Source organism: Danio aesculapii, chromosome 12 (genome assembly GCF_903798145.1).
Source record: "Danio aesculapii chromosome 12, fDanAes4.1, whole genome shotgun sequence".
NCBI classification, from domain to species: Eukaryota; Metazoa; Chordata; class Actinopteri; order Cypriniformes; family Danionidae; genus Danio; species Danio aesculapii.
In genome coordinates, this window is record NC_079446.1 from 11,369,934 (window position 1) to 11,658,291 (window position 288,358).

Here is a 288,358-nt window from a genome sequence, read left to right on the forward strand (position 1 = left end):
TTTAACAAATATCTGTATACTTGAATTAGGGTTGCGCGATATTGGAAAAACCTGACATTACCATATTTTGTATTTCTGTCTTTATATATTGCGATGTGAATACAATTTCACCAGATGATTTAACAGGTTTATTTGGATTGATTGAGGGGATTTTGTAGAGGAGTGAATCTCGGATAATATAGAACAAATAAATTACAAGCATAGATAAATAAAATCTATTAAAGATAAAAGTGAATTATAGTTTTCAGGCATTCACTATTCAGGTACAGATATTGCATATCTTCATAGTATATTATTTCATCTTTATTAAAGTTACAAAAAAATTCTTGTGGCTGGATGTTTTAAAATTTGAAAAATTGAAATGTTCACACGGTCACAGGCCTTAAAGGGACAGTTCACTTAAAGATTAAAATGCACTCACTATTTACTCACGCTTCACTTGTTTCAGTATAAGAGTTATTAAATTATATTTTGTGTTCATTTAAAAAAAAAAAGTAACTCATGAATGTTTGAACTATCTCTTTAAAAATACATGCAGATGATAAACTTTTACTCCTTTATGATTAAACTCTATATTAAACTATAATCCCAACATTGCATATCCTGCGAAGTGACTATTGCTATATCAATGCTGAAACTATATATTGTGCATATTGGTGCTGTTTAAGCATTATCAAAATCAATTTTACATAGATATAAAAACAAATTTAAGCAAAATAGATTGTTGCGTGTTCTATGATATGCGGTAATGAATTTGAACGTCATTGTTTTTATTATTTATCATGTAAATGTAGACATTACATGAAACATTACGTCATGAAAATGTACTTGAAAGTTCTGGAAAAGTCATGGAATTTTAGTAGTAAAAATGTGTATGAACCCTGACATCATAGACAACTGGTTCTGAGGGTGGTGACCACAGACCACTTCTCAGTTCCTTTGTTTTCAGGCTGATGTTTTGGTCACTTTTGAATGCTGGCAGTGCTCTAGTGGTGGCATGAGACAGAGTCTACAACCTGCACAAGTGGCTCAGGTACTGCAGCTCATTCAGGATGACACATCAGTGCGGGCTGTGGCAAGAAGATTTGCTGTGTCTGCCACGGAAGCACTACCAGGAGACAGGCCAGTACATCAGGAGATGTGGCAGAGGGCAACAACCCAGCAGCAGGACCGCTACTTCAGCCTTTGTGCAAGGAGGAACAGAAGGAGCATTGCCAGGGCCCTGCAAAATGACCTCCAGCAGGCCACAAACATGAATGTGTCTGCTCAAACAGTCAGAAAGACATCATGAGGGTGGTATGAGGGCTCGACATTGGCATATTCTCCACTGGCGCCCTGTGCTCTTCACAGATGAAAGCAGGTTCACACTGAGCACATGTGACTGACTCTGGAGACACAATGTAGAACATTGTCCAGCACTCCAGGTTTGGGAGTGCAGTATTGGTATAGGGTGGCATTTCTTTTGGGGGCTGCACAGGCCTCCACATGCTTGCTAGAGGTAGCCTGGCTGGCATTAGGTACCCAGATGAGGTCTTCACACCCCTTGTGAGACCAAATACCGGTGTGGTTAGCACTGGGTTCTTCCTGATGCAAGACAATGCTAGACGTCATGTGGATGGAGTGTGTCAGCAGTTCCTTTTGTAGCAGTTTAATGCTATTTTGCATTTCTGTAGCAAATAAATAAGGATGATTATTAATTCTATTGGCTCAATGTATTCGATACTCTAAAAAATTATGGTTTTTGCGACCATCATCAGATGTCAACTTGACTGTCGGAACCTCCGTCAGATAAATATTGTGAAAATCTTTTTAATATATATCATCTGACAAAATAAAATCATCTTAATTATTATTGTATGATGTTTACATTAAGTGATTGCAGGTATTAAAACACGTTTTTTAAAGATAACATTGAGATGTTGCATCAAAGCATTCCTTAGAGATACAAAATAGTTCTCACTACTTTTGTCTCACTTATCAAAAATCAGTGACAAACGTCTTACATGAATGCAAGTTTCGAAACATTTCATAATGTAGCTAATTTGACATTATTTTTGTTTACCTTTTTAAATATACTTTGAAATGAGCAGCAGAAAAAATATAGCACTAAATTAATTGAATTATTTAAATTAATCGAGCAGCTCAATAGCATTTTGCTCAATGTGACAAGTCACATACAAATTCTTCCTGCCTTACAAAGGCTGAAGGTATAGTCAGACTGACATATGCCTCTTTAGCTTTATAACTCGATAACAACACTAATAAAGATATGGATAAAATGCTTTTTTGATTTCCTATGGAAAAATCGAACTCATTATTTTAATTATGAATTCGTATGAGAATGGTGGCCTTAATTTCCTAGACTTCACCACTATGAACCAGACCTTTAAGGTTACTTAGATTAAACACCATTTGAAAAAACACAATTCTATCTGGAATTTTATCCCTCATTATGTTTTTTCATTATATTGAATATATATATATATATATATATATATATATATATATATATATATATATATATATATATATATATATATATATATATATATTGATGTGCAATTATAATATAGACAAAATCCCAGTTAAATTATCAGCCTTCCACAGACAAGTGCTCCTATCATGGTCATTAATATATAAGTATCATTTTTCCCCACATCGCGGTTTCATCTGGAATAATAGACACATTTTATACAAGCGCAAATATCTTTTTTTTGTTAGTTTGAAAACAAAATTAATCTAGTTAGTTATATAATAAAGAAGGTATACTCTTTTCTTACAATGAATTTCTCTCTTATTACAAACTCTCAATTATCCAACAAGAATTTTCAACTGTTATTAGTTCAGTTCCTTCAGGTGTCCATATGATATTTAGAGGTATTAATCAAGACCATGCTTCTGATGCATCGTCTTTTGATATTACCTAATCATATGTTGGCAAAACCTGTTTTACTATAAGTACCAAGAGTAGGAAATTAAGGCCACCATTCTCATACAAATTCATAATTACAGACTTTTAAAAATAATGAGTTATATTTTTTCATAGGAAATCAAAAAAGCAATTTATCTACATCTTTATTAGTGTGGTTGTTGAGATATTAAGCTAAAGAGGCATATGTCAGTCTGACTATACCTTCAGCCTTTGTAAGGCAGGAAGAATTTGTATGTGACTTGTCACATTGAGCAAAATGCTATTGAGCTGCTCCATTAATTTAAGTAATTCAATTATTTTAGTGCTATATTTTTTTCTGCTGCTCGTTTAAAAGTATATTTAAAAAGGTAAACAAAAATAAGGCTATTCAAAGAGAAATCATTACTGTACCACATATTCAATCTTATTGAATGTGTTTCTTAAAGGATCAACTGATTTGCTGGAAAAACCTGCTTTACACTTATTTTACCATTGCACATACTCAGTCAACTTATGGAGGGGCAAAAATTTATCAATAACAATTTTCAGTGTTCTAAACCCCTGTTATTGTTGTGGGAAAATGTACTTTTTGGCTTTACTTTGTACTCTAGTCAAGAGAAATTTTATTTTTATTTAATTAATTTACTAACTATTTTGCTAACAAAATTTCACATTCATAAATGTAAACCGAAACCGAATTTTAAGGTATTGATGACTGAATTATGCTTATATATTAGTAGAATCAGAGACTCTAAATAAGAAAGCCCTATACGCACTTTAAAACTTTGTGAATTCTAGAATGTATTTATTTGATTATTACATATGTTCATTCTGTATATGTGTATTTGATTTATACTTACCCCCTGGCATGTATATTTTTGTACTGTTCCATTTTGAATAATAAATGAATGATATCGATGACTAATTACATATAATTTCTATTAAATAGGAAAGAAATAATTATTCCACAAAATTGCTTTATGGGGGGAGAAATTATGCACGCAGCACAATTTCTCCACGATTTATTTATTTATTAGACGTTAAACTGAGCGGATATGACGTCGCCACTCAAGCTCAAGTGCATGACGTGATATTTAAATAGCCACCTGAAGGCGTCATTTCAGAAACGACTCTTCATCGTTCGTACTGCTCCGTGCTAAAACAACAGAAACGATCGAAAATAACCCATATTCCTAAACTGCAGTTCCGTTCTTCTTCATCTGCTTCTGAGAGAAAATAAACGACGTTTGAGCTCTGGTAAGTCGTGTTTAGACTGCTAACTGGCTAGTCAACTCCTACAGGTGTTGCCAAGTCAATATTTACCCGAAATTCTTTGTCGTGAGTTTTTAGCTAATTAGTTATATTTATTAGCGCAAGGTTTTAGAACAACATTTTGTGAATCGATGCCATTCAGTGTCTAGTGTTTAATGTTGAATGTTAAACTGTCTGAATAGAGAAATGAGTGTTTGTATTTGGCGGCGGAAGGTCAGTGCTCTTCTCATTGGTTCATTCAGCTACTTTCTCTCGATGATGCGGTATCTGAGCTGCCGAAGCCGGACACATATGGATTATAGCGGTTTAACGGCGATATTGGAGCTATTTTGCGTTTTGAAGGCTGATATTCTGGGGCTGGAGGGCTCAAGATCCCATTGTGTAAGTTTTCTGTTTCTCCATTAACGAAGCGGCGAGGCTGCGTTTGTACGAGAGCGCGCCTTATCATGAAGCCTGCTCGGGCAATAATAAAACCATAGACTGTAAAATATATGGACGGAGTATCCGTGACGTCACCCATAGGTTTCTGAAGAGCGCAAAAGAAGCCACAAGTAGGCGCGGCCAACCGTCGCCATTTTGTTCGCGCGTCATCGCACCCACGGCGGGATACCAAACAAGGGCAAAGAGGCGGAGAGTGGGCGGAGCTTGCTTAGACCTGGCAGACAGACTTTACTGTGGGAGAAACGCTTGATACTTTATTACCTGCGACTCGTTTGTGTTCTGACCACATGTGCTTGGCTGTACACTATATCAATAAAGTGATTAGACTTTCAAAAACACTGTTGTAATACATTGAGCCACTAAAAATTGCTCTTATGACGTTTTTCTACAGGAGGAAAACGCGAATTACTTCTAAACACTTCAGATATAGTCTGTGTTAGTAAATGCAAGACTATTGATGAACTCCAGCATAACACTGTATGACAACGCTTCAGATGACTGTTTTATAGCCTACAGCTAATCTATCTGTCAGATTCTGGAGTGCTCTACGGGTCTAAAGAAAAATATTAATGATAAATGATCTTAAATCAAACAAATACATTTATAGAGATGGTGTATAAGTATATAACTTTACTCACATGGGAAACGAGGCCACATGAATGGTTTGTGAGCACAATTAAGTGCACACAGCATCCCATATCATCTGATAATTGTAAGAAATAAGTCCAAAACGCAGCTGACTGTGTAAAGCCACATAAAACAAAACAAAAATACGAGGAATATGCCGAGATCAGTGGCTAATCTGCCGGATTCAGCTGAGGTGAAGTGACGGCGACCAGCGAGACCTAGCTGTCACTCAAGTGACCACGCCCTTAATTATGCAAACTTAATATAACCTAATATAAAGGAAACGGATGAGTTATAAAAAAATTCACCCCCCTCACAGTTGTCATGGAGGGTAATAATAGCTATATGAACCAAAATCGTTCTTTGTACCAGGCTGTAAACACCTTTTTTTCTGCTGTAAAATTGGCCATTCTAACAGTAGGCTCAATTGCACTTTGCTCTATTATGGAGCCAGGACTAGCGGAATTTTGATGAATTGCAGTTTCAGTTACTTCCGTATTGGCCTCCCGAGGGAGAGCGGGAGGTTGCCGCTTGAATAAAACACGCTGCTGGTCGACAGACTGCGCGGGTAATTTTTAATATCGTTTGGTATATAAGATTCATATTCCTAACACTGAAGTTTATCTTTGATGCATTTATCCAGAAAAAGTTATTTTATCAGTTACAAAGCCATATATATCGAACCCCTACTCCTCCATCTACTGTTATTATAGGTATTATTTGGTAATGCTAACAGCACAGCGAATATATTGGGGTAAAGTTGGTTTTATAGTCGCACATTCTGACTTTCTTCATAATATATTTCTAGAAAAGCATTATTTGTAAATTCTAAATAGGAAAATCAAATTAGCAGCCAATGACTATTAAAGTTCAACACTGATCACAGTCATTTAAATAGTGCTAATGTTGTTTTAAAGTCATACTTGCATGTTATTTCAGACCGAATATTCAAAGTAGAGTGCTAAACAATAAAAGAACCATTAAAATGAATTGATGTGCGAATATTAAACCAACTTTACCTCAATTGCGAATATGACCATATTTGATGCATGGAAACTACAGTTAAATTGCTACAAAATAAAGACCAATTGCTTGTTTGTCAATGCATAACCTCTACTTTTATTTACCATGAATCAGAATGATTTAATGATGTCTGTGCAACTATTTAGATTGCATTCATTTGTAGTAATTGATTCATCCCTGCATGCTCAAGATGCATTATGATTCGTATATTATTATTACTTTTTTATGCTCATTTGCCTCTTGTGTAACAGTGGCCTGTCATACTGTATCAAAATGTACAATTTCAAGCAGATTTTGCTTGTTTGGAGGTTTGAAATGTAAATTAACAACTAGGTGTTCTCTCTCTATAAATAATGTATCCAACTTTTTTTCTGTGCCCCATGATGTTGCCTCTGTTTAGTATTTTGAAAAAACTGAGTACAAGATGTCATTCCCCTCACAGTATATCTAAAATAATCAAGTTTTAAATTTTATTAGTGGGAGAAACCCAAAACCTCAAAGCAAGTCTTTCCAAAGCATTGTTATGGGTGTTAAATATTGGCATACTGTAAAGAATACAAAAAGAAAGTAATTTTGAGGACAAAAAAACAGAACAGTGGCCTTAAATATGCTTGTGATACTGTTGCATTAACATAAATAGCGTAGTGTATTATTGGATTATTGTTTTGTAGTGCAACAACCTTGCTTTTCCATGTGATTTGTTTAGAATAGAATTTGTCCAAATTGGCATTACATCCATAATTTGTAATGCGTTTGTTCAATGTGAAGAAGGGTGGATATCTGATATTTCTCTCTACGGTCCATTCCTTGTCATATTTTAAAATGTTTATACTCCACCAGTACATTTCAAACCACTCACTTTTGCCCATTTGGCAGCATTGATTAAACAAATTTGATCACAGTAACACATATTTTAAGTACTCGTTGACTAAAGGTGAAAATAAGTTTTTCGCGTACATCCGATGATGAAGAAACATTATTTCATGAATATTTTGAGGATTTATGCTCACAAATGTTTTATTTAAACATTAAATTAGACTATTTGCTTGCGTTTAATTTCATTACGGCGTGCGTGCGTGTGTGCGTGCGTGCGTGCGTGCGTGCGTGCGTGCGTGCGTGCGTGCGTGCGTGTGCGCGTGTGCGTGTGCGTGTGCGTGTGTGTGTGTATATATACTACATTTGTGTGTAAAGCAAAATAGGTGAGGTTCTTTGACCTCTATCTAGTGTGGCTGTAATGGTATACTGAAATAATGGTTCTGTACCTGCCTTGGTTGAGCATCACTGTTCGGTACAAAAGGAATAAGCAGCAAGTCCCAGACCATGTTTTTTTTTTTTTTCTCTTATTATTTTGAACAGTGTTTTGTAAAGTTAGCTATAGAACTCAATAGCCTCTTGTGAATCAAAATGAAAATTATAAATAATGAAAAATAAAACTTTATAATTAGGACCTTTTTGTATTAAACTTTGAAACATTTTCTAATCCTCTCCTAAAACAACAGAAAAACAATAATTGTGCATAGATTCAGTTAGTTTCAAAACTGCAATTCCTTTTATTGAAAATACTGGCAAATTCTGGTGTTCTTCAATAAGTGAGTGCGCGCACGAACTCAGACTGACTTGCATGTGCACGAGATGAGACCAAACATTATATTTTATTAAGTTATTACCATATTTATTAAGTTGGTAATTTACAAAAATACATTTTTATTCTGCTGAATTCACAAAAGTCAGGAAAGGCATGAAAATGCTAGTTAAGTCATTATACTATATATAAACAGCCCTTGGAGCTTTCAGAACTTCACCTTCTCAAAGCCTATACACTGAAGCTAATGAACCACCTCGTCACCTTAGAATTATAAGGTTCTATCTATTTTGTCAAAATTGAGATATTGACATTCTTATTAATTGACAACTTATTTACATTATGGGATGTTTTTTTGTAAGTTGTTTACATTTTTTTTTAAAGAATTTTTTAATAAGAAAAAAAAAACAAATGTTACAGACATACTGTTTGCTATGGAATGCAAAAACTTTGAAGCTCAATATCTCAAAATCATTCAGAAAGCAGATAGAACCTTATAATTACAAGGTGACGACCTCTTCATATTAGATGCTTGGAATTGTCTCTCCAGTATGCATTGAAAATAAAGACAAATCAACACAACCCAGCTTTTAAACCAGTCTTTCAACCTCAATATTTGGATTTGTATGAGGAAAGACCCAGTTATATTTAACCATTCGGGGTACGGATCAGAACACGCATAAGAAATCTAAATCTTGATTCAGTCCAGCAGACTCTTATTTGCCCGGTCCCACCATGGAGGTTAAATAAGTTGCATGTAAATCTGAATTTGAGCAAGCATATGAAGGCTGATACTTTTATACATATCAACAAGAAGTTGCTGGCATAAAAGAAATTGTATCCTACTCCTAAAACTATATACACTGATGGATCAAAAAAGGACAGTAATGTTTCTGCAGCAGTAGTAAAGGGTCAATCACACTACAGCATTCGCGTTCCAAATCAAAGCTCAATTTTTACAACGGAAGCAAAGGCTCTATTTTTAGCTTTGGAACACATTGAAAATGCTAAAGAACACAATTTTTTTTATTTCTTCTGACTCGATCTTGTCTACAAACATTGAATACTTTTAAACTGGAGCATCCCATTATTATTGACATTTTTATCAAAGTAAACAAACTACAGAGAAAGTTTTATAATATAGTTTTCTGCTGGATCCCAGGACATGCTGGATTATTTGGAAATAAACAAGCCGCCAAAACAGCCCTTACAGGAAAGATAAAGGAGTGCAAAATCCCACCTTCAGATCTAAAGCCACAAATAAAAGGCTATATTTTAAACAAAGGGCAAACAGAATGGGATCAGTGCTCAGAAAATAAACTTTTTGAAATTTTTGCCAGAAATAGTAAGAAAATCTAATTTATTTTTTTACTCAAGACACGATGAGATTGTTTATAAGAGATTCGGCATTGGACACACGAGACTCGCACATGAACATTTTCTTAAAGGAGAACCACCACAAAAATTTTATTGTTGCAAAAGAAACCAAACTGTTAAACATATTTTTGTGCAATGCCCTATTTTTAATGTTATCAGATAACAATTTTTATCTGGAGAGACTTTAAATGAATTTTTATTTTACAATTTTTATCAAAAGTAAACCTTAAACTGATTTAGATTTTTATCTTATCATTATTTATGTATTTTACCGTGTGTATTATTTATTGCTGTTGGTGACTTTTTAATTGTTAGAATATTTTTATTATTATAGAAAAGTGGTATTTATAAAATGTGGTAAACTTGAATTATTTTTTTTTTTGCCATGACATAGCCAAAGAAGCTGAAATTGCAATAAACTCAAAATTCTCTCTCTATATATAACAATAATAACATTCACACTGACATTGTATCATTTAAAAAAATGCTACTAAAGTGTGATGTGTTTTAGCTTATCACATGTGATTGGATTACCAGAGATTAATAGCAGGTATAGACTCGAACTGACTTTGATTTTCCTCTCTAGGTTTTACAGATGCAATTCATTCCATGTTCAAAGTGCAGTGAAGCACCTTTTAAATGAGTAGATAGCTGCAGAGATCCTGAGAATAATGAGGGAGGGACAGGGCATGTTTAATGGCTCATGTGTCACGTATGCAGCTGAACACAGGAAGTAGAGCAAGCCTTCTTAATTCGCTTGATCCGTCCAGAGCTCCTTCTGCCCATAGGAGCCATGAGTGTGCAGTAATGTGATTTTTCCATGGGATGACTAGTGACGACACATGGAATCTGGAGAGCTGGGGCTGGACAGTGCTGTGTGTATTACACCTGTTTTTTATTGCAATGCTGTAAAGCATTAGCCTGAATGCTAGTGCTGTTTTGGTATTGATTTAATGCTAGAATTGTAGCAGTGGTAAGCTGAAGTTAATTATACATCGACAGGTTGCTGTTTAGCATGCGTTTTGCTCAGCAGCTGCTGGCTGAATGGCCTTCGTCTCACTGTCAGACCTCAACCAAGCAGAACTGCTCCAAAGTTCATCAACTTGAATACTGCATTGTTCATAGAGATTGCTCTTGTTTTTGTTTTTAACTGTTGGCACTGCCTTATTGGAATGGTGTTTTGAAGTGGTGAGCAATTTATAAAAAAATTTAATAAAATGTGGATTTTGTATGTAGTGTGTTCAAGCTTGGGCTCTTCAGCTGTTTTAATTGATCAGCTGATTTGTGTTGAACTGTTAATGGGGGTTTTAATGTTTACCAATTTTATAGAACATTTAACCTGGGTCTTAACCCTCTACCGCTTGGTGTTTCCATATGGCAACATAATGTGTTCATTTCCCTGCCACTGTTTCTTTAAGACTAATAATAAACAATTTTTATTATTATTTTTTTTTTTGGAAAGAGAAGACCTAGTTTAGCCAATGATGTGCTTTAGTTAAGTCACATGACATGCAGTGTTTTTCTGTGGCGTGATTTCTGACAGCCTGGCGTTTATTGTGAGTTGTTGCTGAATGCAAATGTAAACCTCAATAAAACAAAGGATCAAATTATGTCGGGTCCACAAAACCAAAAAGTCTGAGACATCATCTCCAGTAAGTTATAATGACATTCACAATTCATTTTTTTTTTTTTTATCAAATTAGTTTTTTGTAAATCGATCAAATGTATGTGTTACCAAATGGCAACACTGTGCAATAGTGGAACGTGCAATATTGCAATGGGTTAGCTAGCTAGCAAGGTCAGCTTTGAACTTAAGTTGTAACAATAACAACATGAATGCTAGTTAATGTTGATTAGTCATGTGTTAATGACATTTGCATTGTGAATAAAATCTCATTTTAATGGAAATACTACTTTTGAATAGATGTGAATACAGGGAACAGTGTATTAGCAAGCACCACCATGTTCTATGGTCAGTGAAAGAAGAAAAGGACAGGACTGGCTCTTACTGCAGATGAAAGTGCGGATGAGATGGGTTTTAGTGACCATGAGAATGATGCAGATTAGACATTTGATAAGAGCAGTGATGGAGACAGTTCAGGTAAGTACTCTCTGAGGCAGATAAGGCAGGCGTTGTACAGTGTATATAGTATAATATATAAACATTGTTGGCTAGTAGCTACATTTATTCTGATGCATCTGGATATATTAGACTTTTTATTATTATTATTATTATTATTATTATTATTTTATTTATTTATAATAATATTTACTGGAGAAAATATTTATATTTACTGTGTTGTATACATGATGGTACATTATTATGATTGTTGTCAATAATATTCAGCAAAAAAAGAATGGAATGAATGAAAGCTGTAGGAATGTCAGTTGTTGGAAAGTATGTAAGGTGTCATTTATAAGTTTTTATTTTTTTGTTAAAGCTTATAATACTGCAACACCAATCAAATAATTTCAAACTACAAAATTATTAATTATAAGGAAAGTTCTACATTTTGAAATTTCTAAGTTGGATCCACTACTGGATGTTGTTGCAACATATCTTTTCCTGAAAACCACCAAAATGTCAATATTGCAAAAGAAATCAAACTGTTAAACATTTTTTGTGGAATGCCCTATTTTTAATGTTATCAGACAAAATTTCATCGGGACAGACTGTAAATGAAATATTTTTAAATGTGAACCCTTCTAAAATTGTAAAATTATCAAAAGTAAACCTTAAACTGTTTTAGATTTTTATCTTCTATATTATCATTATTAGTAGTAGTAGTATTTGTTTTTTTTTACCTTGAGTATTCTTTATTGCTGTTGTTGACTTTTAATTGTTAGAAAAAAAATTTTTATAACTATAGAAAAGTGGTATTTATAAAATGTGGTAAACTTGATTTTATTTTATTTTTTTTTATTTTTTATTTATTTTATTTTTTGGCCATGCCAAAGAAACTGAAATGGCAATAAACTCAATTTTCTCTCTCTCTCTCTCTCTCTCTCTCTCTCTCTCTCTCTCTCTCTTATGCTCGGTTATCTTTTTGTTTTTAGCAATTGTCAGCCTCACTATTGCTCATGTTTGGGGGTTTTGATATATTCCAGATTAGTGATCCACCAGGACAAATCTTTGGCCTTTTAGAGATTTAAAAGATCTGACTGGTAACTTTAAAAGGTTAACAGAATCAAATAATGTTTTAATTTACACATGACCTGGCCTAAAGATTCAAAACTAGATCAGACAGAAAACTGTTTTTATGTTGCATCAAGTGGCTGATGTTATGAAATTAACAGTAAAATGAAATTAAATAATCAGCAAAATTAATATGTTGTTTGTAAAGCTATCTTGGTTTCTCTGTGTGTTTTGCTTGTAGTTTGCTTCCCTTTTTGAATTAAGAGTATGGACTACACAAACTTTCTTGGAATTAGTTGTTTTGGTGTAGTCAAGTTCATCTAGACTTTGACTGACAAGCGGAGACCGTACAGTCAGCTTGAGTCAGTTTTTTTTTTTATTCCTGGCTTGATGCATCATGGCTTTTTTATTTTCCTCATGAGCGCTCAATCCATGCAGAGGCATTACATTTCTCAGTGTGTAGGAGGAGAAAGGATATTTTAAGACCTTTGTCAGGGTTTTTAGTGGGTGTTTGAGATTGTGTGGGAATTTTTGTGGCGTTTCAGATCCAGCTACTCCTCTTCCATCGACTTTGAGAGGGATCTCAGGACTGGGCCCATCTGTGAGTCACCCAGGATGTCCAGACGCAGTCTCCGTCTGCACACCAGCACAAGTCACTATGGGGAAGACAGCCTGCTTGACCACCACAGCGCCTCCTACAGCCGTGAAAAGTGAGTGCCGTTTCCCCATGAAGTTCATCATTATCTATTAGGAGCATTATAATTCCTAAACTCTTTTCAGAAAATGTATTTAAGTTTTTAATGATGTGGAAAAAACGAATTAAACCAGTTACAAAACGGTGTATTTTAAGTTTAGTAAATTGGTAGGTGTCCTACACATTTGGGTTTATTTACCTTGAAATTTTACCCAAATGTTCTTTAGTACATTCCAAAAGGGTCACTTCTCGCCAAATGTGTGGAAGCATCAGGAATATATATTTTTTGTGAGCCTTAAGAGAAGACCCGCACAATATATTAAAATCAGTGTCTGACTGTCTTAAGGACTGCCAGATTTCTCATCTTTTTTCATACATTTATACAGTTTCTATCTACATTCATTTTATTTCAACCAATGGGGGAATTACCAACCTACGTCACATGACGTCACACTGGTTCAACCGTGCATACCGGTTGCAAAAAAAGACCAGTTGCAATAGCAAACATGTTGTGGTGTTTGGTAGTTCCAAAGTCCAAAAATAGAAAACTTGAATTTTACCGTACACTGCACTGCTTTTAATGCCAACCGCAGACGTCTTTGGCTAACAGCCTTCATAAGAGCTGAATAGAGTGAGGACCTAATTAAAAATGCTCGACTCTGCAGTTTTCTTTTTATACCAGGTAAGTTCACGCTATGCTAAATCATACATATTACTCGTTTTTTTATTATTGCAATGATTTCTGCAAAAACGGTTAAATATGGTGAATTAAACTGTGGACACTGAATGCTTGGAATGAAATGTAAAAATGTATGTTTACATACCCTGCCGTACAGGTGCAGTTCGCTGTCAGAATGCAGTTGTTTTGCTTGTTGATGATTACCCAGACCTTGTATAGCTCCATCGTCTTTCCTTGTATTTGGCTAGGCAGAACCCCGGTTTTTAGCACTACAAAGTTTTCAATCTGGTAATCATGGAACATTATTTCTTGCACATGACCACACAGAACAAAATTGTTGGCATCCAAAGACTTGTAACTTCTCTCTTGTAAAATCACTTGGAGTTACAATGAGATGGTTATGATGCATATTTCGTGCTGGATGCTTGGCCATTTTGTCTCATCCAGTATACTTTGGGAGGGTGCTATCGCAAATGGCCCTGTCAGACGAATGCCTCTCACTTGAACGTTAAATTTGCTGGATAACTGTCCTTATCACTGAGTTACAAGTGATATTATATTTCATATATAATATGTAATCAATAAAACTTCTCTAAAACAACAACAAACTCTGTACTGCATTGGATGTCATTCCCTACATGCTAGTGTTTCTGTTTTTTTTTTTTTTTTCCTGCAACCTCGCTGCATGCGCATCCTGAATGTTTACAAACTGATAATTCGTCTATATAAAATAAGTTGTATTATTGAACCTTCACTCAAGTCTTAATTTCTTTCTCATTCACTGACAGGACTCTGAAGAGCAGAAGATCCTGTCATTCTGTTTCAGGGACAGCACCAAATTTTCAAACTCCGAGGTTTGCCTCAACATCAGTCCTGCAGGCACATAACAGCACCCTGAACAGCTGTGCGCCCAGTGATGCCTCTCTGCTGTCCTCTTTGCTGGATGAGTCCTCCATACAGGAGCGCACACTGGTTGACAGCTTCTGGGGTATGTGCTAGCAGATCTTCTTTACATTTGTATTTTGGTTGGTTGCATTGATTGCTTCTTCTTTTGTTTGAATTAGGTTTAGATGAAGAATGTGAAATCCATGGTAAGTTATAGCTGAATTCTTGTTTTCCTTAACCATAGTTCAGGCAACGTATAGAAAGATACAGGGATGGTTATGAGGTTGGGATGGTTGCTCAAATAGTTGTATTGAAGAAGAGAAAGCTATGGATTAAGGGGTAAATAGATAGAAAGAAACACTGAAGTATGGTTAAATTAATGGATGAAAAGATGATTGCATGGGGGTCTTAGGATGTTTTTAGATGAATAGATAGAACAGGGATGAATAGATTCATAGAAAGAAAGGAGAGAAACAAAAGGATGTGTAGATGAATTACTTTAAAGATTAATGAATGGATAGACCGATGGGTTAGTATAGAGGTGATCAACCCTGATCCTGGAGATCTACCTTCCTGCAGATTTCAGTTGCAACCCATAGCAAACACATCTGCCTATAATTATCAAGTGCTGTTCAGGTCCTAAGTAATTGGTTCAGGTGTGTTTGATCATTGTTGGAGCTGAACTCTGCAGCGAAGGAAGGTAGATCTCCATGAACAGGGTTGAGCACCACTGTGTTAGTAATTGAGATACAGGGATGGATAAAGATAAGTGTGAAGCTGCGATCACACTAGAGTTTGAGCATGAGAAATTCTGTCGTACGGTGCTGTGAAAAGGGGTGGGATAAAACAAGGTAAGACATTTAAAAAAAGCGAGTGATTGCTCCATATTTCAAATTTCTGTCCAGAGAGGTCATGTTTTGATCCTCTATTGGTCTCACGCAGTCAAGTGCTGCGATTTCGCAGGTCAGAGTTCACCAAGCTTGAACTTTCCAACGCAGCGACCTGTGAAACTTGACGCATGACCTTGCGTTTCCGGTCTGACGCGTTTGCGTGCATATGAATGGAAGTCTATGGGGAGAAAAGTCCAGTGTGACTGCAGCTTTAGGATAATGATAGTTGAATTGGATGAATCTATCGAAAGAACAGTGTTCCTAGAGGCACACCAGCAGTTTACATTTTGGATCTCACATCCAGCACATCTATTTCTAGTCTTAGAAACACTGCCAACAAATCAATGAGTTGATTCAGGTCCTTTTCTGGGAAGACTTGCAAAATATGTGATGGTTGTGTGCGTTCAGAAAGAGGGTTGGAAAATGGTCAAAAATATACAAGGATGAATGAGCGAGGACGTGAAGAAAGGGATGCATAGGTAGCTGTACAGCAGTACAGAAAGACACTAGAATACATTTTCATTTTAAAATAGATTTTAATGTGTTAAAACCCATTTACATCAAGCATGATGTTTGTAAGTTAGTGATAAAGACATTAGTTTTAGTGTTCTGAATGTAAAACAATAGCATAACCACAGCTGTAACGAAAAAAATGTAGAAAAATAATATCTTTGGGATCACTTTCTAAACTATTTCTTACATCTCATACAACATTTTAGAGAAGCACACTACTAAATGTATTAATTGTAGAAACAAATGGTTATTCCATGGGAGGGGAATGATTAAAAAATGACATGGAACCTAAGAAGGCTAGGGTAGTAAAGTGCTGTATAAATGTACCTCCGTTATCTGTTACTATAACAGATAACGGAGGTACATTTATACAGCACTTTACTACCCTAGCCTTCTTAAATATAATATTTAATAAATAAATTAATGTATTTGTTTTTGTCTTCCCTTTATTGAAAATGCTGGGGAAAAGTTATTAGTTTTTATTTTCTTTCTCTATACTGACCGCAATTGCTAAATTCCCTGTTTGACATGATTATACGAGCTGAATTCACTGGTCATGTGCGCTTGAAAGTGTAGCTCTCTGAGGGCACCTTCTGGTTAAAAGTAATGCAAAATTAAAAAGCATAATCTATTCCTTATCATTTGCTGCTGCGAACACGGATATTGTTATTTTTACCTTTTTATAGTTATTGTAATTATAAAATCAACTTCAAAAAGGTCATTTACACTATTTATTATTTCTTTTTTTCAGACCAACCCATCATTTCACAACTCATCACAATGGAAGCCAAGATGCAGACCTCCACAACACAGAATGGCCACATCTCCAAAGACTGCACCATCCCGTCTCCCTCCAAGAACGACAGCTCCCTTAATAATGCTGCTGTACATCAGGCATCTTTTACAGAGGCTCCCAACACTGCCACAACATTGTACTGCAGGGACAAGAATCGCAAATATAAACCAGGTGAGAGAATTTGGTAATTCACATATAGCTGTAGTGAATGATCGCCGTTTCCATGCATCTCAGGCAGATTGCATCAAGATGCTGTTTTTAGTGGGATGTGTTCCTCCAATAAAAATTACTTTGAGTAATGAGTGAAGATGAACGGAACAAGCGGGATTGACCTAATTGTGTCTGCAGGTGTACTGGGGAAGTTGTCTGAGATGTGCCTAAATTTCAGCATCAGAATTCTTGCACTTGTAGTGTACATATTCACACTGCTTATACAGGTGCCTCTGCTCAAAGGTATCAACCTCAGTCTAACCTTCCCCTCTCATGTTCATGGTGTTCCTCACTGCATGGTTATCAGTCTTGCACATGAAACCTTTTCATAGTCAGAACATGTCACTAACTCTTCGGTTTCCAATTCTAGTTTGTTTCAAGTTTACCACTGGACTCAAATTCCATGCTTTCTATACTTTAGTGGCATCACTGAGGGCCAGATCTAAAAGATGGGAAGCTCTTGTCTAATCCTTACCCTGTGCACATTTTCTCTTTAAGGCACAAGCAGATGATCTGCAGCATGCAGAGTGTCCAGCTCAGTTTTTTTTATCAATGGATGGAAGCATAAACACAATGGCTATTAACAGGTTTTCCGCGAGGTCTTAGTCTCTAAAATTTAAAAAATAAAAATTTTAGGCCTTAAAGTCTTAAATTTGCTGTTCTAGGTCTTAAATATTTTTTCACAGGTCTTATTTTTCCGATGTCATGTTACGCTACATCTAATGCTCATTTAAGTTCTTTTTTGTTGTTGCTTGGTTTTTGGGGTGTTGTAGTTCTTTATTTCACTAGTCCAAATGTAATTTGCGAATTACAACTACAAATAAGACCAACATGCAATAGCCAATCAGCTTTGTTATTGAACTCAGTGCGAATGTGACATCATCGCTGTGTTTGCGAAGGTTCGCTTTCAGTGTGCGCGATATGGTTTAAGGCTGGCGGAGGGCACAATTTGTTAAACTTGGGCGAACAGCAGTGCCGCGTTTGATTTTGAGTTGATTATGAATCACTTTACAGAGAATTTGTCTGAAACATATACAACTGTACAGACATCTTTATGATCTGTCCATGCGTGATCATAGGGATAACCAGATGAACCATAATTCTTGCCTTGAAATTGCAACAGCTGTGGGAAAAGAGAAAAGTTTAGAAAAACTTGAGGGATAAGTTTAACCAAAAAGAGAGGCCATGCAAAAGTGGAAACCCAGGTGGTTTTAATATTACAGAATGTTTTTCCACCATTCATGGATTTAACACTGATGTATACATTACATATTTGAATTTAAAACAATTTGATAGTTACAAAACTAAAATATAGTTCTTTGACAACTGGAGAAGAATATTTGAACCTGTCGGTTTACAATATACTGATGCCCTGTTCGACGCAGTGGCGCAGTAGGTAGTGCTGTCACCTCGCAGCAAGGTCACTGGTTCGAGCCTCGGCTGTTTCTGTGTGGAGTTTGCATGTTCTCCCTGCGTTCGCGTGGGTTTCCTTCGGGTGCTCTGGTTTCCTCCACTGTCTAAAGACATGCGGTACAGGTGAATTGGGAAGGCTAAATTGTCCGTAGTGTGTATGGATGTTTCCCAGAGATGGGTTGGGCGTCCGCTTCATAAAACATGTGCTGGATAAGTTGGCGGTTCCTTCCGCTGTGGCGACCCCAGATTAATAAAGGGACTAAGCCGAAAAGAAAATGATGCCCTGTTTTCTAGTATTTATTGGTGATAATGGTCTGGCATGTTTTACCATTATTGCCTTTTTATCTTAAAAGTAGAGGACAGAAACTAGCCAGACAATAATGTGTGAATTGTTGAGTGGGCAAAATAAAAAAGGTCAGTATTTTAAGTGTAATTTTTTTTTTTTTCTTTTATTCTTTCCATAATAAAAAATATAATTGTAGAGCAACCCATGTTTTGTTGTCATTAATATTTAACTGTAACAGGTAGAACTGTCCGAGATATGTCATAAGCAACTAATGCATCAAAGTTTTATTAAAAAAAAAAAAAAAAAAAACTTGAATGGCTGTAAAAATCTTTATAATCATTATAAAAAATAATTATTTTAAAAATCTTGAACGATGATATTGATATGACGTAGTTCCGCAAACTACCACCCCCTGTCATTTTCCAGAGCCTCGTCCATGAGGTGCAGGCGTAGTCAGCGGAGTTTCAATGGTGCATCTACCCTGTCTTCAGTACTGTTTTTATTTCTTATTTTTTGCATTTTCTCTGTGTATGCGCGTGTTCGATATTATGATGTAGTAGGTCTTAAATTTAATACTTTAATGGTCTTAAAAAGGTCTTAAAGTCTTACATTTGACATCATGATATCTGCAGAAACCCTAAACAAGTTATAATAAATGTATTGTAATATATTATGGCATTGAGGCATGCCCGAACTAAAGTCTGCAGTAGTACACACATTTTCTATTTTTTATGTCTGTACTAAGGGGGCTTAAAGGGTTAGTTAACCCAAAAATGGTAAATTGTTATTAATTCATGTTTCAAAATGATTTGGATAAAATGTCGAGAGCTTCCTCATCCTCCATGCATTGCAACAGTCCCTGCTTGATCAAAGTACAGAGAAATAGAAGAAGAAAAAAACATTCAGTGGTTCAATCAGCATATTACGAAGTTACGGAAATACGTTTGTGTGCATGTAAAACAAAATCTCTAACCTTAACTACTATATTCAACCGTTTCTTCTCTTCAGTCAGTATAGAGCACTCATTCATGAGCTATGCACTGATTTCTACCCTAGATGCCTGCTTGTGTAACCTCTCTTTGAATTAAAGCACAGACACGCACATCTCGAGTAATGCGTCAGCAGCAGCCTATACTGAGAAGAATCAGTTGTTTAAATACTGTTTAATAAAGTTGTTTTTGAGGGTGAGTAATTCACATAATTTTCACTTCTGAGTGAACTAACCTTTTTAAATAGTCAAGCAGAAGTTGCTATGCGTTTTGAACATGGCCATTTCTGAACGTGAATTTCAGTTTGTATAGCTAATTGTTTCCATTCATATACTGGAACTGAGCTGCTCACTGCATGCATGCATTTAAAGCAACCTCTGTCTCTCACGGTCACTTTTCGTTGTCTCTCCAGAGTGCTTCAAGATTCAAAGATCTCTGACTATCAAATTAAACGTGTTATTATTAATAGTCCATATTTCTCCAGGTCTGGTGTTATCGGTATCGCTCTGGTGTGTGCGAGTGGCTAAGGCAATTGCTCACTCCTCAACCACTTTGCTCAGGAAGGCACTCATGTCTGTGCGGCAAATGAAAGCCGCCTGCTGCCGTGCTAAGAGAGGTATTGTTTTGTCTTTGTCTTCTTGTGCCTGTTTTGTTCATCAATATAATACATTAATATAGGATCAATATAACCATTGTGCTCTGTAACATTAAGTTTTGAGCACTACAGTACATTTATACTCGTGTCACACTTTAGTAGAAAACTCATGTAGGTTATTTTGGGACCGTTTTGTTCTAGTTTCATATATAATTGATGTTTTAAAAACATTTGTGTCATCAGCAGTGCTGGGTGTAATTACTTAAGTGGGTTACTGTAAGTTACTTAGAGGAAAATATTAAAGTCAGGGCATACAGGGGTTCATTTTTAGGAAATATAATTAGTTATAAGTAGATTAACATTTCTATGTAAAACCATTCAGAGAAGCAGTTTATTATTATTATAATAATTTGTTTTATTTTTTTTTATTTTATTTTTTTTTTAAAGGTGCAGTAGGTGATCTGCCACAATACGAACCTGTTAGCGTAAATCTCTGAGTCCCTCCCCTGCCATCCAAAGCCACGCCTCCTGAAAACACACGCACACCTTAAACATGACAGCAGAATATTCTGAATATTCAGAGTAGCGGTAAACAATATAGGGAGCACGTCACAGGCTGTTATTGATCAAAAATTAACCAATGCGAATATAATACTAACTTCGTCTCAGTAAAGCAGGCTAGGGGGAATAGCGCTACTTACTGATGTTTTGTTGTTAAACTAGATAATGTACATTATCGATGCTGTAAAAGGTCCCTTATGAAACTGAAAATAGTCACATCAATTTATCGCTGGAAGATTTCAGTGGCTGAACAACACTTAACAACATAACTTCTACATCAGCTCTGTGTGACTAAAATAGTTTTAAAACAGAACATTACCTATCTAAGAGATTTTCTCTCACTCTCACACACACACACAGAGGAGCGCACTAGTTCAAATCTGCATTTGCTGACAGAGACAGTTTGAGCTACTTATCAGAATTATGTGAGATGTCGGCCCATTGGATGAATTTTTTTTTTTTTTTTAATGCCTTACCCAGAATATAAAAATACATTTTAGATCATTTACTTTAATCAGTACTATTGGAATGTGAAGAGACTTTCAACCAGCACAACAAAAAATGTTTCTGAAGACGATCACCTACTGCACCTTTTGTTGTTGTTGTTTGTTAATTTTTTTTTTTTTTTTTTTCTTGTTGTTAGTTTATTATTATTGTTATTATACAAATATTTTGCAGAATATTTTTTTTTAACTAAAGACAATTACATTTGCTTTTAGAAACAAAACATTCAATCAAATTAGTTAATGATAACATTTTTGTTTCAGTCAAAGTTTACATTTTGTCAGACAATTGCGACCGATTAAATGTTTGAGGCATGTTTAACATTTTTCTTAATTATTTCACTAAAAGTATTATGGTAGGCATTTAAAATATCTGTGTATTAAATTTAGATAAAACTAAAGGCCATGTTTAACTCTAATTTAAATCATTTTTGACCGTAATATAAAACTGTATGTAAAGTGTAATCAATAATTACTTTTCAAGAGCACTGGTCATCAGTTAAGCTCTTCACTGGCACTTTTTGTGTTTTCAGCAAACAATTAATGCATGAGTGTTTCTCGATCATTGGCTACTATATTTGTGGCTAGAACAGGAAAATAAGTGCCTTTTTATTTTTAAGTTGAGTAATTGGCCCGCTTAAAGCACATGTAAGAAAGGCACTTTGGTGTAAACAGGCCATCTTTGGTATCCTTGCAGGGTTCATGCGAAAGTTACTGGGTTTACCAGTGTTCCGTCGTCTTGAAATTGAAGTTTCAATAAAGGATATAACTGTGCATAAACCAGGTTAGTAAGTGGTTTTTATCACCGTGTCGCATGTTAGCACATATGATTATAACACCCTAAAGGAGAAGTGTGTCTTCTGCAGTATTAAAACGAACATCAAGAAAAGTGTGTTAAAGCATGCTGAATCCCACAGAAAATATCTCACCATTGCACTATTGTTAACATTGGTAGGATTGGTGAAAATGACCATCACATTTCCACGATTACTGAATGAAATATCTAGAGCACTTTAATAAAAAGCACTGCAGTGGGCCTAAAATAATCAAAGCAAAAAATAAAAATGGAAAGTAAAAGGGGAAAGTCCTGTTTTTAATGATTTGAATGGCTGAAAATCTGTTTTTGTTCAAGGCGAGGGAACCACAATAACTTTTTTCCCCCCAGGATTTGCATTTGGGCACCGGTTTCCATTCACTTTCTTTGCTCACTCCCTTAAAAGTCTGTCTCAGGAGTGGCTACAGTGGTCTTTGACCCATCATCAACTGTCTACAGGCACCTTAAGTCTTATTATACGGAAGCCATTTCTAAACCCTTTTTTAACAGGTGGCTTTATCAGCAGTGTGGTTTCTTTGGTATTTAACTATAATCTTAAGCATTTCTTCCCCTGCAGATGTTTCTGCGAAGCATGATTACACTGCATAAACAAATGCACCTCTCCACCAGGAGCACTGCCTTGGTTACATGCAAATCTTGTTTTGTTTGAGTCTGTCTGTTCAGAGCTCTGATTGGAGGAATGGACAGACACTGGTCCAGAATTGCGAGAGGCACTTGGGTTTTAGCTGATGTTTATTTCTTTTTTGATCTGTTGTAGGCAATCAGAAATACATCAGCACTATGAGTGTTAAAGAGGTGGTGCTTCAAAAGGAGCAACCAAAGTTCAGCGGCGTACTGTGTAAGTACACTTTTCTGACTATAAGATTTATGTTGGATGCTGAAGATAAGTTGTTATGAGTTTGTTTGACCCAAAGGACTGGTGTCCACACAATTAATTTAAACCCCAGAAAATTGGATCCTCTTAAGTACAGAATTTTTATATTTTTCTTTCCTGCATCTCGAATGTCCACTATTGTTTCATAATTTGTTTGTATAATGCTCTTTGGTATGATTATGCTGTGTTTAAAAATGCTTTTCAGTATCAGAGGCTGTATTGCATATCAGTTGATAAAGAAATCCTATAATTCATCCTGGGATGGTCCTACTGTTGGTAAAATATTTCAGTAGATGGTAGATTTTGCTTTTTATATGCAAGTGTAAAGGATACGTATTTGATTGTCTAAATGCATAATATACATTTTTAATCCATCAATCTGCCAAGAGATATTATGCTCCTATGTATTGGACACTGGTAAAATGACTAGTTTAATTGCTGCCATTAAAAGCTCATTAAAGGTGGTGATACAACCAGAATTTGATTATTAATCATTGAACCTGTACTATTGAAGCAATTTTTGCAAATGAAATTGTTCAGAAGTGTCAGGAAATTACAGAAGGGCTGTAGGAGTTTGAGTCTTAGCCCATCTATTATTATTATTATTATTATTATTATTATTTATATTATTATTATTATTATTACTTTTTTTTATTTTTTTTTTCCCCAACTGTACACTTGGTTCTAACAGGTGATGATTGCAAAAGGAAGCAGAATTTTGCTACAGACAAACCATTTTCCCAGGAACAGAAGCCTGTAGAGACCTTATGGGGGCTTATACTTTTTCCAGGTTATGTTTTGATCACTACTTTCTGTAAGTCTTGGGTTTTCCAAGAGCTTCTGATTTGGAAATGGTTTCTAAGCCTGTTAGTGTTGCTGTGAGCTCCTTCCCCTCCGTTGTATTCCCTGGCTGGTATGGGTTTGTCCTAATGAAGAGCTTTCACAGCTTTGTGTGGCCAACTTTTGCTTCCTTTTCTCCTCAATCTTTCCCAGGACCTGATGCTTTGGTTCTATTTGAGAATGTCATTCTTGTTGACCTACCTGATGTACTTTATAGTATTCTTTTTCTTTTTTGGATCGGAGGATAATATTAATTAATATGTCAGTTATGTACTACTACTGCCAAAGCTTCTTTTCTTTCCCCTTTCCTTTTGGTTTTTCTTTACTTTTTCCCTTTCCGTCTCTTTTGCATTCTCTTTATATCAGGAAAGGAAATGCATAGAAAGTCAAAGATTTCCAATCAGTAGTCTTAGTTCTTGTTTGTACACTACATTGGGATGAATAATCCAAGATGGCCATAAAGGGGTCCTATTATGCCTTTGCTTTTATAAAGTCCATTGTCTAAATAAATTTTGCCCACTGGCAATGCCAAAAAAGTAATTCTTTAGTCCTTTTTCAGGTGATGTAGAAGACTGTCTGTTGTGTGCTTTGACAATGCACAGCAGGGATTTCTGAAACCTGAATCAGTCAGGTTCGTATCGATAGGCTGAATTTGAAGCCATTGTTAACATTTACAATTGAGCAGATGAAACTTATAGTTATTGTAAGGGCTGTTATATTTCTGGAACTTATCCTAAAGTGTTCGCCAGCTAACCAATCGGAACATATTTAAGGAGGAGGAATTATTTCCAAAAAGGTTCAAGTCAGAATGATGAGGTGTTAAAGTTTTTCAAATGATCAACCATGAATACGTGCCCAGACATAATCAAGACTTTAAGGCGTAATAGGACCCTTCTCAAATGACAAATTTAAACCAATAAAATGCATAAAGTTCATTTGGATAATAAATGTTCAGGATGTTGTGCTATTGTAGTCTGATATAAGCAAATCCGTGGCATTAATTGAGACCATTCATCCAGATTGTATTTTTGTAATCAATCTAATCTTATACAAGCCTTTTTGCTGTTGTGCCTTTTATAAGACATTTATGTAAACATCTTCTTTGCATGTGAAATGAGAAATGGTGTATTGCTGCACATGCAGAGAGTTTGGTTTCAACTCCAAAGGAGCTTTGCAGTGTCTCAATCTTTCATTTCAATTAATGAGCGTTCTCAAAGTTCTGTAGGCTAGAGCATTATCAGCTTATGAAACCTGCGAGTACACGTTTATTCCTCAAAACGGCCTTTTAAAACTAATATAGACTTGCCAAATGCAATACATTTGTAGTTATGTAAAATGATCTCCGAACAATTTTTAACTTTAAAATATGGAAAATTGTTCTGGGTGCTAAAGTTTTAGGGGTCCTGTCTCAATCTGCATTTGCCAGCTTTTCTGCAACCCTTTTTTGGACCCTAACCCTGCATTGTGCCCTTTAGTGCATTTATTGATCACAGTCAGTTTTTACTAATGCTTACCTTTTGTATGTAATTGTTTTCCAGGGAGGGCAGCCTCAAATAGCATCTTGTGGCTAGTCAATCTCTTCACAACGTGAGTGTTGAATGTTAAGTCTTTACCTGTCAGAGTTCAGTGTGGTTTAATAAGAGTCATTCATTGTAAATCTGAAATACATGTGACTTGTAGTTTTTTTTTTTAATTTAACCTGTCTTCATCCTCTCTTCTAGGTGTCTGCCTATGCTTTCAAAAGTCCTGTTTCTTCTTCCTTTACTTCTGTTCCTCGGTGAGCGCACTGTTCATGATTGATCTGATCCAAATGTAAAGAGATCCTGCATTATTTTTACACATTCGTGTTCTGTGCTGTTGCTTATAGCTCTATACTATTGGGGGCCATCTGGACTGATAGCCATGCTGCCTGCAACTAATTTGATGAGGGACAGCTCCCACCTCAGTCCTCCAACAGCCTCCATGCATGGCTTAGATGAGGGACAAACTACTACTGACACAGACTCCCAGGTAGTATTTAGCTTTCCAGCTTGTAAATTAAGTTGGATGACTGGTTAAGTGGGACTAGATAAGCATAATATTGCTATTATAACATCTAAAAACAATGCAGATGGTGTGGCAGGAATTTGAACAGTGTCTTAGCTGTACTGTAAGAAATCATTAACAGATTTCAGAATTCATGGATGTTTATTTGTGGGTATGAATTGCTTGCCTTGATCTCTGCTCTGCCATTTATTGATGTTAAAAATTCAACTCTGCAGATTAACAAATTGACTTATTGATCTTTTTGTAGTTTAAATATGATTTCTTATACAATATATTGTTTTAGAGTATTAAAGGTGCAGTGGGTGATCTGCCAGAATGCTAGCATTAGCATAATAGCTCAGAAATGTTTACGACCCTCCCCTGCCTTCCAAAGCCGCTCCTCCTTAAGTCATGAACACGCACTGATTGGATATAACACTAGATCATGTCATTCACCAGTTAGAAAACTCTATGGAGACACGCACTTTATCAAGCATAGTTGTTGACAGGCAGGAATTCTATTTCCCCAAAACTGTGTCACAGGCTGTCACTGTTCAAAAATGGGAATAAATAACAAAACATAAGTAAATGTGCTCTTCCGCCCAAACAGCTTTACTGAGATGAAGTTTAAGCAAAATAAAAATTAGATCAGAAAACAAGGAGTGCTAAAAACCGAAATATCCTGTCATCTCTTTACATCATACTTATGTTTACATTACTAAGACAACGAGTGACTGAATTTTCAATTGTGCTCGCTGATCCTCGTACATCGCTAGTTTTCAGCTCCGTTTTCACTTGAACAACTAAACGAATCCTTAGGTCAGTTCAACCGACTATATTATCGATGCTGTAAAAGGTACTCCATGAACTTTAAAAGCCAATCTTTTGCTGGACGTTTTCGGTGAACAACACTTCTGTGCATATAAACCCATTCATACACAAGAACACAGTCTACATCAGCTTTGTGTGGTTAAAATGGTTTTAAAACATGCCTGTCTAAAAGAAATACTTCAGCTGTGATGTCACCTCTCAGATCGTTGTTTTGAACTGCATAACGTCTCTTCCATCTAGCGTGCAAAAGTAATTCCGATATTGATTCAGGGTTTAGAAAAGTTTTGATTCTGCATTTTTGGTAGAAGCCCTTTCAGAAACCATCTTTCTTTTTATGGAGACAAGGCCATGTTGGTCTTTCAGAAAGAAGGTCAGGTTGAAGCAGAGTTTCCCTGATGATGCGTTTCTGTCAGCGGTTGATCCGTGCTTCACGTGTACGTATGAGTGACGTATCTGTTTGCCTAAAGAGGCTGTGCAGAAATTTTTATTCAAATTTGTTGACAGACGGTTTGAGTTACTTGTTGTGATTGAGTTATTTGTCTGTCTGACATTATTTAATTGGATGAGCATTTTTTTTTTTGTTTTTTAGTTTTATGCCTTACCCGGAATATAAAAATACATATAAAACATTTTGATCATTTGCTTTAATCATTACTATTGGAATAGGAAGAGACTTTCAACCAGCACAACATAAAATGTTTCTAAAGACCTACTGCACCTTTAGTCTGCAAAATTAAGAGGAAAAATCTGGCAGTTTATTACCAGGGTATTGTACCATAATTTACAATACCAACCCAGACAATCTGTCATACAAGTGGGAACCACATTGTTCTTAATGGATGCTTTTTCTGTCTATGTCTGGCTCCTCCTAGAGGCCATCAGTGGTGTCTTCAGTAGAGGCAGAGAGGCTGATGCGTTTGGAGGAGAGCGTGTCTCAGCTGTGGGATCGAGTGGCTGGAGGTTTGCTCAGGCAGGAGGAGCAACACACTGAAATGCTCAGCCTGTATAACACCCTGCGCTCCGAGATTCACGGATACACTGACAGAGAGAGTCTGGGCAAGTGGATTGGAGATCTGTTGGAGGAGAGATTCAGCCTTCTGAAAGGAGAAGTACAGAAAGAGGCCAAGTATACACAGCAGGTAATATATAATTTCTCTCATTAAATAACTCTGACAGAAAATTTTTTTCAGTGTACGATTTTAAATATAATTTAAAATGGTATTCAGACTCTTTACTGGTAGTTTCAACACTGAATAAAGCACATCATCAGCACCTGAGGTTGTCCTCTTTATGCTGTTCAGACACAGTGTTGCAGAAACAAACTTTTTTTTAAATAGAAACTTTTGGGCATAACTGATTTTGACATCCTTTATTAATAATAATAATTATTATTAATATTAATCCTTAAATCTTCACTTTCTTCAGACCTGTGTTTTTAGAAATATAGATTTTTTTTTTTCAGCCCAAACTTTAAACAGTAGGGCATGGATATTTCTGTATTTTTCATTAAGTTCCTCAAAGTGATTTACATTGGTGATTAATTTAGCAACTCCCACCTGTATGAAAAACTGGTATGCAGCTTATGCTTAAATAGTCGGCATTTGTGAAGATGCTTATTTTAAGCTATACATTATGCAGTATCTGTTTTTGGTGATAAATTATTCAGGTTATTGAGATTCTTAAGATCCATTTTGCAAAGTAATTTGTTGGTTCCAGACCTAATGTTTGTATCTCTCTGTGTAGCGTCAGGAAAAGCATGCAGAAGAGCGTCAGTCAGAGAACACTCGACTCGCTGAAGCTGAGGCTTTACTCCAGACGCTTGCACGCAGAACTGAGGTAAGACTTTGAAATAATTTTTTATTTTTGTGTGCGTGTGTGTGTGTGGGGGGGACTCTTAACCACTTGCCCAAAGTCACACTGAAGGGTCACATCAAATTTGACATGTTCAAGCATAATTTTATAATGGCTTCTGGCGTGGCTTTTTTTTTTTTTTTTTTTTTTTTTTTTTTTTTTTTTTTTTAATTATTATTTTTTAAATATGTTTTATTTAGGAGCTGCAGAGAAAACAAGAGCCCACACTCAGAAAGGTTCCTGAGGCAGAGGCGCCTAGCCCTGATCCTCAAAGGTCATTACAATTATCTTGTCTATTAATTTCTCTCTCATTAATATTTCTGGCACCTAAAGTAAACTGCTGTCGTAATGCGTGCCCTTTTCTCTTCAGAGAGGAGGCTGAGAGCAGCTCTGCTGAGGCTCTTCTGGTAGAGGTGAGGCGTCTAGAAGACGCTTTGGAGAGGATCAGAGATGATGTACAGGGGCTGATGAAATGCAGAGACAAATGTGAGCAACTGGACTCCTTAAGCTCAGTAAGTAAACCATTCTCCTCTAAATTTGACCAAGATTTTAATATCATTGCATTCAGGTCATTTAGTGATCAAAGGAAAAAAAACAAGTTGTAGCATTCATGACAGTTTTGACCCTGATATCAAATGTGGCTTATGAACATTGAACATATTATTAATCATAAAATACATGCATATATCTCAATCGATCGATCTATCGCTAGATTTTTTTTTTTTTAGCTAAACTGGTTTCTAATAAATACTATTAAAAACATTCATTGTCATGTCTCTCTCACTTTTAGGACTGCACTTTGATAAACGTGAAAGTGTATGAACTACAAAAACTATAAACTGACAAATTCAAGTGGGAAAATAAACTGAATTTTGACTTTCAAACCTTTTACTTGCTGCATTTTTTACTCTTCCACATGTTGAAGCATAGAAATATGCTAAATTTGTAATCCTAAAGTGTTTTATTTTTTTTTTTTTTTTTTTTTTTTTTTTTTTTTTGGATCAGGGCTTTTGATTTATTAATTTTAAGTGAATTAACCTAAATCCCAATAATTCCATTTAAGTTTGTTGCTAGTAATACTTGAATCACATTCATTAGAAAATGCATCATATTTTTGCATCACATTGCTCATGGCGACCAGAGTTCTTTTTACAAGTCTTTTGATTATCTTGTTCTCTATACCTTTTTCATACTCTACTGTCCTGTCATCCTGTTGATGAATGGTATAAAATATCCTAAAATATATATTAAAAAAACTGTGACAGAGTGGGGAAATTCTGGTTTGTGGGAGACCATAAATGGTGGCTCATTCTCAATCCAGTTGACGGGTAAAAAAAACAGTCCACAGTAAAGAATATAATACAATATATAAATAACAAGTGACCAAAAAATCTAAATATCAAAGAACAAAAATAATATCTACAGTATAGTTATGTGATAATTCATGTTTACCAAGCAGCAAAAGTGTTATAGTACAAGCAATATGTTTGGGGTTTGGCCTATAATTACCATGGCCACTTTTTGGCACATGTCATTTAGCACAAGGGATACTTGAAGGGAGGGTTTACTTTGGTTTCATTTTACTTTCCTGTCCCTTGAACCAAAACTGGATAAACATGGAAGTCCATGAACAACAAAGTATAAACCGACAACAAATTCAAGTGAAAAAGCTAGTGGATCTAAAATTAGATTAAATTTAACTTTTTAAATACGAAAGCTGGAAACCTGTAACTATTGACTTCCTTAGTAATTTTTCTTACTATGGAAGTTAATGGTTACAGGTTTTCAGCTTTCTTCAATATATTATCTTTAAAGTTTAACAGAATAAAGACCTTCAGAAGGTTTTAAATGTGCAGTATAAAAATTTGACACCCAGTGGTTGAACTACTGTAGGTATTGCACTCCTGGTTCAAAACAGGAGAAATGAAGACGACATCAGGAGCGTGCCTGAAGGCTGATTTAAATTGTGTTCCAAATAAAAGCAACAGTATGCGATAAAGCGTTTTTTAAAATATACATTTCAGGTGTTGAATACGAAAAAAAATGAATATATTCCTTCTATTTCTTGCAGCTGAACAACTATTAAATTTACCATCCTGTGTGCTTTTAATCCGTGTTAAATGCTAATAACGTCAGTTTGAAAATAAAATTAACTTTTTGAAATCGAACTGTAGAACTGTTCTACGGTTGACATATTAGTGGTTCAGCATCTACATTTAAAAACATTATAGAGGTTTAACATGTATTAATTAGATTATAAACCTTACCATTTCGTGCAGTAAGTGCATGTATTTTGTGCTTCTGAATGGCTGTATTTACATTTTTATGTCATGTTCTGTCTGGTGCAAACAGCCAAGTTGCTGTTCACTGTAAATCTGGTTACGTAGCGTGTTATTAGGACACGGGGTTGCAATGTAACCTGCTCACCTAATGTTTTAAGTTTTTATTATTTATATTATTTGCTAATTAATAACCACCTCATGTGGAACTCTGAATCTACGTCTCATTTCAGAGGCTGCTTTTGTCCACTATAGTTTGCATACTCTGTCATGGCTGGATACTTTGAGAGCTTTCCTGACTGACTGAATGAATCAAACATAAGCGGTTTTCAAAGTGCTGAAATATAATTGGGCAAACTGTTTTGGTTCCTTTAACCCACCCAATGCCAAAGACCGACATTCCAGCACGAATGCACATTTTCAAAGCAGAATATCTGACTTTTGTTTTTCAGATCAACAAGAATGTTCACTAAGCATGTTTCTTAAATATGTGCAAACATATATTATGGTATTTTTATGCTTTAAAGGTGCTGTATGTACGTTTTTCACTCTTCTAAACCGGTGAGTGTTTCATTGAGTATTGTTAAAGGGATAGTTTGCCCATAAATTAATATTTGCTCGCTTATAAATATTAACACTTAAATCATTTTAAAAAATAATTAACACACTACTAACACTTATTTTGGCATATTATATATTGGCACCCATTCAAGAAAATGCAACACTTCTCTCAAAATTATTGCAATTCCAAATGTTTTAAATTCATAGGAGTATCATTTTTGTTTGCACTTAAACAACTCAACAAAAAAGAGGAGAGAAGTGTAGGGCCCATTAATGGATGAATTGATCCCTATGAGGTATTATATTAAAGAGCCCATATTATACATGAAATAGACATTACGCTTCTCCCCAGAGAACACAACACACACGCCTAGAGCCAGTTCAGCTTGCTGGGTGCAATTTAGACACCTCACCTCGAACCTGAGCTGAACTATTTTGAAACTTGACCGTTGCATGTGTGTAGAAACAGCTGACGATCCGTAAACAAAGCGGCACACGTCGCGTTTTCACATGCGTCGTGGCTTTACATGCGATATGAGAATATAAAGAGTTAACCAGATACAGTACACGCGGTTACAAGTAACAAAACACAACTAAACACATAATGAATCAACAGTTTTAAACACTGTACACTTTCAGATTTAAGCCTTAGCTGGACATTTCACTTCACTTAGAGCTGTGTGACACACTATATGGAAGAGCATTTTCAAAAACCCATAATATGGGCTCTTTAAGATCTTTAAGGCCCACTTGATGACAAGGCCCTCTTCCTCCATTTCCGAATAGCAAGTCTCCCTTGGCAGAAACTTGCTTCTAAGGTAGACAATTGCATTCTCTTCCCATTTACCTCCCTGGACCAGGACTACCCCATGCAGCAAAGAAACCTACTTGGACTAGAAAACATTTCTCCCTGAAGTGTGGGCTTTTCAGGACTGTGCTGGAGCATATCTCCTTCAGTCTGTTAAAGGATACCTTTCATTATCTTCACTCATGGTGGTGAATTCCCTTAAGGATCAGGCAGAGAGGACCTGGCTGTATTACCTCGTGAGTTCAAGAAATGACTTCCCTTCCTTTTTTTAGTCTTTGGCTTTGGTTCTGTCAAATGGCTTAATTTGCCCACTTGTGACTTGAGCTGTCAGTTGCCTACATTGTACCCCAGGTTGTGGGTGTAATTGTGGGGATTTGTGTTGATGCTGGCTTGTGGTACTTGCCAGTAGCCTTTGTATGGGTCAAGGGTTGTGATGTACCTGGCTTTTCCAATCTTCTCCAACAGTTTGTCATCCATCGCATTAGGTAAGTATCAAACATGGCTTGGGAGGTTGGCTTGTGAAAGTTGATATGAAGACCCATCCTTCTTTGGAATCACAAATTGACTGCTCCACTCATTTGCTAAAGGTTCTGTAAAACCAACTCCTTCATTAGCTGGATTTCCCTCCTTATTGGTTTCACTAGTCTGCCCAGAAGTTGTACAGTCCCAAAGTTGGTGGATGATGTGGCTCATTAACTTTGTCAGTCTTTGGCTTAATAGGGTGGGCAACTGGTTAAGCAGTTGGTCCGACCCATCGTCCTATTACACCGTGCATTAACCCCGTCTCAGGCTGGTCCCTGCCACTTTGCCAGCAGCTTATTCAATGTGGCCGGTAGCAACAGTAATGCCTGCTGTCCTGGTTCAAACCTCCTCATTCTTCATAGCTGATCATACCATCTTTTCTGCGCATGTTGATTTTCTTTAAGGTTTTTGCTTGTCTGATCCCACCTTTTTTCTCAGCAGCCCTAGGGGTTTCTGTACTTGCTGGCCATAGAAAAACTGGTAGAATCCCATTGATGTCTGGTGAGACTCCTTTACAAGCAAAGAGAATGAAAGGAATCCACTTATCCCAATCTCTGCCCGTGTCCATCCTAAATTTCCTTGGCACGCTCTTGAGGAGTCGGGTTTAACCTTTTGAACAAATGTGTCTACGGGTGGTATGGAGTTGTTCTGAGGGCAGTGATGCCCAACTGCTGATTCAGCTGCCCTTCAGCTGTAATGTCAGTTCTCCTCTGCTATACCGACTCTGGAGAACAGCCGGATGTAGGAGTGGACAACCTTTTGTGTTGTAATGGTGTGAATTGAGAGCCTCTGGATAGTGTGTTACATGTTGCAAAACCTGTGACCTGCACCGGTGTTCGTTTTGAGAGCAAATTTAGATTTTTAGTTTGTCTGAACTAAATTATACAAGAATTTAGTCGACTGTATGGACTCGAGTTAGTTGATAAATCTGTTTGGTTTGTGTTATTGTAGTATAAATTTAGTTACACATTTCATTAAATTATTGGATATACATTTTTCCCTATTAGATATACACTATTTATACCATAAGTAATATGTGATATTGTGTCTGCATTCAATCCACATGTAAGAACAGTATTGAAAAATGCAGGATTATACAATTATTTAGCAAACTCTTTTCAATCTAGAGAACTACCAGTCTGATGAACCGTTTTTGTTGTGGTACAATGTGAATGGCTATTGTTAGACAATTGCGGCAAATGCAAATAGTCTGTCAGTCTAGTGCAGGTTAGATCAGGGTTAGAGCTAAGCTGCAGCTACTTGTAGAACTAAAATTACACCTTCAATTCACTTTAAAAGTGCTATAAGTTTTTGACACTTCCTAATCATAGCAAAACCATATGTATGCAGATATTTAAGAAACATGCTAAATGAACATTTTCGTTTATCTGAAAAATAATGCTAAAGTCAGTTATTCTCTTGAAAATGTACGTTCAGTGTAAGAAATTTCTGTCTTTGTTTTGGTCTCCAACACGTCCACTGCCATTTTACCCAATTATATTTCAACACTCTTTTTGCCTTGGTGGAAACAAACCGTATTTGATTTCAGTAATGAAAGCTGCATCAATGCATGCGCAGCAGAAAACGCGACATAAGGAGGACTGTAGCAGCTTCTGAAATGAGAAGTGGATTCAGAGTCATAAAATCCATATGAGGTGGATTTTTATTGTCAAAAAGTATGAAAATTTACAAACGTTAAAATTAGCGGATCAGGTTACATTGTAACACCATGTCCCAGAAACACACAATGCACAAGATTCCTGTGATGAACATCTTGTGCCAAATTGCTTGAGATGCAACAAAACAAAACATTTTTAAAACAGTCAATCAGAAGTACAGAATAGTGCACTCATGAAAATTAAAGCCATGATCATGAATTTAAGACTTTAAAGGCTTACGCATGGCCTTTCTTTTTTTTTTTTGTCTTGACATAAAACGTGAAATCAACCAAATGATCTTTTTCTCTCAGCTGTTGCCATGTCATTTATAGTTTTATTAGACCGACACCCCTATAAAATTATTAAGTAATCTCATCCCAAGTCTACTGGTGGATCAGTCATTTTTACAGTGTGTGCGTCTTGACTAATTCTGATTTGAATATTTTGCAAAAAAACACTTACCTGCACTGCTTTTCTTCAAAGGCTCAGAAATCAAAGGAAGAGGGAATAAGGGATCTCTTACAGTACCTGCTGAGCAACCGTACTTATTTTCCGACAAGTAGTGCATGTGGTGCAGGTTGCCTGTTCTTCTGTGTGTAAGGTTGGCCAGTCAGTGAAGGCGTGAACTGATGTGTACATGTGTCTTCTGCTGCCTCAGATGGTGTGTGTGTGTTTGCGCAAGGTGTAAAACTAGTTGATGACAACACATGCACAATCTTGTTATTTGGTTTGAGACATGGCTTTCCAAAACTTATTTTCTTTTTAGTCCTATGTTACCTGGTACCTGCCAATCTGTGTAGGAGGCTCGCACTTCATCTTTTCGATGAGAGACATCCTTCTCCAAATATTGAATGAGTGTCTTATGTTATCTTTGTGGTGCCTTCACATTGATATTCTTAACAGATGATGCTGGTCAGTTTAGTATGGATATTGTTGGCTATCCAGACAGTTTGATTGCTGAATTCCTTTTTGCTTTTGTCTTGCGTGTCAAGATCGCTTTGTTGATAGTGCTGGTAACTGGTCATGTTTTACAACCCACTACAGCACATCTGCCCTCCTGCAGGTACGTTATGTATGGTAACGTGTTGATTGCTGGTCACTCAGCTGGGACAAAGTGTGTCACGGTAACATACAGCAACAAGCTTCAAGTTGGCAATCCACCAGCTTGTTTTTAAAGTTTGTTTATTGTTCTGTTGAGGCAACAGTCTTTATGCTTGTAATGAGATAACCGCTAAGTTAATGAAACAAAAATCAAGGTTTTCATATGTTAAAATCATAACCCTCAGCTTGACTGCCTTTCAGGTATCTGCACAGGTGAAGGAGGAAATAAAGTCTTTGTTTTATGGCAATGATGGAGCAGCAGAGCTGGAGCTTCCAGAATCTCTCCTGCAGTGGATCTCGGATCACTTTGTGAGCACTTCTGAACTGCAGACCTCACTCAGTGCATTGGAGAGCAGCATTCTGGGTAACCTGTCCCTTCAGGTAGAAGAGGGCCAGTCACCTTCTAAAGAGACGATCACCAAAACTGTACTAAATGCCGCAGGGGAGGCAGGCCTCTCTGAGGAAGTAAGTCTTTAAAAATATAGATATTTAAATAAATAACAAGTAATTCAGTGTATTGAGAAATATGCAATTCTGTTTTTGTTTTGTGTCCCTACAGCATGTACAGCTGATTGTCACCAATGCAATAAAGCTCTACTCTGAGGACCGCATTGCTATGGTGGACTATGCATTGGAATCTGGAGGTATAACAATTTGAAATGTAGCGTGTAGCATAACATTTAATTGGTTGAAATGACCCAAATATGTCAAACTTCATAAAACCATTTATTTGACTATTAGTTTTTGTAATATTCATTGGTGGCAGTTTTAAATTTTTGTGAATTGATTATTTTTCAATATAAGGATTCAACCATGCATTATAATCAAAAGCTCATGACCCATGTGTGCAATTTTACTTACTAAATACATAAGTATTCTAGTGTTTCATGTACAAAGTGTTCTTTTCTGTTAAAAACCTGCCATGACCAATGTAAATGCAGTCTTTTGTTATTGTAATAGGATATATAATTCCATTTACAACTGTTGTTAAATAAGTTATCAATGAACATTTTCAAGTTAAGCAATATTCTTTCTAATCAAATACGACTGTGGGGAAAGTCCATTTTGTTTTTCCACTGTTTTTACATCAATATTATCCCTTTAATTTAAATCTATGAAATGTATGCATTCTAACATTGAGAGTGATACAGCAAAACTATAAGTGCTTCCAGCCGCTAGCTCTCTGCAACTAACATGGTTGCCCAATGAAGCTAAGCAGGGCTGCGCCCGGTCAGTACCTGGTTGGGAGACCACATGGGAAAGCTAGGTTGCTACCGGAAGTGGTGTTAGTGAGGCCAGCAGGGGGCGCTCAACCTGCGGTCTGTGTGGGTCCTAATGCCCCGATATAGTGACTGGGACTCTATACTGCTCAGTGAGCGCCGTCTTTCAGATGAAATATTAAACCGAGGTCCTGACTCCTATGTGGTCATTAAAAATCCTAGGATGTCCTTCGAGAGAGTAGGGGTTTAACCCCAGCGTCTTGGCCAAATCTGCCCACTGGCCTCTGTCCATCATGGCCTCCTAATCATCCTCATATCATAATTGGCTTCATTACTCTGTCTCCTCTCAACCAATCAGCTGGTGTGCGGTCTGGCGCAAAATGGCTGCCGTCGCATCATCCAGGTGGATGCTGCACACTGGTGGAGGATGAGATTCCCCCCCCCCCCCCCCCCCCATGTTTAGAGCACTTTGAGTGCCCATAAAAGCGCTATATAAATGTAAGGTATTATTATTATTATTATTATTATTATTATCAAACAAGCAGTTACAGAGCAACTTAAATGTTGAATAATATAAAGAAGCTTGGTGTACACTCCCACCCAATGTAATCTTTTAGATCTTGTCATTTTGAGGTTATGTAATATCTAAGTGGTGTGGTGAATTTGTTTGCTTTTCTCTGTGCGTGTAGGAGGAAGCATCATAAGCACACGTTGTTCAGAGTCCTTCAACACCAAAACTGCACTGCTGAGTCTGTTTGGCCTCCCGCTGTGGTACTTCTCTCAGTCACCACGTGTAGTCATACAGGTTTGAAACTTTACAAATGAATGTGCATAAATCTGAATTATGCAAAGTCAAACGTGTTAACAGTTACCTTCCCCCCTTTATCATCGTGTTTGAACCTGTAGCCAGAAGTGCATCCAGGCAACTGCTGGGCATTTAAAGGTTCAACTGGATATATAGTGATTGGATTGTCCATGAAGATTGTGCCAACAGCCTTTACACTGGAACATGTGGCTAAATCTCTGTCGCCCACTGGAAACATCAGCAGTGCCCCACGAGAATTCAATGTATATGTGAGTACACATGGGGTTCAAACCATTCCACATCTTTTGACCTATATTTTGTTTTTGTTGTCGTTTCTTCTCTTTTATTGGGAACCATTGTTTCTTTTTAGGTTCTTTTGATTAACAGAGAAATTTTAAAGCATTTATTTAAAGTGTATTTATTTTTTAGCAGATAAAATTGTGATCTTGGCAAACATAATATTGTTAAACCTTTCTGACAAGTATTGTTTATGCACTGTGGAAGTTTCCATTGTGTTTCCATTATATATTTATACGTGTCCAGACTATTTAAAATTGTCTTTTGTGTTGAATGACAGTGAATCATGCCCCTGTAATGTACACTGAAATAAAATGTAGGAGAACTCATCTTCACTTTTTTTTTTTTTTTTTTTTTTCCCCACCTGTTCTGTTTAAGGGTCTTGATGATGAGCAGCAGGAAGAGGGGCAGTTGCTGGGACAGTACGTTTATGAAGAAGATGGGGATTCTCTTCAGACCTTTCTGGTCTCTGTAAGTTTTACACCAGCATGTATTTTCTGTGTATTGTGGTTTAGAGATTGACATTTAAGCATCCTCATGTGGTTGTCTATTTGGACAAGAAAATTTGTCATTCACTTGTCTCGGTATAAAAGGCACTTGTCCAGAGAGAGCAAATATATATTTTTTTATTTGGCATTGCTCAACTGAAATGGGTATAAATAAATGATGGCTGACCAATCCAGGTTTTTAATTGTGGTCATCCATTTACATAAACAAAAAAAAGGGACCTGACTCCACATTTTATCAATTTAAATGTTTAGCTGTTTAGCACTTTTTATCAAACCGGTTTATACCTTTTGTGTGCTAAACTCACTTAACATGATTTTAATGTGAATAAATTTTAACATTGCTGTACAAGATTCTCAGTACAGGTCCACACACTGCCACAAAATAGCACCACTCACTCATGCGGTTTTCTCGAGTCAGCATAATCCGCATGTAAGAATATCTGAAAGCTCTTATTTGGTAAACCCTTCATTCCAGCGTCAAAAAATAAACCACAGTCAGCAGAACTTTTTTTTTTTTTTTTTACGCCAAATTAAATTTCTTAAAACAGTCCACTTCAAAGTTTGTGTATAAGCTGCTAAGGTCACTTCTGTAGTTGGTGTTAATGATTTTTGGACGTAGCATTGATTTTCATAAGGACAAGAATGACTGATTACTTGCAGTGGATATAGTGGCTCTGTTTATTAACAGTGCGTGCAGTTGCTGAATTTCGAAGTGAAAGAGCAATTGGAAATTATGTGCATGAATGCAAACCAATTCTATGAACTTCTATTTTGGTAGTGGTTCCCTGTTACGTGCATATAGGAATTCACCTACACTATACACACTGCCTTCAAACCTATGCTTCCAACAGATGTTGAGAAATCTGTTATCCCTGAATGAAACCCCAAAAAAAGCGTTCACACTGCTCATTCTGAAACGAGTATGATGCAGTTTTATGACGACGATGATCCTCCTTTCAATTTACTACAATCACTGAGGTGATCTACCTGGTTCACGGAGCTACGCATGTGCTGTAGTTACTGCTTCTTAGGCAGGATGGATTGCAGTAAATAGAAAATATTAATTCAGTGCGCTATGTGAATGAGTAATTCATTTGCCTGAAAGATTTGATGAAATAGAACCATTTATTCACAAGCAGAACATCACTCTTCAAGTTACTAATGCGATTTGTAGCTGCATATAATGGAGGTCATGTCATTACATATTGACATTTGGTATACCTCTTTATGTTGGCAATTAGAAAAAAGCTCAACTTAATAGATATCATGGAGATGGATGCTTTTAATTTGGATGATTGAGTTCCCACCAGTAGTAGCTAAAAGGGTCATGCTAACTAGCAGAACAAGCCCTGTTTGCACCTGGTTTAAAGATGCATTTGTCAATCAAATCGCATGACACTGAATACAGGCATAAATACAGTGCATCCGGAAAGTATTCATAGCATTTCACTTTTTCCACTTTTTTTTTTATGTTGTTGTCTTATTCCAAAATGGATTAAATTCATTTATTTCCTCAAAATTCTACACACAATACCTCATAATGACAATGTGAAAAAAAGATTTTTTAAAATTGTTGCAAATTTAAAAAAAAAAAAAAAAAAAAAACACGGAAAAATCACATGTACATAAGTATTCACAGCCTTTGCCGTGAAGCTCTAAATTGAGCCCAGGTACATCCTGTTTCCACTGATCATTCTTGAGATGTTATAGCAGCTTAATTGGAGTTCACCTGTGGTAAATTCAGTTGATTGGACATGATTTGAAAAGGCATACTCCTGTCTATATAAGGTCCCAGCATTGACGGTGCATGTCAAAGCATAAACCAAGCATGAAGACAAAGGAATTGTCTGTAGACCTCCGAGACAGGATTGTCTCAAGGCACAAGGCTGGGTAAGGTTACAGAAAAATTTCTGCTGCTCTGAAAGTTCCAATGAGCACAGTTGCCTCCATCATCCGTAAGTGGAAGATGTTTGGAACCACCTGGACTCTTCCTAGAGCTGGCCGGCCATCTAAGCTGAGTGATTGGGGGAGAAGGGCCTTAGTCAGGGAGGTGATCACTCTGTCTGAGATCCTGCGTTCTTCTATGAAGAGAGGAGAACCTTACAGAAGGACAACCATCTGTGCAACAATTCACCAATCAGGCCTGTATGGTAGACTGGACAGATGGAAGCCACTCCCCACCTGGATTTTGCTAAAAGCAAATTGACTGCAGCGAAGCAAGTATTATTAGGATAGAGGGAAAGATGAATGCAGCACTGTACAGAGACATCCTGAATGAAAACCTGCTTCAGAGTGCTCTTGACCTCAGACTGGGGCGAAGGTTAATCTTTCAGCAGGACAATGACCCAAAGCACACCGCCAAAATATCAATTGAGTGGCTTCACAATAACCTGGGTCTCTGGCTTGGCCACTCAAGAACATTCACCGAGTTAAATCCTATTGAACATCTCTGGAGAGATCTGAAAACGGCTGTACACTGTCACTTCCCATCCAACCTGATAGAGCTTGAGAGGTACTGCAAAGAGGAATGGGCAAAAATTCCCAAAGACAGGTGTGCTAAGCTTGTAGCATCATATTCAAAATGACTTGAGGCTGTAATTGCTGCCAAAGGTACATCAAAGTATTGAGCAAAGGCTGTGAGTACTTATGTACATGTGATTTTTTTTTTTTTTTTTTTTTTTAATAAATTTACAACCACTTCAAAAAATTGTAGAATTTGGAGGAAATAAATGAAGTTAATCCATTTTGGAACAAGACAATAACATAAAAAATGTGTAAAGTGAAGTGTTATGAATACTTTCTGGATGCACTGTAGGCTTTAAAACCTTAAAAGCTTGTCCTCTTTCATAAACACATATTCCCACATGAGTTTGAACGTGTGGACATAAATAGTGGAATGAAAAGTCATGCAGGACCACAATGCTACATTAAGACATTCATTGATGTTTTTGTATTTAAGTATTTACAGTACATGTACAGTAAGTAGTTAACTATAAACAACCTAAGACAGACTATACAAGTACTTTTAAATAAGGCAGAACAATATTGTGCAAATAAGGCATTTAAAGCAAGTAGTGCAACATGATTTGTATTAAATTAACACGTAAACATTGTTTTCCTTATTGAGTCCTTGTAAGATGGAGTTGGTGTCTGATGCTTATGGAGAGAATGTTTCTACAGTTGGTTTGTCAAGCCCACTCACCTGCGTGAAGCACACTTCAGAAATGCACAATGCTTTTATAGAGATTTGGAGTGTTTGTAAGAGTGTCTGGTGTAAAATGTTGGTTAAAGTGTCAGACATATCTGTTTTTTTCTACAACTTGTGTGTAACACTGGCCGTTCCTACAAAAGTGATGCTCCCTTCACTTGTTCCATTTGGAACACCATGTGTTCTGAAGGATGCTGGAAACCGGTAGCCATTGACTTCCATTTCCATGTGTATATTTTTCCTCCTATGGATTAGTCAGTGGTTACCAATTTCTGATATTCTTCTGTGTGTGTGTGTGTGACACAGAAGAAAGAAACTCCATAGGCCTGGAATCACTGGATGTTGAGTAAATGGATGTTAACATCAGGAGGCCTCAGGGGTGTTGTGATGCCACATCAGGGATTCACAGTGTTGTCCTTGTAGTCATTAACTGATTGCTCAGCCTTGTAACTGTGTTTCTGTCTTCCCAAAGGATGAGGTCTCGAGTGCTTTCCAGATCATTGAGATGAGAGTGCTGTCTAACTGGGGGAATCCTGAATACACATGCGTGTACCGTTTCCGGGTGCATGGGAAAACTTCTTAACCCAATGAATTGCAAGCACTTGGGACATTACGAACTCCTGACAGTTTGTCACCTGACTGAGAAAAATAATGTGCCATAGAGCTATCCGTTTGGTCCTGAGCTGACCCTAGGGCGTCTGCTATATATGATTGCATGCTGGAACATGTACTGTTAAGCCTCAGGGCCACACTCAGCACTTGCACTCTCGTCTCATCCTGATGCATTGCACACATTTTCCTCTTTTATCAGGTTATTTTTCTGTGGAATAACTATTATTAATATATTATTAATATTATTATATATTTGTAGAACTGTCACCAGCAAAGAAATGCATTGACAATTCTCTGCACGACAAACAAACCGCTGAAGATTGTATTGTAGACTGAATGTAAATCTTAATAAGTTCTTCAGTTTTGTGCTTTTTGTTTTGCCTTTTTTCTTTTACTCTTTTTGTTTGTTTGTTTGTTTTTGCTAGCTGACATGTGCCCTATTTAAAAATCGCTATTTATTTTTGTGGATTTAAGTTTACGCAAGCGACTTGGATTGTGTATTTTTGTACGTGCTTTTCGTGATCTTTATGCAACGGATTTTGTTATTGCCATGTGATCTTTATATGCTGGCTTTTCAAATAAAATTCATGACTTTTTTTTATTTTAATTTGGATTGGATGCATTTATTTTGGTTAGAACTGCAACTTTGCCAAAATGAGTTGAAATTCACAATTTCAGTTAATATCAATGTTTGGTTCTATGGTTTAGATGAGCTCATTTTGTACAAATGAAGTATTTTATACACCTTTTGTATACTGTAAATAGAACCATGTATACATGGATAAATCTAAGATAAACAAATGTGTTCACTGGCAAAATGCGGTAAATTATTTCTCCTAGGCCCATGGAAGCTTTGATTGCATCATTCAATGATACTTTTTCTGATTGTATTATTCATGAATACTTCTAGGAATAACATTATGCAATTCATGTTACGTTTCACGCCAAAAAATTGTTTAATTTCATTGTATAAGGTTCAAGAATTGCAAAGATTTCTTCAACTTCAAAGTGAGCCCTATAAATTTAATTCATCTCTATTTCTGTAGCGCTTTTACAATGTAGATTGTGTCAAAGCAGCTTCACAAAGATTCTAGTAAATTGAAACAGTGTCAGTCTAGTTTTCAGAGTTGAAGTTCAGTTCAGTGTGGTTTAGTTTTCACTGCTGAAAGTCGAAACACTGAAGAGCAAATCCATCGATGCGCAGCTCCACGTGTCCCAAACCATGCAAGCCAGTGGTGACCGTGACGAGGAACAAAATCTGTGGTGAAAGGAAGGAAAAAAACCTCGAGAGAAACCAGGATCCGGTGGGCACAACCATTTCTCCTATGGCCAAACATCTTGTGCAGAGCTGCAGTCTTGGTGCCGGACCTGGAGAACGCTGGACGTCCGTCGTGAAGAAATTGCAGATGGGAGAGGTCACCGGCTGGTGTACAGGCTGGCCCTTTAGGATCAATGCAAAGACTCATCTGTCACTGGGGTCTTGCAGCAATCGTAACTCATCCATGACCACCACAGCAGCTGCTCAGAATACGGCCTGGTCCAGGATTATGGAAACCTCTGGAATAATAATGAAAAAAAAAAAAAGACTAACATAAGTGCAGATGCCGTTCAAATTATAATGTCTTTTGGGAAGTGTTCCTGGCTCTGGTTGCCCTAAATAATGCAGACTAACAATCTTTTAGAGGATTTGGATTTCAAAAGCATTTGTGTTTTGTGTATGCTAATGCAAAGAGATGTCTTTTAATCTAGTTTTAAACTGACAGAGTGTGTCTGCTTCCCGAACTGTGCTGGGAAAGCAGTTCCAGAGTTTAGGTGCCAGGTATGAGAAAGATCTACCAACTACAGTTGATTTTAATATTCTGGGAATAATCAATTGTCCAGAATTAATTGAGCGTAGTGGACGTGAGGGGCTATATTACACCAGGAGCTCCCTCAAATACTGGTGAGCAGTATACGATATACGATATTTAATAGGGAGCCAATGCATTGATGAAAGAACTGGAGTAATATGATCATATTTCTTGTTCTAGCAACTGCATTTTGAACTGATCAAGATGATCTATTCATTTTCCAGAAGATTATCAACCTAATCTAAATTTACTAATACACTTTACCCTTTGTTCTAAGATCGATAGTTTATAATTTTACTAAGTAAAAAGCCTTTAACATGATTGTAGAATTGTCTTGCCGCTCTTGCCTTTGTTTATAAAGTAAATGTACATTGGCATTTATAACTATAGGATATTTTCTTTTAAGACAACTTAATTAATTTTTATTTTATTATAACACCTTTGTCATCCTTTGTATTTTGACTCCCACAGTAATGACAAGAAGCTATAATAATATAACCAAGAAATTAAATTCATTTTCATGTTTGCATTTAAATATCTGCATTTCATGTAGGTAATCTGTCACACTGTTGTGAAGATCTCAGTGAATTATTTTGCAGGATACTAAAATTGAACTTTTGTAAAAAATATCAGCGACAAAACTAATTTGGATGTTTTTGACCTTAATATTTTCACTGATGTACAATCTCAAATCAGACCCTTAAATAAAGTATCTTTAAGCAAACAGTTCAAACTGTCTAAACATAGATTCTCGTCATTTTAAAGCTTGTAGTATTGTCAATTTTTAAAGTTAAGACATGAAAGTTTTGATAGCGTTATCATTTTAAATGATTTATTCGGTGTAGTTAATAATTGCATGCAAGTACTTTTATGTTAATATAATTATTTATTATATATTTAATATAATTATGTTAGGGATCACATGATTAACTTTTTTTTATACACATGATGGATATGTAGGTGTATTTCACACACTACTTTTTACTGTTATCAAGAGTTAAAAATGTAATCTACGTAATAAAAATAACTCAAAATGGGCAGAATATATTAGTTTAGTAAGTATTCTACCCAGCACTTGTTTACCTGCTGACCTAGAAATGCCCCGGTTTTTTTAGGCTGAACGCAGCTTCTCTCCGATCCATCAGGAGGCAGCAGAGAGCCTGTTTATTGTTCGGGACGGGACGGGATATATATGTGTGTGCGTGCGGACCGGGATCTGAGATTTTTTGGGTGGTGGCTGTTTGTTTAACTGGAAGCAGCGGCAGTAAATGCGCCGGAATGCAGGCTTCCAGCTAACTTTTCTCCGTCGAGTTTGAGCGAAATTCCTCATTTTCTGTCGACTTCCATCGACTCCGCTCTTGTTTTGCGTGTTGAATTGTGAGGGCGGGTTTCTCTGGCACAAGCAGCTTTTATTGATTCATTCACAGATACAGCTAGCGGGATAGCGTGCTAAACGAACACAGATGCAGGCCATAAAGTGTGTGGTCGTCGGGGACGGGTGAGTTTTACTTTCTTTTTTGGTACTTTATTGGTTGTAGAACAGAGTTGTACAGGTTTCGGTCGTTTCTTGAATCGCATTCAAGTGTTTTGAGATTGGATAACTTGTGGGCCTTTGATTTGGGAACTTTTGTGCGGTCTTTACATGTTTAAAAGGCGTCTCTTCACACACATACACTCGCATTGCTCTTTAAATCTAGGTTTTCTGCGTTTAGTTTTATTTTTAATTTTTGGCTGTGAAAACAATGAAATAAAACATTAAGTATATAAACATCCACATGTTTGCAAACTAAAATGTTTTATTTGTCTTAAATATTGGTAAATTAACCATTTACTGGTTGTTTTTACCTTACCCAGTGTTAAAGTTGTTTGATTAATAGGTTTGAATAATTTAACCACTATGATCTAAACATTTGAGTGTTTGTAGACTGAAACCTAAGCGGTTTTCCAGTGTTGGTAAACTAGCTCTTCCCTGAGTTACTTAGCCCTAACGTTACGTCATTTTTACAGAGAAGTTCTGCAGTGTCAGTGACTAATAACCAAACCCACTATTGTGATTCATATGAGTAACCGGCTTCTTATATTTAAAGAGTGTCATGTTATGATAATTATTTGCACATTGTCTTCTTAGTGCAGAAATGGTTTGTTTGATAAGTAAATATAAGATTGCATCATCGGATGTGTGTCTGGATTTATTCAATGAAGTGTTTATATATTTTAAATGGTTTTGTTTTGTTTTTTTTCTTCCAGGGCTGTGGGAAAAACATGCCTTCTGATCAGCTACACCACCAATGCTTTTCCTGGGGAATACATTCCCACTGTGTAAGCTGACCTCTCTCTTACCCTGAGATTCTTAAAGGAACAGTTCACACAAAAATTACTTTGTTTCTCATCCTCCTGTCATCCCATTACTTCTGTGAAACGCATATGTAGATTAGGCATGGGCCTGTATAAGATTCCTGACGGTATGATAACCTTGGATAAAAATATCACGGTATTGAGCTCATTTTAAATATCTGGGTAAAAACACAAAAACTTGATGTTATGATATTGTTTGAAAACAATATATTCAATTTTTTTAAAGATTTATGAAATTTTATAGCAGTAAACACATCAGGCTATATAATTCAATTGACTTATGCTGCCTTCATTAGTTTCAAAAACACAGATTTCTTTACAATTTTAAATTTTTGCTTTGTTTTTTAGGATGGCAGTATCTCCAGCAGAAAAAATATCCTAACTAGTTTAAGTAAAAAATCTTACACATACCTTAAGAACAGTATTACAGAAAATGTTGGCGGTTTTAAAACCTTGACTTATCTAAACCGCGGTACACCTTGAAAACCGTTATTGTCCCATGCCTAATGTAGATAATTAAAAAGCTTTAGTGTTTTTTTTTATTATTATTATTTATTTATTTATTTGGCTTAATTTACAAGATTGTAAAAAGCACAGAGTGCACTATAGATGGGGTACAATGGAAAGTTTACACTGAAGTTTAGTTTTACAGTAATGTCATGCAAACTGTCGCAGATCACATATGTGGGCTGCTCTGATCCAGATACATGATAGCAGCACAGAGCAGATCATATGTGCCAATTGGCTATTTTTTGAGAAGGGGTGTGGCTGCTTGAAAGGTGTCGCCATGTCTTCATGTTTCAGTTGTAGTTCCTGCAGCACAAAGCTACACATTCCAGGGCACCTTAGTGGAGCTTTAAGTAGCCAGTCATTAGATTTTCATAGATTATTTTACTATAGATCAAAGTTTGTAATGTTGTGATTCACTTTTTTTTTTTTTTTATTATTCATGGCCATAAAATCATTTAACAACTTTATTTATCCCTTTGGTAAAGTTAATCACAAATCCCTCTGAAACCAATTAACAAAAATGTTCAGGGTCTAACAAAAATCTTTAGCTTACTCCAGTGGTTCCCAACCTCTTTTTGCCTGAGACCCCCTTTTCCACCAGAAATATTGTAAGGCCCCCCTCAATTTAATGATATTATCGCTCTTATAGGTTTGCAGTAAGAATGACAAAAAATGTTGTTTTCAAACGAACGGTATGTTTATTACGATATCTAGATGTTAATAACGCTTATCGCAGTATTTGGGATGAGTCATCTGCAAATGTCTTTATTAATTTAGAGGGCCTCATGCATTCGTTAGCAAGAACTTGTGCAGATAATGCACTGTGGTTGGGTCAGGGACTCTTTGCTTCGAGAAAATGGAATAAAACCATCTTCAGGTAACTATCTTGGTACTTCCTGCATTTTGTGTTTGCAGTATTGCTGTTAGATGCTGAAGGCAAATCAATGACTCCATCTTTCTTGTGGAGGACGAATTACAAATTTGTCCATTTTTTTTTTTTTGGTCAGGGGATAATATGAACTAAGGCAACATGATCTTTCTCCTAATTGTCCACCGCTAAATTTTTTTTAAATGATGCGACCCCCCCTCCCCACACACACACACACACACACACAAACACCCACACACACACAGAGCATGCTGAGGCACCTTTGTGGACTGGGACCCCCACCCCCGTTGGGAACCGCTGGCCTACTCTGTTTGATAGTGAGCTTTAACACAATCACTTGACGTGCAATATAAACATTTGTGTGGTGGTTTCTTTTTTTTTAAAGATTTATTTTTGGCCTTTTTTTATTAGATAGGACAGTATTTAGACAGGAAACCAAGTTGGAGAGAGAGAGGGGGGGGTAGTGTGGGTAATTTAATTGATGACATTTATAATTCCTTCATTCATTTTCTTTTCAGCTTAGTCCCTTTATTAATCCAGGGTCGCCACAGCGGAATGAACTGCCAACTTATCCAGCACGTTTTTACGCAGCAGATGCCCTTCCAACTGCAATCCATCTCTGGGAAAACATTTATAATTCCTTAACTCAAATGTTCATCTGTAGCTAGCTGTTGATTTCTGGTCTTTGCAAAACTATTTCTCTAAGTGTGAGCTCTGTATACATTGTACTTGTGAACAAAAATAGGTTAGTTTAATTGTGTACTGTGTTGAAAATTACCTTTATGTGCACTGCATGCTAACTATAGCACACAAACTACTTGGAACAAAGTTTTCATTTGCGTGAACCGTCCCTTTAAAGTGGAACAAGAATGCTGAATTCCTCTTTCCAATTTTGGCTGTCTCATCCCCTCAAGACTAAAAAGCTGTGCATGAACACATGTACTTTCAGCACCTGCACAAATGAAAACTGGAACTAGCGCTCCACACATACAAACCATAAATAAAGCAGCGTTTACATGCCATTTCCACAGTACTTCACTCACCACAGAATGATTCCCTCGTGTAAATATATCTGATAATTCATATTATCTGCAAATATTTAAGAAATGAAATGGGGATTAAAGAAACAGCTTCTTTAATCCCTCTTGACCTGCGTTTTGTCGTTTCATCATGATTGAATCTGAACAACCAATCAGAGCACCCATTCATTAACCTCATTTATAATTGTGGTTTGGATTGAACCAGCTCTTTCTCATGAATAAATGCTCACTTTGTACAGGCAGCCAATCACCCATCTGACTTAATGTCTTATGAGGTTGCTTCAATTTCATTCTTATATTTTGAAAAGCAAAATTGGTCAAATGCAAAATATCCTGATCAAAATTTATGAATCATATTACTGGCTTCATTGTTTACTTCATAGAGGGAGAGAGAGAAATGTGATTTATGACCCTTTAGTTTCAACCCCTTTCGCTGTCTGGCTGATTTCATGCTAGTAGTAATTTCTCAAAAAAAAACAAAAAAAAAAACAACCTCTGCTAAACCGATTTCACTCATGGATATCAGCAAGCTGCATTTTATGCTGAGTTGTTTTATTAACTATTACCTTTCTTTTAGGTTTGATAATTATTCTGCAAATGTGATGGTCGATGGGAAACCAGTGAACCTGGGATTGTGGGATACAGCGGGACAAGAGGATTATGACAGGCTTCGACCGCTTTCCTACCCTCAGACGGTAACAGGCTAAAACTGATTTTACTTTTAATATATGATATAAATTAACAGTTTGCATAAATTAAGTTATTATTTTTATGCATTTCTTTTTGAATTATTGAACTTTCACAAGCATAAATTTAAAATCTTAATGGTCACAAGTGTAATTTGAGATTTCTGTACATTATGAAAGCCATTAAATCTGCATGCTCTCGCAAAAGCTAAAACAGTGAAATTCTTAATATTGCGTAATTATTTCCACATCATTTACATTCTTCTATTAGAACTACAGTTATTCACTGCCATTATTCAGCAACTTTAATATTCGTCAACTCATGTTCTGATATATTGTTGTTTAATTATGTATTAAGAGAGAAGCAGAAAAATGCTTATTGCAATTGATTGCTCAATTCTAAATGCGTATCACAATATATTTAAGCCAGAGGTATTTAATAAATAATAGGATTTTTATTGGAGGTTTCATCAGAGCTGCCTTAGGCTTCTTTACAGGTAGTAATTAACTGACTGAGTCATGAGAGCAGAGAGGTGATCAAAACTGGTTTGGTGGCACTGTTTTGGAAACGTGATAAACCGTCATGTTCAAGGCTGGATTGCTGGTAAGCTGCAGTGATTTCTTAAATTAATGGCAGCTCTGTTGTCTAAGGCTGCGGGTGTGAATGACTCAATTGTTTGTCATTGTCATTCAGGCACAAACCTCTCTGTGTTTCTGTGGCTCTATTTCACTCAGGGAAACAAGTGGAGTCAATTTACAGTTCATAAATGCAGCAGGCTAGCCAGTGCTGTGCTTTTACTGGATAGTTGAATAATTCTTGAGAAAAGCTGAACAAAAGGAGAGTTTTGTCTGATTGTATTTTTCATTTCTTGTAGGATGTGTTCCTGATCTGTTTCTCTCTTGTGAGTCCGGCCTCGTTTGAGAACGTCCGTGCAAAGGTAAGCAAATCTTGAATGTTTTATACTTTTTAATCAAAGTAGTCGACTTTCGAAATGATCACACTTAATGGAAAAGAGGAACCGGCTGTAAAAATAGTCTGTCTGGCATGAGCTATTGTGCAAATGTTGTCTTAGACTCAAAATAGCCTGTTGATGCTGCAATTAAGGAGATGGAAGGTCTTTTTAATCCTTTGCATATGCAAAATGTCTATCAAGGTCTTTCAAAGGGTGAACTTCTATTTGCCGTTAGTCACTGCTGGTACTAGTGGGTAGGTTGTGCTGCTTATCCACAGGTAAAACAGGGGTTTGCTTCAGAAATGTGTAGTGTGCATTTTATTTATTTGTTTATTTTTTGCATAGATTGGCTTTGCATTAAGCGGAACTCACGTTTTGTCTTCTCCAACAGTGGTATCCGGAGGTCAGACATCATTGCCCTAACACTCCAATAATTCTTGTCGGGACTAAGCTTGATTTGCGAGATGACAAGGACACCATCGAAAAGTTGAAGGAGAAGAAACTCACTCCCATCACCTACCCTCAAGGCCTTGCTATGGCCAAAGAAATAGGTCAGCACTTTCATTTAAATGCAGTTTTAAAAGTTTAGTTCTTGCTTTTCTACCTCTAATTTTAATTTGCCTGTCATTAGTATATACCATTTTCAGAAAACTTGACCAATAAACAGCGCATCAATAGATTTGCTCTTCAGTGTTTGGACTTTCATCAGTGGAATTTAAACCACACTGAACTAGCTAGTTTCAATTTACTAGAACTTCTATGATGAGCTGCTTTGACACAATCTACACTGTAAAAGCGCTATAGAATTAAACAGGAATTGAATAAACAACCAAAAACGCCTGCATGCATACATGCGGGTAAAATAAGTATTGAACACGTCATGATCTCCCTAATAAATTCATTACTAAAGAAGCTGTTGACAAAAACACAAATAATTTAAATATACAAATAAACAAGTTCAAAACATTGTAATAACAACAGAATGACACAAGGAGAAGGTTTTAATGAGGGGCTAGAAGTCTCAATGGTTCTGGTGGTCTCTTCTATAAACGTTGATCTTTAGCTCTTATTTTCTACTGGCGTTAACATTCTAGCAGCTTTATTCTCTTTTTCCAGAAAAAAAAATCAAGAGTTCCTGTGTTTGGGATCATTGTCTTGCTAAACATCCGCTCTGATTTCATTTTGGTCATCTGGTGATGTTAGGTGTTGGGACTGAAGCGGCGTATATTCATTTACACTAACAAGAGGCAGAGTGTCTACTGTCTGGGCTTTCCATGCCTTTTTACACCCCTCATTAGTTCAGTTTTTGAGATTTCAGTATCTGCTATGTTCTAAAATCTCAAGTAAATGTTACAATATAACTTGGCCAATATAACTTAGCCTGTTAAGTAGCAACATGACTTTTTGCTTTGCTTTGGAATAATTGTGTGTGTGAGATTTTTGTAAATTCTCTTGTGTATTGAGGGAAAAAAAGACAAGCTGTATGACACTAAAGTTGTATTTTAGGGGCCATTTATATACATGTGTACACAATTTTGTTTTTAGGACTGTAAATGCATACATTTGGAGATGAATTTCAAAGTGTTTCTTAACTGTTTCTCAGCATGTGGATTTACCTCCTATTCCAACCCAAAGCAGAGATGCACAGAGGGCAAATTACACATTCTATAATGTCACCTGACTGCACCAACTAAAGGCCTGGCATACATAATACTGCTTTTTTGGCCATTTTTGCAGATGTGTATAAATGCGTATCATATTACAAACATTGTGTAGATGTGAAACATTATCAAAAATCTACATGATGTAAATGTAGCAGTCAGTCAGATTGGATCTTAAAGGGTTAAATCACCCAAAAAAGACTCAAGTAGACTAGAACATATTTTGAAGAAACTGGTAACTAGTGACCTCCATGGTGGGTAGAACATATACTATGGAAGTCAAGGGTGTCCAGATTTCTTTAAAACCTATATAGTGTTTAACAGAAGAAACTCCAAGTGGAGGAGGTTAATGAGAATTTTTAGTTTGTGGTGAATTTTCTCTTTAATATCCAGTGTAAACCTTTTCCCCCATTAGTATGGAAATCACTGTGAATGTGTGAACTATTCCTTTAACTCTCTGAATCCACTTTAAAAATGTTTTTAATTTTCGCCACAGGAGCTGTGAAGTACCTGGAGTGCTCTGCCTTAACCCAACGCGGCCTTAAAACTGTGTTCGATGAAGCCATCCGTGCAGTGCTGTGTCCTCCACCGGTGAAGAGGAGGAGGAGAAGATGTCTCCTCCTGTGAACTGACTGCGCACACAGCACCAGCTGCAATCTGAGCTCACCTGAGAGGAGAACAATGGAAGCGGGGATGACGGGAAATGAAACAGTGTATGCATACAGATATTTCTCTCTTTCTCTCGGTCTCTCTTGAATTGTAATTCTAATTACGCCACTAACTAGCTGTTAAGATGCCGGAGTATTTACTTTGAGAGATGAAGAGCGGCATCCATAGTCATTTCCCAATGTACACTAAGAAATTCCTGCTGCCTTCTAATGACCTTCTTTCTTTTCCCCTTCATTTTGATGTTAGGAAACGACATACTCCTTTTCTCTTTCTCCATCTTTGAGCCCACCACGTGTTTTGTTTACAATCTGCGTTTTTGTAGAGAATGAAATATTGCCAAAAGTTAAACCTGCATCTCAGTTTGCTCACACTAACGCTCGTTTTTCTTGAACGCTTGGGAAGGGGGGTGGTTGTCAGAGACCGATTGCAGTAATACTGAAGGAACTATTTTATAAGAGGAAAGTTGAAGAAACACTTTTTGTTTTCCCCCACATGCTAGAGACTTTATTTTTCTTTGTGTATAAGAAGCAAACCTAGTTAAATACATATAACTGCTTTGTTTTGTCAAGAGTATAGCATATTTTCACTACTGTATCTGAATTTAAGACATCATGTCCTGTTTAAACTCTCTCTGTATTTTAGTCTGTCTATTGGATGAGTCTGGCAGCATCTTATCCACTTTTACAGTCCCAGTGTTGTATTTAGACTACAGAAACTGCTCTACTGTATACTTGAAAACAGTAATTGTTAGGGTCATCAGGTATTAAACCTCTGATTGATCTTCACACATGATCCAGTGGTTGTGATTAGCCACATGAACTGTTCAATTTTGACAGTTCGTTAACAACGACGATTTAAAAAGATTCATTTATTCATGCTTTTACTGTCTCCACTAAATCTACAATGTATTAACCTTTGTGTCTAAAATACAAAAATGGAAAAACACGGCTTTTGTCTTCTGGTTTTCAATGTATGCCCTAATTATTAGCTTCTCTACAACACTCGGGCTGTCTGAAACGTAGTACATGGTTTAAGTAATATTTTGTCATATGCTGTGTGAAGTACACCGTAGAAGAGAAGCATGTAATTTTGGATGCAGGCCATGTCATTCTTGTTGGTTCTATAGACGACAACCCAATAGTGTATTTCCATGTGCTTTTGGATGGCTTGAGAAAATAAGCCCAGTGACCAACAAAGTTTGTTTTTTTTAATCTTCACAGACAAATTAAAGTCTGAACAGAAGTTAAACCCAGGCTATACTTGAATTATTAACACACAGAAGCCTTCTATTGTCTGCAAGTTATGTCTAAAGTCCCAGAAAGTTTGGCTTGGAGTAGTTTGCAAGAGTAATAAACACAAAGCTGTGTTGAAGTGGACCACTTTCTCAGCTCAGTGTGATGCCATTTACCCCCAGTTTCAGAGACTAAGGCCCAATTTCAATTTTAGCCCTTCCCCTTATCCCTACACCTTGTTTTGCCCATTTCCATGAAGGTGTAGGGTTAAAGGGAAGGGGTAGATAGCCCTTCGAATGAAGATTTTTCAGGACCACACTTAACCAAGGGATAAGATTTCCCAGAATTCACCAGCCACAGTGGCAGGATAGCTGCAGCTGGAGGTATTTTTATTTTTTTATTTTGTCATTATTATGAACTTCTACAACAAACTATCACGTTTTAATACATTCATAACCGCGTTCGTGTTTTACAGTCATACCTTTAAAAAAAAATGCTAAAACAAAAACCACTGAATTTTGCTATCTATAATCCCTAATCATAACTCCTGTATAGTAGTCCCACAACATTCTGACACTCTGACACTCTAATACTCTGTCAGAAAAGTCTAGTGGCTTGAAATGAGCTTTTTACAGTGTCTGCTATAATGTTAGTGTTGTTTTCATGTGTTTACATAGATGAATATGGCCACTGTGTAAATGCACAGTAGTTACGATCTTATTGCCACATTATATTATGATAACATAATACATGCCTATGATATATTTCCTGAAGATAAATACCAAAAAATAACCCAACTGGAATAACTACAGCAGTCATGATCGTCTGATCTCATATGCTGCAAGAGATTGCGATGACATATGATGATGTGAAGTGCTGTTCCATTTCTTAGGGGTAAATTTTGAAGCCCTTCCCCTTCCCACTTTGTAGGGGTACAAAAATAGAATTGGGATTGGGCCTAAATCACATCTTTGTGCTAAACTCCGCTTTTTAGCACTTGCTCTGTCCTGAAGTCAGGTTAAATACCTAAAATAAACTCACTTTGTTGCCCTACAGAAATGCATCATTTATTTTATGTTACCGATTAAAACTTGATTACGCATTAATCTCTTTAAAAGTGTATAACAGTAAGTGCAGTTTATGCTCTCATAATCATTGACTGGGTTAAAGGCTCCACCATTACAATGGAAAGTTGTACGATCAGAGGAAGTTGTGACTTTGGTTCTTCAGTGTTCGCTCTTCAACTTCTCCAACACTAGTTTGGCTGAGACAGCGTCTTGGATCCCCATTCCTGCAGTTAAAAATACAAAATGTCCAGCTAATCAAAACAAAGAGCTCTGTTTCCTCTGACATAGGACAGATTTATAAAGTGCAGCTTAGATGATGATCCTAAATGTGAGTGTATGATAATTTGCACTGTCCCTGAAAACAATTTACACAATGTCCATGCATACATGAACCTCACAATATTATTATTATTATTTTTTTTCATCCACTAACAAGCATTGAGCAGTACTGATGCCACTTTTACAAACCTGCTCTCACAATGTGCTTTATCAACATGAATCTAGACCAGGGGTGTCCAAACTTTTTCATATGAAGGGCCAAAAACCAAATATCATCATGAGCCGTGGGCTGAAGGTAAATATGCCAAACTATATTACATTAAAGTTTCCATTTCCTAATATTTCAAAACAAATAAAAAACATTACTGTAAATCATATTAGCTAATTCACTATAACTCTTTAAATTATAACATAAAAAAACAATCACATTTATAACACAGTGGAGTTAACTGCTGAATACTCTAGTCAAGCAGAATCTGCATTGTCGGGTAACGGTATGTACATTGAAACAAAATCTGATTAATTTACTCCCTTTAATTGAAACTTTTCATTTTGGTTATCTTTTACCAATAAAACAAACAAAGGGTTCCATTTAATTTGAATTGACAAACTCTAAACCTTCCCCATCATTCTTGCTCATTTCTCGGAGGGATGGTGGGCCAAATCAAAGGTTACCACGGGCCAACTTTGGCCATCACTGCTCTACAACAAACAGTTCAGATCCCCTCCAAAACTCACACAGACCAAAACAACAGTTCATATACCGCTCAAAATCAGCTTGTTTCAATAATCCACTGATGACCATTGTTATTCAGAAAACAGATTGCATCCATAACCCACTGACCTAAAAGAAAAACTTAAAAATGGAGCATTATAGAAATCAGCACCTTCTGAAAAAATGTTCATCAGTTTGACATCAATGACTACATCAGTATGTGATTTTACAATTACCATTTCACTGTCTTGAATATGCTAATTGCAGATTAGAGAGGCAGGCTTTGGATTGTACAATCCATTTCACAATTAAAAAAGAATTGTAATGGCACTAATGCAGGAATCCTAGACTTTCAGCTAAAAGTGCAATCAGTTTGGAATGATTGTCATTTTCTAGTTAGATTTTTCTCTTTAAAAATAAATATGGTAAAAAAATGCATGCAATTTACAGCCAGTTTCGAAACTGTTAACAATTTATGTATTTTATAAATGCAAAATATATCTATTTTTAGCGCTTGTAGAGTATGAATGAAAAAAGTGTTTATTGCATGCATTTTTTTGTGGCTAGTACTGCACAATGCTTATTAACGGTTGAAAAAAATTGCAATCCAAGCTCATTTGAATTAATTTTAAAGCATGGCCCCATGAGACAGTTGTGTTCAAGAAAAATAACCAACATTTTCATACACAAAAATTCAGTTGTCTTAAATTTCAGATGTTCAATATTCAAGTTATGAAATTCAAATTAAGAAATTCAAAACATTTTTTAACGACGTATAAAAAATCAGATATATTAAATTACAATCATCAATAATTCAAATTCAGATTGTTTTGGCATATTATTAGCTCCATACCTTTTAGCCAAAGACGTCTGCAGTTGGCATTAAGAGCAGTGTGGTGTACGGTAAAAGTTTTCTATTTCTGGACTTCAAATTTGGCATTCTACCGCACTACACGGCATGTTTGCTATTGCAACCGGGAACCCGTGTGATGTAGGCTGGTAATTCCTCTATATCATTTTGATCACTTTGTTTACTATTTGAGAGCAGTGCTTGATTTTGAACACAGGTAAAACATTTTGAGGCAAAAAGTTTCGTTTTGTTACAGTTTTTCTCAGTGGCTTTGGTGCATTTCTCACAACACTATTTACATTTGCACAACAGTTCATGCATTTTTCAAAACAATAATACAAACTGCAAAACCTAGTTGATAACCTGCAAAAGCATGTCACTTGCTCAAAATGGAGAGCTCATTCCTCAAAAACAAGTATTGATGTCAATGAAAGTGTCAGTGTCATCAAGATGAAAAATCCTGACATCATTGTTTATGAACAAGATAGTCAAATGGCTTCATCATGTTTTCATTATGACAGTTTACTCTGTACATTTTTTTTCGATGCAAAGTCAGATTTTTGAGACTGAAAATGCTCAAAACAGCACTAGATACTATTTGCAGAGCCATTTGAAAACTACAGTAAAGTTACACGACACTGCATTTACTGAGGTATCTGTAGATTTTTAGCCCATCATTAATTTTGTTTATTTACTTTTGTAAATGTGTGTAAATCTATAATTATTCAGTTTTTTTATTGATTACAGTAATATTATTGACTAATATGAAAATGTTCATCTGATTTATGTACAATGCAGTTTGTACAGTAATATTTTCTGTCTTTCAGTATATATATTATATGAGAGATTTGCTTTGTTTACCAAATAAAGTGAATCTAATTGGATTTGCATTTTAAACATTAAGTAAAAGTTAAAAAGATATTATTTTTTATTTCACATATTAAGGTTTTTAGTTATGATACTCACAAATTAATGCTGCAGAAATCCACAGATTTTTACCAAAATTCTCAGCAGAAATAGCAAAAAAATGTACATGTTTACTGCATTTGCTCTTTGCAATTCTAATGTATTCACAGCATTGTGCAAAAGAATAAACACCCTTATTTACAACACACATAATGTTCCTTTGTGTAGAGCTGTGCACAACATTGCAGTACATATTGAAACTGAACCTACAACATACACACTGTAGGTCTGTAAATCATTCATCAAATTGTTTAATTAGAAGACATCAAGAAAAAAAAGATTTAAAAAGTTTTATAAAATTTGCTTGACAGATTTTGACAACTAGCTCAACATTTCTGTATGTAATGACTCAAGTGATGAAATGAGGACTGTTAGTTTTATATGGAATGACTGTTCAGCATTCACAAGTTTAGTTAACTTTGACTGACATGACATGAGCAAATGATAATGTTATAAAACAGCAGAGAGTTGTATGATAACAAGTGATGCATGTCCAAAAGCACGTGCAATTTGTTGGAAGGAATGAGAAACTGCTATTATGATGTGCACAAATGAATAATTGTTTTGAGAAATTTACTAACTGTTGTGCAAATGTAAATAGTGTTGTGAGAAATGCACTAAAGCGACTGAGGAAAAGCTGTAATAGTGCTTAAAGATGAGGTTTTGTGTTTAATAGTGTCAGAAAAATGGAGCAAGAGTTCAGAAATTGTGTTTTAGCAATCGGGAAAAACTGTCAAATGAGTTAACAACACAATTCTTACGTTATTTGGGACAACTTAACTGTTTTGTTCAATCCACTTCAATTTGTGAATACGATTAACTTAATCTATTTGCTTTGGAACCACATGAAGGAATTGTCAGCATTTTTTACAGCGTATGATCAAACTCCCACATCCCCCAAATTTAGATCAGAAGAGGCCACAGATGATCGGGAGGCGTTTAAGCAGGCATAATAAAAGTTATAAATAGAAAGTTTCCTTTTTGTCTCTTGAGATGGCTGAAATCTAAACATCAAGATGCTTTTTAACAACATTCCACTACTATGACATTCTATCAGTGGTGAGAATGCTCCAGTACATCTTGTTCCAGAGTTTTGGATCGCAGCTGTGGAAAAACAAGTTACCCAGTGACTTGAATACTGTAGTCTTCTCACGCTGAGCAGGAAAGGATCCATTTATAACCTCTCCAAGCTCTGCGAAAATGTGTGCCTGGAGAAATAATGTGTTAAATATTCAAGATGCATGACTGAGCTTAAGTCGTATATATTTTACTGTTCAGGAAGTGATGCGTACTCCAGACAGAATGATGTCTCCTGACTCTGCGGTCGCCCCCTCTCTGCTGTCCACATAGACCACCGCTGCTCTCATCAACACGTCATCTAGTTCCCTCCAGTCTGGCCGACACGCGCCGACCGCTGACAAAAAAACACAAAAATACACTAACAACTGCTTATTTGTAAACTGTTTGCTTTGTAAAGTTGAACTAATTTTATTTGCTTTTGGAACCACTAAATGACATTTTAAATAGCAAAATAATGTATGTTTTGAATTTAACTCATAATTTGGTTATGACAATGTGCTTAAACATTAGAAGGTTAAAGCATTTTATAAAGAAATAAATAAATGAATTGTTTACAATATGATCTTTAACACTGACAAATCAGCATGACAGCACAGAAAATAAGATCAGTATCAATTGACATTTTTTGAGTAATAATAGACAAAATCAAAAGAATTCAAAGTTATGTGGCATCTACAATAGATTCATGTATTATAGTTTTGAGTTTGTCTAAACTAATTTTGTGTTATTAAAATTTCTGTTGTTAATCACAAAAGAAACATTTACTTATAATAGAGGAGAGTTTATAAAAAAGACACACATCTACATGGCGTTACTGTAGTGTTTGACATAAACCAGCACTATTTGTAGAATACCAATGAAACTAATTGCATTAGAGAAATCAATGCCTCTAATAGCATTAGATTATTTATCTTTTATGTACTACTAACTTTTAATATTATGATTATTCTCTGTATATTCTGAGTAGTTTTCGAAAAATTACAAAATAGCAGACATTTTACAATATTGTTATACATTTTTATATGCAGAAAAATGGAAAGTAAACAGGGATCCAAAATTACTATATATATGTATGTATGTATGTATGTATGTATGTATGTATATGTATATATATATATATATATATATATATATATATATATATATATATATATATATATATATATATATATATATATAAAGTCAGAATTATTAGCCCCCTTTGATTATTTTTTCTTTTTTAAATATTTCCCAAATGATGTTTAACAGAGCAAGGAAATTTTCACAGTATGTCTGATAATATTTTTTCTTCTGGAGAAAGCCTTTTTTTTATTTCAGCTAAAATAAAAGCAGTTAATTTTTTTAAAAACAATTTTAAGGTCAAAATTATTAGCCCCTTTAAGCTATATAGTTTTTAATAGTCTACAAAACAAACCATCGTCTACAGTAACTTGCCTAATTAAACTAGCCTGCCTAGTTAACCTAATTAAGTCTTTAAATGTCACTTTAAGCTGTATAAAAGTGTCTTGAAAAATATCTAGTCAAATATTATTTACTGTCATCATGACAAAGATAAAATAATTCAGTTATTAGAAATGAGTTAATAAAACTATCATGTTTAGAAATGTGTTGAATAAAAAATCTTGATATTCTATATTGAAACATCTTATATTTTTGCATTTAGAAGGAAAAAGCGTCATTATAGATGTGACATCTCTCAGTTATGGATTTGACGGATGTGAAATTGCCACTTGAGTGACTTTTGTAAGCCAAATATAATTGTTTTAAAAACACTTACAGACATTTTTGAGTATTTTTAAAGCACTCTAAAGTACAAGCCTACACAAAAAACATAGAAACGGGTTCACTATTTTGGCGAAAACAAATATTTTTTTCATGGCAAGGTTGACATTTGCATGGAATTGCTCATATATATATATATATATATATATATATATATATATATATATATATATATATATATATATATATATATATATATATATATATATATAGCTAAAAAATAAAAGCTTGTGCCAACTGAAACTGAAAGTCACATGAGCCTTCACACAGTAGAGAAATAATGTAAAATTGAGCTATGAACCAGTATGCAGGGAGTGTACATTTCCATTTAAAAGAGTCTTACAAATAAGTTTTTGGAACAACCCTTCAGAGTGTCTAATTCTTTCCAGTTTTATGAAGTGAAAAACATCATTAATCTACCAGGAGTGAGTAGGTAGGACTTCCAAAGCAGTAGAATACAGCGTCTGACTTTGAGAGACACAACAGCTACAAAATCTTACTTGTATCTTGAACAGTCATTTGTCAAAACTTGAGGTGAACCATTTATCCGTTCAAGATGATCTACAGAAAATGGCTTGTCTTAGTAATCTTTAATCAAAATTGGACATTTTTGCTCTGGATTGCCATTTCTTTCTGATGGCAGAACTGAAGTCGGCAGGAACTTCAGTTCAAGTAGATTTAAAAAATCATACTTATCATCAATACCAGTATAATTTGACAGCCCCTAGTCATAACACAACTACTTGAGCATCAATAACTCACCAAAAGATCTCAGGCCTGAGGGCCAACTGACCTGCTATGTGGGCACCTGGTTTGACCCACTCTCCAAAGAGTAAGGGTTGACTTGCACCTGTGGCTGTGACAATTACATCAGCCCCCATCACAGCCTCCTTCACTGAAGAACAAACTCTAACAGGGCCTTGGAGATCATTAACAAACTGTTGAGCCATTTCTCTCCTTCTACTCCAAATGCGGACCTGAGGCCATCATTGGAAGAAACAAAATGAACAATGTTCAATGACTTTGACATACAGTGTCCAATTACACAATAACAGAGCAACCTGCACATTTTCACTACTTAATAAGTCACTACTTAATAAATGTCATCCTAACAAGAGTCTTTTTAAGCCTATTTCATCAGTTCCAAATATTCTGAAGCACAGTCTAAAATGCTTATATGAGATATTTAATTGAGAATATTGATCAAAATGTCTTTCGTGGTTTTCATGGTTGTGCCATGGTTTTGTAGTGATTCTGCAGCAGGAGTTGAGCCTCTTTTACAACTACATGGCAAAGTCAAAATGAATGCAAGTGTTTATGAAGCTCTTATGGCACCACGTGGTTCTTTCATTGCATTAATTACCCAATCAACTATCAATTCTGGGTAAAGGAGTTCCTTGTAGCTGAAAACACTGAAAAAAGTTCAGAGTCCTGAACTAAACCTTATTGAGAATCTCTGGAAAATCCTTGTCAACAAAGTTATAGCTAGGAGACTAGTGATGTCCTGTAAGAGAATAGTGATGTCATAGTTGTCAGTGATGTTATAGTTTTCTGGGGAGTCAAACAGTATTTAGGTACTGAAATCGAATAATCAAATATAAAAGAACACTACATAGTCTTCATTGTACAACCACAAATCAGAAAGACTTGGGACAGTATGGAAAACGCCAATAAAATAAAGATAGTGATTTCTAAATTTACTTCTAATATATAAAATACATTTATTTCTAATATACCTTATTGCAGACAATACAACAAACAATATTTAAAGTGTTCCTCTATTGTTTTCTTATGTTTCAAAATAAAAACTTCCAATTCCAATTTTGGTTCTTGCAACACATTTCAAATAAGTCTGAACAGTAAAGCATTTACCACTTTGTAATATTGCTATTCCTTTTCACAACACTTAAAAAACGTTTAGGGACTGAGGACACCAAGTGATGAAGTGTTTCAGGTGTAATTTTATCCCATTCTTCCTGTAAACAAGTCTTAAAGTGGGCAACACTACAAAGTCTGTTGTCGCTAGTTGCATTTTAAAATGTGCCACAAATTTTCTTTTGGAGATAGGTCGGGACTGCAGACAGGCCAGCTGAGTACATGTATCCGCTTCCTTTGCAGCCAGGACTTTGTAATGTGTGCAGAATGTGGTCTTGCATTGTCTTGTTGAAACAACCTCATATCATGACAGACCCTGGCTTTTGGACTTGTTGCACGTAACAGTCTGGATGATTCTTTTCTTCTTTGGTCCACAGCACACGGTGTCCATTTCTCCTATGAAATACCTGAAATACTGATTCATCTGACCATGGTACACATTTTCACTGTGTAATGGTCCATCCCAGATGCCCAGAAAAGCCCAGAGAAGTTGACATTGCTTCTGACCATGTTAACATAGGATTTCCTTTTGGCATAGTACAGTTTTCACAGGCATTTTTGGATGTAACTACGTATTGTGACAAAGTAGTCCTGAGCCCATGTGGTGATATCGTTTATGGATGAATGAGGATTCTTGATGCAGTGCCACCTGAGGGATCAGAGACCACGGTAGTTCAGCTTAGGCTTGCACCCTTGTCCTTTACTCATTGAAATTCCTCTTGATTCCTTGAATCTTTCATTTATGTTACGCACTGTTGAAGGTGAAATATCCAAATGTCCTCCTATCTTTCTTTGCAGAACATTGTTTTTACACATTTCAATCATTTACTCACATAGTTGTTGGCAAACTGGTGATCCTCTGCCCATCTTTGCTCCTAAAGCACCAGACCTTGGATATTGGATGCAGCTTTTGTTTCAAATCATAATTACAATCATCTGTTGACATCACCTGTTTCAAATCACATCATTATTTAACCAATTTACCAGATTACTAGCTCTAAACTGCTCCTGTCTCAACTTGTTTGGAATGTGTTGCAGGTCTTAATGACAGGAAAGGATGTAGATTTACAAATTAAATAACAAAGTAAAAGTCACTACTTTCTTTTTTTATGTACGTTTTCCATACTCTCCATACTTTTTCGGAGATGGGGTTGTATGAATAATTCAATGAAACAAATCTTTATTAAAGTTACAAACAGTACAATTTCTTCTGCCTGAATACTTTAAATACTTTGTTGTGTTTTAATGTTCCCACAGTCACAGGTCTGAAAAACATGCAAATAATAAATTTTTCGCTCCATTATGGTTAAACTGTGGCTCCTGGACAACATATAAACTCAACTTTGCACATCCTGTGATGTGACTATTGTGGATGCACACATTGCGATATTGATGCTGAAATGCATATATTGTGTAGCCCTAATTCTTAGTGCTGCTCTCTTATTTTATGATCATTGTGTTTTCCACAACATTTAGACCCTCCGTTATTAAAAACACTGTTCTTTCAGCACAGTATATAGTTACAATTAAAAATTATTCAAAACTGTAATCCTTATATTCAGACTAGTTACCTCTTTGAATTTGAAGACTTTTGTAAAGACATCATAGTGGCTTCTAGCCTGTTGTCCTGAACCAAGGATGCACAGCACCTCAGAAAGAGCTGGCATTAACATCTGGAGAGAGAGTAACATATTCAGAAGTGGCTTTATTTTTCACATCATTACAAATCTGTGATCTATTTCAGAAGAACCTACTTTAGCTGATATGGCTGACATTGCTGCGGTTCGTTTGGCTGTGATGGCTTCCCCATCCATGATCTGCCATTAGACACTTTTAAGGACTTTAAAGACTTAAAAGCATTTATAGAGTTGAATTATACAATGAATAATGCAATCTACAATGATGAGCAAGATGTTTAAAAACCAAAGGGTAGTATGGCAGAATGGTCTAGGGCCAAGCATGTGGATTTTATTGACCAACCAAAAATCATTTAGTGCTTACATGTTTTGTGGTGTCAAGCATGTTGTTTTTTAGTATATAACAATAACACCTTAATATTTTCTAACAAATTTATAGTTACATTAATTTATGGTTCATTGATATGTGATATAACTTTTTCAAAAGCTTTTGTGGCAAAAATCATGTGTGGATCCAGTTGCAAAACACACACAGGTAAAAATCCATGATGGCTACACACACACAGACACACATTTTGTGTGTATTTTTACAGACAGCAAAGAAAATAAATATTAATCTGTTAAGCAGTATCAACCCTTTCTCTCTAAACTGAAACATATTAAATACATTTTTCTTTACTTCAGTAAAATTACAGATGTGCTATGTAGTCGCATGATTTCTTTTTAATAATTGCTGCACTGCATCGATTCAACCAGCTTCTGCTATATAGAAACAGACATTTCAGGCCAGGTTAAAAAAGCTACATCCCTCAGCTCCTATGAATTTTTCGGTTTTGCTTTAGAAACTACATTTTTATGTCCCTATACAATTTCAATTGGGTTGAGAGGTCAGGGGATTGAGCTGGCCACTCCATTACCTCAATCCTTTTTTACTGAAACCATGTTGTTGCTTATGTTTTTGAGGTTGCTGCCTGTTGAGGCAGGATCATTTCCATATAATGGAACATAATCTCTTCAAATACTCTGGTGTATTCAAACTGATACTTGGTAAAGGATAAATAAGCCAAAAATAGCAAATTTTTAGCAATTCTGCACATTCCCTTTTCTCAACAATGGTGCTTTAAGGAGGCTTCTTGCTGACAGCTAAGCTTCAATCAAACCTCTACTGGCTTTGATCTATAATCACTGTTATTTTAGATATTCAATCTGTCTGCAGGTGATGATTAGTGGAACCTTAGCCAATCTGAAAATACTTTGACTCGTCATAACTGTAGTTTCTTATCTTTTGCATGTTTCAGGTTTTTAACAATGTTTGGAATTAATTTACTAGGTGTGTTAATGTTTAGTAAAATCTTAACATTTCTATTCAGTAACTCTGAGAATATCGCTTTCAGCTTTCTAATATAAATCCCGTTTTAAAAATAATAGTAATTTCAAAAAATGATACATGGTCAGAAAACTAATTAAAAATGAAAATTAGGCGTCATGCAACAAAAAAAATCTCTGAATGGCATTTTTATTTCAAATTTGGATCAAATCTCATCCACAGTTAACAGAATAAAATACAAATTAGATCATATTTAAATGCATAACTATGAATCATAAATGCAGAGAAAATGAAAACTGTCAAGTGATCTCTAAATATAATTTTATCTGCATGTGCAGTCTTAGAACAAATAGCTTTATTTTCTTTGCTGGCAATGTCATGGATATTTTATTTATTTATTTATTTTTGTCGTTGCAATTAGACCCACTCACAATTTCTGACAATTTATCAAAATCAGATTTGTTCCCTATTTTATCCTGCGTCCCGGGTTAAGTGTTTTCCCTCTTTGATTATTAAACTCAAATCTCTGTTTTCATTTGTTATAAACAATCATTTTCATTTATATCATTTGTCCAAAATAAAATGTGATAAAGTGAGGCAGACAGATGTGGTTTAAGTGTCTCACCGCTGTGATGTGTCCTCGCTCGGGGTGAAAAAGTAAGACGGTGGCTTGAGTTGAAGGTAAACTGGAGCCCTCTGCACGCTGGTAGAAAGTTACCATCTTAGTGCATAGAATACCATCAGCGGCCATATATGAAGGCATCACACCCAAAAACCTGACGATGGATGCAACAAATGTTTACTTATACAGAACTATTTAAATAAACCATAGCATTATTTTGAAATAAGGATTTCGCATACCCATTGTATGGCTGTATAGGGACCACAGATCTCACAGGCTGGATTATTTCTGAACTGTCCCTTTTAGAAAACTTTCCCATGACAGACTCAAGTCTGGGGATTAGTTCATCGTAACTGAGCAAACGTTCGACCTCGCATTTGTTTAATAAAACGAAAGAGTCACTCATGGTTGTTTCACCTGTAGATTTTTCTCTCAAAAAATCCTCCCGAGTTTGTTGTGGAATTTGCTCCTCCACAGTCACGTGGTTCACTCGAGTGCAACGCGCATTCTTCTTCAAAATAAAACCTTACCTATTTTAACATTGCAAACGGTTTCTGGAAGGTTCTGGCAAAATGTATTTTTAAAATGACAAAACTTTATTATTTTACATTATAAGCTATAACGTTTTATTATGAAAACAAATCCAACAAAAGCTTTAAATATATTGTTAATCTCTTTCATTTATTGGCAAATTATCACATTAACAAACAGAAATTAGCAAAGTCATCTCCCACATTAACAATTTTTGTATTTTTTTTTCATTCATTTTCTTTTCGGCTTAGTCCCTTTAATAAGCTAGGGTTGCCACAGCGGAATGAACCGCCAACTTATCCAGCATGTTTTTCACGCAGCAGATGCCCTTCTAGCTGCAACCCATCTTTGGGAAACATCCATACACACTCATACACTATGAACAATTTAGCCTACTCAATTTACCTGTACCGCATGTCTTTGGACTGAGGGGGAAACCGGAGCACCCAGAAGAAACCCACGGGAACGCAGGGAGAACATACAAACTCCACACAGAAACACCAACTGACCCAACCGAGGCTTGAACCAGCAACCTTCTTGCTGTGAGGCGACAGCACTACCTACTGCGCCACCCCTATATTATTTTTTTTCTACTGTGAAATTGTTGAAAGACAAAAAATCTGAGATGTATCAATCATTCTAATATTTTTTTGATTCCTGTTAATTCTTTAAATCATTGGATGTAGCAATGCTGTACATTATGCTTTGTGGATTTTATTTTTATACCACTGTTATATTAGTTTTTTTTTTGTTTACCTTTCATATTTTGTTGTTGTTTCAATGTTTCTGATGGTTTGTGCAATAAAAATTAAAATAAAAATGTACCAATTTTAAATAGCAAGATCCTACAAACGTTAGATCTCAAAATACATCAAATCAACGTACTGTAAAAGATTGGCTCTTATGTGCATGTTGCCTCAATTTCTTCAGTTACATTTAATTACACTTAAAATTACAAATCATATAATCGCTTTGAAATCCCTCACTTCCATTTTGATTTGTTCTAGATAATACTAATTTCTGAACCAAAATACTGAGAATTGTTTGAATAAATGTCAAATTAAACAAAGCGTTTTATTGTTGCACAACTACTAATACGCTGCTTTTATATTAGTGTTTCAAGCCTATTAATCCTAATTTATACCTCCTAAACTTCACTAAAACTGTGCAGCATACATTCTTACTACAGTGAATTTCATGATCTACTTTCATCATTTTTTCTGCTGGTAATTTTTGCAGATTTATATTCACTATACTGTGGAAACCAAAGCAACAGTAACCATTTTTAATGTTGCAAATAATGCAAGCAATCAGGTTATTCATTATATCATTATGCCAATGCCCAAGTAGTTCTACAATGTTAAATTTGCTGCATGTCCATCTATCAAACACAACACACACACACGATGAAAATATCCTTTCTTTTTCACCGAATTTTATTTCGGGTTTCAGTTGCTGAGCATCACACTCAGTTTCATTCAACATATAAAAAAAAAAAAAATCCATAAGGACTGTACAAAGACATCACTGTTTATAAAACCAAAATGTAAAAGGTATGAACTCAAACTAGGAGTCTCTCAATGGCCATCTGCACAGACTGAATCTGAGGTTTCAGCTGAGATCCCTCTTTTATGGTGACGGAAGTGGCGATGACAGGTCGTGACACTCCGCATGCGCGTCCAAGAGCTTGTTTGGAGCGCACAAACACATAGGGCACGTTCTTATCCTCACACAGCAGCGGCAGGTGCAGAATGATCTCCAGAGGTTCAGCATCAGCCGCCATCACAATGAACTCAGAAATCCCACGGTTAAGAGTTTTAGTGGCTGTGAAAGACACTGAATTAGAGCCGGAAGACTGTGTAGATATACACACTTTTAACCAGCGTTTTATTTTGCCTGTGATTCTCACTTAACCACTTAAATGGCATCTTAACCCTTTAACTGCTTGCTTTACCAAATGGTTGACCATATTTTGACTCTTTTAAAATGACTGATAAAGTCACTTAATGAATGACTGTTTTAAACAATGGTTTACACACAGCATTGTTAGTTTTATTGAAGAAAAAAAAAACATGTTAAATGAGAAACTGAAATATTTTATGGCATACTTCAAAAAATAAAGATTTAGTATTCAAAAATGTTTAATTTAATTATTTTTTTTTTAATTAAGTGCTCTTACTCTTCATATTTTATGTATATGTTTCATAGTATATGTATTAGGCATGGGCCGGTATAAGATTCTGACAGTATGATAACCTTGTATAAAAATATCACGGTTAAACAGTATTGTGATTACTGCTCTAAAATATATTCTTTTTAAATGTCTGGGTAAAAAACTAAAACTTTTTTCCTCTTTGAACACAATAGATTTTATTTTTTAAAGGATTTATAACATTTTGGCGCAGTAAACAGGTCAGGCTACATAATTCAAATGAATCATTGACTTTTGTTGTCTTCATTTGTTTCAAAAACACAGATTTCTTTACAATTTAAAAGCATCTTTGGATATTTTTTCTGCTGGAGATACTATTGTCCTAAAAAACTAAGTAAATAAAATGTTACACATACCTTAGAAACGGTATTACAGAAAACTTCGGCAAAAACTTCTAACCTTGACTTTTCTAAACCGTGGTATACCTTGAAAACGGTTATCGTTCCATGCCTAATATGTATTAATTCTGGTACTTTTACTATAAACCGACAAATCAATTATTTGGTAGAGGTTGATCTTATAGAAATTATGGAATGTTGAAAAAAAAAAAAAAAAAGTAATGTGCGTGTTAATTAGCAACATTATTTGGCAGTAAAGGGTTGAGATTGTATTTAAAAACAAAATAAATTCCTTTTGCACATCCATCTGCTGAATAGTGATAGACAAATTACGTACTATTAAAAATTATTTTGATATCGACTCCTGTAGTTTAGCATTGTGAGAAGTTAAGCTTTTAAAAACTAAATCAACTGAATCAAGAAATACTCAAAAATCAAGCACTATTGCAACTAAAAATGTAAAGTTACACTTTCTAAATTAATTAAAAGTATTTAAATATGAAGCCTGTGCAAATTTTGTTTTTATTAACATAATTGGTGTATTATTAGGCATGGGTAGGCCCACACGAAATCTGCATGCGCAGAAATCCGCAGATTGGCACGGATTTTAGCCCATCATTGAGACTATTTATTTACTTGTGTAAAAGTGTGTAATTTATTTATTAATTCAGTTTTTAAATTAATTTCTGTAATTTTATTGTGATATAATGATAGTAATATTAAAATGCTGATAAGATTTACTTACAATACAGTTGTAAAGTAATATTTTCTATCTTTCAGTAGATATATTTTATACAAGAGACTTGCTTTGTTTAACAAATAATTGTATCCAATAGGATTTGCATTGCAACATTCAATAAAAGTAAAAAAAATGTTTTACATATCAAGTTTAGTTATGATACTCCCAAAATCATTCCGCATAAATCCGCAGATTTTTTATAAAATTATCTTCAGAAATAACAAAAAATGTCCGCAGATTCTGTCTGGCCCTAGGCATGGGTTAGTAAATTCCATCAATAAGAGCAGGTGTTTTTCTGTTGCATTCCACACACACACACTGAAATGTTGAATTATAAGAATTTTTAAATGTTTCAAATTAAGGTTTAAACCTAACAATTTAACACTTCATCAGCTGTACTAAGGTTTTCATTTTCAGGTACCGCACACACCAAAATGTGACCACTGTGGTATGAAGGCCTAATATTAGTAAATGATCAAATTAATTTGAATTAGATTTACATTTGCATTTAAACAATTCAGTGAATAATTTTATTACATAGTTATTAGACTGTTTTAATCAAATTCATATTTGTTGTCTTTTATACTGCTTTGGATTTATTAATTTAACCAGAAATAGTTACATTTATTAATTTCCTAGACCTCAGTTTGCAAACACCTGTTTGAAGCTATGTGACTTTGTATGTTTGAAATATGCTTGAGAATTTGATTTGGCTGAATTTGTAAATGTTCAAGTAACTGTTAGCAGTGTTTCAATGTTATCTATAACTAGTACCCTAATGTTAGGTGTGATAAGTATTGTTTTTAATGGAGAATCTAACATTACACATCAGTAATTTACCTTCATTGGCCCCTTTTCTCAGCTGTTTGTAGTTGGACGCCTGCTGCACCAGATCCAGGATGGTTTTGGAAAGCGTGGCGTCGGCCAGAGGATAGGCTTTAGGGTTCACTTCAGCTTCAGTCTGAGTTTAAACCACAGACAAAGGAGTTATGGATTATTAAAAGACACGCATGCATACATACATACATACATACATACATACATACATACATACATACATACATACGAGACAACCTAACTCTGATAATCCGGTTAATAATGTTTAAATTTAGATATATGACGGAAATGCACTAAACACAAACACGTCTTTAAAATACCAGAGTATACACATACTTCCAGAAGTCAAAACTGAAGTGTATAAACGTTTAACTCATAAAAAAAACTAGCTGCTAAGAGATCTCACGCGATACTCACCATCTTGTTTGTTGTTTCACTAGGTGATTTTACTTAATAACACACGGTCCTCTCGGCTAGAGCTTCACGGAGGACAACACTATTTAACCAAACAGAAAATGAAAAAAGTTTATAAACTATACGACAGAAAATCACTCTATGAGTATCGCAGCTTTGAGATCTTCACCACGAACTGCAGAGGCTCACACGTGTTTGTGATCGACACACTGCGCATGCTCACATTCAAAACCACTTCCTGTAGAATTTTTAAAGGGGACTTTGAATTTGATAGTGGAAAAAATATGTATGAATTTCTAAATGGGAAAGTATTTGGTCATTACCTCACAATTTTTAGTGACAAATAAGATAAAACAAATATCTTTTAAACGAATTCATAAATTCTGTCCGGTTAAACATTTTCTCAGTAAATTTAAAAAGGATATTGATATAAATTGCTCTTTTTGTTCTTTGCATTTGGAAACTGTACCCCACACCTTTTGGCACTGTGGTTATGTTAATAAGCTTTGGTATGATGCCTCTGTCTTTATTAAAAAAATGTACATTTTCATTTAAATTTGTATGTTGAAAACGTAATTTTTGGATATTTTAATTGTGATAATCTGAATAACGAAGTTTTTGTTATTAATCTGTTTATTTTGTTGATTAAGTTTTATATTCATAAGTGTAAATTTTCCCAACAATAAAACCCTGTTTTACTTTGTTTTATAAGGAACTGAATAATTACTTTTGTACTGTCATTCGTGCTCTAGTTTCAAAATCTTTGATTAATGTCCTGCTTGTTCGTAATTGTAAGAAATTTATTGAATTATTTATACACTTTTTTCTGTTTGTTTTATTTATTTTTTATATTGTTATTATTATTTCCCTTCCATCACCCTGACAATATTTTGTTTGCACTTTTTGTCATGTATGTGTTGCTTAAAGCATCATAATAATAATAAAATTTTGAATTTGATAAAACATTTACATAAACATAAAATCTCCAAAGTCAAATTTTTATTATTTGTTTTTTATATTTATTTTGGTTCAGAAAGTTCTGTTGTACATTTTTTCCCCTATTAAATTAATGTATTGGAAGCCAATTTGTAAAATTCAGCTGTGTTGTAAAGTTCAATATTTTGGTATTTTTTAAAATGACCTTTTTTCATAAATCAATGTGGTATGTTATGTTATTTTAAATGACCATATTTTATATGGAGTAAAATATTTCAAAAAAGCACTAAACATTTTCAGATTAGCTTTTAGCTCTGTAATTTACAATATTAACATTTCTTATTAGTTCTTACATTTGTTGTTTTAAGATCTATTTTAAACAATTGATTAAATTAAGCTTGTCAAATATTACAATGCAATATATTACAATATTATAATGCAGCGTGTGCTTTGCGCTTGTTCGTAGTCAATCTTCCGAGTCGCCGTGTGGCAGTGTGAGTTCACGCTGTAACGTTACTCTAGTTTCGACACGCTGTGGAGAAGCAGAGAGTGAAGGATTTTGGGTAGGACATCCTTAGGTCAGCCATATTGCCGTGGTCTGTCTGAAGGAGAGAGAAAATATGAGGGGAATTCGGGGAATAAGCCAGTTATCGGTGAGAATATGATTTACGTGGTTAAAGATCGAGGTTTTGGATGTTGTTTATTGCTTCAGATCATATTGAGTGGACGCCAGCGTTAGTTCACATACACATATAAGAGAAACGGTTGTCAGTTCAGCTCTCAATATGTCATATTATTATCCTCTTTAATATAATTATATTTTAATTCATTTAGCTATTTATATAGTCGTCATTCTAAAATGTATAACTTTTACTTATTTGTATAAAGACCAAGGACATTGTTTGAGTTGTGTAATGTTTGGTGGATGGTCAGTTTGCATTGGGTAATTGACTTAATACATATATATATATTTTATTATCGTGTTTTCTATCTTTTGTAGATAAAAACAATGTAGTTTTAGTTTTTTTTTTTCTTTCAAATGTCCCCCATGGACCCTCTAGCTCTCATTTCCTTATGTGACAACAACACTCAGGTCAGCAGTATGACAATGTAAGTTATTGTATTCAACACAGTGTGGTCAAGAAATAGATGTCTTGGTTGTGAATCCATTTGTAAATGAAAGAAATAATTACCATTTTGAAAAATAGACATGACCAGGTTGTAAATACGAGATGTAGAACTGGCCACTTGAGACTTTAAAAAACCAATGATATAATTTTAGATGTAATAAAAAAAACGTAAGACTGTTTGTAGATTACAGGAAACATTCATTCATTTTCTTTTCGGCTTAGTCCCTTTAATAATCTGGGGTCGACACAGTGGAATGAACCTCCAACTTATCCAGCATATGTTTTACGCAACCCATCACTGGAAAACATCCATACACCCTCATACACTACGGACAATTTAGCTTACTCAGTTCACCTATAGCGCAGGTTTTTGGACTTATGGGGGAAACTGGAGCACCCGGAGGAAACCCACGCAAACACGGGCAGAACATGAAAACTCCTCTCAGAAATGCCAACTGACCCATCCGGGGCTCGAACCAGTGACCTTCTTGCTGTGAGGCGATTGTGCTACCCACTGCGCCACCGTGCTGCCCTACAGGACACATTATGATATAAAATACATTTTTGTTAAGTAAGAAGCATTAAATACTAAATGTAAGAAAAAAAAGTATAATAAATAGATCATAGTAATAAGAAATTAATTGGGAATTGAAAATGCAACTAATTGTCTTCACAATTTATATAATAAAATATACATTCAAAAGTACTATACATAATAATACTACTATACAAATAAAATCCGTCATCTAAATCAGTGGTTCCGAAAGTGGAGGTCAGGACCCCTCGGGGGGGTCGTGGGACAATGAGGAGGGGGGTCGCTTGGTGATTTCCAAAAATCTAAGTCATTTTATTAAACTATTAGAATGATCATATTTTAATATTTTATCCACAACCTACAGTAGAAAAAAGTAGTTAATAGTTATATTGTCACCTTAAAATTATAAGGTTCTATCTGACATTTTTGTCAAAATTGAGTTATTAAATGACAACTTATTTACATTATGGGATTTTTTTTTAAGTTGTTTACATTTAAAAACTTTTTATTTAAAAAAAAAAAAAAAAACAAATGTTACACACACACTGTTTGCTATGGAATGCAAAAACTTTGAAGCTCGATATCTCAAAATCATTCAGAACTCAGATAGAACCTATAATTCCAAGGGGACAATATAAAAAAAACAACTTTTTTGTGACCCCTGGGGTGATTGTTATATTAAAGATACAGCACACTGATTTTATGGCACCAGGTTAAACTTTCTGACACCTTTTACGGCATTAAAAATAAATACAGGCCACAACTGAACATGGAGGATGGTCCCCGAGTGGCGTTCTTCAAAATTAAATGAATAGTTTTGCACCTAAAGGTATGCGTGCGCCGTTATGTGCAAGGTTTATATATTTATAACCACCTCAGAGGATATTGGGGGTCACGAGTCACTGGCATTGTAATTTTGGGGGTCATGGGCTGAACAGTTTGGGAACCCCTGATCTAAATTTTTATAAACTAATTATTATAAACCCTTGCTAAATATGAGAAATTAAGGCTAGTTGACTTGCATTTGCAGTTGATGCTTATTCCGTATGATATTGAACATTTCATTGTTAAATGGTTGAATTGAGTTCTGATATAATTTTAGACCTAATATATATGAGCAATTCCAGCGTTAAGGATGTGACATTTGCAGTAAAAACTCAAACATAAATTCACATAGAAAGTATATGTTTAAATTATTTTGAAGCATCTGTTTATATTTTCCAAAACAACTCACCAGAGTTATGGGATCAGAAAAAATATCAATCTGAAAACGTTTTAAATGTGGAAATAAACGTGCGTTATGGATGTGACAAAATAGTTTGCAAGTTTAGAGCATACAAGATCCTTTGTAGAAATTCTGCAAATTAAACTGCAGAACCTGAAAGAAATAATGCTGATCAACAGCATAAGAGTTTGCTCACTATAGAACAAAAATCGTTGAAAAGCTTCGTTATGGATGTGACACTTTTCTGTTATGCATGTGACTGATGTGAAATTGCCACTTGTCTGACTTTGGTAAATCAAATATAATAGTTTGAAAACACTGACAGAGACATTTTTGAGTATTTTTAAAGGACTGTAAAATGCTTGCTTACACACAAAAAAAGTAGAAACGGTTTTTCTATTTTATTTCATGGCAAGGTTGATATTTGAATGGAATTGCTCAATAGCATTTGTGACTCTTTGTACATTACAGGAACATGGCATTATGAAATACATTTTTGTTAAACATAAATGTAAAAATTAAAAGCATTTAATAATAAATGCAACCAAAAAGTATAATAAGTAGAACATAGAAATAATCTAAATTATAGAAATATACATTCAGAAGTATGTTTTCAAATAAACTGTACTGTGCAAATAAATATTCATCATCTAAATTATTGGCACCCTAAATCTGAGTAAATTAGGCTGTGAAAATAGGAAAACATTAAATATAATACATTGTTGTTGTTGAAATTAATATAATAAATAAATAAATGTTATATAATAAGATTAAATGCTGAGTCATTTTAATAATAATTGTGCTCATTGTGTATTTCAGAACATTTTCAGTTGTTAATTTTAATAAATATTAGATATCGTTCGTACTGCTTGTTTTGGATGCACTCTTTTGTCAGAGGCATGATGTCTTTTTTTAATTTTCAGAGGAGGCTTTATGCAGCCCAGGCTGCCCGTAAGGTGGATGTTGCAGCAGCTGGGGAGCCACTAAAGTTTCTGCCACAGGAAGTGCAGGTCAGTAGATGATATTTAGTATTTTTCTCTACAGAGAAGCTTCATTATGCGGCCTCTCAAAGTGACCAGCCCTCTGACAGGCATCAAGGTCTCAGCAAGTGCCCCTCACATGTTCCAAGACGTTCATGAATGTGTGGATGCTGGGGAGGGTTTCTGCTCTCATTTTAGAGATTGAACTTCCACAGGAATTATTTTATTGTGTTGTTGATATTAGATAGTTCTGTTTTTTAAAATTTCCCAATATTTACACCATGTGTTTTCTTAATCAAACAAACATATTTCACATTTACAAGATTTCAATAACTTAGAAGCACAACCTGATTTTCAGCATGTTGTTTTCAGGTAACTGTACATAAAACTATTGATTGTTTTTACATGACGTCATTGATGACATGCGGAAATCAAGGGCAGGAAGTGCTTCTTTTACATAAGAGTCGCTATCAGAACATCAAAATGTTTCTGTTTTATATTCTTTATAATTGTTTAAATTGGCCAAAATGTGAAATGCCAAACAGATTTTATTGACTTCCAAAAGTGTTTGCCCATAAAGAGGGGAAAGTTCAAGAAAGTAGCTTAAAAACGTGAGAAAAGCCAGCATGTAATAAGCATTTTTTTTCAGTACATCCATGTGTACAAATTTTTTTGAACACGATAATTCGTTTGACAGCACCAGTAATTATATACAGGCCTAGCTACGTGTATAAATATATTAATGTGTTATATAAAAATCAGATATACAGTCATTGGTTCGTACACACGTGCAGCAGTCAAGGTTCAGAATAGTTTAGCTTTTGCTGTTTTGTGGATTAATACTGAATGTGTATCATAGTTAAGAATGGAGCAATATTCTGGTGTTTAACTACACTGCTTTTGGTGGTAAGGTGTCTGAATAACACGGTTGAGTAAATTTTACAATGCAGCGTGTTTCGGGCATCCGCTGCGATCGGATCCTATACCAATGTTGACGAACCGGGAGCTTGACAAACCGTGCTGGGCGTTTTACTGTCTCGCGCTGAGCGCTGTCGGCCAATCACAACAGGCTGTCATCGTTCCAATTAGCGCAGATTAGCTTCGTGCTAAGGAGGGGTTTGGGAGCAAATGAATCGCTGAACGATTCATATGGGAGTCGCTGGGATAATTAGGTAAAATAAATTCATATTATAAGACCATGAAAGTGTTTTTTGACCTTGCATGCATATCAGTATGTTGTTGGAGACCCATATAACCGAAATATGACCCTTTTTAATGTATAATATGGGCTCTTTAAATTAAAGAGGAATGCAAAAAAGCATACAATTAACAACAGAAATCATAAGTCGACTCCTGGACATTTTAGGAGATTTAGAAACTCTGGCCGAACTTCTTTTTAAGCTCTGTGGGTTTCTGCAGAGCACGTGACTTTCTGAGGAAGTGTTGTTGACAGTTTTCGCGCACACACAATATGCAGTACAAAATGCGTAGGGCGAGAGAAGATTTTCCACTGATTAATCAAACGTTGATGTTTAATCTTGGGTGGATGCAAAAAAAAGTGTAAAATGATGATATTATTAGTAAAAAACTATCATCAAATATATTTGGGTGGCTGTTAATATACCTGGGCGACCCGCCAAAGTAAAGTCAATGTGTGTGGTAAGCACTGAGATGTTTAAAAATAATAATTAAACATGAAGCTTTAGTCAGACACCTTTTAATAATACCAGGTCAAGTTTTCTGTTACGTTGCTTTGCACTGTCCAATAGATTATATTGTTTTAGATTAGATTTGACTGATGGATTGATCCATAGCACATTTTTATTCAAATCACTTTTAAACTTGGCTGAATCAGTTTCTTATTTTAATGTTTAGTTAGTTTATCTTAAAGTCTGATATTATAAGCAGATTATATAAATGGAAGGTGTAATTGCTTTTTCTCTCCCTCTTTTCTAGGTGACGAAATTGCCTAGTGGCTTAGTGATTGCTTCCTTGGAAAACTATTCTCCTGCTTCTCGGATTGGTGTTCTTGTCAGGGCCGGAAGCCGATATGAGACCACTGATAACCTTGGTGTCACACACTTGCTTCGTCTGGCCGCCAGTCTGGTATACAATCCATCCATCTCAACTCTATGTTTGACTTCTGTACTGATAGTGCGCACTGGTCCTGTTAGCATTCACTTCTTTTATTGTTCATTCCAGACAACCAAGGGAGCGTCTGCTTTTAGGATCTGCCGTGGTGTTGAGGCTGTTGGGGGAAGCTTGAGGTCAGTTTTTCAGGGTTACACAAAAACAACATCTCACTTTGGCGTATATTCTTTTTTTTTATTATGGCAGTTGTCTGAATTGAAAGCTGTCATAAGCCCTATTTGGGCAAGACTAGTTTCACTGGGGGATTGTAAGAGAAATTTCTGTTTCACTGATGTAAATTGTGTCCGAATCTGCCATGTCTGACTTTTTCTCACACGATCTCTGTAAAAATTCCAGAGTAAAGTGCAGACTTTTTCCCGCAAACACTGTGATCTTATGAGAAATTTAATCCTGTTCGAATGCGAGCGTCTGTGAAACATGAACTACTCTACAATCTGTACTGCGACAGGTTTCAGGTTTCTGTGCACCAATAATGGATGTAAATGTGTTTCCTATGCTGTTATTAAAATATGAAATAAAAAAAAATTAAAAACAAGACGATGAGCCAAGTCATGTAAATTGTGAGAAGCAGTTTTAACATGAAGTGACACCACATCTGACGTACAGATGCCTCTGGCACATGCCACTGAGGCTACGTTCACACTGCAGGCAAATGTGGCCCGAATCTGATTTCCCCTCATGTGACTCAGGTGATGACAGTGTGAACAGCTCAAACCGCATAGAATCTGATCTTTTCAGGTCAGATCTGTGCCACTTTCATATGTAATTTTAAATCAGACACAGATCTGATGTTCTGCAATGCGACCGCAGTGTGAACGGTTATGTCGGATTTTATGTGACTTTTATATAATCTTCGAGCAACATGCGTCATCATTCTGTGCTGCAAACATCATCTGCTCCTCAGCAGCATAGTAGAATAGCACACAGGGCGATTACTGTACCACAGAAAGTTGGTTGTTCATGTTGAAAAAGATTTGGAAGGCAAAACTGGTGCTTGTTAACTAATCTGGTTAAAGATTGAGGCATGGGTTGATCGCGAAGCTGAAGAGCGTCATAGGTGTTGCCGATAGGGGATCCGTGCGCAAAGGAGGGGCAACTTTCTCTCCGAAAGAGAAAAAAAGGCAGGTGCTCGAGCACCCAAACCCCCCTTCTGCAAGTGTCTGCTGTTTATAACGAAGTAAAAATTAAATAACTCTGCAATCGGAGATAAACCAACTCCGCCTTCACAGTTCACTACACCACTGGTCAGAGCGCCACACACCGCGGTTGTCATAAATCACAAATGATCAGTGTTTTTAATCACAACAGACTCATTTTAGGTCTCAAATGCCGAAATACATGTTAGTAGTAGCAGAACAACCCTTTACAGTTCATGAAATACATCACGGTTGTCTGTGAAAAGAGTAATAATCATAAGCATGATCTGACAACCTGCTTACTTCATACAGTATACAAATTGTGTGCATAATTAGACATTTTGTGCTGTCCGTATCTGTACTTCTGCGCATGCGGGTCAGTTTAGGAACAGGATCTGTTCACACTGCAAATCTGATATTGGCCACATTTATAAGAACAGCCATGCAAAAACATCAGATCTGAGAAAAAAAAATCTGATTTGAGCACTAAGCCTCGCAGTGTGAACGTAGCCTGAGTGTAGTGATACTTAATTCCTTACATTTATTTAGCGCTTTTCTGGACACTCAAAGTGCTTTACACATTGGGGGAAAATCTCCTCATCCACCATCACTGTGCAGCATCCACCTGGATGACGCGACGGCAGTCATATTGCGCCAGACCGCACACCACACACCAGCTGATTGGTGGAGAGGAGACAGTGAGTGATGAAGCCAATTATGATATGGGTATGGTTAGGAGGCCATGATGGAGAGAGGCCGGTGGGCAAATTTGGCCAGGATGCCTCGTCACTTCCGGTGACATGTCCGGTTTTCACTGTCATGTGTCACTCAGTGACAAATTAATGTTGTAGTGGCATGTGCAGTGACCTGTGTCACTCAGAGCGTCGTGCTGCATGTCGCTGCAGTAACTTCGACACCCAGCGAAGTTTACTGACATTAATCAACACGTGCAAAGCGATATTTAATCATTACGCGGCTTTTAACATGATTAATAAATGTAAATAGTTTTGGGTGAAGTATCCCTTTAAGGAATGTCAACTTAATATTCCAAAATTTATGATAATATCTGTGTCCTCCCAGGCTTTGAACTGGTCTATACAGTATATGTAATGTTTTATTAATATGCACAAGTGAAATACTGTAAGTAAATGTATATAATATATTTTTTTGTGCAGCGTGTCAAGCTCCAGGGAAACCATGTCATATACTGTAGACTGCCTAAGAGATCATATGTGAGTAAAACATTAGTTTGGTCTATAAAAATCTTAGTGTGATCTTATATTTCGCTAAACACACGTTGTCTATGTTTTCTCTCACAGTGACACTGTTATGGAGTATCTGATCAATGTGACCACTGCACCTGAGTTTCGTGCATGGGAAGTGTCAGACCTCACAGAAAGGGTGAATTTGGATAAGAAACTCGCCAAGCAGACGCCACAGATTGGTATGCAGTCATTTTGATGCCCACTTTAGACTAAAAAAAGTTAGTTAGGTTAGGTTCATTAGGTTGATCGAACAAGTACAACAGCGACTACGTTTACATGGACAACAATAATTTGATTTTAATGCGATTAAGACAATACTCTGATTATCGAGTTAACCATGTAAACAGTGATTTTTGATTAATTTAATCAGATTAAGGGCATAATCGAACTAAAGAGAAATCGAATTAAGTCGTGGAGTATGCCGATTTTACTCGCATATTGAAGTGCAGTACAGGCATGTAAACTCTTTAATCGAACTATTACCGTCATGTAGAACTTTTCGGCACGTTTTGCGACAGGATAGTCTACACACACACGGCTGTTTGACACTCTTTGCACCTACCCAGTCAGTGCAGACCACAGACACCTGCATCGTGAAATGCGGAGGTTTTTTTTTTTCCATTCAGCATGGGGTATGAACTTCCATTAAAACAACACTTCCAGCAGTTCATAGTTGCATTCAATATCTTGTTTGTCATGGAGGGCGTGTAGGAAATGTTCGTGAATGAAAGTGATAAGTAACTGCCAAACTGCAGTTAAAGTGGACAAATTAAAAATGAAACACCCGAAATTGCATGAAACTCCGCTGGAAATGCGGATAGCGTGGTGACGCAATGACGTTAATCGAATTATGTGCTATAACATGTAAAACGGGATCATGAAAGTAACACTCAGAGCAATTCATGTAAACACCTTAGTCTTATTATTCTCTTAATTAGATTAAAGCAAATAATTTGATTACTGATGTCCATGTAAACGTAGTCAGTGACTTGCCTAATAAACCAAACTCACCTAGTTAGCCTTTAAACTGCACTTTAAGCTTAGTACATGTTGTACTAAGTAGTCATCTTGCAAAATAAGTAGAAATGGAAAAGACAAAATAAATTAGTTATTAAAATTTGTGTGTTTAAAAATGTGTTGGAGGAAAAAAACTATGTTGAAACAGTTAGTTGGGGAAATAGCACTTGGAAATATATTTGAAAAAGAATAAAAATGTCTTGGGAGGGCTTATAAGTTTGCCTTCAACTGTTTATACATCATCTTTACAGTTTAGGTGTGAATGTCCACACAATAACTATCAACATACAAAATATTTGAAAAAATCGATTATTGACCAAAATATAGTGAATTTGTTAACAATGAAAACGTTATCTTTATTGTCTACATTTTTTTTGAGTGCTGAGAATCTGAAGTCTGACCCCTAAGTGAAAAATACCAGAAGACAAATTGTGATGTGGATTAAACTATAAGTTTGAGATTCAGAATCATACACTGAGGATTGATGGCAGTCATCATGATCATTTTCTGATTCTGTTTTTCATCTGTTTGTCTCTCAGGTGTTATTGAAGATTTACATGCTGCAGCATATAAGAATGCCCTGTCCAATTCCCTGTACTGTCCAGACTTCAAGATTGGCCAAATCACTACTGAACAGGTTAGGCAAAAAATTATCTATCATTTGTGTTTTGGCTATGCTCATGCTAGCATTTATGGTGTAATTGTATAACAGCCCAAAACTCTAGAGTAAACATAATGTTATGTCAACGTAACAACATGTATCATGTTCTAGTTATTTTCACTGGAAATGTCATGGATGCTTGCAGAATAAAAAGGCTTCATCTGATATTCTGCATTTATTTGAAGCTTAATGACTACAGACAAACCTTATTTTTCATAACTGCTGAATAAGGGTGTACTCACACTATGTACAGTTGTCTTGAACTGGGCCGAAGCACACTTGTCTCCCCCCGACGTCCCGCACTTGCATTGCATTCGGGCCTGAGCACGCTTGCGTCATTGATGATGCGCTCAGTTCAGTTTACGTAAGCACTCTTGCTCAGCACAGTGAAGATTTCTTTAGTAATATCGTTTTAGTGGTTTGAGATGCAGTGACACGCAGTCAAATATTTCGCCGAACAGATCAGCCACTTTTGACGCTCATAAACAATCATAAAGTCCTTGTGCTGCAGGAATTAGGAGGTTTGCTAAAGGTGCAGCTGTGGTGCATTGAGGGGTTTGCGTCTTTAATAATCTACGACAGTTTGCGTTCATTGAACAAGTAAGCATGACTAATAAATCCATATGAAACCGTCCCTGAAAAGTTACGTCTTGTCTTCAGTTTCGGGCTCAGTCATGCTTTGCACTTCCACTATAAGCGTACCGTACATGAGCCCAAGTGAACCATGCTCTGGCACACCTCTTCCAACCGGGCAAGGGCCGGCCAACTGAACCGCACCTGAGCCCGATTCAGTGCGCCTTAAGTCTCATTTATACAATGCTTCATCACTCAGTAAAACACTAAACACAGTTACACTAATGTGTTAAAAATGCACACTTCCATCTTTAAAGTTTCATGTTGTTGTAAAGTAGCTGATCGCATGTATATGACAGTAAATAACAGTTAATCAAGCAAATTAAGGATCAGTCTTTGCAAATAAATATTCAACCTGTAGGTTTTCTGTATTTTTCTTTTCACAGATGCACACCTTTGTTCAGAACAACTTCACGAGTGCGAGGATGGCCCTGATTGGTCTTGGTATGTTATGAAATTCTATATTTTGTAAAAAGAACGTTTAATTTGGCCCAAAAAGGCAGCTAAATGTGTCTTCTGTATGTCACTGTAGGAGTGGATCATGACATGCTGAAGCAGGTTGGAGAGCAGTTCCTTAACATCCGCAGCGGAGCGGGCACTGTTGGTTCCAAAGCTCTGTACCGTGGAGGTAGAGCACATCATTACTAGTCAAACAACTAAAATGGGCAGCATTTGTTATTGTTATTCTGGCTACTCTGTTTTGGCCAAATATTTTTTTAAAACTTGACCCATGTTACAGCAGGAGTGTCCAACTATTTAACAGTGTAAATAACTCTGAATGCCTGAAATAACATTGGACCACCTCTTTATTAAATGCTTCAGAAGTAAGTTTGTTATCTAATGTATTTAACTAATATTAACTAATCGAACCTTATTGTAAAGTCCTACCAACGTTTTTTAAGCTACACTTAAGATTTTGGCTTTCCAGATACTGTTTAGAAATGTTTGGCTCTGTCTTGCAGGTGAGGTGAGGCATCAGACTGGAGCAGGTCTGGTTCATGCGTTGGTGGCGAGTGAAGGAGCGAGTGCAACATCAGCTGAGGCCACTGCATTCAGTGTACTGCAGCATGTGCTCGGAGCAGGACCACGGGTTAAGAGAGGCTCCAGCAGCACCAGCGCACTGACTCAGGCAATCTCAAAAGTCACCGCTCTGCCCTTTGATGTGAGTATGACCTTATGAGGCCTTCAGTTCACAAAGGACTCTCATGAAGCATTCTTCATAACTATGCCTGTCTTTTTGTTGCAGGCCTCTGCCTTCAATGCCAACTACACTGATTCTGGTCTTTTTGGCTTGTACACCATCTGCCAGGCTAACGCTGTCAACGATGTACGTATGATTTACATTACACTCTGGGTTTAAATTTTAGGCCTCTTATAAAAAGGTTTACAACCATCCAAGGTCAAAAAAACACGAGCATTTACTCAGAATATACATTTTAGCATCTCCTTTCTCCTTCTCCTTTCCTTTTCCTCTGAATTGTTCAGTATTTATCTCTCTAAATCTCTCTCTTCTGTTCTGCTCCGATTGGTCAGATGTCCAAGTCTCTTCTGACTTGTCTGTTGATTGACTTGTGCCCTTTGTTTTTGGCAAACAAATGCATGAACTTTGCATTGACAGCTATATTACACACTTTATGAAGGTTAATATTAAAAAGCTTAGGGGGCACTGAAACATAAATTTATTATTGGTGCTAACAAGACTGAAGCTATTGGTTTGATTCATAGGAAGCTTCTGCTTTAAGGTTCTTGGGCACTGGTGGAACTCCAGTTTCTAGAATAGTTTTGTAGTATCTACCTGGTGCTAAAGCCCATTAGGCATGAACAAGTCATGTGTGGTATCTATATTTCTATCTGAAGTAGGGTTGGGCCGATAGACGATGGCATCGTCCATCGCAATAGCCATCACGAAGCTGAGCGGGCATCTCGATACTCCGCCTTGCCCCCGTCGCGGCAGCAACCCGCTCATGAAAAATACACACAGCCCCGTTCACACTAATACATCTTAGTTTTAAAAATGGCATTTTAGAACAAAAACGATCCATGTCCACACTGGCGTTTCATCTAGCATTTCTGAACAGCCCTCCTTCCACACTATACTGCTGAAAACGCACATCACGTGTCCACACACATACACACTCTGCCATGCCCTGCAGCGTCTGAGTTCCAGCAGTCAGCCCAGAGAGCAGTGCACGTCGGACAGTTTATCAAGGCTGTACCGCTGGATCAAGTCTCACTATAGTTGTTAAATGTGATATTTAATTAATCTTGTCTCAATCTAACCACTCTTCGGTCTTTTTAATCTATCAGGTAACGTGCCACAGCGTCAGTACACTGCTTCAAACTTTCGCTTTCATGCTTGTACTTAGTAATTTTAGCGAAAACCTCAGATACTCAGAAACCTTAGACCTTTTTTACCAACCAAGTTTGTGGACGCCATTATAACGACACAGATCACTCTGCCTGTTCATGCAAGAATCCCACTGAAAAAGTGATTGACAGGTCATTTGTGTGTAACTTATCTTTATTTATGATTTGGTTATGAGTAAAACAAAGACCAATGCGGGTCAGGTAGTTGAAACGGTAGGCTGCAAATAATTAATTCGTTATGAATGAATTATTCATAAATAATTAATTTACTGCCCCCTACGATGATGATGCCATCATCCATCGCAATATTTCACATTAGACATTGTACGATGCCAAATTGGTCGACATCGCCCAACCCTAATCTGAAGATGGGAATTAGATTAATGCCAAAACTGGATTATCACATGAAACATTTGCGAATTAAGGACTATTTCCATACATTGAGTCAAAGAGAAAAAATCATTAGTGATAAAATGGCACCAAATATCAAAATGGGAAAAAAAAACAGAATTTGATGCCGTAGGAGCAATAACTTGTGCCTCAGAATACAAATGAACACGTGGTGGTTTTTGGAGGTGTGAGATGCTCTTTGGGAGCGTACAGTTATGAAAGATAATAAACCTGAATCACTTTGATGAGGAACAGTGGCTAAAGCATTTTAGAATGACCAAAACAACATTTCAGATGTTGTGCAATGTGATCGGTCCTCTGGTTTGTCCATTAATGCCATCCCATGGTCTGTTAAAAAATCACTTTTTTTGATGCTTAAGCTGAAATGTTTTGGTAATTGAGTTTCTGTTGATAAATATTTCTTCATTCAGTTTTTAATGCGCACTTTTAAAATGTATGTGACTCTTGATACTTCCATTTTTATGCAATATTCCGAATGGCCATTCAAATAGGTGAATGGAAGCATAGGTATTGGCAGTAATGTGTCTCTAATCTATCTTATGGCCCATTTCCACTGAGTGGTACGGTACCATACAAAGGGTACCATACCACCTTTTGGGTACCCTTTGCAAAGGGTACCTAGCACGACAAAAGGGTACCAAAAGGTGGAGTTAGACGTGCAGCTGAGCGCTATTGGTTTACAGAGATATGTCACTCGCTCGTGCAACAATCCAGAATGAAAACAAAAGAACCGCCATGTTTTAAAAGCACAGCAGAGATGTTACACCGTAATAATATATACACATATAATAATGAGCTGTGGTCGACCCGAGCTCAAACAAACCTTGATGAACAGCCACAAAGCCAAGAAGAAGAGTAGATTCTACTCTGTGCCCCGTAGTTTTTTACAAGTCCATCTAAAGCGCGAGGGGTTTTGCTTGTGCTTGCGTGAACATCTATATATATAAAATAAACTTCTTGAGTTTATGATAAAAACATGTGCATGCTTATTGAAGTGCTTCTGACATCAGATCCACGAAAAAAACAAAGGAGAAGCCGGAAAAAACAAAGGAGCAAATGATTGTTTCAGCAAACATGAACAAACTGCCATGTTTAACTATTATCATCACCTTTTGGACTATTATGAACTCTGAATGATGGAAATACTTTCTAACAGGTTACATGTGCTGCTGAAGATTAAAGATATTTTCTGATTGTTGTAAACCTTTTTATTATAGAAAGTGATATTTCTAAAATTGTATTTTTGATATGACATAGCCAGAGAAGCTGATATGGCAAAACAAACTCAAATAAATAAGATGTTGATTGTTGTGTGCAGGTAATCAAAGCAGCCATTGGTCAGGTGAATGCCATTGCTCAAGGAAACCTTGCAGCAGCAGACCTAAGCACAGCCAAGTGAGTTTTTTTCATCTTGGACCCTTGAGAACTAGAGTGTATTCTTTTTATTTTTCTAAATGACATATTCTTGCTGTAATTCTACATAAATTGTCTTTTTGTCTGTGCAGGAATCAGCTGACAGCCGATTACCTCATGTCTATTGAGAGTTCTGAGGGATTGATGGATGTTATTGGTACACATGTGCTGTCAGAGGGTACCTACCATTCCCCTGAGGCTGTGACCCAGAAAATCAATGCTGTGTCTTCAGCTGATGTTGTCAACGTAAGCAACTTGTACCTCTTACAGTGTTAACTTGTAGTGTAAAAGCTCTGGGATGGTCACCCGAGAATATCACACTTTTATTCGGGATAGACTGGAGTAAAGCTTCTGGAGGAAGACCTATTATAGTATTAGTGTTCTGTACAAAAAAAGTTTTAGTTTTTTTTGTTACAAGTTCTTTATTTGATCCTATGCAATTGCTGTATTTCTATTGGTATTATTTAGAGTTGAGATTGAGAAAATTATGAGTAAAAGATTTCACAATTGTTATGTAGTGTCAGCATATCTTATTGTTATTTTAAGATTTTATGGGGTTGACTGGAATTTTGTGTCTTGTTTTTCAGGTTGCAAAGAAATTCATGTCCGGTAAAAAGACTATGGCCTCCAGTGGGAACTTGGTCAACACACCCTTTGTTGATGAAATCTGATGAGCTTCTTGCACATTTTCACTTTCAAATATCTCTTCACAAAAATGAGGACACGTTTATGATATCTTTATTGTTTCTGTCTACAAAAATAATAATAATAAGGTTATCATCGACAGTCTTGATATTTGTAATATTCTATAAAGTGAAGTAATCTCAACAAAAGAGCTCAACACTTGTCTATTTGAAATGTATAGATGTAAATTAATAAAGTATCTACCAACACCATCAAACACTCCTGAAACTAGTTTTTATTTGAATAATCTCACCACATAAACGATGTCTTTATAACAACAAAGGAGGAGGCTGACATTGAATTAATTTGATGTTTTTAATATGTGAATATAAAATAATAGTAAATGTCAGGTGTATTATTAGCATGATTTTTGTGCTTTCGTGTATAGATTTGATTTACAAAATTGTAATGTCATATGTAGATATAGCTTCTACTAATTGATATATATATAGATGCCTATACATATGCATATTTTTCACCAGTTATGCTCAGATATCAAGTATGTATTATGCAATATCCCTAGCAATGTGACATGGCTGTATATCAGCAAAGACTATAGTATGCCCTAAAGGGACGTTGATATCAGCACTACTGTGATTCTTGCACAAGGCAGCACTAAACCACAGCAGTGCCAATATACAGCCCGATCCCAGTGCTATGAGTATCATTTTGGATATAACAGTTTACTGTATGAAAATAAATAATAACTTCACAGGTTCACATAAAAATTTGACTATTTACAGCTGGGCAACTCAAATGTGCGAATTCAAAAATGTCAAGTATTGAATTATTTCAGATTGCACTATGTAGAGCACTGTAATGTCTTATTGATGACAAATCAGAGGATCTTAACATATCAAGAAGAATATAACACAGAACAGTGTAAAACAAAATCAATAAAGAGTTTAGTCTCCGCTTATCTAATGCATCTGGGAAATCATTGACATTAACCAAAATAAAACCCTTTGGGATGAATTAGGTCGGGCCTTCTTGTCAGCACAAGGCATGGGATGATAACCGTTTTCAAGGTATACCGTGGTTTGTAAAAGTCAAGGTTTTAAAACTGCCAAATTCTGTAATATATATATATATATATATATATATATATATATATATATACCGTTCCTAAGGTATGTGTAAATTTTTTTATTTACATTTTTTTGTTTGTTTTTTTGTTTTTTAGGACAACAGTATCTTCAGCAGAAAAAAATATTCAAAGATGCCATTTTAAATTGTAAAGAAATCTGTGTTTTTTAAACTAATGAGGACAGCAGAAGTCAATGATTCATTTGAATTATTTAGCCTGACATGTTTACTGCTCCAAAATATTATGAATCTTTCAAAAAATGTTTGTTTCAAAGGGGAAAAAAGTTTTAGTTTTTTACCCAGACATTTGAAAAATATATATTTTTGAGCTGTAATCACAATACTGTGAAACCGTGATCTTTTCTTCCAAGGATATCAGAATCAGAGTCAGAATCTTATACCGGCCCAAGTCTAGTCAGCACCTCACAAAATGGCCGGTTGTCAACAAATGATAAATTGCAGACAAGATATAATGTAGTAAACCATCTCAATGAGCGGTCTATTCAACACTGCACCAGTTTATCTCTAAATTGTGTAAGAACTTGCTCCCGCATACAGTGTCCTGTGATATATAAGAATTTGGACTGATGGTGCTGCAGTGACCACATATTCATCAGATAGAAGTAAAAAGGCCTGGCTAGCATTTGCTGAGGAGCATGTTGTGTGGGCAGAAAACTGGTCCGAACTTCACTTTATTGACGAAAGCAAGCTTATTTTGGGTCTGGTTTTAAATATTATTAAACTGGGGAAAGACTGAACCCAGTGTGTGTAAAGAAAGTTGAAGATAGTTTGGGGGATGCTTTGTGCAGCAGGAGTTTGGCCAGTTATCTGATTGAAACTAGAGAAATTCCTTGGCAATGATGGATGGCTATAGGGAAAATAACCAACCTGCCTCACACATGACGTCACACGGGTTGCAAAAAAAAAAAAAAACTTAAATTTTACGGTACACCACGCTACTTTTAATGCCAACTGCAGATGTTGAGCTTAATGGAGTGAGGACCTAATCAAAAATGCTCGACTCTGCAGTTCTCATTTCATATCAGGTAAGTTCACGCTATGATGAATCATTCACACTCATTTTTGATTGCAGCAATGATTTCAGCAAAAACAGTTTTATATGGTTAATTAAATTGCAGACACTGAATGCTTAGAATGAAATGTAAAAATGTAAGTTCACATACCCTGCGGTACAGGTGCGGTTCGCTGTCAGAATGCAGTTGTTTTGCTTGCTGATGATTACTCAGGCCTTGTACAGTTCCATCTTCTTTCCTTGTCTTTTGCTAGGCAGAACCTTTTTAGTATAACAAAGTTTTGAATCTGGTAATCATGGAACATTATTTCTTGCACATGATCACACAGAACAAAATTGTTGGCATCCAAAGACTTGTAGGCCTTTAACTTCTCTCTTGAAAAATCAGTTGGAGTTACAATGAGATAGTTGTATATTTCGGGCTGGATGCTTGGCCAATTCGTCTTATCCAATATCCATCTGGAGGGTGCATTCGCAAATGGACCTAACGTTAATTTTGCCGAATAACTGCTTATCACTGGGTGACAAACTATTATAATACGCTGAAAGCATTATGTAAAGAACATAATACGTAATTAATATAACTCTAATACAACAACAAACTCAGTACCGCATTGGATGTCATTCCCTCACTGTAAATGCTAGCGCTCCCGGTTTTTCTGCAACCTCGCTAGTGCTACGTGCGCATCCTGAATGTTTACAAACCTGTAATTCGTCTAGACTCACTAAAGTGTTTAAATTCTGGATGTGGCCACAGATGTGCTGAAAGGCCTCACCTGTTTAAAATTTAAAATAAGTTTAACACAATGTTTAAACAGTTTAAAATGCTGTTTAACTAGTATGGCGATGAATTGCTGGAAACTAAAGCTCCTTCGATTTTGAGCCGTTGAAGATTACGTTACTTAAAGTGTTCATGAATTGTCTAATTTGAACCCTCACTGCATTTATAATAAATTTATATTATAACTTATTATTTTAGATATTTGTATTAGAAACTTCTGAAACTTGTTTCGTCCACAAAAACGAGAGCACACAGAAAACTGTCAAAATATGGCTGGTGACGTCACACGTTGCGTCATGTTCTACTGCCCCCTCCGTTATTCCTTACAAAGGGAAAACATCTCGCGAGCAGGGTTGTGTTTTGAAAGCTTCACGGACGCTATTTTACGCTAAATTAGTTTAAACTAAAACGCGGAAGAGTGTAAACACAACAAGGACTACGGCACTTGTCGATGAAGCACGACGTTTATCAGCGCACGCGACCACTGACGTGAGAAAAGACACTTCGTTGTGGAGTCTTTTCCTTTTTCTATGATATCCCCAAATCAAGAAGGAAGAACCAGCACAGATGTAACATCGGAATACCTGGGATTTTGCACACAGCGATGTTAAAATGTGGGCTGTTGTCAGTGGAGTACGTGAGGGATAACGCTTCATAATGGGATGATGTTTAATGCTGGATGTCATACTCCTGCTGTTAGCATCATAATCCTCAGATTTTATCTTCTGGATACTGCTGTGATGAACTGAGAGTTTCTTCATGAGGTTCCCTCTGAAAAGAGGGAGTGAAAGTTACATCAATCTCACACAGTCCCAAACATCTAATAATAACAGACCTCAACTCATGTAGTTCACTGACTGAAGTGTGAAAATGGATAAACTGACCATTATTTCAGGATGTCTCTTTCTTGCAGCTGATATTTTTGCTATTGCAAGTATCGCAAATCCAGACTGGATCAATACAGGAGGTCAAGAGGGTAAGAAACTTCGTTCAGTCAATTACCATGTCACTCTTCAGGTAAAACACACGTGTAACTGCATGTGAAGTGTTTTGTAACTATTGAGCATAAAATCGTGTTTACAACACACTCTAGGCATGGGACCATAACCGTTTTCAAGGTATACCGCGGTTTGAAAAAGTCAAGGTTTTAAAACCGCCAAAATTTTCTGTAATACCGTTCCTAAGGTAACTTTAATGTGTAATATTTTTTTTTATTTACATTTTTTTTGTTTTTTTGTTTTTTAAGACAGTATCTCCAGCAGAAAAAATATCCAAGATGCTGTTTTAAATTGTAAAGAAATCTGTGTTTTTGAAACAAATAAAACAGCAGAAGTCAATGATTCATTTGAATTATTCAGCCTGACATGTTTACTGTAACCAAATATTATAAATCTTTCAAAAAATAAAATCTATTGTGTTCAAAGGGAAAAAAGTTTTTGTTTTTTTTACCCAGACATTTAAAAGAATATATTTTAGAGCAGTAATCACGATACCGAGAAACCGTGATATTTTTATACAAGGTTATGATACCGTCAGAATCTCATACCGGCCCATGCCTACACCCATCCTTTTAATCCATACAAACAATTAATCTTACTCTAATACATCTATTAATGCACATTGTGTTCATACAGCCTTTCAGGTCAAGATAGCATGGCCATTTTCTGTTCTCTACAACCATTTATGGGTAAAACATGTAAATATATAAAAACTTCTGGCATTAGCTATTAACAGCCAGTCATTAGATGTTTTGCATTAGCGAGAATGCTTTTAAGGCAAATGTGTTGTTGATTATTCAGTGTGTTTGTTGCTGTATTAATGAAGTCTGTTGGGAATTGCCTTCCAGAGGGATGAGAGCTTCACAGCAGTTAATTAGTTGGAAAATTGTCCTGTTATGAAAATGTGGGGACCATATTAATAGAGCGCTGTAGATGCAGATGGTCTTACAATTGATCCCTCAATATTTTATTCTGACTTTTAGCAGATTTTGGGCTTTAGCAGGGTCTGCAAGAATTCTTTTTGTTGAAGAAAAGCATTTTGTTCTGTCAATCCGTTTTTGTTTTCCTGTTAATTATGAGGATCCTGTTCTACAAAATGTCACACAACAGATGTTCACCACCAGTTGTTACTGTTTTGTCCAACAGAGATACAGCAGAGAACAAAAAGTACAGTTCTCACTGAGTAAAGAAAACATTCAGAGCACATTCAGTCTATCTATCTATCTATCTATCTATCTATCTATCTATCTATCTATCTATCTATCTATCTATCTATCTATCTATCTATTTATCTATCTATCTATCTATCTATCTATCTATCTATCTATCTATCTATCTATCTATCTTTGATAAACTCTGTCTAACTGTCGATATATTAGACATATTCGTCAGTCTGTCTTTCTATAAATATTTTTTGATCTACTATCAAAGATTATCTATCTATCTATCTGGGCACCCTCTGTGGCTGCATAATTATTTGCTTTCTTTATAAGAGAAGATCACAGTGAAATGCCATTCGGTTTCTAGTAAAAGCTAGATAATGTCCTGTTTTTCAGACAGACATGCGTATAGTGTATCAGTATTGAGATGTGTAAAATTAAATTGAAACTGAAAAATAGGCTATGCAAAAGTTTAGGCACCTTCTCTTTTGTGAGAATTTCAAAACCTGTAGTCACTTAATGCTGATTGATTACACCACAAAATTGATTTGAGTGGCTCAATGATACTGCGGTCACACTAGTGTTTGTGCGTGTGAAATTCTGTAGTATGGCGCTGCGAAATGGGGTGAGATTAAACAGGATGATTAGCAATTAAAAAGTGAGCGATTGGTCATGTTTTAAATTTCTGTCTAGAGAGGTCATGTTTTGATCTTCGATTGGTCTCACGCAATCATGTGATGTGATTTTGAAGGTCAGAGTTCACCAAGCTTAAACTTTCCAATGCATCGATCTGCGAAACTTGTCGCACGAGCATGCGTTTCCAGTCTGACGCATTCGCATGCATATAAATGAATGTCTATGGGTAGAAAAATGCAGTGTGACCGCAGCTTCAACCTTAACAATCCTAACACAGGTGCAACCAATCATGAAAAGGATATTTAAGATATCTGATTGCTAATTGTGCTTCTTTTTGTCGTGAACTTGAAAGTAGCAACATGGGAATTTTAAAAGAATTTCATAATGACCTAAAAACTAGGATAATTCACCAACATGATTTAGGAGAAGGATACAATAAGCTCTCACAAAGGTTTAAAGTCTCCACAGTTGGACTATGGCGGACTGGCCATAGGGAGCACAGGGTCATTTCCCGGTGGCCTGGCGGTCAATCTGGCCTGCCACCGAGACTCTGCCCACCCCCCCCCCACCCCCTGCCCTCCGTCAGAACAAAAAAACATCAATGGAAGGGTGATGCTGAATTTTGCCAAGAAGGGTCATTTGAGGTATGCAAAGGCTCATCTCAACAAGCCTGAATCATTTTGGAAACATATACTGTGGACAGATGCCACAACCATAGCGCTTTGCGTGACAAAAAAAGAACTTGGCATTCCAGGAGAAGAACGTGCTCCAAAATATGGGGAGGGTCCAACATGCTGTGTGGATTTGTGGCAAGCTCAGGTAGTGGAAAACTTGTCAGTTGAGTTGAAGGTTGCATGGATTCCACCCAGTATCAGCAGATTCTGAAGAATAATGTTCAGAAATCTGTCAAGAGGCTGAAGTTATGGCAGGGTTGGATGTTTCAGCAGGACAATGACCCAAAGCACAGTTCCAGATCTACCAAGGGATTCATGCTCAGACACGATACAGTGTTCTACAATGGCCATACCAGTCCCCAGCCTTGAACATTGTTGAAAGTCTATGGATTGATTTAAAAAGGAAACTTAACTGAACTGAGAAATTTTTCAAGGGAGAATTTCCCAAAATGCCTTCAGAAAGAATTCAGGGACTTATCTTTGACTATAAAAAGCATCTACAGGGTGTTATTTCTGCAAAAGATAGCTGTACAAAAGATTGATGTCATTGTTCTGTTGGGGTGCCCAAATTTTTGCATCTGTCTGTTTTTGTTAAGACTAATTGCATTGCAACTGTTGGTTAAATAAATGTCATGACAAAACTGAAATGTAGATTTTTTTTCCTAGGGTATAAAATATTTCAAAATTAAATTGCTGATTTGAAAGGCCAGCAGGCTATGGCTTGCAATTCTAAAAAATTGTCAGGGGTAGCCAAACTTTTGCATAAGACTCTGTCTGTCTGTCTATAAATATTTATAAATATCTATCTATCGACATTAAAAGACATTAGACATTAAAATAAAGACATTAAAAGACATCAAAAAGATAGACAAACGCAAAAAACAAAATTAACTGGAGATGAATTAACACTAATTTACAACGCATTTGTGCTTTTTACAATTTTAATAACCTCAAACTAAATATTTACCTAAGAAGTGTGCACTACATTGACAAGGCTGGTGGTCAATGTTGATTCAAGGGGTATGATTGGGATAACAGTTCTTTATGGCCTCACTCTAAAGATGTGTAGGGAAAAAACAGGATATCCTGTGTAATGTCTTTTAAGTGGAGTTTCTCACGGTAAAGCTGGATTTGGCAGTGTTTCAAACAGTAAAGAAGACCTTCATAAAGAAAACATAGTGATGATATTAGATGCAAATATGATGTATTATAGTTTTACAAGTGAAGAAAGTGTTAGAGTAACTTGCACTGTGTAAATGAACACTTTCTAGACTGAAGCAAATGTGAGAAGCAAATTTGATAAATCAGGCTTTTAAATAATGTTTGTGTAAATTTCCCCATTATTTGAACTTACTGGGAGACAAGGAAAATCTTATGTAGTTACTTTGCAAGCTCTCAGAATTTCATCTTATTTGGCGATATACATATTTCTATTTGATTAAAAATACCTTTGTAAAAGCTAAAGGTTTTCTGATGTCCAAGGTTGCAAAGCATTCAAAGGCACAATGATTTGAGATATATTTAGATCAGTTGTTTGTACATGTGTGAAAGTGTGTTGTATAATACTTAGTATACTATAGTACTTACTCTCACTTCCCACAGCTCAAGATCAATAACACCAATTAGTGTGCAATTCTGAATATTTGATGTTACACACTTTTTATCCAGGAAGGAATTAATCAGTCATCATTCAAATTGTACTTTTATATTTTGTATTTTACCCTTAGTGTTGAGTAAGTTATATCAAAAGTTACTTTATCCAAATAGTAATTTAGTTTATTATTAGACTCAATACTTAAAATCTTAATCTCAATAGACAATACAAATTAAACTGTCTGAATTTTTTTTTTATTTAAGTCAAACGTTATTTTTTAGCTTTATTGAAACATTTGAATAATTCAGAACAAATAGCCAAAAATCATTTTATTATTTTTATTTTTATTATTTTTATAAGTAATTCAGAGTATGTAGTTACATTGTAATTAATCACACCTAACACTGGTGGTGGTGTAGCATTTATGGTTAAGGCTCTAAACTGTACCAAGTTTAGGATTGTAACTGATACAGTATCACCATGACCTTTTGTAAATACTTTAGGGCAAACTTTTCTGCCCATGACCCCCAAAATAACAATGCCAGTGACCCGCGACCCCCACTTACCTCGGAGGTGGTTATAAATATACAAACGTTGCGCAACAGCACACACACATGCCAATAGGCCTATAGAAATACAATCATGTTGACAACCTAAAAAATGCCACAGACTAACAACCATATAATTTTTATAGTATTTTATACATTTGTTTAATTTCAACATTAACTTCACATGGGCGACGCGGTGGTGCAGTGGGTAGCACGATCACTTCACAGCAAGAAGGTCGCTGGTTCGAGCCTCAGCTGGGTCAGTTGGCATTTCTGTGTGGAGTTTGCATGTTCTCCACATGTTCGCGTGTGTTTCCTCCGGGTACTCCAGTTTCCCCCATAAGTCCAAAGACATGCATTATAGGTGAATTGGGTATGATAAAATTGACCGTAGTGTATGTGTGTGAATGAGCCTGTATGGATGTTTCCCAGTGATGGGCATCCGCTGCGTAAAACATATGCTGGATAAGTTGGAGGTTCATTCCGCTGTGGCGACCCAGATTAATAAAAGGACTAAGCTGAAAAGAAAATGAATGAATGAATGAATTACCTTTACCTAATCGCCCTATCATACACTAAGCGCAAGACGTGTTTGGCGAGATCTGTTGCTATTTTCAGAACTACGCAACCCTAATTTTGCCATTTCCGCCACGTTGTTTAAATAGCAAATCCATTTGCGCTGCTTTGTGGACTCATGGGTGTTCCGGTCTCTAAAGGAGGTGTGTTATGGCGCATTGTTGGTGTGTTGCTATTTTGAGGAACTAAAATAGACTGCGCAATAGACCAGCTGAAAGCAGATCTAAAGTCCAGCGCAGAGCACGTTAGTTGTGCACCTTAAACCCGTACACATTTCACATTATTCTCAAAACACATTAGGAAAATAAGCACAACCCTGTTAGACCATGTGCCGCTGGTCTAAAAATAGCCTTAAAATAGCAAAAGTGGATTCGAACACACCCTTAATGCTTTTGCGCCATGTGCTTTTGAATTTGTGCATAGATCTTTAAAATAAAGCCCAATGAGTTTATTCTTGGTTTAAAATTGGAGACCTCCACTCGGAGAACGTCCTACATGTTCAGTCGTGACCTGTATTTAGATTTAATGTACGTGAGTACCCAAAACCTTTTGAACGTTTTAACATGGTGCAATAAGATTTATCTGCTGCAACTGATGCTATTGCTGTGTTGTCACCCCAGGAGCCACAATCCAGTGGAAGAAAAAGAAATCAGATCTGAATAGCTGTTGGCTTTTTATTTGCATGTTGTTTTTTAAATGTAACTGTTAACTATTAATTTTGGAAATAGTTAAATTTTTGGAAATCCTCTCTCCCTCATTGTCGCGCAACCACCCAGACTTTGGGAACCACTGCTTTTAGGAACAGGACTTTAACGTCCACATGAACCAGAAGCTGTGACCGTTTTTTTAATGTATTGTGACGCAGTTTCTAGAAAAATTTTATATTAAATGAGAAAACAGTGGGCGTGGCTTGTTTTTTCTTCTGTGAGCTGATTGGATATAATAAAAAGTAGCCATTTTATTCAGAAATATCGGGAAACGGCTTTGGGATAGTAATTACAACCTAACAGACACCTCCTCACCATTTCTGTTTGTTGTCAAAACTGACAGTTTGAGGGGCGTGGTTAAGTATGTTAACCACGCCCAGTGCCTCAGACAGACATAATCTGAGTATTTAACGTAAAACAAACAGGAAGTGCCATTTCAGATTTAAATTTTAGATTACAAGGGCGAACGATTTTTAATGACATGCACAGATTAGTTGGTTACCAATGTGAGCTAACAAAATTAATAAGGGTAGTTTTGATTTTATGTGGACTTTAAATTAAACATCTGCTATTATTTTCTTACCCTTAGATCATTCCTGTATGTTTAGTAACTTCTAGTCTTATATGTTGTTCTATATAAATAATTGTTTGTTTTTTTATTTTCATTTGTTTCGCATCTAGGGGCTCTGACTGTGGGTCTAGTCAAGCAATGCCAGACCATCCATGGTCGAAACAGGATATGTATCTCCCCAAGCCTTCCTCCAGAATGGGTCACAACCCTGTTCTTTATTATCTTGGGCATCGTATCGCTCACCATCACATGTGGCCTGCTTGTGATCTCCCACTGGCGACGAGAGGCAACAAAGTATGCCCGCTGGATTGCCTTTATGGGAAGTAGGTTGATCATTTGATAAGCTGAAATAATCCAAATCTGTTTATTGTTTTTAACAACCTGATGTTGTTTTGTTTGTTATTTATTTATTTGCAGTGGTCCTCTTCTGCATGGCCGCTCTCATATTTCCAGTTGGGTTTTATATCAATCAAGTAGGAGGACAACCTTACAAATTACCCAATAATACTGTTGTTGGGTCCTCATATGTACTGTTTGTTTTATCAATATTTTTTACAATAGTTGGACTTCTTTTTGCAGGTAAAGTGTGCCTGCCTGGCTGACAAAACCTACATTTTTAGATTTAAAAAATGCTGCATATCTGAATTTCTTCACTTTTTTTAAATGTCAGTTTGTTTAAACCGGCGAAAGAAAAAAAGGGACAACTTTTGACACCAAAAGGTGTTTTCGTGGGTCTCATTATTTGTTAGAATGATATCATGGTCATTAAAAGATCTTCATAAGTGATATTATATGGTCAGCTAGTTGTTAATGCTAAATAAATTACCCTTGTGTCACCCAAAGGAGTTATTCCACAATAATGACCAGCTGTTGGTACATTATCATGTTTAAAGTAGGGCTGTTTACCAAATAAATAAATAAATAAATATATGAACATAAAATATTCCTTGGATTAGATTTTTACAAATAAATTTTACCTGTTTAAAATAGGCTTTATACTGAATGTCGCATGAAGAACAGGAAAACTGGTCACATCTTATCCACTGGTCATTGGCGATATGGACTTGCTAACCTAGCATGATCTTTGTTTAGAGCCTATTCACAACGTGTCATCAGTTGACCATATTGGAGGCACAGAACCTAAACAATACCTCTAAACTGAATAAAACTTGCACAATCTTGTCTAATCTAGTTCAATGATTTATGCCAAGCTAAAAGTGTTCCTGCTAGACCAGGAGATTCTCTGAGTGGATTCAGAAATGAATAAGCTCAACTGTTTAACTCTAGGGGAGTTGTTAAATGAGCCTACTTCCAAAAATGTGGAGCGTCCTTTTAATGATTAATGGAGGGTAAAGAAGTGTTTGTATGATGTGTCACAAAATGTCTTTACCATTTCTATGTAATTACAACACAGTGTGAATACACCTTAAGCCTATGAGCATCTGAGTCACTTGATTAATTGTTTGCTGTAAAGCATCAAGCCGTAACAGGGAGGAGCCCTGCCAAGTGGAATGCAGTGTTTGACTTCAATCAAATTGCCTACATGTGCAGAGGATATAAGGGGCCTGAGATGTCCATCAGTTGTACCCTTTAAAGTCCTTCATTCTGGTTTTCTGGCACTTCGGTTTAGAACAACACTTTAATATGCCAGCCATGATTGTATTCACTCCGAAGTGCCTTTCTGAGGTCAATGTATCCCACTTGAAATACAACCCTTTTATTCCCATGAACTGGATGTTCCTACCTACTTTAAGGTAAAGTCTACATAGGATACACAGCCGGCCGGAAGTGCGATATGTACATCAATTATAGTAGCATTTTTTTGACATTGTAACAATAATTAACATTTTTACAGTGCTGTGACGGCTTGGGTTTAGGATTGGGGTTTAGGGTAGGCGTTAAAAAATACAATTTATTGGGTAATTTAATAGGTAGCATAAATAATACTTGGTACAACTACTGTTTTTATGTTAATGTGACGGTTGGGTTTAGGGTTGGGGTGGGGGTAGGCGTTAATAAAGTACAATAAATGGGAAATTTAATAAATAATATAAATAATTCTTGTTAACTTCTGGTCGCAACCATATCCGATCTAGTAACAACCCTACTTTACAGCACTGTGGCATGTTTCCTCCTGAAACAGGATATTGAAAAGAAGCTTCTTCTCTTCACCTTTTGTTCAAAGCAAGTTGATTGTTTAGAGTTGTGGTTACAGATATTCTGCCCAATCTGACAAATGACCAGTTTTCTACTACAAAATAAAACAAAAAAAGATTTTGATTAAATATAACTAGTGGGACAAATAATTTGTCTAATGTCACTGATTATTATTCACTCAGAGAATGAGGAGCAAAGTAAGTTGTTACATTTTATTTTATCATTATCATGTGTAGTGTGATAAGCCCTTCAGAATATTGTGTTGCATATATAATAATTTTATAAGAATTAAATTAGACTAATTTCAGGCTGGGAAATAGATACATATGATAATAATAAAAATGACAAACTACATGATGTCCACTGCACTCTATTGTCCAGATGTTAACCTCTTTATATGGTTTCAGCATTGGATTAATGTGTTTTATACTACAGTTCTGTAAACGTTTTTCTTTTATTGAAAAATCAATAAGTTATTGGCAGCGGTGGGATTCGAACCCACGCCATCGAAATGACTGGAGCCTAAATCCAGCGCCTTAGACCACTCGGCCACGCTACCACAAGACTAAAGCCACAAAAGATTGGCTATACAAGTCTCAAATAACAGCGCAGCAAATAACTTGCAAACGTATGCACATTGTATATTGCAAATTCAGGTTTTGAATTCTTTATATCTGTATTATTTGGATGTTGAGTAGTGAAACGGTACCTAAACGTATTTCCGACGTAAACAAGCCCAGTTCGATAACGTTCTGCATGTTATTAAACGAGCGTAAATCGTTGGTTTTATCTGATAAACTGCATGTGTCATACGATGCAAAATGTGCGTGTTTTATACTCGTCTCTAAAGAACTGTAACTTAAGCGTCACGTTGGCTGATGCTGACATTGGCAATAAATTGAAAACCAAGAACAAAAATATCCTCTCGGTTTGCGCACCACGTCGGATAGGCAGTGCTGTTCTTTTCATAGAGGCTACGTGCAGTTAGTCCACATCCGCGTGGAGGCTCGCCCCGCCCCACGAAGGTCACAGTCTACTATGGCGATAGGTCCTCTCATGAATATTAATGACGTAGTAATGACGCTTGCCTAGTTCGCCCACCTGAGTGAGCCTATGCGATTTGGAATGTGGAGGATTAAAGGCTTGGCTTATGAATATTTAAATAGCAACCAGAAAACACAATCAATATTCATGAGCCACATCCTTACCATAGTAGATATCGTAGAATGTGACCGAATAACAACAGGAGCTCCCCCATAAAAGGCCATGTGACTGACTATGACAAACGGGTCACTTCGAAAAACAATTTGACGTTATTTGCTTTATGCAAAACTGTTTGGTGTGTTTTAAATATGTATACTGGTTTGGTGTTTTATGTACTCAGATACCTATCATTTCACTGAATGAAATAAACAAAACTACATAAATGTATGGCTGTGGCAGCCCACTAGGGGGCTAAAATGCAGCTTTGTCGTTGTCCAGAGGCATGTGGGGCTGGAGGAATCAACACAAGGAAGGGAACATTTACTCGCAGTCCAAGACACGTAGTGCTCATTTCTGCAGGGGTGCAGTAAAGCTGTCACTGTCCGGAGTGCTTGACACAACCGCAGCTCAAACTTCCGTCCAAACGTGCAATTCATTGTTGAATCTGCTTCCTTTTTAAAGGGGTGTGAGGAAGATTCGAGATAAGCGAAAACAGCCGTCTTCTGTTGTCGTTATGCCTTCAATCTAGCACATGTTTTCATTCTGACGTTGAGGTATGTGACATGCATGCTCTTTTGCTCATTATTGTGCTATTGTAGATACTTTTCTGTGTATTTATTGGTTTGTGCTCAGTTGATTGCTTTTCATTATTATGCAACAAAAATAAATCAAAGTTTAAAAATCGCGATTTTAAGATATTTCAATGTTTTTGTCAAAGCAAACTGACTGTACGTATTAACGAATAGTTTACGATTCAATGAAATGCAAGAGAAGAAACAAACTAATAATAGACTAGTAATTTGTAAACACATTTTATCAGCCTGATTTTGATCCATCGTTTCTCGTCTTATCTAAAAAGAGTGCAGCTTATTCATGCTACTACAGATTTTGACACTTCTGCTTGTTTGTAGTTTTGGTGACAACACAGCGGGGCATCATGGCTGAAGAGGAGCTCATGTTTAGCATGGAGGAGGTGGGCAGTGCTCGCGATGGCTCGAGGAATAGATGTGTTAAGAACAGAGTCTGTTTTCAAGACTCTAATGCGAGTGATGATGACGACGAAGATGATGAAGATGACCTCCGTATCTGTCCCATCACCGACGACCTCATAAGCCCCACCAAAGGCTTTTGTGAATTCCCAAAGAACCTCGCTCATAACCAGCAGCTTTCTAATTCATTGCCCAAAAACTCATTTACGTACAAGGTGGGTCTTTCCTGCTTAATCTGTCGTTACATAACACTTTATTTTAAGCAGTAACAGAGAATAGCTTGGCCTACAGTTTGAATACAGGCATATACTGGCAGCACTACTTTACGTTCCATGATCTTACTGCTTATAAAGCTGTTACTACATAGTAATAACAAATGAAGAGATAGTTCACTCACATTTTAGGCACCCTCGGGTGGTTCCAAACCTTGTTGCATTATTTTTTTTTACTAAAACTAAAGAACATATTTAAAAGAAAGCTGCAAACCTGTAACCACTGACAGCCACAGTAGGTAAACAAACACTATGGGTGTCAACGTTTGCAGGTTTCCAGCTTTCTTTTTTACAAATGCGTAAAGGATTGGAAACACCTGTGGGTAAGAAAATAGTGAGAAATGTTCATTTTTGTGTGAACTATCCCTTTAAGTTCACACACTTTCATTTCGATGTTATTAAGCAATTGCATTAAGTATTGTCTTTCCTTGAAAAAAACATTGTCATAGGCATGTAAACAAAGGCTATTTTTGGACCAACACACCACTAGTGCTATTTTTTTTGTTCATGCTTGTTGTGTCAAGTGTGTAACATTTTTGTGAACATGAAACAAGCATGACTTTTTTAAAAAGCAACTACTGTATACGCTGGATTTCATCAAAATTACACTTATAAACGAGTCTGTCATGTGACATCAGTGTAGCCTACAAATAATTGAAACACTCGTAACGCTAGATTTTCTAACACATTCACAACACATATAATAGTAATAATGATAGTAATTTTGCATGTGTTCCTTAATTTACTGTGTTCAAAAACATTCATCAATGCACAATGCATACTGTCAAGCATATTGTATTTATAAGCCTTTTGCAGTGGTGTAAAAAGTAGCAATATTTTACATCATAGATGCATACATAGCATCAAAGTAATTCTCTATTGACCAGTCATCCAGAACTGGGACTGTCCCGTTCATAATGGTGGTTTGGTGGTAACCCATGAGTGTCCTTATCCTGTTTATGTGCACTTAGACAATGACGACTCTGTAAAAGAGATTGCTGAGAACTAGCAAGCAATTTGTCTTCCTTAACCACAAAGCTTCTAGTGTTATGAGAAGAAGCAGTAAACTAATGTACATTATACAAAATGGTGTTTCTCTGAGCCTTTGGCTTCCATATATGGAGATTGAGTTCTCAAGCTCATGCTGAGTGCCTGGCGATGTCACTTCCTTAATTTCAAATACTGTTCATATGATCGTAAAAAAGTCAGGTCAATTTTATACCATTATTTGTTTGTTTAAACAAGTGGGTTTGTTTATTCCTCCAATTCAGAACAAAAATGACAACATTGAGGACGTCAGGTTTGGCTCTTTAACTGAGAAAGGCCGGGTACGTTTTATACAAATTTCAATTTCTACCCCTCACCTTTACTATTCCTTTTATAAATCTTACATCTGATATTTCCTTTCAATCATTCCACATTTGCTCTGTAAAAAGGACAATATCGATAGGTGCAGAGAGTATTTGTCAGAGACTGGCTGTAATTACCTGTATACAGTTGAAGTCTGAATTATTAGCCCCCCTGTTTATTTTTTCCCCCAATTTCTGTTTAACGGAGAGAATATTTATTCAACACATTTCTAAATATAATAGTTTTAATAACTCATCTCTAATAGCTGATTTATTTTATCTTTGCCATGATAACAGTAAATAATATTTGACTAGATATTTTTCAAGACACGTCTATGCAGCTTAAAGTGTCATTTAAAGGCTTAACTAGGTTAATTAGGTTAACTAGGCAGGTTAGGGTAATTAGGCAAGTTATTATATAACGATGGTTTGTTATGTAGACTATCCATTAAAAAAGCTTAAAGGGGCTAATAATTTTGACCCTTAAATGTTTTTTAAAAATATTAAAAACTGCTTTTATTCTAGCTGAAATAAAACAAATAAGACTTTCTCCAGAAAAAAAATATTATCAGACATACTGTGAAAATTTCCTTGCTGTGTTCAACAAAATTTGGGAAATATTTAAAAAAGAAAAAAAAAATCAAAGGGGGCTAATAATTCTGACTACAACTGTACATTTTTACAAATATATTATAAACAGTGCACTTTGCTTTATTTTCTAAAGTAAAAAGGCCTTGTCATTTTAATATAAACAATAAAATAATCATCTTAAAATATAACTTTATATAAAAAACTAGACTAAAAACTCCAGGTGTTTTCTTTTTTAAAAAAACTTGAAGCTCAGCTATGCTTATGCATGATTAGATTATGATACTATTGTTGAACTGTAGAAGTTATGTGATATTCAGCTTTGTATGTAATATTCAAAAGGTGTCAGTGAATGACGTTTTAGGAGATGTCTGTCTTGTGACATGCGGGTAATGTATCCTTACATCAGGGGTTCCCTGTAAACTGGAGCCAACATTTCTCCCGGTGTCTGACGTATGTTTGTGCTCACTGTCTCGCCGTGACCTTTCAAAAGGAAATAAATAATTTGTTGAAATATTTCAGCCCCTGGATCTAGGTTTACTGGTTATTTTGAGAAATAGTGTCATATTATCTGCCGCATGAGGATTTACAGATGACACTTAAAACAGGATAAAACCTTTACTAAAGGGTAATAATAGCTCTTTTTTAGTGGTCTTGCAGAATTAACAAGGAATTTGTGAAAATTATCCAGCCTGGCTTCTACTGACAAATGGTTGGCAGCACAGAAACAGCAGCTTTATTGTTGAAATACCTGTTTAACAGATATAGAAGTCAAGGAATGTAACAATTCCAGCCTGATCTCACAAGGAAACGTAACTATATTACATATTGGCAATATATTTAATTCATATGGAAACATGATTTTTAAAAGAAGGACAACCCTCATTGTGGGATGAGCAGATCACACTAAAATGTATGAATATGATCACACAGATTCATATAGATTAGTCAATAAATTAAAAAGTTTCCATATGATTGTGTTGACCAATTCTTATTTCAATTCCTATTCTCAGGAGGATCAAAAACTGCTGATGTATGTTTTTATAAAAATAAAAAGGGGCCTGAATCCTGATTTCTTTAAATCATTTTTAGCACTTATTAAAACATTTTATTTCCTGCATGATTTTTATTATAGCATACCTCTCTCTTTCTGAACCTTCCTTCTTTTCCCCCTCATTGCTTTCTGTTTGCACACATCAGTAGAGTGGATCACTGCTTTATTCACTGTTCAACCCTTACAAACAGATGTGGAATTTTTGTTCAAACTGCAATTTTTCTTGCTCAGGCAACTTGGAAACATGCTATCGAGAAAGCCAAAGCCATGCCAGATCCTTGGGCTGAGTTTCATCTGGAGGAAATGGAGACTGAGCGCTGCACTCGATACAGGTGAGCCATTAAGACTCAAGTTGAACCTGCATTCTTTCAGCCACAGTCAAACTATTCTTGTGGTGTATAAAGCTACATCAGAGCTGGCAGAAAAAAATTATTATAGTCAAGTTACTAAAAGGGTTAGTTCACACAAAAATGAAAATAATGTCATAATTTACGCATCCTAATGCCATTCCAAACCCAAAAGGCTAATTTATCTTTAAATATTTTAAAAAATGATACCCAAACAACTTCTGTCCCACCATTGAGGGACAGTAACTTATGCTTAAATAACACTTTGTAACATAATCTATATAATTTAAACAGTTTAATACAATTAATGTTTCAAATAACTCTTGTAAAATTCTTGTCCACTGTCAGAAATAAAAAAATAAACAACATCCTCTTTCTGACCATGCAAGTAAAGGTCTTGTTGATGAATAGGTGAAACCTGGTGGTTACAATTCATTCCTTCATTCATATATTTTCTTTTCCGCTTAGTCCCTTTATTAATCTGGGGTCACCACAGCAGAATGAACTGCCAACTTATCCAGCACATGTTTTACGCAGCGGATGCCCTTCCAGCTGCAACCCATCACTGGGAAACATCCATACACACACATACACTATGGACAATTTCATTCATTTCTTTTCTTTTCGGCTTAGTCCCTTTATTAATCTTGGGTCACCACAGCAGAATGAACTGCCAACTTATCCAGCATATGTTTTACACAGCGGATGCCCTTCCAGCTGCAACCCATCTCTGGGAAAACTACTGACAATTAAGCCTACCTAATTCACCTATTGCGCATGTCTTTGGACTTGTGGGGGAAACCGGAGCACCCACGTGAACGCAGGGAGAACATGCAAACTTCACACAGAAACACCAACTGACCCAGCGAAGGTTTAAACCAGTGACCCTCTTGCTGTGAGGCAAACATGCTACCCACTGCGCCACCGTGCAGCCGGTGATTTCAATATTAGTGGCAAATTATAAAAATTTTAAATGATAATTAATGAGTATTTTGCGGCTGCACTGTGATCATTAATAAAGCCTTTTAATGTCTCCAGTTCATTGCTGGTCTAAATAATGTTATGCTATTATTCTGTTATATATTTTTCAATTATTCTATATAATTATATATAAATAGCAAGTGTTACACTAATTTGATTAAGGTAAAACATGAAGAATGATAGTCATTGTTTTTATTCAGAAAAAAATTATTTAAGTAACATTCTAATGTATAGGAAACAATTAAAGCAATAAAACACTTATTGTTTTGATTACTGAAAACACTTTCGTCTTTGACACTTAAGGGCTTCATTAGTGTGACTACACATACTGGGGTGCGTTTCCCAAACAACAACGTAAATCGTGGCTGAACTGTTATAGATGCATTGTTTGGGAAAAGAACGATGTAGTGACAAGTGTTTCCCAAAACCCGTAGTTTCTCTGTCGTAGATCCATCGTTTCAACCACGTTAGTTATAACGTTAAATGCCCATAATGATGCTCTAAACAGGGTGGACTAACAACTTCTTTAGAGAAGAACTTCATAATTTCTTTGTGCAATTTATATTGTTTTAAACAAACACGCATTTAAAAAAATCCAACATTATTTTTGGTAAAAACATGCACTCACTTTCCATATTCATTAAAATATATGTAAATGGCACATATAGGGCCTTTGTTTCCTTTACTAATATTATTGAGAACATTAAATATTCTATTCTAAAACATAGAAACACTTACAAAAGCTAACACATTTTAATATCATATATAAATCACATAAATAAATAAACAATGAGGGTATTTATAAAGAAATGATTTGTTAAGAAATGAAATTTAATATTTATTATTTATTAGGAAATAAAAAAAATCATACTTTAATAATAATATTTATGATGATGATGATGATTTTTATTATTATTATTATTATTAAGTTTATTATTTTATTTTTTGAAAAGTCTACTTTTACAATTTGACACATGTAAACTACTGCAGAAATGTTCTAACCAACAGGCCCATGTCATATACAGTACAGATACTTAATAAATAACCTACTATAAATTAAAAGCATTAACGTATACTCTGTTTTTTGTTTTCACAAGCTTTGGAGATGTAACGTAAATTCCTCTTTTAAACAATTGGTCATCTATAGCTTTCGTCATGAGCCATGACTACACCCACACGGAATCTGAGCGTGCAGAATTCCGCAGATTTTTAGCCCATCGTTAATTCTGTTTATTTACTTGAGTAAAGGTGTGTAAATCTATATTTATTCAGCTTTTAAATTAAGTACAGTAATATTATTAACAATATGAAAATGTTCATCTGATTTATGTACAATGCAGTTTGTACAGTAATATTTTTCTGTCTTTTAGCAGATATATGAGAGACACCAAATAAAGTGAATCTAATTGGATTTGCATTTTAAACATTAAATAAAAGTGAAAAAGATATTATTTTTTATTTCACATATTAAGGTTTTAGTTATGATACTCCCAAAATAATTCTGCAGGAATCCACAGATTTTTAGCAAAATTCTTCGCAGAAATAGCAAAAAACGTCCGCAGATTCCGTCTAGCCCTAGCCATGACTGTGTTCTAAATGACATAGTTGTTTTCAAAGTGCACTGCGAAGGAAGCGCAATTGTATACATGAACGGAGCTGTAAAAAATACTTTGAAAGCAAATTACACCTAAGAGTGATGACTTTAATGCTTTTTTAAATATAATTTCAAGTTTAAATGTTACTATAATAAAAATGAATAGGGTATAGGGGGGATAACTGGAAATAGAACACAGCCAGGAACAGCCATGTTTCTAACTACAGCTCCAGAGGTGTAGTTGAAAGCGTACAAGTTTGCGACGCAGTTTGCGACACAGTTTGCAAATGTTTGTTGGAACAATAGATTTGCGAAACTCCAAATCAACGAACTATGTTTGTAACGATGGAACTTGCAACCTTAGTTGGCTAACGATGGTTTTCGGAAACACACTCCTGGTTAGTGAATGATGACTCAAAATGTTGTTGTGGGTTTCCTCCAGGTGCTCCAGTTTCCCCCACAGTCCAAACAAATGTGCTATAGGTGAATTGAACATACTAAATTGTTCGTAGTGTGTGTGAATACAAAAGTGTATGGGTGCTTCCCATAAAAATGAATGAATGAATATAAAAATAATTCATTTAGGGTGATAGAAACAGAATAAGATGCAACAACTATAGCACTACTACACTATTTTTATAGCATGTCTCAGTAAATTTATTTCCTCTCTATATGCACCAGACACTTTCTTATAAACACTCCTTGTTTCTCGGATAGCATTGTGCAATTCTAAGTGTGCTTTACACAGGTCGAAAAAAACACCTGTAGAAAACACACTCTTTCCTCTTCCTCTCCATATGCACCAGACACTTTCCTACAAACACACTGTTACAAGGACTCAATCAATAAATAAATACCTTGCTAAACTAACTTCTTAGATTGGTCATGTCATCTTTATACTGCTACTGTTTGGTAATCTACATTTACATTTAGTCATTTAGCAGATGCCTTTGTCCAAGGCAATGTACAATTGAATTTGAAGTGCTTTTAAGTGCTTTCATTTGTAAGTTGTTTTGGGAAACGTGTCTGCCAAATGTAAAATGTAAATGTTACATTTAGTTAGCCTCTCTCCAGCATTGCACTTAACCATCGCGCCCCTTTATTCTTGAATGTAGTTTTTTAAGTATTATCATTCTTGATTTTGTACCCCATGCCACACACTGCAGAGAGACCTGTGTGTAAATCAACATCAGATGATCATCACGTTACATAAGAGACTCTACTGTATAATGTCACATAGGTACAAACACAAGGGGTCCCAGTTTCAGACTCTAATTTTAAACAGATGTAACTTCACACCTCTAAAATATTCCTTGAGTTCCAGCCAGTGTCTGTATGTGCCATTATACAGCTGTGTCTGATGGGTTGAGATGAGTACACAGTGTTCTGCGCCACGAAAGAAAAAAATCAGCACACACACACTTACTTGTGTAAATATTAGGTGTGTGCCTTTAGCACTGATCCCATCATGCAGTATTTGTTCTGTTAACTCTTTCACAAACTGTCCCAAATGCAAAACTGTGTGTGTGTGTGTGTTTTATATTATTGCCTTTATAATATAGAACTACATTTTTAAATGCATTTATATTTATTTATGTACATCTCTAAATCTCTTAGCCACATACTGTGAGGTCAGTTCAGTTTCTGCTGATCTGGGACAAGTTTTTCTTTCTTTCATTATGTGAAAGAATGGATACAGAAAACTACATTAAAAGTCATTTATGTGTAAATGTGTTTCTGCTTTTGTAGATACAGTGCAGTTACTGGAGAATGGGCAAAGGATGAAATATTTATCAAGGTTTCCTCTCAGGTATTTTGGCACAGTTATTTACTTGTTTTCGTTATGGTCTAGAAAAGTGGGAGCTGCATTTCTGTTTGAAAGCAACATCAGCTTATGTTTCAAAAAATGATTATTGTTTTTACAGACATTTGGAAAGGGAGCCATGAGGGAATGCTTCAGAGCGTAAGTAAAGTAATACATTTGACTTGGTAAATGTTTTCGTTAAGCTGTGAATATTGGAACAGAGGTGAAATCGTATATGCTATTGTGAATGTATTGACAATATTGACAGTTTTTATTTAGTTTTACTATTTGTCATTTATTTCAATGACAAATATTTCCCATGTGAGTTTTAACAGCACGGACATTTTTCACAGTATGTCCTATTATGTTTTTTCTTCAGGATAAAGTCTTATTTATTTTAACTTGCCTGGAATAAAAAAAAATATTATAAAATGTAAAATATGAAAAACAACTTAGGTCTGTATTATTAGCATGCTTATGTAAGAATTTCTTTTTTATTATTTGCTACTGTTGTCTAATGACTTGACTAATTTATTTAGCACCTAATAGGGTAAATGCCGAAGTATGCTAAAAGGACTTTTAATTTGCCAGTAACCTGGGTTAAGCGCTTCCGATGAACTGTATGCCATTGCAAAATTGGCGTGTTTAAGGTCTGTTTTCTTTAAAAATCAGCGATTTCCACTGGCTGAGGGATATCCGATATAAAGTGGGTCTCAGATTGTACAAGAAGCACTGTAATAAATCAAAATTTCCCTGCCATGTCTTTATAATATGAGCATTTATTTTACCCCAGTATATTCAATGGAGCTTCTGCGCTAGCCTGCCGATTCTGACGGGTGCGTGCGAGCAAACGGCTTTTTGTCTCGTTGTACGCTTGAGCAACTAAATGAATGCCAAAGTCTATTGAACTGATTTTAATTACATTACAACATCGATGCTGTAAAAGGAATCATATAAAATGGAAAAAAACTCACAATAACCGGTCATCAGAAGTTTATCAGTATGGGAACAACACTAGCTCGGCATATACCCTATTAACCTGATCAATCGAGTTACGTCTTTAAATAAACACTTTAAGATGAATACTAGTATCTTGTGAAATAACTAGTGAAATATTATGTTCTGTATTCATGGTAAAGACAAAAGAAATTACTAAAACTATTATGTTAAAAAATGTGTTTAATCAAAGTCTCTTTAAGGCAAGTCATTTCACATCTTTGAAACACCTCTCGGGCAGTATGCTTGGGCATTCTGTCTGAATGGGGAATCATCAAATTCTCCAAAAATGCTTGCCAAGCTTATGATTAAATCTCATATTAGGAATCATCAATAAAATTGAACAACAGCTGTCCCTTTAGTTTCATTTCTAAACGTCCAAATCACACACAATCTGCAGAAACTCATACCTGGAACGAACCCCTCCCAAGAGTATCGTCAGTCTATAGCGATCGATGATTGGCTCCTGTACTAGAAGGCGGGTTTTTTTCACCATATAGCGATCAATGATTGGCTCCTGTACTAGTAGGCGAGGCTTTACTCACCATACTGACAGTTACACTTTTCCCCATTCAAAAGATACAAGTGACATGTCTTGTGTATTCTATAGTCTTTGGTTTAACTTATAATAATTTATAAACTTATAACAATAAAAAACGTCACAGAAGGGCAAACAAAATGTCTTTAACCCTTTAAGTTGCACTCCTTGAAAATATTTTTTTTGGCCCACGTCTGCATTGAATAATTTACTGGCACAACTCTGATAAATAGTAATAGGCAATTAAAATAATAATGATAGCCTATGGATAAAAGTTCGACCAGGTGGTTACGATGCTTGTTAAAGGGTTAACTGTATTTCAATATTTGGCCTTATAATTTTCTTAAAAAAATTAAAAGGAATAAGAGCATATTGTGTAAAATAATTTCACTCGTCACACGTCTTATCATATTTTAAAACTTCTAGTTAATCTGTCTTTGAACATTGCATTAATGTTTTCATTATTTATTACCATCCTGTACCGAAAAGTAGGGTAAAGTCTAGATCGGATACGCGGCCGGCCGGAAGTGCGATATGCACTTTAATATAGCTGCATTTTTTTATGACACTGTATAACAATAACTAATATTTTTACAGTACTGTGACGGTTGGGTTTAGGGTTGGGGTGGGGTTAGGCATTAAAAAATACAATTTATTGGGTAACAATAGATAGCATAAATAATACTCAGGACAACTACTGTTTTAATGTTACTGTGACAGTTGGGTTTAGGGTTGGGGTGGGGGTAGATGTTAAAAAAATCCAATAAATGAGAAATTTAATAAATAACATAAATATTTCTCATTAACTTTCGGCCGCATCCATATCCGATCTAGCAACAACCGAAAAGTAGTTAGTATGTTTCTCTTTTTAATGGTGAATCTTCTTTTTTTCTGATGGTAATTTAGTTTCTTACTCATCTCTTGTGTTTTAAGCAACATATGCTTATTCTGAAAACATGGCCCTATATCTGTTCTGGAGATTTCGAATTATGTAGCCAGTGGTTCATATGAATGCATTTGTCTTTAAAACAAACGCTATGGGACGGTATTCCCTTTCATGCTTACCAGCTGACCACTTACCTCCCTATGGACAGCTTTCCCGCTGTTAATAGTTTGTCCAGTTAGATCGCCATGTACGTCAGCGGACTTGAGACACAGAGAGGAGTTGACTGCAAAAATGGGGTTTGAGTCTGGCTTATGTAATGTAAAATGGGGTTTGAGTCTGGCTTAGAACAGTTTCAGAAAGTGGGTAAGACAAAAACAGAAGCCAAAAAAATTTAATAAACAAGTAAATAACAGGGTGAGAATGTGGTAGATCTGAAAATGTGGTTAAAAGAAGCCTTTTCTTTTTCTGGATTGCTTTTAAAAACTCTAGGTTGGGTTCAAAGAAGTAGGTGGGTTGACGCTGGTCAATCAGTGCTTTTGAAAACACTATTGGTTGGGTTTAGAGAAGGAGGAGTGTGGGTCAGTCGAACGGTCAGTCAGTCAGTCATTCAGTCAGTCAAACAGTCAGTTGACAGCAGCCTCTGGTGGATTTACGCGAGATCAGCAGGCGCGAATGGCACTCGAAAGAAAAATTTTCGATCTTAACAAGCATACACAGCGGCCTCTGGTAGATTCACGAAAACAAAAACTGCAATAAAACTTACCTCCTGGGATGTATTTTGATGCTCTCCAGAAATGTATATAGCTGTACGTTTACAGAATGAGCCTGGGTTGTTTTAAGAGCTTTCTTATCGCTTTTCTTAACAGGAAGAAGTTATCAAACTTCTCCCACAGCCACAACTGGAAATCAGCCTCAAACTATGTGGCTAAGAGATACATGGAGACCGTGGACAGAAGTGTTTACTTTGAGGATGTGAGGTTACAAATGGAGGCTAAATTGTGGGGCGAGGAGTTCAATCGCCACAGGCCTCCCAAACAGGTGGGGATGCACTTTCTGTTTATCAGGCATTCTGCATGTCAGTTTGACCCCTCACAGATGATTTAAAACCACGTTCTCAACCACAATCCTGGAGGACCACCAGCTCAGCACATGCTATGCCTCCTTAATCAAGCACACCTGATTCAGATCATTAGCTCATTAACAGAGACTGAAAGGCCTGTAATGGGTGTGACAGACAAAGTACATCTAAAACACGCAGTGCTGGTGGTCCTACAGGAACGTGGTTGAGAAACACAGATTTACACAATCACACTATATATGAATTCTGTACTTTATCCTGTCATTCTTAGGTTGACATCATGCAGATGTGTGTCGTGGAAATGACCACGCGCCCAGGCAGCCCTTTGTTTCACTTGGAGCACTACATTGAGGGGAAGTACACAAAGTACAACTCCAACTCGGGTTTTGTGAGGGATGATAACATACGGCTCACTCCACAGGTACATTGTCAAGGATATATTAAAGGAAAACTCCACTTTTTTTTGTAAATAGGCAAATTTTGCAAGAGATTTAAACAGTTGAGCTTCATTATTTTTGAATTTATTCATCCCATTTCCAGGTCTGGGAGGAGCAATTTTAGCTTAGCTTAGCATAAATCATTGAATCAGAGCATAGATATTTACATTAGATGTCGCCTACCCTGTTGTTGTCTATTGGAAGGAATGCGTCAATAGAGCCGCCATTTTAGTATGAATGTGGAACTAAGGTGCAGTGGAGGACTGTGGCCATCCAGAGCCAGAGATATACACATATATGCATATGATCGGGAGATTTCCCGGTGCTCAGTATGCACATTTTTTTAAATTATGAAAATTATCATTTTATATCACTTTTCTACATCGATGGATCAGTGATCTCACGTACATTGCTGACAAAGAGCCTGTTTATGTGCATGGAAATGTATTATCCTCCCTCCCTGTTGAATTTGATCTAATCCATGTCCTGAAATACACCCCCTCGCTTGCTTTCACGTCTCATTCTAACAGAGGGAGTGATTTGTTTGTGAATGATTCCCCGTTATGAACGACTCGTTCTCTTAGCCAGCAATAATACAAGTTTTCTAGCACCGCAGCGGCTTGTTGTCATATTTCATTTACATTGTTTGCTTATTTTATTCAACAAAACTAGCATAAACCTAGAATTTAGTGCAAGTTGGGTCTACTTTGCCTTATGGTGAATGCAGTAAATTACTTTTTTTAATCATCGATAACGTTACTTGTTGAGCACAAAAGTTCATAACACACAAAAACGTAAAAAACTAAATCTTACCTATGAAATGTTCTGCCTTTGTGCTTTGTTTTCTTTGTTTGCTTGTTACTACACCCGTACACAGTCCAGCATCTTCACATTAGCACACTGTCTTGACTAGTGCGGTTGAATGACATTTTTCCTGGGAGCACTGTACTAATGTGGCGGCGCTATTGACGCATACTCAGGGTCCGTATGCGATACCTTTAGTATAGATCTATGGAATCAGAATAGTACATTAGCATCTCTCCAAAAAAATCTAAAAGATTTCGATCATTTTCCTATTTAAAACTTGAGCACTTCATAATATCTTTGCGCCTGCACTAGCCATGGTACGGCAGCAAAATTCTTTGATTATTACGCTGAAATGATAGTATAGTTCCTAGCTGTATCTGCCTAGAAAATGGCAACTTCATTCATTCATTCATTTTCTTTTCTGCTTTTTATGTTTTTGTGTATGGATATGTCATCCATACACACTCATACACTATGGACAATTTGGCCTACCCAATTGTCTTGTACCGCATGTCTTTGGAGGAAACCCACGCAAACGCAGGGAGAAGATGCAAACTCCACACAGAAACGCCAACTGACCCAGCCGAGGCTCGAGCCAGCGACCTTCTTGCTGTGAGGCGACAGCACTTCCTACTGCGCCACTGCGTCGAAAATGGCAACTTTCCGTTTTCAATCAGTCTTAGTACATGATGTAACTACAGAAGAGTCAAGCCTTAAATAGGAAAATGATCAAAGTCTTTATGCTAAGCTGATCTGGAGATCAGCAGACTAGATTAAAAAATGTAAAAAAGTTCAAATGAAAGAAGTGTTGCTTTAGAAATCACACCAATGAAATGATGATGAAAGATTATATATTGGCAGTGTTGTTTTTTTAGGCATTTAGCCATTTCACATTTGAGCGCTCTGGACACCAGCTGATAGTGGTGGACATTCAGGGTGTTGGTGATCTTTACACGGACCCTCAGATCCACACCTCGAAAGGGACTGACTTTGGAGATGGCAACCTGGGTATTTATCAACATCCAGATTTTTTTTTTGCTTCGAAGCATTGTTTTAAAGGAATAATTCATCCAAAAATTAAAATGTACTTATTATTTAGTCAACCCTCAAGTTTTTCCAAACCTTTTTCATTTTTCTGTTGAACACAAATAAAGATATTTAGAAAAATTTTCTACTGACTTTAACACAGGCTCATTCTGAAAACGTAGTCCCGTGTTTCTGTGTTTCTGGACGTTTCTGGAGACCGCAAATTATGTAGCCGGGGGTGCGAATGGCTGCATAATTTTTTTTTTTTTAAATGAGTGCTACGGGGCGGTATGACGTCGTTACTTTTCGCGCTTACCGACTGACCGCTTACCCCGTGTGGAGGGCTTTCCTGCTGCAATTAGTTTGTCCAGTTAGCTCGTCGTCGACAGACGCAGAGAGTAGATGACCACGACGACAGGGTTCGAGTCCGGGGAAGAGCGGGTCCAGAAATCAGGCAAGTCAAAAACAGAATCCAAAAAAATAAAATGAACAAATGAATAACAGGGTGAACATGTGGTAAAATCTGAAAACGTGGTTAAAATCAGGCGAGGGCTTTTCTTTTTCTGGATGGCTTTTGCAAATCGTTGGTTGGGTTTAGGCAAGTAAGTGGGTGGGCGGGTCAATCGGTAAAATTGATTGGGTTTAGGGAAGGAGGAGGGTGGATCAGTTGATTGGTCGGCCAGCCAGTCATTCAGCCAGTCAGACAGACGTTCGGTCGACAGCGGCCTCTGGTGGGTGCGAACAGCAGTCGCGAGACAAATTTGAGATATGAAAAAGCGCACTCAGCAGCCTCTCATGGATTCGCGAAAACAAAAACTGCAAAAATACGTACCTCCCGAGACGTATTTCGTGGTCTCCAGAAACGTCCACGGGACTACGTTTTCAGAATGAGCCTGGGTTGATTGACTTCCATAGTATTTGTTTTTCCTACCATGGAGGTCAATGGTTGCAGGTTTTCAACATTTTTCAAAATATCTTCCTTTGTGTTGAACAGAAATGAAACCTCATAAAGGTATTGAATCACTTAAGGGTGTTCAAGATATGATAATAGTTATTATTTAAATTATTAGTTTTCAACAAAGTATATGAATATAAACATTATTATCACTTCATAATTACATCTGTTCATATAAAAACTGTATTATATCCAAATGTTTTTTTTCAGTGTTGGTTATTATGTACATTTGATACATTAATAGATTACAAATAGTTTTATTATGTGGCCAAAGAAAAAAACATCATGAATGATTTCCTCATGTGTGTTTTACAGGTGTCCGTGGCATGGCTCTTTTCTTCCACTCTCACCTGTGTAATAAAATCTGTAGAAGCATGGGCCTGACTCGCTTTGACTTGTCCCCGGCTGAAACCGCACAACTGGACTGCACCAACAAACTGCTGGTTTGTACTTGCTTGATGGTAGCATGACCTAGGGCTAGAGTAAGAAATCTGGAGCATTTTATGAAACCACCCAATAGGGACAGACTGTGCTATATTTATATACAGTGCTGTGGTGATTGTGTGTTTTTGTAGGTCAATTGTAGAGTTAAAATGACCCCAGCTCCTATCAGAGTGTTTCACTGTCACTTGGATTGCACATAAACTCTGTGCCCAATAAATGTTTAGAATATTTTTTTTATTATTCTTATACGTGATGGGCGTCACTAGGCTGATTTTAGGGGCCTAAAAATTGTAAATTACAACCCTAGAATCGCCCCTGCATGACGTTAGTTTAGCAAATTCAACTTTTCTGTTCTTCATTTTAAAAAAGGTTTGTGAAAGCATGAGCTAAATAGTTTTTAGTAGTTTTTAAATGTTGTGAAACTGAAAGAATACTAGCAAGTAGATGAGTTCATTTGTTAAGCATGATAATGTTTAATGTCTCTGTCAACCACTGTAGTCCCAGTTTTTGAGAATTTTTAATTTTAGGCATTTCTTCAAATTGACTTTATGATTATAGAAAATGCTGAAATGCTCATTTGTTTTCAGGTTTTGGCCTGCAAAAGTACAAATCCATGCAGCAGTCAATAGACAATATAAAAATAACATTTTCTCCTTGTTTATAGCATTAGTCCACCCAAAACATTTAAAATTCTGTTATAAATTACTCACCCTCATCGTTCTAATCCCCTGAGACCTTCGTTAATCGTTGGAAAACAAATTAAAAGGATAATTCACCCAAGATGAAAATTCTCTCATCTTTTAATTATTTAATCAAAAGTTGGAAACCTGTAACCCTTGACTTCCATAGTTTTTGTTTGTCCTAATATAGAAGTAAAAGATTACAGCTTTTCAGCTTTCTTCGAAATATTTTCTTTATTGTTCAAGAGAATGAAGAAACTCATAAAGGTTTGGAAACGCTTAATAGTGGGTAAATAGTAGGACTGCATGATATTGGAAAAATCTAACATTGCAATATCAGGGATTCTGCAGGGTCTTAAAAAGTCTTAAAATGTCTTAAATCATAAAATCCAAATTTTTTGCATTAAAAAGTCTTAAATTTACTGAAATATTGGGTTGTAGGTCTTAAATCGTTTTTTAACACATCTTAATTTTCCTTTGTTCATGTATTGCTACCAAATCTGGCCAAAACCTATACATACAAAACCCTTACTGCTGAGGACATTGACCTGGACAGATTGTTGTGCATAGATTTAGTTTATTATAGTTTTAAACATTTTTGAACATTTGTTCATTTTTAAAAAATTATTTTAAAGAAAGTCTATGTTGGAAAAAAGTGTATGGAGACAAGTAGAGGGTGCTTGTTTTTACACAATATTTAAAATATTTAGCTAAGAAATAAAAAATTTTATATTTTTATTATTAATGCATTATTGTATTATTAAATGTATTAAATTATAATCATTTTTTGAGATGGCAAATAAAAATCTTTTCCATCTGGGCCTTTTGAGAAATTCCTTAGCATTTAGCCCTTTAGGGACTAAAATTTCATTCATAATGGTCTTTTAAAATGTCTTAAAAAGTCTTCAATTTAACTCTGTGAAACCTGCAAAAACTCAAGGACTTACCTCTATTTGTAAGAAAAGATAAATATCTCTAGTTGGAAACAATTCATAATTTTAGATCAAATGGGATGATTCTGTAGGGGAGTGAAATCTCTATAAAATCTAATAAATAAATTAAAAGCATACAATAAAGAAAATGTTACAACTGAAACAAACAATGTTTTATTGTTTCCTGAGTCAAACAATATTCACGTTCTGTAATTGAATACAATTTTATTAATCAGTAAAATTTATCAAGCTTATTAAAGTTACAAACTGTATTAATTCTTATGCCTGAATGCTTTAAAATCACATGCAAATGATAGATTATAATACAGACATAACATTGCAAATCCTGCGTTATTGCAAATGATCACATTGCGATATTGTTGCTGAAACGATATATTCTGCAGCACTAGTAAATAGTGAGTCAATTTTTTTTTGAATCAACTATCCTCTTAAGGTATTTTAGATGAAATCGGAGAGTTCCTTTATCCTCCATAGACAGCAAGGGTCCTGAGTCAGTCAAATTTAAGAAAAGGAACCAAAAACAATGGCTAATTATACCATGTGACTTCAGTGGTTCAACTTTAATCATAAAGCTCCAAGAACACTTCTGTACACCAAAAAAACTGTTTATACAAGTTTGCTCTCCTATATCTTCTCTCTTGCATGAGGTTAGAGTGTGTGTTTAATGTAGACAATATGACACTTACATGTTGAGCTGCTGACTAATGGCAATACAAAATTTGTGTTCTGAAGATTGGGGGTGAGCAATTAATCACAGACTTTTCATGTTTTGGTGAATTTAATAGATCGTATTAAATGATATACTACAATAATTTGCCTTGTAACTGACATTTTATTATATTTAATAAGTTTTTTATATCACATGAACAACTGACCTGGGGTGCGTTTCCCAAACAATGAAGTATCTCGCGGCTGAACTATCATAGTAGGATGCATTGTTTGGGAAAAGAACGATGTAGTGAGGAGTGTTTCCCAAAACCTGTAGTTTCTCTGTCGCAGATCCATCGTTTGAACCACGTTAGATATAATGTAAAACACCCATAAAGATGCTCTAAACGGGGTAGAGTAACTACTTTAGAGAAGAAGCAGTTTTCACAAGCTTTGGAGACGTAATGTAAATTCCACTTTTAAATAATTGGTCACCTATAGATTTTGTCATGAGCCACGGCTGTGTTCAAAATGACCTCATTGTTTTCAAAGTGCTCTGCGAAGGGAGCACAACTGTATACAACATGAAGATCGCTAAAACTGAACTGTAAAAATACTTTGAAAGCAAATTACACCTAACAGAGATGACTTTAATACTTTTTTAAAAAATCATTCCAAGTTCAAATGTTAAAATGTTCTAAATGAATAGGGCATGGGGGGATAACTTGGAATAAAACATAGGCAGGTACATTTTGCAAATGTTCGTTGGAACGACGGATTTGGGAAACGTCGAATCAACGTACTATGTTTGTAACGACAGGACTTGCGACCTTAGTTGGCTAACAATGGTTTTTGGATACACACCCCTGATCAGGGGTGCTTTTTCCAAATAACAACAAAATTCATGGCAAAACTACCAAAGTATGAAACATCATTCATCATTTAAACCACATTAGTTAAAACATAAACTTCTGTAATGGTGCTCCTAAGTGGGGTGAAGTAACAACTGATATAATTAGATAAAAAAAATATTAATTAAAAACTAAAAGCTCCATATGTCTCACTATAGCTCATAATTCGATTAAAAATAATAAAAAGGATTTTATTTAATAATTACATTATTTACTTATTACTTATAAATCCAATAATGTGTTAGAGCAGTAATAAATAAATACAATTGTAATAAATCCAATTATGTGTTATCATTGTATTAAACAATTAGCTTGTTTGTTTAACATTACAGTCAAAATACTGCAGAAATCTTACATCTACGCACATTACAGATACTTTAAAAAAATAATAAAACTATCACCGCAAATGTTTTGTTTTGCCAAGCTTTGTAAATGTAACAGATTTTTGCTTGCACATCATAAAAGTCACCTTTCTTCAGGCTGTGTTCAAAATAGCACAAATATTTTTGGAGTGCACTTAGAAGGGAGAACAGCTGTCCTGTCAGTCTGAAGATCGCTAAAACTGAACTGTACTAAAATGAGTCGGAGCAAATTACATAAAATGTAAACAAGACATCTTTAAGCTTTCAGAATCACTCAGAATGGATGGTGACGTGTTGGAATGGAATAGAAAAAAGGGGGGATAATGTGGAATAGAACACAGCCAGAAACTCTGCTTCTAACTATAGCTCTAGAGGTGCAATTTCACCCACACAGGATTGTGACGTTTGCCAATGTTCATTACAATTCAGGAAACACAGACTCACTGAACTATGTTTGTAATGACTTACAACTAATTGACTAACTAGTCACTATACTATAACTGACTACTATAACTAGTTGACTAACAATGGTTTTTGGAAACGCACCCCAGATCAACACTATAAAATCCTTTTTCCTGCTTTCACAAAAGTGTTGCAATTGTGTATACAGTTGAATAACACAGATTTTTGTAGGTTTGTCAATTAATTCTTGTTTGTAAATAGCAGTCAGCTAAAACTGTTCTGCGGGGGTTTGAAGAGCAGTGCGGTTCGCCCAGGGTGAGGACCACCTCTCTCGGACACATGCCTGTTCTCCTGTCCCGGCTCTCTGAGACTTCCTCGGTGGATGAAAGCAGTGACACAGACTCGATTCCCTGTTCTCCACTTAGCATGGGAGTCTCTGTAGGCCGCTCACCCATGGGTAATACTACACTAGCCCAGTTATTTGTGTGAATGCACTCAGAGATACCTAATTCCCATTAGAGCAAGTCAGGTCACTCAGATGTAAATCACAAGAAAACAGCTGTAGCCTACTTGAATAGGACTGAAATGTTTGAACAGATGTTTTTTAAAGTAAGACAGACAATGTGACGACAGGGGAAACTGAAATTTGGCTAACTAAATTGAAACTGAAATTTGGATTAGTGATAAAACTATAATAAAAATTTCTTTATTAAAACGATAATAAAAAAGATCAATAAACCTACACCAGAATGTCAGTTAGCAAATAAATTCTGAAATACTGAAATCATTGACCAAAACATTGCTGTTAGCATTTCTCTAATAACAATTTTTGTCTGTGTCACTTCAATGAGGATAAAATACAACAAATAAACATGCCAGCTGTGTGAATGTTAGACTAGATTAACAATATCCAGTTCTCTTTTTATTAAAACTTATAAGGAATCATCTTTTTCTGTTTAAAACTTGTTAAAGGCACAGTATGTAATTTTCACCACTAGAGGGAGTGTATTCAAAACAAACAAAGGCGTAGTTTGATGACACTGTGACTGAGTGTGGAGTCATGGGAGTTGTTGTCTTCATTCATCCTATGGGACAGAAATTATGCTCAAGGATAAACAAAAGTATTCAAAACTAACTATGAAACAACAGAGTAACTGTGTGTTCACACCAAAGGCGGTGAGAGCATCAAAGGTCGCTCTGGCCGCCCTGGCAACAACGCTGTCTGCCTTCAGCTCCAACTGCGAGAGCGTCAAAATTCGCTATGTTGATCTCGTATTTAAAGAGGCCATTGCAGCATATCATATCAGTTACATTCCTCATCAAACATGCTTTTTTTGTGTGAAATGTTGCGCACTGATTATCAAATTCTTTTAACTACGGAAGATCAAGTTGCATGTGGTGTGGCTTTGCTACACTTATCCAATGTGTGTCTATATGTCTGAAATATTCTGAAGCAGCATTACTTTTTTGTATTGTCGCATGAGATTCACACTTTTTAAAGAAAAAAAAATATATATATATAACATTAATGCACATTAGTAACTCATCAGTAGGCCCACACGGAATCTGCGCACACAGAATTCCGCAGATTTTCCGCAGATTTTTAGCCCATCATATATGAGAGACTTGCTTTGTTTACCAAATAAAGTGAATCTAATTGGATTAGCATTTTAAACATTAAATAAAAGTTAAAAAGATATTATTTTTTATTTCACATATTAAGGTTTTAGTTATGATACTCCCAAAATAATTCTGCAGACATAAGAACATAATTCTGCAGTCCATGCGACATAAGAAATCTGCAGATTTTTACCAAAATTCTCAGCAGAAATAGCAAAAAATGTTCGCAGATTCCATCTGGCCCTACTCATCAGTAACTTTTTTAATGTATGTTCCTGTAAGAAAACATTGCAAACAATCAAACCCTTGGTAACAACTGTGGTCGAAACCAAAGTTCACAGTGACTGTGTTCTCTGAACTCCTCTCAAGCGGTGAACTTCTACATTCCGATTGCTTACCGCTGAACCACATCATAGCTCATTACCATGAAGGTGACTTGATTTCAACTCTTCTCGATGCTCACACCAGCAAAGATGCGTCGTGCTGCTCTTCGCCGCTTATCGCCGCCGACTCTCATTTAAAATGAATGACTTCCAGCTACTTTGACACTCTCGCCGCTTTCGGTCTGAACGTACAGTAAAGCCCTGCTCACACTGTGAGATTTCAGCCACGATTTTGTCATCTGAGACTAATTTGGAAAATCCTAAAAGATTCCTGAAACCCTAGGCTAAAATCGCTGTTCTTTGATCGTTGGTGTGACATGTTTACAGACAGCTGCTTAGTAGTGCCCGTTGCGATCAGAAGTTCTGGCAGTGTCAGAAGATTTCAGACACATTCCTGCAGGGTAACAGCTGCGATGAGCGTCAATCCAAGAACCTATAGGAGCTCCGAATTTGATGACGCAGTCCATGCGACAGTTTTTTTTTTTCCTGGTTTTATTATTGAGACATGCCGCATGCAAAATTACCACTACAGATTGTTTACGTTTGCTGTGAGGAATTATTTCAGAACGCTGGATAGTGAAAGTGTCAAGGGTGGATGACGTCAAACTCCGGGGCCATTTTCTTTTGTGTTTGGCATGTCTGCATTGTCGTTCAGTCTGACTTTATGACAGCTGAGATCTTACAGTGTGATATGGAAGCCATGTTCGTGCCGTCTGACATGCTACAATCGTTCAGGATTATAAAAAAAATCGCTTAAGGCTGAAAGATGTCAAAGTGAAACAAGAGCGCTGAAATAATTGCTGAAAAAAGATGAGCATGACGTGGTATGAAAGCAGCAGAGCTTTTATTATGCCACAGTCCACCACTTCCAGTTCTTCAGTTTGTGATCATGTGATGAAATATCTGTGCTGTTGTTTCATACTAAATACATTAAGGTTCTGTTATAATGCTGCTCTGTGCAGTCGAATAAAACAGAGAATATATTAAAGCATCTCTGGTGTTTCCCTGTTGTCCATAAAATCAAATACAGGGTGTGTGATGGCTAGCATGGCCACACACAACACGTGTTTGTGACACTAGTTAAAATTGCTTAATTCTCTGGATTTGAACATTCTTCGAAATGTTTGAGATAATCTAACTATATAAGTCAGCAAAAAAATAGCACTATTCTAGTGGATTTTGGATATTTCAATGATAAAATCTTACATATTGTGCCTTTGAGACAAAATAAACAGGAATTATCGTTAGAATGTGTTTTGAAGGGAAAAAAACAACTAAATTAATTACTGTATAGTTTGTACTTATAAATATTTATAATATATTTATAATATATTATCATTTTAAATTTTTGTCGTCATGCAGTTACTGTTTACTTGTGCTATATGTCACAACCACATGGAAACACTTCAACTAAATTTATTTGAAGTACTAGAGGTACCTCCACTTGTTGTCAGCTGTCTGAGATCTGCAGTGGGTCTCAGGCTGGTCTCTTGTGATATTAATATAATTACTAATTTATAGAAGTGGTAAAACAAGACATCTTATTTTGACAGAAATATCGATAAAGGAGTAGGAAATATGGAAATAAAAAGAATGCTCTTTTATTTCTGTACGTCAGCAGCAGCGTGACATCTAAATATAGCTTCCTTTATCACCAACGTCCCCACAGAAATGACAATTAAAAAGTAACTAGGGAGGCTAGGGTTTGTTTTTCCTAATGCTGAATTCTGTTCCCCCAGAGTATGACACACTGCTGACTATATGGCTTAGCACATGAATATTAGTTAGACGGCACTGACATTGCTTTGATAATTATTACAAGCACTTAAATTATAACATGGCTTTAATTATTCTGATCTAAATCTGTCATTCTCATAACATTTTATTATAAGCTATGTCAACAAAAGTGTTAAATGTATTAAACCTGATTTGTCGTGCTGTACTGTGTTCAGTAAATTAAAAAATCAGTTCATGTGGACAAATAAAACTAACACAATTTGTGACTTTATCTGATCACCTGTCAGTGCATTCTAGCTCAAATGTAGTTTGCTCTTTAATACTGTACCGTTTTAGCACTGTTTTACTTTGGTACAATTGTGCACTTATTCAAATTCTTTTCACTCCTGTTTATGTCTCTCGATTTATGCTTCTTTACAGGCTGGTCATTTATGAATGAAATGAATGAAACACACCGATCACAGAACACAGAACAACAGGTCAGTCTCTGAAGAAAAATGTTTATGTATATATTAGGGTCAGTATATTTTATTGCACTTAATCAGTTTTGCATTAAATGGGCTACATGCACAGCTAGTGTTTGTCAGCCAATAATGAACTTCCGGTGAGAGCTTTATGTGACTATTTTCAATTTCATAAGGTTCCTTTTACAGCCTCAATGTTGTAATGTAATAAAAATGTAAACAGTTAAATAGACTTAAGCATCCATTTGATTGTTAAAGTGTAATAAAAGACTAAGACCAGTTAAACGCAGGCGCCTTCATTAGCCGCAGGAATTCCATTGAAAATACGGGGGTAAAATGAATTTCCATATTTTGAAGATATGGCTTGTAGAAATATAATTTAATGCAGTGCTTCTTGTTTGGTCTGATAGCCACTGTATATTGTATCTCAACCAGGCAGTGAAGATCGCTGATTTTTAAAGAAATCAGATCTTAAATGCGGCTATTTTGTATGGGATGACAATTCACAGAAAGGCCTGGGGCTGGCTGGCTGAAATTAAAAGTGTGCATATACCCCATTGCACTAAATGACTTTTCTAAACACCTCTGATTAATTGGTTCTGGTTCTAAAAGAAACCTATAATCAGATTTACAGATCTAAATGAAGTATAATTAATTAATACCCATAATTTACTTTTCATTTTCACTTTAAGTGAAGTTTTAAAAACTAATTTGGAGAGGAGCACATGATATTATTGATCGCGGCTGCCCTCTCATCCGTAATCAGCAATAATCCAATCAGATTGATTCAGGCTTACAATAAATAGACCAAATTCGCCCTACTACCTTATCTTCATTTTGGAAGAATCCCCCCTTCCACCCCATCTCCTCATTTTCCTCCCTTTACTAGGGTGACCAGGCAGGAGCCTAGGGCTCAATAATCTCTGAGCTCAGGGTTCTCTCCCAGGACAGCATGCCAAAGCTGCTATTAGCCTCAAGCAACCCTTGAATTAAAAGCCAAGATAGTTTAGCTAATCTTGCATTTTTGTTGGTAGTTTTGCCACAAAGTTATGTTTATTTTCAACTCATATCTACTGTTTGCAAAGCTAATTGATTAAAAGGTTGATTTTAGCTGATTTGGACACTCAAATGTACTTAACAGGACTCTGAAAATGGAGGAGACAGTGGTTACCCAAGTGAGAAACGCAGTGAAGGAGACCCAGTTGAACATCATGGTCAGGTACAAAGAAATTTATTCAATTATTGAACTGAGTAATTATTGTTTTGTTATTTCTGAAATATGCTACAGAAAAAATGTATTAAAGCTTGCTTGTTTTGGTTGTTACTCTGCAACAAAGTTTCCCTTCGATTGCTTTATAAATGTCCTGTTGTTGTGTGCTGTGCTTAAATGAAGCTTGAAATGACGCAGTAAATCCTTGTTGGCTCCTGAGATATGTGATGGTAGGTTTTTACGTCATTATTTAGGGACGTCCCATCTACAACAGACATTACTCAGAATCGGATGAGGACAGTGTTCGGCGGGTAACTACAAAACCATTGATAAACTCCCTTCATCTAATCATCATAGATTCACCCATTGATTCCTAATCCCTCTCATAGAACATAGATTTAGTGTGGTGTCTTCTTGTGATCCACCTTTTATCTAAACCTCTAAACCTTCTCAGCTTTCATCTTCTTTCATCTAAACTCTACCCTTTATCTCATGTTACTTTCATCCGATCATCAGTGGCAAGCTTTCCTTTGTTGTACTTTAAACCCATATGCAGGGTTCCCTTGCTCATGGTAAACCTTTCAATGTCAGGGAATTTTAAAGCTGAGATTCTTAATGGCACGAACGTTTCATTGACTTGCATTTGTTGCTTGTGAGTGATTTTTCTAAAGTATTATATATAGTAAACCCTAGTAATAACTAATGAGTTAAAAATGATATTTATGTTGGAACCCTGCTTGTGATTTCTTGCATGCATGCTTTTTTAATGCATTAATATTTGAAGACTCAAAATGTTTCTATATTTTTCTCTTTTAAGTGCTTTTAAGAGATGTTATTAAGGTCTCTGTATGTTAGGAATTTGGGGAACGTTTAAAAGGCTTAAAACTGCCTTTCCACTGCACACGACAAACGACAAGCAACAGACTGGAAGTCATTTATTTCCAATGGAGAGTAATCCGAGAGCTGCGTGGAGGTCCGATCATCACCGTATGCATAAAATTCAGATCCGATCCATTAAAATATTTATTAATATAACTCCTGCGACTAGATCGTATGCAACTGGCCGACCGGAAGTGATGTATTCCAGTGTTGTCCAAGCAGGTCCGTACTCATGACATGAGAAATGGTGGTTTTTCGTTATTTTTTAAATCAGAAAACAAAGTCTATATTTATTATATTTTTTAATTATATTCATAAATGAGTAATAAAAAATATGAATATTTTTTTTAATCTTGTCTCCACATTCCCTCCAAAAGTCTATGATGAGTTTCTAGTATTCATTCATGCAACCATGGTAAACACACAGAGAATAAAGGCTCTTGCATTTGCACTCCTTTATTTTGGACATCATCACGAGAATCAGCTTCCCATGGTGCACAACAAAACTGAATATTCTGTGCGACTGCCACAAGGGGGGCATATTCCTACAGTTGTGTCTAAATGTCGTGGAAAATGCAGTGGAAAGGCGGCTTGAGATTTTTTCATAAAATTGTTCGAAAACCACAAGAGCAGTGTTATCTATTCATATATCAGTATGTATTTTGCTGATTTATGAACTTATATTGTCACAAATGTTTCAAAGAATGTCCAAATCCAGAGAAATAATACATTTGAATGACGTCACACACCCTTGATTTCTGATTTGGTTTTATAGAAAATTAGGAAACACCAAAGACACTGCTATGTTGTGCATTTTATTAGATATGTTGTGCAATTTATCGTCTCTCATTAATGAATGAATGTAATGACGATGACAACTCCCATGATTACAAACTGAGTCACTGCATCATAAAACTACACCCTTGTTTGTTTTGAATATGTGCCCTCTAGTGGCGAAAATTACATCCCGTACCTTTAAGCCAAATCAAAAATGATCTATTTTTCAACCTGGTTTTGCCAGTAGTGGATAAAAAGCATGGATATTCAAAGAGTCAGTGGTGTATTATCTTGCCTTCAGTTATTCTTCAAAGAACTTTATAACATGCAGTTTTGTTCTATTTCTCAGCTGACAGAGGAGAAGTGGAGTTTCTACCATTCATCTCGCTCTCACATACACAGACCGTCCTGTGTGGCAGTGGAGGTGGAGAGACTTAACGCTCTGCTTCTCGAAAAGAAAATTGGAAAATCCATCCTTGGAAAGGTAATATATTATTCCACATATTTAAGAAGCTTTTCCCAGTGATGGGTTGCAGCTGCGTAAAACATATGCTGGATAAGTTGGCGATTCATTCCGCTGTGGCGACCCCAGATTAATAAAGGGACTAGGCCAAAAAGAAAATGAATGAATTCAAGAACCTGTTACTGTTACTGACAAGTAACAACATTTTTATACTTGACTTTTGATTAACTTAACTTGATGTTCACCCATGTCATCATTTACTGGCTAATGACATTTGAATTCTGTAAGGCATTTGTTTATTAGTCATCATATGTTTAATGAAACCTACGACACAATACAACATCTGTTTACACTGACATTTTGCATCCATCAAATAATTTTCATCACAATATGCAAAGCAGACTGTATTAAAAGCCTGTATAAGCAAGTTGACATGACTTGACTGGAGTACTGATTTGCAAATTTCATATTTAGGGGAAAACATGCCGCATGTATTATGTATTCATTTAAACATAAACGTGTGTGTAAAAATATATATATAAACCAAACTCTGATATACATTCCAGTACATAAATATATATTGATTTTGGAATGGAGGGCTTAAAAAAACAGGAAAAGCAAATATTTATTCCATAAGTCAAACTTGGTGACAAACAAATAAAAAGAAAATGTTCATAACAAGAAACAGTTTTGAAGCCTTGCCAACTAAATAGTTTTAATGGGGTCCAATTGGGATTTTTTTGTCTTTATTTTGAGTGTAACTATTATTTGTAATTTTGTAGTGTACAATAGGGCTGTGCGATATGGGCAAAAGAACAATATTGCGATTGCGATTTTAATCACCATTTTGTCACAGACAGGCTGAATCTGTGTTGTGTGAATCTGAAGCATTATTACAAAAGAAAAACATTTAGATCTTTATGAAAGACCTGTAACATGTATCTAAAACAGACATAAATGAACAAAACAAAATCATCTAGTAAAGCTGTAACAAATTGTGTGTGTGAGAGAGAGCGCACTTATGCCAGGTGAACCCAGTTGAAAACATCTCTTTTCAGACAAACTTTAAATGTAACTTTTCAGAAAGCCACACCGCGAGTCGCGTAGCAAGAACTGACCGATCAGCTTTATACTTTGTATGGAATATACACTTTTCGGTTACTTCAGACAAACACAGAACACCCAAACACCAAGTGCTTTTTTATTCTCTTCATACATAAAACTTGTATTGTAACGGTAGCAATGTTTTGTTAGATTGTCATCCTCTGAGAAAGCGGATGATGGTCACTGAGCAATGACAAAGGAGCAACCACAAAGCACGTTGAAAATGCTGAAGGCAGTGACACGCTCACGCTTTCCACATGTATTTAGGCACAATATATGAATGACTTACAAATTACCTGGTTCTGCAAAACATCAGCCTTCCTGTATCTAAAGTAACTTAATCCCACACCACAGATGTTGACTTTTGGCACCAAGTCCTCCTGTGCTCAACTCATCATCCCTGTACACGCAGGTTATTCATTCTCCTGTTGTCGCGCTCTATTTAGGCGTGCTGCATCATGATTGGTTCAGAAAAGTCTGCGGGAAAATCATGCTGTAAGGGGATTTAGAAATCGCGCATGTCCAAATAGCAATTTCAATACAATTTCAATTAATCACACTGCCCTAGTGTACAATAAGATTACAATAGAAGGAAACGGAAATGAAAAGTTCAAAATCTTTTAAGTTTGAAAAGAATACATGAAAATTGCTTTTTCTTATTTATGTTAAATGTGTGTTGAAGGTTCATCTAGCCATGGTCCGCTACCACGAGGCAGGGCGCTTCTGTGAGAAGGATGAACCATGGGACCAGATTTCTGCGATGTATCATCTGGAAACAGCAGCCATGTGTGGAGAGCTGGAGGCTATCGTTGCTCTTGGCCAGTGTTACCTTCAGCTGCCACATCACATTCTACCAGAGATCGAATTAGAGGTGATTTGTGTTGCTAATTGACTAATGCTTGTTGACACATTGTTTTATCGCTCTGCCCAACTCATACTTCTTCCGCCGTGCCTGTGTTTGTTTCATCTCAGCCGTCTGAGGAAAACAGCCAGAAAGGTTTCCAATTCCTGCTGCAGGCCGCCGAGGCAGGAGACCGGCCGAGCATGATTCTGGTGGCACGAGCATTCGACACGGGTCTGAAGCTCCCTTCTGATAGGTCAGAAACACAATGATCTAATGTTTATATGTGTGCCGGGTGTCTGCAGGGTCTTAAAATGTCGTAGTTCACTGAAATATTCACTAAAATCATTTTAAGTGGTCTTAATTTTCCTTTGTCCATGTAATGCTACCCAATCGGGCCAACACGCATCCAATCACCAACAATCAATCCAATTAAAACTTTTAACAAAACTCTACTTATGACTCTATTTACCAATATGGTTTAGTTATCTTTCTTACAATATCCTTTAAACACACAAAAAAAGATATTTTGGATGAAATCTGAGAGCTTCCTCGTCCTTCATATGCAACAACGAGATGTTCTAAGTCCAGAAAACATTGTTAAAGGGTTCCATGTGTCTTCAGTGGTTCAATCGAAGATACAAGAGGTTTTCCAGCACTGGTGGTGCATGAGTTAGTATGCACTGCATTAAACATAAACCAGAGTAATTGGGGGTTCATTCAGCTGTGATCAAATCTGATAAATCAGGAACTAAGCCAAAGCAAAGTGGGTGGGTGAAACTACGAGAATACTTTTGTGCATTCACTTTTCTTTTCAGTGTTAGATGTTGCATGTTTATGAGAACTGTGCACTGATGTATACCTTGGAATGACCGTATGCAACATCCTCTAATTGAAACAAAACACAGACGCATCTAAAGTACACATCAGAAGGCAACCGAGCATAAACTTTATTGACACTGAGGAGAAGAATAAAGTCCTTATATTAGTTTTATATGCACACAAAAGTATTCTTGTAGCTTGTATATTCCACTGAAGACATATGGTCTGTTTTGAGGATGTTTTTTGGTATTTTTCTGGACTTTAAATGAGTGGGGACCATTGCTATCTATGCAGGATGAGGGAGCTCTCTCGTGAGGGGGAGTAATTAATAAGTTTACATTTTTGGGTGAACTAACCCTTTAATGGCCCGTTTCCACTGAGTAATACTGTACGGTACGCTACAGGTCACCTTTATCAGCCTTGCGTTTCCACTGCCAAAAGGGTACCAGTGGTGTACAGCAGAAAGTTTCAGTAGCCTCGAGGAAATGTCTACAGTAAAGCTGTACGGGTCGTTCACATATCGTATGAGAAGCACCTCTCACGAAGCAGATGCTTTACACTTAAATACTTGTGTAGAAATGTTCATTACTAATGAATATAATCTATGAATATAATTTGATTATAACTGCACATCAGTGATCAGTGCGAAATGGCATACTGTAACGTCTGCAGTTATGTAAAATAAATAAATAAATGCTACATATATGAACACATACAGACCCTTACAGTCTCCGATATGTGACCAATTACAGAATAACTACACACAGCATACATTTAGTGCTTATTTGTGTTAAAAAACAGCACGCAACATATAGCCCACAGTCAGAGCAAACCTCTCATCTGTATCTTTAATCTTCTGCAGCACATGTAGCCTCTGTTAGAAAGTATTTCTGTCATTCCGAGTTCATAATAGTCCAAAAGGTGATGATAATAGTTAAACATGGCAGTTTGTTCATGGTTTAGGTTGCTGAAAGAATCATTTGTTCCTTTGTTTTTTCCGGCTTCTCTTTTGTTTTTTCCCGCTTCACTCTCGCGTTTGTCCGTTTCTGAAAGGATCGGATGTCAGAAGCGCTTCAGTAATTACACGCACATTATTAATATGAGCTCAAGAAGTTCGTTATTTCAAATATAGATGTGCAGCAAGCTCTCTCTCGACAAAGTGAAATCGTTCGCGCTTTAGACGACCTTGTAAACAACTTCGGTGCACTGGGTAGTGCCGAAGTCTTCTTCTTGGCTTTGTGGCTGTTCGTGTTCATCAAGATGACGACAAGGTTTGTTTAAGCTGGGGTCGATCATGGCTCGTTATTATATATATTATTAGAATGTAATGTCTCAGCTGTGTATTTAAAAGTGGCACTTCCTTTGTTTTCATTCTCCTGCTTATGTACGCGCTGGTCACAAATCTCTGTAAACCAATTACATTTAGATGCGCATCTAGCTCCGCCTTTTGGTACCCTTTTGTCATGCTAGGTACCCTTTGCAAACGGTACCCAAAAATTGGTACGGTACGTTTCGCTTTTAGGTACCTTTTGACAGTGGAAATGGCCATAAAAACTTACCGTACCACTCAGCGGAAACAAGCCATAACATATCCTATTTATTTTTTCAGACTTTTTGAAAACATGTACAATTGCAAACGATTGCCTAAATATATGCTGTAATGACAATTGCTAAAACACAAAAGGCTTATTTATTCAATTCAGTTCAGTTATTTTATTTAATGTTTGTGAAAGTATGAAGTAAATGAAGATCAGTTTTTATTAATCCAGAATATCTTGTGTTCAGAAAACCATGTGTACTGAGCTGCCCACCCAGTGATCTGTCTTTAGTGTGTCTGGCCACTGTTATTGCTTACACACATTGTACTTGAAGATCCTTGTAGTGTTGTTTATATGTCAATCCAGAACTAAAATTGGAGAAAATAAAATAAAAAAAGAAGTTTTTGATTCTGGAGGTGCATCGATAACAAGGATTTTATGCAGCATGTCATTTTTATTTGAATTTGCAGATCTTGATAAGCATAAAAGGCTATTATGAAAGTAAAAATATCTTTGTTCTGTTTTGGTTTTGTGAGATTGAATATAGATATGTGATTTATTATGGATAGTAACATTTTTAATATTGGTGCAAGTATTATCGCAAAGGTGAGATTAATTTTAAACAACAGTTCAACAAACAAGATAGATTACTGTACATAATATCTGAATATAACACTATATGGATGAATACTGTAAAAATGAGTAATTGGATGGAATAATATGGCCCTGCTAACAAATCATTTCATTAGTAAATTTATAATAACAAGCATTTTACCAGAAAGTACATCATGTCATTATTACAAAAATATCTTTCATATGAGACCCCTTAAACCTGAATTTGAAACACAGGGCTATGGACTGGACAGAAGCCGTGCACTGGTATGACTCTGCCCTAAAGATGACAGACTATGATGAGGGTGGAGAGTTTGACGGGATGCAGGACGAGCCACGATACCTTCTGCTGGCACGTCTGGCTGAGATGTACCAGGAGGGTGGAAACAACCTGGATGCAGACCCCCAAAGAGCAGGTGAGCGATTCTCAGGCTGCGGTCATGAACATCAGACACAGTGACAGTGGTTCTGCTGCAGAAAATCAATGGTGGAATTAAATATAATTATTTGTATATGGATTTTTTTACCCAGCTCATCTGGTATTTACCCAGCTCATCTGGTATTTACCCAGCTCATCTTTCAAATAATGACAAAATAAATAATCAAAGAAACCAAAAACTATGTAAATCTTGAATATTATATTTAAATTTTTTTTAATTCATTATCATTTATTCATTTTCCTTCAGCTTAGTCACTTATTTATTAGGGTTTACCACAACAGAATGAACCGCCAACTATTCCAGCATATGTTTCATGCAGCGGATGCCCTTCCAGCCACAACCCAGTACTGGGGAGCACCCATACATATTCATTTTTACACACTCACACACTACGGCCAATTTAGTTTCTCCAATCCACCTATACTGTATGTCTTTGGACTGTGGGGGAAACCGGAGCACCCAGAGGAAACCCACGCAAACTTTGGGAGAACATGCAAACTCTACACAGAAATACCAACTGACCCAGCAGAGACTCGAACCAGCGACCTTCTTGCTATGAGGCGACGGTGCTAACCACTGAGGCACCATGCCACCTTTAATATACATTATGTACAATAAAAATTAGATTAGATTAGATCAAACTTTATCATCATTACACATGTACAAGTACAAGGCAACAAAATGCAGTTTAGGTCTAACCAGCAGTGCAATAGCAGCAAGTGCAGGATACAGGTATAAGTTATAAAGTGCAGTTATAGAAAAACTATGGTGATATTTACAGATTGGTGTATGAACATTATATACAGGTTGTATTAGCTATGAACAGAGATTTACAATAAATAAATATATGTACAGAACAGATTGCTATTAATAATCATAAGTGTGCAGATACAAATCTATATGTATAGTAAGTGTGTACATAATTACAAAATTGCAAATGGATTGGCTATTTAAACAACGTGGCGCAAAACGTGAAAATTAGGGTTGAGTTGGTCTGAAAATAGCAACAAATCGCACCAAACACGTCTTGCGCCTTATTGCGCTGGGTGTACGATAGAGCCCAAGAAGTGACAAACTCAATTGTTTTTATACAATTTTGTATTTTCTGCAAACAGAACTCTCTGATTTTGTCTGTGAGAATATGTCTGTGTTTGTGTATTGGGCACCAGAATCCCAATTTCAGTGATTATGCACAAAAGTAAGTGTAGGCTCCTCTTTAAATGCATTGTATGTGTGTGTGAGTGATGATGTCTTTACGTTTTATAGGAGATCTTTTCACTGAGGCAGCTGACGCAGCAATGGAGGCCATGAAGGGCAGACTGGCCAATCAATACTACATGAAAGCAGAAGAAGCATGGGCTATGATGGAAGAATAAAATCAAAATGATTTACAGAATGATGAAAATGGTTTCTATTTTACACCCAGACTGTTTACATGCTGTTTTCAATGCCTTATGTTTTCCTTGGGTCCATCTGACTTAAGAGAAATAATGCTGAACCTGGATCAGTCTTTTAATGAATGTGAAAAGGGCATACGCTGATTCAAGATCAGTGCTATACTAAGGTGCTAAACACACATACTCTTCTGGTTAATTTTTTTCCAGAGTATTGCACAGCGTCTGCTGCATGTTCAGATTGTTTTGTGGGAATTTGGGATATGTGCATTATCTGTCATTAATTTCAGTTTCTTGTTTCTAAAAGGACAACTGGATGTTCCCTTAATATTGTGACTGTTAAAAAAGGACATCACTTATGATTTAGCATACTTGTGTAAAGTTTATTTGCTAGTATTGGTAAATGTGCTTTATAAGGGTTTTAAGAGTTGTGATTTTAGCCTATTTTGCGTGAATACCATCTAAAAAAATAATAATTATAATCATAGTTCATTATTATTAAAGTGTGTGATCACTTTTGCTGGTAATTTTTTAATCAGAAAAAATAAATTAATTAAAATTTTAAAAATAAGTGTCGTTGTGTCTGTTTAATCAAAAATATGACTTATCTCTTAAGTTTAGGCAAAGATATCATTACACAAACCAATAAACTAATTGATAGAATTTCAGGCATTGACATCCACGTTTCATGGTTCAGTACAAACATGAACACCAAAATGATTACAATAATTTAAATGCATAAAAAATTATAAATGAGCATAGAGCCAGTTGATCTTTGTCAAAAAAATCTTAGGAGCTGCACTTTTGATTTTAAATATTGCATATGCAGTTAAAACATACGAGTCATTTTATTTGACGATTACTCCGAATAATATTTAAATATAAATTACATTTTAATGACTTACATAGGGCAAACTATCATATTAATAAGTATCATTATTGTTTTTTTACGTAGGGTTTTGTAAAAGCTAGAAAATTTGAGCGTATACGTATAAACGTTACAGCTTCCATCTCCTTTAACAATCTGACTGGGACGGGTTGTGTAGTTTAAATGAGCGGTTGCACATTTAACATGATTTTCATTGGCCACATTAACCGTCATTCTACGTCACCGCCAACTTCTATTGGCTACAACAAATGCCAATAGTTGCCTCTGGCCAACCAGAAGCCTACGCGCGGAATTTTGAATAGTGTTCAAACATTAGTAGTTCTTCGCATTATATCCATCCGCAGTTTGACAAGGAAGATAGTCCCTCGAGTTTATGAAGTATTATACGCTTAATTTAGTTTTTGAACATCGTTTATATTATTGAATGTTTATATACTTTATACGATTTTTTTTTAATCGAAGTAACTAACTGGTAGTTGTTTTTGTTGTTTCGGCGGAGGGATATTGTACGGTCAGACGAGATGGCAACACGCGCTGCTTCTTGTGTCTGTGGACAGTGTTGTTAATGTTAGTGCTAGTAATAGCAGCTAGTAACGGCTGGCGCGCTCAGTGAGCTATCGATGGAATATATTTTATTGTTTTGATTTACGGAATCTCAGGTAAAATCATTTTTAATCCTCGTTAACTATTTAGCTACTTCTTAACGCTATTTGACGTAACGTTAATGCGCTGTCGGGAGATGAGTTGTTTCGTTCAACAAACGAACGTGATCAGCAACTGTTAGCTTTATTTTTCATTCAGTGTGGCCACGGATATTTTGGCAAATGTTTGATTTCAGTCACAGAAGTAGTAATAAGTAACGCAAAGTGCTAAAAAGAACCCAAATAAATAAAGAAACAACATCAGTACATTACTAAAGACATTTAAATTGTAAACTTTTGCCTGTTAACGTTATGTATATTTTTAAATGTTTGGTCATGTATAGATGTTGTGTATTAAAATGCACGTCTTAAAGCAATAATGATTATTTAGAAACTGCAATAATAATCTTATTTAAAGCTCCTCGTAGTAACGTTATTGATGATCAGCGTGCTGGAAATTCAAGAAGCGTTACAAGACTGCATCTTCTATAAAAGTTCACAGTAGTTAACTTTCGCATCATTTCTCCTGTCTTTTGTTTTGTAATCAAGGTAAGTTTTAATATGCCTTTGCTGGGAAAGATAGTGGTGATCAAGAGAAATGGAGCAGATGGCACCGAATTCCCCCTCACTGCGTCCTGTCTTTTTGGAAGGTCAGTAACGTTTTATTGTCATGGCTTGCATTAACGTTTACTTCGTAGTATTACGGCGGAAAATGCTAACATTCGAGTAATACTATATACATTGAGGTACCTTCGAAAGTAACAAAACAAGGCTACCAATATGTAACTCTATTTGCAAAAGAAGTGTGTGAAAGTATATACTATTTAAAATGTTAACGTTTGTTTAAATGGTAAGTGACACAAAGAACTTTTTGGCACATGTGCTGTACGTTACTCGTTTGCCAGGCGGTCTTTCATTGATGTCATTTGACGCAGACAATCCGTTTAGCCAATCAGAATGCGCTCTAGCGAATTTACGTGAACCATATGCACTTCGTGTCAAGTTGGTTTTATATTCGCACATTCGTTCATTTTTGGCCGGTGACAATTTGTGACATGCTACTTGAGTAATGAATGTTTATTGAGTCTGAAATTGCATGCAAATATGACTTCAAAACAACATTGGCACTATTTAATTGACTGAACAATGTTGTACTTTAACAGTCATTGAGTCCTATTATGATTTTCCTATTTAGAAATTCCTAGGAATACTTTAAGAAAATTATATTAAGATGGTGAAAGTCCAAATGTGTGAATATAAAACCAACTTTACCTCGATCTTCATGCAATGTATGCTTCAGTGTTCTTGCTGAATATTTAGTTTTGTCTGTTAATGTGTGTACAAATAAGGTAACAATGTGGAAAAGTGTTCAAACATGCCTGGTATAATAGTAATGCGTGATCATGATTATCATGCTGTAAAGGATTTTGAATTATTCCAGCAATTAGTCTGCAAAAACAATTAATGCAACATGCTTTGCAAGAATAGCCTATTTAAACATTTGAATTATTATATAGTGAAACAAAATCCTTAAATTTGGAAGAAATGTTTACCTTTTTTTTACCTCCTTTGCCTTTTTTTAGGAAGATGGACTGTGATATTCGGATTCAGCTGCCACAGGTATCGAAAGAGCATTGTAAAATTGAGCTGAATGAGAACAAAGAGGTAATAATGTTGTTACACCATAAGTTTCCTTTTTGTAAATAACTAATTTCCACAGCAGTCATTAATTTAATGTATCCTCTCTCTTTTTAAGCTCATTTTGACCAATTTGAGCTCTGTGAACCCAACCCGTATTAATGGACAAGTCTTTAATCAGTCAGAACGTTTAAAGCATGGTGATTTAATAACAATCATTGATCGTTCTTTCAGGTTAGTTTATTTTTTATTATTATTATTGTTTTCATTTTGTACATTTGTACATTAAAAAATCCATGTCAGTATAAGTTCATGTTTAAATTTGTCAAAATGTCAGGTTTGAGTACCCACCTCCCAAGACCCCGAAGAAGAGGCTGTCTGGAAAAGACAAAACTGTTCAGGTGAGTACTTGATGTGAGTCTTGTAAGTAGATGATGGGTGTTTTTTAGTTTCTAGTTGTTACTATGTTGCTAAACTTGGTTCTTTACTGTAGGCATTGCAAGAGCAGCAGGAAAAAAGCACGCCTGTGGAGAAGAGGAAGTCAGAGCATTCCTTTGGTTGGTAATTTATGTAAATTATTCTCTAATGCAGGGGTGTAAACTTGTCACCTTTTGGCATGGTTTGTCAATTTCACCTTGAAATAGGTCATTCACATGAATCATCCAGATCTGTAATTTAAACAAATGTAGATGGAGAAGCAGGGGGGTCTAATTGTAAAGGCAGTGAAATTGATATTAACATTTTCTCAGTCAGAAAGGTCATAAATAATTTAGATTTGCCTAAATTCATTCGTTCCCTATTGACTGAGTTTAGACAAAGACTGTAGGGACTTTGGTTTCGAATAAGTTTGGCACAGCTACATTAAAACTTGAACAGAATGAGCACATGGCTTTCGCTCTCTCTGACAGCACAGTTTTTATTAGAATCTCAGCGCATCTGACACTGCGTTAACTCCATCAGACTATGAACTAAGCATAAAAGCACCTGATTAAGCTCCATGTTTTACTGAAACATACAATCAGATGATTTGTCATTTTCTTTTATTGGGGGGCATGAGCAGTAATTCAAAGGCCTGAACTCATGAATTAACATCTGCATTTTAATTAAACACAGACAGCATGATCATAAAGAAGACAGACAGGTTATCAGTACCAGTATTTATCAAAATAATTTAAGATCAAAGGGCAAAAATGAATGCACTCCAATGAATATATTAGGGAATAATAAACAAAATAAATAAAATTTAAATAGAGAAAAGGTCAGTATAGCCATAGAAAATCTAAATTTACATGTTTCTTAAAAAAATGGTTCCTTAAGATGTTGAGTGGCTGATTTTAATGAATATGTCTGTAGTAAAATCTGTTTTAGTAAAATATTGTATATTTGTTGAGTAATGCGAGATGAAACAGCTGAAGTGTTAAAGATCCAAATTGCAGTTTAACTTGCTCATGTTTACTGCTTCGGTTCTGTTCAAACAATGCTTAAAACATGTTCATATTTTATATTAATGTTTGCATAATTAATAATTATTATTATCCCCATGTGGCCCGTTAATTGATTGAGTAATCATTAGCATCAATATTGCATACATTTTGTAAATATTTTCAAGCCTGGCGAGTTTGCACTCCTCAATGTGTATATATTTTTATTTTTTGCTACACTTTAAGCTCATATCATTTGTCATGATGTGCTTACAGACACTTGTTTAAAAGATGGTTCAAATTTGCCACCCACTGTGGAACAAACTTCTGAGGCAGAGCCTGAAGATGCTAAACTTAAAAAGGAAAGTTTGTCCCCTTTTTGTGAGCTCTACCAAATGGTCAAACAAGACCTTGTTGCTAAATCTCCATGGAGGTCAGAGCTACCCAAAACACCTCTTGCAAGGTCTCAGCGTCGTGAGGAAAGTCTCACTGCAGATGCAAGAAGTACTCCTAAACAGCTCACAACCCCTTCCAAGAAGCGAAGATCCTCAAAATCCAGTTCTGATGATGCAACTAAATCAACAACCCCTCAGAGCTCATTTAATGCAAATCTGGAAGATGTTACCTCTGCAGGTGTCAAAAGTACTCCCAAACAGATAACAACTCCATCTGCCAAGAAGCGAAGGTCCTCAAAATCCAACTTTGAGGATGCTATTGTACCAGCTACTCCTCAGAGCTCAGCTAATGCAAATCTGGAAGAGAAATCTTCTGATGTGCAATCTGTAGGGTCTTACACCCCGTCAGCGACAGAGAAAAGTACAACTCCTGTCTCCCAGAAGAGAACACCCTCGACAACGCCACATAAGTTCAGTGCTGGTGAGGTAGTCAAGCAAATTCTCTTAGAGCCACAGCCTGATAATACTCCAAAGTCCCCTAAAGGAAGGCAAAGTGGTGTGTCACAGGATCAGAACCAGCCTCAGACTCCAGGCACAAATGGTAAAAACAGTGAAGTGAAAATGTCACCCAGAACGTCTCCAAGGTCAAATGCTGGCAAAAGGTTTCAGGCCCAAGATGTTCTGCAGGAGAATAAGGCTGCAACGTCAGCTTCTAAAAACAAAGGTGAGACTGTTTTTTTTTTTTTTTTTTTCTCTCTTCTCGTTTATGGATTTGTCATTTTGTGATGTTCACTATTTGGTACATGTGGAAAAGTTTTGCTGCGGTCAATCATAACTGGTTATTCAATTGTTTTGTCCTAAAGCTGACACTTCAATTAACGAGCAGCTTCATGGTATTAAATCACACACAAAAGTGGTTGTTGCTAAACCAAAGAGGAAGCGAGTGTCCTTTGGTGGTCAGTTGAGCCCAGAGCTTTTTGACAAACGCCTGCCACCTGATTCCCCCCTCCGCCGTGGAGCAACCCCAAGACACAGTTTGGGACCTTCCCAGAAACCCCAGTCTCTTCTACGACGAGCATCCACAATTGGTCTCTTGGTAATGTTTAAAACTTTTAAGTTTGGTTCACCAATGTTTGAATTGAATTAATATTGGTTGCCATTGATGGTTGCAACCTGCTAAAAAAACTTTTTTAATCTGCTTTTGTCTGTTTTAGGGTCTTAGACTTGATGAAATCACCACAGAGGCCCAAAAAGCTTCACCCAAACGGTCAGTGAAGACTCCATCACCTGCCAAAAGGACACCTAGTACCAAGGCTAAAACTCCGTCACCAAAACAAAAATCACCATCTTCTGTAGCCAAGGTATATACACCAACTCCTGCTACACCCAAGACACCTGCATCTGCTAGAAGAGCATCAACAGGTGACATATCTTTAACGGAGACACCGAGGGTGCAAGGGCGGTTTTCAATCTCTCGCATCAGTACCCCATCACCTGTCCAGGACCAGGAGGAGAATGCTGAAGTGCAGTCAGCGGTTTTAGATGTGCCTCAGAAATATGCAACACCAGAGATACCATTAAAGAGGAAGAGCATGAAATCTTCTGGCAGAAAAACTCCCAAGAGTGCACTTAAAAGTGCACTTAATGTGATGCGTTCAAGGCGCAGTGGAGCATCGCGGGCTAATCTAAAAGGTAAGGATGTGCAGTTTATTTTATTATTTTGAAGACTAAATTTATGTATATTTATTCATTATAAATATTTGTTTATTTTATTTTAAGTGTTGACCTCTTGGGCTGATATTGTGAAGTTTGGTCAGACCAAACCTCAAATAGAAGTTGCAACTAATAAAAAACCTACAAAGAACAACATAGTCAAGAGAACTGTAGCTCCAAAACCAAAGGTAAAATAAAGCAGATTTTTTACGTTTTATTTTTTAAATTGGTTTAAGTGAAAATGATTTGTTCAACGAATTGCTGATAAAAACTTGTACCTTACAAACTGCATCTAATTAACCCTGCAGACACCTTTGCGGAGGCTTAAGGATGATGTCAGCACTGGCCATGCAGCATCTCCAGCAACAATTGTTGTTGGCAAAGCCCACATGAGAATGAACCAGTTTGTTGGTGCTGCACCTAAAATAGTCCCCAACATTGCACTATTCAAGAAAGATATGAAAATGGATGAGGATTTTACAGGTTTGTTTAGTGTTGAATATAGCCGTCTATGTAATCAATTAGTTCAAATTTTAAATGCTGTATATGTGTTAGGTGTTGCAGACATTTTTAAAACACCAGCCACCAGCAAGTCTAAGAAAATTGTTGTCCAGAACAATGATGAATGTCCAGAGGTCCTTCCAGATGAGAGTTCAGTGATGAAAACACCAGAGGAATTGGGTAATTATTTCAGTTTTGTGTTATCAGTAGGCCCACATGGAATCTGCATGGAGAAATCTGCAGATTTTTTTGCCCATCATTGCAACTGTTTTATGTAAATGTGCGTAATTATATATTTATTCAACTTGTTTAATTTTTATATTCATTTCTGTAATATTATCTAATATGCAAATGTTTATGATTTTTAAATTCAACACATCTGCAATTTTAAAAAAAATGATGATAATTTTATTATACAAAATTCTGTTCAGCAAGAGCAAAAAATGTCTGCAGATTCTGTCTGGCTCTAGCTAATCGTAACCTATTGTAGAGTTTAGATGTCACTAATAGTTATGCATTTTTTTAACTACCTACACAGGTGAAATGATTGTATCTCCCTTGAGTGTTTTCTCCACTGCCAAATGTGGGCGATACAACAATGAGGCAGTAACAAGACTTCTTCTGGACAACCAGGATGGTAGTTTAATGGAAGATGAAAGTCAGGCAAGTGGCAAAGAGAACATTTCAGATCTAGAAATCCCATCTTCTGACCAAACGGAGAAAGAAGAGACTACCTGTGAAATGAGAATTGAAACCCCAAAACAGAAAGCAGCTCAATCCTTGTGTCTAACTGGAGTCAAGCGACTGATGAAGACACCCAAACAGAGGGCTGAACCACTTGAGGACTTGAGAGGAAAACTTCTGAAGACACCCAAGGACTGTAAACCTTCTCAGGAAGAAAGTCTAGAAGGTATTAAGGAACTCCTAAAAACCCCCAAATATAGAGGAGCTCCAGTAGAAGACATGGTTGGAGTGAAAAGAGTGATGCAGACCCCGAAACAGAAAAGCAACCCTGTGTTATGCGCAACTGGTCTTCAGAGGCTTTTGAAAACACCCCAAACACCCAAAGAAAAGACTGAGCAGCAGGAAGACCTCACTGGTGTGAAAGAACTGATGAAAACACCAAAAGTAAAGGGAAAACCAGTGGAGAACCAGTTTGGTTTGAAAAGATTGGTGAAGACTCCTAGAGAAAAGAGAAATCCAGTTGAAGAGGACCTAACTGGTGTTCAACAACTAATGAAAACACCCAAACACAAAGGAGAGCTAGTTGAAGATCAAATGGGTATAAAACAGCTGATGCAGTCTCCTATAGAGAAGACTGATGTGATGCAGTCCCCCAAGCCAAAAGAACCTGCCAGCAGTCAGTCTGGCATCAGCAGAATGAAGACTCCTAAAGTTAAGGAAACATTGGCAGAAGAAGATTTCACTGATCTTAAAGAGCTTGTTGAAGAACAAGAGAACAACTCTACCTGCACAGAAGTTGTTGTGACTCTGCCTAATGAGGTAAATCCTAAGGTCACTTGTTAAACAATCTATATTGTAGATAATATTTTGTCACGTTATGTATTTGTCCCTCCATTCTCCCTTTAAACTAAATGTTCTATAATGGTGCAAGACATTGATTGATCGTTCTAAACATGGTCTAGAGCAGGGGTATCAAACTCAGTTGAGGGTCAAAGCCCTGCACAATTTACTTTCAACCCTGCTTTAACACACTTACTTGTAGATTTCAAAGAAGCCTGAATGACTCAATTAGTTTGATCGTGTGTCTAATTAGGGTTGGAACAAAACTGCAGAGCTGCGGCCCTCCAGGAACTGAGTTTGACACCTGTGCTCTAGTGTTTATGTTTTTTTTTTTTTTTATTAACCGATTATAATGTATTTAATATTTAGGTAAAAGAGACCGTTGCAGCGTTGGACGGTGACTATGCATTCATTCCAGCTGAAGGCAAGTTTTCCAATGTACATTTTTTTCTATTTAGTTTTTTCTCATCCCTAAAGTTTAAGAAATTATGTAAATTTTGTTTAATTGTTAAAATTAAACACAAGTGAACTGCTTAAATTGAACTAAACATGTTAGTTAGTAAACCTGTAGATTTTAATAAGGAAAGTGACAAAGAAAATGTCTGTCCAGTCGAGATCATGGAGATTGAAGTTTTAAAATTTGTGGATCATATGTTCACAGCTGAAGCAGTTGAATCTGTCACTGATCCAGAGATTGAGGCAAACATTCCCAAAGAAAAACACCCAGCTCAGGCTAATGAGAAATCTGCATCGGTTGAAGTCATTGAAGACTGTTCTTTGAAAGATGATAAAAACATTGGGCAGTCTGAAGAAGTGTGCACCTCTGATACAAGCTCAACAGTTGAAGCTAACTCAACTTTTTCTACTGCTGTGCAAGAGAATGAAGAACCAAATAAGTCTTCAATTTCCAACAAAATTCAGCATGGCCGTCGAGGAAGAGTGGCACAAAAAAACAAAAATGAAATGGCCAAAGCACCAGCTTTATTGTCATTAATTGAAGAGCATAAAATGACTGATCAACAACCTTCAAGCCCTTCCAAGGGTAGGAGAGGCAGGAGAGTTCTTGAAGTTCCAGAAATCACTGCTAGCCCAGTCAGAAAATCAGCTCGTGGTAGAATTACTAAGCACAATGATGAAGACCAACAAGAAAAGAACATTGAGGCTAGCCAAGAGCCAGCAGATTGCATGAAAATTGAGATCTCCGAATGCTTGCCTGTAGTTACCAAAACCAGGAGAGGAAGAAAAGCTAAACAAGATGATGCTGATGTAAGTGCTGGTGACCAACAATGCTCTGATGTACCTGCAACTGATGTGCCAATTCAAGTCCCAGTGGTGAAACCTGGAAAAAGAAAGATGGATAAAACTGAAAGCAAACCTTCATCAGATGTTGTTGACGCTGCAATTGAACCAGTTTATGACATAAATGCTAGTGTACCACAGGCTTCTGATGGATCTGCAACTGAAGAGGTAGTCCAAACACCAGTTGTGAAACCTGGAAGGAGAAGGAAGATGGAAAAGATCGAAAGTAAACCTTTATCAGATGCTGCTGCAATTGAATTCATTCATGATGTCAGTGCTGATGTCCCACAAGGTCCTAATGGATCTACAGTTGAAAAGGTGGTCCAAGCTCCTGTTATGAAAACTGGAAGGAGACAGAAAGTGGATAAATCAGATAGACAGCCTTCAGAAGAACTTGAAGAGAAAACACCCGAAATTGTTTGTGAGGGAAATGATGTTGCACCAGAAGTTACTGAGACTGTCCCTGCTACTAGAGCTAGAAGGGGAAGGCCATTCAGAAAGGAAAACCTGAAAACTGAGCCAGCTCAGATATTAGATGAAGTTTTAAGCACTCCTACTGTTTTAGTGGATGAGAAGCCACTGACATCTGCAGCAAAATCAGGACGAGGTAGGAAGGCTAAACAAGAATCTGTCAAGGACCAAACTTTGGATGACGAAATGGTTGATGGACAAACTGTGGCAGAGGCAAATGATGTTAAAGAACCTGAAGCCCCTGTAGTCAAATCTGGCAGAGGACGAAAGGCCAAACAGCAGAAGGCTAACTTGGTTGAGGAAGTTGACCAACCTACTGTAGATACTAGCATAGATTTACCTGTGACAGAAGAGCAAACCAAAACTGTGGTGAAATCCGTGAGGGGAGGTAGAAACACAAAGCAGTCAAAGTTGGCCGTTTCAGTTGAAGCTGAGGAGAAGGTTGTCAGTCTGCCTGAACAAGCAGAGGCCCCTGTTCTGAAATCTGTCCGAAAAAGGAATGTTATTGCAAAGGAAACAGAAATCGATGCAGAAGTTCCTGTCAAAAGAAGTCGTCGTGCAGTAGCAGATCCTGTACTACAGGTTGCTGTTGTGCCAAGTCGTGGACGTAAAGCAGTTGTCAAGTCACAGCCTGAAGTTACAGAGGATGTAGCTTCACCTGAAGAGACCATTAAGGTTGTTAAAGGCACCAGACGAAGAGCAAAAGAACCTGAATCAAAGAAAGAAGAAAGCCCCTTGATACAGGCTAGTTCTGAAATTGTTGCAGTTTTGCCACTTGATAAGGTGGAAAGAGTAAGCAGGGGCAAAAAACAGAAGGATTCAACCAAGGACTGTCCAATCAATACGTCTGCCATAACCGAGGAAGCTAATGAAACTAAACCCTCAAAAACTGTCAACTGGAACCCAGATTTAGTTGCTTCTAAAGACATTGAAGAGTTTGAATCTACAGCAGATGTAATAGAACCACAACTGAAGAAATCCAGAAGGTTAGTCAAATCACCAGCTAAGGCATCCCCGGCTGAATCAGACCAGTCAACTGATTTGCCACTCAGAGGCCGTAGAGGGAGAGCAGCAGCAAAAAAAGAAGACCTTGTTGAAGACTCTCAAGAAGAAACTCAGATGAATGTCAAGACAACGAGGAAAGGAAAGGCAGTGGCTTCCACGGCAACCAAATCAGAGCCCAGTAATGGTAAGGCATCAATTCCCCTCAAAAGGAAAAGGAATGACGTCTTGGATGTAACTGAGGATGCCGTAATTAAGGAACCTTTGCCAAAGAGAAGAGGCAGAGTAACCAAGAGCACTGATGTTGCTGAAGAGGTCTTAAGTAAAGAAAAAATACCTGAAGCCGAACAAGAAATGACAGAGGCCAACCCCAAGACTGCTAATAGAAGTGCAAGAGGACAGAAAAAGACAGCACAACAAACGGATCCAGCACCTGCTCAGACTCAAGAACCTGTTTCTGGTAAGAACTGGAAATGGGGGGGTGAACTATCCATTTTAATGTGGGAAAAATTGAAATCATAACTAAACTTTTAACAACAACAAAATAGAAAATGACTGATTGAAGTTTATTGATAAAACTTAATGAATCTTTACTTGTTGCTCATTAAAAAAAAAATAAGAACTGATACTTGTAAAATAGTTTTGCTGCTAATAAATTGGCACTTTCCACTGAATACTGAAGAAACAGACAAAGAATATGAATTCCATGTCACCATTTATAGATTAGTTCAAATATACTACTCATCATTTGAAGTGAATCAAAAAGTAATTCTAAATTGCCCTAAGACAAGAATGGGTGTTATTTTTTATGACAAATTTGATGAGAGTCTTTGATTCACTTCAAATGTTGACTACTACAAACGTATGCCACCTTAATCTGAGCCTCCAGCTTAATCACCGATGAGTGATATCTGACAGTTCATTAGCCAATGACTTACAGCAAAGTTTTAGTTGCTCCAGTCTAAAAATCTGGTCTCATATGACATTTTCTCTCTTTATTTGTGTGCAAAGGAGCATTTAGACAGTTGTCATTGTGTAAAGATTTTCAAAAACACAATGACATATTTTGAGCTCATAAATATATAATGCATAGTATTGTTTTGGGAGAATTTATAGAGAAGGCTGTAGGGCTGCAAAATAAAAGGTACCATATTTAACGTGACTGGTTCTTTCAACAAAAACGAGTACACATCTTTAAATTTTTGTGTTCACACAGGATCTAGCACTCGAAAAGGAAGAGGTGTGAAAAAAGTAGAGGAAGTGGACGTCTCTACAGTGGCAGCTCCCGTCAGGCGCACCAGGAGGAAGTAAAGCACTGATCTTACAGAGTGGTCTTAATCTATTCTCTGTGATCTCTAGTTTTAGTTTGTGTTTGTACCATTTCATTATGGCTTTTCTCTACATTTTTCAGAGTAATTTTAGCTGCTTTTTTTAGAGAAAATGTGTAAACTAAAGAAATGTTTTTTATGTTCTCTTAAACTCCTGAAAGGGGTGTTAAAATGACAGGTGAACATGGTTTTAAGAAAATATTTTACAACTGTTTCAACTCTTGAACTGTTAACTTTTCTCAGAAACATTTTATCATCTATATTCCCCTCATGTTATTTTCTATTTGTACTGTATTAAAAATAAAACAATTGAGAGGTGCATAATCAGGCTTGCACAGTTGTTGAGCCTAAGAGTATGTAATGTGGCTTTCTGGTGAATGTGTATGTGACATGCTCAAGTTTTCATTAAAATATCTTTCACCTCAGTTTTGATTCATTTTGTCATGTTTGATCAATTGATGTAAAGAAACTAACATTTAATATCACTTCAGATACTTTTACAAAATATGTCTGAATCAACAAAAAAGGTCAAAAGTACGTTGTAGGGGAGGTATCTGCAATAGAACATCTATACATTCATACACATGCATAAATATGAACAATATATACTGTCCAAATGTGAACAGCATAGGTAAGTGTTTTCTCCAAACTAGTTTGACACAGAAATAGACACATTGAGTCAAATATTTGGTGGTACTTTCGAATAATGTTGCTACTGTTGTATTTCATACAATTATTTTTTTAAATTTATACATTACATTATTTACATTACACAGTGCTATGAAAATTGGAATGGATTGTTACTGTAAGATTGAGTTTTTAATTATTAATCCGTATATTCACTCTTGTTTCAACTTCATTTTCTTTTTTGGGGGGGATTTTTGTAGTCAATTTTAGCCTTGACTTTATTGAATATTAGAGGGTATGGGCATATGCATTTTATTTAGTGTTAAAATTGTTTTTTTTTTTTCTTTATGTATATATTTAACACTAAACTAATACAAGCACTCACCATCGACATCCAATACAGAGGAAAAAAAGGCCAATGGGGACGTAAATCGGAATGCTCTCAGATTGATGGGGACTTGTTGCCGTAGGGACAAGAATTGAGGCCTCCATGAGTAAATCTGCTTATAAATCACAAAGAATGAAGTATTTTGAAAATGTAGAAATGCAGATTTTTTTCTGTGAGAGCTTGTGTAGGGGATAGAATATATAATGTTTGTATAGTAGAAACCTCGTTATATTATGTACATATACATTATATTATGTTGCCTATGAGAGGCCCCACTGGAGTAACTTATAGGAACAAGTGTGTGTATTTAAGACCCTGCAGGTGTCTTAAAAAACATTTTTTATACTTCTCTTAATTTGAATACATTAACAATTACAAATTTGTTTTTGTATCACAAGTTTAATTTAAATCACTCCGTTAAATCCTTTAGAATACAGATATGTATATAACTGGGATAGGTAACTTACATGAAAAAAACAGTCCTTACCTATAGTGTCCCAAGTCGTTTAATATTTCAGTAATCACGCATTGCTGTGTGAAACTATACAGTTAAACAAAGTCATGCGTACCATAAGTAGATTTCGTCAGCGCACTTTCCGCCTCACCAGCAGATGGCAGTACTGCCTTCATCAGCTCAAACAGGCAGTGACGTCATACGAGTTATCCGTTGAGCTGTGCTCGCGGAAATTTTTGAAATTTAACCGAAGCATCGACGGAGGAAAATACTGGTGAAAAGTACCAAATCTGCAGTGTTTATGATTCGGATGTCGCCGATGTTGAAGATACGGATACATCTGATGAGCTGATTTCTGCTGTGTAACGCTAGTACTATAAACCCAACCGAGAAGCGTCCTCCAACTGAAGTTAATAAAGGAGGTAACGTTAACGTTTTTGTTTCCAAGTTAACGTTATTTATTTACTAGCTAACGGAGTGTTTAGTCGTAAGGAAGAAATACATTTTAATGTATCTCGCAGACAAATAGTTTTTTTTTCCAAGAATATATATGAATTATACCTTTCAGTGTACTTAACAATACACAAATGTTAAGTATTAAGTGTGCATCCGTGTGTGTGTGTGTGTGTGTGTGTATACATACACTGTTAAGCTGTATAGAAGTGTCTTGAAAAATATCTAGTCAAATATTATTTACTGTCATCATGGCAAAGATAAAATAAATCAGTTATTAGAGATGATGTTTTAGAAATATTATGTTTAGAAATGTCTTTAAAAAAATTTTCGCTCCATTAAACAGAATGCGGGGAGGGGGTGCAGGGGGGCTAATTATAAATATATATATATATATATATATATATATATATATATATATATATATATATATATATATATATATATATATATATATATATATATCATATAGCTTCATCTTTATTTTGATAATTTAATGTATCTGAGACAGTGAAGTAATACTCCATTGTCCTTCAGATATATTTTGGTCAAATACATGAGCACTTATTCTGATATGTGCTCATCATATTATTGAGAAAAAAATACTACTAATGTTATTATATTTCTAATTAAATAAAACCTTGGCAGGTGAGTAACATGTAGTTGTTTGAATAATAGAAGAGAATAATTATTTAATCAGTATTTAGCGGCTACACCAAGATCCCTTAGTCATTTTTTAAATGCGTCATTGCATGATTCTTAGCCTAAAAATCACAGACAACATTTTACAAGGACATCGTAATAGACAGGATATGGATTACATGCAAAAACTACAACAAATATAAACTACTTTTAAGCCATATTACACTTATTGTTGTGATCCTTCAGATCATAATGGGAAATTTTCTGTCTTGCCTGTGAAAAGTGTGTTTATAAAGGTCAAGATGAGTCGGCGTCCCAGCAGCAGGTATTCGGAGATGCCCATGCGTGTGACAGACAGCAGGATGAGCCTGATCAATGCCACCCCTCAAAAGTACAACCCCAGTCTTTTCTTAGCAAATTATTGGTCTTAACTGGTTGCATAATGTCACCGTTGCAATAAATGTAAAATACTAACATTCATTTAATTTCAGTAAGGACAATGCGTTTGGGAAGCTTAACATACCTAAACCTCAGTCCACCACATCTGAGAGACGAACCAGCTTTTTTGGAAAGTGAGTCTGAACATGAAACATCACAGATGAGCAGATGTTGTGTGACCATGATTTGATAACATATTGTGCATTGTATTCCTGTAATGTATTTTATTAAACCTAATGCTGTCCTCACTTTACACCTGCACAGAGGCATCGGGGCAGGTGGCCAGAGGAACAGCATGTTTGGGAGTTATGGGGGCTCAGAGAAGATGAAGGATCCCAGAGCCCTACATGACAAAGCTTTTGTCCAGCAGTGCATCAAGCAGCTTTATGAAGTATAGTTGGTTTGATATATTCCGTATATTGAAGGAATCTACAGTTGAAATCAGAATTATTAAGCCCCCTTTGAAATCTTTTTAAAATATTTCCCAAATGATGTTTAACAGAGCAAGGAAATTTTCACAGTATGCCTGATAATATTTTTTTCTTCTCGAGAAAGTCTTATTTGCTTAATTTCGGCTAGATTAAATGCAGTTTTGCATTAAAAAAAAAAAAACATTTTAAGGTCAATATTATTAGCCCCTTTAAGCTATATATTTTTTCGATATTGTCTACAGAACAAACCATCATTATACAATAAATTACCCTAACCTGCCTAATTAAGCCTTTAAATGTCACTTTAGGCTGCATAGAAGTGTCTTGAAAAACATCTAGTAAAATGTTATGTAGTCATCATGGCAAAGATAAAATAAATCAGTTATTAGATATGAGTTAAAAAAAATAACGGGGGCTAATAATTCAGGAGGGGTTAATAATTCTGACTTCAACTGTAGATTCAGTTTCTGATCAGTCATCCTTTTTCCCTCCTTCATTTTAAAGGAGCCTTAAACTGAAGCAACAAAGATTTTTACATTTTTTGTTGTTGACTTTTTAAACCATGTTTAGTTTAAACATATCATAACATATGTGAAAGTTAATTATATGAGGATATAAAAGCATTTTATGTCAATTTTACTATTATAACGTATATTTCTCTACATATTTATGCTTGTTTTAGGCTACACTATTTTTTTACGTTTATCATCTTGTGGCCATGCTATCGAAAATGTGAAAATTGTTGAAAGTACATATGGAAAATAGTCTGTCTTTGCTAATTAACATTATGACGCAAATGCTGTTAATAAGGGGCACCTGAAATGTTCCTGTTACCATAACATACATATTTGCACAAGCCTGTATGGATCAGATTTCTTGTGAATAACACAATAATTTCCATCTATATAAGGTTTATGAGGGTTCATCGGTGGATATTTATAACTAGAACATTTCATCAGCTAGATATTACTCTATTTGGAAACAAAATTTAGCTCAAATGATTTTTAAGAAACTATGCTAAAATCATAGGCAAATGAAAAGTCACAAATGTAATTACCCAAAATAATTACAATGAATTTATTTTCCCATTGTTTCTAGTTCCTAGTGGACAGAGGCTTTCCAGGCAGCATTACAGTGAAGGCTCTCCAGTCTCCATCCACAAAAGAGTTTTTAAAGATTTACGAGTTTATCTACAATTTCTTGGAACCATCCTTTCAGATGCCTACTGCCAAAGTGGAGGAAGAGATCCCAAGAATGCTGAAAGATTTGGGGTAATCAATATTATTTCATTTCTACACTCTGTACAATTTACAGTAGTTCAATTAAAAACTGATCTCATGCACAATTTGGCCAGAGTTAACCACTTTGTAAATATATATATTTGTTTATAGATACCCGTTTGCACTCTCTAAAAGCTCCATGTACTCCATTGGTGCTCCTCACACGTGGCCTCTGGCTCTTGGAGCTCTTATCTGGCTCATGGATGCTGTCAAGGTAACTCTTCAAACATTTATAAACTGTACTAACTGAACTATTACTGGTTCAACTGTTTGAATTATTACACTATTAGACATCAAGTTGTAACATACAGAAGACCTTTTATTTTAACCAGAAATGGTCATTGTTCCTTTTACTATAGCTCATAGTTGGGATTAGTGCAGGGCAATCATGCATGGTTTTTCAAGTATAATGCGTCTAAAGTGGGGTTGGGTCGATAGACGATGCCATTATCCATCACCGATAGACTTCACGATGATGAGCCAGCATCGCGATCCTCCATCCTGCCCATGTCACAGCAGCAACCCACTTGCGAAAAATACACACTTAGGCCCCGTTTACACTAATACGTCTTAGTTTTAAAATGGCATTTTAGAACAAAAACTATCTACGTCCACACCGGTGTTTCATCTAGCATTTCTGAAAAGCGCCCCTTCCACACTATACCACTGAAAACGCACCTCACGTGACCACACACAGACTATCATGCGCTAAAGTGTACGCACAGTCAGCGGGTGCTTTGAGCACAAAACTCCAGAGAGCAGTGCACCTCGGACAGTTTAACAAGGATGTCTCACTCTAGTTGTTAAATGTGATATTTAATTGATCTTGTCTCTATCTAACAACTCTTCGGTCTTTTGAATCTATCAGATAACGTGTCACAGCGTCAGTACACTGCTTCAAACTTTCGCTTTCATGCTTTTACTTAGTCATTTGAACGAAAACCTCAGATACTGTTGATTGTGCACCTTTTTTTACCAAGTTTGTCGACGGCATTATAACGACACAGATCACTCTGCCTATTCATGCCAGTGTCCCGCGAAAAAAGGTGGTAATTTGTGTGTAATTTAATCTTTATTTTTTAATCATTTGGTTATGGGTAAAACAAAGACCATGAGGGTCAGGTAGTTAAAAACGGCTGCAAATAATTAAGTTTGTTATGAATGAATGAATCATTCATAAATAATTAATTCACCACTGTCTACAACGACGATGCCATTGTCTGTTGCGATGTTTCACATTAGACATTGTACAATACCAAATTGGTCAACATCCCCTAACCTTAGTCTAAAGTCCAATTAATTTTGTCACATAGTTTGGCAATTAGTTGATGAATAAATCAAACATTGGACAATACAGACTGAATACGTTTAGTCTACTGCTGCTGCAGTGTCCATTGTTTTACTGTATGCAGACATGAATACTGGACTGCACAGAAGAACATCCCTCTTAAAGTACCAATACTAACAGTTGTGAAATTTATTTACAAAAAGGCTTCACTACAGCCAGCCAAAATAAAAGTCTGAACTAATCTGAAAAAAATTTAACTGATTTGGTCTTTAATCTTCTGATTTGGGCCAGTAGTTAACCATTTACAACACATTAGCATTGTGGCATTCAGTTTTTTTTTTTCTTAAATAGCATTTCTTGCCATCAGACATTTGTATGTGAACATGTAGCCGGATGTTGTTTTTTTACCTGACTTGCAGATTTTGTTTTCTCAGCTCTTCGGTGGTCAAAGAGAGCAGGACCTGCTGTTCTCTGACTTCTCAGATGAGCTATGTGATTTAGAGGACCGAACCGAGTACAACAAGGTATTATATCAAACAACACATCATCTTGTGCAGCACTTTTATTACTTATTTCTTCATTGTAGACCTCACATGTTCTCCTAATTGTATGTGTGCACTGTTGCATCTGCAGCTCATTATGGAATACTGCTCTGATACCTACAACAAGTTCATGCAGGGAGCAGATACGTTTGATGATGAGGATGATGACTATCTTTATAAACTAAGTAAGTAGTGGCGCAGTTTGATGATGAAGAAGAGTGTTTTTAGGCTTACTCTGATTAAGTGGTGTAAGTGGATGGATATTCTTCAGAATATGCCAATGAACAAAAAAAAAATTACAATCAGTACGTTTTCTTAACTCTTTCAGAGAAGCTGTATAATGTGGATGAGGCGCTGTTACATTCCCAGCAGGAGAAACATAGGATGCTGATGGAACATGTGGAGAGACTTGAAAGGGAGAGCCAAACTGTGAGTCTGTTTAATAAGTGTTTCTTCTTGTGTTTTTCCAGGTTTAATCAAATGAGAATTCTAATTAACAATGGTGTACACAAAAGCCAGGCCTTGGTAAGGTTTTGGGGTCACTGTTCTATACAGAAATAAGCAACAAATCACTTGCTTTTTTTCTGTTTATTTTGAGTTTACATTATTTGTTTTGCCACAGTCAGTTAAAGAACTGAAATGCTACTTGTGATATGATAGTGCAAAACAATGACAGATTAAACTTTGTTAATAGAAGATTGATAGGGATGTAAGGATTCACCGTGAGTAGGTTGAAAATCGATTCAAATATGTGACAATACAAATCTATACAAATGTTGAATGAATCGCGATACATGTTTTGAACAGAGGCGGCGCTGTGGTTACAGGCGGAAACTCACTTTACCTGCACATCAGCGTTGAGCAAGCGGTGTGGTGGCAGAGTAAAATGACAGCAGCGAAGTGCAAACTGTGTGCAAATACTGCAAAAACGTACTCTACGCTTACTTAAACTAACAGAACAGCGAAAGTGATGCACATAAACCATCAGCACAGTGAAAAATGACTGTCATAGATGTCTATATGCAAAAAGCTATTAATAAGCCAAACCACTCAGACCGGTGATTTGCAGCTTCACTTGCTCTGATGAATGTTACAGAGATCACACGGTGCATCAGTGTTTTCATAGTGTGAAGATGTTTTTCAGACTGATAGAGAAAGTTGTTCTGTAACAAAACCAGGTATTAGATTATTTTTACCCTCTCCTTTTCAAATTAGTTTAGTCATATTTTAATAATTTGCTTATTATTATTATTATTATTATTATTGTTACTATTATTATCATTATTATTATTATTATTATTATTATTGTATATTTAAAAATGTTAAAGATTATCTCTTCTTAAGTGTATGACACTGATACGTATACTAATTATTTATACAAGTAATATTAATTATTCACCTTCATAATTATCTTCAACTCCTGTGTCTCTATTCTACTTTATAATTAATAATTTTTGTAATCGGATTTTTATGGCAGTAGCCGGTCCCCTGGAGCAGAGGACCGATTGACCACCTCTGTACACGCTGCTCTGTGGTTTAGGAAAGGCTTTCCTCTCCAAACCAGCCATCTTAGTCCCCAGTGAAAGAGTTTTTTCATCAGCAGGGGACATTGTAAATGTGCAAAGATCTCAGTTTATGCCAGAAAACATGAATATTCTGATAGTTCTTTTAAAATGGTAAAATCCCAGCACAGTCACAGTTTTAGTTTATTTATATTAATGAGTTTCTTTAGTTTGTATTATTATTAGTTTTTAAAATAGCAATTTAGTTATGGCAGGAAATAAATTATTTAGCAAAAAATATGCAGCATTTAAGAAAAAAATGAAAAGGCTCTTCACCTTAAATTTGTTTTTAAATAATTTTGTTAAAAAATCATGACCGAATCGTGAGATTAGTATCGTGAATCGTATTAAATTGTGAGTCAGGTGATGAAAACTACAAAAAACATTACACATTAAAAAAAAATTAAGATTCAAGAAGCTTCAAACTGAATTTTTTTTAATGAAATGTTAGCGCAGGATGTCCATTCATCTCTTGTTTATGTAACAGTGCGTGCAGTGGTCAACTTTTATGTTCAATCACTGCTCATAGAAAAGGGACCACAGACTGGCTTAAGTGTTATATTTCCATTGTTTTTCTATTTACATGTGCTTGACAGGCATGCGTGATTGTTACACACTCTTTTGCAGTGCCTCACACTAGAGTGCCATGTTTTTTTTTTGTTTTTTTAAAGTGACGCATAAAGATAAAAGTATTTCGGCTTTTCCCCATATAGCACTTATCAATGTCAGTTTCCAAGCAGTGGACCATACAAGCATTGCAAGCTTCTGTTTATAGTAGCAAATTGGCATGACAACTTTATTTGATCGCAACATGTTGCTATTTAAAAGGAGCTGTTATTTAAAAACTGTGTTCATTGTTGAAGTACATGTACCAATACATCTCTCCTATTTGAATAAATTCTAATTATAGAAGAACAATGGCATATAATGAAAGAGTCAGTCCAAACCTAAATGTTTGTGTTGACAGGATCGTTTAGTAGGCAAGCGGACGGAGAAGCTCAGATTACAGACTGATCTACAAAAGCTGCAGAACTATCGTTGTACTCTAGAGGCCCATAAAACTGGACTGGAGAATAAATCTGCTGGACTGACCGAGGAGCTTGAGGCTGTTGGTGAGAGAATACAAAATGCACCTGATTTTTGCATGTTGTCTGTTGTCACAGCTGTTCAGAAGTGCATTAAGAAGTATCATGAATTCATGCTTAAGTCGTTGTACCCTGAACGTATGACAAATTTATGACTTGTAATGTTACAATGGTAAACCTCTCCGTTCATTGTGCAGAGATGCAGCTGGAAGGTCTGAAGCAGGAGAGGACGAGGCTGCAGCACATCCTGGAGAATCAGAAGTTCACTCCAGCTGATATTGAACGCATTAACCGAGAGAGGAATGAACTACAGCAGACCATTCACGGCTTTAACCAGAGTCTAGAGGAGGGGGAGCAGCTGGTTTGGAACGAGGAGGTCAACCTGTCCAAAACCAAAGAGAAGGTCAGCATTTTTAACCAATCTGATGGTCAATAGTCATGTATGACAGATGCACTCACAACTCACAGGTGTTCCACATTGGATGCGTCTTGTTCAGTTTAATACAGCAGTCTAATTCAGGAATGAACTGATTAGCAAGAATGACTTTGAAGTTTGGTGCGAATTGTGCCAAAAAAGAGAGAAAACGTCATCTGTGTTTTTATGTTCACACCAGACATGGTACACGCAGATAAATCGCTCTATTTGTGCGTAAATAAACGTGTAAATATTTTCAGTTTACTTGCTTCATTCGCACGTTAAATTTGCTTCATTCGTGCATGAAATTCACTGAGCAATAGACACAGATTCGCATCATTGGCAGGACTTTTGTCTGCCTGGTGACTGTGGCTTCATTGCTAAATGGCTAACATGGATTTTATTGAGAGAATAGCCGTGTTTATGTGCTTTAGGAAGACTGATAAACAGCGTTGATTCATTTGGAGCCTTCTCTGAGTCCACTATTATTATCATCCTTTTTTTTTTTTTTTGAACATTGAAAGCCAAACTTTCACGATCGATTAACCAGTGGAAAATCTTCTCTCGCTCTGCACGTTTCCTACTGCAGGTCGTCAACACTCACACAGACTATCTCACGTACTGTGCAGACCCACAGAGACGCGCCTTTTGCAGTAGAATGCATACGTCAGACCATAATTTTTGAATCTCCTAAAATGTTCGGAATTCGAGTTGTTCTTTTCGCTTTCTATAGTTGTCGTTATTTGTATGCATTTTTGCATGACCTTTTTGCAGCTGACTGCGCGCGCGCACAGCCGCAAGAGAAACATTAAATGACTAATAATTTAATAAACGACTCCGATAAAGTTTATATACTCAGAGAACAAAATATACTGGCTGAAAAATATTTGTACACCTAACCTTATTTAAATAATCTACACTTTATATTGTTGTAATTATAATTTTTAGCAATAATGTCTATTTTTTTATTCATTTTTTCTGTTATTTCTCATTTGCTGTACATTTTCTTAATTTAATGATGTTAATATATTACATACTTTATAGATATCTAAAAGGCTTTGGCAATACTGTAATGTCAAGCCAATAATGTAACTTTAGAGAGAGAGAGAGCAGCCTTTACCTGTCAGTGCACATGACTACTAAATAGCATAAAATTAAGAGAAATAGTGGATTTCTTTTATTTCAACAGCCTTTTTAATAACTTTAACCAATTGAATAGAAAATATGTAGTGTAGTAAAAATTAAAAATATAGTTAAAAATCACATTGTTTTTGTTTGTCACATGTAGTTGACCATTTACATGCTGTGGGTATATGGTGTGTTTTAATCCGGCTACCACCACAAGTATATTTCAAACCTGTGGGAAGCACTGAAGATCCTGATTGGTCAACGCAGCGCAAATGTCCACTGAAGTTAAGATTTTCCAACTCTCGTTGCTTCATTCGCGCCGCCTCATTCGCGTGTATGGCGCCGCAGGATGTCTATTCGCATCTTTGCATTGACTTAACATGTAAATCACTTGCGATTGATGCTGCTTCTGCGTCTGGTGTGAACACAGCATTATAGCTCTTATTATGAAACACAGGCTTCAATCAGTTCACAGAAAGTTTGAGACCTAATAACAGTCACTTTTACAAGGGGTTTAAACACAGTTCATTTGTGGCAACAGTGTGATTATAACAAGCTTCTAATGATAATGATGTATATTTTTTCTTTGTTAAAATCACACTTCAAATAAACAGCCTGCAGAAACACTTTGATTGACATTCTTCCTTTGTATGTGTCACCAGAGGGGGTTAGCCCCGCCCATTAGTGACTTTCACTTATTAGCATAAGACATTAGTCTTGTTTTTGAATCTGTCACTATCCTGACACATAGGCATTTGTAGTTCCGCCCTCGTTTCAAAATAGGGCTGGAAGCACAATCTCATTTTAATTTAAAGTAACACCAAAAGTCACAATTTATTTTAAAGTCACCAAAATGGCACAATAAGGATCAAAGCCTAAAAGGGGCCGTTTTAAGAGTAATAAAGCATTATTTGTGGGGTATTTTGAGCTAAAACGTCTCACACACACACACACACACACACACACACACACACACACACATACACACTCTAGGGGCATCAGAGACTTATTTTATATATTGTGAAAAGGGGCATAATAAGCTTTAATGTCAATGCAATTGCAATACCTGCATCTACTCTTAACTTAATCAACTACTGCCCACTTAAATATATGAACATGCTGTGAGGGCGATGATGATGCTGTTATATAAAAAATTAATGAGTGTTTTAGCTTATTAAGTCGTATGAATATCAAAGATTAGAGATTTGGTCAGTTTGATTAATGATATTGACATACACATTAGACTAGAATGTATTTCTTTATTAAATGATGTTTTGTTGCAGGCGGAGTTGAAAGTTGCTGAGTATAATAAACTGGGTCGTAAGCTGAAGCTCATCCCGCTGTCAGCAGAGAATGCCTGCGGTCATGACTTTGAGATCAGAACCGATTACAGTGCCACTACCATTACACAATACAAGACACAGATACAGGTACAGTCACTATAGCCATCCATTAAAGAGGCTCTGTTTTTGTAATGATTAAGGATTTTATCGGACTCCTATTCTGTAGAATCCTCTGAAGAACATGATGGTTGAGGTGGAGGAGGAATTCAGCAGACTCTCTAATGTAAATCTGAGTTTGGAGGAGACTGTTGAACAGGTGAGACTTGTTTTGTAATTTGCATAAGAAAATCATTCCATCCTATTTATTGGATTGCATTACTGAGGTGACTAATTATCCTGGTCTGACTCTGATTATTCTCTCAGAATCTGCCAAGATATGTTCAGTTCAGACATCTGTTATTATTTTGCACAAAGAATATAAAGCTGATTTCCAAATGTTTGCATTGTAACATTATTTTTACGTTGTTTCACATGTTTCACCTATTAGGGTTTAGGGTCATTTTATACTGTTCACACTTTTTGTCTGAGTACTCAACACACCAGCTGTCTGTTTCTCTGTTCATTATTGAACTTATTTTTCACATAGGAATGGGTGCAGGCATTGTAACCTAATTGTGTTGAGGTTTCTGGTCTCATGCATACCTTTTTAACCATGTAAAACGGCTTATTTTTCTGATTTAGATTGCAGACTGGTATTTTCTTATTTTATTTAAATTGTAATGTCATTGCAAAATAAGGTAAATAAGTCATGGAAATGTAGCTTTTTTAAATCAGGGAAACTAACATTTAAAAATAGAAAAATGTATAAATTGAAAGTAGCATTTGGCTTAGAGCGGGCTTAGTGTCCTGGCTTTAAGCATGTGTATTTTATCTTTAAATGAGTAGATGTAGTAAAGAATACTTTTCTGGAAATTATTTAAATTGTATCTGACATTTAATTCATTATAAATACTTTTAGCTTCTCTCTGGGTTTTATATTAGCAAGTTTATAACCACGGCCAGACATAATCTGCGGGCATTTTTGTTATTTCTGTGGAGAATTTTGTAAAAAAATCTGTGGATTTATGTGAATGATTTTAGGAGTTTCATAACTAAAAACTATGTAGTTACTAATAAAAATTATACATTTTTTACTTTTATTCAATGTTTACAATGCAAATTCAATTAGATACACTTATTTGGCAAACAAAGCAAGTTTCTCATATAATATATCTACTAAAAATATTACTAAACAAACTATTGTAAATGCATCACATTAACATTTTAATATTACTATTATTATATCACAATAATATCAGTGAAATTAATTTAAAAACTGAATAAATATAAATTTACACACGTTCACACAAGTAAATACATCGACTCAATGATGGGCTAAAAATCTGCGGAAATCTGCTGATTTCTACGCGTGCAGATTCAGTGTGGGCCAATTTATAACCAATATATAGGCTGATAAATAGAAGTCTATTTTTAATTTAATGTTTTATATTGGGCTGAAAATGAAAGCTTTAGGAATAAGCAGTAATTATCTGCTGATACTAAAATTGCCCCTATGTTGTGAATTACTTAATAAAAGGCGTCTTAAAAGTTTATTACCCCGTTTTGCAGATATTTGTGAGTCCCAGTCTGTTTAATTAAGTGAATCTGAGATTCTTTATCGATGCTGCTTATGTAGACGTCAGGCAGATAGGCTGCGCACTAGGTTTGGGAATAAAGCTTGTACCTATAAAGGTGAGCTCATTTATATAAAACTGCATCTGTCTATTAGGTGAGGTCCAACATCTTTGATAAGGAGAACGACATTAAGCAGCTCAAGGAACAGATTCGCAAAGTCGACCAGCAGCTGGAAAATGCCATGCAGGTAAAATATGTCTCCATGAGGAATTTGGGTTTTAAATGTGGTATTTAAAATACATGCAGCATGGAAATCAAAATCATTCATTTTCAGAAGCGATACAAATTAAGTAGCTTTTTTTTGTGCATGCGATTGATCTAATTCTGGTGTTTGTAGGAAATGGCGCAAGAGGACGACAAGTGGGCAGCTGAGGTGGACTCTGCTGAAACGCATAAGAAGCTTTTTGAAAAGAATGTGATGCAGGGAATTGAGGAAGCCGAGGAGGAAGTCAAAGCTGCCCAACAACAGTAAGCATCTCTTTTCCAGTTTTTTTTTTTTCTGTTTCCTGTTCATTATTTTTTTGACATGTATTTGAATGATCTCCATCAGGTATCACGTCGTTGTGCAGGAAACTAACGAGAAGAACCGCATGGTGGTCAAGAATATGACTGATCTCTTCAGTTCCACAGTAAATCACCTGTTTGCTGTTGAGGTATGTGATGGTATTACTTTACCTTGACTTGATATGTGCTACAGAGTTTACAAAAAGTCTTTTTAAAGCCTAAAATCTCTAAATAATTGTTTAGGCCTTAGTCAAGAAAGATTACAAAACAAGATAATATGAAGAATGTTGGAAAAAAGCAGCCATTGACGTCCATGTAGCTGTTTTATTTTTTTAAACATTCTTCATTAAATCTTTTGTGTTCAACAAACTCAAACAGGTTTGAAACAAGTAAAAGTTGAATAAATAAGTCTCTTTAAATTACACTTGATCCATTACATATCACCCTATTCTTTACCATGTCTGAGTATTTTACTTGTGTACTTAAAAAGGTCAATAATCATCCTTATAATCTTTTTTTTTTTGGTCATCTTTCAGAAACACTGCGACGAGCAACTGAAAAGGTTTGACAAGCTGAAGGATATCGTCCGTGAGGATGAGGCTGACATTAACCAGCTCACAGATCTGGTGGAAAGCTTCATTAAGAAAGCCAACAACTTGTAATGCTTAACTGTCCTGTTTTGTAAATATTTTTACTATTAGACTAATTTACTGATTCTAGCACCACAGAAACATTGTCTTTAAATACAGAATCTAATGTTTTGTATTTATCCTGTATTTACATTATTTTAATAAATGTGTTTTCATTTCTAAATGTGATGTCTATTGTTCAAGTTTGATTTCATTGTTTACACAGAGTCTTAAGGTATGTTATTTTCATATTCAGTATATTAGTTTTGTTTGATTTATTTACACTGTGAATAAAACCTTCTTTTTTTGCTTGTGAATTTGCCTGTTTCAATATTAATTGTGAAATTTAGCCCCAGTGTTAGCACTACATTCTTTGATCATTAAACCTATTGACTATAAAGTTTTATAAAGAATTTCCTTTGAAAGTTTCATCAAAAAAGCAAATGAATGGCTGCTTTCCAAAAACCTGGAGTAATTATACAACTTTTTAGTTAGATGCAAGTAGCATTTTACTCATGACATACCTTTTTCTGGGAAAAATACAAAAATGATTGCTGAAAATCTACATGTGTAAAACCTGTTGGCCACAACAACTAGCTAAAGACACAACCTTACAACTGTCCACATGCAGAAGACACACAACCTTACAACTGTCCACATGCAGAAGACACACAACCTTACAATTCCACATGCAGAAGACACAACCTTACAACTGTCCACATGCAGAAGACACACAACCTTACAACTCTACATGCAGAAGACACAACCTTACAACTGTCCACATGCCACATACACTATCTAATGACACCAAGTGCAGTATAAAATGTTGCATTTCATTAGCTTTTGTCCTGTAAATATATATATATATATATATATATATATATATATATATATATACATAAAGTATCCTATCTCCTAAATAATGAAGTGACTACTCGAGTAGCACATTTCTGTCATTTTTATTTGAGCGTTTCAGATGTTGAACTTTATTGGCTAATGCAGAATCACACCAGGTGCTACTAACTGATATAAAACATTGCATTTTTGATGGTGCATATCTTCTATAAATCCAATGTTTGACTGGTATAAAATGGGCAGGTGTGGACTGCAGATTGTGGTTGACTACAAATATACAAAATTTTTAAAATTAGTTTATAAACGGAGTAAATTAAATGCAAGTAAGGTGTCTGTTGATGTTTCAAATAGCTTTTTTGAACATAAAATCTCAAAATATGTGTGAAAGAATGTTTCTTTGCTTCTCAGCATCATATTTATGTGAAAACACTTGCTAAAGTATATAAATAATGGATTATGCTGAATTTATAATTTATTAAAAGATTTCAACTTTTGCTGATACATGAGGGGTTTGAAGGATAAGCAAGTAAAAAAAAGTTTATATGACAATTATTATTTTGGGGCTGCACTTAAATATAGTGTTTAATCAAACCATTCTTATTCCAAATATGGCGTATAATATATGTTTTGGGTATATGAAATTTGCACTAACTGTTGTCTTCTGCAAACCGTGTTAAAACTATTCAAGCGATGCATAAAAAATAATACATTCATATTGTTTTTATAATTTTAAATGTATTCTACCTCCTTGAGACGAAGAATGTACATACATTTGCAGAAATTAAATTGTGCCACTCACTTCATCATATTTTCTGAGAACCTTTTGCTCCAAAGAGCGGAACACAGTTGCACCGCTTAGCTTTTCCGCTGGACGAATTGAGCGACGGACGCAGCGGAACATCATGGAGGGAGATTTGACTTGTGTTTTGTAGCTCAGACTCTTCTTCAAAAGTAGCACCACAGTCTCTCAATGGAGCTCGACAAAGACATCCAGACAACTCAAAAGGGATTTAATTGCAACCTCTGCCATGTTAATATACCTAACAGTAAGTAACAATAATCTACAAACTAACACCAGCGCAACACAAGTGAAACACGTTTCTAAAAGCAGAAAACCCGTTACAATACAATGATGCAACTAAAATGTATGCAGTTGCGGGAATGTGTATTGGCGTTTCGGTTAAACTAAACATTAACGTTTCATGTTTGATTGTTGTACTCATTTCTGGTTAATTTCACTTGTACATAACATTACTGTGCTTTAACTTTACATGGTAATCATCAAGAGAATGCAGAAATCTTGACATAATCCTTGCTGTTCGTCAATTTCCCTGTTTTGACATTTTTACTACTCATTAGGCATGGGCCGGAAAAAGATTCTGATGATATGATAACATAATAAAAATATAATAACATCATATTATAACATAATAAAAAATATCCCGGTTCCACGGTATTGTGGTTACATATTTGTAACATACATATTTGGTTACTGCTCTAAAATATGTTCTTCATGTTCATAATTAAACGTCTGGGTAAAAAACTGAAACTTTTCTCCCATTTGAACACAATAAATGTATATATGAGCAATGTGGATGTGACATTTGCAGTAAAATCTTAAAAAAAAATTCACATAGGCAGTATATGTTATTATTACATTAAAACCTCTGTTTATACTTTTCAGAACAACTGACCACAGAGTTATGGTAGCAGAATAATATCAACATGTGAAAATTTTTATGTTTTAAATGAGAAAATAAAACATGAAAATAAACATGCGTTATAGATGTGACAAAAAAGTCTGCGAGTTTGCAGTATACAACATACTTTGTAGAAATTCTGTGAATTAAACTGCACAACCCAAAAGAAACGATGCTAATCTAAAGGATAAGAGTTGGCTCTCTATAGAACAAACATGATTGACTCCATTTTATTTAACGTTTTTGCATTTATGAGGAAAAAGTGTCATTATGGATGTGCCACTTTTGTGACTTTGGTAAATTAAACATAATAGTTTGAAAACACTGACAGGTTTTTAGCGGATTTAAAACTTTGACTTTTCCAAACCATGGTATCCCTTGAAAACAGTTATCATCCCATGTGTACTACTCCGCTGATGTTTGTTTTTTGAGAAAATGTTGGTTTATATTCGCACACTAGTTCATTTTGAACAGTGACAACTCGTGACAGAGCCAGTATAAAGTTTACCACGCTACTTTGAATATTTGGTCTGAAATCGCAGGTATGTCTTCAAAAAAAAATATTAGCACTGTTTAATTGACTGTGTACAATGTTGTACTTTGATAGTCATTGGCTGCTAATGATTTCCCTATTCAGAATTTGACTAGAAGAATGCTTTTCTGAAACTATATTATTAAGGAGAAAGTCTGAATGTGCTAATATAAAACCAACTTTACCCCAATTGTTTATTTTCACACTTAACTGGAGTGTTTTTGTTCAGGGCCCAGTCTGGAAGATCATGTTAAAGGAAAGAAACACCAGCATCTCCTGCGCCTCAGAGCTCAGCGGAAAGCTCAGGAGGAAAACAGTGTGTTTGTGAGCGGCTTTAAAGCAGACACCTCTCAGACTGAGCTGAAGGAGTATTTCCAACAGTTTGGATTGGTGACGGATGTCATCATGGACAAACAGAAGGTTAACACACACACTGCCTTTACCCCCTGTGGTATAGTTTTCTAGTGATATTTTAATATTTGTTTTGCTAATCTGTAAAAGGCTCTAACTTTAAATCATGGCAGGGACACAAAATGGGGGATTTTTTTTTTTTATTCCATTGCCAGCATTTAAATATATTTAGGGAGTATTGTAGTTTTAAAAATCCAGGAAAAATAGGCTGGGTAAATTTAATTTAAAACTAACCTGAAAGGGTTAAAAAAACTTTATGAACTTTATTATTATTTTATATTAATTGTAAATAGACAGCAGTCAAATTATGTGAAAATGTTGAGCATTATTTTGTCTTTCATGCACCAGTTAAAGAACAAAATGTAATTCCTGGTGCTAATTTTCTGTATGCCACAAATTCCTAAACATTAGACTAACATCAACAGGTGTAGCCAGATTCTGTCTTTTAGAAAGTATGATTTTTCTGACCTGAGCTAATAATGAATCAAGCAACTCTCATTTTTTCATCCATGTTGATTTGACATAGTAATCTGTTTCTGCTTGGCGTTTCATTGCTTTCTGAAGCAATCATTTCAACTTGAATACCTGCTCAATAGAACTTTCATCAACTTGTTTTTATAATGTGCACACCAAGTTATTGAGCGCACACATTAACACAGGCAGACTCCCTGCTCTGTTGTGCTCCTCTGTGGCCATGATGAGGCGTAGAAAGTTGGGGATGGACACAAAGAAGATTTTGAAAAGTTTCCCCAGTGGAAGTTCTGCCCCTGCAAACAAGCACTGTATTAATTTTGACCTGACTTGGAAAAAAGATAAATAGAGAAAGATTATCACAGCCTGCATATGGATGTTTAGGGTTTTTTTTATTATTGTTTAAAAACAACAGAGATTGAACACCTTTTACTGAATCCATCTTGTTTAAAACGATTGATAACAAGGATATATGACATTTTGTCTAACAATTGCACTTCTACCTGGCTAGGACTTGAGGATGTTTGGGAGAAGGATATTGGTCAAACTATTGAAGTTTAAATTGTATGCGATTAAAATATACCCGAAATGTACCTCTCTTGGGATCCATGAGCTTAATTTTACATTTTTTTAATAGGATATATCTTATACCAATACGTATTAAGAAAATGTTTGCCAATGCCACAGACTTGTGTTTCAAATGTATAAAAAGATAAAGGTACATTCATTCATTGTTTTTTGGACTGTGACCAAATTTTGCCATTTTGGAAGAAAATACATAAGGTAGTGGAAAATATTCTTAAGCTAAATTTTGATATGACCCCAGCTTTGTATTTATTAAATCTTAATGTGAACAATCTGTTTGAAAAAGATGCATTCCAGTTATTTATTGTCTTGGTACATTTAGCTAAATGTATTTTGAGACTTGAACTCTGCATCACGGGCTCCATCTTTTAAAATGTGGATATCACAAATTGCTGCATGGTTACTATTAGAAAAACGTACCTATGACAAACATAAAAAATCGGACAGATTTTTTGTCATTTTGGGAATACATAAAAGCTCTCTTAAATTAATACAGGATCCTTGTCATTCATTTACAATTTTTGTTACAACCTACACCTAAAGACTGCTCTAAAATGGTGTGACTGTTCTTTAATTTTTACCTATTTATTTGTTTTTTTTTTATATTAATTTCTTTGTTACTTTCCATTTTTAAGACTGTACACTCTCTGTAATGCAGTTATACATTTTGATGTTAATATTTTGTGAATGTGAGCATACAATAAAAAAAAAACAACATAAAATTATTTTTTAGTTTTCAGTTCTGTATATGCAGAGTGTAGTAATTTACAGAAGTCATCACAGCATTCTACAGCAGGGTGTCCACGAGGTCTTAAAGTCTTAAAGTGTCTTAAATCTCAAAAAAATATTTTAGGCCTTAAAAAGTCTTAAATTTGCTAAAATATTGTGTTGTAGGCCTTAAATCTTTTTAAACATGTCTTAATTTTCCTTTGTTCACGTATAGCTTTAACTATACATGACTATACTATACATTAACCCACAATTTAATTTTTATTTAAGAATGTACTTTTTTTTAAACTCTATTTACCATAATGGTTTAATTACGTTCCTAACAAAATTTAATTTTTAAAGTTCTACATGTATTTACTGCTGAGGAAACTGGACTGTACAGACTGTTGTGCATACATTTAGTTTATTATAGTTTTTAAAGCCTTTAAAACTTTTTTTCAATTTTTTATTTTTAAGAAAGGTTTTGTTGAAAAAAAATGTATTTATATAACTAGATCTTGCTTGTTTTGACGCAATATTTAAAATATTTTGCTTAGAATTAACTAAAATATAATTTTTTTAAATTATTAAATTATTATTCTTGTAAATTTATTTAATTATTGTAGAAAAGTTTGATGGGGCAAACAAAAATCTTTTCCAACTGGGTTATTCGAAAAACTCCTTACAGAAACCCTGAACAGCCCAATTAACTCCTAAAAAATACCAAATTTACCAAACTTCTATGAGAGCTGATTTGAAAAAAAAGTAAGGTACATAGTTTTTTTTAATTATGCATGTGCATGGCACAAGAAATAAAGAAAACGAGGTACATCTTGACTCATTAGTGTTGCCAGATTTTGCTATAATTAGTGAATTAAAATACTTTAAATCACTTAATACTTGAATTTAAATAAATGATCCCAAAATACTGTGGCCAACACCTACCTTCTATATTAACTCTGTTATATTGATTGATTGATTATGCCCATAAACATTGTGAACATGGCAATACTTTTAAGAGTGTCCTATGCAAAGTAGCCTTCCATAAACAAAACGGAAGTGTAATGTCGAAGGTAGATAAGGTAATATTACTGAGTCTTTGGTCACTGTAATATCCCTTTGGTCAAAATAGCAGATACTAAACATGCCAGAAGACTGCAGAATAGTATTTTAGGGAATTCACAGATGTGGCTGTGATGATAAGTATTTGTAAAACCATATAAACCATATAGACCATATAAACAGTTGCAAAAACTATTTTGGAAAAACATAATCATGTACAATTGTGTAAAGGCTGGTGTGTAAAAAAATCCTGTGAAATAATTTTTAATGGGACATTATTGAACATTTAGATAAAAAATAAAGTTTGTTGACAGTCATATTTATGATACATAATTCATTTTTATGTCTCATAGTATGCTATAGTATGGACCCCATTCTCAAGGAAACAAACGTTTTATTTGGAGACCTAAAAGCTGCAGAAATGTATATCTAACATGAGGCTGTGAGGTCTTCAAAAGCATAGCATTACTTTACTTTAATATTACTTTTAGTATTAAGATTAAAACACACTGTAAAACGCTGCAATACAATAATGATTTAGAATTGTACAAATTAACATTCCTCAAAAACCTAATTTCAAAAATAGATTTGAAATGCGTATTCTACATTGATTCAATAAAAATGTTTCAAACTTTTTGTCCTTTTTGTAATATTAGAATATATGTTATTCATATTTTTACTTTTAATATAATAAGTTTTACAACAAAGACTCTCGTGCCTAAACCTGATTATAATAAATAAATATTATAATAAAAGACATTTGGCTTGATTAAAAAACAAACAAAGGTCTTACTCTTATGAAAGAAGGCATGCATTGAATTGAGATTTGATGTTGTCAATACTTTAGATGCCTTAGAAATGTGCCTGTCAAATTAGATGCTGAATATACGTATAATGTAGATGGTAATGACAGTGTTATTGTTCTGTGTAGGGTGTGTATGCTATAGTTGAGTTCTCAGAGTCTCAGGATGTTCAGACAACTCTGGCACAACCACAGCATCAGCTCAATGGACTCAAGCTCCGTGTCAAACCCAGAGAGAAGAAAGAGTTCAAGTTGGCCAGCAGAGGGAAACAAGACTGCAAAAACACCCTGATCAGCCTGGACAAACTCAACTTTGAGCTCTGCAAGGCTATGTCTGTAAGAGAGTGCTTCACATGCACACAGCATAAAGATAAGCGTTTTCTACATTTTCCTAAAACAATGTTTGTGTTTAAAAGGTAAATGAGCAGATACAGAAAGTGGTGGAGAGTTTGGAGCTGAAGGACAACGAGAAGAAAGTGAGAGATCTTCTTGTTCAGCTGCTGCAGGAAGTCTTCACAGAGTTCTTTCCAGGTCTGCTCTTGACTGAAACTGCATTCTTATCCTTAGACAGGGGGTTTCTTTATGACAAAGCTAATAATCAATCAAATTAAATTGAGTTGGTACACTCTGTGTGCATTGTGATCAGTGTTGGGTGTAAGTAGTTACTGTAATTAAATTACTTTCCTGCTAATAAACTAACAAATGGGATTAATTCACTGTAAATATACTGTAAATAAATTCAACCGATCTGTATAAATTAATTCAGATTACATTTTTTGTTATGCAAATATATTGTGCAGAATAATTCTGATGGAGGTTACATTTATCAAGATTGCACATGCTTTAGAAAAATCAATGGAGAAATTAGAAGTGTAGGAAATGTAAGGTATAAATTCAGAGGAGCAGAATTATTGTATACATATAGTTTTTGTTGTTTAGATATTTTGTATAATAATCCAATTTTTAATGCTTAGATTTGTCCAACAATTGCACATGCTTAATTGAGTTAAATTGAATGAACCTTTATTGTCAATGTATCTTGCAAATGCAACGAAATAAAAAAATAACTGCTCCAACGTCATGTTTAAATGAGGTCCACAATAATGTTTAAGAAAAAAAATCAATTAGCAAGAAATTTAAGTCAGTATGTGGTGTGTATGAAATATGGTGTCATTAATTTCTAACATTTAATGCATATAATATCTAACATTTATAAATAAAACTAAAAGCTCCTGTTCGACTCAAATTTAAAGTCTATTGTCTATGCTTTTAGAGTTATATGAATATTAAGTAGTATTGAGTAATTAATTTTCTTTTTGCATAATTAAGTTACTATTCAGACAGTAATTACAAAATTACAATTGAATTATGTAATTGGTAAATTTATTATTTTAATAAAATTAATAATAACTTACTCAACACAGGTTGTCATTTCTGAATGTGCAATTTGAATGTAATATTGAGTTTAAGGTTTAAATATGTTTTATGCAGTTTAAATTTAAGCTACTAAGTAAAATGCTTATCTTATAAAATATCAAACAAGTTTGATAAAACTGCCACAACATATATTTTGAGTTCTACAGCACTTTATATGGATGCTAAATTAAAGCAATATATTTATCTATGTACTTGAATCATTCGAATCATCAGCAAATATGTAAATCACTGAAATATTATCTTAAAATCTCAGGAATTAAAGTTTATATTTAAACCTAAGGGTTTTGCCAATAAAAAAAATGTATGTTCCTCATGGAGATGTATATTGGAATTCTCTTACAATGAATTATACTAGATCATGTTCATCTGCTTGTACTTTTCATTGCAACACTTAAAATCGAATCAACAGCCGATGCACTGAATCGACCAATACTCCATGTTTATTTCTTTCATGTACATAACAGTACAGAAGAAAAGACCCATGTCTGCTGATTAACTGTGACTTGAATCGGTGCAGAATTGGATTGTGATCGCACACTTTTCATTAGCAGCATTTGTTCTCTAAATTGATTTCCCCTTTTTTTTTCTAGTGATGTTAAAATGATTTCTCTGAAAGATATTTTGTGTCTTGCTATACAGAATGCCAAATTGTGCCCTTTGGATCCTCTGTGAACACATTTGGGCTTCACTCATGCGATCTTGATCTGTTCCTTGACCTTGAGAACACCAAAGTATTTCAAGCTCGTGCAAAGTCTTCCGAACAGGTATGTTAGCTACATTAAAGGGTTATTTCACCCAAAAATGAAAACTGTTATTGATAATTCGGACTCATGTTGTGCCAAACCTTTGGAACACAAATTAAGACATTTTAACACCATTTTGCTCCATAGACAGCAACCCAAAACAATGTGACTTCAGTGGTTCAACTGTAATCATATGAAGCTCCTAGAACACTTTTTGTGCTAAAATACTGTTAAAAACCCCTTTGATTCACCTGTGTTTTCCACATCAGATCAGTGTGCCCTTAGTAAACACACACCCCGATGAGGAAGACAAAAGTGAATAAGATAGTTTTATAAAACAGGGTTTTTTTGGTACACAAAAGTGTTCTCCGAACTTTGTAGGATTATAGTTGAGCCACACAGAATGTTTTAACTATGTTTTTGGTTCCTGTGATTGTCTCATGAACATTACTGTTTATGGAGGATGTGAGAGCTCCTGTATTTCATCTAAAATATCTTTATTTGTGTTCTGAGGATGAACGAAGATGTCCAAGGATTGGAACAAAATAAGAGCAATATTTTTAAGAGCGCTGTTTTATTTTTGGCCGAACTAACCCTTTAACACTTCACATGTTAACAAATTATCAAACCTTTTATCAATGTGTATAACGTCCAATATTCACCAGACAGGAGAGAACCAGTCTGAGGATTGTCGTTCTGAAGACTCCATTTTGTCTGACATTGACCTGTCCACTGCCTCTCCTGCTGAAATTTTGGAGCTGGTTGCTGTTATATTGAGGAAGTGCGTTCCTGGTGTTCACAAAGTACAGGCGCTCAGCACTGCTCGACTTCCTGTGGTCAAGTTCAGTCACAAGGAGCTCAACCTCCAAGGAGACATCACCATCAACAACAGGTGATTTCTGACTGCTGACTGTGAAGTGAAAAACTCCACTAGATTGTAGTAGACTTTGCATCTGTGACATCCAAGAAGACATCTGTGTCTCTAATGTCTTTCTATTTCTGCACCAGATTGGCTGTAAGGAACACAACATTTCTGCAGTTGTGTTCAGGTATTGACTCCAGACTCCGACCCTTAGTCTACACCATCCGTTTATGGGCTAAGCAGAAACAACTAGCAGGTAATACAATTGTATACGACAATTAAGCGTCTATTAAGGGCCAATCCCAATTCTACTCCTTAGCCCTTCCCCTTACCCCTCGTTTTGCTCGTTCACGTGAAGGGGTAGTGGTGTCCCAATTCTCTTTAGCTTGAAGACGTAGGGCTAAGTGGAAGGGATAGATACCCCTTGAAACAGAGATTTTTCAGGACCACACTCGAAACCAAGGCGTACAAAAATTTCCCAGAATTCACCATTTATAACGGCGACATGGCTGCACACTGAAGTAAGGAGATCCACAAATTAGTATTTTTTTGTCATTATTACGAATTTTTACAACAAACAAGCACATGTTTTAATACATTCAAAACGGTGTTTGTATTTTACCCTAAAATAAAAACCGCTGAATTTCGCGATCTATAATCCATAATAATAACTCCTGTATAACTGTGCAACAACATACTTTTCACATCTGACACTCGATGACACTGGAATACCCTGTCAGAAAAGTCTAGTGGCTGGGAAGGAGCTTTTTACAGTGTCCGCTATAATGTTAATGCTGTTTTCGTGTAAATACACAGTACAGTTACGAGCTTATTGCCACATTTTATTGTTATAATAACATGATATTGTTGCCTTCTGTGATTTCCTGAAGATAAATACCAAAAAATAACGCAACTGGAATAACTACAGCAGTTGCCGTCGTTGATCTCATATGAACCAAGAGATCAAGATGACATATAATGAAGTGTGCAGGTGCTGTCCCATTTCTCTTTACACCCGTCTAAGTTTCAAGGGCCAAGGGGAAGGGGTAGGGGTACAAAAATAGAATTGGGATTGGGGCTGTGTGTCTAAAACACATTCTGCAAATTTGAAACATTTTGCCATACATGAACACATATTTTAGAGCTAAAGTTTGTTTTTATCGATATATATATATAATAGTTATAATAATATATGTAATGTAATAGTAATGCACAAATCATAACTCTCAGTACTTTAAGGTGATAATACACCACTGTAGCACAGCAGTAAACCTTCTGTCTGTATACAGTAGTCAGCATTTGGATAAAAAAAGCAAGAATGGGTGTTGTTCAGCAGTTTCAGGACTACTTTAATGAAAAGTTTTGATCAACTTAAAATGTTGACTGCTGTATATAAGAACAAAAATTTAACTCAATTCATGAACTTTTTTTTATTTTTATTTTTTTAACATCAGTAGATGAAAATGAGGCAATAATTTAAAATGTTTTTAGTTGACAATAATATTTACACAATTTTGCACATAAAATGTTTTTATTTGTTAAGAACACAACTACTTTTATATTATTTTAAGATTATATATGCTTGAATTTTCTTGGCAGTTAAAGTTGTGTAAGTTGTATGTACCATAAAACCTTGTTTATTTTCATAGGGAACTTGTCCGGTCCAGGTCCATTATTGAACAATTACGCTCTTACGCTGCTTGTGATCTTCTTCCTTCAGAATCGAGACCCTCCTGTGCTTCCTTCTGTCAATCAGCTCAAGAACATGGCCTGTGCGTTGACCAGGACCACTATTTATTTTGGATTTCTAATATATTTTATATTTAAAGAAATATTAAACGCAGAAGTAGTATTACATTCAGGGAGAGCATTATCTCTGTCATACGAGCATGAGATGAGCAGTTAACGCAACAACATTGTTTTGTTTGTGTAGGTGAGGAAGAAGAGTGTGCTATTGAGGAATGGGATTGCACATTTCCTAGCCTGCCCTTTAGTGTACCGCCCAGCAGAAACACTGAAGATCTCTGTAAGTACCAGATATGATCTTATAGTTACATCCATTTTATAATTACTAAGATGACAAAACTCTTGGTCATGTAAAAGTAATATGATATTTTATTTAAAACAATTGGGAAAGAGGCTTTATTTTATTTTATTTTATTTTTTCAGCTTTCCAATTAGCTTGAAGATTGTTAAACTGTACTTCTGTTCTTGTCTCATTTGCATTTATGCCAAAAAATTATAACCTGATGGAGTGAATTTTTCTAAAGAAACTTATAAATGTACAACTTGCATGATAACGTCTTTATGGAAATCTACCTCAGGAAGAAATTTTAATTTTATTTGTCGCTGCATTCTGCACCATTTGGAGTTTGATAGTCAAATTTTGAATGTGATCAAGTCTAGAATAGATAAAGGCATGTATGACCTTAACCAGGTTCTTCCAAGATTAAAAACAGGCTTAATTTTAGTGTATATTTATAATTATAACTTATAATAATATAATAGTTTATTAAGTTTATTTATAAACTAATTTAGAGAGGATCACGTGCTTATGAGTGTTTGTGGCTGGTCCCGCATCCTAGGCCACTATAAATACCCTAAGTTCCATATAACAGCCATCTTCGTTTTGAAGAATCCCCTCTTCCACCCCTACTCTTCCTCCTTTCCTAGATGGGTGGCACGGTGGCCCAGTAATTAGCACTGTTGCCTCACAGCAAGAACGTCACTGGTTCTAGTCCTTACCAAGCCAGCCGGCGTTTCTGTGCGGAGTTTACACATTCTCCCTGTGCTCACGTGGGTTTCCCCTGGGTTCCCCGGTTTCCTCCCACCATCCAAAAACATGCAACTTAAGTAAATCGACTAATCCAAATCGCCATCATAGATGTGCTCCTAGTAAGTAGTTCTCTCTAAAGAGCAGTCACTATCTGTTCATAAGCTACTACAGCAGGGGAGTTCTCAAGATCTTCCTGAGCTCAAACTCCCCTCTTGCCTTGCAAATGGGAGGGAGCCCCGGGCTCGAGGATCTTATGAGCTCAGAGCTCTCTCCCGAGACAGCATGCCAAACAAGCTTTAGAATCAATCATCAGCTGAGTGTGAACTCTTGAAATGCTAATTTTGAAACTCTATCACATTTCAATGTAAAGGCCAGTACTTTTGCACACTACCACAAACTTTGCTCCTGAGATCTCAGTTGCACTTGCACAGACATCATTACACTGGCCTTATTATGTACATTACATCATCCATTGGTGAGGCAGAGTGGAACAAGGACAAGCGAATGGTGTGGTTCTCTCTATTATAACTCTCCCCATCTCCTCTCCCTCAGGCACTTTGCTTTTTGGATTCTTCATCTTTTACTCCAAGTTTGATTTCCCTGCATCAGTGGTGTCTCTGAGAGATGGCCACGTGCTGCCGATCACAGACTTCCTAAAAAGTGACATGGAAGCATTAAAAACTGCAGATGCCTCTAGCCCCAAACCAAAGCGTTCTTCAGCTCCAAGACTGGGCCCTATGAATGTCCTTGATCCATTTGAGCTAAACCACAATGTGGCGGGAAACCTTAATGAGCGAACACAGAAGAACTTCAAGAGGGAGTGCTGCGAGGCTGAGAAGTACTGTCGCAGTCTGCAGTACCAGCGCAAATCAGCCAAGGGCAAATCCTGGGGCCTTGTGCGACTCTTTGCACCGCAGAGCGAAGCTGCAGCCGCTTCACAGCCCAGAGCTGAGAAGGTTTTGGAAGTCTGCATCCCTTTCAAGCCAGCCAGTCTCCCAGAATCCTTGCGTGCCCAGCTGGCTTTGGCTGGGAAGGATTTTCGGGGTCTCTGGTTTGCAGAGGTCTGCTCTACTGTGCAGAAGGTGTTTAATGAAATCTTACTGTGTTCACCCACAGAGGAGACTCAAAGTTTGGACAAAACTGATAAAAGTGGAAGTGAAATGGAGGTAAATAATAACCGGAGTCTAGAAGATACTAGCGTTCAAGTGAAAGGTGAAGCCGGTAAGAAGAGGCCTCTTTCAGTGGAGGAAGGTCCATCAACCTCCACCGTTACACAAGCGAAAAGACAAAGACTAGATGTTGATCTGGAGCACCCAGAGCCACTCCACTGGACTTGGACTCAGAGGAGCCGTGTTTGGGCAGGCCGACGGAAAGTGCGGAGAGATCTCTTGAAGATCAGCGATGAGGCATCCAAACCTGAAGGAGGCTGTGTTGATATGGAGAGCAGGGTGACGCAGAGCATTGTGGAGAAAGAGGAGAAACTTCACGATGCGTTGGAGTTCAAAGTGGACGCTGAGGTTGTTGGAGGGAATGAAAGCACTAAGGTTGTCCTCCGTTTCCACCCGAGCAATGATACTACAGGCGTCTTTCAAGATTTCTTCCATTTTCTGGAGTCCTTCCTGCCTAAGATGGCAGAGACAATCATGAGCAGGGCAGAGGACATTACAGATATGTCGTAATTTAGTTTTTCGCTTGTTCAAAATTTAATTTGATTAAAATCTTTATAAACTCGAGATTTTTAAGTAGAGTTTAAAGGTTGACTTTGTAAACCTTTTAAAAAAGATTTCTGTTCTGAGAATATGACAACATACAGGCTTTTGTTTTTTGCATGTTTTGACTTCAGATTTGTTTTCTGTTCGAATAAGTTTTCTTTGTTTTATTCCTGATGATTTTGGCACGACTGCCTCTATAATGTGAACAGAATTAATGTGTGCACTCACATTAAAACTGACGGTTTGTATGATTGAGACCTTGACTTTGGCTTTCTTTATAAAATGGGGCCCATTTTCTTCTGAAAATGTACAGACAAAATGTAAACCACATATATTGTGTTGGTGCGTTTGAACATTGTTTCTTTAAAACTGGTTGGGATTTGTAGTTCTGTGGTTAGTTGGTGTGAATGATAGTGAATGAGCAACTAGTCAGTTTATCAGTAACACTTTACAAAACAGGTCCTTTAGATAATGTTAATGTATTTAACACAAACAAGTGATGAAAAATGTGTTTAATACAGTATTCATTCTTTATTAACATTAATGAATATACTGGTCTGTAGAAATACAGATTTGTATTCCTCAATTGAAAGTCAGTTTATTTTAAATCTTGTCAAAACATTTATTAACGATCCTAAAACTAATCTATGTGAATAAAGCAGTTTAATACCCTGCAAAAAATACTTTTTACAAATATATAAAGATTCTTAAATCAAGAAGCAGTAAAAATATAGTCTTTTTAAGAAAGTTTTCCCTAAAGCAAACAAAGAAAAATCTTTTTTTTTAACATAAGAATACAGGGAAATATAATATTAGGGGAAAAAACAACATAATTCTGTCTTATTATTTATCAAAATATATATTGTCTGAATATGCTATATATTGTCTGAATTATCTAGAAAATGCTTCTTGATTTAAGAATTTTTTTGATATTTGGTCTAGTAAACAGAAGTAAACAAAAAAAGAAAATGGAGGGTATTTGGAGTGGTTACACTATTACTCTTTATGTATCATGGGATTTTTAATGACCACAGAGTCAGGACCTCGATTTAACATCTCATCCGAAAGACTGTGCTCACTGACACTTCACTGGGGCATTAGGACTCTTACAGACTACAGGTTGAGCGCCCCCTGCTGGCCTCAGTAACAACACTTCCAACAGCAACCAAGCTTTCCCATGTGGTTTCCCATCCAGGTACTGGCCAGGCTCAGCTCTGCTTAGGTTCAGTGAGTAACCAGTCTCGGGCTGCAGGATGATGTGGCTGTGGTCATATGATCAGTGAACACAAACACAGGCAAACTCAACAAACCTCAGTGGTTCTTGTGAATAAACAAATATGCTGCATGACATGCAAGAATGCAGTCAGTGATGCTTGAGCGTCTGTGATCAAATTTCAGTGCAGTAGAGATTTTAAGCTAATGTTTATTTCTGCATAAAAAGTTTATTTAAATAATCTCTCTGACCGTCGGAGGAGGAACATAAACCTCTCAGATTTCGTGAAAAATATCTTTGTGTCAATATGGCGCCTCAGTGGCTAGCACTCACAGCAAGAAGGTCGCTGGTTCGATCCCCGGTGCATGTGTGCATGTTTTGCTCATGTTTGCGTTGGTTTCCTCCGGGTGCTCCGGTTTCCCCCGCAGTCCAAAGACGTGAGCTATAGGTGAATTGAATATGCTAAATTGGTCGTAGTATATGTGTATGGTTGATTCCCAGTGTAAAACCTGTCTGTGTAAAACATATGCTGGATAAGTTGGGGGTTCATTCTACTGTGGCGACCTCTGATGAATGAAGGGACTAAGCCAAAGGAAAATGAATGAATGAATATCTTGGTGTTCTGAAGAATTGTTTATCATAGGTTTGGAATGACGTGAGGCTGAGTAAACGTACACTAATATTAAATATGTCAATAAGTACATTTTTAGACCTCTTGTGAGGGCTATATATATGACCTATATATATATATATATATATATATATATATATATATATATATATATATATATATATATATATATATATATATATAATGACCTAAAATAAAAAAACTGCTTTAATTCTAGCCAAACTAAAATATAAAAACACTTCCAAAAGCATTGTGATAATGTTCTAGCTCTATTATGTACATGACAGCGACATTTAAAAAATACACAAACACATACATCTATATATATATATATATATATATATACATCTATAGGAATGGTGACAGTTGTTGGGAAAATCAATAACACCTCAAATAGCTTTTGTGTTTAATGAATTCTTCAGTGTCCTTTTCCTGTTAATGTTCAACACCCGTTTTCCCATCAGCCTGATGTCCGTACGGTGGACATTATGGTCATAAGACATGATTAGAGTGAGAAACCTGTGAGGAATCTGGAATGAGAATTCAAAGGCATCTGCAGAGATAAATGACTGTAATTACACAACGAGGCATCCTCTGCTTCATTACAGCTGCTGTATGACACTGGAGGATTAGTCACAAATCAACAGCACACATCCTGCCTTATTTCATGCGATCTGATGCGCGTGCTGGAGTAATTAAGACAGAGCAAATGGAGGCGCTGCAAGACACATTCGTTTTTCATTCTTATTAGGGGAATAGAGTTCGTGGGAGACATGAATGACTCAGATGTTTCTAAATTATTCATCGAATATGACTTTTTTATTATTAAACTAGTGTGGGTGTTTAGTTCTATCAGATTTTATTGAGTTTAAAATTCAAGTATTGTTATAATTTATTGGGCATGTTTTGGTAAATGTATTCTGCTTGTTTTCTAATATATGTCAGATAATTTAAATAGTGGCGTCTATGGGTTGATTTGCTCATGTTTGTTTCATCTGAGGATCCATTAACCATGATCATCTGTTGATCATTTTCATTTCATTAAATCATTTTAAGATGATTTAGGATCTTGTTTTTTTTAAGAATTTATAATTTTTTTTTATTTTTTACTGATGTTTCGGGAATTTGATACGATACCTTGAAAAATATTGATTTTGATACCATGGGGAACAAATTCTGCAACATTAAAAGTATGCAAATTAAGTAACAAGGGGAAAAATAAATAAACCACATAAGTCCAAAAGACACTAAATAACAAACAAACAAACAAACCTGAAATTAGTGCAATCCCATGTTCTGATTGAAACAAAAGTGTTCAAATCTTAATTTTATCAACAATTATTCATCTCCCTGCTGGTGAGAAGAGTCCAAGAGAGTAAAGCCAGTGTAGATACTAGCCAAAAGCAAGACTGCATCATTTTAAATATTTCAGTATCGATATTTATTGACATCGATATTTTTAACAACATATTTTGATGTTTTTTCATCTTGATGTTAAGTACAGTAAGTACATGGCACAGTGCAGACATAAATATACAATAAAATAAGTATAACAATAGTAATTAATTACATAGGAAAAGAAAATGTCCAAAGACAAAATTGTGAACGTTGTGGAATTTCCAAATGTATAGTATTGAGGTTTGTTATGTCGTCGTCACCTTAGAATTAAAAGGGTCTATCTGACATTTTTGTCAAAATATAAGTTATTCACATATTCTTATTAAATGTCAACTTATTTAGATTAGTTGATGTTTTTTATATAAATTGTTTACATTTTAAGACTTTTTATTTAAAAAACAAAAACCGTTTACCTACAAAGTCGAATTCTATCTTGGCTCTATAAGGTTTTTTCTGTGAGCCAATCAGCATTTTTAATGCACACAGGAGGACCAATCAGCATCAGCTTTCTTTGTCATTTCGCTGAACTGCTAAATAATGCCGCACCACACAAAACTGAGATTGTGTGTGTAAATGTGTGTAAATGTGATGATTTAGAAGCATTTTTGACATTGAGATAATATGTTACATTTTACATTGTTGAAAAAGAAATGAATATTAAATAATGTCTATATTGAATGTAAAATATTTTTAGTTGTGTATATATAGCAAGTGAAAACATTTTCAGTGTTTATTAAACTCATTTGCTCATTGTCTGTTTTATTTATTAGTCTTTAAATTAAATATTAAGCCTTGAAGGGCAAATACTTAATTTAATTCAATATAGTACAATATAATTCGATAAATATAATTCAATAATTTATATAAAGCATAAAATTGAATAGATATTAACATAATAATTAGATCAAATTAAAATATGCACTGGACAAAATATTTAGCACAGCCTTGCATGTTTTTAACAAGAAAAAATATTCATCCTAAAACATTAATTAAATGTAAAGCAAAAAAGCAAAACATTTACTTTCTCAAGCATTAGCATTTTGTTACAACACCAAATTATATATATATTTATTGTATTTCTTGAAAAGTAATGCTTCAATGAATTTTTTACTCCAATTTGCAAATGTAAGAGAACTATGATCATTTACATTTAGAGTAGATTTAGGGTATTTGTCATGTTAATGTACACAGGGATGTCCAAACTCGGTCCTGGAGGGCCGGTGTCCTGCATATTTTAGCTCCAACCCTAATCAAACACACCTGAAGCAGCTAATCCAGCTCTTACTAGATGTACTAGAAAGTTCCAGGCAGGTGTGTTGAAGCAAGTTGGAGCTAAACTCAGGAGGACACCGGCCCTCCAGGACCGAGTTTGGACACCCCTGATGTACGAGATAGAACTGTTACACGCATATTGTTTGCTATATAGAATACAAAACCTTTAAAGCTCAATATCTTAAAATCATTCAGAACGCAGATAGAACCTTATAATTCCAAGGTGACGATGTGTTGTTCAGGTTGGATATGGCCTGTGGGGTTTTTGTGTCTGGCTGTTTTTGTGCTCAGAGCTCTTTAGCACCGGCCAGAGGGCAACAGTTCAAAGAGAGAGTGGTCTGGGTGTGAGGGGTCCTGAATGAGTTTCTGAACTCTTTTGCTTCCTTTGGAGATGTAAAGCTCTGAGGTTGGACAGGGGGACATCAGTTATCCTCTCTTTAGCCTTTACTTACTCTGATGGCCGTTTATATCGAAGTTGATATATTTAGCCACACAATGCTGGTGTTTTGTAACATCTAATTTTTAAGTGGTGGGTTGTTAACCCAACACTCAACCCGCAACCTGGAGGACCAGGAAAGTTTAGCTTACCCAATTCACCTATAGTGCATGTGTTTGGACTTGTGGGAAACCGGAGCAAATGGAAGAAACCCACGCCAACAGGGGGAGAACATGCAAACTTCCTCTTTAGCCCTGACTGTTCTTTATACCAAGCAGTTATATGAGTTGTTGACATGACATTGCATTTTTACAGTCACACGTGACAAAAATGAATATAATAGTATTGCCCTTATTTAAATTGCAGTAAATGGTTAAACATTTCTTTGTCTTCTCTTATTCTAAAAGCTGCTGTGTTATTACATTTTTGAGCCAACTCTCAAAACTGTCCTATGTTGTGACTTTCTCATAGTTTAATAAATTACAGCTCTTATAAATTAAAAAGATCTAAAATTCATTCATAAATACCTCAGGCCTAATTTTACAAGTGGCTATTTTAGTTAATGGCAATTATTTCTTTCATCCATATATGTCTAAAAATATATGAACTTTATGCATTTTGTCACTGATAATCATGTCCTCTGGTGTGGTGCTAATTTTAAAAGATTTTTTATGTATTTTCCTTTTGGAACCACTATAAAATTAAGTTTTGTTGTCGTTTGGTGTGACACCCCTGTTTATTTGAATTTTCTTTTTCTTTTTAAAATATTTTCTAAATCATTTTTAACAGAGCAAGGAAGTTTTCACAGTATGTCTGATAATATTTTTTCTTCCGGAGAAAGTCTTATATGTTTCATTTCGGCCAGTATAAAAGCAGTTTTTTATTTTTTAAAAAACATTTAAGGTCAAAATTATCAGCCCCTTTAAGCTATATATTTTTTCGATAGTCGACAGAACAAACCATCATTTTACAATAACTTGCCTAATTACTCTAACCTGTCTAGTTAACCTAATTAACCTAGTTAAGCCTTTAAATGTCACTTTAAGCTTTATAAAAGTGTCTTGAAAAATATCTAGTCAAATATTATTTACTGTCATCATGGCAAAGATAAAATAAATCAGTTATTAGAAATAAGTTATTAAAACTATCATGTTTAGAAATGTGTTGAAAACAATCTTTCTGTTAAACAGAAATTGGAGGGAAAAATAAACGGGGGCGAATAATTCTGACTTCAACTGTATATGAAGATGTGTCCAACAATGAAGAAGACTTGCTCTCACACTATTTGTATATTATTAACTGTTTTTCTTAATTTTTGTCTTGTCACACCATAGGACATATTTATGCTAAGGGATTTGCTCTTATTTGTTGCATCGAAGGGTCCATTAACCACAAAGACCATCTGTTTTAAAATGGTTTAAGATCTAGTATTTAATGCCCTTTTAGAAATTTCAGAATCAGAAAGGGCATTATTGCCACATGCACACTAGAGTTGTCACGATACTGGAATTTCCAACTTCGATATGATACCTTGAAGAATATTGATATTCGATTGCATTTTCGATACAATGAGGAACAAATATCACAACATGCAAATTAAGTAAACAGGGAAAAATACCTAAACCATATGACAGTTTTACCAACAGGGTATCTGCGGGGTCTTAATTTTCAAAAACCTTTTATGCCTTAAAAGTCTTAAATTCACTAAAATATTGTGTTGTAGGTCTTAAATCTTTTAAAACGGGTCTTAATTTTCCTATGTCCATGTAAAGCTATACTCAATCGGGCCAACACCCATCCAATCACTAATGTTTATTTATTAAATCTATTTACTTATTAATGTGGTTTAATTATCTTCCTTACAATAACGTTTATTTTTAATGTTTTTTTAAGGTTTTAACTTGACCATTAAAAAACGTTAGTCTTTAGCCTTGTGTAATACTGAAATGTCATTCATTATGGTCTTAAAATGGTCTTAATAAGTCTTCAATTTGATTTGATGATACCTGTAGAAACTCAGACCAAGTACATCAGCAGTTCTTTTATTGCCACATTCACACTAGTGTTGTCATGATACTGGAATTTCCAGCTTCAATACTATATCTTGAAGAATATCAATATTTGGTACCACTTAAAGAGTTTTTTCCCCTTTAATTTTTACATCACCATTAAAAAGATAGTGACCACTTCTCAAACATCAGACTTAAAACTACATAAATAAAACTACATATATATATTTTTTTACTGCTTATTTGTCCTATATATGAACATAGATCACAGTCAGACTCAGTGGTGTCAGAGTAGCAGTGTTCAGCAACTCTTGTGACTTCTGCTGAGCCTTTTTCATAATAAAAACTCAGTGTGATTGTCCCACTTTCTATCCTGAGAGATTATTTAAATGATGGCGTCCTTGACTTTAAGTGACTACTGCAGCCCCAGTGTTGTTCATGATGGGGAGGGATGGGGAGTCTTTCTACAGATATCCACAAATATCTCCAGTGTTCAGAGGGTGTTGAGCTCCAGGTTGTTGCTCAACCTCCCTGATGAGGCCAACGAGTGTAGTGTCAACTTCAGGAGCTTGAGTTTCTCCAGCCTCACTCGCTGCCGCATGTCTGTCAGAAAGCTGGAGGACACAGAGAGCAGAGTCACTTAATATGAGAGAAGATCAGGCTGTGATATTGACAGTTAAGACAGCTTTCTGGTTGTATTTATTAGTCTTCTTTCATATTTTCAAATGTGATGCTTTTTAACAGGACAATACTACACAAAACTGAAAAATCTTTTATTAGACTAGTTCTTTTATAAATGAAAATGATTGCATTTTAACTGAAATAATTCTCTGAAAATGAAATGTGTAAATTTAGCCAATGAACAATGAATTCTGATATTTAAATAAAGATAATAAGTTTTGACCATATTTTGTCAAGCAAATAAGTTAGTTTCACTGAAATATGATTGTTTTGTACTGTAAATGAACCCTAAACCTCCAGCATAAAATATCTAACAGTCTATTGAACTTTTTGGCCTCATCTCGCCTGCAGCTCAAAGTGAGACAAAACAACCAGCTGTTCTTTGGGGGATTAACACAATAGCAAATTTTCACAAAACCGCCACTTAATGTCATTTCTCAAGTTCACTAGATGTAAGATATGCTAATGTATGCGTGCGCATTTGGGAAGCTGTCAGAGGGCATCAGAATCGGGAATTTGGCCCAAACTCACAGAAGTCCCCCATCCTTGATAGAGATTGGGATCAGCCAAGAGTGAAGCATTGGGGTGGCAGAGAGGGATGTTGCAAAGTGGACATGAGACCAATAGGTTGGATCATCTGCACATGCTCCTCCCAAACTATTTTGTGTGGCACATTTGCAATTGCTTTGCGTGCTTTTCCAGTTCCAGCATGTGTTTTCTTGCCAATCATGATTTGTTGACTGATTGGAATGGTTAGGTGAGAGTTGTTGTCAGCTCTTTTAGTGTGAATATAGTCTGAACAGCAAAGTAATCTGCTCTTGTTTTTAGTTGCGTAGACTGAACAATATTTGTAGTTTGCATTCATGTGCCCAATTCATTTCCTTTTTTCTATATTATTAATATTCATCTTTATTATTGAAAACTGTTGAACATGTTGATTGCCACAGCACCGAAATGGTGGTTTTTGTAGTTCAGTTTGGTTAATTTATTTACAAAGTATCAAGTTAATATACAGTTGAAGTCAGAATTATTAGCCCCCTGAATTATTAGCCACCTGTTTATTTTTTCCCCAATTTCTGTTTAACAAAGAGAAGATTTTTTCAACACATTTCTAAATATAATAGTTTTAATAACTCATTTCTAATAACTGATTTATTTTATCTTCGCCATGATGACAGTAAACAGTATTTTACTAGAATTTTTAAGACACTTCTATACAGCTTAAAGTGACATTTAAAGGCTTAACTAGGTTAATTAGATTAATTAGGCAGGTTAGGGTAATTAGGCAAGTTATTGTATAACAGTGCTTTGTTCTGTATATATATATATATATATATATATATATATATATATATATATATATATATATATATATATATTATTTTTAAATTAAAAGCTGCTTTTATTCTAGTTTTATTCTTTATTCAAAAAAAACTTTATCCAGAAGAAAAAATATTACCAGACATACTGTGAAAATTAAAAATCATTTGGAAAAAATTTAAAAAAGAAAAAAAAATTCAAAGGGGGGCTAATAAATCTGACTTCAACTGTAATTAAATTACTTATCTATTAAAAAGCTATTAGATTTCTGTCCAATTTTAAGTCATTTAAGGTATTTATCTAATATACTTGCCTCAAATACTAAATAAAAATAATCAGTTCTGTAAAAAAATTATTCTAGAGAAACAGAGAAATTGAATTTTTTTGTTAAACAAATATATTTTGCAGGTTAATTCTCTTTGTAAACTAAAGAAATGTACATTCATTAAGATGACTGCACATGCTTGCAATACAACAAATTGAATGTGACAGTATATTGTATGTGCAAAACATATCTTTGAAATGATTTAGTTTGCAAAGTAATTCAGTTTGTCAACTAAAGAATGCTATGTTATTAAAATGATATTACATATCAAATGTATTACATCAAAGGCCATGTGTGAAACTTAGAATGTAGTTTAACGCCTATGTGTTGAGATTTATAGGGATTTTAAGTTACATTAAAATGTACATTACATTAAGTCAAGTAATTAAATTATTTAATAAGAAATTAAATTAGCGTTTAAGGAACTGAAATACAATTTTACTTATGTAATTAGTAATATTTTTATGTAACTTGTACTACACTGAAAGTTATTATCACCTGTTTAGTTCCCTGTTTTCCCTTATGCATACAAAGCCCTGGGTTTTCATCTGTCGCTGTGTTTATGTACTTGATTCAATATCCTGCATATTTTTTCTATTCTTAAAACCCTTGTTATTTTTGAAAACTACTTTATCATGCATGTTGGCTGATGACTGATTTGGTGTTCTGTAAAGGCTAAACCGATTTTTAAAGGTTTGTAAAAGGTCTATAATTTTCGCTTGAATGTAATTTAATCTCTTAGTTTAAGAGATTAAGAAATTGAAGTTCAGACTGGACCATCACATTTTCTTTAATTTTTTTTATTAATGATACTTTAGCATATTGTTTTGTCACATTGTATTGTTGAGAAGTGGACGATTGTTTCTCATAATTATTTCATGGCAACAACGTCATGATCCAGACCAGGCCCAAAATCACATTTCAGCAGTAAATCTTTCACAGCACTTCAGCTGGTATTTATTTGTTCTAATAAGAGGATGCTAATTGAAGAAGAAAGAGTTAGATGGTTCTGTAATCTGAGGCAGACTCTCTTGGGAAATCACTTGAGCTGAGTGGCATTTGGAGTCATATAAAGGGATTATTTCATTTATATATCAGCTGAGCTATATATCTCCCACTGGGACGTTTAAGATGTGTCAATACAACAGCACAATAGTGGGCATTTAGAAGTGGGAGGAGGGCATTTATATACCGTTTAACTGAATATCCGGTCACAATTCCCAGTTATAGATCCTTAATCTTTTTATGTTGACTTTTTGGGGCTGTGATCTGCCTTTTTGCAACTTATAAAATTCATATACAATATATTGTTTAAAACTACTAAACGGTCAGTTAAAGGCACATTTTAAACTTTAGAGTTACATTTTCCAAATTGAAATCGATAGAACAGAGACCAAAGTCCCATAATGCAATCTGAAAGTGCATTACAGAAAGCACAGTGGATCATGATGGGCACTATGGGCAACTGTTAATTAACTGTTAAGTGTTTTACAGTGTATAATATATAGACACTTACATTCACACACTGAGATCTGAGCTGTGTATTACATATCTAAAATGTGCATTAAAGTAATTTAATCCTCAAGCATCAATTAAAGAAGTTCTTCATAGGTTTAAAGTATAATATTTATTTATTAATAGGCTATAATCAAACATTGTCACATTATTCAACTTAACAGTTTCAACTTACAATGGGATTTACTCGTTTTTTTAAAGTAAAGTCAACTTGTCACCTTTTAGGGAATTGGGTTTATCACTTTTAAGTAAAATAACCAATACAATAACTAACATCTACAAGTTTTGGTACAATAAATAACATTTTAATATTTAATAATCATAAAAAAATGTTAATTTTCAACCCTTAAAATTCTACAAGCAACTCACACCTTTAAAATTCAATACAGAATAGTTTTTCACATTATACTTAATATTTGAGCTTATTTACTTAGAGTGCATATCAGTTAAACATGTTGATGGTTGAAAATGTTAAGCTTTGTCGAGGGAAAATGTATCAAGACATGTTTGGACAAGACTCAGCAAACAGAAAAGAAACACAACAAAGAGTGTGAGAAGTACACTGTCATCACTCAGACAGAAAGGAGCCAAACTGAAAAACTAAAAAAGCCATTTATGACCATTTATGAAAAGGTGCAATCATTTATAGTTTAAACTTTGCTACTGTATGATCTTCTGCTTACGCATACAGAATCCTCAAACTTCCTGCATTTATGGCTGTCCTCCTGTCTCAAGGATAATGTTACTGGCAGAAAGAGGGAAACATGGAATTATTATCAGTCTTATCATGCGTTATGGACTCACTAATGTGAGCAGAGTGCTTTGCTAGCAGCCTAGCATGTTTACTGATTCAGTTCACAGAGGAGACCTGAAAGAGCTTGATGACCTGAGAGAAACAAAATATAACGCTGATAGCTTAATGCAGAAACAGAACAAGACATCAGACAGTGGGGATATCTTCTTTAACCTTCTTTACCTGTGTTAAGGCAAACTGCATACATTTTGGCTCAGGTGTGTTTTTATGGTGTGTTTTCTATTGGAATTGGAATAGTTTATCTTGATTTAATTTAAAAAGTCAATTTTACACTTGGTACAGAAGAAAAAATCCTTCTGGAAAAATCTCCCTATTAAAACCCATTAAAACTCAGCACAGTGCCACTTAACTATAGCCTTTCATTCTGTTGACAAGGCTTCAGAATGTAATTACATTTTATTTCTCTACAATTGTTTGCTTGAAGTTTAGCAATACTCACTTTATTCCTGTTTTCAGCTTGTGCATATTATAATCTATTATAGAGTGAAGTGAATAAGTTATGCAGCTCTCCACAAGACCATTGGCCAGAAGAGAAATTAAAATGGTCGTACACAACTGAGTCTGGTTTCTCTCAAGGTTTTTTTTTTCTTCACTTTCTCCAATTAGTGAAGTTTTTCCCTTTCCGCTGTCGTCACTGGCTTGCATGGTTTGGGATCTGTAGAGCTGCACATCGTTGGATTTGCTCTTCAGTGTTTGGACTCTCAGTAGTGATTTTTATATCACACTGAACTGAGCTAAACTGAACTGAACTTAAACTCTGCAAACTGAACTACACTGTTCCTATTTACTATGACCTTTTATGTGAAGCTGCTTTGACACAATCTACATTGTAAAAGCGCTATACAAATAAAGGTGACTTGAATTAAATTAAATTGAATTATGCAGCTATTATAGCAACACAACTGGCTCTACAAGATGCCTTTTGATGATGTCACAGACTGTCAGATGATTCGATTTTAACACGATTTCTTGACCCTGTCAGACTGAATGACAAAAGCTTTGCAAAAGTATTGCAGTACTTAGGAATAACTATAAGGCCTAGTGCTGTTATTATCACACAGCCAACACTTATTTGAAGGAGACATGGAAATAACTTTATTTTAAGGTACAATGGGGTATATGCACAGGGACTTTGTTTATATAATAGTAAGTCAGCTTAAGTGATTCCAGTGAACTGTTACACCATTACAAAATCTCCACATTTCAGATTTGGTTTCTTTTACAAGTCAATGATCTTGATGATTGATATATGATAAAACGTGGGTCTAAGAATGGATGAGAATCACTGCATTCAATTTCATTGTTCCGCATCATGTATTTATTATCAAATTTATTTTAACACTATTTTCAATGGAGTTTGTTCACTCTGTCATTTTACTCTTGAAGAACTAAATGAATGCTTATGCCTTAAGATAAATGTTTAAGTCTGTTTAACTGATTATATTTTAATTAAATTACGATTGATGCTGTAACAGGAACCTTGAAAATAAAATTGAAAATAGTCACATGAACTATTCACTGGAAGTTTATCAGTGGCTAAAAAACACTTGCTGTGCGTATAGCTCATTTTCATTTTTTATAAACCATGAACTAAGACTTCTGGCTAAATAAAGTATTCACTTGATGCTTATTAATAGTTATCAAGGTAGTAGTTGGGTATAGGTATTTGGTAGGCTTAAGAATGTAAAGTAATATAACACTTTATAAATAATTTATTTTTAATTGGTACTTAGTGTTACCAACATAAAACCCCCCAAAGTATTTTATGTTTATTCAAATATGTAATGGTAAAATCAATGTCTGAGTCATGTCACTGAATGCCAGTTTTGCAGTCTGAAACATTGTCATCCATAATCTTTAATTTTCACAAACATAATTTGAAACATTAAATTAGTTAAAGTACATTTATATAAAAACACTTACAGTATAACAAATATTTAATGTATTTATCTTTTCTTTATTTATGTGTGATTTAGGCACTCTTATTTCCATGTTTAAGGTGACAATCTTGCAGTTTAACTTTATTAATGATACTAACTCAATAATAGACTGCTGTAGTAATAATTTAACAATTAGCTCCTGGAAAAAGCACTTCCCAGCAAACATGTTTTGTTGTTAGATGTCTATTAGATGTCTTTTAAACACTGTCTGTTGAAATTTAATAGACTTCTACAACCCCAAATCAGAGACATTTGGGACAGTATAGAAAACGCAAATAAAAAAATAAAGTAATTATTCCTAAATTTACTTGGACTTGTACAAACATAATTTATTTTGTTCCTCATGATTTAAAATTTTTGTTTTTTTTGTCTTTCTGTTTTCAAAATCAACACATATTGCAATTTTGGTTGGAAAGTTGGAACAGTAAAGCATATCCCACTTTGTAATATTGCTATTCCTTTTCACAACACTTAAAAGATGTTTAGGGACTGAAGACACCAGTACGGGGTCTTCGGTGTCACACTTTGTGCTTTAAAATGCGCCACACTTTCTCTATTGGAGACAGGTCGGGACTGTAGGCAGGCCAGTCAAGTACCTGTGTCCTCTTCTTTCACAGCCAGGACTTTTGCAAAATAGTATGACTTGGCTCTCAAGATCCTAAAGTTGGGACTGTAAACAGGCCAGTCAAGTACCTGTATCCTCTTCCTTCACGGCCAGGACTTTGTAATGTGTCCAGAATGTGGTTTTGCATTGTCTTGTTGAAATATGCATGAGCGTCCCTGAAAAAGAAGGCAGCATATTGTGCTTCAAAATCTATATGTACTTTTTGGCATTAATGGTGCAGAAGTGCAAGTTTGCCAAGGTCACCGACACAACCCCATACCATGACAGACCCTGCTGATAATCATCTGGATGATCCTTTTCTTCTTCGGTCTGGAGCACACACGGCATCCATTTCTTTAAAAAATACCTGAAATATTGATTCATCTGACCACAGGACACATTTCCAATGTGTGATGGTCCATCCCAGATGGCTCAGAGCCCTGAGCAGTTGATGACGCTTCTGGACACTGTTAACATAGGGCTTTCTTTTGGCACAGAACAGTTTTAACTAACATTTGTGAATTGTAACTAGGTATTGTGGTACTTGACAAAGGTTTGCCAAAGTAATCTTCAGTCTATGTTGCGATATCGCTTATAGATGAATGATGATTCTTGATGAAGTTCCGGACCGGAGATCAGCTTAGGCTTGCACCCTTGTCCTTTACACACTGAACTTTCTCCAGATTTACCTGATTACTAGCCCCAAACTTCTCCTGTCCCAACCTTTTTTGGAATGTGTTGCAGGTCTGAATGACAGGAAAGGCTGCATATTTACAAATGAAATTAAGTTGACCCGATAAAACGTGAAATATTTTGTGTTCATGTTATCTGCAATGAAATACAAGTCAAAGTAAATTTAGAAATCACTACTTTCTTTTTTATTATTTCCATACTGTCCCAATTTTTTTTTGATTTGGGGTTGTAAAATGCATCTAAAAATACACGAGTCATAAAATAGAGAGAAGTGAATGAATACTCGTCTGAAAACTGTCTAATCTATCTATATTAGATGTTTACTGACAGCCAAAATTTTGCTTAGTTTTAGCTAATATATCTACCTTTAGACATCAATGTTTTAAAAACAAAACTGAAATTAGCTGAAATATGTTGTTCAAATAACATATAATACAAGTAATTTTTATTAAGAATCAAATGTCAAATTAGAAAGGATTAAGAAAATATATATAAAAAACAATTTACTTTAGCACTTCAGAATCTAATGCTAATTATCCTTAAAAGCCCTCATTACAATTTAGTGTGAACTGTGTTCACGTTAATATGTAATAAAACTGCATTAACATCTGCATTAAAATAAGACATATGGTGCATTTGTATTTTAAAGGTCAAAGCAAAATGAAAAGACTTTGCTCCCAAGATGATGACATATTAATGTATAATATAAATAACGCAGCATTATAAAACTGTTTTCTTTTTTTAACAGCTGTGTGAAACATTTTACTTCCTTAATTTTGTTTTCCTTCTTCTAATCTGTTTATTTTGTCATATCTATTCTGTTTGCTGCTCCTTTTTCCTATAGTTTTACGATACTTCATATAATTTCATTTTATGAAATTATTACACCCCATCCTACTAAAATCTAAAATCAATACAGTTACAAGTTCAGTAGTAAAAAAGATATTGATCAGAAACTATAACATCGTCCCTTTTTTCATAATAAAGGATCTATGTTTAATATACAGAGCGCCTACTCCAATCTGCACAACATTCACCACATCAGAGGACGTTATTCACCGTCTGATATTTGTAGAGTTATCATAACGTAAACGTTCGCCCAATCTGTTTGTGCGTGTATGATCTGCAATGGCTTTCTCACTGTTTATTCATCCTGATAAGCTCAAGTGTGGGTATCAATATCTACTGTGTGTTGTTTCTCCTCATTGACTTTTATGGCAGCACCGGTTGAGAGACTCCAACCACTGAGACAATACTAAACATTTTACAACAGAAGCCTCCGGAAATGATCCTGTAAATCATATGCGTAACATAAACAGGGAAATGAGAAATCTGTATGAGCGAATGAGTTCTTACACATGTTTATATTTATTTAAATAAAAAGCAATGTATAGACCTCGACTGAGATTAACGCAGCGACTCCTTGACATCAGGATTTACACTTTAATATTTTCCTGCATTTATGGGTGATTTGAAATAAAGTGGGCAGCATGTAACTTTACTATTCCGTCTGCAAAAATATGCATTGATCTTTTCAAGGTATCTAAAATGTAGTCTAAAAGTAAGAAAACTGACTGAATGAGGAATAGAGTGTTAATGAAGCATTCAGACGAGGAAGAGCAAACACAAAAAGCAATCTTTGATGCTATTCATTAGATGAATGCAGATCCTTATGTATGAATTGAATTAATGGCCTCATTGAAAGCAATAGAGTGATGCATGACGTATTTTTGTAGACAAAACCCAGAAATGAGTTAGCACTTTTTAAATCTTCTGGTTCCACCAACTACGTCAAGGACCAAGGTGTTTTTTTCATGCATTTTTTTTTCTCTTTGCTATTTGGTCTTATTGGAACCTAATTAGAATAAAAATCTAAGTATCATCTTTTGATACGATGTACTTTTAGAGAAAAATTATGTCCATATATGTGGACTCGTGGTCCGAATTTACATAAAACACTTTTTCCTGGATTTTTTTAATGCATATTTAACATAGATTTTTTTTTTGTAACTTGCTTTGACTATCAGAGTGTAAAAACAACATTTTTTTCCCCATTTTGGACAGTTAAAAATACACTGTAAAAAATGGTCATGATTTCAACGGTAAAAAAACTGTAAAAATGCTACAGTAAAAATCCGTAACCTAGTTAATGGTATGTTTTCTCAATATATACGGTGAATAACCGTAAATTGACTTTCCCAGAATTCCCTGCATGGCACATCACTTTTTGTGCTTTTTGTTGACATTACTATGGATCTTTTTAATTGTTTCCTCTTCATTTATGTACATTAGAGATTTATTTTACATCTAATGTTGATAAACAATGTTTATTTCATGACTTTTATGCATGTTGCCATACTGGTGTTTAATAGCTGTGTGAATGACACTGAGCACCTTCTAAACACTTATACACTTTTCTTCATGTGGGGGAAGTTGATTGTGATGAACATTGGTTTATTATGTAACTTACCCATCACCACCTGCACATGGTTGTGTTAACGTGTCTAACTGTGTAACAAAAGATGTGTAGATGTTGATAATTCAAAATACAGACATTTTACCTCTATAAATTAATAAAAAAATGAGAAATCTCTTTTATGGTTTGTACCGTATTTTTTAACGGTAAAGTACAGGCAACCACAGCTGCCGTTTTTTTTTACCGTAAATTTAATGGATTTTTTTTTTACAGTGTAGTATTTGGGACATTTCATATTCTGCAAAACAGTTGCAGGATGACACTGTATGTCTGTAACAAAATATAAAACATTTAAAGTATTTTAAATAGCCACTTAAGAGCTAAAATGTGCTGCCCACGTATGTGGACACACTGTAAAAAGTGATTAGTTATTTAAGGCGAGAAAACCAATTGCCTTAAAAGAAACAAGTTGACTTTACGAAAATAATGTAAGTAACCCCATTGTAACTTGGAATTATTAAGTTGACTTAATTTTTATGCGAATTGTGCTCACTTTTTTAAAATAAAAGTAAACTGATCACTTTTTCCAATACACCTTTATTATATTTGTTTCTTCCAAATTCAATACAGGCTATAATTGTAGATTTTATTGACTTAATGAAGCACCAAATATGTAATATTGTAATAATTACAGTAATTATTTAAAATCAGACATGCTAAAATAGTCTGACATTGTAAAAAAAGAATTAGTTGCCTTTAAAAAAGTGAGTACAATAAGCATAATTATAGTCAATTTAACAGTTCAAGTTACAATGGGCTTACTTACATTATTTTTGTAAAGTCAACTTGTTGCTTTTAGGGCAATTGGTTTACTCGCTTCACTTTTTACAGTGCACTCAAGCCCTAGGAGGATAACATTTTGGTTAAATACCTGAAATAATCTATTAATATTCATTTAAATTACTTACTCAAAGAAAATATAACATTAATACCCTCTTCAATGTATTGTTTAGTCTACCAAGAGCAGTGGCGCCCCTGGAAAATTTTCTTAGGGGTGGCTATTCGAGGCCACACCAAATCTTGGGGTGGCACACAAAAAAATTATGAATTCATTGTAATGTTATAGGTGACGCTGTGGTGCAGTGGGTAGCACGATCACCTCACAGCAAGAAGGTCGCTGGTTCGAGCCTCAGCTGGATCAGTTGGCATTTCTGTGTGGAGTATCCCCGTGTTCGCGTGGATTTCCTCCGGAGTTCAAAGACATGTGGTACAGGTGAATTATGCATGCTAAAATTGTCTGTAGGGAATGAGTGTGTATGGATGTTTCCAAGTGATGGGTTGCAGCTGGAAGGGGATCTGCTGCGTAAAACATATGCCGGATAAGTTGGCAGTTCGTTCTGCTGTGGCGACCTCAGATTAATAAAGAGACTAAACCGAAAATGAATGAATGTAATGTTATATTTTTGTTTCTGGTAAATGAAATACTGTGGTTTTAATTCATTTAATTAATTACTCTTAGAATTTTGCAATTTATTCCTTGAAATAATTCAGCAAGTACATATGCAAACCAAATAAAATCAATAATTAGTTGAAAAAACACAGACAAATGAACAAACTAAACAAAAGGCATTACTATACACACACACTCACTATACAGAGCCTAATAATATAATTTATCCATATTCCTTTTGAGCCATAATATTATTAATACAGCTTCTTCTATTGATGTATTTTTTTTGCAAATGATTTGCTAAATAAGCTAGATTCTGAAAAGCTGATTTCAATATGCATTTATTTATTTTTTAGGATTTGTGGTTTTCATTGAGATAAAACACAATTTTTAATTTAAGTTCTTAATAAAAAGTGTACAATCTCGTGAACTCAAAGTCATGTTTCATCTCTTGTCATCAAACAATACTAAACAAATTATGTTATAAGAGCTTTATCCTTAATAAAAAAAAAAAGTAGCACGAACTTAAAATTGTTGTGGTGAATTCAGCTTATCTGCTGCAGTTGAACGTCAGCAGTTCATCCGCGAGGTGCAGCCACAGTCAAACATCTATTTAGCGCATGCTTTAAGGAGAAGGGGCAGTAAATCAGCAACATCTGTGGCGCCAATCAATGCACAATAATTTAGTGGATGCATTTTATTTAAGTATTGAAATATTGTGCATTTACATAAGTACATTTAAATTAATATTAAAGCAAAATCAAATTGGGCTGGCCACATGGGTGGCCCCTGAACTAGAGTGGATATACACTCAAAAAATGACTTTTGCAGGTAGTTCAAACTTTTTATTTAAAATAAGCTGAAACAACAATTCTTGATTTTTTTGTGACAACTTTATTGTTTTAAGTTCAATCTACTTAAATTTGTAAAAAAAAAAAAAAAAGTAAAAGTTAACTCAATTATTTTGTTGTCCCAACACAAATCGATTGTGTGGAACTCACACTTTACAAGGCTGTCAAAAACATTAAAAATCCTCAAACCAACTCATATACTCACTGTTCTGTTATGGGAAATAAAGTACACTACTATCAGATCTCATTAGAAAACATAATTACATTAGAAGTTGGTGATTTCATTTGAATTCATACAGTGATTAATACAAAATGAATTGAAAGCATTGCAAGGTCTTCTATAAGCAGAATTCCAACTTTCTTACTAATATTGACTTTCACAATTATGACTTTGTTTCTCAGAACCGGGAATTTGAATCTTGCTCTTTTATGTTTGATCATAATTCTGAGAAAAAATAGTATTAATATGGAAAAAAAATTGTAATTGAAAGAAAATCTCACAATTCTGAAATTGTGCAATTCACACTTCAACATTTGTTCAAACTACTTATCTAAAATTAGCTGAAACAACACAATTCTTTATTTTTTTGTGGGACACTTTAATTGTTTTATGTTTAATCTACTTAAATTTGTAAAAGTAAAAATAAAAAATAGTAAATTAACTTAATTCCTTCATGTTGTCCCAACACAAATCAATTGTGTGGAACCCAACATAGCGCAGTTCTGAGAACATCTCTCACAATTTACACCATCGGTCAAAAGTTTGAGGTCAGTCTTTTTTTTTTTTTTGAAAATGATTCTGTTCATCAAGGCAGCATTTATTAAATGTGAAAAAAGCCTTAAATTGTTAAATACTTATTTATTAAATATTTATTTATTACTTACTATTTTATTATTGTTTGTAGTTTCAAAATAAATTATTACTCCAATCATTATTACATTTATTATTATTAATAATAATTATAATATTAATATTACTTGTGATTTCTGAAGTATAAGCTTATTTTTAAAACATTTTAGAATCATACTGACCTCAAACTTGTGACCGGAAGAGTATATATTGCAACTCTGATCATTTTCCTCTCTAAGAAATCTGTCAATACTGCTATTCATGACATCATTTCTTGGATAATTAGCAAATTTTAAAAAAGTCCCAAATTGAATTCGGGACAATCAGGCTAAAACATAATTGAGTTGCTAGTCAATATTTGTAATCTGAGCTATCTGACACTCAAGGTGGTCTCATTAAAACAATTGAAGATTAATTCCACTGGCTAGTTAACAGATCCAGATCAAGACCACTATTGATTAAACGCCCCTTGCCTTCTTTAGTAATCAATGATGTATAATTAACATTTCCTGCTCTTGTTAATGCATCTAAATGCATGTTTGCCATGTATAGATTGGAGAGAAAATCTTGCCACGTCAGCTTTACATACATGTATTTATCCAAACAAATATTTAATGTATTTAAGTGCGGTTCGATAACCCACCCTCACTGATAAAAGTCTCATACATGAGCTCATTTGTCTTATTTTGACTGCTGTGCCATCATAAATTGTAAAAATAACCCATAAAAGAAGTCTTCCAATGAATGCAAACAATTATTTTTCATGAATCCAACATCCAGCTGTGCAAGATAACATTGATGAAAGTGGTCATCTTTCACTACAAGTAGCCCAACTTTTATTCTGAATCTTGGACCTTAATCTTGAAAGAAACAAAATACCAATAAAAAGGTTTGAAGCACCAAAAGTGGCCCATATTAAAGTTAATTTTAATACTAATTAGGCTTATTTTGTTATCCATGAACTTTTAAAATTTACTTTTTTACAAAAACTTTTTTTTCCCATTTAAAGCTTTTTCTATTTTCTTCATTCTACATATTCAGCAAATGTTTTTGGTACCTCAAAAAGTGTGGTTATCATGACCATCTGACAAGCTAATCCATCTAGTGCTTAAAATGTCACTAAAATGCAGTATTTAAACCTCACAATTAAATAGAGCATAAGGTGAATAACTGCAAAAAGGTCAATTTTTTTGAGAAAAAAGAACCACCCTTTACACCAGGCTGGCTGCTACGAGCCTGTTTTGAACACACTTGCTTGAAAGATATCAAAGATGTAGAGTTAAATAAAAAAAGACCTTCGCACAGAATGAATTCAGAACATGCTGCGTCACTCAACCGCTCCCTCTGGTGGATTTACGCAAACATTTTTCTATTGTCCAGCAGTTCTTTAAACTTTAATTAAAATACGTAGCTATGGTTAACTTATTGAAAGCGAAACCAACTTTTCATTGCGTTGTGTTTTGTATATTGGTGTTGATTATTCTTATGACACTACAGAAAATTAATTTTCTAAATAAATGGCTGTTGGGAAGCTCCAGGAAACGTGTTATTGGCTAGTAAAATGTATCCCTATATTTATTTAAAAAGCATCATGTTCACAACAAGAACGATAATTATAATAATTCATTCATTCATTTTCTTTTCGGCTTAGTCCCTTTATTAATCAGGGGTTGCCACAGCGAAATGAACCGCCAACTTATCCAGCATTTGCTTTATGCAGCAGATGCCCTTCCAGCTGCAACCCATCACTGGGAAACACATACACACTTATTCACACACACACATACACTACGGACAATTTAGCCCACCCAATTCACCTGTACGCATGTCTTTGGACTGTGAGGGAAACCGGAGCACCCGGAGGAAACCCACGCAAACGCAGGGAGAACACGCAAACTCCACACAGAAACCCCAACTGACCCAGCCGAGGCTCAAACCAGCGACCGTCTTGCTGTAAGGCGACAGCACTACCTACTGCGCCACTGCGTCGCCCAATTATAATAATATGGCAAATTAAAAGGCCAACAAGCCACCGAACATTGTGTAATTTACCACATATATGGATTTTAATCTTAATACAAGCAGAATACTCCAGTATATTGAAGTGATATTAAAAATGGCCTACTTTATTGTAAAAAAATCATCATCTCTTGCTTCAAAAACCATCATTACACTTTACATATCAGAGACTCTGTATTCTTGCAGGAAAATGACAATGCTTCTCCTTCATATTTTTTTTATTGTACAAACTATCCCTTAAAAGGGTATTTCAGATGAATGTAGGACCTATAATTGACTTCTGAAGCAGATAGTAAGATAGTATAGTGATAATATTTCACTTAAAAAATACAAAGAAATTGTAAATAACATTACAATAAACAAATTTAAATAAAAAGGAAACAAAGTTAAAAACAGTGTTTATGGGGGGTATTTTTGTTGTTGTTTTATACTCCCATAATCTGCTTTATTTACAACTGTTTAACAAAATATGGTGTTTTTTTCCCCCAGGGCCAATAGATGTATTTCCATACTATTTACCTTATTCCTAATATTTACCTGCAGGACAATGGCGTCAAATTTACTTTATAAAATAATCATATTTATAATAAATTCAGGCAATCATGCATGTTAAAGGAGGAAAATGTAATTTTTTGCTGAACATATTCTGCTGTTTGTATTTACTCATGTAACAGATAATAACATGAAGAAACTGTGCGGTTTAAATGCTCAAAATCAGTCTGCATTTTTATTTCAACCATTTAAACTGCTCATCATCAACTGTTGAGATAAGCAAGAGAAAAGCCTATTAGCTGCACTTGTCTCCTGAATTACCCAGCTTCAAATTACTCTTAATTCGCTCCATTTCATTCCATATCTCTCGCATTATTATACAGCGGTGTGTTAATGTACAGAGCATCACAGACATTGAGATCATAGGCTTGAAGGGCTTGTGCCAGTGACTCATTAGTTCATCATTAACACTCTGGTTGTGTGTAAGTGCTGGGTGGGGTTTGGACCTCCCTCCGGCCACTCAAGAGCTATAAAAGCATCATGGTCTGCAGAGAGAGAGAAGCAGATCAGCACCAACCACCAACAGCAGTTCCAGCCAATCCTTCTGGGCCCCAACATCTACTGCGAAGTAAGTAGCATTTTGATTCCTTCACATTAATAACAACTTTATTACTAATTTGCTTTTCAACGAAGGCAGAACACATTCAGCACATTTAACAGTAAACATGAGAAAATAACCATTGTTATACAATAACTTGCCTAATTACCCTAACCTGCCTAGTTAACCTAGTTAAGCCTTTAAATGTCACTTTAAGCTGTATAGAAGTGTCTAAAAAATATCTAGTCAAATATTATTTACTGTCATCATGGCAAAGATAAAATAAATCAGTTATTAAAAATGAGTTATTAAAACTATTATGTTTAGAAATGTGTTGAAACAGAAATTGGGGTAAAAATAAACAGGGGGGCTAATAATTCAGGAGGGTTAATAATTCTGACTTCAACTGTGTGTGTTTATATATATTATATTATATTATATTATATTATATTATATTATATTATATTATATTATATTATATTATATTATATTATATATTTTGTAATTCTTTAAAACATATTTCTCGAGTGTTATTCAACAGAGGGAAGATATTTATTTTAGCACATTTTTTTAAAAATATTTTAAATTGTATCATAACTAATTTCTAAAAACGAATGGTGACAGTCACTATGGTGACAGTGCAGAAAAATTCCTACTTAATTCACAAGATATTCAGATTAAAGTACAATATAAAGTCTTGTAATGTTAACTTTATGTTAATTTTTGTTCGTATATTTAATATTAATTATAATTATTTAATATCGCATTGCTACTCATGTGAAATATATGTTTTAAATTATAAAATAAGCAAAAATAATGTTGACCTTAAAATCTAACTGGTTTTATTCCATTCAAAGTCAAGGAAAGAAGACTTTCTCCAGAAGGCAAAAAATAATTATAGAAAATACTGTGAAAATTTCTTTGGTCTCTTAAATATTTTAGAGAAAAATTAAATGCAATAAAAACAAATAAATTTATAAGGAGAAAAAATGTATAATTTTTTTTATAGTTAGACAGACCAAAGATTATGGAGATAAAAGAGAAAGAATGACAGAGACTGAGAAGAAAAATAATGAATAATAAATGAATATATAAATGACATTATTGAACTAATTGGGACTGGAGGAATAGAAGAGCAGTCATATAAGCATATACAGTTGAAGTCAGAATTATTAGCCCCCCTGAATTATTAGCCCTTCTGTTAATTTCTTTCCCCAATTTCTGTTTAATGGAGAGAAGATTTATTCAACGCATTTCTAAACATAATAGTTTTAATTACTCATTTCTAATAACTGATTTACTTTATCTTTGTCATGATGACAGTAAATAATATTTGACTAGATATTTTTCAAGACACTTCTATACAGCTTAAAGTGACGTTTAAAGGCTTAACTAGGTTAATTAGGTTAACTAGGCAGGTTAGGGTAATTAGGCAAGTTATTGTATAATGATGGTTTGTTCTGTAGACTATCGAAACAAAAAAATAGCTTAAAGGGGCTAATAATTTTTACCTTATAATGGTTTTTAAAAAATTAAAAACTGCTTTTATTCTAGCCGAAATCAAACAAATAAGACTTTCTCCAGAAGAGAAAATATTATCAGACATACTGTGAAAATTTCCTTGCTCTGTTAAACATAATTGGGAAATATTTAAAAAAGAAAAATTAAAAGGGGGGCTGATAATTCTGACTTCAACTGTACCATCAAAATGGTGTTAACCTGTTTAATTTCCTCAAATAGGGAATAGTTGACTTCCTGTTTGAATTGCTTATTTAACCTTAGTGATTAAACCTTAGTGAAGTAAACTTAATTTCTTTATGAGTATGATGAGATATCAGCACCAGGGATAGCTCCAATTCTAAATATATTCATTTGTTTTGAGTGAAATAAACTGTTTAGTTTAGTCTGAGCAAGAATAGTGTGTTTTGAACTGTTTCTGTGGTCTGAGTGACAGTGTTCTTCTGTGTTTGTGTCAGATGGCAAGTGCACTGAGATCCTGGACTGTGCCGCTGGCTCTTGTTCTGTGCGTTATAGTGTGTCTCAGCAGCCTGGCTGAAGCATATCCGCCCAAACCTGAACCTCCAGCGGGAGACGTGGGTCCGGAAGAGATGGCCAAGTACCACACCGCTCTAAGACACTACATCAACCTCATCACACGACAGAGGTGAGCCTAAACAGTTACCTAGGTGCACACAAATGCACACACACAACATATAAACAATTTTCACATAAATATTACCAGTTCATTTCAGTTTCAAAGAAATGAGAGGTAACACTGAAATAACTGTGAACTTTATCAGTGCAGATTATTGCAGAAACATTACAGTACGTAAAGGTAGCACTGATTCTTTAGCCATTAATATTTAATAACAACTTTCATTAATAACTAGAATATAAAGTATGTGTTTCTTGAATTGCCATAGAACATTTTTCATTTGTTCTACATTAGTCACAATGAACTAACAATGACTTAAGCGTTTACCTTATCGTTTATGTATAATTACTTGTAAAATGTATTAGCAATTTCTGAAACTGAAGCTTTAAGCATTTCAAGTATTGCACAACTTGAAGAAGAGTTATATTTAATTCAATGGTGCATTTGTTAATGTAACAGAACAAATATGTTGCCAAATATTTTATTGTATAAGCATCTAAGCTTATATTATAAATACACATTAGGTAATCTTTAATGAATAAACACTAGCTAACACTGAACACTTATTAGTTGTTTATAAATTAGTTTGTTTGTGTCTGATTATTTTGTAAATTGTGAAAAAGTTCTTTTTAAAGATATTGATAAAACACCAGAATAAAATTCGGTGTGAATTGTAACTGAACTTGATGTCTTAAACAGTTGAACTCAAAATGATTCGCCCTCCTGTCCATTTTGTTTTCTTTTACAAATATTTCCCAAATGATGTTTAACAGAGCAAGGAATTTTTTCACAGCATTTGCTATAATCGTTTTTCTTCTGAAGAAAGATTAATTTGTTTTATTTAAGCTAAAATAAAAGCATTTTTAATTTTAAAAATATTTTGTACTGTCATCATGGCAAAGATAAAGGAAATCAGTTATTAGAAATGAGTTATTAAAATTACTATGTTTAGAATTGTGTTGAAAAAAATCTGTTAAACAGAAAATTTAATATACAGGAAATTCATATATACAGGGGGCTAATAATTCTGACTTCAACTGTGTGTAAGAATGCATTTACAGTTTATACACAATATTTGTGAATGTACGCATGTGTGTTTCATGATTAAAGCCTATTGTAGGGATGTAGCCCAAGTTGAGTAACTAATTCTTGAAATATGATTCTGTGGAAAAGGAACAGCAGAAAACAACTAATGGCTCAGCAAAGAATTTCAGAAGATAATGGATAATATGAAGCTTTTATTAATGGATCCACTTCTAATTCTCTGATTTCTCCCTCTTGCTCGCATCAGAATGACATCATGTTCTATTTTCCAGTCAAACGGTTGTTATTTGAGCCCGTATTTGCACATTTGTCTGAATTTCCCCTAATATGTCTATAGCGTCATTTTAAAAGTTCTATATATAGAGGTATGCTATTCATTGTAAGAAGTCAATACCATAGTACTTGATATTTACATGATACTCAAGAGTAGTTACAGGACACCATTTAAAACTAAAACTATATATTAAAAACATTCTGCTATTGCCAGATGGAATATATATATATATATATATATATATATATATATATATATATATATATATATATATATATATATATATATATATATATATATATATATATATATATATATATATATATAGTTGAAGTCAGAATTATTTGCCCCCCATTTGATTTTTTTAAATTTTCTTTTTTAAATATTTCCTAAATGATGTTTAACAGAGCAAGGAAATTTTTACAGTGCGTCAGATAATGTTTTTTTATTCTGAAGAAAGTCTTATTTGTTTTATTTCAGCTGGAATAAAAGCAGTTTTTAATTTTTTAAAAGCCATTTTAAGGTCAAAATTATTAGCCCCCTTAAGCTATATATTTCTGATAGTCTACAGAACAAACCATCATTATACAATAACTTGCCTAATTACCCTAACCTGCCTAGTTAACCTGTAAGTAACCTAGTTAAGCCTTTTAATGTCACTTTAAGCTGTATAGAAGTGTCCTAAAAATATCTAGTCAAATATTATTTACTGTCATCATGGCAAAGATAAAATAAATCAGTTATTAGAAATGAGTTATTAAAACTATTATGTTTAGAAATGTGTTGAAAAAATCTTCTCACCGTTAAACAGAAATTGGGAAAAAAATACACAGGGGGGCTAATAATTCAGGGGGGCTAATAAGTCTGACTTTGCATATATATTTAGATTAATTTACTAAAATAAATGGCAGAAATAGATGGCAGAAAAAAATCCTATTAAATATAAACCTCTATTAGTTTGTAAAGCAATTCTGAGGAACAGCGTATACCGTGTATTTACAGCACTGCACTTTTTCAATTGAACTGATTTAGTCCCAGTGAGTCAAACATGAGATTCTCACTCAAATAAACTTAATCTACTTTGCAGTTTAAACAAAATCTCTCTCTCTTTTTTTGTATGTGTTAATGGTTTTCTCAAAGAGCGCGTTGCTATGTTTTTATCTGAACAACACTCACACAAGTGCGAGGGGTGGGCTGGGTTGCCAGATATCCTTCAACCTGTACGCAACCCATCATTATTGTGCTGTACGTTAAGATAGATTGTTATTAAGTGGGATTAACATGTCTGGTTACGTCTCTGAAGATGCGTGCTGGAGATGTACCCTGATATTTTCTGCAACAACTTTAACCTTAAAAGGCAGCAATTAAGTGACGCTCATGAGTTATTTCGGTTCTTTTTTGTTTGTTATTTCTTTATTTTTCTGAATCAATCTACATTTATCTGGAAGCTCAAACTGAATGAATTTGTAGTCTCTATTTAAAGTCATTAGTCATTTAAATTCATTCATTTTTCTTCCACTTAGTCCCTTTATTAATCAGGGGTCACCACAACGGAATGAACTGCCGTTATCCATCATATGTTTTACACAGCAGATGCCTTTCCAGTAGCAACCAAGTACTGGGAAACACCCATACACTTTCACATTCACACACATACACCACGGCCAATTTAGTTTATTCAATTCACCCATGTCTTTGGACTGTGGGGGAAATCGGAGCACCCGGAGAAAACCCACGCCAACACAGGGAGAACATGCAAACTCCACACAGAAATGCCAACTGAACATTTAAATGATTTAATTTATTTATTTATATATTTAATATTTTTTATATAGCTGTTATATTTTTTCATCCTAGTAAAGAAAATTCCAGAGTTTTGTTTTATGTATTTAATTTTGTTTCAGTTAACATTTATTTTATTTCAAGAACAAGTATTGTAGATTTTAATAACAGTTTGAATTAGCTTTTACTATTTTTACTAGTTTTTAAGATTTAGTGATTTTCATTATTTTTTTTTATTTTTTAAGATATCTATTTTTATAGCCTATTTTAATTAATTTCAGGTAATGGGTATTTTTAATAAGTTAATAATTATATTATTATATTCAATTTGACAAAGCTACATGTTACATGTAATACTCATGCTATAAAACAGCTCCATGTCACAATTAAATATTAAAGAACAATAAAGACTGATTCAAAGACCTATGCAACTTTATTCCTAAATAATTCAGCTGTCTAGTAATGTTTTAGCTTGAGGTGAATTAAATGTATCAAATACATCATTGTGCCTTTTAAAAAGATGTTAACAAACAAGTTATTCAATATATTCATTCTAAAATGCTGCTTCATTCATCAGTGACACTTTAACCCTGCTGAAAAATCCAGCTTAAACCAGCCTAGGCTGGTTGACCAGCCTGGTTTAAGCTGGGCATAGCTGGTTTTGGCTGGTCATCTCCCAGCCTGAACAGCTAGAACCAGGCTGGAAATGGCTGGAAACCAGCCTGAAAATGGCCAAAACCCCTCTAAAACCAGCCTGGTCGACCAGCTAAAACCAGCCAACCAGCCTGCGCTGGTTTAAGATGTTTTTTTTCAGTAGAGAAGTCATTAAATGAAGTTTAATTTTAAACTAATTTCGAGAGGAGCACATGCACATGATTGACCCAGCTGGCCCACATTAGCTAATCACGATCCACCAATCAAAGGATCCCAAGTCACTATATATATATATATATATATATATATATATATATATATATATATATATATATATATATATATATATATATATCCTCATTCCCTTTCTACGACTATCTTCGTCTGGAAGAAACCCCCCTCCTCCCCTTCTTCGACCTTTATCCAGAATAGGCGGCACAGTGGCCCAGTGACTAGCACTGTTGACTCACAGCAAGAATACCAATGACGTCGGTTCCTCGCTGGGCCATCTGGTATTTCTGTGCAGAGTTTGCATGTTCTCCCCGTGCCCACGTGGGGTTCCCCGGTTTCCTCTCACCGTCCAAATATGCTCTATATTATAGATAAAAATAAGCTTAAATCTTTTTTCTAACCTGAGCTCAATCTCCCCTCGCCCTGTGAAAGGGGGGCAGCCCTGGGCCCGAGGATCCCTTGAACTCAGGGCTCTCTCCCGGGACAGCATGGATAAATCATGAGATAAGTGTGAATTCTTGAAATCATTTGGTCAGATTTTCCCTTAAAACTATTTACTTAAATTAATTAAATATTTTGCAAAAATCGCCTCTAGTAAATGACATGCTATTTTGTTCATTTGTCTATTCAGAATCATGAGCGAATTTTGATCTCTATTATACACAAAAATCAGGATTTATTGTTTATCCAGAGTTGTGAAGGTCTAAAAGCCCCTTCAGTGAGGACATAAACTATAACAACACAGACACAGTTATAACAAATCTATATCTTAAATATGTAAGGACAACAGAGTCCACACCACAATAACAATTATGGCACAAAGAAAAAATATCAATATATCAGTAGATTTTTTTTTTTTTACAGCTGATCATCAAAGACATTATTAGACAATGAGGAACAATAATGCTTGAACATGTAAAACTGCAGCCTGCAATAAGAATAAACAACTACATTTTTTGTTGTTGTGGATGCTAATATAAGGAAAATCAAAATGTTGGAAAAATCTGCCACTGACTTTCATAGGGTTTCATGTTCCCGCTGTACTGTGGATGTCAATGGCTGCTTTTCCCCAACATTCTTCAGTATATCCTCTTTTGTTCAACAAAAGAAAGAAAATATAAAACATTTAGAACCACTTGAGTGTGAGGAAATATTGATGAATTTAACCATTAACTTATAAAAGGGTAGTTCACCTGAAAATGATAATTATGTTACTATTTCTTCACACTCCAGTGGTTATCATTTTAAAAAATAAATGTCTATCTTAAAACAGACTAAATGCAGCTGGCAGTTGTTTAATTGGAATATTTTCAGGCTACAAGAGTACTTTTGTGTGCATAAATAACAAAAAAAAAAGACTTTATTCAAACTATTCTTCTCCACGCTGTCAGTATATTGCACACATTCACAAGTCCTCTGCAGGAACTATATTAACTTCTAATGCTAAATACACATAAATTATGCTACAGTTGTAAATGTCAAAGTGTGAAGCTCAAATCATGCATAATTCATACATCATCATCTTCTCCTTCAGATATGGGAAGCGATCCACCCCTGAAGCCGCTGTGGCTGAACTGCTGTTCGGCGATGATGAACAGGACATCCGGCCCCGGTAAGCACTGATTGGAATATCTCAGTTGATCTTATATCATAGCTTGTGTTATTGCATTTTACCTTTACTGCCATCTATACGTCAGAGATGTAAAACTGATTTTGATTTCTGCACAGTGTGGAAGACTTGTTATGGTGATGTGACTCGTCTCTCCTCCTCCGGCTGGTGCATTGGCTGCAGAAACCAACATGAGCCAAACTCTCATCAAAATGAGGCTCCAAAAACACCTCATAATCTGTACATCTCTCTCTGCCTCCTCCTCTCTCTTATGTCCGCTCTCTCTCTCTCTCTCTCTCTCTCTCTCTCTCTCTCTCTCTCTAATGATTTAATTTATGCTTTGTGAAAGACAATTGTAAATAATTTATTATTCGCTGACAAAATTGACTATAATAAAAATGACTGAATGTTGAATACTTGATTCTGCTATTTATTTATAAAATCTTCAAAAATATTAATATTGATGTTTCAAAGGGGCTGTACATATTAAAGACACAATATGTATGATTTTTTTTTAATATCTAAAAATTACAAGAACAGTGTTTTACACTGACTGGCCACTATATTAGGTACACCGGTCCAACTGCTCATTAATGCAAATTTCTAGTCAGCCATTCACATGGCAGCAACTCAATGCATTTGGGGATGTAGACATGGTCAAGATGATCTGCTGCAGTTCAAACCGAGCATCAGAATGGGGAAGAAAGGTGATTAAAGTGACTTCGAATGTGGCATGGTTGTTGGTGCCAGACGGGCTGGTCTGAGTATTTCAGAAAGTGCCAATCTACTGGGATTTACATGCACAACCACTTATAGGGTTTACAGAGAAAAGTCTGAAAAAGAGAAAATATCCAGTTAGCTGCAGTTCTGTGGGCACAAATGTCTTGTTGATGCCAGAGGTCAGAGGAGAATGGTCAGACTATTGCCTCAGCTCAAACCAGTAACTTAAATAATAACTCGTTACAAGCCTTCTTCTGGAGGCTACTTCCAGCAGGATGATGCGCCATGACATAAAGCATGAATCATCTCAGACTGGTTTCTTGAACATGACAACGAGTTCACTGTACTCAAATGGCCTCCACAGTAACCAGGTCTCAATTCAATAAAGCACCTTTGGGATGTAGTGGAACGGGAGATTCACATCATGGATGTGCAGCCAACAAATCTGCCGCATCTGTGTGATGCTATAATGTTAATATGAACCAAAATCTCTGAGGAATATTTCCAATACATTGTTGAATCTATGCCATGAAGGATTATGGCAGTTCTAAAGGCAAAAGGGGGTCCAACCCTGTACTAATAAGATGTACCTAATAAAGTGGCCGGTGAGTGTATATATTGCTGACTAACAGTATATATTATATCTTTATCATTAGCAACAACAGTGAGAGGAAATAGAACTGAAAAGAAGAATATCTCACTCATGCTTGCACTTGTTCTCATGTAAAATAAAAAAGCATCTTTACACAGCGAAGGCGACACAGAAACCGAAACTGAAGCGGCATAGGTTTTCAGAAATACATTTTTAGAGGAACTGTTAAATCCTTGTGTGCTGTGGGGGATGTTTTCATCCACTCTGAGGTGATTTTAAGGCCACAACTTTCTCTGTCTCCAATAGTATCTGGATTCAGCCTTGATGATACAAGCTGAGACTGCATATCTAAGTGATGCGATGTCAAACACAATCTCTCTGTTCCAGCAAATGGAATGATTTTTGGTGACAAATCTCATTTTGATACATATTTTGAGTAAATGTTATGGAAATCTTTAAAAACTCAATGCACTCTGGGCGACTACCCGTTCGTTATGTTAGTGGCTGTTTTTGCCCCATTAGGGGAGCGCAGGGTACAAAGTAACGCAGGGTGAAATATAACACAGAGTTTTAAAGTATTATTCTGAGCAGACACGGATAAATAAATCGGCTGTGTAGATGACTTAAAACACTAAAGAACCTAGGAAGCCTGGGGAAGTTCTGTTTCATTTCTAGCTGTTTATACAAATGCAATACATATAAAACGAAGCTATTGATAGATTGAAATTCTTACATGTGCCCCCTAACCTATTCTCAATCAAAGAAAGAGAGTTTGTGTCCAAACTAGTAGACTAAGTACAGTTTAAGTCAGATTTATTAGCCCTCCTTTGAAATTTTTTTCTTTTTTAATTATTTCCAAATGAGGTTTAACAGAGCAAGGAAATTTTCACAGTATGTCTGATAATATTTTTTCTTCTGGAGAAAGTCTTATTTGTTTTATTTCGGCTGGAATAAAAGCAGTTTATTGCCCCTTTTGCACAAAATTATTATCCCCTTTAAACTGCTTTTCCTCCGATAGTCTACAGAACAAACCATCATTATACAATAACTTGCCTAATTACTTGCCTAATTACCCTAATCTGCCTAGTTAACCTAATTAACCTAGTTAAGCCTTTAAATGTCACTTTACGCTGTATAGAAGTATCTTGATAAATATCTAGTCAAATATTATTTACTGTCATCATGGCAAAGATAAAATACATCAGTTATTAGAAATGAGTTATTAAAACTATTATGTTCAGAAATGTGTTGAAAAAAATCTCTCATAAAAATTCAGGGGGGCTAATAATTCTGACTTCAACTGTATATACTGTACACCACTAGATGGAGGGACTCAACAATATTTGGACTTTTAATTTTTCTTTTTGTCCTTGATCATTGGATCATAATTTAAAACTTTGTTGCCAGATAACGTTAATTAAATACAAAATTACTATTACTATTACTAAAAATCTGAAATATTTATGAATAATGTATTATTAATGTATTATTAATATTACAATATTTTTTCATAAATCATGTAAATTAAGATGAAAACATCATTGATTAACAGCTCGTTAAATTTATTATAAAAATAAGGACTATTTTGAGGTAGCCTACTTAATTAATTTATACCATGGTACTGCCAGGTATTTTTGGAAAACAGCTAGCATTCTGATGTCATGGTGTGTTCTGTGTGGTTGTTGTTATTAACAGAACACTTAAACAATTAATAGTATGTAAAGACGGAGAGACTGCGGAATATGGTGAATGGTTGTTAAAGCTGTAAAGGTCTCTATAATTTAACAAAGGGTGGCAGAGGTAACTCGGTGGGGTCCGCAGAGAGGCGTGGAGTGCGTTTCCCCTTTAAGACTCAAAGCATCTCAATACAACAAAAGCGCATCGCCGCAGGTCACATACGTGATGTAAAGCGGCTACTCAAATCTTCGTTTAGTTATCAGGCAATTACAGATTAACCGAGCAGGTGGTCTGGCTCAAAGTGTTTCGTGTAATAACATCGCTGTCCTGTTAGACTCACTGGTTGCTGTGCTATCAGGTGTGTGTTTGAGTGTGGTAAATGAGACGAGAAATTCGTAATAATTCGAGCACCGATGGATTAAACGCGTAATTCAGCGAGCATCATCATGACCGCCGTCTGCAGAAAGTGAAAGACGAGCACACACTGCTGCTTTATTCATCCTGTCAGACATCATCATCACAGGTGAGTCAAAGGCATTCATCATGACTGATAGCGAAACTGCTCATTACACCCTTTCTGAACGGCATGTAGAGTTTAAGCCGAACTGATTTCAATCTTATTTCACTAATGTCGGTGTTATGGATGCTCGTATAGTGCAATTACATTGGCTTTTGTTTCCGTGGCTGCACTGAATTATCTTATAATGTAAAATAACAACAAAATAGTACTAAGGAATGTCTTAATCAGACGCTTTACCACTGATATCATAACTACCTTACGTTATAACTGGGTTAAATGTTAAAATAGGCTTGTTTAAATCAGTCATGTCACCTTTATTTTTATAGTGGATGCAAATTAAGCACATATAAAGAGATAAACAGGCAAAATAGTAGGCCTAATGAATGATCAATGTTCAGTAACAGTGCAGAATTCATCAATTTGAAAAGAGCTCAGTTCTGCAGTAAACAGTTAAAAGAGAAAGTCTATAAATAACAGTTCGGATAATTAACAATGACGTCACCCACACTAGAGACTTTGTATGCTAATCAAGTTTTTTGAATGCACATATACCCAAATGTTTTGGTTTGATGTTGAATATCTTATATCTAAACTTACTTAATTAAAAATCAGTTTTCTCATAAAGATTTTTTTTTGACATATATTGATAATAACAAAATGTTGGAGCAAAATGTGTTTATTAATTCAATGATAATATATGGGAAGTAATATGGACACAAACAAAAATAGTCCAGTGTTAAGCCTAATATTTATTCATTTAAATTTAATCTTAAGCATTAAATCGAAACCCTAAAAGACATAAAAAATTTAAAAAAGCTATAAGGATGTATGCAATTTTGGAATCCTTTTCTTATAATTATTTTTTAGGAGTTTCCACCTTTATAGATAGGAAAGTGGAGATTAAAGACAGGAAAGTGTAGGGAGCAGAGATAGGGGAAGGATCGGCAAATGACCTCAAGCCGGGAAACGAACTCAGGTTACCGCAAGCACCTCGGTGCTACGTGTCGACACACCAACCACTAGGCTATTGGCGCCGACTTGGAATCCTTTTCTTATGCGGATTTGTTGTAATTGATATATTCCCTGTAATTTTATTTTATTTGAATTTTTTTGTATTTTTTTATTCTCTTCTGATTTGTTCCTTTGATGTGAAATAAATTGTAAGCATTGTATTCCTCATTTTTTTGTATGCTATTGTTCTTGTTATGCAATAAAAAAATCGATTTGTCTTTTTAAATAGTTTACACTTCTTAACTCTTTAGAAAAAGATGATAGAGGGTAAAGTGGTTATACAAATTGGTTGAGATTATCATGCTTCACTGCATGTTGCAATTATTTTATTATTATTATTAATATTATTATTATTATTATTATTATTAGTGTATTACATTATTATTAATTATTATTAATATTTAACAATTTATGATAAAACTTATAGTTAAAGTTAAGTTTAAGTTTAACTTTTAACTGTATTATTTTCAAATAATTTTACGAAAAAAGTTAGCTTGACAGGTGAATATTCACATTATAAATATTTAAAATTCACATTTTTTCCATTTTTAATTTTTAATTGTTTTATATGTAATTGTCACATTCTACAAGAAACGTACGTTATCTGTCCCTGAAATAAAAACATAAATACAGTTAATAAAATAATCTCATCCCATACATTTCTAAAATATATGTCATTCATTTGGCTCTCAGATTTTTGTTCTTTATTTAAACACTTTATTTAAACAAATGTACAAACCCTGTTACTGTCCTTGTCCTCAGCCCAATTAAACCTACAGCTTTAATAGTTTTGTCAGAAATAGCAAGATTAAGTTGCTCTCATTCACATCAATTGATTAAAAACATGAAATTATAAATAAATTCTACAAATAAATGCTACAAATATTTAATACAAATAAATTTACAATTGACCCTGTGTTTCTGTCAGTCCTGTCACATTTGCATAACATTTAACATAAAATGTGTGCGTTACACTTTTAAGGGTATGACTCAGAAGTGACATCATTTGACAAAGAAGCTGACAGTGATCAATCTTAGGCATGGGCCGGTATAAGATTCTGACGGCATGATAACCTTGGATAAAAATATCACGGTTTCAGGGTATCTTGGTATTGTGCTCACGGCTCTAAAATATATTCTTTTTAAGTGTCTGGGTGAAAAACAAAAACATTTTTCCCCTTTTGAAAGATTTATGATATTTTGGAGCAGTAAACACGTCAGGCTATATCATTTAAATGAATTATTGACTTCTGTTCTCTTCATTTGTTTCAAAAACACAGATTTATTTACAATTTAAAATGGCATCTTTGGATACTTTTTCTACTGGAGATAATGTTGTCCTAAAAAGCAAAAAAAAAAAAAAATGTAAATAAAAAATATTACACATACCTGTGGAACGGTATTACAGAAAATTTTACTGGTTTTAAAACCTTGACTTTTCCAAACCGCAGTATACCTTGAAAACTGTTATGTCCCATGCCTAATTAATCTATTATTGAAGTGTATGATTTTTTGCTTGTTTTGGTATAATAATTGTTTTGAGGAAGACAAGCATAAGTCAGGCCCTGTCATGTTTTTTATAAGTGAAAATGTGCGTTTCTAGTAGAATGTCCCAATTGTATTTCTATGACTATATTTCAGATATTTTTGTAATCATCTTGATGTTGTTTTAGTTTTAATGTCATTTTTTATTTTTTCAAGTAAATTGTTTTAAGGGTGGCATCACGGTGGCGCAATGGGTAGCATGATTGCCCCACAGCAAGAAGGTCGCTGGTTTGAGCCTCGGCTGGGCCAGTTGGCATTTCTGTGTGGAGTTTGCATATTCTCCCTGTGTTGGCGTGGGTTTCGTCCAGGTGCTCCGGTTTCCCCCAAAGTCCAAAGACATGTGGTACAGGTGAATTGGGTAAGCTAAATTTTGGCTGAAATGTTTTTGGCAAAAACTACCCCTATCCCCCCCCCTTTACGCTCCTCTCCATCCTCGGGTAACATGCCGGATCTGTTACCCCGATCTGTTCCGGGACCTCGCAATTCACAAATTAAGCACTGCTGTAGTGTATGTGTGTGAATCAGTATGTATGGGTGTTTCCCAGTGATGGGTTGATACTGGAAGGGCATTCGCTGCGTAAAACATATGCTGGATAAGTTGTCGGTTCATTCCGCTGTGGCAATTTTTTTAGTTGAACCTCTTCCATTTCAGTACAGCAGACATCCCACGGGTAAATTACTTGTTTATATTTTTAACTTATTAATTTAATGTGATTATTTGTTGTTTTTATTTGAAAATATGTATTCCTATGGGTGTCACGATGGCGCAGTGGGTAGCACAATCGCCCCACAGCAAGAAAGTTGCTGGTTTGTGCCTCAGCTGGGTCAGTTGGCATTTCTGTGTGGAGTTTGCATGTTCTCCCCATGTTGGGTTGGGTTTCCTCCGGGTGCTCCGGTTTCTCCCACATGAAGTACAGGTGAATTGGGTAAGCTAAATTGTCCGTAGTGAATGAGTGTGTATGGATGTTTCCCGGTGATTAGTTGCCGCTGGAAGGGCATCCGCTGCATAAAACATATGCTGGATAAGTTGGTGGTTCATTCCAGTGTGGCAAACCTGATGAATAAAGGGACTAAGGTAAAGGAATGAAATAGTTTTATAATAGACTTTATTTGATTTAAACCATTTCTATTTTAATACAGCAGACATCCCTCAGGTCAGTTACTTTTTTAATATTATTTATTTTATTAATTTAATGTGATTATTTGTTATTTTTATTTGTGTTTATGTGTGTTATTATTTTACTTTATTTGTATATATATTATAATAGTTTCTCATCAGGTCTCTTTTTTAACCATATTCTGAGTGAATTTTCTGTTCTTTTAACATGTGCTTGCTGGCTTGTGTGGGAAAGTCAACACCTCCGCATCTCCCACATCCTTTTCTGCGTCTCATTCATAAACATGACATGACCTCTCTGCTTCTGTTCCACCCTGTGTGTGACAGCTTTACCCACTCTCTCTCTCTCTCTCTCTCTTTCTCTCTCTCTCTCTCTCTCTCTCTCTCTCTCTCTCTCTCTCTCTCTCTCTCTTGTGTGTGTGTGTGTAACTCCAGGGACTGTTTCCATGAAAACCCCTGATACATTCTGTAGACTCAATGTAAAGAAGTGAGGTGTACTTTTTGAGCTCAGAAGGTCTAAGATGACAGTGTTGTCATTTTAAGGTTCAGAATGAAAATCTACAGGGCAACATTATCTCATGGCCAATATCTCACTTATACTTGGCATATTAATATACAGCAGGTGGCACAAAAGCTGACAAAGATGAAATTTAGTGTTGTAATCAGACGGGTGACTTGAACGATGTACATCACAATCACGTAATGAGGATCATCAACAATCCTAAATAACATATACTTAAACACAGAGCAGCACTAGTAACACGGTTTACTCTTCAGCTTTCTGCTTCTTTTGCGCCAGTGAAATACCCTACAGTAGAGGCTCTTGGGATTTCGTGTGTTTCCAGGCAACCGTCGCTGCAGCTGCGCAGCCGGAGAGCTAATGCTAGAGTGCTGTTAGTGCTGACCTCCCACTGTCATCTGCTGTCCTGACTGCTTCTGCTTAAGCTAACTGAGCTTATGTGTGTAACTGTGTGTGTATGTTTAACACCGCTGTATCTGTGTAATTTAGAAGCGCGTTCTCTAGACTGACATTCCTGAGGACCATGAGAATCAAGTGTTTTTTTTGCTGTTCTTTGTTGGAGCACAGCGGTTAACTGAGTCTGATTTGTGCTCTTGTGCAAGTTGTGATGTACTGAAGACTTGTACTGTAAATCTCAATAGTCATTTATTGTTTAATCATATCACACACAGTGGTGGCTACGGTCTCTGGATACTAATATTTGAATTATTTATAAAAATCGAATCACTGTCAGACCATCTGAGCATACAGTGCATACGAGCATACTTTTTCCACTTTTTTTAATGTTAAAGCCTTATTCCAAAATGGATTAAATAAATTTTTTTCCTCAAAATTCTACACACAATACCCCATAATGACAATGTGAAAAAAGATTTTTTGAAATTGTTGCAAATTTATTATAAATAAAAAAGCTGAAAAATCACATGTACATAAGTATTCACAGCCTTTGCTTAATACTTTGTTGATGCACCTTTGGCAACAATTACAGCCTCAAGTTGTTTTGAATATGATGCCACAAGATTGGTACACCTGTCTTTGGGAATTTTTGCCCATTCCTCTTTGCGGTACCTCTCAAGCTCTATCAGGTTGGATAGGAAGCGACGGTGTACAGCCATTTTTAGATCTCTCCAGAGATGTTCAATAGGATTTGGGTCTGGGCTCTGGCTGGGCCACTTAAGGACATTCACAGAGTTGTTTTAAAGCCACTCCATTGATATTTTGGCTTTGGGTAATTGTCCTGCTGGAAGATGAACCATCGCCCCAGTCTGAGGTCAAGAGCACTCTAAAGCAGGTTTTCATTCAGGATGTCTCTGTACATTGCTGCATTCATCTTTCCCTCTATCCTGACTAGTCTTCCAGTTCCTGCCACAGAAAAACATCCCTACAGCATGATGGTGACACTGTAGCGGTGCCTGGTTTTCTTCAAACGTAACGCCTGGCATTCACTCCAAAGAGTTCAATTTTAGTCTCATCAGACCAGAGAATTTAGTTTCTTATGGTCTGAGAGTCCTTCAGATGCCTTTTGGCACATTCCAGGCGGGGAGTGGCTTCCATCTGGCCACTCTACCATACAGGCCTGATCGGTGGATTGCTGCACAGATAGTTGTCCTTCTCTAAGGTTTTCCTCTCTCTACAGAAGAACGTTGGAGCTCAGAAAGAGTGACTATCAGGTTATTGATCACCTCCCTGACTAACGCCCTTCTCCCCCGATCACTCAGCTTAGATGGCCGGCCAGCTCTAGGAAGAGTCCTAGTGGTTCCAAACATCTTCCACTTATGGATGACGGAGGCCGCTGTGCTCATTAGAACTTTCAGAGCAGCAGAAATTTTTCTGTAACCTTGCCCAGCCTTGTGCCTCGAGACAATCCTGTCTCGGAGGTCTACAGACAATTCCTTTGTCTTCATGCTTGGTTTGTGCTTTGACATGCACTATCAACCCTGGGACCTTATATAGACAGGTGTATGCCTTTTCAAATCATGTCCAATCAACTTGTTCCAATCCAGTTTGAGTTTTTTTTTTGTTCTGCTGAACACAAATAGAGATATTTTGAAGAATGTTTTGAAAATATTTTGAAAGCATTGACATCCATAGTAGGAAAAACAAATACTATGTTAGTCAATGTGTACATGTTTTCAACATTTTTCAAAATATATTCTTCTGTGTTTAACTGAATAAGCACTCAAACTGGATTGGAACAAGCCAATGGTGTGTAAATGATGACAGAATTTTCATTTTTGGGTGAACAATCCCTTTTGCGTATTGGATGACAAGAGGGTGATTGTATTTTCAGGAAATCTTGATTCTGGAAAGGATCTAACCCTCAAAGTCTGTTACAGACAATTCACATTTTCTAGGAATGACACTTAGCGCACTATATAGGGAGGAAATGATTCATTGAACAAAACTATTCTTTCCATCATAGTGAATGCATGGTGTGGGGTGTACGGCCAGTGTATGCACAAGGTTTGCTCTGGTTCAAAGGCTTGACATAACAGGGTGAGCATTTTTTTGCAGACGACAAAATGTATAGGACCCATTTGAAAAACACTGAATGCTGTGTTTTAAAGTGGAGAAATGTTTAGACAGACTCTGCTGTTATGAGTGAGATGCTTTTTAGATCAATGACTTTGACTGTCAGAGCGTGATATAAACACAATACTATTGGCTATTTTTCAAAAAAGAGGAGGAGCTGCTCTATATCTCACCCTGCCTTTACATTTAATTTGACATTATGGCTGCATCCAAAAGCTTAGGCAGCTGACTTGTTGCCTTGCTGTCCTATTAGACAGTGATTCTTACAATATATTTCACTTGTCAAATCACAGCCTTTGGTTTGCTCTATTTGTGCTGCACTTGTGATTTAAATCAATCATTTGTGCTGCTCTTTATATTGATTTTAATTTTAAACCTGACTGAATTAAATTACAAGCTATTTTATTAGCTACAGTTCCCCCCGGACTTCCCAAAGTCTTATTTAGGAACATTGCTGCTTTTGTTAGTGGTAAACATAAATGTCATTTGAGGCTTGTTCTGTGTTAATGTAGAACCTTTTTATAGTAACTACCATCTAATTGCTTAATTGTGAGCTTTCCCCAATTTTGACCCTGAAAAAGCAACACTTGATGTAGATTGTAATTACTATTTAATGCAATCTCTGTGGTTGCCATGGTGAACCGGCACAAAGGAGAAGAGAAGAAAAAAAGCCCCAGAATCCGCGTGTGCAAGAGGCGCTTATGGTTGTCTTGGTTACAATCATTCTCTCATGTAAAGTAATGAGAAGCCCAACCTGAGGGAGCTGAAAGGGGCTATTTTTAACACGCAATCACCACGACTTGTGAGTCTGCGCCTTTTTTAAACATGTATTTATTAAAGTGGTATCCTTATGGACTGGATTCAGTTGGGGTGCTGCTACTCTATATTATAGATTGCTGTGTAAAAAGGAGTCCATGTTATCTTCTGACACGACATTAAGTAAGTTAAGGTCCTGAAGATGACCTCTGTATTTTGGGTAATGGGTTTTGCATCTTGACTGACAAAAAGACACAAATGTGTTTGTGGTGGTGGGCTGATGTTCGAAAGAACCGCTAAACCACAATCCCGGAGGACCACCAGCACTGCATGCTTTTGATGTCTGCTTTATCTGTCACACCCATTACAGGTATTTCAGTCTCTGCTAATGAGCTGATGATCTGAATCAGGTGTGTTTGGCAGTGGTGTAAAGTAACAAATTACAAATCCTGAAACTACTGTAACTGAGTAGTTTTTCTCAGGAATTGTAATTTACTGAGCAGTTTTAAAATGTGTACTTTTACTTTCCCTTGAGTACGGTTTTAGTGCAGTATTGGTACTTTTACTCCACTACTTTCCTTCAACCTATAGTCACTATCTTATTATTGCTTGTCTTTGGGGATTAGAAAAATCTGTTCTGTAATTCCTGTCCAATCAAATCACACATAGAAGGTAAATCCCATCATACTAAACTACCTGAAGACATGGGTGATTTATAATTGCAGCAAACTGTTGCAAGCATTAAAAGTGTCCAAGAAGATGTCCAAATCTTTAGACGCATTGACCCAGAGACTGTTTAGATGCATGTCACTGATGAGAAGATGACGGATGTTTACTGTATGATGAAATGGCCTTAAACAACCAGCAGGCACAAGATGTCAACATGACGTCAGATTGACGTTGTACCCCAACGTCGTGGGGATGTTGCATTTTTTTGGAAATGAAAATCGGGTTGACATCAGAACCCAATGTTAGGCTGACGTCAATGTCCAACGTCCAACCTAAAATCAACCAAATATCAACATCTAATGATGTTACAGCTTGACGTTGTGTGAACGTTACCACTATGACGTCTTTCAGACGTTGAATTTTGGTTGCCATACCTGACGAATAAATGTCAGTATTTGTCCTTAGATGCTGGCTAGACATTGAATTTTGGTCACCTGAGATCCCAACAAGGCTGGGCCATAATGCTGAGGTATTTTTGCAAAAATAAACCTCAAACACTGACTCTTCACAGTTTCATCTTTGGGTAGAGACTGTCAATAATATCCATCTGAGCACAGCAAGACTTCATTCGACCAGTGTGGTGAGAAATCGGGTCCCCCCTGTGTGTGTGTGTGTGTGTGTGTGTGTGTGTGTGTGTGTGTGTGGCTTTTTTTCTGTGTTAGTGGGCGGGGCCGCAGGTTTCAAATCTCCCAGGTTTGCGCGTGCAACTACTGGGTGGGGCTTGTGTTTCGTAGCCGCGTCATCGCGAAACACCTAATGACTCATTATCAAGACGACTCGTTTGAAGCACTATGAGTCGAATCTTATTAGATGAATCAACAGTTTTAAACATGGTACACTTACAGATTTAAGCCTTAGCTAGATATTTCACTTCACTTAGAGCTGTGTTACACACACTACATGGAAGGTCATTTTTAAAAACCCATAATATGGGCTCTTTAACATCTTTTGACGTCATGTGCCTGCTGGGCAATAACTAAATGCGCTACAGAATGTTACGTTTACACACATCCACAAATTACATGTAAATGCATCAGCCTTTTACAGCGTAATACTCACTACTCTTGAGTACTTTTGATAGGCCTACTTTTTACTCATACTTTGAGTAATATTTACAACAGTAATATTTACTCTACTTGCACTACTTTTACTTACAGTAAGTATGACTTTTCAGTACTTTTCCACCACTGGTGTTTGGTTAAGGAGACAAATGTATAGAAAATGTGCAGAGCTGGTGGTTCTCCAGGAATGGGATTGAGAAACTCTGACTACGTTTACATCAGTAATCGAATTATTTGCTTTAATCTGAATAAGACAATAGTATGATTAAGGCATTTACATAAGTTGCTTTTTGAGTGTTTCTTTCATATTCCCATTTTACATGTTATAGTACTTCGTTTAACATCATGTCATCATTCCATGTGTTCCTCCAGTGTTTTACGCAACAAGAGTTTCTGTTCATCATGGCACCATATGTGATTTTGGACGCTTCATTTTTAACCAAATTTTAGTCCAAATGCAATTCATTTCTCACACTATGCGTGCAAAAAGACAATGGTGAATACGAAATCTCAAGCAACAATCCACCTCTGCTAATTCATTCATCCGCACCGAAAATGTGCTCTCTTGCTTGAAGCTATTCTCATTTGTTTACCGTCAAACACCTGACAACTGCCGTGTCGCATCCTTACGCAAAATGTAGCGAAAAGTACTACAAAACAGAAATAGTTTGATTAAGGTTAACGTGTCTGTTCTGCACTTCAGTGACTAAAATGGGAATACTCCACATCTATTAATTCGATTTCTGTTTAGTCCGATTATGACTCGGATTAAGGTTATCAAAAATCACCATTTACATGGTAGATTCTTAATCAGAGTATTGTCTTAATCATATTAAAATCGGAGTATTGGTGTCCATGTAAACATACTCACTAATTAAAAGGTTGCAGGGATGTCTTTAGACATTCAGACCTGCTCTGTGCTAAGAAAAGTCTCTCTAGGGCTAAATAAATCTGGGTAAAAAAAAGCATCAGCAAATGGCAGTTTGCAAATAACAGATGAAGCGATCATCATCTTCTGGCTTCTTGGGTGGAAAATTTAGAGCACAGACTTTTTAATTAAAATCTGTTTCTTCAACACAGCTTTTTACTCACTATTGAATTCAGCTGGCTTTGTCATATAAACCAGGCAGTTATTGTACTGATGCATTCGTGTCACTGAAATATGTATCTTAAGAAATCGCACCTGCCTTAGAAGTTAACTGAACTGTACTGAGCAGCTTGCCATATTCTGCCTGCCTGTCATTTGAAATGTTTGTATTTGTTGACAAGCAGCCAGTCAATGCACTGACAGGTCTGCAATATAATATATTAGTGATCAAAACTATTAATAAGAATGTTTAATACACTTCCTCAGTTCACACTTAGCTGATGGTTGATTATAAAGCTTGTTTTGTCTATCCCTGGAGAGAGCCCTGTGCTCATAAGATCCTCGAGCCCTGGGCTCCCTCACGTTTGCAGGGTGAGAGGGGAGTTTGAGCTCAGGTAGATCTCGAGAGCTCCCCTGCTGTAGTAGCTAATGAACAGATAGTGATTGGTCTTAAGATAACTACTTACTAGGTGCATGTCTATGGTGCCGATTCGGATAAGTCAATTAACTTAAGTTGCATGTTTTTGGATGGTGAAAGGAAACCATAGAACCCGGGGGAAACCCACATGAGCATGGGGAGAACGTGTAAACTCCACACAGAAACGTCATCTGGCTTGGTAAGGACTAGTACCAGTGACGTTCTTGCTGTGAGGCAACAGTGCTAACCACCGGGCCACCATGCCACCATGTCCTCCCCGTGTTTCGTGTGGGTTTTCCCCGGGTTCTCCGGTTTCCTCCCACCGTTCAAAGACATGCACCATAGGTAAATTGACTACTTCAAAATAGCATCCTAAGGCAACACTTAGATATATCTCAGCAGTTCACAGTAGGGGAGTTCTCGAGACCCACCTGAGCTCAAACTCTCCTCTCGCCCTCCAAACGAAAGGGAGCCCTGGGCTCGAGGATCTTTTGAGCTCAAGGCTCTCTCCCAGGACAGCATTCCAAACACACTTTATTATCAATCATCAGCTAAGTGTGAACTCTTGAAATTAGTTTTTAATAAACTTCACTTAATTTTCTATATGTGATCCTGAATAAATAAGCGTTTAGTTGATACATGGTTTGTTAGGATATACAGTTGAAATCAGAATTATTAAACCTCCTTTGTATTTTTTAAAAATCTTTTCAGTATTTCCCAAAGGATGTTTACTAATTACCCTATCATGCCTAGTTAACCTAAATAACCTAGTTAAGTCTTTAAATATCCCTTTAAGCTGTATAGAAGTATCCTGAAAAATATCTAGTCAAATATTATTTACTGTCATCATGACAAAGATAAAATAAATCAGTTATTAGAAAAAAAAATCTTCTCTCCGTTAAACAGAAATTGAAGAAAAAATAAACAGGGGGCTATAAATTCAGGGGGGTTTAATAATTCTGACTTTAACTGTAGAACAATATATGGCTGCAACTGTTGAAATCTTGAATCTGAGGTTTAAAAAAAATGTAAATACTGAGAAAATGACCTTAAAGTTGGCTAAATCAAATATGAGGCAATGTACGGCACTAATTAGCAACTTCAGTATTGATATATTTACAGTAGGCCATTTCCAAAAAATATCTTTATGGGACATTATATTTAGTTAATATAATAAATTGGCTTCAAAGAACTCACATGATGAATTTTCAGCTGCTGCCTGTGGAACATAAGATGGTTTTGTGGTCCAGGGTCACGTAGTATTTCTCATAATGTTATTCTTTAAAAATGTCTATGCAGTTTTTGTGATGTTTTATATTTAGTTACAGTTTTGGAGTATGTCAGGTAGAACAAATGAAATGTTGCCATAATTGGGAGACTGTTTTATATTTAGTTTCTGTTATTACTATAATAATATTCTGCATCAACCAAATTTTATGAGAAAACATTTTAGAAAGTGGCTACTGTATAAAAACATACACTGAAAAAATAAATCCATAAAATTTACGGTAAAAAAAACGGCAGCTGTGGTTGCCAGTATTTTACCATTAAAAATACGGTACAAATCGTAAAAGTAATTTCTCATTTTTACAGTAAACTACCATATTTCATTATTTTATAGATGTAATATGTCTGAATCTTTTGTTACACAGTTAGACACGTTAACACAGCCATATGCAGGAGGTGATGAGAAAGTATAATGAACCAATGCTCATCACAAACAACTATTCCCACAAGCAGAAAAGTGTATCAGTGTATAGAAGGTGCTCAGTGTCAAACACACAGCTATTAAACATCAGTATGGTAACACGCATAACATTAAAGTCATGAAATAAACATTGTTTATCAACATTAGATGTAACATAAATCTCTAATGTACATAACCGATGGGGAAACAACTAAAAAGATCTATAGTAATTCTTCACTCATTCATTCATTTTCTTTTCGGCTTAGTCCCTATTAATCCAGGGTCGCCACAGAGGAATGAACCGCCAACTTATCCAGCACATGTTTTACGCCGCGGATGCCCTTCCAGCCGCAACCCATCTCTGGGAAACATCCATACACACTCACTCACACACTACGGACAATTTAGCCTTCCCAATTCACCTATACTACATGTCTTTGGACTGTGGGGGAAACCGGAGCACCCGGAGAAAACCCATGTGGATGCAGGGAGAACATGCAAACTCCACACAGAAACACCAACTGACCCAGCTGAGGCTCAAACCAGCAGCCTTCTTGCTGTGAGGCGACAGCACTACTTACTGCGCCACTGCGTCATCCTATCTATAGGAATGTCAACAAAAAGCATAAAAAGTGATGTGCCAAGCAGGGATGTCTGAGAAAGTCAATTTACGGTTATTCGCGGTTGTTGCTAGATCGGATACGTTTGCGGCCAGAAGTTGACGAGAATTATTTCCATTATTTATTAAATTTCTCATTTATTGTATTATCTTAACGTCTACCCCACCCCAATCCTAAACCCAACCATCACAGTAATGGAAAAACAGTTGTTTTACAATTAGTATTAGTTATGTTATCTATTAAATTACCCAATAAATTGTATTTTTTTAACGCCTACTCCCACCCCAACCCTAAACGCAACCATTACAGTACTGTAAAAATATAAATGACTGTTATACAGTGTCATAAAAAAATGCTGCTTTATTAATGTGCATATCGCACTTCCGGCCGGCCGCATATCCGATCTAGACTTTACCGTTATTTGCTGTATATATTAAGAAAACACACTGTAAACCAGGTTGTGAATTTTTACTGTAGCATTTTTAGTTTTTTATCGTTGAAATCACAGCCATTTTTTACAGTGGATGATTTAGGGTGTGCTAGTTTTTTCTTAGTTTGTTTGTAAAGTTATGTTGTCCAAATGATTTTGTGATCCAAAACTATTTTCAGGCCAAAATTCTCAAAACGCAGCTGTTGTGTTGATAAAAGGTCTTTAAAACCGTCATGCAGACACTCAAATATTTGTATTGACCATTTCAGCGATGCCTAAATAAACTGTCATTAGAGTGTGTTGCATCAGCTGTAAATAAAATAGTTGCAAAGCAAGTTATTTACACTAATGAGACAATACGACCAGGATTTCAACCTGCATGGTGACACTAAACACACAGACTTTACTTTTAGAGACAACTGAGTCTTGTTCAGAATCAGTAGCACATGTGGCATCCCTTCAAGATGTACCCTGCATTTTGGCTCCTTTCATTCCTTCTTTTGTATAGGGATGTAATTTTGTCTATCACTCCAGCATCTTATCTCTCAGCTGTCAGTAACACACACACAGCTGTGTTCAGACTCCTGTGCGGCAGGACCAGCTGATTGCTGCTTTATCTGCTACTCAGGGAAGCTGATGTCACAACAGACACGTTAGAGTGGACGACGCTCAGTCACACACCGATATCACAGAGTTCATGACTCTGGCTGCAGGTCAATCATGTCAATCAGTTCACCTTTGTTAACAGATTTACAAAACAGCTTCATAGTTATAAAGAGGAAAGTGACAGTATCAGTAATGTAAATGTCATCAAATGTACGTCTCAATTCAGCTGTAAGGCAGCTTTGCAAAGACAAAAGTGGCAGTTCAGTGTTCAGTTCAATAATTAAGTAAATTAGTTAAGAAATGAACTCATTAAGCAGCTCTATACAGAAGACAATGATGTCATTATTTAGCTGAAGTCAGTGCAGTGTTCATTCAGGTCAATAACACTTCTGATGCCACTTTATTAGGGTGATACTTTTATTTAAGGATATAAAAGCATTTAACAATCTGTATTAAATTTATTTTATTGATTATATGTAGATTCCAGTATAACTAACATGCATTATTGTGGCAGGGAAAAAAAGAGTTTTCACAAGTCACAAATACAAGTTTAATCAAAACACAAAATGACAAATCTAGTTGGTTCTTGTATCCTATGACTGTTTCTACAATGTTTTCTTGTCAAACATTGAGACACAAGTTTTATCCATAAATTCGGAAGAGATGTTTTCCTTTTTCCCCTGCCTACAACTCCCCAAGCCTCATGTAAATACCTGTGCCAGTGTTAAAGAAACATCACAGAAATTATACATCCAAAACTATAATAATAAATATTGACATACACTCACCGGACACTTTATTAGGTACACTTGTCCAGCTGCTTGTTAATACAAATTTCTAATCAGACAACCACATGGCAGCAAGCCAATGCATTTAGGCATGTAGACATGGTCAAGACGATCTGCTGCAGTTCAAACTGAGCATCAGAATGGGGAAGAAAGGTGATTTAAGTGACTTTGAACATAGCATGGTTGTTGGTGCCGGACGGGCTGATCTGAGTAATTCAGAAACTGCTGATCTACTGGGATTTTCATGCACAACCATCGCTAGGGTTTACAGAGAAAAGTCTGAAAAAGAGAAAATATCCAGTGAGCTGCAGTTCTGTGGGCGCAAATGTCTTGTTGATGCCAGAAGTCAGAGGAGAATGGCCAGACTGGTTCCACCTGATAGAAAGGCAACAGTTACCCAAATAACCACTCGTTACAACCGAGGTCTGCAGAAGAGCATCTCTGAACTCACAACACGTCCAACCTTGTGGCAGATGGGCTACATCAGCAGAAGACTACACTGGGTGCCACTCCTGTCAGCTAAGAACAGGAAACTAAGGCTACAACTCACACAGGCTCATCAAAATTGGACAATAGAAGATTGGAAAAACGTTGCCTGGTCTGATGAGTCTAGATTTCTTCTAGCAGGATAACACGCTATGTCATAAAGCGAGAATGATCTCAGACTGGTTTCTTGAACATGACAATGAGTTCACTGTACTCAAATGGCCTCCACAGTCACCAGAACTCAATCCAATAGAGCACCTTGGGGATGTGGTGGAACAGGAGATTCACATCATGGATGTGCAGCCGACAAATCTGCATCAACTGCGTGATGCTATCATGTCAATATGGACCAAAATCTCTGAGGAATATTTCCAGTACCTTGTTGAATATATGCCACGAAGGATTAAAGCAGTTCTGAAGGCAAAAGTGGGTCCACCGGTACTAGTAAGGTGTACCTAATAAATTGGCCAGTGAGTGTAAGTCAAGGAATAGTGGAAAATTGGCTTTACTGTATTACAGTATGACAAAGAATAATTTTATACATGAAAGTATTTTTAAAGGAATTTTAAAGCACTTTAAGCATCAGTATTTTTTGATACTGCACTGATCTACGGTGACAAAACTTTCTGACAATTGGTTGCGATTAAGTTAGAACTGGTCACAGTAATGTGGGCTTTAGCAAACGTTGTTCAATATGCACAAGAAAATCATATATTTAAACCACATTTTGTTTTGAATTATTGAATCATTAATGGAACATTAAGCAGATTCCTCAGCAACTATGAGTTGAATCTGAAAATATATTTATATCAGAGGGAGGTTTTAAATCCTGGATTGGTAAAGTGGGATTATATTATGAGAATGCATTATGAAGGTTTTTGAATAAATAATATATTTACTTGCACTGTTTTATTCTGTGGGCAGTGATCTTTGTTGTTGAAAATCATCTTGATTGTCTTGTAAACCAAAGGGAAACGTTGTGTTTTGATGTTATCATTAATATAACATCATAATTGGTCTCCAGAAACACTGGATTAGCATAGTAGTAGCGCTTCACGCTCAAACACTGTCATGTTTCTCTTCTTAGGGTTTGGTTTTGACAGTAAGCTAAGAAGACTGGTAGAGAGTACTGGAGCATAACACACACACACACACACACACACACACACACACACACACACACACACACACACACGCACACACACACACACACACACACACACACACACGCACTTACACACTTACACAATCTCTCTCTCTCACGCGCACATTCAGCTGGGTAATGCAAAGTCTTGCTGAGGTGCGCAGTCAGAGTTTAACAGCTTCACTGAGAGCTAAATTTAACAGTGTGTGTAGTCTGTCACGCCATACGATAGTGCCTTTAAACTCCCCTGTAGAAAATGTTGTTTAACTGTGTGTTCGTATATATATATATATATATATATATATCAAGTGTCCAGCTTTTAGAGCTAAAATGCTACATTTGTCCACAGAGTCACACATTTGTTTTCTCACTGGGGTAGTGCAGTACACAGCTTTATCATGAGAGGATAAGAGGCACGTAATGATTTCTGTTGATGTGAAATTAACAGTCAAGAAGAAATATTTCTGTGCTGAATAGGATGCAAGCTTGAAAATGTTGATTGAAATGTTTACTGCTTTCAGGGGAGATCATTTAGAAATTAAAATGTTATATCAGCTTTCCCAATATCAAGCAATTTGAACAGAATCTGTGATGTTAATAGCTGCTGGACTTTGAAAGACAAAAACCAAAAACCAAATGAAAACCCGTGGCCCCTTGTGATACATTGCAGGGATGTGGCATGATCAGTCTGTGCAAGATATTGAACAGGGTGAGCAAATATCCTGTGTGTCCACAACAATCTGAAACCCAAGGTTACTGTAATAATGTTTTCGCTGTTACAACCTCATTTTTCATTTTGGGTGAACTATACAGCACCTAAATTGTCTTATATACTGAAACATGGATCTGAATATGAACATGGCAGTGATGTGTTCAGTTCTGGGTGGTAGTTTTAAAATCACATATTATTCACACCTTATTTTGACCTTAAATGTTTACTCTTAATCCCCCTGAAACTTTCATTTAATGTTCTTAGTAATTTTACAACAAACACACATATACTGTACACACATACCCATGTCATTATCAGTGGTGTAAAGTAACAAATTACAAATAGTCAAATGACTGTAACTGTAATTTACAGTACTAAGTAGTTTTAAAGATGTGTACTTTTACTTTCCCTTAAGTACATTTTTACTGCAGTATTGGTACTTTTACTCTACTACTTCAACCTGCAGTCACTACTTTATTTGTTCTTGTCTATGGGGATTAGAAAAATCAGTCCTGTGATTCCTGTCCGATCAGATTGCACGCAGAAGGTAAATCGCATCATACTGAACTACCTAAAGACATGGGTGATTTATAATTGCAGCAAACTGTTTGGAAGCATTAAAAGTGTCCAAGAAGATGTCCAAAATCTTTACACGCATTGACCCAGAGACTGTTTAGATGCATGTCATTGATGAGAAGATGACAGATGTTTACTGTATGTTGACTGAAATGGCCTTAAACACCCAGCAGGCACAAGACGTCAACATGACGTCAGATTGACGTTGTACCCCAACATCATGGGGACGTTGCATTTTGTTTGAAAATGAAAATCGGGTTGACAACAGAACCCAAAGTCAGGCCGATGTCAACGTCCAACCTAAAATCAACCAAAATATCAACGTCTAATGATGTTACAGCTTTACGTTGTGCGAACGTTACCACTATGACGTATATCAGATGTTGGATTTTGATTGCCATGCCTGACAAATAAATGTCAGTATTTGATGTCAATATGACGTTGGTTTAAGATGTTGGCTCGACATTGTATTTTGGTTACTTTCTAACGCAACCTAAAATCAACCAAATATCAACTTCATTTGACGTCATTACTGGACATCAAAATAACGGTGTCCTTAGACGCTGGCTAGACATTGAATTTTGGTCACCTGACGTCACAACCTAAATCGAACCTAATATTAACGTTTTATGACATTGTGTGCCTGCTGGACAATAACTAAATGCACTACAGAATATTACGTTTGCACACATCTACAAATTACATGTAAATGTTATTGATAATTAAGAATAGGTTTTTCCTTTTGTACCAAACCAGCATTGTACAAAATCAAGTCCGTAATATGTTTTCCAAAATGTAATCTAAAGTTAATTCTGTTGTCAAACTTATTATTTAAAATGTGTAATCTAATATAACATTGCTGCAATTTTGTTGTCTAATCGTTATTCAGTAAAGAACTACAACTTGTACATAATCTACCAGCAGTGAATGTATTCTAGCTCTCTGCAGAGAGGATGGATTTGGGGTAAAGGCTTGAGCTGACCATGTGATAAAGTTACTTTTCACACAGAAAACTCTCTCTCTCTCTCTCTCTCTCTCTCTCTCTCTAGTTGGCTTCAGACAAATTAAATACGTGGACAAACACTCAAGAAAACAAAAATGCCAGTGGCATCTGCCAGCTCCGACTCAGGTAAGATGCTTTATTTTAACGATTTACTGAACGCAAGCTCTGTTACCAGTCTGAAAACCTTGTTAGTCCACAAAAGCATTTTGTGAAATAATGAGGAGAAAGTCAGTGACAGTAACAAGCCAGTCAGCCATTTTTCTTTTGGCTGAAACCTCACAATAAACCAGGATTAAATGTTTGAGCTTCACTGAGCATCCACACATCTGCCAAGCTTCAAACTTTAGCTTTCATCAGAGAGACACTCGAGTCAATATCATTGCATTTCTCTGGACAGCTTCGCAGAAGGAAATCAATGCATTGTTCTGTTATGATGTTCTCTTGTTGAAGAAAAACATAGAGATGATCACTGTCCTCCTGTACAGAAACTATTCTGAGAACAGGGGAGTTGCTGTGGAGAAGGGAAGATGAAAAACCATGGTGAAGAGGCTGGTATCTGAACATAAGATTTAGAGCTTACAGCAGTTACAATTTTTTTAAAGATGGTGTAGATGCAGTTGATGAAAAATGTGTGAATGAATTAAAAATAATTTAATATAGTGCCTGAAAATGGAAACTACATCTGTGAACTAAATATTACAGTAGAGATCATCAGATGAGCGCTGATGCGTATTAATATTCATCAGCTTAGATTTTTTACACTGTAACTGTACATCAAGCACCATAATACAATTTGTGCATTATTTGACATTTGAACTGGGTTTTTTTTCTCAAGGATGAGAATGTGTTTGAAATTAATTATTGAAAACAGAATTTGACCTCTGTTTAGTCCCTCTAATGGTGTAGTCAGTAGACAACTATTAATTATTTTATTTACTTCTGTAAACTACTGATAACATTTCAAGATCATGTCACACGGAGTTAATGGCTATAAATTAAAGGGCTCCAATTTTGGCCTTTTAACAAGATGTAAAATAAGTCTTGTGTGTCTCCGGAATGTGTCTGTAAAGTTTCAGGTCAAAATACTTATTGTATTGTTTATCATACCCTGCCGAAAATGTCAATTTTTGGGTCAGAAGGAATTGTAGCTGTTTTTGTCTTTAAATGAATATGAGCTGGTCCTCCCTGCTCACTCTCGAGATATTTCGTATCAGAGAAGGATAATTAGGATCAGATAAACACAGCAAAATGTGTTTATTAGACATAATGAAACAAAGACCCTCAGTCACAAATACCACAGTAAGATGAGTGAGGCACATACAAATGCAAAACGTGGACGCGTTTAACACGTTGTGCTGCTTTTGCTTATCTACTCACGCAAATGTGATAGAATGCCCACCAAATTGGTAAATATGCTGCTGTTTAGAGACTAGAGCTCTGCATTTGAGCCTGAGCCCATTGGGGCTCGACTTTTTTATGCCCCTAGGGCCAGACTTCAGGTAAATTTTCACGCCATAGCTAGCACGCATATCGGGCTTCGGGCCTGCTTTAGTAAAAACCTTAAAAACAGTTTAATGACATCTAAGGTGTGCAGTTTGGAAGCGCCAATAATATAGAGATTTCCAGCGATGGGCAATGGAGAACATAAAGAGAAAATTGCCATTGGTGAACTTAAAACTATGAAAAACACTAGAGGAAAGACAAACTTCTGGACAACTTTTCAAATAGTGACAACTTTAAATGATGAGCCAACTGGTTATGCACAATACACAACGTTAAACAGGTCGAACACCAGATGCACCAATCAATGGCGCGTCACGGCATGCACATGACAGTTGAAAGTATCGCACACCAGACGCGCGCATTCGCACGTTGTTTAAAATGAAAGTATTCAGGTGGCGCTTTGTGGCGCGGTAGAAATATAAACAGTGTCCTAAGTCGTGGCTGGGCACTGTGGACAGCCGCCGACTTGCGGCGCCGGTATGCGTACCTTGATAGAAGCCTATGCTTAGAATTCTAAAATGCATGGGGCTGCGACCAGCTTAAGTCCAGGGGCACCTGCAGGATTTTATTCCAAGGTACACACACATCCAGCACCGCCCTGCCCTGAAACAAATCATCCACTTGCACAGTTGAGTAGTGGACGGGTTCAAACTAAAATATAATTTGGATATTTTTCTTGGAATAAATATCTTTTTAAAATGAATTTCGTATAGTTTGTCTCTTAGTTTTACCATATATGTTGGTGTTGGTCAGTTATCTATTAGATAAAATAGAAGAACGATAACATTTGAGGTGAAGTGCTTCAAAACAAGTCCGCTATATGCCTCAACAATGCCAAAACACGAACTAGGTAAATAAAATTAAAGTGAAATATTCACAGTTTCAGAGAAGCCTATTTTAAGCTGTTTTCCTGTTGCGCCGGACAATTACAATTTAATTAATTTAATCTAGAGACCCTGATCTAAGGCTAGGGCTTAGATTTAAGACTCATGACTCATGCTCTAATATAGACGCATTATAGCTAAGTTACAGTACAAAATAAACTTCATTTAACGCCTTCAAACCAGGACTCCTGTTGTGTGATTGAAGCACCCTTGTTTATAGTTGTGCACACTATGCAGCTGTGCTGATTCCAGCGGTTATGAATTACAAAGCTCAAAAAGTATTTTTTGACTTATTTTTTAAGTGTAGCACTTGCTGCTTCTTGAAGTGCAGTTGGATCACAGAGAGATATTTTAATCCCAGTTTCTTTGCAAATCCTGTCTTGTGAACATGTTTATACGTGTTAATACTTAGACATGGTAATACTGGCCTGTCAATCAATATTGGTGGATGTAGAAAATCACACTGAAATGTCAAGTTGCAGTGGGCCTCAAAATTACTGGGATTCGGATCCTATTGTAATGTCAGGATATAATAAATATTTGTGTTTATATCACTCCAATATGACTGTGGACAGACTATAGTCACACACAGTTCTGTCCAAACAGCTTTCAAACGTTGAAGCATAATAGGTGCAGTCTTGCTTAAGCTTAAAGAATTAAAATAAAATCTAAATTACAATTATTTTTGACCATAAGTGGTTTTCTGATTTGAAATGAATGAGCTCTCAGTACTGACCAGCAGTCATGAGAGTACACACATTGTAATCTCTCACACAGCACAGAATCTTGGCTCAGAGCCGATACTTCCAGCTCTGTGATTGCACTGAATGGATTGTGCACACACACAGAAAAGAGACCAGCAGGAAGAAAAATGAGGTGAACTTGCCATTTATGTGCATAACAAATGGGGCATCCTGGGAAAACGTTACAGTTATTCACAGGTTAGTGACCCAAAAGTTGAGTTGCTCCCTCTGGGGCAGTGTGACTGTATTACCTGCCTAAAGATGTTTGTTTCTGACTTGGGTTATCTGTCCTTTGATGTCTACGTAATGACTTTTTGCAGACTGTAAAGTATGAGAAATGACTTTAGATCGAATTTATGCAAATATTTACAGCATCATGCCAATGGAGGTGCAAAATTAGCTCCATATGATGGATTAAATGAGACATGCTAAACATGATTTGTGAGTCATATGGTAAAGATCTTTTTAATTGCATAAGAAATGCCTCATTTAGGGTGACTTAGTGTGTAGGAACAAATGGCACATCTTCAGGTACGTCTGGTGTAGCTGCAGTTCAGGAGATGTCACAGTATGTTGAAAAGACGATTAAAAAAAAAGGTGGGATCCAAGTGCATTTAATGAATAAATAATTGTGCAGACAACAGAAAAACAACAGGACATCCAAAAATCAAAGTATTAAAAGAACAGTAATAAACAAAACAAGAAACTAAGGCAAGGAACAGGAACAAAGCACATGAACAACATTCCATACAAAAACAAATGGGTGCAGCGTGTATAAATAGTCCAAACAATCAATAGTGACAGGATTCAGCTGCGTGTGTGATCAGTGGAGGTGAAACCTGGTGTATGTGTAGTGGAATATAGGGATTTGTAGTTCATGACTAAATTGTAGTTCACCAGCGATCTCTGCAGTACTTGATTGTGGTGAACATGACAGGAGAAGGTTAACAGATTAATTCACCCAAGAGGAGCAAAGAGGGGGAAAGATTTTGTAAAGTGACACACAGGCGTGACTAGATGGTACAGTTTGACCAATTCATATATAATAAGCAGAAGCAAATATAGACATCTTGGCTAAAACAAGGCTAAATTTGGGATGTCGGTGAAAATCTAATTGACATCTAACAATAGTTCAAAAATAAACCTGTCATCTTAGCCTTGTCTTAGACGTGACGTCTATATTTGGATGTCTATTAGATCTATTTTAAATACAAACTTGCTAGTTGGGTAATGATAGTTCATGGCTCTGGATTTGAAACAGAAGTAGCTTTTAATTATTCTTAACAGATCAGATTAGACTAAAAATTAGGAACTGTTTTAGACACTTGACTTCACTTTACACCTGGTAAGGAATTTTATGAATCAGATCAGTGTATACTTTTGTTCAATTCCAGAGGTACAGAGCATCCGGAAAGTATTCATAGCATTTCAATTTTTCCACATTTTTTTTATGTTACAGCCTTATTCCAAAATGGATTAAATTCATTTATTTCCTCAAAATTATACACACAAGTTCCCATAATGTCAATGTAAATTTTTTTTTTGAAATTGTTGCAAATTTATTAAAAACAAAAAACCTGAAAAAATCACATGTACAGTTGATTGGACCTGATTTGAAAAGGCATACACCTGTTTATAATAGGTCCCAGGGTTGACATGTTAAAGCACAAATGAGGCATGAAGACAAAGGAACTGTAGACCTCAGAGACAGGATTGTCTCAATGCACAAGGCTGGGGAAGGTTACAGAAAAAATTCTGCTGCTCTGAAAGTTCCAATGAGCACAGCGGTCTCCGTCGTCCGTAAGTGGAAGATGTTTAGAACCACCAGGACTTAATAGAGCTGGCCGGCCATCTAAGCTGAGTGATCGGGGAGAAGGACCTTAGTCAGGGAGGTGATCAATAGCCCAATGGTCACTCTTTCTTACCTCAAGCTTTCTTCTGTGGAGAGAGGAGAAACTTACAGAAGGACAACCATCTGTGCAGCAATCCACCAATCAGGCCTGTATGGTACAGTGGCCAGATGGAAGCCACTCCCCACCTAGAATTTGCCAAAAGGCATCTGAAGGACTCTCAGACCTTAAGAAACTAAATTCTCTGGTCTGATGAGACTAAAATTGAATTCTTTGGAGTGAATGCCAGGCGTTACATTTGGAGAAAACCAAGCACCGCTCATCACCAGGCTAATACCATCCCTACAGTGAAGCATGGTAGTGGTAGCATCATGCTGCGGGGATGTTTTTCAGCAGCAGGAACTAGAAGACTAGTCAGGATAGAGGAAGAGATGAATGCAGCAATGTACAGAGACATCCTGAGTGAAAACCTGCTTCAGAGGGCTCTTGACCTTGGCGACGGTTCATCTTCCAGCAGGACAATTACCCAAAGCACACCGCCATAATATCAATGGAGTGGCTTCACAACAACTCGGTGAATGTCCTTGAGTGGCCCAGCCAGAGCCAGAGCCCAGACCTAAATCCTATTGAACATCTTTGAAGAGATCTGAAAATGGCTGTACATCATTGCTTCCCATCCAACCTGATAGAGCTTGAGAGGTACTGCAAAGAGGAATGGGCAAAAATTCCCAAAGACAGGTGTACCAAGCTTGTGCCATCATATTCAAAAAGACTTGAGGCTGTAATTGCTGCCAAAGGTGCATCAACAAAATATTGAGCAAAAGCTGTGAATACTTATGTACATGTGATTTTTCAGGTTTTTTATTTGTAATAAATTTGCAACAATTTCAAAAAATCTGTTTTCACATTGTCATTATGGGGGTCTTGTGTGTAGAATTTTGAGGAAATAAATGAATTTAATCTATTTTGGAATAAGGCTGTTACATAAAAAAATGTGGAAAAAGTGAAGCGTAATGAATACTTTCCGGATGCACTGTAAATGCACATGTTGTTGAATGCATTTGAACAGCCACAAAAATCCAACGACTCTCTGTCTACTGACCGAATATGTGACCAACGTGATTGTTATGGGAATGTTGCGAAAAATCAAACCAAATCAAGGAATTCACACTTTCTAATAAAGCAATGAATAAATGTAACTAAAACGTTGCTCCGGGTACACGTCGTTTCATGTTTCAAATGACAAATCCATTAGAGGGCACTGTCTACATTTGTTTGAATCTAAAATACGTTACTTTGGTTACATTTTTGTTATATGTTTGTGATACATGTGATTATTGTGCACTTTAACGAGAAAGCAGGCCTTGTCTTACAGATCACCATCAAACCATTGACTGCAAACCTTCCCTAAACTCAACCAATGGTGTTTGTAAAAGCAACTGTGAGAGAAAAGTGCAGTACGACCAGATCATTTCACTTTGATTATGCATTGCTTTTAGCTGTTTTGTGGAATTGTGCTTCCAAGGATCCAAGTGCTTCGCATCACCGTACAAAAACTAAGCTACTGAGCAAACTGACCACACCAGAAAAGTTGTCCGTATGGAGATACTGTACATAGGTGAGGCAAATGTATTTGATTACAAATCATAGACATCAAGTTGTTTTGTGCTATTTGTTTAATATTGTGCAAATAACTGCTCAAGAATAATCCTTTATTCATCAATAACATGTCCCTGTAAATATCATTAGTGTGAAAAGCAACAAATGTGGTTGACATACCACCACATAGCATCCGTTTTATCTAGAACTGCAGACAAACGTATGTTTATATATGTAGGCTGAAGCATGTATTTCCAATTATACAACAGTTTTGTCTGGTTCTTGAATCTGATTGGCTGATTGCCATGCAATATTTTGCTAGTAACATCACACAAAGGCCTCTTCACCTGCTGTTAGACAACAAAATGTACTTTTGAAGCTTTTTAGTCAAGAATGTAGTTGTTTAGATTGCCACTATGCAGTTTATTTGTAAGAATAGTGCATATTTTAAAATATTTACAATTTCTGAGAGAGCTCGTCGATGCCCAAAGACGGTTGACGTTGTCTATCCACAAAGTGGCTCCAGGACCGCATAATAAGCCCTTGCTTAGTGTGTTTTCTTGAGCGCAAATAAGAAGCTGAAAAACGAAAGTGTCACGGTTTTTAAGGTGGACCGGATAGAGTCAATAAGAAGCCGGAATAAGAAGCTAGATTCAGCCTCGTCCCTCTTTATCGCAAACACAACAGCAGTCTGGTAGTGATTGCTCTGCTTTTTTCGAGGTTAATTATTGTGATATTGTAATGGTCGCTTAATGTTTGATATGTATTGTGTATAAATGTCCTTTAAGAGGACTATTTCTGTGCTTGTTTTACCTTTTAAATGTAAACACGCATGTATGGGAGCTCAGTTCAGTTCTGGCGAGTTCTGAGAAGTGTGTGATGGTCGCTCTACCACTGTATTATTCTTTTATTTCAATAATGTAACATTTTATTTTGCGACGGATGTTTGTGTGACTTTTTCTTTTCCTTTTGCCTACTCATTGTTGTTGATTGGCATGTATGTAGTCCTTTTTTTTATTCTTTAAAGTCTTTGGGTAAACGCTGGGACACCTGGCACCCGTCACAATTCCGATGGCATCAGAGAAATACTGTAGACTGTAATAGACTGTAGGAAGATATCTCTGTAGACGGATCATTTCATGTCACGTTCAGCCTTATAATCTAAAATGTGAGCAAAATCAGCTGTTTTGTCATCACCTTAAGGGGGTCACACACCAGAAGCGCCGCTTCACATTATGCTATGGAGAATCATTTCTCTATAGAAATGATGGCCTGCAGCCTCGTGCCAACACACGCCTCCCACCAGTGCTGATATACAGCCATATCACACTGCTACTCGTGTGATATTGCTCATTAAGCCTGTGTTGAAACCATGATACTTGTGCATGATATTCAGCACTGCTTAACTAAACTGATGTAGAGCATGGCAAAAATAGGAGGAAAAGATCTCAATGAAGAATCATAAAAAAAAACAAAAGCTTCATTTGAACACTTATTAATAAGTAGAATTGACCTCGACTTGTGATTAAATAACTGAAAATGCATGTTAATACCAGGTGGATTCAGGGCCTTAGATGCTGCTCAGACAGCACTACCAGTCTGTAGTACCATATCCAGCATGCCTTTCTGTATTGTGGTCTGCTGAGGGAGCAAATACCATTCAGCAGATTCTAAGCACTTAAACATGCTGATCCAGAAGGCCTGCTTGATTGCTCACTGAATGAAGTGGCAAAATGGTGCTTGGACAGATTGTCTTGAACTGATAAGGTGGACAAGACTATCCTTGGTCTGGACAGGGGAACGTTAGTTTTTGAAGTCTGTTGTTGGTCAGTGGCAGCAGCATGGACATCTTCCTGAGCAATGGAAAGAGCTCATTCAACTTTCCACTTAGCTTGTGAACAGTGACATTCAGTACTTTGCATCATGATAATTAGGACCTGCTGGCTTTCCTTCACTCGATTAGCTAAAGAAACTGTTTTCCATGTCATTACTGAAGTGTCAGTGTCATCCAGTGTCCTCATTTAACTGTCTAAAGGATATAAGCCTCAAATCCCCTCAGTTGACACTTGTAATAATGAGGTCTAGTTAGCCATAAGTAAACACTTGCTGCCAACATTGTGACAACTAACAGTTCATACAGCGTGGCTCACTGCTTTAACCAGCTGTCAGAACTGTATGCGCTCCCCACGCAGTATTTTTGTTTGTTTGTTTTTGTATTTATTATTCCAAGGTTTGGATTTACAGTGTTTATGTTTGCACTTTAACACATTGGGCATGATGAATATGCATTCATTTACAGTCTTTTGCACATTCGTTATTAAGGCAGAAGTTCTCCACATAAATATAATTAAATCATGCTCTGTGATGTCACACTGAACAGAAATATACCAGCAATGTGCAGTAGAATTACAGTGATTATCTTGGGGTTGTTTACAGATTAACTGTAATAGTGTAATGCCCACAGTACCAGCCTGCAGCTTAAGTTGTCAGAATACATGAATATGTAATGTAGTCATATTTTCGCTGTAACTGCTCTCATTTAACTTTTCTAGGCCAAAGGTTTGGAATTTAAATTGAACAATGACTGTTTACGTCCTTTATTTTAAAGATCTAGGCGCAAAGTCTAAAGCGCAGGGTGCAAAACATTTAGAGCGTGTCCGAATCCACTTTTGCTATTTTAAGAATGTATAAATATGCTCTGTGCCCCGGCGCATGGTCTAACATGGTTGTGCTTATTCTCTTATTGAGTTTTGAGGATTTGAGCATAAATCAATAAGAGTCTGAGCTCCCATTCCCTTTAAGGGTCAGTTGCATTGTGCCATGGCACATTTGCTATTTACATGGCGGACTTTATAAGTGGAAAAACTGAACGCTTCACTAGCGAGAAAACAGACCATCTGCAGTGAGGATAAAGAATGAGCCTTCTCCAATCAGCCTTTACTTTGTCTTTCTCTTTCTCTCTTACCTGGATAAGGAAACGGTGTTGTACGCACTGACATCCATACTCCTACATAATTAATTTAGTTTGTTAAGCGCAACGATTTGTTAAAAACTATTTCTAAATTCAGTTCTAATGTCCAGCAAATGAATAAAGGAACAATAATAATGAAGTGTGATCAAAAACGCCAAACACACATGCTATGCCTCCAAAACCTGACAGGTGGACAAATCTAAGCTTATTTTTAATACTACAAATGAAAATATGCATAAAAAAACAAAAAACATTTTACAAAAGCAAGTAGTCAAGAATAAACTAGAAATAGCCCCCCGAGGTGAAGAAGACATGGAGGCAGTGGTTTTTATATTTATGTAGAAAATAATCATTTTTGTAATGTTTTAATCTTTTAATTCTTTTTCATTTGTAAAGATTTTTGCATATTGCTCTACATCCTGTGTGTTTTAAGCAATGTGTAAGTGAGGCGCACAAACCAACGTGCTCTGCACTGGACTTTAGACCTGCTTTCAGCTGGTCTATTGCACAGTCTATTTTAGTTCCTCTAAGGTTGTGTTGGTCTGAAAATAGCTACACGTTGGGGTAAACACGTATTGCGCCTTATTGCGCCGGGTGTATGATAGGGCACTTCACGTGCACAAATACTGTGATTACTTGTTTATATTTCTCACTGTCTTTATTTACATGCCTTAAGGGGGTCGCACACCGGATGCGCCACTCAACAACGCACTGTGCTGCGCCACACATTGCCATGCATTTTAGAGTTAACATAGATTTCTATAAGGGTACCCACACCGGCACAGCAAGTCGACGGCTATCTGTGGCGCCCAGCTACGACTCAGGACACTGTTCTTAATTCTGCTGCACCACAGAGTGCCATCTGAATAGTTTCATTTTAAATAACATGCGAAGCAAAATGCAGTTCAGGAAATAGGTCTAGCCAACGACTGATATGGATGTTGTCACGTGTCTGCTTTTTGGGTTGTTTCAATCTGGTTCAGTTTAGAGCAGTCGGTCTGGTGTGAAATGAAACCAAAATGTTTTGTCACATTTGGGTCTCGGCATGGCGAAGGTAGGATCCAAGTGCAGCTTAATAATAATTTATAAAAGAAAGTATTCGTGCAGGTAATCTTGGACAAAAATAGGAAACATCAAGAATCAAACAGGACATTTCAATATTATTGTCAAAACAGTGATAAGGTCATAAGCAAGGCATCGATACAAAAAATACAAACAAAACAAACAAAACAAACAACAAACTTAGACTAAAGCTAAAAAAACTGTGATAGGTAAGAAACGTGATGGAAACAACAAAGACTCACTCCAGACTGATGTATGTACGGTGTATGTATAGTCCGGATAATCAATAATAACGAGAGTCGGTTGTACATCAGTGTGATCAGTGAAGAAGGGTGAGGGATTGCAGGGATTTGTAGTTCATGGATCAGCTTGTAGTTCCCCAGTGATCTTCCAGTGGGGGCTGGTGATCATGACAGTATTTTTTCACCTTATTTGGGACCACAGGAAACATACTACAGGTGTGAAAGCAGCCTAAGTTGTTTACATGCATGTATTCTCTGAATAAAATCAGAGTACATAACCTATGTTAATTATGCTTACTGTGATTATAAGTTTAATTGCATTATCTAGATTGAATTATTGCACTTACATAAGGTAAATTTAAATAAGAAAGTTCAATATAAAAAATAAAAAATCTCATTATAATCGCATTAAGATGGTCCATGTAAACAAGCGTGTCAGAAAAAATTTGGAGGACATAGTGAGAGCTGCTGTGCAGAAAATGGAGAATCCAATCCAACATGAGTCAGGCTTGATATTAAGAGATTAAATGGTGACATAGAATACATTTATTAGGTTTAAAATGTTCTATGATATCTACATGGAAGGTATGTGGCTTGTAAGTGCATTGAAATTTTTATCCAAATACAGTTGAAGTCAAAATTATCAGCCCCCCTGTTTATTTTTTCCCTCAATTTCTGTTTAACCGAGAGATTTTATCAACACATCTCTACACATAGTTTTAATAACTCATTTCTAATAACTGATTTATTTTATCTTTGCCATGATGACAGTAAATAATATTTGACTAGATATTTTTCAAGACACTTCTTCAACTTCTACAGCTTAAAGTGACATTTAAAGGCTTAACTAGGTTAATTAGGTTATTGTATAATGATGGTTTGTTCTGTCGACTATCAAAAAACATAGTTTAAAGGGGCTAATAATTTTTAACTTAAAATAGATTTAAAAAAATTAAAAACTGCTTTTATTCTAGCCAAAATAAAACAAATAAGACTTTCTCCAGAAGAAAAAAATATTATCAGACATACTGTGAAAATTTCCTTGTTCTGTTAAACATCATTTGGGAAATATTTAAAAACGAAAAAATAAAATCAAAGGGGGGGCTAATAAATCTGACTTCAACTGTATAAATTAGATTTGTCAGATCTATGTTTTATTTTGTTTGTTTGTTTCAAGAGTTCACACTTTGCTGATGATTGATTATAAAGCTTGTTTGGCATGCTGTCCCTGGAGAGAGCTCTGAGCTCATAAGATCCTCGAGCCCGGGGCTCCCACCTGTTTGCAAGGCGAGAGGGGAGTTTGAGCTCAGGTAGATCTCGAGAACTCCCCTGCTGTAGTCACTAATGAACAGATAGTGACTACTCTTAAGAGATACTCACTTGGTGCATTTCTATGATGCTGATTTGGATTAGTCAGTTAATTTAAGTTACATGTTTTTGGATGGTGGGAGGAAACCAGGGAGACCGGAGGAAACGTGAGCATGGGGAGAACGTGTAAACTCCACACAGAAATGTCGGCTGGCTTTGTATGGACTAGAACCAGTAACGTTCTTGCTGTGAGGCAACAGTGCTAACCACTGGGCTACCTTGCCACCCATCTAGGAAAGGAGGAGGAGTAGGGGTGGAAGGGGGAATTCTTCAAAACAAAGATGCTGTTATATGGAACTTAGGGTATTTATAATGGCTCAGGAATCGTCTGATTGGTGATTCATGAATTGAATAATGCGGGACCAGCTGCAAGCAATCATAAGAACGTGATCCTCTTGAAATTAGTTTATAAATAAACTTTACTTGTTGTTGTTTTAGTTTTACTAAAGTGTAGAAACAGTAATTAAAAAAAAACACTTTTTTATTGTTTCCTCTTTTTTAGTGAAGGTTATCTCAGAAGAACACATCTCACAAGAAATGAGATGTGTAAGAGATACTGTTGAGACTTCAGAATCTACAGTGTTTTCTCACAGTCAGCTGAGATCTGAGATTCATAAATAGACATCTTCATTCACTGACAATGTAATTTCATAGGAGGAACATTTAAGAAAATTGGATTGTATGTGTTCTCTCCATCTTCTGTGTTGTCTCCTCTTATTAGATCTCTGCATTTAGTTTTGTGCTTTCTCAGTGGGTCTGTCAGGCATTGAGAGAGAGCGATGGGGAGGAGGCTGGAATTCTCTGGCAACCTGTGTATCTGGAATCTGCTCTTTTACAGTCGGATAGTAAGAAATTAGGAGGCAGAAAGCAAAGACGCCCAGTCGTTTCAAACTACCTCATGAAGTGAAGAGGGAAGACGAAAACAGGAAGATCAAGAAGGCTGGAAGAAAGCAGTCAAGAAAAGGAAGATCTGAAGGGACAAGTGAGAGGAAGAATGTGAGGTGGGGAGGCTTTCTGGTAATCGATGCTGACGTCAAAGGGAAAAAGTGAACGAGCAGAAAAGAGGAAAGGGACGCGTGTGAATTAGAGGCAGGAAAAAGAGGTTTCAGAGAGATTGAACTATGGCTGGGAGTCTCTATAACAGATTGTCCCTGGAGGAGATTGGATCGATCAGATCTCTGGAGAGTCCGGGAGGTAAGATGCAGAGCGTCAACATCAGCTCAGCTCTTTAAAATGATGCTGTGATGTCACTGGAAGAATAGAGACTTCAGTGTTCATTGTGGTTTTGCGCTATAATGATGACTGTAAATAGTTTCACAAGCCATCATCATTTAATTGTAGTAGATAATAACAGATGATGGCATTTTTTAAAAAAGCTGTATCAAAATAGTATATATAATAAAGATATGCAAACTTTATTGTGCAGTAAAGCCATCTGGTAACGAAAAAAATCAAGACTACATTAATTACATTTTACTATCTGTGGTTTTATTGTCTTTACTAGGTAAAATCAATTGTGATCACTTAAAGTAATTGCTCACCTCCTGGCAAACATACTATACATTTTATAAGGTTCAGGGTTATGTTTAAACCGCTAAACCTAAATAAAATTGTAATCATTTTACTCTGATATACAGTTGAAGTCGGAATTATTAGCCCCCCTGTTTATTTTTTCCCCAATTTCTGTTTAATGGTGAGAAGATTTATTCAACACATTTCTACACATAGTTATAATAACTCATTTCTAATAACTGATTTCTTTTATCTTTGCCATGATGACAGTAAATAATATTTGACTAGATATTTTTCAACACACTTCTATACAGCTTAAAGTGACCCTTAAAGGTTTAACTAGGTTAATTAGGTTAACTAGGCAGGTTAGGGTAATTAGGCAAGTTATTGTATAATGATGGTTTGTTCTGTAGACTATCAAAAAATATATAGCTTAAAGGGGCTGATAATTTTGACCTTAAAATGTTTTTAAATTAAAAGGGGGGCTAATAAATCTGACTTCCCTTATACCTACTACCTACACAGGGGGCGGGGTGGGGATGATTGCATTTGATTGTGAAGACTGGGGGGGGGTTATCGCGTTTGAAAGTGAGGAGCTTGGGGGGGGTTGGGGCAATCACATTTGTAAGTGTAGAGCGGGCGAGGGGGGTTGATCGCGTTTGAAAGTGAAGAGCGTGGGGGGAGTGGGGGGTTAGTGGGTGTGGGGGGTTTGTAGGAGCGGGCCCTTGATAATGTCTCTGGGGGCCCCCTAAATGTATGGGCCCTTAGAATCGTCCTAACACCCCCCCCCCTAGCGATGCCCCTGCATACATTTTTTATAGTTATACTATACTTACAGAAAAGTACATCCTTTTTTTCACTGTACTTACGTGGTACTTTGCGAGTTGTAAAGTAAAGCGCTACCTTCTTTTTTTCTGCTAAACACTAAATATATGAGATATTTTGAAGTAGGCTGAAAACTACTATGAAAGTCAGTGGTTACAGTTATTCAGCTTTCTTTAAAATTTCTTCTTATGTGTTCAACAACAACAAAAAAATTACATTATAAGGTAAACTACGCCTTTAATTGCAATTTAATGAATAACTGATTTAATTTAAGTCAATTTGGATGCAATAATACCTTCATGTATACAGGGTGTGTTACAAAAATCATCTTTTTATATTTCTCTCTAGCAGAGGGAGTGTGTGTGTGTGTGTACAGTGAAGGAGAGGTGACAAACCACTGTCCAATTAGCTTTGTGCTTGAGAGCACATCCTGTGTTTGCTAGAGCTGCCTGGAGAGAATGAGTCTGACAACTTCCTTTATTTTCAGATTTCCCCTCTCTCTCTCTTTACTGCCTTTTCTTGAGGTTCAAATACAAAAGAAATACGTTCCATCTCTCTACAGTAATTTGGTTTTCTAGGTCTTAAAGCCATATTATAGCACTTTTTTATTCTGGATATGAACTCTTCTCCCATGGCTAACAATATATATTGACAGCGTGACCTTCTTGGACAGAGTTAGCAGTGTCTGCCTCATGAATATTCAGTTTACATGTTTAATAATGCACGATTACATTGAATCACGTGGTTACAGACACCTGTAGGCCAACAGTGTGTGTTGCATGAATAGAAGGGCTGGGATCTCCAGTCACACAAGCCACCATGACATATTTATGAGAGACGAGCAAGACGAGTGTTTTAATATTGTAGGTGTTGTGTGTGCTGTGTTTATACAAGCTGTTAAGAAATCAGCAGAGGATTTATGAGTGTAATGACAGACTGTGTCTAGGAACTTAGTGATTCATTTCAAATGAGCTTGCAGATGGAGCACAGGTGACTTCATTTTAGTTGTTCTGTTGTGATTTCACACATGCAGGGATATAATATAACAATAGCAGAAACATGATTTTGATTCATGCTGTGTGACCAGGAACAATCACTGTCAGTGCGAATGGGGTATTACATAACATGAATTCAATTAGACCATGCTTTAGAGAGTGATTTATAAAGGACAACATTTTTTAATAGATTTAATGATTCATTTGTTTAATCAGGAGATTTTGTTTGTGTTTAAACGTGTTTGCACACCTTTCTATTAGGGCTGGGTGATTTGGCTCGATCAATTGAACATTTTAACTCGATTACGATTAATGAACGTGATGAAAATAATTTTATGTATTAAATTCTTTTTCCCTCATAGTTTACTGACAAGTTTTGTACAGTAAAAATGTTCACATATTACAAGTGAGAGATTTCTGAATGAAGGCACCCTTGTGAACATATTACTTGATTTTAAAATAATTAAAGGAAAGACACACTATCTTCTATCTATGAGTATTTATTGAACATCAGCGTTGAACAACTAAAATTTAAACACTTGTTGCCTAAAACCAACAGTCACTTTTTTTCTTATAAAGAAGTGAACACAAATAAATTGCACTTTTGGAAACAAAATTAATTATTTTGATTGTTTTCACAAGTAGAAAATAAGCAGTATCTTTTCTAAATAAAATAACTCTTGTATGTCCTGTAAATAATGTTTTAAACAGTGCATTTCTTGAATCTTCTGTAAACAAATATTTTCATGTAAATAATAATTTTATTTTAATAGAAAATATGCCGTGTCAAGGCATCTCTGCCACAGCTTCCAATCTTCATCAATGTAGTGCAAATGTGCAATATGTAGTTATATTTTTTGAGATGTGTGCGGGTACGCGACCGCACGGAGGCTGTGCCGGACCATATCCGTGCGTTCAATGCAGAAGTATAAATCACCTTAACAGAGCAGGGTGACTCCACATGCGGTAGGGATGGTAATTTGAAAAAATTGACCTGAAAAAATGTGACCGATTATAGGTTCTGAATGATGATTTCGATTAATCGCCCAGCCCTACTTTCTATGCATTATAGTCCAGACATTAAAAAATCCATGAAATTGAAAATAACAATTTATACCTTTCATGATATATTGCAGAATTTATTAGAAATTACTTATTAATAATTTATCTAATGTGCTTTTCTAACGTAATTTGACATTGTTTTACTTTTAAATTAGACACTTAAATGCAAATTTTTAACAACAATATTTCATTAAAAAAAATTTCTAAGTAAATGGATAGAAATGTTTATGATAATAAAATGTCAAAGGGGACCTATTATGCAAAAATCACTTTTATAAGGGGTTTAAACATAGTTGTGTGACAACAGTGTGCGAATAAAACTAGCTCATAATAGTAAAAATGTATTAAATCTATTGTTTATAATCACACTTGTTAAAAACAGTCTGCAGAAACACTTTGCTTGACATTCTCCCTTTGTACGTGTCATCAGAGGGGGTTAGCCTCACCCATTGGTGACATCTCTCCCACATTTGCATAAGACATTAGTCTTGCTTCTGAATCTGCCGCTATCCTGACACATAGACATTTGTAGCGCCGCCCTCTTTTGAAAATAGGGATCACAATCTCATTTTAAAATTGACAGTCACCAAAATGGCACAATTAGGATTAAAGCTTGAAAGGGGCCGTTTCAAAGAGTTCTAAAACATTATTTGTGAAGTATTTTGAACTGAAACTTCACATACACACTCTTGGGACACCAGAGACTTATTTTAGATCTTGTAAAAATGGGCATAATAGGTCCTGTTTAAAGTATTGTTTGCAACAAACTTTATTTTTTGCATGAATTAATAATGAATATTCATCATTTCTTCAATGTCATTCCCACACCACTCTATAAGCTGCTTGCACAAATTGCCATTAAATTTGGTCATTAAAGGAAACCTTTTTGCCTTTATAGTGTTTATTCAATATATTTTACATTCTTCTTGCAATCTCATCTCTGCTGATGTGCTTTCTAGTGGGACAGCCTGTCATGCACATACAATTAAACAGCCTGATTCAATCAACGGCAAGTATCAGATATAGAGCTTTATCAATTTGTGCATTCCCCAGGGAAATAGTGAATAATTTCTGGAAAAATTCAGACATTAAGGTTTGCAATATGCTTATGAGGGATATATTGAGGATGTGAGCATAACTCTAAATGAAAACAACAAAAACAAAACAAAAATAAAGCTAAAGCTTACAAGTAAAATCATGCAAAGTTCAGTTCATTTAAATATTGTTAAAATGTTGCATATTAGTTGCATCTCAAATGGCACACTATACACTTTGTGCTCATACACTACGCACATGTGTACTTAACTATGTAGTGTATAAGTTTAGTGTCATCCCAAATGGAACAATACCTAAATAGAAGTTCAAACCTTGATGTTTAATGGTTGTCAAATTAGTCAAATTTATTTAGTCATTTTCTTTTCAGCTTAGTCCCTTTATTAATCAGGGGTCGCCACAGCGGAATGAACAGCCAACTTATCCAGCATATGTTTTACACAGCGGATGAAATTAGTGAAATAAACAACCAAATTATTAGTTAGTACCAGTCATGATTACAACCGGAATCACCATCAGGAGACGGCATAATCACTCACATAGGAGAAATTGCTTGCACAATCCAAAATAAATAATCAGCCAGAGTGCTCCACTGAGCTCCACTGAAAGTGTTCAACATTACACACTTCTTTTTAACGGTGGAATAAGTGACTTATCCAGAGTTTTTTATCCGGCACTTATACTTCAAAATATATATTTTCACTGTGAATGCACTATTTAGACTAAAAAATGGTGTAGAGTAGTGCATAAGTATGTGATTTGGGATGCACCTATTGATTCCCTAACACATTAATCAGAAAAAATGATAATGCATTGCATCTATAAAATTATACAAAGTAGTCAAGATGAATTTATTGTTTACCTGGGTCTCTCCAGGATAAATGAAACTTAATTTAGCTCATCTCACATGTCATCTCACTGGTTATGTTGTCACATCACAAGTCAAATCGCCATAAAGTTATGCGTTACGCTGTCCTAGTCCAATAACAGAAAACATTAGCTCAACATCAGTCTCCAGTCCTCGCATTTACAGATGTTCGTTGTGCAAGTACAGCACCATTGATTGACAGATGATGATGATCCGTACACACACTTATCCATTTCATTAGCTTTTCTAGGTTTCAGGAATGGATGAAATTGTATATTTTGCAGCCATTCTAGGCACCTGCTGTCTGCATTGCAAGACACATACGTGTACATTTTCACCATGTTTCCTGTTAAATGCCAATGTTACTCTACTATGATTCCTGTCAGACAAAATGGGGGACAGTGACGGGGGCACAGAATATCTGCGTTATGATTGGCCAGATCACCTGTGGACCAAAATCCATTCCTGCCATGTATTTCTTCTTGTTATGAAAGTGTTTTGCTATCAGCCTTTCCATATAATACTGAACATGCTATTTTTGTTTTATACAAGTACCTTTTCTGTGTAATTACATTAATTTATCATAAAATTCTGCATAATAAAGCAAATAAAATGTATAATTATAAAAATATATAAAGAGTCAAATAAATTTATTCTGTTATTCATAAATAATTCTATTATTTAATTCTATTATTCTTCATATGTAATTTCCATGCATGTATATGACAAGCATTTCTATTCATTTTATCCAGAGATACATCACTTTCACTATTTTAGTCCCTCTTTATATTAAGTGCCCATAACTAATAGTTACTTACATCATAAATGAAGTACAGTCTACTTATTGTGATTATATTGTATTGCACAACACTTATGATGCTATTGAGGTGGGTTTCGAGTAAAGTTAAGCCCTTTACTCGAAACCCCTTATTGGGAGCGGAACCATATATGGTAGCTTTATTTACATTGATTACAATTTAATTAGTATTTTTTTAAGTTATTAGTCAAAGTTCATAAGTCTTGTAATAACCCCCAGTAACACTCCACGGGTTTCCAATGAGTATTTCAATGAGTACCCTATAAAGTGTTGGTCCTATAAAGATGGGTCAAGAGTGTGAGTATAAATGTAATTACAGAAATGAATTACACATGTAATTATACAAATAACTTAAAAAATATAAGTACAATGTAAAACTTGTTGTTCATATTAAGTGCACTGTACAAAAAATGTAAGTACACGGTAATTAAAGCCACTTAAGTGGGACCAATTGTTTAGATGTTTTTTCAGCTATATGTCCGGGACATTATTTTTACATGAGGGTCTTTATGAGTGTTTTAAAGGCATGGACTTTTATGAGTGATCGAGTGAGCGAGTGAATCTGTACAGTTCCAATTATGCACAAAGATCATTAGTAAGATAAGACAAAAACTATTTAATCTAAAAAATTATAAAGATTAAAGCCCAGCCGATTTGAATGAGTGAGGGGTTTGAAGTGTGTAATTAGAAATCCAGTTGAGGTGTCTTTATGCTTGTAAATGAGAACGGGCATAAATAGAAGTAATAATCTGTGCTCCAGGGAGTGAACAGATTGCAATTAATTGATCGTTTGCAGAAATAAGGTGGAGGTTTAAGTGATCTGAGTTTAAAACTCTTTTTAAGACCTATTTAAAGACAAAGACTTCTCGTTACATACTATCAAAAATATTTGAATATATGGAAATCTTTAAATGGCTCCCTTTATTTTGTTCAATCGACCTGCTAATATTACTGTAAATAAGAGTGGTTTCTTATGCAATGTGAAACAGGTGAGATAATTTGCCATATGATTGTGCTCGGAGATGAGTTGAGTGCTATTATGCTGGTTGAAAATATTTGAAGAAAAACTCAGTCACAGAATGGGAGCTGCAGGTGAGGAAATGAGTGTGACAGCAGGATAAACTTACCTCAGAATGAGAAATAAAAATTGGAGTTAAGTAAAATCAGTGGCAAAATGTCACATTTGAAAGTCATTTGATGATTCAGTTTAAAATAAAATGAAATAGAATTCAGTATGCCAAATTGTACCCACATTTGTTTTGTCAACCAGGCTTCATACGGAGCTGGAATTAGTATGAGTGTAATATGGGAGGTGAAGATAGTTCCAGGAAATGACTGCTGTACTGGAATGAAAACGGTGTTCTGTTTCTGAAGGAGCGCTGAAATGGAAATGAGTCAGAAGCCAAACACTCAGCGGCAGTCCTGAGCTGGGAAAATAAACTGCGGTAACACAGTTCTTACGTAAAGATAAGCTTTAAACATGTATGTTACCTGAATGTGACAATTGCTATGATCTTGAGTCGAAAACTCAATGTGGCACTGTGTTGAGCATTGACGCATGTCTAAAGGAAGTTTCTGCACTTCCTCTCTATAAAACATGTTTTGGAATTTGAATCCATCACAGCGTAAAGGTCTCATGGGTCAGTTTCAGAAATATGTCGGTGGTGTTCTTTCAGCTTAAATGTCACTCAGTCTCGACAGGACGTCGACCCAGAGCAAGTAATGAGTTTGACCCTTTGGCTCAGACGCACACCATTAGGTTCTGTTTCCATGGAAATTTACATTACGGAGCTTCTTGTGGTATTAATTATAGCAAATAGAAAGCAACTTGTTAGCATTCACATTCATCTCAATGGCAAATGCTCATTGCTCATGAATCAATTCTCATTGTCATACTTTTCATTGGATCTTTACTTAGTTCAACAAAAGGGTTGAAAGGTCTGTTTTACGATAGTTGACAACAAACTTTTTGGTGCGTTACTGCCATATATATAGTTTACTATAGTAATGGGTTAAGTATACTTTGGTAATTACTATTATTTCATGATAGTTATTAATGATACTACAATATGTAAATTAGTGTAATTTATTGCTTATTCGTAACTATTTCCCTTTACTATACATTACTATAGTATTTTAAAGGCGTTAACACCTGGTTTAATTGGATTTTTTGTTTTTGCTGTTATATACTATTATTTGTTTCTGTTTGGTACAATATTATTAACAGTAAATAATTGAACTGAACAATTCTGCTTCATGATTCATTGACAGTTTTAGTGATCACTAAGATATGAATGATAATTTAAGTTGCTTCGATTTAAAAAGGAAAATTGCAAAAATAGCTTAAATGCAGCTAAGCTTAGCTTGCTACATTTCCCAGGGTGTAGCTTTTAGTGTAGTTAAGCTACATTTTAAGTAGTGTAGCTAATAGCTTAGCTCACTACATTTTTTAAGTAGCTTGCCCAGTACTGGTCAATATTTACACAACTATCAATACTTGGCCCACTTTTAGCCTCTATGCAGTCTCCTGACGCTGTGAATCAGATTCATCAAACTCCAATTCACCTATACCTTAAGACTGTGGGGGAAAGCGGAGTACCCAGAGGAAACCCACACAAGAACATGGGAAGAACATGCAAACTCCACAAAGAAATGCCAACTGACCCAGCCAGGACTCGAACCAGCGACCTTCTAGCTGTGAGGCGACAGTACTAACCACTGAGCCACCATGCCACCCCATGTTAGATTTTAACAATGACAATTTTTACAATATTGACATTGTTTAAAGTATTTTTCTTAATTCTGTGCTCATTTAAATAACACAAAAAAGAGACTTTTATTATCAGAATATTCCTTTGGTCTCCTTTATTTATGTTACTGACTGTTCACATTTTCTCAGTTCTTGAAGTTGACCTTCAATAGATTCAATCAACAATCAACAATCCAAATAGTCAATAATCAAATGAATATGTGACTTTAATACTTAAATATATTCACACAGATAACTGAACTTTTGGTATATTGTGACAACCCAATTACTGAGTTAGCAGGCGAGTAATTCAGAACTGATGCTTTAAGAGACCTTCGAACAACAAGCAGGTTTACAAAAAGCGAAGAGAAATCAGCCAATCATGTCACCATATCCTTACATACTTTAAGTAACTAAAAGTCGCAACACAGGCTCATTCTAAAAACGTAGTCCCATGGACGTTTCTGGAGACCGCGAATTATGTAGCCTGGGGTACATATGGCTGCATTGCATTTTTTTTAAATGAACGCTACGTTCCTTTTCGCGCTTACCAGCTGACGGCTTACCCCATGTGGAGGGCTTTCCCACTGTAACCAGCTTGTCCAGTTAGCTCGTCGTGTACGTCGGCGTCCTTAAGATGGAGTGAGGAGATGACCATGACGATGGTGACCGGGTTCGAGTCTGGGGAAGAGCAGGTCCAAAAGTCAGGTAAGACAAAAACAGAATCCATAAAATGAACAAGTGAATAACAGGGTGAGAATGTGGTAAAATTTGTGGTAAAACTCATACAAGGCCTTTTCTTTTTCTGGACGACTTTTGTAAATCGTTGGTTGGGTTTAGGGAAGTAAGTGGGTGGGTGGGTCAATCGCTAAAATTGGTTGGGTTAAGGGAAGGAGGAGGGTGGGTCAGTCGATTGGTCGGCCGGCCAGTCAGACATTCAGTCAGTCAGACAGACGTTCGACCGACAGCAACCTCTGGTGAGTTTACGCGAGAACAGCGGGCACGAACGCCACTCGCGAGAGAAATATGAGATATGAAAAAGCGCACGCAGCGGCCTCTCGTGGATTTGCGAAAACAAAAACCGCAAAAATACGTACCTCCCGGGACATAATTTGCAGTCTCCAGAAATGTCCACAGGATTACGTTTTCAGAATGAGCCTGGGTTGGAAATTTACTCACCGCTTGCTTCAGCGCATGTTAAAAAAAGGATTTGCAGTATTTTCTAAACACATGCAGCAAAGAATAGCACTGAAAATGCAGAATTTGAAAGATACAGATATTGATGCACCTGACCTTATTGAACACATGAATTTTATGAGAAGAGAGTATTTAAACTAATCACGCAAAGTGATTTACTACTGTTCTTTGGGAAAAATGGTATAAGAGGTTTTTGTCCTAACCAACTCCTGAAATGACAGTTTTTCCCAATTGTTTATACACATTTTCTGAAAACATGTCTCATTTTGTCAGAACTTTACACACAAATCACAAAACACTTCAATTCTTCTGCAAAATGAAATGTTCAAAACAATGGGATTTCTTCTCAAAATGGTATTTTTTCAAATGACACGAACAAACCATCACATGAATAGACATTTTTAAGAACAGTTGAACACTGATGTGCTTAATGTAAAATACTATGACCACTTCTTCTCCATTTATCATAATGACTTACTGTAAGCCTTTTTTTGGTTCAGTGTTACACTTACTACAGACAGTACACAGGCCTACAGAAGTGCATTGTAAAATATTTCAGAATATTGTTTTCATATAAAACACACAAATACCAAATATATATATATATATTTTACTGTATTTTCCCCACAAAAACAGTGTACACAGTGTGCATCCCAACCAACACAAAGTGCACATAACGTGGTCTATATATACCATCAACAGAAGTATTTACTGAATACAGTTGCAGGAAAAAAAACAACAACAACAAAAAAACAGCTATACTGCATCCTTTTTTCTGTTTTGTTCTGGCCAAGCAGCAGGGGAAATTTCACCTTGCATGGCGAATCCAGCCATGAAAAACATCAACTGCTATAGCTTGGAGAAGGGGTAAACGTGTTTTGGATTTCGGTCATACGCTTTCCATCCCCAGGCAGAAAAAAAATCCTCAATAGGATTGAGAAATGGAGTATATGGAGGGAGATAAACAACTAAAAAACGTGGGTGGGCAGTGAACCAGTTATGAATCAGATGAGCTCTGATTTCTAAATTGCAATTATATGAGACAGGTGTTTACCTATGTGATGTTAGTAAGCAAAGTAGGGCAACTGACTTTACAGTTTTGAATGACAGTGTGTTCCTTGTGAAAACAAGCAGTGTGTTCTGCATGAAAAGTGTGCCAAATGCAGAGAATTGTGTGTAGTGTATTGAAAAAAGTGTGTTTTAAACCTGTAATTTGAGTAACCTAGTTCAGGTTTGAGGTATTTTGAAAAGCAGGATTTGTGCTTGTGGTTTAGCAGAATTGGTTAAGGGGGTTGCTGCATCAGTTACATGTTGTAGTCATTGTGTCTGAAGTTCAAGTAATTGTGTGTAAACAATTGGGAAAAACTGTAATATATTAGAAACGGTTTCTATTTCTTGCAGCTAAACAACAGAAAACTGACAATGATCACCTCAGGTACACCTAGTGGGCTTTATTCAGTGTTAAATGCTAATAATGTGAGTTTAATGCCATTTCACAAGACATTTTTTGCCATTCTACTGAAAGCAGCAGCCGCTAGTTCACCTCAGAACTGTGAATCAGTGCAAGCCAACACATATCAGTGATTCAGCATGTACATTTAATAATGTTAAAGAGGTTTCATATGTATAAATTAGATTATAAACATTACCATTTCGTTGGAGTGCAATGAGTGCACTATTCTGTTTTTCTGAATAGCTTTATTTATATTCCTGTCGTTTTGTGTCTGGTGCAAACAGCCCAAATTGCTTATCACTGCAAATCTCGTCACATAGCGTGTTATTAGGACACAAGGTTACAATGTAACCTGCCCACCTAATTTTTATGTTCATAATATTTATATTATTCGCTAATTAAAGGCCACCTTATGTGGAACTCTAAATTTGCGTCTCATTTTAGAGTCAGCTACTGTCCACTGGAAGTCGCATTTTGGTCACTGACGCTTACTTTGAAAGACTTCCTGACTGAATGAATGAAATATGCTGTTTTCCACCAAGGCAACCCGGGGTGCTGAAATATAATTGGCTAAACTGGCATCGGACGGGTTTGATGCCAAAACAAAGACAGACATTCTGGCACGTAATGGACATTTTCAAAGCAGAATATCCGACTTCAGCATTGTTTTCAGATAAACAAGAATGTTCACTTATAGCATGTTTCTTAAATATCTGCAAGCATATTATGGTATTTTATAATATACAGCACCTTTAACCTTGGTCCGGACCACAACCTTAAATGTTGAGCTGGAAATGGCGGCAGTTAAAGGCTATTCTAGGATTTCTATTTTAGGGCTAAAATAAGAGAGTATAATTATAATAAAAATAAGACATTTATTTATTGAATTATTCATTTATGAAATAAAAAAAAATCCCCAATAAGCAGCGTTGAAAAGTAAATGAATTGCAGTATTCAACTATTTAATAGACAGGAAACATTTGAGTACTGAATAAACCAGATGCAAACAGTCAGTTTACTCATTGTCAGCTTTGCCTAGCAACAGTCATGGGATAGAGGTTTGACCTTCATCATATGCAGAGGTTATTAAACTGCTGTGAACTGTCCAGAGAGAACTTTGTTTCACCTCACAGCAAATCCATGTTGTGAAATAAGAAATGACAATCTTTGCATTTTTCATGGCTGAAATGCATTCATGTGAGTAAAGTAACACATACATATTAATACAGTGTTTCCGTAATCTGATCCTGGTTCTCTTTTGTACCTGTCCGTTATTTCACACTCTTAGTTCAGTTTGTGAGATAATCAGATGTGTTTGATGAATCCAAGCATCTGTAACATTTGACTTGACTGTTTTAAAGATCCACTTATGTGCCGTATTCACTGCATAATATTAGTGCAATAATTGTGAAATTTCCAGCTTATCTGAAGTCGTGCTCCTTTTTCAAGCATACCATTTATCTTTAAAGAGAATTTGAAAACATGTAGACTCAAAAGACACCTTTGAAAGTAGCTCTTTGACGTTTCTTCGCTGCATGGAGGCTTTCATGAAGTTATTTATTCTTACATTTATGCATTCAGCAGATGCTTTTATGCGGACCAACATTCAGCTCTGAGTGTGAGGAGATTCTGATTTCATGGTTTCTCTACTGCACTGATCTTCTCTCAAGGTTATTTAAATGTTTCTCAAGTAAGAAAATATATATTTCTACAAACAAGGATTGTTAAATAATTGTTTTAAATAATCCAGAAATATAATTTCTGAAAAGAGCGTCAGAAGACTATATAAATCATTATTTGTCAGCCTGTGGAATGTAATGTTATAAGGTTTTTTAATGGAGCTAAATGATGAGTTGCTGCTGGAGATGAAAAGCAAGGACTTTGTAAAGAAGTCTGAAATATAAAGATGCATTAAGCGTTAGAGTATTGTTTACTAGTTTTATTCATGAATTATTCATGGTTATTCATGAATTCATCAAGGTCATTTCTGCACTGCTTTGTTTGCTGCTTGCACAAATTTGGTAATTTTTTAAGGAAACTCTTGTGACTTTAAAGTGTTTAATTAAAATATCTTCCCCTCCACTTTCAGTCTTCTCTAGTGGTCCACAAATAGAAAAGGTAGAAGTGCCAAAATAGATTATACTTTTTGTATGAAACTGGATAAGGAGCCTACTTTTGGCCTTTTAATGAAGGTTGATGAATTTCATTGACCTTATTTTTCAGATACGAGCAGGTTGGAAGCCATTGGAACCTTATTGACTCGAGACTTCCGCTCTCATTTTCTCCCATTCATCTTTAGACGTTACAAAACAGCTTGTTATGCTTAGCTTATTTTATATAGTCATAAACACACTGTTTTCTGGCCTTTATTATCCACGGTCATTATTCCCATAGGCTACTGAATCGGAGGAATAAGGATAATAGGATTGACATCAGAAGGGTTTGATGAGCCAATTAGTGTTGAGATTTTTGACAAAAGGTTTTGCTGTCATCCCAGTGATGTATGCTCTGGCTAAAGTTCATAAATGACCATAGAATCCAAAAGTGCATTTAATTGTAGATTAAAGAGGCTACTCCTTTATTTTTGGTCAGGCAGATGATAATAAGACGTTATTTAAAACTAAATATTTAAGACACAGAAAACAGATTTGGGCGACGCGGTGGCGCAGTAGGTAGTGCTGTCACCTCACAGCAAGAAGGTCACTGATTCGAGCCTTGTCTGGGTCAGTTGGTGTTTCTGTGTGGAGTTTGCATGTTCTCCTGAGTTCACGTGGGTTTCCTCCGGGTGCTCCGGTTTCCCCCACAGTCTAAAGACATGCGGTACAGGTGAGTTGAGTAGGCTAAATTGTCCGTAGTGTATGAGTGTGAATGAGTGTGTATGGATGTTTCCCAGAGATGGGTAGCAGCTGGAAGGGCAACCGCTGCGTAAAACAGGTGCTGGATAACTTGGCAGTTCATTCCGCTGTGGTGACCCCAGATTAATAAAGGGACTAAGCATAGCAAAGAAAATGAATGAATGAATGAAAACAAATTGTCATTCTATAGCGATCGCTGATTGGTGCTCGTACTAGAAGGCGGGCTTTATTCACCATATAGTGATCGCTGATTGGCTCCTGAACTAGTAGGCAGGCTTTATTTGCCATATAGCGATCGGTGATTGGCTTCTGTACTAGAAGACAGGGCTTCATTCACCATTATGACAGTTACACTTTTCCCCATTCAAAGGTATACAAGTGACATGTCTTGTGTATTCTATAGTCTTTGACTTAACACACCAGCTTCAGGTCATCAGCTCCTTAACAGAGAGATCTATGAACTGATCCTTGTGTGAGAGAAACATACAAAATGCGCAAGGCAGAGGGACCCGAGGACCGGAATTGAGAAAAACTGATGTATGGGATTTAATTAATTTTAGTATTTTATTCATTGGTCATTAATTTAAATTGTACAATTGATGTATTTAGTTAATGGTTGATACATTTTTCATTTGCAGCGAGAAATTTTGCATCTTGGGTCTAAAGCAGGGGTCTCCAATATTTCATATGTGAAATTATGCGATGTGATAAAACAAAACGCTGTGTCCTGCCCTGTCTTCATGTTGCAGTTGAAAAACATCAAGTAAAAATTAGACACAAAATGTTGTTCTGAGACATACAATAGGTGACACTTTAATATGAGCATTACCACCATCTCTTGTACCGCCGCCGCTCTAAAGGAGTAAGAACGTGCTTTTTAGGTATGACCGCAGTTTGCCACAATGTCACCAGGTGGCACAAAGGGAAACTGTTTTGAGTACATGAGAGTATTTTGCATGTAGTGGGAGTTGGTCAAATGTTTTAACTTTAATGATGAAGCAAGTTATACTGCAATCAGGTGATGTGCTCCATCGGCTCAATGACCTTAATATTATTTTGTTGTGTGTGTTGTGCGGCGGTTTTCATATCTTGCAGTGTGTGCATGTTTAAGATTTGAGGTAAAAACATTACCATGATGGTCAAAGAAATCGAAACATTCTTTTCACCCCAACGCAATTTAATAGGGCACTATAAAGGCTAAAGAACTTAATTCTTACATTTGCTTAATTTTTGCAGCCTAGGGCTATACTTCTCACCATGTATTGTATATTTTCTAAAACATACTGTATAGTGTACAAGCATGTTTATTATTAAGAAAACTAAAACAAACAAACAAAATTATATTTTAATTAAACTCAACACATCACATAAGGTACTGTACACACACAGTACCGTCCTAAATAGTATTGTAAAAAGGCAAAGCTGAAAATCTATGGTTTAAGCGCCACCCAGCGGCCAAAAGCATTAAAGGCGTTAACGGTGGCGGCAAAGGGAACATTTTGAAGTTGTGATGTCTGTAATAGTTTATTAACTGCTGTAGCTGATGAAGTACACACTAACCTTCATATTATTCAGCCACAAGATGTTGCCAAACAGTCAAAAACAGCAGCGGAGCATATGGTTGTGAACGAATTCACTTGGTCAAAATGGTTCGAAGTACCCAGATGACCCTTCAGCGGTTGTTATCTTGGACAAACATAACTTGAAATATGGTTACTGACTAATCAGACTAAAATATTCCAGATAGTCATGTAATAAAGTTCAGTAACATAGTTTCATGGTTGTGAAAGCATTTGTCAAGTTTTTACTACCCCCTCCCCAGCCCCATCTTCTTTTTAAAATTTTTTATATATACTCATCCTACTGAAGTGTCTTCTTTCTAACATGTGAATCCTTTTGTTTTCTTGTCCGCAGCGATGCAGAGTCTTCTGGACACTCTGAGTGACAGCACCAGCTCCACCACGGCCAATGACTTGGACCTGATCTTCCTGAAAGGAATCATGGAGAGTCCAGTCGTGAGTCAGCCTTTTTCTTTTAACTTCATAAGTTAGGCCATGTCCCCGTGTACACAAGTATTATAAAATTTTCCTCACCTTCATTTGAAAGAAAAATCTCTGTCAAACACGGAATTAATTATTAGCGTCAGGATACTGCACACAATTCATTGACACTAATGTGTGGAATTTGCCTCAATCGCATGTTCTGCATTTCATGTGAACCGAGCTGCATTACCCAGTCCGAAAGGAGAAAACAGCATGTACGCTGAAGCAAAACCACCAGTTGTAGTGTCCACATGACCACTCTGTACCCAGAGACTTTTTAGAAAGTTTTGGTTTCAGTCATCTGATAAAACCTGTGATTTAAAAATTCGCATCATTCGCATCATAGACTGTAAAAGACATGGGCGTAGTATCCGTGAAGTCACCCTTAGGTTTCTGAAGAACCCAAAAGAAGCTACCAGTAGGCGTGTCATCGCATCGACCGAGGGATACCAAACAAGGGCAAAGAGGAAGAATGTGAGCGGAGCTACAGACGCATGCTAGCATTTTGCTTAGACAGGCTTTTCTATGGGAGAAACGATTAATACTTCATTACCTGCGACTCGTTTGTGTTCTGACCACATGTGCTTGATTGTACACTATATCAATAAAGTGTTTAGACTTTTAAAAACACTGTTGTAATACATTGAGCCACTAAGCATTGTTATTATGACATTTTTCCACAGGAGGGAAACACAAATTACTTACAAATACTTCAGATAAAGTTTGTTTCAGTAATGGCAAGGCTACTGTATGACAACGTTTCAGATGACTGTTCTATAGCCTACAGCTAATCAATCTGTCAGATTCTGGAGTGCATTACAGGTCTAAAGAAAATTATAAATGATAATTTATCTTAAATAAAACAAATACATTTATAGAGATGGTATACAAGTATATAATTTCACTCACCTGTGAAATGGAGGCCAATTGAATGCTTTGTGTGCACAATTAGGTGCACACAGCATGCCATATCATCTCATAATTGTAAGAAATAATTCCAAAAGGCAACTGACTGTAAAAAAAAACTGACTGACTGTAAAGCCACATAAAACAAATCAAAAACATGATGGATGTGCTGAGCTCAGCGGCTAATCAGCCGGAATCAGCTGAGGTGAAGTGATGGCGACCAGCGAGACCTAGCTGTCACTCAAGAGGCCAGGCCCTTAATTATCCAGACTTAATAAAACCTAATATAAAGGAAACAGATGAGTTATAAATAAAATTCACCCCCTCACAGTTGTCATGAAGGGTAATATTAGCTATATGAATCAAAATCGTTTTTTGTACCAGGTTGTAAACACCTTTTTTTTCTGCTGTAAAGTTGGCCATTCTAACAGTGGGCTCAATAGAAATGTGCTCTATATGGAGCCTGGACTAGGAATTTCAATGAATTGCAGTTTCAGTTATTTGCTTCACAAGGAAGAGCAGAAGGTTGCCGCTTGGTACACATGGACAGGATCTTAAACCAGTAAAAATCAGAATCAGAAAGAGCTTTATTGCCAGGTATGTTCACACATACGAGGAATTTGTTTTCGTGACAGAGCTTCTACAGTGCAACAGAATTACAGAGACAGGACAAAAAACAGATAATAAATATATTTTAAAAATAGAAGTAAATAGTGAATGCAAATATGCAAATTGACAAGTGTATGTACAGGTATATTACTATATACAACGTTATATGTGCAGCTGTTATGTGCAAATTGGCATGTAAAGTGTGTTGTTAAATAAGAAGTGTATGTGTGTATAAAAAGTAGTGATGTTTGTTTTACAATTACTATCATAAAGTGTTCATGAGATGGATTGCCTGAGGAAAGAATCTGTTTCTGTGTCGGGCTGTTCTGGTGCGCAGTGCTCTGTAGCGTTGACCAGAAGGTAAAAGTTCAAAGAGGCGGTGTGCTGGGTGTGAGGGGTCCAGAGTGATTTTGGCAGCCCTTCTGCTCGCTCTGGATAAGTACAGTTCTTGGAGAGTAGGGAGAGTTGTAACAGTGATTTGCTCAGCAGTCTGAACTAGGGCTGGGCGATATGGGCAAACTATCATATCTCGTATTTTTAGGAGGAATGACGGTATACGATGTATATCTGGTATTTCCCCATAAATGGTTACTTGAGAGTGAAAGCCTTTATTAAAACTTTATTAAACAGTTTTTGAGCAAAATATAATCCAAATATAAAACAGTTTTAAACAGTTATATAATCCAAAATATAAAACAGTTTTATAAAAATATAAGGAGGTTTCCCTCCTTGTTATTATCATCATTATAATTATCATTCTTATATTGTTAATTGTTGAAAAAGTAGCTAACAGCAAGATATTAAAATAGAAAAAGAAATGTTTGGGTAGCACGGTGGCGCAGTGGGTAGCACATTTGCCTCACAGCAAGAAGGTCACTGGTTCGAGCCTCGGCTGGGTCAGTTGGCATTTCTTTGTGGAGTTTGCATGTTCTCCTTTCTCGTGTGGGTTTCCTCCAGGTGCTCCGATTTCCCCCACAAGTCCAAAAACATGCGGTATAGGTGAATTGAGTAAGCTAAAATGTCCATAGTGTATGTGTGTCAATGACTGTGTATGGATGTAACATATGCTGGATAAGTTAGCGGTTCATTCCACAGTGGCGTCCCGAGATTTAATAAAGGGACTAAGCTGAAAAGAAAATGAATGAATGAATGAAGAAATGTTTGGTAGACAAATGCATGTTTTTTGTATTTCACTTTTTTTTGTAGTTTTAATAATTGTTTAAACCACCAACCGTTTGTAGAGTAGACACACACAAACAAATCAAATCACGTTTTCCAGTTAAGGGGCTAAAATATATAAATAAATTTTACAGAATAAATAAATACAATGATTAGAATATACTCAGAATTGAAGTCAATGTGCAATAACAGACCAGAAAGCAGAGCTACAGTAAATGTGTTAAAACATGAATGTAAAGAAGAGACCATTGTGTAAAAAATACTGAACTTATTATCAGTGAATATGAGGTGGTTTCACTTTCAAAATGCGGTACAAATTCGTCCCATTTTGGCAGTTTTAATTCTTTTGAACACATTTAGGTGCTGCTTGTCAATTTGACAAGGCTTCGATGATCGTTCTTGCTGTCAATTTCTGATAAACCGCTGTGACAGCTGCAGGTTCTGTGTGGGGACTGGGAGTCAGATTTGTCTGGGGAGTCAGATTTCTATACAACACCGGCACTACATGTTTCGCGATTCGTTCATTTTTAACAAATCCTTTGTATGACTCATGAAGTGAATCATTCATTTGCACATGCGCTGAGTTGTGCAAGTGGAGCTCGCGTGCTGCCTTAGAGTGGTTTGTTTCGCGCAGAATTAGCACGTGTGGCCTCAAACCATATCGATATGAAAGACATTGGATAATCCCGCACCGCATACCACCCAGCCCTAGTCTGAACTATTAGACATAGTATTCGGAGCTCAGATTTGGTAGCTGAGCTAAAGCAGACAGTTATTGAAGTGCAGAGGACTGATTTAATGAGTAAATAAGAAAGATTTCACATACAGTTGACAATATTGTCACACAGATATCTAAAAAAAATGACTAAAAAGTAGTTTGTCCTTTGAATCTTCACACATATGTTCTTGTAGTCCACCATTGTTGTTTTTCTAGCACTTGTCTATTCTATAGTCACAACATTGATCACAGGTCTCAGTGTCACATTTGTCACCCAAATTTTCATCCCTACAAATATCATCCAGATGGATTGACAGATTTTTTTGGTTGCATCAATTTTAAATTTACTTAAATGAAAGGGCTTATGTTGGAAATGCAAACTTTGCTTTATTCTTCTGGCAGTTCTTTTGATTGACAGACCTTGCCTCAGCAAAGTCAAGTTTAGGGATCTTGGGCTTAAAAAGGTTTGTGACCACTGATGTAAATGAACTGCACAAAAAAGTTTTCAGTTGAACAGTGTAGTGCAAGCGCCAGATACAACTTTTTTATTTGATGATGGATGAAATATTGATGCTCCAGCAAACTGCCAGAACATACAGGCTTGGTTTACTGTGCTGTTTGGCCGCAGGCTGGGATTTGGTGTGTTGTAGACTTGTATAATAAGCTGTTTGGAATTGTGCTGGTGGATTTTTCCTCAAGGTCAAATCTGAAACTTGTCAGAATGATTTTTGCATTTCTCATAAATGTTTAACAGGGATGTTTTTATGTATGATGTTGCTAATGCATTTATTCATTTATTTAAACTACTGTAGTGTCAGAAGTATCAATTTATATCAATAAATACCAATTTTTCTGTGATTATTGATTCTGAATATTCAAAATATTTAATAATTATTTTTCTGCAGTGTTGATAATCTACACTAAATAATGTTACCAACATAGTGTGCATTTCACTTAAATAAATAAATAGTCCTGTGTTTCAGATCAAATCACATTATTGTTTTTGAGTGTTCACTTGAAAGCCTACACTGCTTTGAAAACAACCGTCACTAATAAAATATTTAGTACGTTTTATTCCTTTAGATATTTATTCATTAAATGTGAGATATTGCACATTATGTATGAAAAGTATAACTTTCATGATTACAAAATGAGTCACGACGTCATCAAACTTGTTAGTTGTGAATACACACCCTCTTGTGGTGAAAATGACATACTGTGCCTTCAAACAGAGTTGGTCAATATATTTGTGACATTTTCTACAATGTCTAAAGCATTACATCTTCTCATCACCTCCTGAGCCAGGTGCTGTCATTGATGAAAATGTATAACATTGTCCAGTTTTCCCCCTTATTGATGGTGTGGTTTGTTTAGCAGCAGCAAATGTGTGCATATAATTTGTTTACTTAATACTTTACTTAACTGGGTTACTCACTTTTTTATAAGCAAAGTCAACTAATCACCTTAAAAGCAACAGGTTTACTCACTTTTTCTAAGTAAAGTCAACTAATCACTTTAAAAGCAACAGGTTTATTAACTTTTTCTAAGTAAAGTCAACTAATCACTTTAAAAACAACGGGTTTACTCACTTTTTCTAAGTAAAGTCAACTAATCACTTTAAAAGCAACTGGTTTACTCACTTCTTCTAAGTAAAGTCAACTAATCACTTTAAAAACAACGGGTTTACTCACTTTTTCTAAGTAAAGTTAACTAATCACTTTAAAAGCAACATGTTTACAATTTTTTTTCTAAGTAAAGTCAACTAATCACTTTAAAAGCAACAGGTTTATTAACTTTTTCTAAGTAAAGTCAACTAATCACTTTAAAAACAACTGGTTTACTCACTTTTTTAAGTAAAGTCAACTAATCACTTTAAAAGCAACTGGTTTACTCACTTCTTCTAAGTAAAGTCAACTAATCACTTTAAAAACAACGGGTTTACTCACTTTTTCTAAGTAAAGTCAACTAATCACTTTAAAAGCAACATGTTTACAATTTTTTTTCTAAGTAAAGTCAACTAATTACTTTAAAAACCACGGGTTTACTCACTTTTTCTAAGTAAAGTCAACTAATCACTTTAAAAGCAATGGGTTTACTCACTTTTTCTAAGTAAAGTCAACTAATCACTTTAAAAGCAACGGGTTTACTCACTTTTTCTAAGTAACGTCAAATAATCACTTTAAAAGCAACATGTTTACAAAATTTTTTCTAAGTAAAGTCAACTAATCACTTTAAAAACAACAGGTTTACTCACTTCTAAGTAAAGTCAACTAATCACTTTAAAAGCTACAGGTTTACTCACTTTTTCTAAGTAAAGTCAACTGATCACTTTAAAAACAACGGGTTTACTCACTTTTTCTAAGTAAAGTCAACTAATCACTTTAAAAACAACTGGTTTACTCACTTTTTCTAAGTAAAGTTAACTAATCACTTTAAAAGCAACATGTTTACAATTTTTTTTCTAAGTAAAGTCAACTAATCACTTTAAAAGCAACAGGTTTATTAACTTTTTCTAAGTAAAGTCAACTAATCACTTTAAAAACAACGGGTTTACTCACTTTTTCTAAGTAAAGTCAACTAATCACTTTAAAAGCAACATGTTTACAATTTTTTTTCTAAGTAAAGTCAACTAATTACTTTAAAAACCACGGGTTTACTCACTTTTTCTAAGTAAAGTCAACTAATCACTTTAAAAGCAATGGGTTTACTCACTTTTTCTAAGTAAAGTCAACTAATCACCTTAAAAGCAACAGGTTTACTCACTTTTTCTAAGTAAAGTCAACTAATCACTTTAAAAGCAACGGGTTTACTCACTTTTTCTAAGTAACGTCAAATAATCACTTTAAAAGCAACATGTTTACAAAATTTTTTGTAAGTAAAGTCAACTAATCACTTTAAAAACAACAGGTTTACTCACTTCTAAGTAAAGTCAACTAATCACTTTAAAAGCTACAGGTTTACTCACTTCTAAGTAAAGTCAACTAATCACTTTAAAAGCTACAGGTTTACTCACTTTTTCTAAGTAAAGTCAACTGATCACTTTAAAAACAACGGGTTTACTCACTTTTTCTAAGTAAAGTCAACTACTCACTTTAAAAGCAACATGTTTACAACATTTTTTCTAAGTAAAGTCAACTAATCACTTTAAAAACAACAGGTTTACTCACTTCTACGTAAAGTCAACTAATCACTTTAAAAGCTACAGGTTTACTCACTTTTTCTAAGTAAAGTCAACTAATTACTTTAAAAACAACAGGTTTACTCACTTTTTCTAAGTAAAGTCAACTAAATTGACTTAAGTCTTATTCAATTTAAGTCTTAACAGTTCCAAGTTCTAAGTTTTCCCATTTTTTAAAAATAACTAATGATTTTTACATGATGCTGATCATTAAAACATGCTGATTATTGAATCATATATTGGTCAATCAATACTTTTAATGTTGTGTTTATGTATGCAGTCTCGTGAGCACTATGAAGAGCCGAAGCTGGAGGCGGTGAGGGACAATAATGTGGAGTTGGTGCAGGACATCCTGAGAGACCTGAACACCCTCTCACCTGACAGTTCTGCGGCACATGAGCTCATCTGCATCCTCAAAGAGCCACACTTTCAGGTACATGCAGAACCACTCAGACACAACACATTTTGATTCTTAAAGCGGCCTCCCTCAATACCTGTTTTTTTTCTCCCTCTTCAGTCTTTACTTGAAACACACGACTCTGTAGCATCCAAAAGCTATGAGACTCCTCCTCCCAGTCCTTGCGCATTTATGGACCCCTCATTCAACAACCAGCCAGTGCCCCCTGATGCTGTGAGGATGGTGGGCATCCGCAAAGTGTCTGGGGAGCATCTGGTGAGTCCTGAGAGTCTGTAGCAGTTTTTTCCTTTGCTTCAAAAAATGTACTGAACTGAAATGTAAACTTAAATATGACAGTTTAGAAAACTATGAGTAAAAAACTTTGGTAAAACATTGTAATGTGTGTTATTTTTTGCCACACACAGAAAGCAAAATGTATGTCTTCAAACAAAGCTTACATTCAATTGACAGTTTTCTGCCTTTTTAAGCATTTCTGGGTTTGGAATGTGGGCTAAAGTATTTCAGTAGGGTAGCATTTTAGCATAGCAAATAATTATTAAATAATTTAAATAATATAATACAGTACAATACACTATTGAAATTTCAGCATTCAGCTCTATTTGAGCAGTGAGCTGTTTAAAAAAAAATTACAGATAACTAGATAAATTAAAAGTAGATAAAACAAAATTTCATTTTGAGAATAAATGATTACATGATTATTTTGCAAGATACTAGTATTCGCTATTCACAGCCACAGCGATATCATCCTGCAGCCCAAGACCGGGCTGAGCCTGGTCAGTACCTGGATGGGCAACCACATGGGAAAACTAGGTTGCTGTTGGAAGTGGTGTTAGTGATGCCAGCAGGGGGCGCTTAACCTGTGGTCTGTGTGAGTCCTAATACCCCAGTAAAGTGAAGGGGACACCATACTGTCAGTGGGTGCCGTCTTTTGGATGAGAAGGTTCTTACTCTCTGTGGTCATTAAAAATCCCATGGCACTTCTTGTAAAGAATAGGGGTGTAACCCCGGTGTTCTGGCCAAATTCCCTCTATTGGCCCTTACTCATCATGGCTTTCCAATCATCCTCATCCACCAAATTGGCTCTGTCACTGTCTCTCCACTCCACCTATAGCTGGTGTGTGGTGAGCGCACTGATGCCGTTGTCCTGTGGCTGTCGTCGCATTACCTAAGTGGATGATGCACACTGGTGGCCGTGTGGATAGACCCCTCCTCCACATGATTGTGGAGCGCTTTGTGTGTATGACCATACATGATAAATGCGCTATATAAATACACACATTACGTTTTATATTTTATTCACCGTAAAATTCAATTTAAAGACTTAACAAGGTTATTAGTTTAATTTATCAAGTTAGGTTAATTAGGTTAGTCATTTTACATCAGTGGTTTGTTTAAAATAAAAAAAATAAAAAATCCTAGCCAAACTAAAAGAAACATCACTTAAAAAAATAAATAAATATAATAATAAAAATATATATATATGTAAAATCACATGAGGGTTTCTAATTTTGCCTTCAACTGTTTATGTACAATTGTCCAGTGAAATTTGTATTATTTTTTATTACAAATTCTCAAGTGATGTTTGAAAGAGCAAGAACATTTTCACAGTATTTACTATTATATTTTCTTATTTAATTTCATCTGAAGTATAATAGTTTTTGACTTTAACTGTAAATAAATTAAAATGTAAAGTGAAGCCTGAAATTATTTATATTCCCTGAGTATATATATATATATATATATATATATATATATATATATATATATATATATATATATATATATATATATAGAGAGAGAGAGAGAGAGAGAGAGAGAGAGAGAGAAAGAGAGAGAGAGAGAGAGAGAGAGAGAGAGAGAGAGAGAGAGAGACAGAGAGAGAGAGAGAGAGAGAGAGTATATGAACAGTATATATTGAAATTAAGCATAATAATTTTAGTTGTTTTTTTTATGTGGAGTTTCAATTTTTAATGTAATCGAAAAATATAAATTATTCAATAAAGCTGATATTTGTTATTTAGAAGTACTCAAATGTAGCAGTCTGTGCCACTTTTGCTTGAATCACATCCTGTTTCCTCTGGTAGGGTGTGACGTTTCGGGTGGAGGGTGGAGAGCTGGTGATTGCCCGGATCCTGCACGGGGGCATGATTGATCAGCAGGGTCTGCTGCACGTGGGTGACATCATCAAAGAGGTCAATGGAAAAGAGGTCGGGAGTGACCCCAAAGTCCTGCAGAACATGCTGAAAGAGTCCAGTGGCAGCGTAGTCCTCAAAATCCTACCAAGCTACCAAGAACCACACACACCACGACAGGTGAGCAACATTCTGATATACATTAGCTTTTTTTCTGAGTGGAAAATGTATAGACGACATAATATATGACATGCTGAGTCTAATAGATACATAAAAACCTGATGAAGTTATGGGAGAGAATTTATCGATGGCAATAAAGCAGTCAATGTAAGGTCAAGTCAGCTTTATTTCTCTAGTATTTTTACAATGTAGACTGTGTCAAAGCTGCTTTACGTACAGTAGATGAAGAGCAAAAATCCATAACAAAATTTCAGATTATTGAACATACTGTATCAGGCAGGCAGGCAGAGTAGTGTTTGAATGCTGGTGTAGTTCAAGTTCAATTACAACCGATTTGGTTCAGTTTTTTATGAGTGTCACTGTTGAATGACCATTCTCTTGATGAGCAGCTCCACCAAAGCAATGGAAAAGACAATCACAATATGGTGAATGTAGTATATCTAAGTTTTATTCCAACTACACACATTCATTACATACAGAACATACTTTTTAACATTCGAAGCATCTTTCAAAGCAAATGCAATACTGTACAACCAGGTTGTTGGGTTGAAACTGTAAATATATATTTGTAGAAGATAAGAACAAAGTGGAATTCAATGGGAAATCAATCCAAGTTTCAAGATGTCAAGCAGTTGCCTTTGTAAACTGACGGAGACTTTGAAGGTACAGACAGGGCGAATCATTTTTGGTAAATTTGGTAAATGATTTTTCCAAATAAAGCTCACTTTGACTTAATATTTATTACAGAGATTCACTTTAGTGTCTGTTCAGCAATAAAGATTCACTAAAGATTCAGCACTAAAGATTCACTTTAGTGTCTGTTCAAATAATCCACACATAAGATGAAGTCAAGTATTACTGTATGTAGCCTATTTTCCTTTGGTATTCAGTACTTACTGCAGGTTTGTGGAGGAAATAAAACAAATATTCCCCTCCGATTTTCTTAAAAAAACCATAATGCCTTATAAAATTCTATGTAATTGTAAAAATTTGATCATGGTAATGACAGCTGCTCAAACACAAGATGCACTTGAACAGTATTTTTGTTATTGTTTGCTTGTTTAACAAATTCAACATTACATAGTCAGTATGGTGTAAAATAAAGAAAGGTCTGTGTTATGTTACATTTCAAAGGATCACTGACTAGTTTGGGGAACAGAACAAATGAAGATGCGTAAGTTCTTAAACCTTGTGCAGTATTCAAATTTACTCTCCTATTGTTATGTTAGGAATGAAAACCTCCACTGAATTAAACTGCTGTTAAAATTCACGAGATAAATAATTTTTTTTTTCTTTTTTTTTGCATAAATCTGTTAATCAACCTCAGTCCTGATCAAAACTACTAAATTGCTGAAAAAATGTACAGGATTTTAGTTCTTTAATTGCCACGTTTACAAATGATGTCACTGATTTTGTGAAAAAACACACAAAATGACGTATTAGACGTAATTGTGGACTTGATTTTTTAAACTTTTTATTAGAGTCTTGGACATGTGAACGATTAGTAACAACATTGGCTTTGATGCATTGATAGATTTTCATTTTTTTCCTCCCTAATTTACTGTTGGTGGCTGTTTTTGCATTGACTTCCACCTTTGATGATGCATAAATACACAGCCTTTGTTTTTATTTACTCCATGTAGTTCTCAGAGCTGAGATGCATATTTTGATTTTCTCAGACACGCCAAGGTAAGTGCGTAAAGGTCACTCTCATACACTCACAGACACACATACACACACTTTAATTTGCTGTTATACTCCATATAAAATCCAGAAACTAAGCTTTTTTTTGCACAGGCCTATCTAAAGGGTTAATGGTGCCAACTGATGATCAACAGTAAAAATGACAAATTTGACCTCTTCCCAACAGAAAACCACCTATAATCAAAAATGCATGATTATATGGTGTCATGGTTTTTCTGCAATGGATTTTTACAATCATAAAAATGTGATTATAATGGACGTCAATGGGGCTAAAACAGCCACTAACAGTAAATTAGGGATAACAAAAATAAAAATTTATTAAAAACAATGCATCAAAAAGGCAATGTTGTTTCACATCTCCAAGACTTTGATAAAAGGTAAAAAAATCCAGTCTTTTTATACTTTTTATATTGAAAATGCATTATTTTGTGTGTTTGTAGTTTACCAAATCAGTGACATCATTTATGAATTTGGCAACTAAACAGTTCAAATCTTGTAATTTTCTAAACAATTTAGTAGTTTTGATCAGGACTGAGGTTATTTAACAGATTTCTGCAACAAAAAATTAAAAATATATATTTATTTGATGCATTTTTACAGCAGTTTAATTCAGTGGATGTTTTCATCCCAAACAGAACAAAAGGGAAGTAAATTTGCTCAGAGTTTATAGTTCAGTTTTTTTTTTATTCAAATCATTTTCTCAAGATGTATGTCAAAATAAGTTTTGTCATCAAAAAATCATTCCTCTAGCTGAAACAGACAAAGTTATGGCCAAATTAAGACTCGCCGTCACCCCAGAGTGGATGAAAACACCCTAAACAGTACATAAGGGTTAACCACTAAGTGATCTAAAATGTAAATCACTAATGTTTTCAAACAGAGCCTACAGTCTATGAAATGTTTAAGAAAAGTTTTACATTTATTGTATTGATTATTTTTCATTGGAATGTAGACTATAATAGATTTAGACTCAGGATGAAGTACATGGACAATAATTTAATAACACTGCTTGCATTTTTCCAAATCACTGGGAACATGACATGCGACACTGATAGGGTCTCAGGAATGCACATTTGTGCACTTTGAATATATGGCATGTGTCACATGGAACCATTTTCTGATACATTTGTCTATTGTTTATAAAAGCTTCACTGCCATGCGACCAGAACATTTTTTATTTTTCCTTCTGAATACTTAGTATCTGAATTGCATGTGCCACAGTCAAAGGAATTCTTCAGAAAAGTGTGTTTGTATGTGTTCAGTAAGCCTTAAGCTTGACGGACAAAATAGAGGACAGCAACAAGACTGCTTTGCACAGCAAACTGATTGAAGAGCCTTTTCCCTCTTATTTCGTCATGCTCTTCCCTCTCTGTTCCACACATGACCGCTATTGAATGAATACAGAAGGAAAAGGAAAGAGACAGAGGCAAGCAAATGAACATTATGTGGATGGATTATGATTTTGATCAAAATCCACATGTTTTGGTACAAGTATGCCATGCCTTTTTCAGTCTACTTTTTTTTTTAAATCACATGCTTGATGATCATATGTTATAGTCTCCAGGTTTCTTTTGTGGCGGTTCAATCTTAAAAGCACCGTATGTATTTTTCACCACTAGAGGGTGCATATTCACAACAAATAAAGACATATTTTGCTGACATCATGGGTCCGTTCTTTGTACGTGGATTACTCAGTTAGCTGGATTTGGATATTGACGATTTGACACGATCCAGGATTGTTTAGTTCTTTAAAAATCATCTGAGACTTGTTGTCATAGCAACAGTTCTGCTAGCCCAAACCTGCTAGGGAGCAGGCTCATTTCATTTAAACAGGATTAGATTGGGTCAGTTCAAGCAAAGATTACACAAAGTATGTACCAAATGCTGATATTTTCCTGCAGTAGTTATATACACTTGGGAAAATGGTAAATATATATATATATATATATATATATATATATATATATATATATATATATATATATATATATATATATATATATATATATATATATATATATATATATATTAGTAAAACTTATGCAATCTTCACTCCGAAATAAAGTACAAAGACTGCCACCTGGTGGTTTAAAGAGAAAATGTATTGCTAACTTTTTAGATACATGCACAGTATTTAAAAAATAAATAAATAAAAAGAATAATAATTTATGCAGTCATGCACGTGTTTTGACCGCTAATATGCCGGTGATTTGATGCTTCAAAAAAGTTGCAGACACCTTTACCAATATCAAAATGCTTTTTTGATGCAAAATTAATTTATGCAGTTATTCCTTACATCGATTAAAAAAACTTGAGTAGGCCTTGGCTACTATAATAAAGAAAATCTTCTCTAAATGTAGAACTATTCATTGACATGCATTGAAATACATGAGGAATACTCTTGACACATGAAAGTGTAAAGTATGCAGCTCACAACAAATGTGGAAAGTTATTGCGTGTCATATTTAACAAACCATTTACTGCTAATTTGATGTAATTTTGCTCACATGGATAATTGAATATTAATCAGATGATGTCATTACACTGCTGTGCCGTCAGCCAATCGTTGCATTGCTGATCATGATTTCGAGGATCGATAGATCTGTCCTTTACAACACACGCAGCGATCTCAGATCAGTTCATCCAGACATTTTTAATCTGATTCGCGAACTTGTTTGAAGAAGCAAATTAGCCAGAGATCAGTTATCAAGATTAAAAGATTCAGGATCTGCCAAATCATCTTAGATCATTTAAGCGACGTACGAAGAATGGATGGATGTACATTGAACATTATATACAGGTTGTATTAACTTTGAACAGATTTACAATAAATGAATATATGTACAGGATTAATAATCAGAAGTGTGCAGATAGATAAACATAATTACAAATATATATGTACAGTGGGTGTGTACATAATTACAAATGTCCATGTGCAGTAGGTACGTACAGTTCAAATAAGTGAATCAGTGCATTGAATATGTGCAAATTTTAAATGTGCAAATGTTAAACAGTGCAGTGATTGTGAGGAGTATAAGTTAGAGGAGAGTGGGGGATGTATTGGGGTGGCAAAAGAGTCAGTGAGGGGCAGAGTTCAAAAGAGAGACAGTTCTGGGGAAAAAGCTGTTCCTCAGTCTGCTGGTTGTTGTCCGGGGGAGCCTGAAGCTTTCACCACCCGCTGCAGTGCCTAACACTCAACAGAGCAGCTTCCATACCAGACTGTGACGCAGTTGGTCAGGATGCTTTCTATTGTGCAGTGGTAGAAGTTCACCAAGACAGCTGATGTAAGCTGGTTTTTCTTAAGTTGCCTTACGAAAAATAGACGCTGGTGAGCCTACTTGACCAGGCTGGAGGTGTTGGTGGTCCAGGAGAGGTCCTTTGAGATGTGGGTCCCCAGGAACTTGAAGGATGAGACAGGCAAAACGACCATCCCATTGATGTGGATGGGATCATGTGAGCCCGTTCTTCCCTTTCTGAAGTCCACAATGAGCGCCTTGGTCTTGTTGGTGTTAAGGAGCAGATTATTGTTGGTGCACCAAGTGGCCAGATGCTGTATCTCCTCCCTGTAGGCAGTCTCATCATATTGTGCCTTTAATTCCACTGTTGTGCTTCATCATGTAACTAGTTGATCTTGGTCATAGCTTGTAACGGTTTATCAAAAACTTCTATGGAAGAAATGAATGTAAAAAGTGGGTAGGCACAAATGCAATTTATTGTACCACCTGGATGGATGTAAATGCTGGAGGTAACAAAACCACAGCCCTCAAGCCCTCACATGCTGACACAAACATACAAACACACATGTAACTAGAATTCACTGTAATAACCTTGGTTCAAAAACCTCTAAGTTCAAACTTTGGACGGCACTGCCAGGTTCGGGCACCTGTCTCATGCTGGGAAATCAGTGCAGTGCCAAAGCCCTGCCTGTTTTTGACACCACGCCACTTCACCCCATTGAGATGAGACAGCAACAGTCTACCCGTCTGCCCTTTTACATTTTCAGCTATGTCGTACTGCAGTTCTTAGCCTCTTAACTCATCTTCCTCTTCATCTTTGCTGCTTATTAGATGAGAATTAAATGAGTGCAGTTTTGTTTCTGCCCATATGGTGCCATATTCAAAGTGTCCCATCTGCGCCCGTCTTTATTTGATCCCAAAATAAACGAGCAGCTTCCTGTGCCGGCTGCCAATATGGGACTGGACATCACAGTGTTATGTTACTAATGTGATTCACACATCTATGGTGGGAATATTCATGTTTTTGAGAGCTGCCGTAGGTGTCTGTGATGGCAGATGGTATTGTTGGCATTTGTGTGTGTGCGCAGTGTTTGTTGTTGAGCGTCTGAATGATGTAATCCAGACATATTTTCTGTGTGTGGACATTCCAGATCCTAATAGCAGCATTCCACTGGACGGCAGGTGACTACAGTTGCCATGACAACAGGATTTAAGCTCTTACACTAAAATTCGTCTTAAAGGGACAGTTGACACAAAATTCAAGATTCCAGCATTCAAGGTGCTTTTCTACTACACAAATTAATATGCGTTGATTTGGAACGGCTCACTTTTGGGGGATTTTCCACTGCATTCTATAGGAGAATCAAAAACTTATGTCACAAATGACATCACACGGGTTTAACCGTGCATACCAGTTGCAAAAAAAGACCGGTTGCAATAGCAAACGTGTGGTGTTGTGCGGCAGGATGCCAAATTCGATTCCAAAAATAGAAAACTTAACTTTTACCATACACCACACTGCATTTAATGCCAACCGCAGACGTCTTTGGCTAACAGCCATCAGAAGAACTGAATGGGGTGAGGACCTAATTAAAAATGCTCGGCTCTGCAGTTCTCATTTCATATTAGGTAAGTTCACGCTATGCTAAATCATACACATTACTCGTAATCGATTGCAGCAATGATTTCAGCAAAAACAGTTAAATATGGTGAATTAAACTGTGGACACTGAATGCTTAGAATGAAATGTAAAAATGTAAGTTCACATACCCTGCCGGACAGGTGCAGTTCGCTGTCAGAATGCAGTTGTTTTGCTTGTTAATGATTACCCAGACCTTGTACAGTTCCATCTTCTTTCCTCGTCTTTGACTAGGCAGAACCTCGGTTTTAGCACTACAAAGTTTTGAATCTGGTAATCATAGAACATTATTTCTTGCACATGATCACACAGAACAAAATTACTGGCATCCAAAGACTTGTAGGCCTTTAACTTCTCTCTTGTAAAATCACTTGGAGTTTCAATGAGATAGTTGTATATTTCGGGCTGAATGCTTGGCCATTTTCTGAATACCGCTCACTTTAACCTTAATTTTGCTGAACAACTGTGCTTATCACTGGGTGACAAGCTGTTATAATACACTGAAAGCATTATGTAAATAATATATATAATATGTTATCAATAAAACTTATCTCTAATACAACAACAAATGATGTAGATGTACTACATCGGATGTCATTCCCTCACTGTAAATGCTAGCGCTCCCTTTTTTTCTGCAACCTCGCTGCATGCGCATCCTGAATGTTTACAAACCGGTAATTCATCTATACCTATTGTATGGTATGTTTTTTTGGACCAACTGGGGTTAGGTTACAAGTGAGCTTTACTGTTACAAAAACATGACGTTTACACACTGCGGATCACAAATTATTCAGAGAGAATAATAACTACCAGTATCACTGTTAGCATGAGACAGTCTGTGTGGTTTGTGTTCTGCGTTTGTTTGTGTTGTGTTTGCGATGATGTCATGGCAGTAGAGGTGATGCAACTGCTTTTAGAAAGCGCAGGATCAAAGTTTAGTGTGTTTAGTGTCACTGCTCCTCACCTCTAGGATAGGCTCCCACTGGAGATTAGATCAGCTAATGATGTAATGACTTTCCCCTCCCTCTTTAATACAAACTTTTTTTTTCAGCAAACCTTTAACTGTTCATTTATTGTTTGTTTTTACTGATATTATTCTTTATTGTCTTTATCATTTTCATCCTGTTTATGATATTTGCTGTATTTTACTGTTACATGCTTTGGAGCGTTGCAAAAAAATGTGTTAAATAAACATTACCTTACCTAACCTTATATTACCTCACCTTACTATAGTGATTATTCTATCTACAGTAAGCAGTACTAAACTGGATTGGAAAAGCAAACTGAGGCAAACACAGTTAAACAGAATTGAGCTGACCTGTGCCAAAACGTAGTATAAAAAGTGACTTTATTCACCCTACTGTTATTCCAAACCAATGTTTTTTTTCAAAATGTTTGTTGAAAGTCTTCAACTTTTTGCCTGTTCCAGAGGTAGATTTCAGATTTCATTTGCAATGTGAACACTTATGTGGGTGTATGCATTTTAAGAGCAACAAAAGACCATATACTCTCTGGATATAATGTAGTGCAAGTAGAGTAAAAGTATCTGCTGTAAATATTACTCAAGTATGAGTAAAAAGTAGCCCTTTCAAAAGTACTCAAGAGTAGTGAGTAGGGAGTATTACGCTGTAAAAAGCTGATGCATTATGTAATTTGTGGATGTGTGTAAATGTAACATTCTGTAGTGCATTCATTTATTGCCTAGCAGGGACACGACGTCAGTAGACATTAATATTAGGTTCAATTTAGGTTGTGATGTCAGGTGACCAAAATTCAATGTCAGCGTCTAAGGACAAAGTTATTCTGATGTCCAATAACAATGTCCAAAATCCAACATCGAGCCAACATCTTAAACCAGTGTCATATTGATGTCAAATACTGACATTTATTTGTCAGGTATGGCAACCAAATCCAACATCTGATAAATGTAATAGTGGTAATCTCCACAAAAGGTCAAGCTGTAACATCATTGATATTAGTTTGATTTTTAGGTTGGACGTTGGACATTGACTTCGGCCTGACGGTGAGTTCTGACGTCAACCCGATTTTCATTTCCTAACAAAAAGCAACGTCCCTATGACATTGGGGTACAAGGTTTAACTGACATCATGACGATATGTTTTGCCTGCTGGGTGTTAAAGGCCATTTCGGTCAACATACAGTAAACATCCGTCATCTTCTCATCAGTGACATGCATCTCTGGGTCTCTGGGTCAATGCGTGTAAAGATTTTGGACATCTTCTTGGACACTTTTAATACTTCCAAACAGTTTGCTGCAATTATAAATCACCCATGTCTTGAAGTTGTGCATTATGATCTACATCTTTATTTCTATGTGCGATTGGACTAATCACAGGTGTGAATTTTTTAATCCCCATAGACAAGAAAAAATAAAGTAGAGACTGCAGGTTAATGGAGTATAGTACTGGAGTAAAGTAGTGGAGTAAAAGTACCAATAATGCACTAAAAAATGTACTCAAGGTAAAGTAAAAGTACACATCTTTAAAACTACTTAGTAAATTACAATTCCTGTGAAAAACTACTCAATTACTCATGCAATTTGAATACTTGCAATTTATTACTTTACACCACTGCCAAACACATGTTAGTTTTAGGATTTGTTGGTGAAAGCACACCAAAACAAGGTATGTTATACCAAAACACATGGAGCACAGGCTCAACTGTAGCTGTTATAAAAAGGAGTTCACAGGCCAACCCTGATAGATGGACATATTCAGCAATAATAAAGCAGGTGTTTCATTATTTTTACTGTACACCTCCCTCTCTGTCTGTTTTTGTCTGCAGGCCTTTGTAAAGTGTCACTTCGACTATGACCCCTCTCATGACAACCTGATCCCCTGTAAAGAGGCTGGACTTAAATTCAGCAGTGGAGACATCCTACAGATCTTCAACCAGGAGGACCCTAACTGGTGGCAGGTGTGTGTGTGGTTCAAATATTCCTTACATTGTGCACCCAAGACAATCGAAATATCTAAAATGTATGATGTTTTGGAGGCTTTTTTGATTATTTTTGGGTTTGTTTGGGGCTCGGGCTAGAAGAGAGAATATAGCATATGTCATTCATTCATTCATTTTCTTTTCAGCTTAGTCCCTTTATTAATCAGGGGTCACCAAAGCCAAATAAACTGCCAACTCATCCAGCACGCTTTATGCAGCGGATGCCCTTCCAGCCACAACCCAACACTGGGAAACACCCATACACTCTTGCACACACAATTGCCAATTTAGCTTATTCAATTCACCTGTACCACATGTCTTTGCACTTTGCACCCGGCAAAAACCTACGCAAACACAGGGAGAACATGCAAACTCCATATAGAAATGCTAACTGACCCAGCCGGGGCTCGAACCAGTGACCTTTTTGCTGTGAGGCGATTGTGCTACCCATTGCGCCACCCTATAGCATCTGAACAGTATAAAAATCCTTATACCTATGGAAAGTCACGATAAAACATGGAAACGTGTGTGTGTGTGTGATCTATAAAGGGGCTCTATTATGCAAATGTCACTTTTATAAGTTGTTTGATGCTGGATTTGCAGGACAGGCTGGGTTCAACTATACATGTCCAATACATCATTTCCAAACCCCTTATGTCACTTCAAATGTTCTTAATGTTTCCAATTGTGCTTCCTGAAAGTGCTTGTTAACATGCTGTAGGAGTGATGAGGTTAAAGTTACTATTGTATCTGTTTTTTTTCACAGAGATGTGTCATTTGATTGGCATAATATATTTAAATTATGGAAAATTAAAAATTGTAAGGGCATCATGGTGGCTCAGTGGTTAGCACTGTCACCTCACAGCAAGAAGGCCGCTGGTTTGAGTCCCGGTTGGGTCAGTTGGCATTTCTGTGTGGAGTTTGCATGTTCTCCCAGTGTTGGCATGGGTTTCCTCCAGGTGCTCCAGTTTCCCCCATAATCCAAAGACATGTGGTATAGGGGAACTGGATAAACTAACCATATGTGTGGGTGTGTATGGATGTTTCCCAGTACTGGGTTTATATGTTGTGAAAGGGGGGTTTGTGTGGCAGTCTGACCTTGACTCTGGTCTCCTCATCTTTAGGCTTGTCATCTGGAAGGAGGCAGTGCTGGTCTGATCCCCAGTCAGCTGCTGGAAGAGAAAAGAAAAGCGTTTGTCAAGAGAGATCTGGAGCTTGCAAGCACAGGTAGGACACAGACCTCTAAATAGAGTTTTATTTTATGGAAGTGTGGATGTTTTGTATACAAATTACTTATTGAATATATGTTCACTGGCTACTTTATTAGGTACACCTTACTAGAACCGGGTTGGACCCCCTTTTTCTTTCAGCCTTAATCCTTCATGGTATAGATTCAGCAAGGTACTGGAAATATTCCTCCGAGATTTTGGTCCATATTGACATGATAGCATCACACAGTTGCTGCAGGTTTGTCGGCTGCACATCCATGATGTGAATCTCCCATTCCACCACATCTCTAAGGTGCTATATTGGATTGAGCTCTGGTGACTGTGGAGGCCATTTGAGTACAGTGAACTCGTTGTCATGTTCAAGAAACCAGTCTGAGATGATTCACGCTTTATGAAATGTCGCGCTATCTTGTTGGAAGTAGCCATCAGAAGATGATTACACTGTGGTCATAAAGGAATGGACATGGTCAGCAACAATACTCGTATTTGCTCAGCTGTGGCATTGACACGATGCTCAATTGGTACTAATGGGCCCAAGGTGTGCCAAGAAAATATCCCCTACACCATTACACCACCACCACCATCCTGAACCGTTGATACAAGACAGGATGGATCCATGCTTTCATGTCGTTGATGCCAAATTCTGACCCTATCAGCCGAATGTCGCAGCAGAAATCGAGACTCATCACACCAGGCAACGTTTTCTCCAATCTTCTATTGTCCAATTTTGGTGAGCCTGTGTGAATTGTTGTCTTAGTTTCTGTTCTTAGCTGACAGGAGTGGCACCTGGTGTGGTCTTGGCTGCTGTAGCCCATCCTCCTCAACGCTTAACGTGTTGTAAGTTCAGAGATGCTCTTCTGCATACCTCGGTTGTAACGAGTGTTGAGTTAACCACAGTTGTAACCAGTTGTAACCAGTTGAGTTACTGTTGCCTTCTGTCAGCTCAAACTAGTCTAGCCATTTTCCTCTGACCTCTGGCATCAACAAGAAATTTGTGCCCACAGAACTGCCGCTCCCTGGATATTTTCTCTTTTTTTAGACCATTCTCTGTAAGAGATGAGAGATGGTGCGTGAAAATCCCAGTAGATTAGCAGTTTCTGAAATACTCAGACAAGCCCGTCTGGAACCAACAACCATACCACATTCAAAGTCACTGAAATCACCTTTCTTCCCCATTCTGATGCTCGGTTTGAACTGCAGCAGATCGTCTTAACCATGTCTACATGCCTAAATGCATTGAGTTGCTGCCATGTTGCGGCTGATTTGAAACTTGCATTAACAAGCAGTTGGACAGGTGTACCTAATAAAGGGGCCAGTCAGTGTATGTCCAATTCAAATAACTTTTTTGGTAAAAATAAAATCTAAACACTATGGTGGCTGAGAGACCTTAGCGCGCTGCAATTTAGGAAAACACACGCAATTACAAAAAACACCAGCAAATTAGGAAAAGATTTGACAGCATACGTGTTACAAATCCTCACAACACAAACACATTAAGAAAACGTGCTGCAAATTCTCACAATGCAACCAAATTAAGAAAATGCGGTAACACTTTATAATAACTACACACTATGAATCATTTATATGAATCATTTATATGAATTATTTATTTACTCAACTTCATGCAGTTTTGTGACCTAATCTAAAGTGAGGACTATTTATGCTTTATAAATCCCTTATAAATGACAATTAAAGACTTGGTTTCAAATGAACAATGATCTTTGCAATCTTATCCATTGTTTAAACATTGCTGTGTCGAAATACGATGTAAAATTGGATAAAACAACAACAATATAATAATTTAACAATATAATAGGATGCAATGTTTACAGTAATTTTATTTTAGATAAGGTTGCAGAGATTTCTTTTTCATTTGATACAGTTACATTTGTGTATCTTCAGATGAATAGAAATTAGTAAAGTCGTTTATTTTCTTTTTTCCTGTTTAGAATTTAACTGAGCCTTTAATTGTCATTTATAAAGCATAAATAGTCCTCACTTTAGATTAGGTCACAAAATTGGATGAAGTTGTATTAATAAAGCATTTATTAACACAGAAATTAACTATTAGTATATGCCTTAACAATAAGAATTATAAAATTTAATATGAATAGTTTATTAACTATGCTTGAATAACTGGTTTGTAAATAATGCAATACTTAATTTAGTCATGAAAAATAAATCATTAACAAAGTATGAATGTACAATTAAGCACATTATAAATGTGGTTATAAGTCAATAATACAGCATTTGTAGCTGCAGTTAAAAACTGTTTACTAACGTTTATTAATGTAGTTAATGCTTAATAGATAATGAATTCACAATTTTCTAATGCTTAATAAATGCTTCATAGCAGGGACATGCACATGCCCTCTGTCCTCTCCCTCCAATGTGTCCGTGCCCCGCCCCTCCACTTAGCGTGATTCACGTGACCATTACCCCCTCCCCTCACTTAGCGTGATTCCCGCGAGATTTGTGAGGAATGTACTCATATATGGTGAGCTCTGTTCACTCCAAAAAAAAAGATGTTTGCTGCTTGTTTAAACTACTTATTTAAAACAAGACTTTAGACTTTTGGGAGGACAACTCAATTGTTTTATGTTAAATCCACTTAAATTTGTAAAAACTACTAAAGCGCTGGTCAGATCACACAATCTTGTCAAGATTTCAGCACGATTTCCTTGACATAAGGTGTCGTGGGGAGTCGTAACGACAAACGGGCATTGTGACACAAGATTTAATCATCTCTTCTCGTGTAATGTGGCATAGTTCACGACAACTGATACCATGCCTGCGACTCTTCACGACACTAGCGTAGAAAATCAGTTTCTTCTCGTTCTTAACAACAAGTTCCGTCACGTGGGTGACACTGGACAATAGGAGCACATCAGTTCTCAGTTATACAGTATCTGTGGGTGCTGCCGTTAATGCGCGGGTCAGGTATTCAAAAAATAGACTGCATGTTGACCTATGGGTGGGTCTTGGGTGGATAAGATCCATCATTGTTTATATAAAATGTTTATATAATATATTTTTTTAAATATTAAAGTGTTTTAAGCAATTTTATTTGACAGACTGGCACAAGTATGCAGACATGTTCATTCTCACAACGAGTTTCTGAGTTCATTTCTCAGCTTTTGTATCACAAATATATATTTGCAGATGTTTTCATTTGTCATTATTTTAAAGATCACATCTTGAGCATCGGATTTTTCCTTGCTGCTGCTGATGTGCTCTCATTTTCTCCATCTTACTCATGGTTCAGGTGAGGGAGTGTTTAATAAGAAACCCATGGCTGGAAAATATACATTTAGATTTTAAAGAAAATATCTTAATATTAAAAAGGAATCATAAGTTGGATCCTATCCATGTCGTAAGGAATGACCTTAAATAATGTAGTTTTTAGCTGTCAGCAAGCATCAGTGTTTATTGAGGTTGAAATAAGATTACACAAAAATTGAAATTGAGATAAGAAATATTGTTATAGCAACACTTCTGACTGCTTTGGGAAATAACGCTTGTCGTAGACGTCACGGAATGACTGATCGCGAAGGAATGTGAAGTCTGGCACATTTGTTATCCACCACAAGTCAAGATTTTATCAAGAAAAGAAATCGCATAATCTGAGTGACTTCCGTAAGTAACAATAAAAATCGTGTGATCTGACTGAGGCTTAACCGGGGATGACCGTTAACTTAATCAATCTGTGTTGGGACAACATGAAGGAATTGTGTAGCATTTTTTGCAGTGAATTGTGTAGCATTTTTTTGCATTGTGTAGCATATTTTACAGTGAATTGTGTAGCATTTTTTTTGCAGTGAATTGTGTAGCATTTTTTGCAGTGAATTGTGTAGCATTTTATATAGTGGATTGTGTAGCAGTTTTTTGCATTGTGTAGCATTTTTTGCAGTGAATTGTGTAGCTTTTTTTGCATTGTGTAGCAATTTTTTGCATTGTGTAGCATTTTTTGCACAAAAAAAAAACACTGGGTTTCACACAATCGATTTGTGTTTGGGCAACATAAAGGAAATAACCTAGTTTTAGCTCATTTTAAATAAGTAGTTTGAACAAACAGCAAACATATTTTTTTGAGTGTAAAGTGGATTAATATTTATCTAATATTTATACACATTTTGTTTAAGTTTATTGTAAAACTCCTATTAATTCCAAACTCCAAACGAATCCCACCAACTGCACCATGTTGCATATTTATGCTTGGTTTTTAAAATAGCACAACTGGGGCAAATTTTGCACATTTTGGTTTATTTTTTCTAAATTAAGAGTTACTCACTCTCTACATAGACCTGACATATGGCATAATAGTCTATTTCAGAGTTAATACTAACTTACCCAGAGGAATAGACAGATGTCAGAGCATCCAACGCAATCTCATGGCTATTTGTAACTTTTTGATTTAGTGGCTAATTCGTATGAATTCGTACGATCTAATTCGTACAATTTAGTACGATTTGCTCATCTCCCAATGACGGTTGGGGTTAGGGGTGGGGTTAGGTGCCACACCTCTTTTTTAAAATCGTACATTTTCGTATGACTAAACTCGTAAGAATTAGCCACTAAACTGACAAAACGTAAAATACTTACGTTTCCTCGTGAGATATGGCTGGAGCATCAGGTGTTGAGTCTGTGACTCCAGCCACTCACAGCCTTTTTTAGAAATGGCAAGGGTTTTCAGCATATTCATGAATTCTATAATCATTTTAAAATATCATTCAGATTGGGAAAAAATAAGAACATGAAAAACTCTTTCTGAGGCCTTTTGAGTGAATTTCATCCAAAAATTCATCTCCTTTATAAGATTACTTAATAAATGTAATGAAATGTGTCGTTTGTGATGCAGATCATCCCTGTAAATCATTATGAGAAAGTACGGCATTGTATTGTATGACTAACATTTGTGATCATCTAACGGCTTGAAGCAGCACTGAACTGAGAGTAGCGCCCCCTGGAGGAAGATCATCAAACTTCTTTTGCTGACTTTAGGAACAGGCCATTATTAATTTGCCCTTATGTCATTTCAAACCCACAGTGTGCTATGGTAATGAGCCGACGGGTTTGATAAGTGTGGCCCGAGGTGTGTTTGACTCCTGCTGCAGACAGGACAGGAGTCGCACTGTGAGTGTATACTAGCAGGATGTGTGCTGATGTCCGCAGGGCCTCTGTGTGCAGGGATAGGCGGTAAGAAGAAGAAGAAGATGATGTACTTGACCACCAAGAACGCCGGTAAAGACGACTGCTCCAGCGCATGTGTCGTATACTCTCGTTCTCTGTTGTGACTTTTGTTGAAGTCTGTTTGTTAACACATTTCATGATAATGGGTTCACAGTCAGTTCCATTTCAGTAAAAGAAGAAATGCATTTGTTTACTGAAAGAAAATGAAAGCTGTGGCACTGCTTTCTCTAGGAAAAGGTCACTGTACAAAAATATCTGTTAATTAACCGTTTCCGTATTTTCTGATTCACAAGTGTTTTCCGTTTATTTACGGTTATGAATTGGATTATGGGACCTTGATCTCTGCTATGTTTACTTTCGATGTTGAAAATTCAACTCTACAGTTTAACAAAGTGATTTTTATGGACATTTTAATTTGAAATATTGTAATGTATAAGAAATAATATATTAATTAGTCTGTGAAATAACAGACGTACTGGCATTTAATCACAAGGTTTTGTGTACCGTAATATACACCACCAACCCAGGCAGTATATCACTTTAAACTATTAAAATTGTTAAAGTTTTTCTCAATTGCTTTTGCTCAATTCTTGATTTAAATTTCTTTTTGAAATAAGTTTAGATCTCTGAACAATTAGCTTATTGTTGACGTCCGAGTGGCATTTCTTATTAATTTAAGCAAACTGCAAATGCTTTGGCGCATGTGTGCAAACAGTAAGTACAGTTGTCGTTTGGACAAAAACTAATTGCATATGCCTTGTTGACCTAAAACTGATGAGTCAACTCTCATTTAAACTGTCAAACTCTTCACAACTAAAATAATTTTTTTATTGTGTAAGCCATCACACTCAAAACAGTCTATTGAATTATCAAACATTTGTATACGCGCATGTTTATGCCATTAATATCTGGTATTGACATTGTTCGTAATGTCTGAAAAATTGATAATTTACCTCTAATTGCAATACAATTTGCATAACCTGTTTAACCAATCAAGTTTGGGAGCATGTTTACAGCACAATCACTAACTTTGAATGGAGAATGGAGAACTTCCACTGTCCTGAACTGCAGCAAAATGCTTGTGAAAGAGCAATTGGAAGACATGTAATCTAGCAAGGCCAAAAAGAGCGACAGGATGTCCGCCAAGAATACATTTTTTCATGAATGCTACTTTTAGTGTTTTTTAATTATACAATACTGTATAATGGTAACTCTTCAACTACGGGCACTTTTATTCTGTTCACACTTAGCTGATGATTGATTATAAAGCTTGTTTGGCATGCTGTCCCGGGAGAGAGCCATGAGCTCATAAGATCCTTGAGCCCGGGGCTCCCTCCTGTTTGCAAGGCGAGAGGGGAGTTTGAGCTCAGGTAGATCTCGAGAACTCCCCTGCTGTAGTTGAAAATGAACAGATAGGGATTTCTCTTAAGAGATACCTGTTTACTAGGAGCATGTCTATGGTGCCTATTT

The 288,358-nt window shown here is 35.8% G+C and overlaps 12 protein-coding genes and 1 non-coding gene across 22 annotated transcripts in view; 10 read left to right on the forward strand and 3 right to left on the reverse strand.

Annotated features, from left to right (window-relative positions):
• The first annotated feature begins 9,966 nt into the window (after positions 1 to 9,966).
• Positions 9,967 to 42,826, forward strand: sun1a (Sad1 and UNC84 domain containing 1a). 3 transcript variants are annotated; one of them, XM_056470117.1, is made up of 21 exons: positions 9,967 to 10,108; positions 12,915 to 13,079; positions 14,531 to 14,730; positions 14,807 to 14,833; positions 16,782 to 16,997; positions 17,175 to 17,279; positions 20,209 to 20,340; positions 22,976 to 23,056; positions 25,471 to 25,519; positions 25,654 to 25,709; positions 25,800 to 25,942; positions 27,661 to 27,927; positions 28,532 to 28,624; positions 28,840 to 28,913; positions 29,010 to 29,151; positions 35,770 to 36,033; positions 36,128 to 36,212; positions 37,478 to 37,593; positions 37,695 to 37,862; positions 38,269 to 38,361; positions 42,080 to 42,826. In XM_056470117.1, the coding sequence occupies exons 1-21, from the start codon at positions 10,059 to 10,061 to the stop codon at positions 42,188 to 42,190; spliced, it is 2,637 nt and encodes an 878-aa protein (XP_056326092.1). In that variant the 5' UTR covers positions 9,967 to 10,058; the 3' UTR covers positions 42,191 to 42,826. The 3 variants fall into 3 exon arrangements, with proteins under 3 accessions (XP_056326092.1, XP_056326093.1, XP_056326094.1); XM_056470118.1 differs by lacking the exon at positions 17,175 to 17,279 and adding an exon at positions 23,784 to 23,882; XM_056470119.1 differs by lacking the exons at positions 17,175 to 17,279; positions 20,209 to 20,340 and adding an exon at positions 23,784 to 23,882.
• Positions 42,827 to 45,261: 2,435 nt separating this feature from the next.
• rac1a (Rac family small GTPase 1a) lies at positions 45,262 to 53,777 on the forward strand. Its single transcript, XM_056468872.1, has 6 exons — positions 45,262 to 45,567; positions 46,317 to 46,388; positions 49,441 to 49,558; positions 50,425 to 50,487; positions 50,894 to 51,053; positions 52,660 to 53,777. The coding sequence occupies exons 1-6, from the start codon at positions 45,533 to 45,535 to the stop codon at positions 52,788 to 52,790; spliced, it is 579 nt and encodes a 192-aa protein (XP_056324847.1). The 5' UTR covers positions 45,262 to 45,532; the 3' UTR covers positions 52,791 to 53,777.
• Positions 53,778 to 54,049: 272 nt separating this feature from the next.
• On the reverse strand, positions 54,050 to 66,739 carry crym (crystallin, mu). Its single transcript, XM_056468871.1, has 8 exons — positions 66,504 to 66,739; positions 66,268 to 66,418; positions 64,433 to 64,495; positions 64,250 to 64,351; positions 61,597 to 61,780; positions 59,234 to 59,355; positions 59,065 to 59,149; positions 54,050 to 55,355 (listed from the first exon to the last, which is right to left on the reverse strand). Exons 1-8 carry the CDS (start codon positions 66,668 to 66,670, stop codon positions 55,291 to 55,293), a joined length of 939 nt encoding a protein of 312 aa, XP_056324846.1. The 5' UTR covers positions 66,671 to 66,739; the 3' UTR covers positions 54,050 to 55,290.
• Positions 66,740 to 68,213: 1,474 nt separating this feature from the next.
• Positions 68,214 to 71,544, reverse strand: snu13b (SNU13 homolog, small nuclear ribonucleoprotein b (U4/U6.U5)). Its single transcript, XM_056469577.1, has 3 exons — positions 71,339 to 71,544; positions 70,925 to 71,045; positions 68,214 to 68,619 (listed from the first exon to the last, which is right to left on the reverse strand). The coding sequence occupies exons 1-3, from the start codon at positions 71,339 to 71,341 to the stop codon at positions 68,357 to 68,359; spliced, it is 387 nt and encodes a 128-aa protein (XP_056325552.1). The 5' UTR covers positions 71,342 to 71,544; the 3' UTR covers positions 68,214 to 68,356.
• A 1,269-nt stretch (positions 71,545 to 72,813) lies between these two features.
• Positions 72,814 to 88,096, forward strand: LOC130238738 (cytochrome b-c1 complex subunit 2, mitochondrial). Its single transcript, XM_056469836.1, has 14 exons — positions 72,814 to 72,924; positions 76,085 to 76,171; positions 78,098 to 78,247; positions 78,344 to 78,408; positions 80,604 to 80,660; positions 80,748 to 80,872; positions 82,250 to 82,347; positions 83,391 to 83,448; positions 83,537 to 83,632; positions 83,967 to 84,166; positions 84,251 to 84,331; positions 87,101 to 87,177; positions 87,288 to 87,441; positions 87,783 to 88,096. The coding sequence occupies exons 1-14, from the start codon at positions 72,892 to 72,894 to the stop codon at positions 87,864 to 87,866; spliced, it is 1,365 nt and encodes a 454-aa protein (XP_056325811.1). The 5' UTR covers positions 72,814 to 72,891; the 3' UTR covers positions 87,867 to 88,096.
• A 3,004-nt stretch (positions 88,097 to 91,100) lies between these two features.
• Positions 91,101 to 99,671, forward strand: mosmob (modulator of smoothened b). Its single transcript, XM_056469518.1, has 3 exons — positions 91,101 to 91,755; positions 98,354 to 98,566; positions 98,661 to 99,671. The coding sequence occupies exons 1-3, from the start codon at positions 91,650 to 91,652 to the stop codon at positions 98,843 to 98,845; spliced, it is 504 nt and encodes a 167-aa protein (XP_056325493.1). The 5' UTR covers positions 91,101 to 91,649; the 3' UTR covers positions 98,846 to 99,671.
• A 1,206-nt stretch (positions 99,672 to 100,877) lies between these two features.
• On the reverse strand, positions 100,878 to 100,959 carry trnal-uag (transfer RNA leucine (anticodon UAG)). The gene has a single exon. It is a non-coding gene; the product is annotated as a tRNA-Leu (tRNA).
• A 904-nt stretch (positions 100,960 to 101,863) lies between these two features.
• Positions 101,864 to 136,559, forward strand: eef2k (eukaryotic elongation factor 2 kinase). 5 transcript variants are annotated; one of them, XM_056469112.1, is made up of 19 exons: positions 101,869 to 102,157; positions 102,515 to 102,807; positions 104,136 to 104,192; positions 106,087 to 106,187; positions 110,527 to 110,587; positions 110,703 to 110,740; positions 113,868 to 114,039; positions 114,351 to 114,500; positions 116,199 to 116,331; positions 117,620 to 117,747; positions 121,966 to 122,161; positions 125,865 to 125,923; positions 127,050 to 127,127; positions 127,373 to 127,429; positions 129,124 to 129,258; positions 131,024 to 131,212; positions 131,314 to 131,438; positions 134,392 to 134,570; positions 135,861 to 136,559. In XM_056469112.1, exons 2-19 carry the CDS (start codon positions 102,541 to 102,543, stop codon positions 135,968 to 135,970), a joined length of 2,235 nt encoding a protein of 744 aa, XP_056325087.1. In that variant the 5' UTR covers positions 101,869 to 102,157; positions 102,515 to 102,540; the 3' UTR covers positions 135,971 to 136,559. The 5 variants fall into 5 exon arrangements, with proteins under 5 accessions (XP_056325090.1, XP_056325087.1, XP_056325088.1 ...); XM_056469113.1 differs by having other exon boundaries at positions 121,969 to 122,161; XM_056469115.1 differs by lacking the exon at positions 127,373 to 127,429 and having other exon boundaries at positions 101,864 to 102,157.
• Positions 136,560 to 137,402: 843 nt separating this feature from the next.
• On the forward strand, positions 137,403 to 149,235 carry mki67 (marker of proliferation Ki-67). The gene is made up of 16 exons (XM_056469111.1): positions 137,403 to 137,536; positions 138,068 to 138,168; positions 139,102 to 139,183; positions 139,275 to 139,390; positions 139,494 to 139,557; positions 139,650 to 139,713; positions 140,854 to 141,696; positions 141,836 to 142,068; positions 142,187 to 142,664; positions 142,752 to 142,873; positions 142,994 to 143,168; positions 143,241 to 143,366; positions 143,725 to 144,689; positions 145,080 to 145,134; positions 145,372 to 147,942; positions 148,699 to 149,235. Exons 2-16 carry the CDS (start codon positions 138,080 to 138,082, stop codon positions 148,791 to 148,793), a joined length of 6,078 nt encoding a protein of 2,025 aa, XP_056325086.1. The 5' UTR covers positions 137,403 to 137,536; positions 138,068 to 138,079; the 3' UTR covers positions 148,794 to 149,235.
• A 1,263-nt stretch (positions 149,236 to 150,498) lies between these two features.
• On the forward strand, positions 150,499 to 163,937 carry ndc80 (NDC80 kinetochore complex component). Of its 2 annotated transcripts, none has more exons than XM_056469466.1 (17): positions 150,499 to 150,701; positions 151,658 to 151,765; positions 151,866 to 151,946; positions 152,077 to 152,203; positions 153,342 to 153,514; positions 153,635 to 153,737; positions 155,246 to 155,335; positions 155,445 to 155,538; positions 155,682 to 155,782; positions 157,883 to 158,027; positions 158,198 to 158,403; positions 160,827 to 160,973; positions 161,053 to 161,142; positions 162,655 to 162,747; positions 162,898 to 163,028; positions 163,111 to 163,213; positions 163,601 to 163,937. In XM_056469466.1, the coding sequence occupies exons 2-17, from the start codon at positions 151,677 to 151,679 to the stop codon at positions 163,724 to 163,726; spliced, it is 1,899 nt and encodes a 632-aa protein (XP_056325441.1). In that variant the 5' UTR covers positions 150,499 to 150,701; positions 151,658 to 151,676; the 3' UTR covers positions 163,727 to 163,937. The 2 variants fall into 2 exon arrangements, with proteins under 2 accessions (XP_056325441.1, XP_056325442.1); XM_056469467.1 differs by having other exon boundaries at positions 151,671 to 151,765.
• A 1,503-nt stretch (positions 163,938 to 165,440) lies between these two features.
• tut1 (terminal uridylyl transferase 1, U6 snRNA-specific) lies at positions 165,441 to 178,606 on the forward strand. The gene is made up of 10 exons (XM_056470031.1): positions 165,441 to 165,594; positions 167,010 to 167,200; positions 170,949 to 171,155; positions 171,236 to 171,350; positions 172,896 to 173,020; positions 173,665 to 173,891; positions 174,008 to 174,117; positions 175,511 to 175,633; positions 175,795 to 175,887; positions 177,190 to 178,606. The coding sequence occupies exons 1-10, from the start codon at positions 165,519 to 165,521 to the stop codon at positions 178,314 to 178,316; spliced, it is 2,394 nt and encodes a 797-aa protein (XP_056326006.1). The 5' UTR covers positions 165,441 to 165,518; the 3' UTR covers positions 178,317 to 178,606.
• Positions 178,607 to 201,819: 23,213 nt separating this feature from the next.
• pyyb (peptide YYb) lies at positions 201,820 to 210,039 on the forward strand. Its single transcript, XM_056469594.1, has 4 exons — positions 201,820 to 201,906; positions 203,853 to 204,040; positions 209,551 to 209,628; positions 209,745 to 210,039. Exons 2-4 carry the CDS (start codon positions 203,853 to 203,855, stop codon positions 209,764 to 209,766), a joined length of 288 nt encoding a protein of 95 aa, XP_056325569.1. The 5' UTR covers positions 201,820 to 201,906; the 3' UTR covers positions 209,767 to 210,039.
• A 2,747-nt stretch (positions 210,040 to 212,786) lies between these two features.
• The window catches only part of mpp2b (MAGUK p55 scaffold protein 2b), an 88,947-nt gene continuing 13,375 nt past the window's right edge, over positions 212,787 to 288,358 (forward strand). Inside the window, exons 1-9 of one of the 3 annotated variants that reach the window (XM_056469790.1) lie at positions 212,787 to 213,137; positions 232,009 to 232,088; positions 261,485 to 261,585; positions 268,483 to 268,635; positions 268,720 to 268,875; positions 270,705 to 270,932; positions 280,317 to 280,448; positions 281,594 to 281,696; positions 286,871 to 286,939. In XM_056469790.1, coding sequence (XP_056325765.1) covers positions 232,058 to 232,088; positions 261,485 to 261,585; positions 268,483 to 268,635; positions 268,720 to 268,875; positions 270,705 to 270,932; positions 280,317 to 280,448; positions 281,594 to 281,696; positions 286,871 to 286,939 — 973 coding nt within the window. In that variant the 5' untranslated portion in view covers positions 212,787 to 213,137; positions 232,009 to 232,057. Of the gene's footprint in view, positions 213,138 to 232,008; positions 232,089 to 245,074; positions 245,379 to 261,484; positions 261,586 to 268,482; positions 268,636 to 268,719; positions 268,876 to 270,704; positions 270,933 to 280,316; positions 280,449 to 281,593; positions 281,697 to 286,870; positions 286,940 to 288,358 lie in introns of those variants that run through there. The other 2 variants (XM_056469788.1, XM_056469789.1) reach the window with 2 other exon arrangements.

Coding starts and splice junctions, on each gene's coding strand:
- eef2k (XM_056469112.1), top strand. CDS start 102,541: ATGGCTGAAGAGGAGCTCATGTTTAGCATGGAGGAGGTGGGCAGTGCT. Junction 102,808..104,135: donor AAAACTCATTTACGTACAAG/GTGGGTCTTTCC, acceptor CCTCCAATTCAG/AACAAAAATGACAACATTGA. Junction 114,040..114,350: donor GCCACAGGCCTCCCAAACAG/GTGGGGATGCAC, acceptor TGTCATTCTTAG/GTTGACATCATGCAGATGTG.
- crym (XM_056468871.1), bottom strand. CDS start 66,670: ATGAGTGACTCTTTCGTTTTATTAAACAAATGCGAGGTCGAACGTTTG. Junction 64,352..64,432: donor TGTCAGCCATATCAGCTAAA/GTAGGTTCTTCT, acceptor CTCTCTCTCCAG/ATGTTAATGCCAGCTCTTTC. Junction 61,781..64,249: donor AAGTCTTCAAATTCAAAGAG/GTAACTAGTCTG, acceptor TGATGGCCTCAG/GTCCGCATTTGGAGTAGAAG.
- LOC130238738 (XM_056469836.1), top strand. CDS start 72,892: ATGAGGGGAATTCGGGGAATAAGCCAGTTATCG. Junction 78,248..78,343: donor TTCGTCTGGCCGCCAGTCTG/GTATACAATCCA, acceptor TGTTCATTCCAG/ACAACCAAGGGAGCGTCTGC. Junction 80,873..82,249: donor CAAGCAGACGCCACAGATTG/GTATGCAGTCAT, acceptor TTTGTCTCTCAG/GTGTTATTGAAGATTTACAT.
- mosmob (XM_056469518.1), top strand. CDS start 91,650: ATGGATAAACTGACCATTATTTCAGGATGTCTCTTTCTTGCAGCTGAT. Junction 91,756..98,353: donor CAATACAGGAGGTCAAGAGG/GTAAGAAACTTC, acceptor TTTCGCATCTAG/GGGCTCTGACTGTGGGTCTA. Junction 98,567..98,660: donor CTGGATTGCCTTTATGGGAA/GTAGGTTGATCA, acceptor ATTTATTTGCAG/TGGTCCTCTTCTGCATGGCC.
- ndc80 (XM_056469466.1), top strand. CDS start 151,677: ATGAGTCGGCGTCCCAGCAGCAGGTATTCGGAGATGCCCATGCGTGTG. Junction 161,143..162,654: donor TGGAGGAGACTGTTGAACAG/GTGAGACTTGTT, acceptor TCTGTCTATTAG/GTGAGGTCCAACATCTTTGA. Junction 162,748..162,897: donor AGCTGGAAAATGCCATGCAG/GTAAAATATGTC, acceptor TGGTGTTTGTAG/GAAATGGCGCAAGAGGACGA.
- mki67 (XM_056469111.1), top strand. CDS start 138,080: ATGCCTTTGCTGGGAAAGATAGTGGTGATCAAGAGAAATGGAGCAGAT. Junction 139,558..139,649: donor GAAAAGACAAAACTGTTCAG/GTGAGTACTTGA, acceptor TCTTTACTGTAG/GCATTGCAAGAGCAGCAGGA. Junction 144,690..145,079: donor TTGTGACTCTGCCTAATGAG/GTAAATCCTAAG, acceptor TTTAATATTTAG/GTAAAAGAGACCGTTGCAGC.
- pyyb (XM_056469594.1), top strand. CDS start 203,853: ATGGCAAGTGCACTGAGATCCTGGACTGTGCCGCTGGCTCTTGTTCTG. Junction 204,041..209,550: donor AACCTCATCACACGACAGAG/GTGAGCCTAAAC, acceptor CTTCTCCTTCAG/ATATGGGAAGCGATCCACCC. Junction 209,629..209,744: donor GAACAGGACATCCGGCCCCG/GTAAGCACTGAT, acceptor ATTTCTGCACAG/TGTGGAAGACTTGTTATGGT.
- sun1a (XM_056470117.1), top strand. CDS start 10,059: ATGACTAGTGACGACACATGGAATCTGGAGAGCTGGGGCTGGACAGTG. Junction 27,928..28,531: donor AGGCCAAGTATACACAGCAG/GTAATATATAAT, acceptor CTCTCTGTGTAG/CGTCAGGAAAAGCATGCAGA. Junction 36,034..36,127: donor AGGCAGGCCTCTCTGAGGAA/GTAAGTCTTTAA, acceptor GTGTCCCTACAG/CATGTACAGCTGATTGTCAC.
- rac1a (XM_056468872.1), top strand. CDS start 45,533: ATGCAGGCCATAAAGTGTGTGGTCGTCGGGGACGG. Junction 49,559..50,424: donor CGCTTTCCTACCCTCAGACG/GTAACAGGCTAA, acceptor CATTTCTTGTAG/GATGTGTTCCTGATCTGTTT. Junction 50,488..50,893: donor TTGAGAACGTCCGTGCAAAG/GTAAGCAAATCT, acceptor CTTCTCCAACAG/TGGTATCCGGAGGTCAGACA.
- snu13b (XM_056469577.1), bottom strand. Junction 68,620..70,924: donor GAGAAAAGGGGCCAATGAAG/GTAAATTACTGA, acceptor TGTCTTTCACAG/CCACTAAAACTCTTAACCGT.
- tut1 (XM_056470031.1), top strand. CDS start 165,519: ATGGAGCTCGACAAAGACATCCAGACAACTCAAAAGGGATTTAATTGC. Junction 165,595..167,009: donor CCATGTTAATATACCTAACA/GTAAGTAACAAT, acceptor GTTTTTGTTCAG/GGCCCAGTCTGGAAGATCAT. Junction 174,118..175,510: donor TAAGCAGAAACAACTAGCAG/GTAATACAATTG, acceptor TTATTTTCATAG/GGAACTTGTCCGGTCCAGGT.